This window comes from Mustela nivalis (genome assembly GCF_964662115.1).
Source record: "Mustela nivalis genome assembly, chromosome: 10".
Taxonomy (NCBI): domain Eukaryota; kingdom Metazoa; phylum Chordata; class Mammalia; order Carnivora; family Mustelidae; genus Mustela; species Mustela nivalis.
In genome coordinates, this window is record NC_139029.1 from 40,732,577 (window position 1) to 41,015,529 (window position 282,953).

The 282,953-nt window shown below is 50.1% G+C and overlaps 6 protein-coding genes and 3 long non-coding RNA genes across 42 annotated transcripts; 4 read left to right on the top strand and 5 right to left on the bottom strand.

The window, feature by feature from the left end:
* Nucleotides 1–268: 268 nt before the first annotated feature.
* Nucleotides 269–23,610, top strand: PODN (podocan). Of its 4 annotated transcripts, XR_014299963.1 has the most exons (13): nucleotides 330–463; nucleotides 817–920; nucleotides 7,234–7,550; nucleotides 8,840–8,933; nucleotides 10,323–10,387; nucleotides 11,863–11,972; nucleotides 13,120–13,276; nucleotides 13,584–13,699; nucleotides 14,437–15,094; nucleotides 18,464–18,612; nucleotides 20,109–20,331; nucleotides 21,741–21,818; nucleotides 22,682–23,610. XR_014299963.1 is itself a non-coding variant. In XM_082688441.1 (12 exons), exons 3-11 carry the CDS (start codon nucleotides 7,239–7,241, stop codon nucleotides 20,302–20,304), a joined length of 1,857 nt encoding a protein of 618 aa, XP_082544567.1. In that variant the 5' UTR covers nucleotides 332–463; nucleotides 817–920; nucleotides 7,234–7,238; the 3' UTR covers nucleotides 20,305–20,331; nucleotides 22,682–23,610. The 4 variants fall into 4 exon arrangements, 3 of the variants coding, with proteins under 3 accessions (XP_082544569.1, XP_082544567.1, XP_082544568.1); XM_082688441.1 differs by lacking the exon at nucleotides 21,741–21,818 and having other exon boundaries at nucleotides 332–463; XM_082688443.1 differs by lacking the exons at nucleotides 817–920; nucleotides 21,741–21,818 and having other exon boundaries at nucleotides 269–463.
* Nucleotides 23,611–25,184: 1,574 nt separating this feature from the next.
* On the bottom strand, nucleotides 25,185–69,079 carry SLC1A7 (solute carrier family 1 member 7; the record flags this gene model as incomplete). The annotated part of the gene is made up of 11 exons (XM_082688452.1): nucleotides 25,185–26,313; nucleotides 26,916–27,018; nucleotides 27,459–27,593; nucleotides 28,387–28,581; nucleotides 30,687–30,920; nucleotides 31,684–31,783; nucleotides 35,215–35,437; nucleotides 37,979–38,021; nucleotides 45,566–45,781; nucleotides 63,351–63,430; nucleotides 68,945–69,079. 11 exons carry the CDS (start codon nucleotides 69,077–69,079, stop codon nucleotides 26,095–26,097), a joined length of 1,683 nt encoding a protein of 560 aa, XP_082544578.1. The 3' UTR covers nucleotides 25,185–26,094.
* Nucleotides 39,538–49,616, top strand: LOC309843158. Its single transcript, XR_014299977.1, has 3 exons — nucleotides 39,538–39,725; nucleotides 43,216–43,357; nucleotides 49,478–49,616. It is a non-coding gene; the product is annotated as an uncharacterized lncRNA (long non-coding RNA).
* A 43,987-nt stretch (nucleotides 69,080–113,066) lies between the features above and the next one.
* CPT2 (carnitine palmitoyltransferase 2) lies at nucleotides 113,067–138,657 on the top strand. Of its 9 annotated transcripts, none has more exons than XR_014299959.1 (9): nucleotides 113,074–113,389; nucleotides 118,272–118,352; nucleotides 120,079–120,185; nucleotides 124,131–125,435; nucleotides 126,607–126,799; nucleotides 127,249–127,310; nucleotides 127,930–128,301; nucleotides 134,884–135,012; nucleotides 135,777–136,682. XR_014299959.1 is itself a non-coding variant. In XM_082688437.1 (9 exons), the coding sequence occupies exons 1-8, from the start codon at nucleotides 113,235–113,237 to the stop codon at nucleotides 135,009–135,011; spliced, it is 2,109 nt and encodes a 702-aa protein (XP_082544563.1). In that variant the 5' UTR covers nucleotides 113,074–113,234; the 3' UTR covers nucleotide 135,012; nucleotides 135,777–138,657. The 9 variants fall into 9 exon arrangements, 4 of the variants coding, with proteins under 4 accessions (XP_082544566.1, XP_082544563.1, XP_082544564.1 ...); XM_082688437.1 differs by having other exon boundaries at nucleotides 128,224–128,301; nucleotides 135,777–138,657; XR_014299957.1 differs by lacking the exon at nucleotides 134,884–135,012 and having other exon boundaries at nucleotides 127,955–128,301; nucleotides 135,777–138,657.
* CZIB (CXXC motif containing zinc binding protein) lies at nucleotides 136,422–142,344 on the bottom strand. Of its 4 annotated transcripts, none has more exons than XM_082688471.1 (8): nucleotides 142,215–142,344; nucleotides 141,924–142,007; nucleotides 140,395–140,451; nucleotides 139,957–140,038; nucleotides 139,722–139,753; nucleotides 138,220–138,297; nucleotides 137,540–137,605; nucleotides 136,422–136,683 (listed from the first exon to the last, which is right to left on the bottom strand). In XM_082688471.1, the coding sequence occupies exons 1-8, from the start codon at nucleotides 142,218–142,220 to the stop codon at nucleotides 136,606–136,608; spliced, it is 483 nt and encodes a 160-aa protein (XP_082544597.1). In that variant the 5' UTR covers nucleotides 142,221–142,344; the 3' UTR covers nucleotides 136,422–136,605. The 4 variants fall into 4 exon arrangements, with proteins under 4 accessions (XP_082544597.1, XP_082544599.1, XP_082544598.1 ...); XM_082688473.1 differs by having other exon boundaries at nucleotides 141,950–142,007; nucleotides 142,215–142,338; XM_082688472.1 differs by lacking the exon at nucleotides 142,215–142,344 and having other exon boundaries at nucleotides 141,950–142,208.
* A 1,768-nt stretch (nucleotides 142,345–144,112) lies between these two features.
* Nucleotides 144,113–154,078, bottom strand: MAGOH (mago homolog, exon junction complex subunit). Its single transcript, XM_082688478.1, has 5 exons — nucleotides 153,833–154,078; nucleotides 152,069–152,127; nucleotides 150,764–150,874; nucleotides 146,051–146,133; nucleotides 144,113–144,356 (listed from the first exon to the last, which is right to left on the bottom strand). Exons 1-5 carry the CDS (start codon nucleotides 153,918–153,920, stop codon nucleotides 144,257–144,259), a joined length of 441 nt encoding a protein of 146 aa, XP_082544604.1. The 5' UTR covers nucleotides 153,921–154,078; the 3' UTR covers nucleotides 144,113–144,256.
* Nucleotides 154,079–157,618: 3,540 nt separating this feature from the next.
* On the bottom strand, nucleotides 157,619–236,383 carry LRP8 (LDL receptor related protein 8). 20 transcript variants are annotated; one of them, XM_082688485.1, is made up of 22 exons: nucleotides 236,138–236,383; nucleotides 235,236–235,355; nucleotides 200,069–200,191; nucleotides 192,718–192,846; nucleotides 189,258–189,641; nucleotides 188,153–188,275; nucleotides 187,177–187,299; nucleotides 185,164–185,241; nucleotides 183,866–183,985; nucleotides 183,660–183,785; nucleotides 180,619–180,793; nucleotides 178,408–178,635; nucleotides 175,570–175,688; nucleotides 175,187–175,326; nucleotides 173,652–173,793; nucleotides 172,527–172,679; nucleotides 171,426–171,650; nucleotides 169,742–169,810; nucleotides 166,193–166,297; nucleotides 165,635–165,807; nucleotides 164,481–164,657; nucleotides 157,619–162,233 (listed from the first exon to the last, which is right to left on the bottom strand). In XM_082688485.1, the coding sequence occupies exons 1-22, from the start codon at nucleotides 236,265–236,267 to the stop codon at nucleotides 162,195–162,197; spliced, it is 3,201 nt and encodes a 1,066-aa protein (XP_082544611.1). In that variant the 5' UTR covers nucleotides 236,268–236,383; the 3' UTR covers nucleotides 157,619–162,194. The 20 variants fall into 20 exon arrangements, with proteins under 20 accessions (XP_082544611.1, XP_082544622.1, XP_082544615.1 ...); XM_082688496.1 differs by having other exon boundaries at nucleotides 185,203–185,241; nucleotides 236,138–236,382; XM_082688489.1 differs by lacking the exon at nucleotides 189,258–189,641 and having other exon boundaries at nucleotides 236,138–236,382.
* LOC309843163 lies at nucleotides 203,579–206,117 on the top strand. The gene is made up of 4 exons (XR_014299981.1): nucleotides 203,579–203,656; nucleotides 204,941–204,968; nucleotides 205,056–205,145; nucleotides 205,710–206,117. It is a non-coding gene; the product is annotated as an uncharacterized lncRNA (long non-coding RNA).
* Nucleotides 236,384–250,959: 14,576 nt separating the features above from the next.
* On the bottom strand, nucleotides 250,960–252,986 carry LOC309842241. Its single transcript, XR_014299578.1, has 2 exons — nucleotides 252,882–252,986; nucleotides 250,960–251,239 (listed from the first exon to the last, which is right to left on the bottom strand). It is a non-coding gene; the product is annotated as an uncharacterized lncRNA (long non-coding RNA).
* Between the last annotated feature and the right edge of the window lie 29,967 nt (nucleotides 252,987–282,953).

Sequence of the window (282,953 nt, forward strand, 5' to 3'; positions counted from 1 at the left end):
CCGCACTGCGGTCTACCGCCAAAGCCCCTGGCACAAAACTGTGTTGCTTCAGCTGCTAGTAGTTAATGCTCCTTTACTTGGAAATGTTTTCAGCTCCTGGGAGCAATATGGTGCCGCGAGGGCTCACTGCCCAACCCCCTTGTCTCCCGGCGATTGAGATCCCTATGCACCCAACTCCCAGCCCAATTTACCGTCCTTCAAGGCTCACCAGGCTCTGGCCCAGGGTCAACGTGGGCGTGGGGGGAGGGGGGAGGTTGTCAGGGAGGGCGGGGAACTTTTCCCGGAAGGGGCCCAGCCGGGTCTTGGCTGGCGGCCCCGTTAGCCACGGCCCGGGACCCCAGGGTGGGAGAGTGAACGGAAAGGTACTCGTTCCTGGAGCGGTTGCAAAATCCTCAGTTATGAGGAAGAAACTGGGCTTAGAGGCGCTTTGATGAAGGGGCCCTCTCCCCTGCCCTCCTTTCAGGTGCTGGGGCCTAAAGGGGGTGCAGTTACCCTGCGGAAGGCGGGAACTAGGAAGCCTTGCGGGTTAGACACCCCGCCTTCCCAGCCTCTTGGTGGGGGTGGGAGGGCGTGGTACGGTGGCCCCGCCGGGGCGGAGAGGGGGAGAGGGGTCGGTGCGGGGGCTCTGCCTCCCCGGGAAGGGGGGCCCGGCCAAGTCCACGCGGGTAGGGAGCAGGCCCTCTCCCCTCCTCGCGCCTGCGGGGACCCTACGCCTGTGTCCGGAGGAGGCCGGCGTCCAGCAGATGCACGCGGTGTAGGGGGGGGCGGGGGAGAGGCGGGGAGGAGAAAACCCACAACAAAACTTGCGTCGCCGAGCTCACGGCTCGACTTGAATGGAAGGAGCCCGCGCCCGCGGAGCGCAGAGACTCGGGACAGTGCGGACCGCCGGCCCGGCGCGGCGCGGCGCGGGGTCGCAGCAGGTACCGGACGAGGGCGGCCGGGTGGGCCAAGGGGTCGGGGCCGAGTAGGGGCGGCGGACTCAGAAGTCCCCGCCCGGTTCGGATAGCTTCCGCAGCTACCCTCGGCGGGGCCGCCGCGCTGGCCCCCTAGGTGGGAGCGGTGCACCGAGTGCGCGGCCGAGAGCTCCAACTCGGGCGTGTGACCCCTCCGCGATCGCGACCCGGGCGGGGGCCTTTTCTCCTCGCCGGCTAGAGACTGGTCCCGGCCCCCGGGCCCCCCCGCTGCGCACATCTGGAAAGAATCTGAGGGCGGATGGGAGTGGGGAGTGGAAGGACGCGGGCGGGTGACAGGGAATGTGGGGGCAGGTGGAACTGGGGAGGGGCGTGGACCCCCGGACTTAGACGCGCGTCTTTCTACGTCAGCTTACCGCAGCTACTTCACCCTTCAACCTGGTTACAGACGGAGAAACTGAGGCCTAGGGAGGGGCCGAGGTATGCTTCTGGGAAGCGTGTACAGGTGTGGCGGAGCCCCCGAGACCACCTTGGACGCGCTCGAGGCTCGGCTCCCCAGCCCCGCGGCGCGCACTCGCCCAGCCAGAGCTCACAGCTGGCACCTGGTGTCCGTCTGTCTGTCTACGCCGCTGCCTCCCCGCGGGGACAGCTGGACTGAGGGTGGGGTGGGGAGGACACGCGGAGCGAGAGAAGCGAGGTCGGCGCCCTCCCTCTAAATCGGTGTAAGTCCCAGGTTGTTGGTCCTTGAATCGCCAGACTTGGGGGCGGGGGGTTGGGATGGTTAGAATACCTGATGAGCCGTCAGGTGGAAGAGGAGGTGGCGGTGGCGGCGGCGGCAAGCTCCCGGCCGCCGCGGGGTCTCCGGGTGAGAGGTAGTTGCACCGGGAACTTAAGGAGAGGAGCAGGCGTGGCTCCGACCATCCCTGGTCCCCAAGGCACAGAGGGATGTGCTTCTGGCACTTGGAATGCATCACGGATCTGTTGAGCCCCCCCCCCCCCCCGCAACCTCAGTGGCTGCTCTTGGACCTCGGGCGGGCGTGGGGGTGGGGTGGGGAGCGAAGTTGTGGTCTAGCGGCTCTGAGAGGCACCACTGCTGTGAACCGCGAGAGCCTCTGGGTGGTCATGTCCCCTTTTAGGTCCCGTGGCCCAGTCTGCTCGAGCCTCACACTCAGGGGCAAGTTAAGAAATGTTAAGATTCATGTGGCTGTTTCCACGAAATCTTGTGGGAACATACTTTGCTCTATCTGAATCTCAGGGAATGGGTGACTAATGGTGGCACCTTTAGGCCTGTAGAGTCATACATAAGACCTCTGACCATGATCTGCTTGGTCCGCTTGATGGCTCCTTATCACCAGCACCTTAGCATAGTGGCTGACACCCCCGGAGGCTTGGACCTCCAGCCCTAACCTCATCCGCTGTCTCATCCTGTTTACCCTTCTTTAAAGGCATCTCCCTCTTCCCCCATCCTGTGGAGTACTTTTCCTCCCCCTTGTCTCCCTGGAGAGCTCAGACTTGGCCTTCAAGAGCAATTCAAGGCTCTGGGCAGGAGTCAGAAGACACAAATTCTAATTCTGGCCTTAACTTCAACATACTAATCTGTGAATTGAGGGGGCAAATCTTTTCCAACTCTGCCTTTCACAAATTCACTTCTTCATTCAGCAAGCATTTCCTGAGCACCTGTTTCATGCCTGGGAAGTCAGAAAGGCTTTGTGGAATCGTGCAGGGAGCCAGGGTACTGTGGGCGCACTGAAGAACTAAAGACAGTGAGAGGCAGCTATCTGGGGCCCAGCACAAAGTGGGTGATTAGTGAACTTTTACAGTATTTGAGTGGAGAAGGAAGGTGCTGCTTGGGGTGGAGGATCTGTGTCCTGATTTGGGTCTCCCTTCCCTTTCCTTATTCTAGCCTTTTTTTTTTTTTTTTTTAAGATTTTATTTATTTATTTATTTATTTGACAGAGAGAGAGATCACAAGTAGGCAGAGAGGCAGGCAGAGAGAGGGGGTAGGAAGCAGGCTCCCTGCTGAGCAGAGAGCCCAACTCGGGGCTCCATCCCAGGACCCTGAGCTCATGACCTGAGCCGAAGGCAGAGGCTTAACCCACTCAGCCACCCAGGTGCCCCCCTTATTCTAGTCTTGCCTTAATCCTCCACTTAAGCTCTTCTGGGCCCTGAGCTTTGGTTCCCCAGGGGTGGTAGGTGGGGTGAGAGGCAGTAGGTCCCAGGGACTTCCTCAGTAACAGCAACCCTGTGTGTGTGTCACACTTGCTGGAGGCTAACATCAGATGGGCATGTCATTTCATTTCATCCTCATGAGGATTGCCCAGGCTAGTAAACGGAGGCTCAGGCGATGAAGTGACTTATCCAGACTCACACAGCAGTCAGGAGTGGAACCCATGTCCTTCTGTTGCTTGAGTGCTCCCCCTGAGAAAGAGCTTACTGCAGGCCGAGCTGCTCTTCTCACTGGCCATTTGCTGTCCCAGTGTGTGTGTTCCTCACCAGGGGGCTCCTCACTCGGGATGTACAGAGATCAGGGCCTGGCCGCCTTCGCTCTTCTGCACACAGCCCCCAACGTGGCTGAGCACACAGAAGGGGCTTTGGGGGCTAATCTCGCTCAACATTCTTAGAACAACAGCAACAACAAATTGAGACTCAGATGGGCCATGACGTGGCCAAGACCACACAGAAATCCAGGTGGTAGAGCTAAGAATGCCAGCATCCCAAGGTCCAGAGGAGGAAGTGGGACCCTCCAAGCCTGGTGTGTTCTTCCTTCCTCTCCTGTGAATCCAGCTCCTCCTTCCCATCCTAGCACCTCTCTCTGCCCAGACCAGGCTTACTATCCCTCACCTGTACCATTGCACGGCCTCAAAGAGCTCCCCACTGGTCCATCCATAAACCTACCTATGCCACACTCCTGGGGCAGTGGCTCCTCATCTTTCCTAAGATCTTAAGATAAGGATCACTCTCCTCAACCTGGCTTCCAAGTCCCTTCTTGGCCTGGACTGCCCACCTGCATCACTCCCCATCCCAACACTCAGCAGACATTCCATGGAGCTTTGTGGAGGTCACAAATGGGCTCCCTTGCACCTGGCTCTTTGTACCTGCTGACCTTCTTACTTATGTCACTCTTCCCCTTTTGCTGGATATTCGTCCTTCAGGGCTAGATAAGGCATCACTTCTTCAGAGAAGCCTTCTTGACCCCAGACATGGTTAGCTCTGCTCTGGCCCCCTGTGGACTCTAGCTTCCCTCCATCACACCTCTGATGACACTGGGCTTGTAATACGTGTACACCGAGCGTCCATGCTAGGACCGTTCAATAGAAATAGAATGTGAGCCATAAATGCAAGGCACATATGTAATGTGAAGCCACATTAAAAAAATAATAAAATAGGTAAAATTAATTTTAGTAATTTATTTTATTTAACTCAATTATTCAAAATACATAATCAATATAAAAGTATTTTATGAGATATCACTAATATTAATAATGAGCTATTTTATATCCCTTTTTGTACTAGTCTTTGGAATCCATGTACACTACATTTTACACATAGAGCACCTCTCAGTTTAGACTAGCCACATTTTAAGTGCTCAGTAGCCACATGTGGCCACCACATTGGAACGGCAGGTATGAGCTTCTTAAGGGCAGGAACCAAACTGAGTGGTCTGTCTGGGCCCTTTGTTGCCAGCTTTGGTTGGCCCAGGGAAGGGCCCCAGGGTGAACTCTGCTTCACCACTTGACAGCTGAGTCACACTGACCAATCCAATTGGGCCTCATCTCCCTCATGTATGAAGTGATGGTGATAGCATTTTCAGTATGGCTCATAATGTTAATATAAATTACTTTGACAGAGACAGTGTATAGATCTTTATAGATACAAATTAAAGGGGAGGGTGGAAAAACTAGCTGGTCCAGTGAGTGCACAGAATATGTGGAAAGGATCCTCCTCCCTGGCCCCCTGCCCTGGTGGACTTGCGGTTTGGGCCTGTACCCATACTCCCCCTCCCAGAGCCCTGGTCTGGAGTCACACAGATAGGCAGGGAGATGGACTCTGGTCTAATGCTGATGGCTCTCAGGGGCTGCAGGCTGTTGAGCTGGTTGGGGATAGCAGGGGAAGGGTTATAATGTGCCTGGGGGTGATGGGCTGTAAATGGGTTGAGGATTAGTGGCCTGTTGGGTCAGGGATGGGGCAGTAGGGTGTGGTAGGGTGGGCACAGGGCCAGGCTGCAGCAAGTTATGTCCTGCTGCCACCTGATCCCTGGGGCCCAGGAGCTGTATGTGTGCGCTAGACTCCCTGGTTTCCTGCCAGGTCAGGGGCTGAGATCAGAGTCTGCTTAGGCCTCCTCGACCTACATGGATTCTAACTAGCCTAGATGCTGCCCATCTTCTCTGTCCTCACACCTTTCTCTCCGGGGCCTCAGAGAGCTCACTCAGTCTGGGGTGGAGGATAGCCCAGGAGTTATTGTACTGGGCTCTGCTGCCCCCTCCAGACTGAGGGCAGGGAAATTTTCCGCCTCACTTGTGTTCCCTGTGCCAGCACAGGGGTGAGGGCAGACGAGACCTCACCTTGGAGAGCTGGCCAGGCCAGCGAGTGACACAAAGCAGTGTCTGAAACATCGTAATGGCCACAGGGCAGCCGGAATTCATGGAAGGCTGGAATCTGCAAATCTGTGGGGGAGCTTGGCCTGGGGCTGGACTGCAAGCACAAGCAGGTTTTGGACAAGAGAAAGGGAAGAAGCAGGGAAGAGCTAATGTTTATTGAGCACTTACGTTGTACAGTATGTGCCTCTCTCTGTCTTGACTCTCACAGTCTCGCCATGAGGGCAGCTCTGGTAACCTCCATGGACAAGTGAAGAAGCTGAGGTTTAGTGGGTGACAAAACAGAGCCAGAGCTGACTACAGCCCCAGCGGTCTTGCTCCCATACCAGCCTTCCTAACCAGACATTGGCAGCGGTGGCAAGTGCCCCGTTTCCCTAGGCCCAGCATCTCAGGCCTTTCTAACTGCTGTGTGGGCTGTGGTCCCCAGTCTAGTGCCAGGGCAAGGACCTCAAACTGACACACACACCCCTATCCCCCTCCGCTGCCAGCCGGGCGCAGGGCTTAGTGAGCACCTGCGTTTGTAATTGCCATGGCAGAGTGACAGCCACACCTCAGCCTCTAGGAGGCACCAGGAGCTTCCCATATGTGACCATGCCAACCCCACACAGATGCTGTGGTTTGGGATGTATGGTCTGCAGGGTAAGATGGAGAAATTGGCTCCGGGGGGGGGTCATAGCTTCTAAGTGCTGGAGGGGAGCTCAAACTGGGGTCTGTGGGACTCTAGAGAGTCAGTGTACCCGAGCTGTGGCCTGTCACAACTTAGTATTCCCCAGAGATGTTTGCTAAGTGAGTTTCTGTAAAGAGAACTCCAGGGACCAGCCCAGAGCCCAGCTAGGCCCCTGCACTGCCTAGAAGATGGGACCCCTGCATCTTCCTCATGGCCTGAGGCCAGCCCCAGTCCCCCGCCTGTGCTGCCTTAGGGAACCATGCTGGGGAGTGGTCTCTCGCAGGTAGCAACAGTCCCCTGCACACAGCAGGCCAGCTGAGGGTGTAAACAATGGGAAGAAGGGACTGGGAAAGTCCTGGGAATGGTAGCAGCTCCATTCAACTGAGGCCAGCTCTGTGCCGGCTCTGAGCTGCACCTCTGCCCAGACCCTGAGAGTGGCTCACCACCCTCTATGGGAGAAAGACACCTTCACATATCATAGTCCAACCCAACTCATGCCCCTCCCTAGGGAACACAGTAAGGGAGAGTCCTTCAACAGCTCAGGGTCTTACCAGGAGCTACAACACTGATTTTGGTTCTTAAAGTTGCTGACTGCACAGAGGGGCAAGGCATTCCAGGCAGAAGGAACAGCATGTGCAAAGGCCTGGAGAGAGGATCTACTAGGTAGACTTGTATACCTGGGGTGGGGGTATTGGAAGAGAGACAGGCTCAAGTCCGGAACATCCTAGAATCCCAGGCCCACCATGGCCTTCCCTGTGGCTCTGGAGGATGGACAGATCCTCCTGCCCTGCCTGTGCCAGGGCAGCAAGTGCTCTGCAAAGTCCCAGCCAAGCCCTGCAAGTCACAGTTCGTCCTGGGCCTCAGCTTCCCTGTCTGTGAAGTGGGGGTACAGATTCCTTGGGGGCCAGGCCCGGTAAGGGTTGCTGACTTGCCTCCTGATGACGGGTAGGAAAGTGGGGAAGGGAGGGTGGCAGTCAGCAGATCAGATTGTGCCCAGGACCCCAGGAGGGCACCGTTATGACCTCTGTGGCCCCTTGCCCTGTGTCTGCTGTACCCGCAGGTACCATGGCCCAGAGCAGGACATTGCTGCTTCTCTTGCTGCTGCCACCGCAGCTGCAGCTGGGACTGGTGGGCACAGCGAGGTCTCCAGGGTTTGGCCGAAGTGGTACCCACAGCCTGAGCCCTGATGAGAATGAATTTGTGGAGGAGGGGCCAGTGCTGGTGCTGAGCCCGGAGGAGCCAGGGCGTGGCCCTGTTACCATCAACTGCCCCCGAGACTGTGCCTGCTCCCAGGAAGGTGTTGTGGACTGCGGTGGCATCGACCTGCGCGAGTTCCCGGGGGACCTGCCTGAGCACACCAACCACCTGTCCCTGCAGGTGATGCGGGCCTCACAATAGTGGCTACGGGGCTGCCCCCTACACTTGCAGCTCCTGTCCCTGACACCCTGCCCACAGTCCCCAGCTCATCCAGAACCGCCAGTACTTGTGGCCCCCCCCAACACAGTGTGCTAGGGCGCTCCCCACTCTGATGCCCCGTCACAGAGTACTGTGCTATTACACCTGCCTTATTCCACCTGAAGGAGTCAGGGCTGAGACCCCTCAGCAGAGTCAGACCCTGGGAAAAATGAACACAGAGCCATCTGGCAGCTGACCCTCTGAATGGACAGGATGCCCCAGATACCAGTGCAGGCCAGGAATATAAGAGAAAGGAAATCCCGATAGGGTGCTCTGGAGGCTCAGAGGATAGACTAGTCTCTGGCTGGGGTATAGGCTAGATTTTGAGAAGTGGGACACAGCACTCTGGGAGTGCTGGTGCAGCCACGACCAGTTCTGTGTGGCCCAGGAGCCCTGGGGGAGTGTGAGGGGCTGGTGTACTCATTCCAAGAGGTCAAGCCCAGTGAAGGGAAAGGGACCTGTCCTTTGTCACCCAACCTGAGGGGTCCAGGTTGATGGTGAGGGGGCCCAAGGCCAGGGTAGCCTATGAGGGAAAGGGACACAACACTCATTGTTGGTCCATCCACTCATTTATTCATAAAATGTCTCCTGGATACCTGCGCTCCACCTCTGGGGCTGGGTCAGGTGCTGCGCATGGAGGAAACACTCAGACAGTCTGTGGGGGAGGCAGAGATCTAAACAGGTCAAGATAACAGCTGGAGACAGAAGGCTAGTGCAGCAGGGCCGGGAGCGGCTCCTAATCCAGCCCCCAATCCAATTCAGGAAGGCTTCTGGAGGAGGTGGCACCCCACCCAGGTTTTGAAGCCTTCCAAAAGGAGAGAGGACCACAGGTTTTTCCCCCTTAAGAAAGGGAAACCAAAGTAGTTTCTGGCTTGGGGTGAGGAAGATGGACTGGGGATGCCTGTCACCAAGTAGGAACATGAAGGGAGCAGGTCTAGAGCAGAGATGCACTCCAAGTTTGCACTGTCTATCAATGCCCATGATGGGCTTCTAGAAGGTGGGACCTGCTCTCTGTTGTGGTTCCTGCCAGGCCTCCCATGCTTAGACCCAGCCCTGGCCAGCCATAGGTCTATCTGCATGGTGGAGAACCCCTAGGGAGGTGCCCAACAGAGGGACTGGCTCCTGGGACTGGGTGGGGGTGAGCCTCTACTGAGGCAAGAGCCCTGGACCTCTAGTGAGGCCCCCTCACCACCCCTGTCCCCTGCTCCCAGAACAACCAGCTGGAGAAAATCTACCCCCGGGAGCTCTCCAGGTTGCATCGGCTGGAAACTCTGAACCTCCAGAACAATCGCCTGACTTCCCGAGGTGAGGAATCCCCCAGAACCCCGGGCCCGGGACACCAGGTGGGGGACCGGGCACCCATGGGAAGAGCTCTGCCCTGAGGACCCAGGGATATGGGAAACAGCAGGGCCAGGCTGACAGGAGGACCCCATGGGCAACAAGGCTCCCTCTGGTTACCTGAGAGCCCCCCCCCCAGGTGTGCCTGAGTGCTCGGTGTCGGGTCAGGGGACAGGCTTCAGAGAAGCTTCAATTCCCAGGACCTTGTCAGAGACTCGTAGGTAGATTCACAGAAGGCCGTTAAAATCAAAGAGCCATAGAATCCTCCAATTGTAAAACGCTGTTTTTTCCCCCAATACAAACACAATTTATGATTATAACAAAAAATTTGGAAATGTAGAAAATGAAATGGAAAAGAAAAACCTTAAACTCATAATTCTGCGACGCGGAGCTCATCAGTATTGATATTTTGGTATATTTCTTTCCATTTTTTAAAAAACAGCTTTACTGAGGTCCAACTTACATACGGTAAGGTTTACCCAACATAAAATTACAATTTGATGAGTTTTGGGAGGTCTATACAGTTGAACAACCATCACCACATTCCAATCTAGTCTTTTTTCTTTGCATTTTTAAATTCCTAGTGAGCTTATAGGATAGCCACGATAACACTGTAACAGCTTTGTTCCCCATAGCAGTTAGCTCAGCAGCGTCCTTCCTCGGGCCGGACACTCTGGGTGGCCATCACTTTTCCCAGCGGCAGCAGGGTGTTCCCCGAGGGTGGAGGGTGCTGCACAGTTTATATAACTGTTCCCTCTCCTTAGATACTTGGGTGAGTCCCAGCATCTGAGGGGCTGGGAGACCGGAACTGAGTGTCAGAGGCCGGCCTACGGACTGGAGAAGGGCCAGGTTGGCTGGGCTCCCAGCGACAGTCGAGTCCTGACACCACATCTGCCTGCTGGGACAGGGGTGGGCCAGGTGGTGGGGAGGTGCAGGGGCCCCTGCCCTGCCCTCCGGCTGGGTATCAGGAGGGTCTGTGACCCCCTTGGGCCGCACCTGAGGGGAGCACTCCTTCCTGGTGAGGAAGGGCGGTGCTGGGTCCTCTGCCCTGTGGCCTGACCTGATGAACACCCATTCCTATTGGGGTAGCCCCAAGCAGGTGAAGGATGGGTCATTTCTGAGCCCTTTCTATCTGCTCCTCAGAGCCGGGGCCCCTGTGAGCAAGGGGAAAGAAAAGGGGGCTGGGTAGGCCTGCTGGGACTGGTCAGAAAAGGATCAGAACCCAACCTGCCTCAAGGGGGAGCCCTCCCCAGTCCTGGAAAGTGGGGTGGGCCTTGCGGGGGTTGTTGGTGGTGTGCTGTATGCCCTGTAGCATCTCCTTCATCCAGGGCTCTGACCGATGCCTGTCCTTTGAAGGGCTCCCGGAGGAGGCATTTGAGCATCTGACCAATCTCAACTACCTGTACTTGGCCAATAACAAGGTAAGGGGCCCCCTGGTGTCTGGGGCTGAGCTCAGGGAACTTTTACCAAGGCCTTTTCTAGGGTGGCAGCTGGGTCCCCATTGCTGCTCAGATGTTGGCCCTGGGATCAGAGTGGCCAGATAATGAAAACAGAGGCCCAGGCTTACAGAAGTGTAGGGGGTGGCAGCTCGTCCCCACTAGCGAGGGGCTACTTAGAACACTTCCTAGAGGAGGCGGCATTTGAGCAGGACCATGAAGGGTAACAGGACTTCAGCCAGGGGCCCTAAGGGGGAGGCACTGCTGAAGAGACAGCATGAGAAGAGGCAAAAAGGCACCCAACTTCAAAATAGTTGGTGTGTCCCAGGGCTCTGTCTTGGTTCCTTCCCTCTGAGCTCTCTTGAGGTGACCCATGACCTCCCTGGGCTTTAGTACCCATCTGCATCATGGCCGCGTCCAGTGGCCGTCGCAGCCCTTTCTACTCCTCCCACTCGAGACTCGAATCCAAGTCTGAGCCACAAATCCTGGGTGCTTTGCTCAGCCACACCCCGTCCCCCTGCAAGCCCTTGGCTCGCCTCTGGCTCTGGTCCACAGCCCCCATCTGGACAACCCTGTTTCCTCATTTGCTGCTCCTTCTCCTCAGAGAAGCCAGAGAGACCTTTAAAAATCACCCTTGTTTCTACCCCTCCATCCCCTGTCCCCAGCCCAAACACTCCCGAGGCTTCCCTTCCCACCCAAAATGAAAGGCACGCTTCTCCCCCATGGCCTCCTGGTTGGAGGGCCTATGTGTGGGCCTCGCAACTCCCATTCCCACTCACTCCCTCTACTCCAGCCCCCAAACCAGGCAGCCCCCAGCGGGGCCTATGCTCACGGCCCCTGCTGCCATGGGCTCTCCCCTCAGATGGCATTAGTGGTGCCTTCCTGCCTTAAGTGTCCGGACACTTGTTCCCTGAGCATCCAACCCAGTTGTTCCGTCTTTGGTCTGTTTTAACTTGTCAGCCCTATCCCATACTTTTGTTCCTTGCTCGTTGACTTCTCCACCAAGATGTAAGCTTTGAGGGGGTGGGGATGGGGACACTTCCCTGTTTTGTTCCCCAGGACATGTCCAGCACCGGGAACCAGGATTGCAGTGTTGTAGACTCAGGGCCTACGATTGAATGAATGAAGGCTAGACACTGGGCTGGGGGCGGGGGTGTCTGGGGAAGTGTGGGTCCTCACAGTGACTGCACGGAGGGTCTGTGCTGGGGAACTCTGAGTGGGGAGACCAGGAGGACAGCAGGACAGGGCAGGGGCCAGGCCTAGAGGGCTTTGAATGTTCAGGGTTGGGGGAAGCCATGCAAGTTCTGTTTTTATGTTATCAGGGGAGTGGGATAGATTTCCAGTTGAGAAAGATGGCTCTGGTTGCAAGTAGGTGACAAATTGGAGGGGCCCACGTGGCAGCAGGACCGAGTCTGCCTCTGCCCTCCATTGGTCTTTCTGCCCCAACTCTTCCTTTCCAGCTGACCTTGGCACCCCGATTCCTGCCAAACACCCTGATCAGTGTGGACTTTGCTGCCAACTATCTCACCAAGATCTACGGGCTCACCTTCGGTCAGAAGCCAAACTTGAGGTGAGAAGTCAGACAGGGGCCCTGGGCTCTGGCTGGGGAAGAGGGAGGAGCTGAGACAGGACACTCCCAGCCCTGAGCAAGGCATAGAAAGCCCAGACAGGCCCTGGAAGAGGGGAAGGCCAGGCACGGCAAGCAGGATGCCCCTGGCTCAGGGCTGTGGGCATGGGTATTGCCTGGGGGCTGCAGGATCTGAAGCCCGAGAGGAATCCTTCCAGGAAACAAGATCAGAGAGTGATGTCTATGGACTTGTGGGGAGCTGGGCAAGGGTTTTCCCTCCTTCCCCAGCCTGTGGGGGAAGGAAGCATTTTCCAAGAAGCAGAGCGGGCCCTCACTGAGAGCTGCTTTGGGAGGAGTGAGGCCTCCTAGCAGAGGTGTGTGAGCAGGGCAGAGTGGTGCTGGAGGGTACTGTCAACCGCCAGTGCTGCTTCCGTCCCTGGATCTGTCACCTCACTCAATTGTCTCTGTGCCCCAGAGGAGCCAGGGTCACTGTACGTGGTCCCATCCCACCGATGAGGCTGAGGCCCAAGAGAGGTCACACAGCAAGAATGAGTTATATCTTCTATATTTACTATGTTTAAATACCTGCTATTTCTCTGATTTCTGGTCTTTGCTCCTCATATGTTAGCGCATGATGGCAGGGTCCTGTTGGTTGCGTCCACTGCTCACATCTTCGGAGTCTAGAACAGTCTTGGCCCCTAGGGACACTCACTATATATTTGCTGAATGAGGGAGAGGTTACTTCCTCTGTGCCAGGCCCTGTACTGGACACTTGAGACAAAGAGGTGGCAGGGATGGTCCCAGTCTGCGGGAAGTCCCACAGAACTCAGAGTCAGCCACGTGGAGATGCCAGGCAGGGATCCGGGGCTGCCACAGTCAGGGAGTGACTGAGAACTGTTGCAGGGAGCACAGATGAGGGGGAGCACAGATGGTCAGCTGCCACTGACGTGTGCGACAACCTCCACTGGTCCCTTGGTCTCCTTGCTGTGTATGGGGCACTGGATTAGGTAGGGTCTGAGGTTTTTCAAATGGAAAGAATGTACCCTTTCTAGGCCCTGGCTCAACCTGAGCAAGGTCTGAAGGCTCACCGGGTAAGCTGGTAGGCAGGGGGGGCCCGGGCGAGGGTGAGGACCTTTGCCTCGTCCCTCAGGTCCGTGTACCTGCACAACAACAAGCTGGCGGATGCCGGGCTGCCAGACAACATGTTCAACGGCTCCAGCAACGTGGAGATCCTCATTCTGTCCAGCAACTTCCTGCGCCACGTGCCCAAGCACCTGCCACCCGCCCTCTATAAGCTACACCTCAAGGTGGGAGGGAGAGTGTGGGGAGGGCAGCAAAGTGCAGGGCCCTGCAGTGGGGGAAGAGCCCCGGCCCACTTAGGCCCAGGGTGTGGGGCCTTGGGCACAAGCCAGAGGGCACAGCGTTCGCTGTGGAGAACGAGGCAGACGCCCAGGTCCATGGCTGTCGATCCCACAGGCACAGTGCTCCACGCCCGGGCCTCTTCCCCTGGCTCCCCAGGCCCCTCTCCATGTCTCATTCCCAGGCCCTGCCCTCGCCCCTTGGTTGTCCCTCATGCTCCCCTCATGCTCCCCTCCCAACCATCCCACCCCTCAGAACAACAAGCTGGAGAAGATCCCACCAGGGGCCTTCAGTGAGCTGAGCAACCTGCGTGAGCTCTACCTACAGAACAACTACCTGACCGACGAGGGCCTGGACAACGAGACCTTCTGGTAAGCCCGCCTGGGCCCTTCCTGGGAGCGCATCACCTGGGAAGCTGCTCCCCCATTGGCAGCCATCCCTGTCCCACATGCCCTTCACCCTCCTGTTCCTGGCCAGCTTCCTGGAGAAGGAACTTTGGGGCTCCTACCTCGGCTGACATGTCTGTCTTTCTTTCTTTTTTAAGATTATTTATTTGACAGAAAGAGAGAGAGAGACAGTGAGGGAGGGAACACAAGCAGGGGGAGTGGGAGAAGCAGGGTTCCCGCTGAGAAGAGCCCCCGGACCATCAATCCCAGGACCCTGGGATCATGACCTGACCCAAAGGCCGATGCGTAACCGGCTGAGCCACCCAGGCACCCCTCTACTGACATGTCTGTCCCCGAGAACGAGTGATATGTAGAGAGAAGACCCGCCAGAATGCCAGTGAGACACCTACAGGGACTGGCTTCTTGGTACAACGTTGAGACTGGAGCATACTTGTTGAAGGCAATGAGGTGCCACTTTTTAGGCCCAGGGTAGCCACAAAAGGCCTTAAACGATTGGTCTTCAGAGGCTCTCCTTTGTGTTAGAAACCATGCTAGATTCTTCCCACACCCAGAAAGCATCGAATCACCCCCAAGGAGAGGCTGGAGGGGACTAAGCTCCCCCGGTGGGTCAGCTGGGGGCAGAGAGGTTCCCGGGCGTCTCCCTCGGGAGGAGTGGCGGCAACAAGCACCCCACGCCCCACCGTCCTCGTTCTCCGCCGCAGGAAGCTCTCCAGCCTGGAGTACTTGGATCTGTCCAGCAACAACTTATCACGGGTGCCCGCCGGTCTGCCGCGCAGCCTGGTGCTCCTGCACCTGGAGAAGAATGCCATCCGGAGCGTGGACGCCGACGTGCTGACGCCCATCCGCAGCCTGGAGTACCTGCTGCTGCACAGCAACCAGCTGCACGCGCACGGCATCCACCCGCGTGCCTTCCAGGGCCTCAAGCGGCTGCACACGGTGCACCTGTACAACAACGCGCTGGAGCGCGTGCCTGGCGGCCTGCCCCGGCGCGTGCGCACACTCATGATCCTGCACAACCAGATCACTGGCATCGGCCGCGACGACTTCGCCACCACCTACTTCCTGGAGGAGCTCAACCTCAGCTATAACCGCATCACCAGCCCGCAGGTGCACCGCGATGCCTTCCGCAAGCTGCGCCTGCTGAGATCGCTGGACCTTTCGGGTAACCGGCTGCACACCTTACCCCCGGGGCTGCCCCGCAATGTGCACGTGCTGAAGGTCAAGCGCAATGAGCTGGCCGCCCTGGCGCGCGGGGCGCTGGCCGGCATGGCCCAGCTGCGTGAGCTCTACCTCACTGGCAACCGGCTGCGCAGCCGGGCCCTGGGCCCCCGGGCCTGGGCCGACCTGTCCCATCTGCAGGTAAGGGGGTGGGGAAAGAGGCTGGGTCGTGCCCGTGTGGGGTGCTACTGCTCTGGCTGCCCTGAGCCCACCCATCTTGTAGGCTCAGTTGAGGGGTGGGCAGGAGGACCTGGCTTGGGGGTGGGGGCTGGGGAGCAGCTAGACCAAGGAAACAGTAGCGTGCGCAGGCGCCGGGGCAGGTATGGCTAGCACACTGCGTGCAGCAGTGAATGGCTGGTATGGCCAGGCTGAGCTCAGCCCCTGCAGGGCAGGCTTTAAGAGGACTGTGGGGGATCTGGGGAGGTCATGGCTGCAGGGAGGGTCCCACAGTCCAGGAGGACCGGGGCGCAGGGCCAGTTTGGGGACACTGGAGAGACAAGCTCACCCACCTGAAGGCTCAGGAGCAGGTGACTAGGAAAGGCTGGGCTTGGGGAGGGGAGGGCGGGAAAGCCTGGGAGGCAGGCTGACCTCACAGGGCGAGGAGGGCTGGAGGAGGTGACCTGAGTGTTGTTGGGGGGCTGCTGAGTGAGTGTGGCTGCTGTGGCCACAGTCTGAGTCAGTCGGGGTATCTGGCTATAAGCGGAAGGTCCCACTTAGTGAGGGCCGAGAGGGAACTGGAGTAGAGAAATCTGGGAGTCAGGGCCTAGATGCTGCAAGATTAGGAAGTGCCCCCATTATGCTGCCCTATGGGGGGAAGGGGGCCCCTTCCCCAGATGTTCCCCCTCACCCCCCCACCTTGCTCCACACTCTCTCTCAGGCCTGTGCTCAAATGCACCTACTTGGGAGATCTTCCTTCACCAGCTGTCACCCTCCTCTGCTTTGTTTTCCTGCATAGTCCTCATCCCTTCTGGGCATCAAGTCATCTGTCTGTTCGCTTGTTGCCTGTTTTTCTGCTAGAACAAGGGGCAGGCATTTTATTCTGCTGGGTTCACTGCCGGCCCCAGGGATCTGTGTGTGGTAGGCTCACAGTCCCTGTACTTTGGGAGAGCTGTCAGGAAGAGGATATCCGAGGGGAGGGGAGGAGAGAGCCCTCCGATTGGGCAGTGGGCAGGCAGGGCTTAGCCCTGAGGGTGGATCAGGGTGGGAGCTGGGTTAGACAGCTGGCCCCGCAGGAGCAGCTAGCTGGGGTCTCTCCTCACCCAGATGGCCCTGCTGAGGGCCAGACACCGGGATCCAGCTGCCTGGCCCAGGCCCCCTTGGTTTGTCCTCAGGAGCCTGGATCCCATTGTCCTCTCCTCCACACCTGCTCCTCCTGCTACATTTTCTAATTCACTGAAGGGGCTGCCCACGGGAGACTTGGACGCTGCCCCTGATACCCCCTTTACACACCACCTGCCCCCCAACACCCATTGTTACTGAACTCTCCCAATTCTACTGTCACAAGTCTCAACTCACTTTTCTCCATCCCTGCTGCCCATACTTCAAGCCAAGGCATCCCCATTTCTCAGCTGGACCCCAGCTCTATAGGAGCTCTCCACTCCCATACCCGATATGCAGTTGGTGGGTTCTTGCAAAATTCATGCTCACCTTCCGCTCCTGCTCAGAACTCTTCTATGGCTCCTGATGGCTCTTAGAATTCAGAACAGAATCCTTGCCACAGTTGTCAGAGCTGGCCTGCCTCTGCTCTGGGCTAGGCTCCTTAGTCTCCGAGGCACAGCAGGCATCGCTCACCCTGGCCCCACTGCAGAAGCACAGCACCCTGAAAACACCTGCTCACTCATTCATTCCATAACCTGTCCCAGGCCTCCACCACGTGCAGACATAGCTGCCCTAGAAACTCCTGGCAGGGAGTAAGACAGATGGAGGGTCTCTATCCTCCTGGAGCTTGTAATACACCTAGGACTTAGTCCAGGTGTCATCTCCTTCAGGAAGCCCTCAGTGTTGGGCAGATGTGGCCTGGGTGATTTCAGTCAGGGATGAAGTATCTGGTGTGTGTGGGGGGGGGTTCTTTCTCACACTGTTGGATGTTTCTACAAGCAGCTGTCCCCCTCCCCCACTTCAGAGCCCCCACTTGTACTGGCTGCTGTACTCCCCTGATGCAAGCCTGGGTCAGGCCACTTCCCTGGGTTCCCTCCACACTGCCCAGTTCTACCAGCTGTCATCAGATTTTGTGTCCATCTCCCCCATCACCCTGACTTCCAATGAGGTCAACATCTCAGTGGATTCCATATCGCTGGCCCCCGTGGGCACCGAGGATGTTTGGGATGAATGAGGAAGTGTAAGAGCTGTGTGGAGGGAACACAGTGGGGAGCAGGGAGCCCTGCTGGGTAAGGAGGGTGACAGGGAGGCTCCCCAAAGTGTGTAAAGCTTGTTTTCCTCTTGATTCTTGAATCCTTTTTTTTTTTTAATATTTTATTTATTTGACATAGAGAGAGAAATCACAAGTAGGCAGAAAGGCAGGCAGAGAGAGGGGAGAAAGCAAGTTCTCCGCAGAGCAGAAGAGCCCGACGTGGGGCTTGATCCCAGGACCCTGGGATCATGACCCGAGCTGAAGGCAGAGGCTTTAACCCACTGAGCCACCTAGGTGCCCCTGATTCTTGAATCTTGAGTCATAGTTCCCAGTTTCCTGACCCTGAGCCCCAGCCTGTTGGGGTGAGGAAGGGAGATTAGAGATGAGGGAATGCACCTGTGTTGCACAGGTGTGTGTCAGAGCGACTGTGTGCTGATGGCCTGAGGGAAAGTCAGGGAACTGGGCCTACACATGCCTGGGTCTCTTGTGTCTCTTGCCTGTGGTGTTTGCTCGTCCCTGGGGAAACCACCCCATTTCCCTGGCCTTCTGCTGCTTGCTCTCTAGGCATGTGGTGACTCTGAGACTGGCCAGCCTAGGACTGCCTGCCATGCTAGGGTCACTGTGGGCCTCAAATCCTTGCTCCCAGCACCTGCCCATGTGGCCTCTGAAGTCCCATGAATGAGCAGCCCCACCCATATGAACCCCCACCCCCACCGTCCTCAGACCTGAGAATGGATCAGGGTGGGAGCTGGGGGTAGACAGCCGGCCCCGCAGGAGCAGTAGACCAGTGTGGAGATATTCAAAGCCTGGAGGATCCCTGGTCTCTGTCCTTCTGGGGTCTTCAGTCTGATGGGGTGACAGGCAGGCTAAGGAGGAGGGACTGTGCCACCCAGGTATCTTGGCTGTCAATGTCTGTGGAAAGGCAGCAGGAGCTGGGGAGGACATAGTTAGATCAAGGGTTTGGGTTTCAGCCTTACACAGGCTGTCAGGCCTCGGACAGATCTCTTAAAACCTCTCTGAGCCTCTGTTTCCCCACCTGGAAAATGGGGCTAATTCTAGATCCCACCTCACACGCTTATCATCAGGTTTAGTTAGACCAGGGGGTGGGTGGGATCCTTGCAAGATGTTAAGTGCTATGCCTCCCCTGGTCACCCATCCAGCTGCTGGATATCGCTGGGAATCAACTCACAGAGATCCCGGAGGGGCTCCCTGAGTCACTCGAGTACCTGTACCTGCAGAACAACAAGATCAGTTCTGTGCCTGCCAGTGCCTTCGACTCCACACCGAACCTCAAAGGGGTCTTTCTCAGGTAGGAGGGCTCCTGGGGTCAGCCTGGCTCTGGCAGGAGAGCTGAGGCTTCTGGAACAACTCCAAGGTAGAGGTCGGTGTTCAAAGCAGGCTCCACGGCTGACTGGCTGTGTGACCCTGGGTACATCCCAGAACCCCTGTCAGCCTCTGTTTCCTCAGCTCTCAAGGGTGGGGACGGTCCTGACTAGGCCTGGTGGGGTTTATAAGTTTGTAAATGGGCTTCAGAAACCTGGACAAGCCGTGTGTGGGGGCATTATTGATGTTACTGTGGCAGGAAGGGGTACCCGAGAGCATGGTGACTGCTGTGCCCATAGCTGGCCGGGGGTTGAATCTGGGCCCCAGACCCAGGCCAGCAGATGGAAGATGTTCAGATCCTCGTGAGCTGTGGGGGTTTAGAATTATTATTTTTTAAGACAGAGAGAGGGAAAGGGGAGGACAGAGGGAGAGGGAGAGAGAATCTTAAGCATGCTCCATGCCCAGCGTGGAGCCCAAGGTAGGGCTCGATCTCATGACCCTGAGATCCTGACTGGAGCCGAAAGCAAGAGTTGGACACTTAACCGACTGAGCCACCCAAGTGCCCCTTGAATGACTCTAATGGGGGAGCCAATTCCTCGGGACAGCAGTCAGGGTGGTTCTTCCCAACATCCTACCTAACTACTCCCTGGACTCAGAGAGAAAGGGCAGATTCGAGAAGGCAGAATGTGTACCTCCAGGGAGTTGGTGGCCCAGCAGGCCCCAGGCTGGGTGGGGGTACAGTGTGACCCATGCGTTGGGTCCTGTGGGAACTAAGGCACAAAGCGTTGAGGCGGCCTGATATCAGAGCCCAGCCTCTACCTCCCCTCAGCCTGAGTGCGGCCCTGGCTCAGTTTGACCCTGGCCATGCCTGTGTGCTGCTCCACACCAGGCTCCAAGGTAAGCCTAGGCTGGCAAGCCTGGAGCCCCAGGCCTTGGGGTTAATCCCAGAGGGAGGTGATCCCAGGCAGAGAGGAGTCTGTCACTCCCCAGTCTTGGAGCATTTGCAGATGGGAGCCTGCCCTCGCTGTAGGAGATGAGTGGCCCAGGGTCCACCCTTCCTTCCCCTGTAAGCTGTAGGCACACTGAACAGCTGGGACTTGCACGACGAACCTTGCTTCTCAGCACTGTCCCCCCTCCCCGCACCCTTTTTTTTTTTTTTAAAGATTTTATTTATTCATTTGATAGAGAGAGAGATCACACATAGGCAGGCAGGCAGGCAGAGAGAGAGGAAGAGGCAGGCCCTCCGCGGAGCAGAGAACCCGATGCGGGGCTCGATCCCAGGACCCTGGGATCATGACCTGAGCCGAAGGCAGAGGCTTTAACCCACTGAGCCACCCAGGCGCCCCTCCCCGCACCCTTTTTGTGCTGACTGCACCGTCTTCCTGGAGAACTGTCCCCTCCTCTTTCCCTGTTATGGTGGGTGGGGGTGGGGACTCTGAGGGCCAGGCCTCCCGCGCTGACCACACATGGCTGCCCGCACAGGTTTAACAAACTGGCTGTGGGCTCCGTAGTGGAAAGTGCCTTCCGGAGGCTGAAGCACCTGCAGGTCTTGGACATAGAAGGCAACTTTGAGTTTGGCGACGTTTCCAAAGACCGGGGCCAGCTGAAGGAGGAAGAGGATGAGGAAGACGAGGAGGATGAGGATGAGGAGGATGAGGAGGATGAGGAGAGGCGATAGTGACAGGGTGAACCGGATGTGACACAGGTAGGTGGTCTGTGTGGGGGTGCACTGACCTCTCCCCATCAGTGTCCTGTCCCTGACCCCAGTGTGGGCCCTGGGTGAGGGGCTAGCCAGCCTGTGGGAGGCTGGCACAGGCAGGGGCCTCTCCAGAGCGAAGAGCGACCCGATGGGACATGCTCATGGTCTGGGATGGTGGAAGCAGGGAATGGATGTGGGGGTGCCGGAGGAGAATACCGCTGTGACCCAAGCCACAGGTGATGGGGGGCAGTGAGGATGCACTCAAGCAGATGGCCTGAAGGGGCTGGGGTGTGGGGGGGAATGCACAGACTCCAGAGGCCAGAGTCAGCCTGCCCGGCATGAGGTGAGACAGAAGACAAGCCCCCGGACCTCACTCAGAATCCCGGGTGGATGATAGTGGGGGGGGGCAGATTTGTTGAGGTGGTAGAAACATTGAGTTAGAAGGCCTAGGGGGTCCTAAGGCGGCAGCCCAGGTGTAGGCTGGATATGTGGGTCCAACCATCATCCGCCTGGAAATAGTACGAGGCCACAGGAGGCTGGGGGAGCTCACCTGAGGAGAGTGCAAGGCCATGGCCCGCTGCAAGGATGCCTGCAGAAGGGGCTGGAGGGAAGCAGCAAGGGAAGGAGATAGGGAAACCCTAGCTGCCATGGAGGGGGCTTATGTGCATGTGCAACACAGGCACCCTGTGTGTGCATACGGTGCACCAACACCCATGTACCCATGTTCACATGTGTGTCTAAACACACATACGATCACCCAGAGCACACACTTGTGGAATGTGTGGTGCGCACACACAGGCACGTGTGGGCCGTTCGCAGGTGCTGCTGGGCAGGCACAAGCATGCACAGACGAGGACGCGTGCGTCCCCACGCACAAGGCCCTTAGAGAGAGAGCAGCCACATCAGTGCTGCTGAGGGGCAGCGGGAGCGAGCCCCATCAAGGACCCACCAGATTTGTCCACTAGGGGCTCAGACAGGACCTTGTGAGGGAGGGGCCTCAAGGGCAGTGGGGGTGGAGGAAGTTGCTGTGGAGGGGAAAACCCACAGAAGGTCCGCACCTCTGTCAAGAAATTTGGCTGTGAAGAGATGAGAGGGTGGCCGAGGGAAGGGGGTGCGAAGTTCAGGGTGGGGCGCTCCATTTCCCTTTGCCCTTTGCAGAAACAGAGCCTGTTGAAGTGCTGATGGGGGAGGGGCTGGCCTGGATGAGGGGGTAAAAAATGTGAGAGAGGAGGGCAGGGCGAAGCTAGCCCCACGGAGACAGCCTCCAGTGGCTTTGGCAGGAGGGTCAGTGCTTCCTCGGGGACAGGAAGGACGGAGGACCAAGTGGCTGCAGTCACACACAGGTTAGTGGCTTGGTGGCTGGACATGAAGTCACATCAGCCCGATGCCTTCCGCCTTCTGTTTTCTCTGTGCAGCAGGAGGTGCTCAGCTGACCGGGGTGGGTGTGGAGAAGATGGACCATAGGATCCATCCGTGGCGGGGTTTTTGGCCAGGTGTGTGGGACAGAAGGGTAAGGAACAAGGATGTTGAGGGTGTTGGCAAGAGAACGACTGCAGTCATGGACCCCGGGGGTCAGTCTGGGAAGGGAAGGAGGTGTAGACAGGAGGGTGGGTGGGCAGGGCCTCTGGAGAGGGACTTTGGAGAGTGGGCATGGTGCAGTGAGTAGCCAGGAGGGGAGCTGTGGTCAGAATGAGCTGAGCTGGGGACGGGGTCACAGGGTCAGGCTGTAGCTCTGGGAAGGGGCCTCCGGGGCCACTGTTAGGGCACTGACTTAAAGGAGGGGCTTGGGTCAGAGAGGAGACTGCAGGGTGGTGGTGAGGACCCCATGGGTGGATGACAGAGGGAGGTGGGGCTGACAGAAGGGTGTGCATGGGGTTGTTATCCTAGCTCAGAGAACAGACCCAGACGCCATGCTTGGGAATCCCCTTTCTCTGCTGTGGGGCCCACCAGGAGAAGGTGGAGACCTCCTCTGCAGGCATTGTCCTCAAGCAGAGCCCAGGTCAGGGATAGGGGTGAACCCTGAGGGGGCTGTGGAGCCCTAGGGTGGGAGAGAATCTGCCCCATCTGGAGGCCCTTGGCCTCAGGCAGGTCTATTGAGTGGGGGTGCAGGAGTGTGGGCATAGGGGTGCCTGGAAGGGGCCCTGAGGAGTGGCCAGAGGGGCCCCAAGGTCCTCTAGTTCATACAAGGCCTGGCCACATCAGCAAGAACACTGCCCAGTGGGTAGCCTGCTGGCTCTGGGCCCCCAGGGGCAACTCCCCCCTCCTGCCTGCGGAGTCCCCTCAGGGAGGCCCCCTAGCTCGAGCCACCTCCCTAAAGCCGACAGTTCTGCCCCTGATTCTTCCACCTGTTCTGCAGGATAATGGACCCCCGGACCCCTTTCTGCAGCACCTACCTGTGCCCTGTGAGCCCTGGTGTGCCATGTTCACAGACGTTCCCAGTGCCACCCCCACCAGCCCTGCCGCCCACCGCCACCACCACGCAGGCTGAGCACACAGTCTCCAACCCCACCTGCTCCTGCAGCGCCCTCAGCCACCCATGTGCAGGTACCATGATGCGTCTACACACTGCCAGCTTCATGGAGCCCACTGAACAGTTCCATGCCCTGCCCAGCCCCTCCAGTGCCATCATGTCCCTGGACTCACACAGACTTAGGGAAGGGTCTGACCCTGCCCTGGCACCCACGGATGTCTGCTCCCTTCACCATGGACCCACATGTACACCCAGCCACTGCCCCCTGCCCACAAGTCACATGTGAACAGTCCTCTGTGGCTTTGCCACCAACATATCTTGCCCCAGCCAGAACCAGCCAGAACAGCTTGCCGTTTGTCCATCCAGAGGCAGAGTTTTCTTGGTGCTCTCTGTGGCCAGGGGCCTCCCACTCTCTGGAACTCACAGAAGCTGACTTTTGTTCCTCTTCCTGCCTTTGGGACTGCTGCCCGGGCCTGCTTGCCCTGGTCCCCAACTGCTGGGGCGGTCACTCCCTGCCATGCCCTGGCCGGCCACAGGTGCGTCTTTGGTGGAGATCCCACTGAGGCCAGAGGCAGTCTCCTGGGGCAGCTGGGGCCCTGGGCAAGAGTGAGGTGGAGGGGCAGGGCCAAGCAAGGAGGAAGGGCCCAGCTGCCCTTATGACATACCGTTTTTTTATTCTTTGGGCCTGTGGGGAGTTCTGGGTGCCTTTGGACTTGGAATTCTTTTTAAGAAAAAAAAAAAAGATAAAAAAACCCTCAAAGCTGACTTTTCTTGTTACAGAAAAACTAATATAAAAGCATTACCCCTTTCTGGCAGCCCATGGCCGTGTCTGTGTATGCTTCCTGCCAGGCACTGGACTGGTGCCGGCTGGGGGTGGGCAGGACACAGGAACCTCAGGGCCTGTCCAGACAGGCACAGGTTGGTGCAGAGTTCAGTTGTTGGGCCCACAAGTCATCACACAGGCAGAGGTCCAGGGGTGTGGGGTTTAGTCACAGGGAAGGAGGCCTGAGGCCTGTGTGGCCCATCTTCTTGGTGGGGGTCGGTGGGTCTGGCCAAGATCACCACACAGGGCTTGTGGGCTCACTCTGCACTTCCAGGGGCTGAGCATCTGAGCAAAAGACCTCCTGGCTTTGGACCCCTCAGGCTCTCCCGGAGGACCACCTGCGTGCTGACGGGGGTGTCCCCAGAATGGCTGAGGTGGGAAGGAGCCTGGAGGCAGGCCCAGGAGATAGAGCAGAGTCTCCTTGGGGGCCCAGGTCTTTGCAAGCCTGACTGGGGAAGCAGTAATGAACATGCCTGGTGCTCCCACCGCCCCCAGTGGGGCCAGAGCTGGAACCCGGAGGGGGAGCACCTTGCTCAGAACAAAGAAGGAACTCTGACGAGCAGAGCCGCCCCACAGTGGAGGGGTGCCCAGGAAGTAGTGCCCTCCTGCTCCTGGACACAGGTAAGCATGCTCCTGTTGAACCCAAGGAAGAGCAGATTCCTGCCTTGGGGTGGGCCAGGCTCCATTGCTCAAAGGGCCTTAGAGAGGTGACACGGGGAAGGAGTCTTTAAGCCAGTCCACATGATTGTGGGACTGACTGATAGCTTGACCTCTGACCTCTCTTCAGTGTTTAGGCCTTAATGGGGGGAAAGATGTTCCCATGGTTGACCCTTTAGCTCCTGGCCCTGCAGTGGAACAGGGATCCTAGGATCAGGGCCCTTCATGGACTCCTCAGACTACAGGCCTGGGAGGAGGATAGGAAGTAGTTTAGGACCAGGAGGTGGGAGGGCAAGTGCCCTGCTGAGTCTCTGAGGGACTTTGGGATGCCCATCCCCACCCCCCATTTCAGGGTCTCCTGGGGGTTCCTCTGTGCAAGACCCCAAAGCTGCATCTTCTCCCCAGAGCACATTCAGAACAGGCTGTGTGGCTGGGGCTCTTCCATGTCCCCTGTGAGCCTCCTGGAGGCCTCCTAGGGCTGAGGAGAATGAGGGATAGAGTCTGGAAATGTCTTTGGGCACGTCTCCTCCTTGAAAGCAAAGCATTCACCAAAGGGAGCCAGACTATTCGAGGAAATTTGTCTCTCTTGTGGGGACTATTCTCTGTGGTCTGTGCGCACTATGGCTGTGGAGCCAGCCCCCCCCCAGGGAAACCATACTCTGCCTCTTGCATATGACAGCTCAGACAGGTCTGGCTTCATTCCAGCCCCCAGGACAAGCTCGTTTGCTCTCTGGCTTCCCTGGGCAGGCCTGTCTGCTGCCAGGCCAGCTAGACCTGTCTATCCTTTGGCTGCAGGGACAGGTCTGACCATACACTGGCTGCCCAGTCGGGCCAGTCTGCACAGTGACAAGCTGATATTACCCCAATAAAGAAATGCTGGCCATGGTATGGTCGCTACGCCCACAAGACTTGAAAAACAAAATACCTTTATTTAGTTATCATGAATTTGCAAACACAGAAAGGAGTAGAAAATCTAACACTGCTTCATCAGAGGGCTGACCCCAGGGTCCCAGGGGCAGCTTGACCAAAGCATCCCAGGCCAACCTGCCTCCCTAGTCCTGGCTGGCCCACCTAACCCATGGGAGGCTGGCCCAGATGATTCTAAGGGTCTCTGCGGCTCTTCTGAAGACATCCCCTCTCCACATCAGCTGAGTTTTGTGAGAGACAGCTGGTGGGATGGGCTGTGGCACGTGGCAGGCAGTGGGACTTGGCCTTGGGTTGGGCCATCCTCGGGGAGAGCTGTGTGTCGAAGACATGTGTTGTGGGGCAGGGAGGGGGATGGGCCTGGGCAGGGACACAGCTGGGGCAGAACCAGACTACTCTTGTGTCTTCATAAACTGAAGGCAGTGGCAGAGTTTCTGGAGGTGGGGCAGAGACCCTTCGCCTCTGGCCCTGCAGGCCCCCATCCTCTGGGAAGGAGTGGCCAAGGCTTGAAAGACTTGAGTTAGAGTCCTGGCCCTGGCACTATTTGCTCAGAGACCTGGGGCAAGTGTTTTCAGCTCACAGAGCCTTAACCGTGTGATCTGGAAAGTGGGCCCAGGTAGCCCCTGCCTGCCGCCCTCCTAGGTCATCACAGTAGACATATCACAGCCGGGACTTGGGCCATGCTACCTCTTCATTCTCCAGGGGAGGCTCCCACTTACAGTGTTGCTCTTCTGAGCCTCCATTGTCTGAAGAGTGGAGCTAATTCTGACCTCTCGAGGGTGGGAAGAGTGTGTGAGCCTGGCTCCCATCAGGTGCTCAGAAAAGTAGGTGTGTTGAGATCCTGCCCTTGGCCCCAAGCCTGGAGGCCTCCCTGGGACCCCACAGCCCTGCAGGCTCAGACGTTGGTCTCAAGCTCACTAATCTCAATGGTGCAGTGGTCTGGACAGGTGGTAGCTGACTCCTCGTCCTGTTCCACCTGGACGGGGACATGGTGGGGACAGGTGGGGCCCAGAGTCAGCTCTGAGGCCTCAGCCACGCTCTTCACACAGCCATTCTGCTGGGTTGCCACAATCTCCTGGAGGCTCACAGGCTTGGTCTCACAGGGCAGCAGTTTCTGGGGAGGGGAAACAGGCCTCAGTAGCAGCAGGAAGAAGTGAGGTTAGACGCTAGGGTGGATGGAATGAGCAAACCATGTGACTGGTTTTCCTACAGATGTGCTGTGGGACCTTGAGAGGTCACCCAGGCCCTCTCTGGGCCCCAGTTCCACTCTGTCCTGCTTCTGAGCCTTCCTTCTGAGGGACCACACATTCCAGCAAGGGAGTCGGTGGCTCCCCTGCCTGACCCCCCATGGAGTGGGCTAGCCTGCTCCACAGAGTTACGGAAGGAGCCCTGAGAACCACAAAGCCCTGTGCCGCCCAAATGAAGCTGGTTGGTGAACAAATACCACCTCCCCACAAGGGTCCAGGCTCCCTGAGGGCAGGGCTCTCTCTTCCTTTGCTCCCCTCGGCTCCTCCTATGATCTACCACCACAGTGAGGGCTCAGCAAGCAGCTGCTAGAGGACTCAGTCACCCCCATACAGAGACCAAGGCCAGAGGGCTGGGCAGAAGGCTGCCCTGAGGCCCTGCCTCCCACCCAGCTCTGCCCTCTCAGTGGGGGTGGGGAGGGTAGGAGGGTGGGGTAGTAGGAGGGTGGGTTGGGGGAGGCTCTACTCTCACCTCAGTGCCTGTGTCCTGAGTGAAGTCCTTCCGGCAGATGTGGGCCATGATCCCTGCGGCCAGTGCATCCCCCAGCACGTTAATCATGGTGCGGAAGCGGTCCCTAGCGAGCCAAAGTGGCCAGTGAGCAGAGACTACTTTCTTTTTTTCCCTAGGGGTTGCTGGTGGAGGGCAGTGCTCACCCCAGCAGCACTGGCGGCCAGCAACCAGGCCAGAGCCCACAGCAAGGTGACTTTCTAGTCCTCTTGAACCTACCAGCCCCCTGGGGGGCTGTGCCTGAGCAGGTTGACCCACGGCTGTCTTCAATGGGCACATCACCGTGCCCATGCTTAGAAGGGCCTGGGCTGGGTCTAATGCTCAGCTCCCACCCTATGGAAGTTCCTTATCCTTTTTGAACAGGGATAGGCACATTTTCAGTTTTGAACACTGGGCCCCACAAGTTATGTAGCTGGGCTGGTGTCCATGAGCAAGGCACCCCCACTAGGCCACACCACGGCCGTTCCCTGGGCTGCCTAAGGGGTGGGGCAGGTGAACCCCACTCACAGAGCCCAGTCGACAGCGATGATGAGGGTGATGTCGTCAGTGGGCAGTCCCACAGAGGTAAGCACGATGACCATGGTGACGAGCCCAGCCTGGGGGATGCCAGCTGCCCCGATGCTGGCTGCGGTGGCCGTGATGCTGCAGAAGGGGCAGGTAGAGGAAGAGGAGGAGCAAGGGAGGCAGGCCTCGCTGCTGGGGCCCTGGCCCCAAGAAGAAAGCCAGAATGCCAGGGTCTCTGGGGACAGCCATATGGGGCAGGGGTTGTTAGGGAAGCCACAGTGGGAAGTTCTCGCGGTGGAGGGGTGGGGTGTGGCCCTGCTCAAGGTCCTCTGGCCCAATGGCCTCCATCCAGGGCCTCAGTAGAACCTCCTGAGGAGTTTGTGGAGAAGCCTGTGCCTGGAGCCACTGCCTCTGTAGGGGTCCAGGAAGCTGACCAGAGAGTCAGGTCAACCAGCACATAGCTCTCTGCCCAGCCTCCCTCTGGGGCCTGGTTCCCAGGGCCAGACTTCTGTCCTCGGGCTGACACGCAAGGCCTTCCCCACGGCCCCTGCCCCTCACCCCAGCACCCCTCCCTCAGTTCTGGCCACACTAGCAGTCCCTCATCCCATCCCTAGCCTCTGCTTGCCCTGTGCCTGCCTGCAGCCCCCTCTCTGCCCTGCATGTCCAGACTGCAGGACCTCTTCTGGGCCTCAGCTTCCCAGCCTGCTCAGAGCTCCCCCTCTGCAGGGCGCTGCTGGAGAAGGAGCCCTGAGTCACTGGCACCAGGTCACGTGTCAGCCACAGCACTGACTTGCTATGTGGCCTGGAACAAATGTCTTCCCTACTCTGCACCTTAGAGACCCCCCTCCAGATCTGGGAGCTCAAGGATCCTGAAGGCCCTTCCAATTCCCTCCTCTCCCCCCACCAGTCCGCACTGGGTATGGGTGTGTACCTGATGGTGATGATCTGGCCGAAATCCAGCTCATAGTTGTTGACCTGGGCAATGAAGATGGCAGCCACGGCCTCGTAGAGTGCGGTGCCGTCCATGTTGATGGTGGCGCCCACAGGCAGCACAAAGCGGGCAATGCGCCGGTCAATGTGGTTGTTCTCCAGCAGGCACTTGAAGGTGATGGGCAGTGTGGCTGAGCTGTGGGCAGAGGGCCCAGTGTCTGCCCACCACCCTCCTCTGGGGGCCTCTGGGCTGCCTTCCTGCCGGGGCAGGAATCTTGCCCCCAACCCAGGCAGCCTGCCCATCACTGGGGAGAAGAGGCTGAAGGAGTTTGCAGTGATCTCAAGTGGCATCCTTGGGGAGTGTGTGATCAGTGGCCCAGCCGGGCCTGCCTAGGCCTAACGCCCAAGAGAAACGGGTTGGGAAAGGAGTTACCACCAGCCGAGCACCTACTACGTGCCAGGCTTGTGCTTTACACATTCCTCCGGTCCTCTCGACTTCCTGTCAGAGATGGGCTTTGAGACTGTCTCACAAATGAAGAAACAGAAGTCCAAAGGACACAAGGGGCTGACCTGGAATCACAGCGCTGTGCCACGTTTAAATGAAGTGGCCACTTGCTGGATTTCGATTCCAGCCGCCCACTAGCCAAGTGGCTCTGGTAGCTTCCTCAACCTGTGAGTGCCTTAGTCTCCCTGTCCCACACGATACCTAGATCACAGCACTATTAGGGTGGTTCAAGGAGAAAGCGCTTCGAACAGTGTCCGGGACTTTGCAAGCATGCAGGCAGCGGAGGCCCCTGTGACTGCTGTTCTCGTGTTTGCGACTAGAGCTCCTGGTGGCTGTGCTGAGATGGAACACTCAGGTTGGTGTGGCCCCAGGCCCTTCCTCTGCCACAGGCCACTGCCTGGGGGCCCATGTCTACTTCTCAGTGTGCTGGGCCCGAGGCTATGGCTCCTGCCAAGCAGGAGATGGTCCAGGGCTCCTGACTGCAGCAGGGCTTGGCCTGTGGCCTATGGCCTGGGGGCTGGCAGCCACTTGGGACTTGGTCTTTCCTTTCTGCCTCCTGGCCCTGCCCTGCATGGAGGTTCCTGGATGAGGCTTCTGGGGCTCCTCCCTGGGGCTGTGCTCCTCCTCAGTGCTTCCTGAGGTGCTTCAGCTGCCAAGGGAGGGGTCATGTGGCTGTTGAGGAAGGAGCTCTGTGGTAGCCTTCGTTCCCATTTGACAGACTGGGAAGGTGAGACCCAGAGAAGAGAAGGCAATAAGAGCTAGAAGGAAGAGCTAGACTTTGGCTCCAGAGAGACACAGGCCCCAGCTCAGGTGACTTAGCTAGGACATTTGCTGTGGGGAAAACCACCCCTTCTTCATGGAGTATAGAGCACTTTCTCCCCCAATGTAGACAGCGGTTTTGCATGACTCCCACCCCCTGGGCTCCACTGTGGACTGGGACCCTGGAGAGTAGGTGCTATCTCATCTAGCCCAGACCAGCCTTCTTGCCCTGTGGCGGGTTATCTCCACTCATTCCCACAGCAACCCTACAAGGCAGGGGTTACCATAAGCCCCAATCTCTGAGTGAGGGAATGGATGCCGAGGGAGCTCAAGTGACTTGCCCACAGCCATACAGCCAGTGGGTGATGGAACCGTGATTCCAATCCCCACTGGCTAGTGACACTGTCCAGGTTGTGACAGGGCATCCCGCCAGGGTGTCCTCCTGGCTGTGGATGGGCCAAGTCCCTAAACAATGCAGGGCCCGACTCCAAAAGGAGCAACAGGAGACAGCAACTATAGATTCATCCCTCTTCAGCTGTCCCAACCCCAGGTGTGCGGAAGCCACACCCACCTGGACTGAATAGGTCTTAGAAACGCAGGTAGTAGCTGAGGGAAAGGCGTTAAGAGGCAATAAGGGGTTTCTGCCTCTCAGTGGGCAGGTGGGACCTCAAGCAATCCACTTAAAGAATCGGTCTCGGGGCACCTGGGTGGCTCAGTGGCTTGGGCCTCTGCCTTCTACTGAGGTCATGATCTCATAGGATTGAGCCCCGCATCAGGCTCTCTGCTCAGCGGGGAGCCTGCTTCCCCCTCTCTCTGCCTGCTTCTCTGCCTGCTTGTGATCTCTGTCTGTCAAATAAATAAATAAGATCTTAAAAAAAAAAAAGGAATCGGTCTCATTAGCATAGGTACCTCCAGGTTTGTGGAGTGGGCCGTACGGACACTTGCCATGGTTCCATGGCTATGGACATGTGATGCCTGGACAGATGAACAGAGTTCAGCCACTGCCATCCCCTACCCTGCCCATCCCTTGGGGCTACCTGGAGGAGGTGGCCAGTGCGATAAGCAGGGCCTGCAGGACGCCGCGGATGAACACAATGGGGTTCTTTCTGGTAATGAAGAAGTAAAGCAGGGGCAGGATGAAGAGGCCGTGGACCACCAGCCCACACACCACGGTGATGGCATAGAAGCCCAGCTTCTTTCTGACGGCCGTCGGGTCGTCCATCTCCAGGATCTTGCCAGCGATGAGGAACACGATGCCGAAGGGGAAGTACCTGGGGGCAGGGTGTGGACCGGCAGCCAGCTCAGAGCCAGGCAGGCAGGGGTCCCAGGCAGCCTCAGCACCGCATCGCTTCCTGGCCCAGGGCCCCCTGAGCCTCCTGGGGCTCCCGTGAGGACTGAATGAGACCGTGTACCAACATGCCCAGCAAATAGCGTCATTTGTACCCTGACCCTCAACCAGCCCAGCCCTGCACAACTTCTGGCCTCTGTGCCTTCCTGTCTAGGCCTTTGAGGAGTGCCCTGCCCTCAGCAGGCCTTCCTTCCAACCCAGCAGTGCCACAGACTTCATGCGTGACCTCCGGCAGGCCTCTGCATTTCCCCATCTGAACGGTTGGACTAGAAGATTCCTAAGTCCTGAGCTCTGAACCAAGAGCGGCAGCTGGTTCTTGCTTCCAGTGTTCCTCTTCTCTAAAAGCTGAGCTGATGAGACTCCATGTGATGGGGAAACTGGGCCAGGAGAGCAGGGCCACGATTTGCTTGGAACTTTCTTCCAATGGGCCTGACTAGGCCAGAAAGGACAGGGCCAGAGCTGGAACGAGGCCTGGTCAGGGCTGCTGGGGGTGGGGGGGGGTGGGGGGTGGAATCTGACGGAAAATGTGTTAGCTCTGGAGGCCACAGGCCAGGCCTGAGCCTCCTGGGTAGCTTACGTTAGGAAAGCAGAGGAAGGGACTGTGTGCCCCTCTGTGGGCACAAGGTAGGGCTGGAAGGGGGCGGGGTGAAGGCAGAAGAGGGCGCTCCTGCCCCCATGAGGCTTACCACACAGCCACCGCTACAATCTTCATGACAGACTCATTGAGGCACTGGCAAAAGCTGACTAGAGGGGTTCCGTTTTCACCCATACGGCCCAGCATGATGCCTGCAGGGGTAGGAACACACAAACTTATCATGGATTCCACAGATGCAGAGGTGCACCCGCACACACTGGTGGCAGAGTGGGGACAGAGCCACATGTGCATGGAGCCCACAGGCCTCGGCCAACTTCCCAGAAGCCTTTGACATACCAGTGCTTCCCTCCACCTCTCCCTTCCTTCTCCTCAGTCTCCACCACTGGACCAGGAATCTCTTGTCCTCCTCTCTTCCATAAAAAGGCTCCCTGCCAAACACCTCCCACTGGCTCCCTGAGCCCTCAGACCATCACCAAGTTCCCTGCTGCTCCAGGCCCCAATGCATCTGACCCCTGCCCACACCTCCCACCTCCACCTGGCACTATTTTTCACCTCCTCACTATGCTCTGGCATCATCGGCCTTCCTTGTGTTTCTAGAATACATCAAGCTTCTCATTGACGCAGGGCTTTTGCCGACGTAGGACCTGGTGCCTGAAACACTGGCCGCCCAGCTCTGCACACGGCCTGAAGACCCGCCAGGCCCCTCAGCACATTCCCTGTTCTGCTCTGTCTCATCTCTTTCTGATCTATTTATATCACTTATTATAACTTATAACTATTATTTTCCAGTTGTCTGTTGTTCCTTCCTGTCTCCTCCAGCAGAAAGTTAGCTCTGTGAGGGCAACAACAGAATTGCCTTTGCTGGCATATTGTAGGTGCTCAATGATAAGCACCCAATGACTGAAGGAGCAAAGGAAGGAATAATAAAGCCTTTCCTGGAGCCCCTATTATTCCCTTACCTCCAGGAGCACCATCAGGCCGCTCCTGAAACAGTGAGAAGGGACAGCTGTCCCTTCTGGTGACACAAAAAAAGCACTCTGTGGTTACCCTTGGAAAGCTTACTGGCAGTGTGCTTGGAGGGACTCACTCCTAGCTCAGCTGGGGAGAAGCAGGGCTGGGATTTGAACCCTGGCCTATATGACTCCAGAGAGCGGCTGTTTCCCTGCCCGAGAAGCCTTGAGCCCACACTGTCCACAGAAGAGCTATCAGATGGTGATGGGATGACATGCAGGCCCTGCTGCTATGGGTAGGAGAGGCTCAAGTTGGAGGTAACACAGCCTAGCCCTACCTGTCTGGCCTGTCAAAGGCTGGCTGGGCTCAGACCCAGGTCACCTGCCAGCTCTATCCCTCCCTGGCTAAATCAACCTCCACTTAAATTTCCCTGGAGGCACCTAAGGGCTCTGGCTGTCTGGGTGCTAGTGTGCACAGGACCCAGGGTGTGGCAAGAGGCCTCCTGCAATAGTTAAGGTCAATGAGGTCTTAACATCAGCCACATCCCAACACCATAAAGGAGCTGGGAGAGGAGATTGTGTGGAGGGGACCAAAGCCCCATCCGGAGCAGCTGTGCAAGTGTGCGTGCTCACACTCAGATGTGGGCACACACAGACAGATGTGCATACACACCTGGGCACACATGCACAAACACAGACTGACAGGTGGGCAGTTACACACATCCAGTTAACACTTAGTGAACTGAGTTTAAGGGTCCTGGGGTTTCTCTTGCTCTGCCAGCAGACGTCCTGTTTATATGTTCCCACCTCTAAGAGAGGTGGCTGGGGAGGAGGACTGTCCACTGGGGACTGATGACCAGATGTGCTGTGAGCACTTTCAAGCACCACCCTGTCAGACACTCAGGTCCCTGAGGCCCTGGCCTCTCTGTGTGCCTGAACTTTGAGCCAAGACGATAAGAGTTTCCTTATCCCCCATGGCCCATCCATTCATCCAGCCATCCACCCATCTCTCCAACAGATTTTCCCGCGTGCCTGCTCCCACCAGTCCGTGTGGTGGGCTGTGGGATCAATGCAGAACAAGCCAGGCCCATCTGTGCCTGCATGGAGCTCACACCAGCTTCTGGGTGACTTCAACAGAAACAGATAGATAACTGCAGTAGGGCAAACATTTAAGGAGGAACATGGGGCACCTGACCAGTCTAGGGGGTTAGGGACACGATGCTAATGTAGACCTTCATCCGCTGCAAAGATGGGAAAGTTGCAGGAGAGAGTTAGGGACAGGAACAGCCAGGTGGCAGGAAGTGGGAAAGTCTTTCGGGAGGCGGCTTCCGGAAACCGGAAACTGGAAACCGGAAACTGAAAGGCAGCATGGCGGGCGGGGGAAAGAAAGCGGGAGCGGAGGAGCTGGGGGTGGGGGAGTGGGCCAGGTCGTTCAGAGCTCTGCGGGGCTCGGGCCCCCCTTTCCGAGTGCGCTGGAGAGCCACTGGAGGCTTTTTGCAGGACTTTGCGAGCCAGTGAGGAGGACACACCGGGGCAGGAGGCTCTTGCAGAAACGAGGTGAGAAATGACGGTATCGCAGAACCACAGTGCTCGCAGAGGGCAGAGGGAAATGCGGGCTCTGAGAGAGGTTTCAGAGGTAGACCTGACAGATCTGGATGTGGGCTAAGGCAGAGGCTGAGGCAGAAAATGGTGCCCGGCTATCCAGTGTGAGCAACCGGGGGACCGTGAGAAAACCTTGTGGAGAAGTCAGGGAGGTAGGCGAGGCTCTCCCAGGCCCTTATCCCAGAATGAAGAGGGAGGTTGATGCCAATTTTAGAGTAAGACTCACAATGACCTCTGACATGGTTTAGAAGGACAAGATGAGGATTGACGAGCTAGATTGTTCTGGATGGCTTGTCCCCAAGAAGGGGAAGGGTTTTGTGTATGTGTGTTTTGGTATTGGTGGCGAGGGCACTGCTGGCAGAGGCAGGCCCATAGGTTTTGTGGGATCTGAAGCTTATACAGTTTGGGGCCCTCTCTAAGAAAAAGAATACCTTTTTTTTTTTTTTTTTTTTTTGGCCTTTGCAAGTTAAGCTTCACTTCGCTTCATGGTAATAGCCTATGGTTGGGGGTCCTGGCAGCTCCCAGAGAAGAGTAGCAAAGGGCAGGGTGTGGTCAGGGAGGCCAACTGTGGGCCCTGAGAAAGGACACATACATGTCTGAGGAGGCAGTTGGTCAGTGAGAAGCCCCTGTGGGAGATGGAAGGAAGAAATAAGGGGGCTTTAGAGAGATGGTGATGACAGAGCATTTTAGATTTTTCCTGTTCTTTATTGTAACCTCCCTTCACCCTACCCCAGGATCCCCAGACCTCAGTAAAATGGAACAGGCTGCTGGGAGGGAGTCCAAGGGATGGTCATCTTTAAGCGCAAGCTGACACCCCCGGAAGCTGACTAGCACCCAGGGACGGAGAATTCCAGGTGAGGAACCCTGACTCCAGCAGGGGGGGAGGGTTGGAGACACCTCTCAGTAATGGAATGGGGACTTGAGCCACTCCACTGGATAGGAGAGAAAAGAACCACTTGGAAGATGGGAGATTCCAGGTTATTCAATCAGTGGGTATAGGTGACAAAGGATGGATGCAGAAGGGGACTGGCTCCAGGCCACTGCCGGGGGTGGGGGAGGGCAGCACATACCCATGGTGGCAGAGAAGATGACGATGCCCAGCACATTCATGCCATCGATGGTGTCAGGCTCTGACTTGTAAACAACCTCAGGTGGTGGGGTCAGGTCCAGGGCGAAGTTTTGAACATGAGAGCCATTCTCTTCCTGGATCCCGTAGATGAGGATCTGCCGAGAAGGGGCTTCCTCGGATGCCATCTTGGGGGATTTGACAACGGGGGTGGTCTTGGTGCGGTACTAGTGGACAACACCCCAACCAGGAAGGAGTCAGGGCCAAATACTGTTCTTAATATCATCATCAACAACAATAATAACGTCTTGGAGGCACCTTTGTATGCGGTCAAGAACTATTTGATTGACAATAACCCTGTGAGGTAGCCAAGAGTATTACCAAGATTTTACCAAAAAGAAAATTGAGATTCCTTCAGCCATGGACATACTCCCCAGCCATGTGTCTCCCCAAGCCTTCTTCCATCTTCTTTCTTCTCTGCAACATTGCACCCATCTGGGCTCCCCTCTACCCATGTCCTCTTCTACCCAGATAATTTTCCATTCACTCATCTATCCCTCCCAAGCATCCATTTTCCCTCCATCTAACTGCCAGCCAGCCCTCCCTGCCACTGATGGAAACTTGGACCTTCTCTTTGAAAAGCTCAGGTTGCCCCAAGCCTTCTTAAAGAGAAGAAGATCCATCTGGGAGGAACTGAACCTCCAAGCGTCTTCCTTTCCTCCTCTGCCCAGGCATTCCTGGCTCTTTCCCCCTCACTCCTTGGGCACTAGGAGCCCAAACAGGGAGTCTTCTATCCTCCTAACACCATGGTGTCAATGAGGTAGGCCTTCTGGGGGGTGGGATGGGGGAACCACTCAGGAAATACATGGGCCCTCAACTTTCTGTGCTTCAGTGTCTTCATCTCTAAAATGGGGGTCACAGTCGTACCTAGCTTGTTAGATTAAATGAGACAACATACGTGAAGTGTTTAGAACAGCGCCTGGCGTGTGGGATCCCTTATGTGGCCATTGCCACTGTTACGCCACCACCACTATCGTCATCATCATTCCAACATTGAACATGCTGTGGTGGATGCCAGGGAAGCAAAGATGAACTGGACATGAATTCTGCACTGAGAGCTTTGGAAAGGGAGTGAGCTACTTTGCCTTTTCACAGCTTCACAAAGAAGGGGATATCTTGAAGGATGGGTAGGACTTTGCCAAAAGAGAAAGGGCATTCCAGGTAGGCATGAGGTCGTGCAACATTCAGTGTTTTTTTCTGACACTTTCAATAATTCACCATCACCACTGGGATAAAATCAGAACTACCTCGTCTAGCATTCAGGGCCGGTTACTCTCTGGCTCATTTCATAGATAAGGCCCAGGAGATTGGGAAAGATACAGTGATTAGCTCAAGATTTCACAGCTTCTTATTTTGGAGCCTTTTCTCCAACCCTCAGCCTCTTCCTTTGTGTCCTTGCTCCCAATGCAGGGCCCAGCACAGGCAAGGATTGTCAACCAACAAGCCGACATTTTATGAGGGGTAAAGAATTAGAAAGTATGAGAAGGGCAGACAAATATTGGCACACAAGGGTATTTACCATCATTTTTTCCAAAAAGGAAACACTTGGAATACAGCCTTAAAGCCCACCGAAAGGAGGAATGGCCCCACCATGGGCTTTTACATCCCCACAAATACAGTATTTTAAGAAACACTTAATAACCAGGGCAAATGCTCATGCTATAATGAGCGTGGGGAAAAAGCAAGATACACACCATCTGTGCACCATTATCCTGATTTTGTTTTTTCAAAACATATTTAAGCAGAGAGAAAAGACTAGAAGTGTCCCACCTAGTACCGACTGTTGCTTGGTCCTAGAACAAAAAATGATTTTTATTTTCTACTTTGTACTTGGATTATTTTCCTAATATTTTACACTGAGCATGATTAGTATTCTTGCTCCTGGGAAAAAGGGTTATTTTGTTTTATTTTATTTTATTTTATTTTTTAAAGATTTTTATTTATTTATTTCAGAGAGAGAACATTAGCAAGGGGAGAGGAAGAGGGTTAGGACCCTGGGATCAGGACCTGAGCCAAAGGCAGCGGCTTAACAGACTCAGCTAGTCAGTTGCCCCCAAAAAGTGTTATTTTAAAAAGAAAGAGAAAGCAGGCTTAGATGCCAGATTGGCCTGGTTTTCCTGATCAGCACCGTTATTTACTAGCAGTAAAACCTTGAGCAGTTCTGGGGCACCTGGGTGGCTCAGTGGTTTAAGGCCTCTGCCTTCGGCTCAGGTCATGGTCCCAGGGTCCTGGGATTGAGCCCTGAGTCAGGCTCTCTGCTAGGTGGGGAGCCTGCTCCCCCCGCCCCCCGCCGCCTGCCTCTCTGCCTACTTGTGATCTCTGTCAAATAAATAAATAAAATCCTTAAAAAAAATAAAATAAAACCTTGAGCTTAATCCTTCTGATCCTCCAGCCTCAGTTTCCTCATTGGGGACAGGGGACTGGCGCACGGAGTGCAGGCTTACTGTGAGGACCCAGTGATTCAGGGTGTGTGAGCAGGGGGTGAACCTAGAGCATGGGGGGCTCCCCCAACCCTGTCAGTTCTCTTCCCGAGAAGCTGGAACCATGGGTAGGGGTTGGCCAGGGGAGACTGTAAGGATTTCGGTCTCCGCACCTCCCCTGCTCTCCAGCCCAGGAGTCAGGGAGACTTGCTGGGTAAACCTGACACCCCCCAGCCTGGCCCAGGCTGGCCATGGCTGCCCCGCTCCCTTGCCCTGGGACCCACTCACCTGTTTGAATGTGGCTTCCACCAGGTTGGCTGGGAACATGTTCCTGGGAAGAGAGTCAGTTACTGAAGAATTCCAGAGGCCAGGACAGGAAGGTCCATGGGGTCATCTGAACACCTCCCTTGGCAGGCAAGGCCTTCCATGACCTAGCCCACCTCCCTCTGACCTTTCCTCTTCCTACCACCAATCACGCATAACCCCCATCCTTCCCAATCCCCAGTACTCAAAACTCCAACACCAATTGCATATGGTTCCCTAGAAACACTGCATACTTCTCCAGCAGCCAGGCCTTGGTCTGCACTGTTCCTTCTGCCTACAGTGTCCTTCCTGCTTCTCTGGCTAGCTCCTACTCCAGCCAGTCAGAGGCCCTGCCTTCTCTGATTGCTGGCCGACTCTGTAGGCCTTTCCTTGGGGGTCACCCACACTCCAGAGTGCTGCAGTGTGGCCCTGGCTTACCAGTCTGCACCCTCCCCCAGCCTGGCCTCCCAGAAAAGTCAGTGGTTCCTATCTTATCTGTGGTGCCCAACACAGGACCTGCCACATAAATGAGATCAGAATTCCTATTAACATTATTTTCATAAAGCTAAAGGAAGAGAGGTCTTGTCCTACCAGATATCAATGTACAGTATAAAGATAGAATTTATGGTGTAATATTGACACAGCTGTCAACAGAAAAATTAGGAGAATAGAACCTAGTACATCTAAGTGCCTCATTTAAAAAAAAAAAAAGTGTATTTATTTGTTTTAGAAATTGCTACACCCAACATGGAGGTATATAGCCATGACCCTGAGATCAAGAGTCCCACGCAATCCCGACTAGCCAGCCAGGTGCCCCTGAGAACTTTGTTTTTTGATAAAAGTAATTTCACAGATCAGTGAGGAAAGGAAGGATTTGTCATAGAGTACTGTGTAGGTGAACCAACTATTTAAATTTTTAAAAAAGTTAGATCCCTATTTATGCTTTGCATCAAAATAAATTCCAGATAGGTTAAAAAAAATAAATAATTTAAAAAATGAAGCCATAAAAAGCTAGAAGAAAATATAGGTTAGTATTTTTTCAGATCTCAGAATATGAAAGGACCATCTAAGATTAAAAAAAAAACAATTAAAAAATATCAAATAGAAATTAAGAATGTTCTGAGTGCAGCAAGGTATCCTGGGTTGAATTGGGGGGGGGAGGGGCAGAAAAAAAGACAGTGGAAAGACCAGTGAGATCCAAACAGGGTCTGTAATTCAGTTAATAGTGTTATACTAATTTAGTTTCTTAGTTTCCACATCTGTGCCATCGTTATGTATGCTGCTAACATCAGGGAAAGCTGGGTGAAAGGTATGTGGGAACTCTCTCTTCTGTGTTTGCAACTTTTCGGTATACTTAACAATTATGCCAGAATAAAAAGCTAAATTGAGAAGTTCTCTAAAACACATTCAAATACAAATAAAATTATAAAGCAAATGACAAACTAGGGAAACTGTGTGACAAAGTATTATCATCCTAAATCTAGAAAGAGTTTTTATAAATATTGTCTTTGTCTCCTTGTTCACTGTCTCTTCTCTCCAGAACACCAGCTTCCTGGAAGGCTGAGAGCTCGGTTTTGTTCCCTGCTGGGTCCCAGCGACTGGAAGACTGGCTGGCACGTAACAGGCCCTCGGCATATATTTGCTGCATAAATAATGGGACCACAGGAACACTAGGACCACAAGAGAAAAATGATGGGAAGTCATGGCCAGGCAATTCACCTCACAAAAGACCGTAAGTAGCCCAAAAATGCTTTTCTAAAATGTTCACCTTCATCGATAAATTAGACATTTTCACCTCTCAAACTGGTAAAGGATTTTTTGATGACAGTACTCAATACTGAGCAGGTTTGGTGACATGTCCAGCCCCCCAGCCCCGGCTTCTGTAAGGAAATTTGCAAGTCCCCTTGCATCTTTGTCTTTATAATCCACTTCCAGGAATCTTTCCTAAATCAGAGGTGTTCACAAAGATTTTTGTTTGTGTGCTTGCATTTTCTCAAACAGGCCATGTGGGCCTGCTCGTGGCAAATCTCTTGGCTTTCAAGACTCTGCTCATCCATGCCTGGAATTATATACGAGAGTATGGGTGTGCATGTCTTCTTAACCTTACACCCCAGCAGTCGCTGATGGAAAGCAGAAACTATATTTTTTTTCTTCACTGTTGCTAAAATATAGGTTCAATGTGAGCATATGGCAGGAGGAAGGGAGCTTAGAAAGAGCTAGCAAGACAGAAAGAGTGGGTCCTGGCTTTTCCCACTAATTTTAGCTTTGTCACGAGAGAGAAGCAGCAGGCTTCCGAGGAGACTGGGGATTCCAGGGACTGGGATCTCAGAAGCTCAAATAACACACCCCCCCCCCCCCACCAGTGCCTGCAGTTTTAAGCAGATTCCTGCCACCAGGATAATATCTGCCTACAAGGGCTTTTGACATTAATCAGACCCAAAGCCCCAAAGCCAGGGTTAGCGTTGGGGGCTCACCAGACACACAGCTGCCAGAATGTACTGATCCACTGGGCTTGGGCCCTCGTGACCAGAGGAAAGGATACTCAGGCAGTTCCCATGGCTCAGAGTTTGAAAATCTCTCTTGGGCACAACCTCTGAGATACAAAGGACTTACAAGGTGGTTTACTAATGAAACTTCGCAGGAAGGCTGCTTTAGCCTGAGCAAAGACTTGGAGCGTTCAAGTTGTCAGAGACCAAATGGAGCTTATACCTAAAATGTACATTTCTTTACAATCCCCTTGAAAGTTAGATTTATTTATTTATTTAAAAAGATTTTATTTATTTGTTTGTCAAGAGAGCGTGCACTGGCAGGCAGAGGCAGAGGGAGAAGCAGGCTCCCTGCCAAGCAGAGCCTGATGTAAGACTCCCATCCCAGGATCCTGGGATCATGACCTGAACGGAAGGCAGCCGTTTAACTCGCTGAGCCACCTAGGTGTCCCGAAAATTAGAATAATTTAAAACGTGTGTTGTAGCCAGTACAACTGGTTGCCTACACAGTCTCCATTCTCTCCTTCCTTACCAATAGGAGACCCAGCATGTTATGGGACCAGTGGGGCTCTGCCGTCAAACCCTATTTCCCAGCCTCTCTTGCCAAAGGGGTGGCACAGGAGATGAAGTGGGAGTCATGGGTGGTGCTTTCAGAAAACTCTTGAAAAGGTGCCTGCTCAGCCAGGACCCTTTGATCCTTTTCTTCAACTGTCTTCTTTCTGCTTGGAACATGGGTGTAATAGCTAGAGCTTCTGCAACCTTCTTGGAACATGAGACACACTGATGATAAAAGCCAAGTAGTAAACATGGTGGGGGAGCATGGGATCCTCCTGCCCACAAACTGCCCATCTCTGGACTGCTGATTTGGGAGACAATGAAAGCCTTTACCACAGTTCAGCCTCTGCTGTTCTGGCTTTCTCTTAACTAGCTGCCAATAGCAATCCCTAACTAATACACATGGCTCATACTCACAATTGATGAACTCATATCCTTTAGGCTTTAATGAAGAATTATACTTTTGATTATTAAACAGGAAAATGTACAACATTTTCTTTTGATGATGAGTGCCCATGGGAAGTCTTCTTATTTGCCCCATGAGGCCTGTGTTCCCCATGGCATCAATGTGGACGGAACGTGCTTGGGAGACATTAGCAGCCATGCCCATCAAGTACACACACCCTCTGGCCTGGGCCTTCCCACATGCACTTGGGGCAGAGCCACAGCCTGCCAGCCCCTCTCCTTACCTACTCAAAGTCCCAAGACTGTGATGTTCCAAACTTGCCCCTAATCCATATGTCCCCAACCCCCAAGCATGGCCCCTGAGGGCTGTATGCCATCCCTTAACAGGGTAACTGGGAGCTGTAAATAGAGCCAAGTGATTACTTTATCTCTCTGGTGTTTTAATAGGATTGGAAAGAAAGAAGGGGGCCCGCTCTGATTAGCAGCCTCTCATGTGGGTGGTTTTCTGTGAGGCTGCACTGTGAGCAGACGTCAGTTTCCTGGAGCCTTGGGAAATGAATTCATGTCTCAGGGAGTAGTCTGGGGACATGGCCTGTTGTGTTCCTTTGGAATCTTCTTTGAGAGAGGGCTGCATATCTTCCTGGCCCTGAGGTACGCCGCTGGCCTTACTCCACTGCTCATTGAGCCCCTGCATCTCTCTGACTTATCACGGGTTACAGCTGCCTGCACTTTCCCGTTCCCTGCTTTGGCCGTCCCTGTTCTCCCTCAGTTACTGACACTCACTGTCCGCCTGCTCTGGGCCACAGTGAGTGTGAGGGGGGCCCTGGGACCTTGGGTCCTGGTGTTCTCGTTTTCCGCACAGCTTCTTGGAAGGTCAGAGCATCTAGGCAGAGTTCCCGTGAGTGTCTGTCCTAAGACAGAGGACAGCCTGGTTTAGAACTTGAGTTTGCCCCCTCTCTGGACAGTGTCTTTGTCCAGAGCAGATGCCTTATAAGGGGGAGAAAGTGAATGGACCAGAGGTGACTGCACCCCAAATAGGGCATCCTCCTGCCTCCAGTCATATCCTGACCACTTTGCTCTACCCCAGTCCATCCTTCCCTATTCACCAGCTTCCAGTTTCTAACAGAACAGCCAACCCCTTAGCCTGGGTTCAAGATCCTCGAGGTTGGGTTCTGCACTGTCCTCCCAACCTCATCTCCCAGAACCCACCTCCAGAAGTTTCTGCTCACTGGTGTGTAGGCCTTTGTGTTTCAGAACCACAGAGGTAGAAGGGATCTTGAAAACCACTGGGGAAACCAAGGCCTGGAAGGGCCACATTGAGCCTTACTGACAGAGTTGTGACAAGACTTCCTATCCCCAAGGTTCTGGTTCCCCGTCCCAGGAACCATGTGACCTCTCTCTGCAGCCCCACTCTCTGAGAAACAGCGACCGTGATGTCTAACCACTCAGCTCTGCAAAACAACTTGCCTTGGGGTTGAGAGCAACTGGGGAAAAGTCTAAAACCAGAAGGATCAATTTTCACCACGTGAAAAGCAACCAGGAGCAGGAGCCACTCCTGGAACATTTGACTCTGACACGTGTGTCTGATCCGGAGCCCTCAGCCCCCTGCAGGGAGGCCATGGTGACGAGGGCGGGGACTCCCGAGCACCAGCTCCTTCCACCATGAAGAAAGGCTGTTTCAAATCATTGAATCCAAGAAAGAATGAATCATAGCCACCAACTCTTAGAAATAATGGATCTCAGAAAGGAAGCTTCTCAAAATTCCTCTTCCCTCAGCCTCTAGGATACCTGCTGTCCCGGTGCCCCTCCTGGCCCTCTGCTGCTCCTGTCAGCTCTACACAAACCTCCACCATGGCCCTGGGGCTGAGGCTCAGCGTGGGCCTCGGAGCCACACAGTCTGGATCTTCTCCCTGAGCAGGTGAGTCTCCTGTCCCGGCTCTGACCCAGCCCCATCGGTGACCCTATGTCGCACACCTGCCTTCAGCAAACACTGAGCACCTCCTCTGAACTGTTCTCAGCTCCAGGATGCAGCAGGGAACAGATTTGCAAAGATCTAGCCCTCATGGAACGTATGTTACTCCAGTGGGGGAGACACAAGAAGAAATAAAAAACACACACAGACAAGATAATGACAGGTAGTAAAGAGGAGTGTGAGGAGAGAGGGTGACGGAGGTTAGGTGGTCCCTCTGAAGAGGTGACACAGAGCAGGGGTGGAGTGAGGGGAGGAGCCATGCACCCCGGCAAGAAGGTCAACCCAGGCAGAGGCTGTGATGAGGATGGGATCACATGGGCATTTGGGGAAGGGCAGGAGGCCAGCGGGGCTGGAGGGAGGGGAGAGACAGTTGGAGCAGAGGTCACAGGTGGTGGGGGTATGGTAGAGGCATCACGAAGGAAGGGCCTGTAGGCCATAGTGAGCACTGCGCGGTGTGCTGACGTGAGGCGTCCTGAGCATGATCCCTTTGGCCGCTGTGCTGAGACCAGACCCGAATGAAGCAGAAAGCAGGGTGCTGCGGTTGGACCCTCTAGTGAGAGGTGAGAGTGGTTGGGGAGAGGGTGAGCCTGGCACAGGGGGACAGAAGGGACAAGGTCTGGGGTAGTATTTAGAAGGTAGAGCTGACAGAATTTGCCAACAAACTGGATGCAGGATGTGAGAGAATGAGAGAAGGTAGCCCAAGCTGGGCAGCCTCCTCCTCTGTCTCCAGCTCAGACTCTCCCAAAGACTCAGATGCACCAGCCAGCCAGCCAGCCACCAGTGGACACCTTCCCCAGCATGTCCCCACCTGCCCCAGCGTTGTCATGTGACTTAGTGATCTCACAGCTGGGTGTTCACGCCATCGGGATCAGCACTGCTGCCTCCTCCAACTCTCCTCCAACCTTCTGTCCTGCCTGGCTCCGGCTGGTTTTAGCTTCTGACAGCCTTCAGTCTACCCTTTCCCTGTGCCCAGGGCTGGCACCGTGTCCCTCTCCCTGCCTGTCCTCCTCCCCTCCCCCTGCCCCCCTTTCACCCCCACTCTGCTGTGGAGTGAGCCTTTTGAATGGGATCATGCCGCTTCTGTTTCAAGCCAATTTCCTATGGCCTCAGTTTTCAGCCAATGAGTCACATTGTCCTTCATGATAGGACCCCTTCGCTTCCCCAGCAGTGACTGTCTACTCCCCTTTGCCCCAGTGCTCCAGTCACTCTGAGTGGGTGAGGATTTCTCCCCATGCTTTCCTCAGGACCTTTGCATACCTTTGCCTCCACGAAGAATGGGCTCCTGCCTCCCTGGCCCGTGCCACTCATCCCTCCCTCTGCCTCCCCTGAGCCTGCTCTTTGCACTTTCCCACAGACCATGCCTCCCTCATTGAGACTCCCAACCTAGACAGTTGTTGCTCTCTATTCATGAACCTTTCTCTCCTCTGGGACTACGGCCAGGCTTAGTGCCTGGCACAGGGCAGGCATTGGCAAGAGTGAATGAGTGATGTAGAGGAGAGGCATGGCCAGCATGGAGTCTTGGAAAAAGGGGTTCAGACTTGGAGGCATTGCTGGGTCTACAGAACTTTCCTGGAAGGAGGGCTCAGGTCCTGGACGCTGGTTAGCCATGTCCATGGGGCTGAGGCAGGGGCACCACCAGGCAAAAATCACTCCCTTGAAATCAGACCCAGGATGAATCCTGGCTCCATGACTTGCCCGCTGGATGACCCTGGAAGAGTCACATCATCTCTTTGAGCATCACTCCCTCATCTGCAAGAGGGGGACCAGCAAGGAAAAGATGGTGGGGTAGCGATGTATGGCCTTCCCCAGTGGAGGCTGGGTGCACACGGGCAAGCAGTCAGTCAGGGAACACCTGCTGATGCCGGCCCAGGGCCAGGCTGCATGCTGGGGTGTGGCTCCCAGGGGGCCGACCCCTGTCCTGCCCTCGAGGTGCTCCCAGTCTGATGGAGGCAGGCAGTGCAGTGTGAATCCAGTGGACAGCATGGGGGCTGAGGGGACAGAGACACTGTGGCCACAAGAAATCAAGAGCAGACCCCAAGCACCCCCTCCCTGTGACCTATGGGGCCTCCGGCAGACACGCAGGGCCAGGCCTCTGGAGTTGTGGCCCCAGCCCAGGCCTGGCGTTCCCTAGTAGGGCGTCTGTGTGAGCCTTACCGGATGAGGTCCAGCAGTGCGTCAGCAGAGCTCATGATGGCCTTCCCACTCTGCTCTGTCATCTCCTTCTGGGCTGCGCCACCCGGGTGAATGATGGAGACCATGATGATGCCCACAATGACAGCCACGAAGGTGGTCCACAGGTAGTACGCCACAGTGAGGACGCCCAGGCGGCTGGAGGTCTTGGGATCCAGGGATGCAAGGCCAGACATCAAGCTGGGAGAGCGACATGGGTTAGGGTCTGGGGGTGGGGGGCATGGGCACTCAGGTGGACCCACTCCCACCCCCCTGGCTCTGCCCAGCACCCTCACAGAGCTGGAGTGACCGTGTGGGCCTCCTTCCCCCCCCGCAGCAATTCAGTCCTATGGCCCCTCCAGCCTGGTTTCCTGCTCTGTCCTCTGGGCCATGTCCAGGGACAACAGCCATACTCATGCACACCTCCAGGCCTTTGCCACTGCTGTTTCCTTCGGCGTCATTCCCAGGTGCCTCCACTCTGCCTGAGTGCTACTCACTAGGTAAGACCAAGCGCAGTGTCACCTCTCTGGTGACATTGTGGACTGCCTGCCTGTCCCTGGGGTTAGGACCCCATTCTGGGGCTTCTGCAGCCCCTGGCCTCTGTCAGGACCCTGTCTATCACTGTCTACCTGTCTCTCTCATGAGACTGAGGACAGGAGAGGGGCAGGTGTGACTTTTCTTGTGTGTCCCCAATGCGTGTGCAGCATGAGCTTTCAGGGCCACCACTGCACAGGGGGTTACTGCAGGCTTACTGAATGAACTAGTGATGGCAGCGAGTTAGAGCCCTGGGCTCGGTCCCGTCCTGATTCTGCCTGGGGGATATCTTTGGGCATCAGGATCCCATCTCTGAAACAGGGCCGCGGGTTTCTTGGCGAGGCGCCACCCTGTGGCCATCTTGGGCTACCGCCTGGGTCCAGATTGGGTCCCCTTGCCACTGTCTTGGGAGCTTGTGTTGAGAGGGCTTATGGGTCTCCCCCACTCCCAGCTCCTCCCCACCCCTGCCTGCCTTGCCCTGAGCTCTGGGCCTTCAGCGAGGGTCAGCCCCGGAGCTGCTGTCCTCCCGGCTGTTGGCAGGGTGGGGTTGAGAGATTAGTTAAGGAGTTGCCTGTGCTTTGCTTTGCTGCCAAAAGGATTTTCCCCCAAAGCCCTTTCATTCTTCCAGATAAAGGAAGTATTTGTCTGCTTTTAATCATGTAAACAAGAGTGGATAATCCCTCCCCATCCTGCTCCTCTTGTCATTAGACTACAGGCGGGGCAGCACCCCCCATCCAGCCCAGAGCATAGCAAACTTCTACCCCACCTTGGGCTGTAGCTGCTGCCTGAGTGCCATGCTCTTCCTCGCTCTGTCAAGACACAGTTCAAGGATCCCCTCCAGGAAGCCTTCCCTGACCACTGGCTGGGGACAAGACTCCTTCTTTGAGCTTCCACAGGCCCAGGGCAGTCCTCTGCCCACCGCACTGAGTTGCCTGCTGTTTGAGACCTGGCTGGAGTCTGTTCATTCCTGGGTCTGCAGAGGTGGGCATGGGTCCCAGTCACGTGCAGCTTGGTAGCCATTTGCTGAACGAAGGAGTGAGTGAGTGAATGAATGAATGAATGGATGTATGTTTACAATCTCCTTTCATCCCTTGTCTGCCAGTAGGCCATATGTTAGTGATGGGCTTAGGGTGGGTCTCAGGCATAAATCCTGAAGGGCTCATAATGGGATTGTGTAGGCAAGGGAAATGGGGGGCTGCCCTGTGATTATGATCCACCAGAGAGATTATCCCCAGCTTGGGGCCAGCACACAAGCCCCAGGCCAAACAACCCCCTGACTACAACAAATCCCCCACAGCCAAGTCCAACTGCTCACAGGGAAGTGGGGTTCCTGAGAGGATGACCTGCCTGAGGTCGCGTGGAACACTAGTGGCCAGCTGAATCAGAACGCAGGCCCCTAACTCCAGTCCTCTTTCCTTGATGTATTTATTCATGTCTTTAATGCATACTCACTCCATGCCATGCCCTGAGTCCACAGAAGGAAATCAGAAAACCTGGACCCAAGAAAACAGGAGCCAGGGTGGCTGCATTGGTACCATAGGCAAGAGGACAAGGATGTGCTATCTGTATTAGAGGAGGAAGGGATCACTTCTAGCTAGGAGAGTCAGGAAGGATGTCCTAGAGGAGGGGGCATTTTAGTGGTTCTTGGGAGGATGAGGAGGATTTGGAGATGGGGCAGATATCCCAGGCAGTGAGACAGCAGCAGCCAACAGGGAGGCTGGCAAGTGTGGGCACAGTGTGGTCAGAGCTCAGGTCAAATCAGAAACAGGGTTATGGGGGATATAGACTGTGCTCAGGAGGGGGGTGTGGCCTTGAGTGCCAGGCCAAGGGGGACAGAGGGAAAGGTGGGGTCCAGTATGATTCATCCAGGAGAATTTGCTGGCTGTCTGAAAAGGGAGAACTTAAATCTGAGAACATCTACGTGTACTGGGAGAGACCCTAAAGTGATATTTATGAGAGCAAACACCTGGGGCCGGCCTAAGAAGGCCAATGCAGAATTAGATCGGGACTCGGGCCCTAGGTGGCTCAATGGGTTGGACTTCTGCCTTCGGCTCGGATCATGGTCTTGGGGTCCTGGAATTGAGCCCCGCATCGGGTTCTCTGTTCAGCAGGGAGCCTGCTTCCCCCTCTCTCTCTGCCTGCCTCTGCCTACTTGTGATCTCTGTCTGTCAAATAAAAATTAAAAGAAAAGAATTAGATCGGGACTCAGGCCCCTAATTTATCAATGCAGAATTAGATTAAAAGTTACAGCATAGGGGTGCCTGGGTGGCTCAGTGGGTTAAAGCTTCTGCCTTCAGCTCAGGTCATGATCTCAAGGTCCTGGGATGGAGCCCCAAATCAGGCTCTCTGCTCAGCAGGGAGCCTGCTTCCTCCTCTCTCTCTGCCTGCCTCTCAGCCTACTTGTGATCTCTGCCTGTCAAATAAATAAATAAAATATTAAAAAAAAATAAGTAACAGCATACCCACGCAGTGGCGTTCTAAGCAGCCGTTAGGAGCGACGGTGTCATTGGAAAGATGTTCTTATTGAAGGTTAGATGGAAAAAAGTAAGGTGTGAGCTAGTCTGTAGCCCTGTGGGGAGGCCCAGAGCCTCCTCTGACAGAGGCCCCTCTCCAGGATTGGGATCCAGATGCCCTGCACAGACATGCTTGGGGGATTGTGCACGAGAGGCGTGTCCATGACCATCAGATCACAGAAAGGGGCAAAGGGCTCCTCAGAAGGCCACTCTGAAGAAGACGAGGTCTGACACAAAGGTGGTTCCAACTCAGGGACCCACCAGGATGCGGGAAGGGAGGGAGTATAGATTCTACATACAGCAAGAGAGGCCCCAACCCAGGGGCTCTGGAAAGGAGAGGGCTGATGGATAACATGGGAAGAATTCCATCCTCTGGCCTCCAAGGAGTTCCCCTCTGAAACCTCCAAACTGGAAGGGTTTTCCTGCTGACTGGAGAGGGGAGGCAGGAGCTCGCGGGGAGGGAGCTGCTGGTGAAAGCTGACAGAGCCTCCAGGTTGGTGACCATGGGAGTTGGCAGAGGCGAAGGAGACCGGGATCTCAGGAGGAGGAAAGCCTGGACCCCGCATGCACGTGGGCTACTCCAGGGACTCATGTTAACAAGAAAGCAAGTTCAGGGTCCTGCCTCTGACCAGAGTGGGCTCCTCTGAGGTCTCAGGCTTTCCAGCCAAGCTGTTGAAGTGACCTTTCTGAGAACCTATAATCTGTGGTAGGGTTGTGAGGACTCGCATGGATATGCACAGAAAAAAGCCTACTAGCAAGAGAGATTTTACAGTAGCTTTCTTTGGGAGGTGGAATTTTGGTTGATTTTCATTCTGTTGTATTGTTTGTCTATGTTCTCTATTATTTCTAGAATAAGCTTGTGTTACTGGTGTGATGGAAAACACAATCCCTGGAGTACCAGGCAGCCACAGAAACCATAATTTATCTGGACCTTAAATGTCCCCAAACACCTGAACATACACCTCATTCAATCCTTAAAAAACATTCTAAGTTGGTGCTGCCCTATGGAATTACAAGGTAGGTTACAATTGTAAAATTTTAAATTTTCTAGTAGTCACATTTTAAGTAAAAAAAAAAAGTAAAGTTCATTTTTTTTTGTGAAATTCATTTTAATAATACTTTATTTAACCCAGTCTATCCAAAATACTATCATTTCAGTACATAATCAATGTAAAAATGTTTACACTGCTTCAGGTGTTAAAGTTTTAAATTAATTTCTTAAAAAAGTTAAACTCTTCAGTTGCACATTTCAAGGGTTCAGTAGCCCATTTATGACTAGTGACTATCATATTGGACTATGCAGTTGGAGTTACAGAGAAGGAAAATAGAGCTCAGGGAGGGGGAGATAATTGGCCAAGCCACCCTGCTGGGAAGCTGTGGAGTCAAGACTGGAACATGGGTTTCTGATTCAGAACCCTGCGGGGCTTCCCTTGCTCCTAGTGCCTCTTCACTGTACCAAGCTGGTTTAACTCCTGTGGAAGGAAAGTGTCTTCCAGTTTTGGCTGACCATGATTGGAATGTAAGGGAGCTCATGTCATGCCTCTACAGTTCAACTCTCAGAGTTGATGACTTGTCCTGTGATGGATTTGTGGTGGTGAGCGCTCCTGTCTTTGGAGGTATCCAGGTGGAGCCTGGATGACCAGTCACCTGCTCAGATTCTCGATCAAGGCTTCTAGACTGAGGGGGAGATTCTTTGAGGATCACCCTTCTAGCACATAATTTACAGTGAGGGGAGGAAAGGTAACCTTGCCTCACCTACTCCCAGTCTGGTTAGGCGCTCCTTGGAACCTCCATGGTCCTTCAGGGCCCTGGGGAAGAGCCTTAGGGAGCTGAGAGGTCTGGGACTCCCCCCGGAGCCATATGGCTGCCACCCAGAGCCAAGGGATTGTGGATGAAGAGATTGCAGTGACTGGGGAGCCCAGCCCGTTTCAATCTGGGAACTGCTCCACTTGCAGGGGTTGGGGGAAGGGAGGCAGCAGCTTGCTGGGCTTCTCATAGAGGGCAAAAGAGGCTGTTTACTGGCCATCACCTGGTTCTAGCACCAGCTGCTGAGGTGGGGATCATGCCCACCTGACCCCGGGAGCCACCACTGCTGCTGTGCTCTGCGCTGGGGACACTGGACAGAACACCTGGACTGTTGGCCACTCCCCACCCCATTTGAAGTCCTTGGTGGCTCTCCACTGCCCTCAGAACTTTGCACCCTCCTTCATGGCCTTGGTTCCAGTGTGGCCTGACTCAGTCTTAGCTCCTCGCTCGTATTCCAGCCACCCTGGTCTCCCTGCTGCTCCCTGAACCACCTTTCCACAGTTATTCCTTCAGCCTGGAACTCTCTATCTTTCCACCCACACACATTTCCCAAACCCCACCCATTTCCACCTGCTTTCTACAGCCAGCCTAGATGTCCTTTCTTCTGGGAAGACTTCCTTGAGGTGCCGCCTCCTGCTCCACCCGAGGGAACCCTGTGCTTCCCAGTTAGGGGCCACTCTACTGGTATGCCCACCTCTGAATCTCCAGAGCCCAGCCAGTAAGCTGGCAGGGCATGAGTGTTGGGGAAGCAGGGAATTCCAGAGGAACCCAGTCCCCTTGCCCCTGTCCCTCCTGCTTCCCTTTCCTGTCCCCTCCTACTGCTGCTCACCTGTCCAGTCTCCACTCTGGCACCACCTTCCGCCTGGCTGGGTGAGGAAGATCCTGCCTGCTCCCACTCATATCCCTCAACAGCTGGGGGCCCTCATCAAGTTCCCAACCTCTGTGTGCCTCAGTTTCCACAGGAGGATCAAACGGAGGTAATGACGGCTCATGGTGAGGGGTAATCTACGTTTAGCGTGGTGGCTGGTACATCATAAATATTCAGTACATTCCAGTTATTAGCGTTCGCTCTAGCATGTCATCCCTTCTGAGACTGCCTGCCCCGGTGGACCATGAGCTCCTCCAGGGAAGGGCTGGATCGGGCTCAGTGCAGGTCCTCAGAGCCCAGGGCCTGGCCTGGTCTGGTCTGGGTGCAGGTTTGTTGAGTGTGTGATGTTAAACCAGGATGCCATTCTAGATGAGATTGCTAAAAGGTCAACTTGGCTCTTATGACCATAGGCACCCAGTGTGGGTTCCCTGAGAGCAAGTCCCCTAGACCAGCTTTGGCCCTTTGCCAGGTTTAGGGGACTCCCCCGACACTGTGTGTCTTTGTGACGTTGGCACTGGAACTTTTGGGATAGCTGGGAACTTCTGGGAGGGACTGTCTCAGGTAGTGTCCTCTCCCAGGGGAAGAGAATCTGAGAGAGTCCCTGGAGGTGTGATCCAGCGCTCTTCTTTCAGCCTCCCCTTCCTGGTCATTTTTATCAATGGCTTGGCCAAGGCCACTGAGAGCGTGTGGATCAGATTTGGGGAGGACAGGAAGCTGGGGGAAAGGGCTAACGTATGGGACAAGGAAGTTGGGATGATGCAGGCTGGCCCCTCGGGCCAGTTCTGACCTGATAAAACTGAGCACGGACATATGTTGGGCCAGACCTGGCTTCCACAACTGGGGAGATCACAGACTTTGGGGTGAGGGTGGGGGGCTGAGCCACAGCAGCAGCACATGGGAAGGGACTTCAGGGTTGGTTTGCTGCCAGCCGACTGAGTCATGTAGGGAATGGGGCTGCTGAAGGACCAGTGGATCCTCTGCCTGTGGGGCCAGAAACCTGGGAGCTTATGGACGAGGCCATGGACGTGCACTGACATTGAGACCCACCGGGAAAAGGACAGGGGACAGAGGTGTGTGCCTTGCTGCTGAGGTAGGTGGTGGTGACAGAGTTGTGGGCCCGGGGAACCAGTTGTGGGGGGTGGGATCTGTGGAGCAGGGAGCAGAGCAAACCTGTAGAATGCTGGGATTTGGGGCGGGGGGGAGGTGGTTGTGGCAAGTGACAATGAAGTTCTCAGCTCAGCACCAAGAATAACTTTCTGCCCTGGAAGGGACCACCTTGAGAAGTAGTGAATGCCCAGTGACTGTAGGTGTGCAGGCAACTTGCGATGGCCACCCAATAAGTAGATTCAAAGCCTGGTTTACTAGCATGACAACACCCAGAGTCACAACATCCCAGCACTAGGATGTCTGGGACAGGAAGGAGCCCAGAGCCCCATGGCCAAGGCCCCGGGTTCTGGCCTCAGCTGACCCAGTCAGGGAGGCTCCCTCAAGCCGGCCCTGGGATGCAGCTGCAGAGAGTCCACCAGAAAGGCGGCTGGAAGGAGGCATCTGGGGGTCCACGAGAATCCCTTTAGCCCTTCCAAGCATCATGGTTTGCATCTCCCTGGAGCAGATGACAGGCCCAGCAGCTGACAGCAAGTGCCACGTTAGCGCCGCATTACTCTTCCCAGATGGCTCTGCCACACCCCCTCCTTCACGCCAGCTCTTTCTAAGACCTGAGGCAGGATGCCCAGACTCCCACTTGGCTAAAGTCAGGGTCATCTGGTCCCAGTACCCCCTACCCAGGGTACATGTTTCTCTACCTCCTTTGCTCGCACACTTCAGAGGACAGAGAACTCAATACTTTCTGTCAGCCCCTCCATATGAGCTAGCTATGCTTATTAGAAAGTCCTTCCCAGTGCCAGAATGCAATCCACATTCAGGAAGAGAATTCCCCATTCTGGGCTCAGCCCTGCCCTCTGCAGCTACATAGACCAAAGCTCTTTGGTTCCACTGTAGATGTTGTGGGGCTCAGAATGCAGAGGTGGGGTGGGAAAGGAGGAGGGCTGGATTGGGGGGTGGGCCAGGCATGGGTCTAGCAGGACACCGCAGCCTTGCCATCCCCAACTGCCCTCTGAAGGTCCCTCCTTTCCAGCAGACCACTGGGCACCAGAACAATGCTTCATTGGGTCTTGCAGATAACAAGCTCACAACTTATGTGCACATAACCAGCTTGAACAGAATCGAAAGTTGAAGCTGGAGGAGCCACAGCAGCAGCCCTCAGAGCTCACGGTCTGACCATCGACCTTTCTAGTCACCTAGTCACCTTCTACCAGGAGGGCAATAAGGGTCTCGTCCAGTTCCTAACTCCGCAAGACCTGAACTCCTACTGCTTTCTTTCCCCCAAGGCAAAGAACGTCAGGTGTGAGGGAGCCAGAGGATTCCCACGGAGGGCCACTCTGCTCTACAGTGGCAGATGGTCATGATCTCTGCCATGAGGAACAGCATCCTTAGGATGTCTGGTTATGACCACTGTCCCCATGTCATGGTTAGATGTCCCCCACCCCCAGAGTTGAAAGGAACATGGGTCTCCTGCCTCTTCTCCCTCCGCCAGACAGTTCCTGCTGTCTCTCCACTGAGGGCTCAGGGTAGGCTGCCCAAGTGAGGCTCTCTCCAGCTCAAATGAGACCTTCCAGGGCAGTGGCTCCTGACAGACAAGGGCAGTGGAGCTTTTCACAACCTCCCCTGCCTCCCCAAACTGCTATGTCCCCAGCCTGCCCCTTGTTGAACACTGGCTCTGGGTGCTGAGGGTCTCAGGAATGAATGGGGTGGGTTCGTGGTCCTCAAGGAGCTCCTGCCAGTTGGTGGAGAGACCTGTACTGGGCAACACACGACCTTGGGTTCCGGCTGTGATGGGGAAAGGCCAGAAGCAGGGCCTAGCCCAGCCTGGGAATCTAGGCTTCCCGGAGGAGGTGGCTGCTGAATGGAGCCTTGCAGGATGAGGAGTTCTCTACCTGGATGGGGGAAAGAAGGAGCATGGGAGTCCATGAGGGATGATAAAACTGGGGAGGTTTGCAGAGTCACCAGCTGCTGGTCTGACCCCACCCGTAGCCCACAGCTGGGCCATGTTCCCCATTCTGATGAGTAAGGCCATCAGCTGACTGGGCAAGAGGGCCAAGGACAGATCCCAGGGCTCCCATCAGAGAGGTCAGAGGAGCTTTGCTAAAAGAGGCTGCCCCATGACTTGCGAGGCAGAGCCGACATGCCTACGGCCTATTCCTCCTGCCTCCCTTCCGCTCACGGCGACCTGGGGAGCCCGGTGCCATTGCCCCCCGCACACTGGCTCCCCAACCAGACTTGCATTGGCCGCGCCGCCCAGGACCTTCTCCAATAAGTCAGGACGTGGGTGTTTGAGTGTTTTCTGCCAAGCTAGAGTTCCTCAGGAAGGGGGAGAAGGGAGTGTTAGGTTTCTCTAGCCAAACATGATTTCCTGATTCTAAGAAAAATCAGTTTAAAATTCTTACAAGAAAGAAAGGAAAACAGCACACACCCAGGAAGGCACAAGCACACACAGAAGTACACACTACACACGTGTGAAGAGACACACCACGTGGTCCTGCGCGGACCCACATACACACTTGGATTTCTTTGCTTTGATGTGAAGCTTACAAAACATTGTGCCATGCTCAGCATCAGTGAATCACAAACACATGGATTCAGTTTCCCCTGAATGATGCCTGGTTTAAGAAATTGAAGAATGAGGAGAGTGGAAGGTTTGGCAGAGAACAAGTGGAGAATTGGAGGCCCTCACTGGCTCCAGATGCTGGTCTGACCCACCCCTTCTTCCCGGTGTCGCTTGTCTGGGGATGTGTAAAAACAAGACGCAGTTGACTTCCCGAGCTCAGAAGCAAACGCCAGCCCATTGGGGGCCTTGACGGGCCACCAAAAAAGATAAATAAAGAAAGCACCTGCCGGGAACGGCTTTGTCACTTGGCTGACGGCATCATGTCTCTTTTATGGCTGAGGCCAGGCATGTGGTAAATAACAGAGCTCATAACTCCAGAGTTGTGGGACACCGTGATGCCCCAAAAGGACATCCAGCAGCATCCTAAGTGTCAAGTGAAAGGAGAGGGGTTTTGCAAACTCTGCATCGTCCGAGTGGAAGATGAAAACAAGTTTATGGAGACGGGGTTGCCACGTGGACAATTCTTACGACATCATGTTGAATGAAAAAGAAAGAAAAACACACAGACTTATTTTTGTGGAAGTAACAGTAACGTCTCTTCTGAGAACTCAAAGGAAGAGGAAGTTGCCAGTACTGTTTGGGATAGACTATAAATTAAAAGCAAAAGTGATCAGAGTAGTGACAGGTGCTATAACTGAGTGAAAATGGGAAAGGAAGGCCCCCAAGGCTCCAAAGACTTGACTTTTCTAGTGGAAGAGGATTAGCGTGGGCTTAGTCAGCACTGGGGCACAAAGAAGATAGCTGAGAGCGGCAGAGCACTCAGGACACACCCAAGCACCACCCATGGGAGGTGGACCATTGTTCAAGGACATGACCATTCTGCAGCAGGTCCTAACCATCTGACTATTCCTGCGCCAGTATACTGGGAGGCAGGATTTTCTAAATTCTGTCTGAGGCTTCCGTGTGCATAGGTAGAGACAGCTAGTTTCCTTGCAACCATTTTCATTATTAGAAAACATTTTCAGGGGTGCCTGGGTGGCTCAGTGGGTTAAAGCGTCTGCCTTTGGCTCGGGTCATGATCCCAGGGTCCTGGGATCGAGCCCTGCATCGGGCTCTCTGCTCCGCGGGAAGCCTGCTTCCTCCTCTCTCTCTCTCTCTCTCTCTCTCTCTCTGCATGCCTCTCTGCCTACTTGTGATCTCTTTCTGTCAAATAAATAAAATCTTTAAAAAAAAAAAAACATTTTCAGTCAGTTAAGTGTCTGCCTTCAGCTCAGGTCATCTTTATGGGGTTCTGGGGTCAAGCCCCATATCAGGCTCCTTGCTCTTCCTCTCCCTCCGCTGCTCCCCCTGCTTGTGCCCTCACTCTCTTTCTCAAATAAATAAAATCTTTAAAAAAAAACAGAAAACATTTTCAAATGGCAAATACAAGGTAAGAAGGCACATTTAGTCCAGGGGAAAGGAGAGACTTTTGTGGTTTGTTGGACACACCTTAAGACTTTGGGACCTTAAGATCCGCATGCAGAGTTATGAAAAGTGCCTCAGTTTGCATGAGAGGCTCAGGGGCCTTCTGAGAGAAAAGAGACTAAGATCCCACTTCCTGGTCCCTGCAATTTGAAGTTAGGGTCAGGGTATACTGGGGTACCTATGACCAAGATCTGCTGGCGCTAAAAGCCCCCAGGGCTAACCCAACAGGAGGGAAACGGGATCAGAGCTCAATTCCAAGGAGCCAAGCTCAGGGCATGACTGAGGCTGCTTTAAGAACAATGACAGGGTACTTCCAGCATCTGGGAGCCAGAGCAGGGGGTCCTGTGCTGACTTGAACCAGACCATGCAGAGCCTGTGGGATCCCCAACTGGTAAGCCTGCAGGGAAAAATGTCCCGGCCTGAGAGACTGTGTGCACCTGTGCAATTGTGTTTATCTTTGTGAATGAATAAACTGTCATTTTGTCTGTTTCATTGTCCCTTGCCAGCATCCAAGGACTGGCCTCACAGCTCAGGGGCTCAGATGAGGGTGAACTTCTGAGTCAGTCAGCCAAGGATTACACCCTGAGCCTGGTGATTCACTACTAAGAAGGATAAGAGCAAAGATAACAGTGGCAGAATTCAGATTGTGGGATGACAGAAGGATCATTTTTCTCGATTCTCTAAAATGTTTATAATTATAGAATTTTTTAAAGTACAAAAACATCTTTAAAAGGCAACTCCAGAGCATCCTCCAAGGGTCAGTTCAAATGTTGGTCACGAAACTCCCCTGAATTCTGCCCCAGCTGCTCCTCCACTGCTCTACTCATTTAATACGCATTTATTAGATACCTACGACAGAGCAGGCCCTGTGATGTCTTGTAAGAGACAGAGGAATTCATTTTCTTCAGAATTCTTTTTATGATAAGAGCATTGTCTCTGTTTAGAAGAAATTCCTTGATGAGCCATGTGGATCAGACGTGAGCAGCATCTCCACCCCACCCTACTCCAGGAACAGGGCAGGAGTCGAGGCGGCTTTTGAAAGCCAAGGAGGACAGGATTTCTGGCTGGTCGTAGAATAGGGGGAGAGAGAAGGAAGGTGGGGAAAGAGATGGATACACCCTATGTTGACCGCTCCGCCTCGCGGTGATCTGCACCCTTGTATCATCTCTCTCCTTAAGGGTTGGTGGGATCTGTGACTTGCTTCTAACTAAGAGGACATGGCAAAGGTGATGGGACATCACCCCCATGATTATGTTATGTGAGACTGTCTCAGCAGATTGGAGAGTGAGGGATCCTCCTCTTGGCCTTGATGAAGCCAAAAGCCATGTTGGAAATCACCTTTAAAGAGAGCCAGAAGGCCGGGAACCGCTGGTAGCCTCTAGGACCTGAGGATGGCCTACAGCTGACAGCTATTAAGAAGCTGGGTCCTCAGACAAATAGCCACAAGGAAGTGACTTCTGCCAGTGACCCAGATGAACTTGGAAATAGATGCTTCCCTGGCTCTGCCTTCAGATGAGAACACAGCTCTGCAAATGCTTCAACTGAGACCTCATTCAAGCCTCATGAGAGCCTGAGAAGAGGATCCAGCTGAGCTATGCCTGGGCTTCCGACCCCTGGAAAGTGGTAGATAATTAATGGCTAAGTTTGTGGTAATTGTTCCCAAGTAATAGATAACTAATATACACAGAGAGAGAACCAAGAGATGGCCGAAGGGCTTACACTTCTCAATATGATCCTTCCCTGTGATCTTGCCCCCAACTGTCAGTGAAATTACTAAATTTGTGCACGGTTCGAAGCAAGGGATCTGTGTGTGAACAGGAGACTGGCAAAGGCTGTCCCCTGACTAGTTGCAGGAATGTGAAGGCAGAAGAAAGCAAGAGGCACTAGGAATTCCTGGAGAATGAGGCGACCGTGACAGCCATCTCACCTGGAATGACTCTGGGCAAGGGCGACACGTGAATGTCACGTGGACACACATGGTGCCTTGTCTGTGTGCCTGCTGAGGCTGCCACGATCACAGGTGTGTGGGTGTATCCATGTTCCCAAGTGCGCCCGAGCCCAGAGAGGCTTCCCAGAGGAAGTGATGAGGACAGGTGCTGAGTAAAAGCATGAAGAAGGAAGAGGTCACTCGAGGGGGTTGCCTGCTGAGAGCTCAAACCCAGGTGGAGGGTTTCGTGAAACATCTCTGGGCCTCGGAGAAGCCTGGTGAAGCTTTCATGAGTCAGAAAAAACAGCTGATACTCATCCTGTAACAGGGGCTCTGCTGGGCGCTCCAAGGACATTATCTTATTTCATTCTCAGAAGGGAGGTGGGTGTCTCCCCATTATACAGGGCAGGTTACTAAGGCTCAGATGCTGAGAGACTTGGTCAGGTTCAGACCTCCAGTGAGGGACTTCAAAGCCCCAGCTGCTCCCCGGCAGTCTTCTGCAGGTTTTCAACCATGCCGGCCTGTACCGAGGGCCCACCGCCCTCTCTGTGAAGTACGAAGCCACAACTGGCCAACGGCAGCTTGCACTCAGCTGGGCCGTGGCGTGCCCGTCTGAGGAGGGGGCTCAGGCCAGGTGCTGGCTTGGAGTGGATTCATCAGTAGGAGTGGCTAGTCCAGACAGGAATGCTGATTTATTTCTATGTCACTACTATGAAAAAAAAAAAGGGGGGGGTGTCTGTACACCGTCATGTGCTATGCCAGCGGTGACTGTGAATTCATTTCACAGACAGTACTGAGTACTTCTGGGGTATGAGCAGTATCCACGGGGGAGACAGGTCATCGTAGATAGTTATCAATAAATGAAGATCTGGGAGAACTTCAACCACTCTTGAGCTAGATCTTGAACACAGCGAGGGCACTTTAATTAGGAAGAGGAGAGGGCATTCGTGGAAGGAGGAACGACCTGAGCAAAGGCATGAAGGAAGAAAAGCACATGGCATGCTTAGGGACTAAGGAGGAAACCACCTGGTTGCAGAGACTTGGCGAAGGGACAGGGTGGCATTGCTGCTGGGAAAGAGGTGGGAACATCTGGCATTATGGGTGCTAGGCTTCGGGGCCCAGAATTGCGGGTTATTGGAACCGGAAGCAAATGTGCCTTAATCCTTATCCTTTCACTGCCCTGGAGCAATTATTTATTTGCGAGAGAGATGTGGGGAGAGCACAGAGGGAGAGAGAGAAGCAGACTTCCCGCTGGGCAGAGAGCTGGATGCGGGGAGCTCTATCCCAGGCTCCTGCCCTGGAGCAGTTACCAGGCAGAACAAGCCCTGTCTCCTGGGGGTACAGCGCAGAGCCCCTGGGTCCTGCAGAGCAGCAGCCTTCTGCCAAGCTCTTTAGCTCTCCGGCCAGAAGGCTTGATCCCCAGACAGGAGGGTTTTTTGTGTTGTTTTGTTTAACCACTCGAACACAGTGGAATTTTAAAGCAAACCCCTACTTGTTCCCCTTTGGCAGTTCCGGTTTAGTCAGCCCAGTGTGAAGTCTGACATCTGAATGGTCAGAGCAGCTCTGCTGATTTTGCTCTGTCCTAAGCAATGACCCCCTGAGGGCTGCCCCGTGAGGACTCGGATCACCAGCCCTGAACTGGCCAGGAGCAAGAGCTCAGGGGGCTGTGGGCGCCCAATGAATGGATGGATGGATCGCAGACCAGCTGAAGCCAGAAGACATGTTCAGGGATGGAGGGGCTGGGGCTTAGAAATGTGTCAATTTTTCCCCCAAGAAGGTTTAATTCTCCCTGTGTAGGAAACTGTGAAAGCACTTCCGTTTTTCAGTGACACAACCACTCTGCACCAGCCCAAACTGTATAATAAACAAAGGAAATGTGTGAACACACACTGGCTTCTCTCAAGTTAATACCACATTCCGTTCCCGGTGCAGAGAATGCACTTTTGTCTAGTGGAGAAAGACTGGGCCTCTGACAGCCAGAATTTGGAGAGCTGGACAGTCCCTTAGTCACTAGGTAAGCTGGGTAAACCAAGGCCCACAGTGAGGGTACCTTAGTTAAGATCACGTGATAATCTCTGGAGGAAGCAAGTCACTGACCCAGGCCTCTGATTCTGATTCCAGGGCTTTTATTTATTTATTTATTTTTTTATTAAGTAGTTTCCACACTCAGTGTGGTGACTATCATGAGTCTTGAACCCACAACCCTGAGATGAAGACCTGAGCTGAGTCAAGAGTCGGTCACTCAACCAATTAGCCATCAAGCCACCCCTGACTCCAGGACTTTTTGACAAGTTAAATGACTTGCCAAGGTCACAGAGCCAGGCAATGGCAGGGCCAGGGCAGGAACCCAGGTCTGTGTGAGTCCACGCCCATGCCAGGGCTTCTGCCTCTGAGGTGTTTGGGTTCTGAGTAAGACTTGACGCCCAGGCAGTAAGGAATGTCAGTGGTCAAGGTCAGTAAAGCCGCCTAGCAGAAGTACCGTGCTTTATATTATAATAAAAGTGGGAAAAGGGGAGGAAAAAAGAGAATCCTGTGCTTCCACCACCAACACACTTGTTCAGCTGTCCTGTAACCTTGTGTTTTCTCATCTGTCTCCCTCCCAGGCTGTGAGCTCCTCGGTGACTGACCCTCAGGCGTCTCTGTATCCACAGTGCCCACATCAGGGCCAAGTGCCCGGAGCCCACGGGGCATGATTGTTGAATCCCTTCGAGAATTCACCTGACAGGTGTTAAGGAGTACCCACTCTGTGCCGGGCACTCGGCTAGGTGGAGAGTACCTCCGCCTCTACAGCATTTGCAGTCCTTTCGGGAATTAAAGAAACACGGGGCCATGTGAGTCCAAACAGGATGACAACATGCGGTAAGTGCTGTGCATGGAAAGGAGTGGGGCTTGGTGAGACCCAGCGAAGGTGCTGCTGGGGGGATGGGTGGAGCAGGCCCTTCTGAGGCAGGGACGTGGAGGTGGCCATCTAAGGGAAGAGAAGGAGGAAGAGATGTAGGGTGCGGGGAAGCGAGTTGCAGGCAGAAGGAACAGCCTTGTGGAGACCCCAAGATGGGGGAGGGGTTGGTCTGGTCTACAAGGCCCGTGGGACTGGAGTGAGTGAGGCCTGGATGAAGTGGGGTGCTGGCAGGGGTGGATCGGGCAGGGCCTTGGCGATCAGGGGAAGAGTGAAAGGGTTTGTTGGAAATGCCGTGGCAGCCATGGATGGTTTTGGGGTTAATGGATAGCACAGCCCAGGTGACTTTTCAGGAGGTGGTTCTGACCACGGGGTGTGGAGCAGGTGGGAGGGGAACAGGAACGGAAGCAGGGAGCCTGGTCAGGTGACCGTGGAGTCTGGACCTGTGCAATGGGGAGGAAGCTGGGTTGGATTTGGGGGGAAGAACCAGCCGCAGCCACTGATGGACAGGCTGGTGGTGGGAGTGGGAAGGGAATAATTAGCAGGGAGGCGTGAAGAACTGGGTGGATGGAGCTGCTGTTTATGGACCAGCAGAAAGCAGAAGGAAATGGTTTGTGGGGTAAAATCACGGGCTGGCTGCACAGATTGGAGACTCGTGTTAAGCATCCAGAGGCTATGTCAAATAGGTAATTTGAGTGTGGGGGTCAGACGAGAGACCTGGGAGTACTTGGGAGTGTCGGGCTTGCAGGGGGTACTTCAAAGCCTCGAGGACGGACGAGAGGAGCTCTGAAAAGCAGAGGAAGAGAGCCTGGGATGGAGGGGCAGAGAACAGGCAACAGCTGGGAGGAGGAATTCCAGAGGGAAACGGGGATCAGCTGCTCTGTTGAGTGCATCAGCCTCGTGGAGAGAGGTCATGCAGAGCAGGAACTGAGTGTCCTTGGATTTAGCAACATGGAAGCTACTGGTGACCTTCACTGACTCCGTGAATGACTCAAAAGATGCATAAAGAGGAGACAAGAGCTAGAGTGGATTGAGGAGTTCAGGAAAGCTTTTAGAGGGAGGGAGGCAGCCTTTCCGCAAGATCCTTGGGAGGCTGAGTCCTGAGAGACATAAATGCTGCCTGTAGGAGACTGAACTGAACTTGACAAAGCCCCCCCGCCACCCTGATGGGGGAGCAGAGGGTACAGCTGGAGGGAAAGGTGGGGAGGAGCTGGCTCACTGCTCAGTAGTGGGGAATCCGATGACCTCGCCCCAGGAGACAGAACCCCCTACCCCCAACCAGCACACAGAGGGGACTCAGAGAGGTGTGTTCATGTCCCTCCATGCACAGAAGTCCTGGGAGGTGAGGATTCCAAACCCACAGCCTCAGAGCAAAGAAGGGCTCTCAGACACCATCTGGAGCCGCCAGCTCATTACACAGAGAGGGGCAAGGTCTGGCTCCAGGTCACCCAGCATGGCAGTGATAGGGGATAGGTGATCTTCACTGATTTCCAGTGGCCCTCCCCCAGGGAGTCAAGTGTGATTTCTTTCGCCTGGCACACAAGGTCTTTCCTGCTTGAGCAAGAACCCAGCCCCTCCCCAACATCTAGCACATACAAGTATGTGTAGCCAGGGGCAGTCCTCGCAATCACCCTTTAAAGTAGTTGTTAAGGTTCTCATTTTGCAGACCAGGAAACTGAAGCTCAGAGGAGTCTGGGCACCTGTCCTAGTTTGCCCAGCTGAGCCCGGATATCATCTCCGGAGTGTCTCCAAAGTTGTCTTTCCCCCATGCTCTGCGCATTCACCATAAACAGCCTCTCTGGGATGCCGTCCCCGTCCCAGGCCCTGAGTCACCTGGGAGTCGGGTCACGTCCCCCGACACCAAATCACTTGTTTAAGTCACAAAAAAGTCCATTGAATGGGCCTGAAATCAGTGGTGCCCCTGATGCCCCAGCAGCCCGGGCCTCCACCTAATGACCACAGGGACCCCATAGGCACGCTATTCCCAGGGCCCATTGCCCCAGGCCAGCCACCCACAGCAGGAGTGTGTGCCCCCCCATTGGCACAGGACCTTCTCCCCTCCCAGCCCCAACCGCCCAAACCCCTGCCCCTTCCTCACCTGGAGACCACCAGTGGTAGGATCAGCATCTTCAGCATCCGCATCAGGAGCTCCCCAGGAAACTGGAAGTAACTAATTTCCTGAAAATACAGCAAGAGCAGGGGTATAGGAGGCTGCTTATAGTCTCCGAGCACTGTTTCACCCGTGCACTCCTCGGGAACACAAGGACACGGAGGAAGCGATGGCTGGGGAGCCAAACAGACTTGGATTCTAATCTTGACCTCCTGTAACTAGCTGTGTAGCCTTAAGCAAGTTACTCAGCCTCTCTGAGTTTTTCTCATCTTTACATAAGGGTTGCAACCTCTTGGTAGGAGCCTTTGGAGGCTTCAGTGTGAGGAGGCACAGAAAGCACCTGGCAGATGGGATGGGAGTAAAGGCTCTGTAATGGTGGTAAGTGGCGGCTCTCCCTGACATCTGCTCGGTCTGCCCGCCTGTTCGTGGTGCACGTGTGTCTGGTCAGTGGCAGGAGGGCAGGGCTAGAGACCGTTTACACATTTTCTCAGCCCAGGCGGGGCAGGCCTCATGCTGGGCACCCCAGAATGAATGCAGCCCCGCTCCTGCACCCAAGACTGCTCAGCCCGGTGTGTGAGGAGACTGACTCAGAGACAGAGCATGGCCTTTTTGAGTTTGTGCCTCCTTCTGCAAGGGGTACACCCATGGGTGCGGTTACCCCCAACACCATGCCGGGTCCCTGCCAGCCCCTTGCTGTGTGCCCATGGAAAATGCTGAAGGAGAGCACATCGGCTGGAGTGGGTGGGACGCCACTCAATAAAGAGCCCTTACCCGCCAAGTTCTTGGCATTCAACTTCTGCACGGGCCGCTAGGTTCATCCTACCCATGGGGCCTTGGATTGGGGGGGCCAAGTCTGTGTCCCCTTCCCCCATCGGCTGTCTCCAGAGTCCCAGGACCAGAACCTGACTGAAGTAGAAGGGCTCCTAAGCCCAGTTGACTTTGAATTTCAGATGAACAACAACTGAAATGCAAATTTAACGGAGTGTGTGGTTTTTAAATTTTTAAATTTAATTTAACTCAGTCTTGCTATTTCTGGCAAACCTAGCTTGAGGCTACTTTTCTGAGGGTAATGTTGTGGGTGAGGCTGGTACAGGGACTTTCAAGCACCATCCAAGTTAAATTTTTGTACTAGCAACGCTCTTTTCTCCCTCCCTTCTCCTTCCTCCCTCCCTTCCTTCCTTCCACCTGAGCTAAACACTTGGTTAATGGTTTGATGCTTTGGAAAGCCCCAACTCCTATAGTTTTGGTGCTGAGAAGGGGTTTTAAAGATCTTCTAGTTCAGCTGAGCCAAAAGACAGGACTTAGCGGTGACAGTGGAGGCCCAGAAATCAGGCCTCCTTTCCCATTCTACTATCATTTCCAGTGCTCCAGAAATCTTTATGAAATAAGGATGAATGGGAGAGGAACTTTTGAGTCCTTACATGAGCAAAAATGCCTTTATCCATCCTCCCCTCACCTCGGATAGTAGTCTGGCCGTGTATAAGATTCTTAGTTTGAAAGAATTTTCCCTCCAAATTTCAAAGGCATTTCCCTTTGTCTTCTGGATTCCAGTGCTGTGTATGTTTGGAGCCATTCTTTCTATCCCTTAGTGGAGACTTGTTTCATTCCCTCAGAACCACTGAAGGATTTTCTGTTAATTTCCAGTTTTCTATAATTTTCATGGTGATGTACCACCGCCTGAGATTTTCTTCTTTCTTTTAAAAACAAAATTCATAGTGCTGTGCATACATTTCAATTCTGAGAACTTTCTTATAGGCTCTGTGAAATTTTCTCTCCATTTTTTCTGTCAGCTCTCTCAAAAACCCATACATACTAGAGAGCATGTTGGACATCTCCGATTTTCTTCTATTTTCATCTCGTTTTGTTTTACTTTCTGGGAGATTTCTGCAAACCCTAGCTTTTATCCTAGCTACTGACATGTTTATCTTGCCTCATCGATTTTTCATTTCTAAAAATTCTTTCTTGTTCTCAGATTGTTCCTTCTTTTTGCATCCTGTTCTGTTTTATGGTCACTGTATCTTCTCTTACATCTCTGAAGAACTTAAGGCAAGATTTTAAAATTTTTCTTCTATTTCCTGCATTGTCTCTGCTTCATTAGAGACCCTCTTTTCTGTTTCTTTAGTCCCTGTCTTTCTGTTAGAAGCTTTGCCTTTGGCTTTCTCCTCGTATGTAAGTGTGAGGCACTGAACTTACGTGTGCATGAATGGAAATCGTCAGGTGATGGCTCCTTGAGGACAGGTGATGGGGGACAGTCTGATTTGTTTACTCTGGATAGGGTGGGATGGGGGAGGAGATCTTTTTTCCGAGGCTCAGTGAGAAGTCTCTTCTCACCTCCATTAGGGGCTGAGGGTGTGCCTAAGCCCAGCTGATGGTAGTCTTACAGGGATCCCACACTGCAGTGCAGATGCCCAGTCATTTGCGGGACCCATGTGCTTCATCACTTCCCCTCCCCCAACGCACACAGGTGGACCGATTTCCCTGTCAGGCTTCTCTGTGAGACACAAGCAGGTAGGGTGAGTGAGAGGGTGGGTGAGGAGCGCCCTGATTACATGGACTGGAACAGACTGACAGGCTTTACTGCTCCAGTTACAAAATTCCAACCAATGCCCCTGATTTCACCTCCTGGCTTCACCTGGTCTCCTGCAGCTCTTTGCACTTTCAAGTACAGAAACTTTCTGGAGTTTTCCAAGCCAAACTGACATGGCATCTACTTCTATAGACACAGGCTTCAGCTTTCTGTGCTCTACTAAGTGAGATCAACTCTATCCACTTGCCATCTTGCCTAATTTATCGTACTCCCTCAACTTCTTTTCTCCGTTGTCTCCTTTTATGTTCTCTTGCGAGCTTATATCTTTTAAAAAATCCCATAAGTATAATTTTAGTGGAATTCCAGGAAATAAAGGAAAATGGATGCAACTGTAAATTTACCATGGTTTAACTGGAATTCTCAAAATGATCTCTGTTTTTATTCATTTATTTATTTTTGGAGAGGCAGAGAGCATGCATGCACGAGCATGGGAGGGGGAGGGGCAGAGGGAGAGGGAGAGAGAGAATTCCAAGCAGGCTCACATGGGGCTTGATCTTACAACCCCGAGATCATGACCTGAGCTGAAATCAAGAGTTAGACACTTAACTGACTAAGCCTCCCGACTTAGGGGGCCCCTCAAAATGATCTATATTTTTTCATGAGCTACTAGTTCCAAAAATCTGTGCTCTTGTAAGTTCTTTTCACAAGTAGGACGTGCTTCCATTTTGCAAATTGTTTATGACTTTTGCCTGTTGCATAAGCTTGCAAAATAAGAAGGGTTTAGTTTCTGAGTCACAGGCGGAGATCACAGAAACAACTCCTGGATTTCCAAGTAGGATGCTGAGAAAGCCAGTTCTTGCCAAGTAACTTCTCTAAGACTCCACAGCCTTTCTTCAGTTTATCTGGCAGGTTAATCCAGACCGGAACACATTTGCATTTCCAAGCAGATGGGGCAGGCAGCTTTGGCAAAGGAGGCCCCAGATGAGCTTGGCTTTTAGTAAAAAGCATTCCAATTTGTTTTCACAAAATAATCTTCCTGCAGGAAATGTATTTGTCGTTGCTCAGGGAAATTAAAGAAAGTAGATTGCAGATTGTTTGTGTTGTTGCATTTAATTCAGCAAAGAGGCGAGGGCTCGCTCTGCGACAAGCCTGAGCTAGACTCACATTTTGGCTCATGAAAGCCCATGTGATGTTCAGCAAGTCAAAATCTGCCAGGAGCTCCAGACACCTGCACAAAAGGCTCCAGAGCGGCACAGCTGGCAGCTGGTTACAGGGGAAGGCTGAGTGTGATGTGAGCGAGGGAAAAGAGCATTATTTCAGATGGAGGCAGGAATGGGAGAATTTTTGTAAGGTATGGAATATGAGATGACTCTCGACACAGGTAGGCCTTGGACAGTCAGATGAGGGAGGAGTCAAGTACCAGCTACTCAGCGCTGCTGGAGGCCAGGAACTGCTGAGCCCTTGTTTATGCTCCTGACAGTTCCAGCAGACATATGGTGCCCCCACCCCAGACAAGGAGAACGAGGCTCAGAAAGGAGAGAGGATTTTGCCAAAGGCCACACAGCCGCTTATGAGTAGAGACCAAGTTCAAGGCTCTGCAGCCTCCAGAGTCTAAGTCCCTCTCTTAATAGCTGAGAGTGGCTTAACAGTGTTAGCCTGGAAATAGGGGCTCAGTTTTCAGGGAGGGGGTGTTTCCCTTTTCCCAGAAGATGAAGTCTGACGCTTTAGCCCCAGGTAGGTCATCTTTGGTATTGGGGAGCTTCAGGAAGAGGAGGCTTGTGAAATAGAGGATATCCCTGAAGCCCATTGACAAAGACTCTCTCCTCAAAGAGACATGACACTGGCCGCCTGGGGCCCTCATTTTGGCCAGGCCTCATCCTTAGGTCTTGTCTTTGGCCTTCCTGGCTCAGTTAGAGCAAACATCCTGCTATGTTCGTTTAGTGAGAATGACCCCTCTCTACCTTCGGCAAGAATCCCTCTACCCTCCCCATTTCCTCTTAGCAATGCTCTCTCAGTTGGCCCCTCACTATGTTCCCTGTCTCTAAACCCCAGCTGTCTTTGTTGTGTTCAGACTTGAGCCTGATCTCTCTCCCCTAGTCCATGGTCTTGACACCTATCCCAGTAGTCCTGAATGAAGTCTCCCTTACTGTTTTGCAAGGGTCAGAATCATGTTTTCTCCAGTGCCATACGAGTGTCCCTCCCTGTCCTGTGGGAGATGGGTGCTGAGAGGGAAAGGGACCCTTGCTCAGACAAGGCATCGCCACCCTTGTGGTTACACAGGCCGGAACCCTGGGGGCCTGCGCTGCTTCCCAGCCCCATAGCCAATGCACCCCCACATCCTGAGGGTTCCTTTTCTGGAAACAGGTCCCACATGGGCCCTGTTCATCCTGCTGTCAGGTCTCGCCCCTGTAAATACCTCTTCGCCTGACCCCTGCCTGGCCCACGACTTCCTCATCCTGCACTCTGCACCAGAGTGATCTCTCCAAACTGAGATCTGATCATTTCACTCCCCTGCCCAGAGCCTTGCGCTGTGGGGCCAGGCCCCTGAGGGCCCCTGGGCTCTATCCCTTGCCTCTGGGGGTATGTCCCCCTGCTGCCGTGAACGGTCTGCTCCACACATGCCCAGGTCTTTTATGGCCCTGCGTCTCGCTCCAGCTCTTCCTTCTGCTCAGGATACACTTCCTGGTCTCTCTCCATCTGAGCTACTGTGGGAGGTGTTCTCTGATGCCTGCTTTGCGGTCTTCCGAGACCCCGTTCTCCCCGCTCCCATGCGTCTTCACCCTGTGCTTATTCAAATGAGATGCCCTGTCCTCTTGCTCACCCGGTGATGCTGTCTGTAACTACTTCCCCTGCCATTTTACCAGCTCTCACTCTAGCCCCACAGTGTTTCATCACACCCTTGCTACAGATAAGAAGACTGAGACTCAGAAAGGCAAAGTGACTCCTCCACTCTCATGTCACTAGGGAGCCACAGAGTGGGACTATGATTCCCAGATCCCTCAGGCCCACATACTCCTCCTTGGCGGGGACCCTGAGAAGCTCTGGGGTGGCTGACCTGTGGTGAGAGGCGACGGGTCCTCAAGAAGAAGCCGAGAAGGCAGCCCACGGTGACAGACAGCACAGACAGGATGAGTAGTCCATTTCTCTTGCACACGTCCTTCCCTCGTGCCAGGATGGCACCTGGCACCATGGTGAGCCCAGCCTGCTGGCCCGGGGCACGGTACCATTCCATGCATGTGAAGCCAGCCGGGGTCACAGGGTCCCAGCCAGGGGCTCTGGCTGCTTGACAGGCTGGGGGAGCAGTTGCTAAGCACCGGTCAACAGCCCCACGGCCATGGCCTGCATGGCTGCCCCAGAGGGAAGCCACAATCCTATTACCGGCTGCATCATTAGGAGCCAGAAACAGATTAGGGCCTGGGAAATTAGAGCAAGCCACGTGGTCTGGGTTTTGGACCTCAAAGCCAAGTGCACCTCTTAAATAGGGGATAGGCTCAGAGATTTGCTTGGTTGATTTGATTTTTACCCGTACTTTATTCCAGAAAGAGCTGAAGGCAAAGCAATAATTAAGCATTACTGTGTACCAGGTGCTATTCTAGAAGCATATTACTTACACTAGCACATTTAATCCTAATAATCAGTTCCAAGAAGCAATTACTAGGAGTATCATTTTACAGATGAGGAAACTGAGACAAAGGGCATGCGCTGTATGCCAGGCCCATTCACTTGCTTGACCTGTGTGAGTTGTAGGGGTCATTGCGACAACCCTAAGATTTCAACGATTGCTTTCCTGAAAAGGAGATCGAGACCCCAGGAATTAGAGTCTTCTGGTCGTGGTCACAGAGCTCACAGTAGCAGAATGGAATTCAGGCCTGTGATGGTTTGATTGGCGCCCCAGGGACAGATAGATGGCTTCAGAAGTGCTTAGCAGTATCGTGGGGCCTGTAGGCTCTGAGTCCAGTGCACCTGGGTTCAGACTTGGGGCCTGCCATTCACTGTGACGTGAATTCCTCACTGTTGCTTGAAGCCTGAAGCTGGGACTCTGCAGGCTCTCAGGGCCTGTTATTTTAAAAAATGACACAGCCCAAGGGACCTATTCAAGTCCCAGCTCTGCCATTGACCAGCTGGGTGGTATGACCCTGGGTACGGTGCCTCAGTTTCCCCATTCATAAGACAAACATAATAATGGTGTCTGCTTGGTTGGGGCTGGTGCGGCGTCCCATCCCAAGATTCTTTGTGAAAGCAGGGCTGAACTGTGCTGGGCGGAAGAGGGGAGAGAGCTGTGAGGATCACTGTCCACATTTAGCAATTTTTTGAGAAAAGCTTGCTCTTTCTCTTGGCCTGGACTGCCCTTTAAAGCTAGAGGGAATTAACTCTAGTCTGTTTCCTGGGGAGTCTGTAATCTCATTAGGGGCAGTCAGGCGGCAGCAGGGAGTGCAGTCTGCTGTAGGGGGGTTGTGCAGGGGGGAAAGGGCTGCCTCTCTGACACAGGGAACAAGGAGGATGGTGGAGGTGATGGGGCCAAGGAGCCGCTGGGTCTAGGCAGAGGGGGCTGGGTGTAGGCCCTAAGCTAGGCACAGGGCTCCCAACTGGGAGGGGACCCTTGGATATTGGTCCCAATCTAACCAGCTCTGTGACCTCACCCTCTCTGGGCCTCAGTCTTGCTGGCCTTCGAATGAGAAGCAGGGGGTGTGGGGACCTGACTGACTCAGTCAGTAAAGCATGTGACTCTTGATATCAGGGTTGTGAATTCAAGCCCCAAATTGGGAATGGAGCCTACTGAGAAAATAAGTAAAAAGTCTAAAAAAAAAAAAAAAAAGAACGAGAGAACCAGGCTGAGTGCTTTCTAAGGACCCCTCTGTTCAATAAGCCAAACTTCCGAAGGCCCTGCCCTTTGCTGGTAATTTTGGGGAGTAAGGGTAGAGTGACTACAGGTCTGTGAGGTATGTTTTCTCCAACTCTGATTCTTAAAACCAAGAATTTTCTGACACACCTTCTACTCCAAGAAATGCCTCATTTTCCAGTTAATCAGTTGGTTTAGTTACTGTCTAAAAGAGAAAATATTCTCTTTTATTTGGATATTTGGATTTGTGTGTGTGTGTGCGTGTGTATTTAAAGATTTTATTTATTTATTTGACAGAGAGAGATCACAAATAGGCAGAGAGGCAGACAGAGAGGGGGAAGCAGGCTCCCGGCTGAGCAGAGAGCCCGATGTGGGGCTTGATCCCAGGACCTGGGTTCATGACCTGAGCCAAAGGCAGAGGCTTTAACCCACTGAGCCACCCAGGTGCCCCTGGATTTGTGTTTTAATCCATGTCCAGGCCTGGCCCTAATCACGCCACTGATGCAGGTGTGCCTTGCTCTCCATGTCAGCCTCAAGACTCTGACTCCCAAGGTGATCCCACAATGGCTTCTGTCTCCCATCCTTTTCCCTCTGACAGTACCACCCCCTACCTCCCAGACTCCAGGCCTTTTTTTCCGCTGTTCCCATTGTCTTCAACAGGCAAAATTACAACTCATTCAAGCAAATGTTTTTACAGCACCGTGTCATGCCACCCGTGCTGGGTACTAGGGACACAGCAACGTGTTGACACAGTACTTGCCTTCAGGAAGCTTGTAAGAAAATTGAGGGGGCTCTAAAAGAAGACCAGTTCACACTCACATGTAAGTGACTGAGAATGAGCTTACTAAGGATATTTGCGAATCAAATCGAAAAGGTCCTAGATAAGAACCCATTAATAGTTCCCTGTTGCCCACAGACTCAGTTGCCTTACAATGTTACAAGATATGCGAAAATTTTTTCAGTAATTAGAAACAAGTTGGGAAATGCTGGTTGAAACAAAGTTAAGTGGGTTTTTTACTCCAGAACAATTCAAAGTCAGACTGCTCAAGTTCAAATTTTCGGTCTACATGACATTGGGCAAATCGCTTATCTTCTCTATAAAATAGGAATAATACCACAGTACCTAGCTGATGGGATTGTGATGTGGGTCAAATATGGTGACGCGAGCTAAGTGCTCAGAGCATCGCCTGGTGCCTTGCAGACACTCACAGGGAGTTACTGTCCGTTTCACTGTTTGGTTTTGCGATACTGACATACGTTGGAGGAAGTCTCTAAGTGCGGATGCAGAACCTCAGCCCTCTTCTGGAGCAGAGACGTCCATGGGTCTAGTATTTGGGAAACACAACTTTGGAACACTCCAGACTCTGGGATGAAGTCCTTGCTCCTTAGAGAAGTATTTGAGGGCCTTGGGCTTGCATGTGCTCACCTCCCCAGGACATCACCTCTTTGCATCCGACAGATGTGGAGCTTTTCGGACACCACCCACGTGAGTCTCTCAGCCCCACACCTCTTTCCGGCCTTCCCCCCTGTGCCCACGCTGTTTCCTCTGCCTGGAATGTCCTTTCCTCTGACTCCAAAAGCACAGGTCCAGTGCCCCGTTGACTTTGAAGTCTTCCCCGACTCTCCTAGATACAGCATTCCTTCTCTTCCTCCTGCTTAGGCCCTTCTGCAGTCGCCACCTGCACGATAACCCTGGCTCCCTTCTAAGTGGCTCTAACAAGGAACTATTTATGACAACGGGTGAAGTTTCTGTTTGTTACCACGTCGCTTGATGGATCACCTTCAAGGACATACTGCGGGGTCGGGGGGGCACCCCAAGGAGCAAGGAGTTGCCCTCCAGAGCAGCTGAAACTGATGGGCAGCAGGAAGTCTGCGAGATGCTTCCTGGGCAACTTGAGCTGCACAGATTAAGATGCTATGTATGGGCAGAGAAGATAAAACAGTCTTGTCAAAAATTAGCCCCAAGTCACAAGTCCCCAGTGCAGCCACCCCGCTCTGTGGAAGTGAGTTTGTAGGCAAGCTCTTTCCACCAGGGCAGCTCTGTGTTGGGTGTAATGGGGCAGGGGCCACAAGATAGATTTTGCTAATGATTGATGGCACTCCAGCACCAGCAGAGGGATCTACTCAGCCCGGGGAGGCAGGGGTGGGAAGGCTTCCTGGAGGAGGGGTCACTTAGAGACCTGAATGTGCCAGGAGTTAACCCAGGGAAGGGGGTGCTAGTCAGGGGGGAGGCAAGAGGAGAGCCTGTTCTGAAAGAGGCGCCCAGGTTGGAAGTGCAAGGGCTGGTTCTGGAACCTGCCATGAAACAGTGTCCTGGAGTGGCCGGCAGGCCTGAGACCTCACCTCACCCACCACGTATCAAAATAAGTTTGGGTCGAGCTGTCTGAGCTCCTAGCTGGGTTTTGGTGATGACAGCTCTGGTTTGTTGGCTGCTTTCCAGAGACATACCAGAGGCGCCTTAACCTCCTCCCTGACATGCCTTCCCAGCCTACTACAGGCTGGGTCCTTCCGGGAAGGTTTTCTGTGGACAGCTTAGCCGTCTTGGTGTGGATTCCTGCGAGCGTTAGTCACTAGGGGGCTGTCCTCACCTCTGCTGAGGCTGGTCCTTTCCCTTGTTTGCCTCAGACAGAGGGTAAAGTGATGGTCATGGCGCCTTCCGGGCCCTCATATCTAGACTGTTCATCTCTAGAAACTGGATCTAAACATCCATGAAACCACTTAGCTGCTGTTTGTTGAACATCTCCTATGTGCCAGGTTCTGTCAAAAAGCCATGTACCGGAGGGAACCAATGAGCACTCTGGCCCTTCTACAAACACTCACAGTATCAATCAGGTGCTGGGTTACAGGGTGAGGGCATAGATTCTGGATATGAGCCATCTGATAAAATGGTACTGGTCACACTATTTATATTCAGATTAATGACAAAGTTTAAAATTCAGTTCTTTGGTTGCAGGAACCACATTACAAGGGCTGAAGGGCCACGCATGGCTTGCAGTCACCATATGGAGCAGCACAGCTACAGAACATTTCCCTTATCGCCACAATGAGCCAGATTCAAGTCTCAGATCTTCCTTTTGGAAGCTCTGTGACTTTGCCCCAAAAGTAAACCTCTCGGAGCCTCTTTCCTGCATCTATGAAAGCCCGTGTTCTTTACACTGCATCACACCTCCATTTGTTTGAATACAACAACTGGGGCAAGATAGAAAGTTACAACCCCAGCAAGTTCATATTAAGATTCCAAGTTAGTTAGGACTCTTGATAGCAAATAACAGGAAACTGAATCAAACTGCTTTAGGTAAAAAAGGAATTTATAAGCAGGCTGATAACATAGTTTGTGGAACCCATGCAGATGGAACATGTGGAGATTTTTGTTCAAAAAGCAGGAAAAAGGTGCATTAAAGGTCCTAAAATATGAAGCTTTTTTTCTTTCTTCTGCAGTCTCTTAACTTACTATGGTGGTTTTTGTTTGCTATTTAGTATCATTCTTAAATAATACAAACTAAAAATTTAGATTACTAACATGAATTTTCCCATTCATCTTTATATTTGCAGGGCTAGTTTTTCTTTCTTTCTTTCTTGTTTTAAGATTTATGTATGTATTTGAGAGAGAGAACATGAACAGGGGGAGGGACAGAAGGAAAGGGAAACTCCTGCTGAGCAGAGAGCCCAACGTGGGGCTCGATCCCAGGACTCTGGAACCATGACCCTAGCTGAAGGCAGACGCTTAACCCACTGAGTCTCCCAGCGCCCTGCAGTGCCAGTTTTAAATGCAAACATAAGAGAATCTATCTTGTATGCAGAATGACCAAAATTACACAATTTGTATTTAGCAGTACCTGTGCGTGTGTGTGTGTGTTTTGTACTTAACCAGAACAGTGCAAACACCATATGAAACTAATTCAATGATCTTGAATTACAATGATCTTGATACATATACATAGAAAGTTACAGTGCAAACACCATATGAAACAATGATCTTGATACATATACATTCTTCCAATGCATTCTCTACCTTTGGCTTGTTGTGGAAAATCTGAAGCAACCGAGGAAACTCAAGCGGCACACGGAAATCAGGGAGAACACAACTTTATTATCGCTGGCGGGCTCAGCAGGATCATTTCCCAAAGGCTGAGGACCTGACAGGGTTAGGGGTGGGTTTTTATGGTTACGGGTGGTGGGGGATGGTAACAGGATGTTTCCCCGGTCTCTCAGGGCCGATTGGCCCCCTTCGTGTGGAAGTATAATTTATATGGAGGCATCTCAGAAGAGTGCTAAGTCTTCCCGGGGGACTTGTTTTTTCTTAACCAAACAGGATGGCTATTTGGTCTTTTCCTCCCCCTCAGCAGGAGCAATGGTGAGCAGCAGACAGGAAGGGGCTGGGGCTGGGGCCCAGGGGTCTCTATCCACCTGAGGCTTACTGGTGAGTAAGGAAGAACTGAGAAGCAGAGGAAGTATATGGGTAGCCCTGTCTTTCCTTTCTCTTCTGCATCATTTTCAGTAACGGCAGTTGGCTAGCGCAGGGAAGTTACACCGGTGAGAAAGGATGTGATAAGGTTCCTTGGCTGTTTGCCGTCTTTGAATGCCATCGCTTCCTTTCTGTGTTCAAAGCAAGTTCTGGTTTGAGGAAAGCACGGTTTCTCATGGCTCACAGCGCCCCTGCTCACTCAGTTACAGACATAACATGCTTTCCTTGGACTTGGCTTTGAGTCTTGCTGAACGCCCATGTGTTGCCAGTTAACAGAATTCTGAGCTCACAGAGCGCCGCAGACGCTAATACAAGCAGAGTGGCAAGAAACTGGAGGGGCATCTATACTGTACCTGCCTTCTCTGCTCACGTGATGCTCCACTGGCGGGCCAGACTCTGCTTGTGAACCATAAGTTCAAAGATAAAATTATTAAGAATTCAGAGATGGTGATGAAAGAGCATTAAACCAAGCACAGGACCCTTCAGCTGCCTGTGGAACCAATCCTGTTTGTAAGACACGAGGGTGAGGCTTGCACAGAACCTATGGGCAGAAGCAGAGCTGGGCTGCAAAGACCATCTGGACGAGGTGCTCAGTTGTCAGCAGAATTCTCTCTCTCCTTTCTGCATGCCTGATCACTCTCTGCTTCTGCTCCCAGCATGTTTACTAACATATAACATGTAAAGTAGTGATTAAGAGCACAGATTCCAGAATTAGATGACTTGTGTTTGCATCCTGACTCCCAGACCAACTGTTTGTGTGACTTTGGACAACACATCCTGCGTCTCAGTTTTCTCATATGGCATACTGATTTCTACCCTTTCCCTTTATGGCAGCAGGCACCTGCACCCCAACGCAGCCCTGCCCTGCCCCACAGCAGGCACAGAAGACACTGCAGGCCACATCTGGTCCATGGGATCTCTCTCTCCTTTTCAGACCACACAGACACTAAAGTCAGGGATCCAGGGTTCAGGGAGACCCAGACATATTCTGCTCCACTCTCTGAGGCTCAGAGAAGGAAAGAAGCCAAGGCAGGGCCACTTGGAAATCAGGTGCCAAGTCAGAACAGACCTGGGGTCTCTCCCTTCCTATTCAGTCCTCCCTAAACCCGGAAACGTTTCTCAAAGAGTCCTGTCATTGGCTGTTAGTCTTCAGCTTCTGTCTCCTTTATGGTGCAGAATTGCCCCCACCCCTTAAGCCCGCCCAGAACTGAGTAGACCCTCTCCCCTCTCCCGGAGCCATACCCTCCACTGCTACCACCTCCCCTAAGACCTGAGTTCAGGTTGCTCTCTGCTACCTCTGGTGGCTAGGCACTCATGTCCTTTGGGAAGGTGGGAAGGTGCTAAGGTTAGCGACTGCTGAATGGGGGAGACAAGATAGGGGTGGGAGGGGTGGGAGTTGGAGGGAGAGGGACACAGGATAGCTGTCTACAGAGCCACAGTGGCTGGAGAATGGATGATCTTGGGCCCTTGGAGGCCACAGATTTTAGGAAATCAGATTAAGTAATTGAACAAGAAATGGACTGAGCCTTGTTTTCTGGAAAAAGTCAAGAGGAGAACTGGCGATGCATGGAGGCTCGGGGCAGAGGGTGACGGAGTCAGGAGAAAGGCAAAGATTCAGGTTCGTGTTCTGACACTGAAACATGCATACAGGAAGTCATTTAACCTCCCCAAGCCTTGGCTTTTTCAACTCAGAAATGACTCCTTGCTTCATGAGGCCATAAAGAGGCCGTGGGGTGGGCAAACAGCATGGGGGAGGCAAGGGTCTGGGTGCCAGAGAAATGGGGATTTAAACCTCAGCCCCACCATTAACTAGCCATGCAACTTTTAGCCATGTTGCTTCACTGCTCTGGATCTATTTCCTTGTCCATGAAATAAGAATATTAATTATACCTAACTCTATGTGGTTGGGAAAGTTTAGAATCTTATGTGAAAAATCATTAATGGGCTTGGCATGTAGTAACTGCTCAGTAAATGGTTGCAAGATATAGAGACCTCAATTAAGAAAGCTCAAGCCGAAAGAACAATTTATTCAAAAGCTCTTCCACCTCCCCTCCTTCCCCCTGCATCACGATTTCTAAGACCTGTCTGACTCTTCAGCGTTTTGGAATATGACAACCGTCAATGTTTAACAATACAATGGGCTCCCTCTGGAAGTAGTAAACTCCTGTTCCCCAAGAAACACAAACAAAAGCTAGATGATGTCGTGAGGGCACAGAGCAGGAGGGCTTCAAGCCACTGACGGAATGGGGCTGAGGGAAGGAAGGCACAGGGCCCTCAATCATCTTTTCCAGACCCTCTCTCCCAGGGTGCCTGCCCACCCCCAGATCTAGTAGTGGGCGGTGACCCCTGAAAACACTCATCTGGGCAAGACTAAGGAAAACCCGGGCTGAGAACCGGCCATGAGGGAAGCCGAGATACACACAGGCCCTCCCCATCATCCCACAGGCCCGTGTGTGGATCACTTCCCTTTCTTGGAGCAGAGGGAAGGGGAAGGGGCTGATTCTCCAGGAAAATATGGTGCAGATGGCTGGCCAGTGGAACCACCCCATCAGAGTTTGGCTAAAAAGGGATTTGCAACGATCAGATTGGAGAATCTTCAGACCAGAGATGGGCCTTCTCGAAGGCAGGAATGAGGAGCTCAGGAGAGCGGCTCATTAGCCCTCCTTCTTGGATTTTCTCAGGCCCCTAGACCACACCAGAGCTGGCACAACCACAGACTGGTCATCTGATTAAGTGATTCTCTGCTCTGGGAGGGAGGGGTACAGCCCCACTTCTTGGGGGGCCATGGCAGAACGTCTGAGAGAGGTTTTGCTTTAAAAAGCATAATTTTATTTTTGGAAAATAAACACAAATCCTCTCTTTTTTTAACTCCAGGAACAACAGAGTAAAGCTCAATAAAACCTTCTTGGCTAATGGAGCTCTTTCTACCTAACCCCATCGGCCAAGAAAATTCCCAAGGTCAGGAGAGAGGAGACTGTTGCCCTGTAAAGTCCACATCTTTATCTCTGGGAAGTGTGAAATTTTTCTGTTTCTCTGAAGAAGGTATGTGTTCAAAGGGGTCAAGTACTCGGATCTAGACTAAGCCAAGTTTTACAGAGGGAAGAGAGGCCAGCAAAGGATAAGGGCTTACCTAAGGTTAACAATAAACTGGCTCTGACTCGTAATTAAATCTCATTTTATCTCACTGTTAAGTCCAGAGCTTATTAATGGCTGATTGGTTGATGGTGAATGTGGCACTTGAGGCTGACAATATGGGCAACAGTGCTAAGAATGATTATTTATTAGCTCAAGAATCAAGAGGTCAAGATTCGAAATTAACTCCTTTTGGGTTCAGTAAGGCTGCCTTGACTCCCTGACCACTGACAGCATCCAAACTCTGAGGAGGGTTATAGGTCAGGGTGATTTTGTGTTAGCAAAGGAGTGTTGTGTTTCCCTTGGCCCCAAGCTATGAACAATAAAATCTAAGGACGCCACAATTAAGAAGGGAGGTCTTGACCATCTCATGTGCTTATTCTTTAAAACAAGAGCTATGGGGCCCTTGGATGGCTCATTCAGTTAATCATCTGCTTTTGGCTCAGGTCCTGATTCTGGGGCCCCAGGATCAAGCCCTACATGAGAGAGTCTGGCTCGCTCTCTCCCTCTGCCCCTCCCCTCAGGCTCATGCTGTCTCTCTCTCTTTCTCCCTCTCAAATAAATAAAATCTTTAACAAAAATAAGAGTTGTTATTTTATTTATTTTCTCTTTTGTTTTGTGTCTTACCATTCCATTCCAAAGCAATCATTCCATTGCTTTTCTGTATAGTTTTTACTAAATTATTTGTTTTTGCCTGTTTTTGAACTTACGTAAACTGAATCACATTGAATTTTTTTCACTCAACATCATGCTCTTGAGATTCAATGTCATTAATTGTAGCTGTAATTTATTTTTTAAAAAGATTTATTTATTTATTTTAAGACAGAAGAGAGAGAGCGCGCGTGCCCACATTGGGGAGGAGGGGCAGAGGGAAAGAGAGAGAGAATCCCAAGCAAGATTCCCCGATGAATGCGGAGCCTGCTGTGGAGTTCAGTCCCACGACCCTGAGATCATGCCCCAAGCTGAAATCAAGAGCCAGAGGCTTAACCAACTGAGCCACCCGGAGGCCCACTGTAATTTATTTTTTACTTTGCTATATAGCATTCCATGGTATGAATGGAGTATTATTTATTTGCCATATCTTGGTGATGGACACTTGTGTTTTTTTCTAATTTTTGACTATTATGTACAATGTCACTATAAACATTGTTGGATGTTTACATTGTGTGTGCAAGACTCTCTAGGTTATATACGTAGCAGCAGGATTACTAGGTCATTAGGCTATGCAGATGTTCGACTTTACTAGGTAATACTACCTGTTTTCCTAATTACTTTTACCAGTTGTTGCATTCATCCACAATGTGTGAAAGTTCCCACACTGCTCCACATGCTCTCCAACATTTGGTATTAATTACTTTTTAACTCTTGTCAATCTGGCAGGTATGAAATAGTATTACATTATAGAGTATATCTGCATTCCCCTAATTACGGAAATTAAATACATTTTAATATGTTTGTGACCCATCTGTGTTTCCCCTTCAGTGAAATATCTTCTCATTCCTTTTGTCCATTTTTATTTGGGTTGTTTGTCTTTTCATATTGATCTTCATATAATCTGTATGTTAACACATTATTTATAAAAGTTTCCCTGTTGATGGCTTATCTATATCTTTAGATATAATTTTAATATAATCAAATGTATCAATCTTTTTCTTTATGATTTGTTTTTGTCCTTTTTAAAAAATCTTCCCTACCCTAAGAAAGTTACCTTTCTATAAAGTTGTGTTTTACTTTTCTCATATGGGTCTGACCAGCCTGGTCAAAGACTAATGTAAGAGTCAAAAATTGTGTTTTCCTTAAGGTCAGCGAATTGTCCCAGTACTACATGTTGTAAAATCTATCCCTTCACCTTGAACTAAATGCCTTCCCTGTAATAAAACCAAGTTCAGTGTATTTTTGGTTTCTGTATATATTTGTCAATACCACTCTGTCTTAATGACTGTAAGTTTATCATTTTTTTTTTAAGGATTTCATTTATGTATTTATTTGTCAAAGAGAAAGAGAGCACAGCAGGGGGAGCCAGGAAGAGGGAGAAGCAGGTTCTCCACCGAACAGAAAGACCAATATGCAGGACTCAATCCCAGGACCCTGGGATCATGACCTGACACGAAGGCAGACGCTTAACCGAGCCACCCAGGCATCCTGTAACTTTATAATTCTTGACACTTTGCCAGGTAAGTCTCTTTTCCTTCCTCTTCAGGAATGTTTAAGTTTTCAATAAAGGCACTTAAAAACTTAAGGAAAAAAGTTGTCACGTTCCAGAAAATAATTCTTATTTTTATTGTAATTGCATGGAAATTATTGATCAGTTTGATAGATTTGACATCTTTATGATATTGACTTTTCTAATTCATGAGCATGGTGTATCTTTACATTTATTTAGGTTTTTTTTTTTAAGATTTTATTTATTTGACAGATAAAAAGCACAAGCAGGGGGCAAAGGAGAAGCAGACTCCCTGCTGAGTAGGGAGCCTGATGCCAGACTCAGTCCCAAGACTCCATGACCGTGACCTGAGCTGAAGGCAAATGCCCAGCCATCTGAGCCACCCAGGTGCCCAGACTTTTGGGGGTTTTTTTATACGTATGTTCCTTAACTTCTCAGCATAAGGTTTTCCTATTTATCCTTTGTTACTTTTTTAAAAAAGCTTTGTCTAGGCATAATTTACATATTGTATGATTCATCCCATTTAAACATACAGTTCAGTGGTTTTTAGTAAATGTACTGAATTGTACAATCATCAGCACAATCCAATCATAGACCATTTCCATTGTCCCCAAAAGACTCATCACGCCCATCTTTAGTCCATCCCTGTTCCCACCTCCATGCCCAGGCGAAGACCCACGTGCAGCCTGTCCATACATTTGCCTTTTCTGGATACTTTTTGTGTTTGTGGACTTTTTTTTCCATTTGCCTTCTTCTTTCAGTTAGGGTAATATTTTTGAAGTTCGTCCATGTTTGTAGTATGTTCTCATTACTTCATTCCTCTTACCGGTGAACAGTATTGCAGGGTATGGATAGCATACATTTTGTTTTTCAGATTACTGTTGCTATGAACTTTCCCGTACAAGTCTTTCTGCGGACACATGTTTTCATTTATCTTTAGTAGATACCTACAAGCCAAATTACTAGGTTGTTAAACATAAATTTATGTCTAACTTTTAAGAAACTGCCAAACTATTTTCTAAAGTGGATACACCATTTTAAATGCTGCCAGCAATGTATAAGGGTTCCAATTTCTTCACATCAGCTCCCACAGCTATTACTGTCTGTCTTTCTGATTATGGCCATCCTAGTGGGTACCAAGTGGCCTCTCCTTATGGTTTTAATTTGCATTTTCCTCATGGCTAATGATGCTGAACACCTCTTAATGTGTTAATGAGCTCTTTATATATATTCTTTGGCGAACTGTCTATTCAAATCTTTTGCCTATTTAAAAAGTTGGGTTGTCTTCTTCTTGAGTTGTGAAACTTCTATATATTCTGGATATAAGACCTTTATTAGAATTAGGATTTGCAAATATTTTCTTCCAGTTTGTGGCTTACCTTTTTATCTTCTTACTAGTGTCTTTTAAAGTACAAAAATTTATTAAGTTTGATTTATCAATTTTTTTTTCTTTTATGAATCATGCTTTAAGTGTCATATCTAATAACTCTTTGCCTAAACCAAGGTCAAGAAGATTTTCTCCTATGTTTTCTTCTAAAAAGCTTTATCATTTTAGCCTTAAATTTTGGTCTGATCCCTTTTGAATTAATTATTGTGTGTGGTGTGAGTTAAGGGTCTAAATTCATCTTTTTGCTTGTAGATCTCCAATTGTCCTGGCAATATTTGTTGAAAAAACTTATTACTGATTTTTAGCAACCTGTTTGTGAATGGAGAATAAAGACTTAATAAGAGTAATCCTTTGAGGTTTGTAGAGATGTGCTTTATGACCCAGTAAATGTTGCATGTTCATAAACATTCTGCATGTGCTTGGACAGAATGTACAAGTCTACTGATGTTGGCACACTGTTATATGTATTCAACCAAACTTGAGAATGCATTAGTTCTGGGGCTCATGGGGGACTCAGTCAGTGAAATGGCTGCCTTTGGCTCAGGTCATAGTCTTGGTGTCCTGCTGGGATCAAGCCCCAGGTATGGCTTCCTGCTCAGTGGGGATTCTGCTTTTCCCTCTCCCATTCCCTTCATGTGTTCTCTCTCTTTCTCTTTCAAATAAATAAATAAAATCGTAAAAAAGAGAGAAAACATTAGTTCAAATCTTCTATATCTGTACTTATTTTTTGCATATGTTTGAGCTAGGAATTACCAGCGGAGTCATGTTAAAATCTACTGACATGATAGGAGATTTGTCTTTTTCTTCTTGTCCTTTCAATTTGTGATTTATGGATCTAAAAGTTGTATTACTAACTTTCATTAACGTGTGATCTGATCATTTTATCATAAGGTAATGACCCTCTTTATCTCTGTCAATATTTTTTGCCTTAAAGTCTATTTTGTCTGATACTGGTATCTTTTTGGGAGTATGTCCAGGGACCATATACTTGGAAGATTTGACCTGTTGAGATAATAAATTCTGCCTCAAAATTAGCTTCTTTGCACAGCACCTTTCCTCCCTGCCTCCCAATCAGGCTCACATTCTCGTCCTAATCTAAGGGCATCTAAATTGGCTAGGCAGCATCTTTCCATTGGGATGCCAGAGAATATTAACAATTTTAACAATTATTCAATTCATTTGTTTTGTATAAGAAAGCCAAACATGACAGAAAAAGAAGGTTCTGTCTTTCAAAGCCGGACAGAACTAGGACATTTCAATATGCCAGTAGAAGTAGGCATATGTCCTAGTAGAAGGTGAACTGTTTTGGGCTCTTGAATTCCTGTTGAACAAAAAACGTCTCCACATATGTAGAATGTAAAGCACGGACACTGATGGTCCTGCCAGCTTCTCCTGCAATCCAGCCTGTGCTCAACAAGAAAGGAATAGTCCCACCATATTTACCACCGTATTTAATGGATTCTGAAGCAGTTGGACAGGTTAGGCAAACAGGAGTGAGACTTTCTCCCCACCCAGACGTCATTCCTCACACACTTAATGAAAGAACACCTCCTTCTTCTCACTGGTGGAGGCTGAATAACTTTCTTGGACCAGAGAGAATATATCTGTGCCCTGAAAGAAAGAACCTCCCCCGGTGTGGTTAAAGGCCTTGGTCTCAAGCAATACCCCAAGAGAACCCCACTCTCTCAGCACTTACTCTGTGCTGGGTCTTTGGCAGACATGTTTTCCTCTAGTCTATGCAGCAACCCCATGAGAAAGATATTATCATCATTTTACAAGCAAGAACACTTAGGCCTATATATGTTGACCTTTTAATGGACAGTCTGCTAGCAAGTGGCAGAGCCAGAATTTGTACCCCAGCACTTCTTACTTTCTTTCTTGAAGGAGAACCAAAGCACCTGGCTTCTGCAGAGAAGAGTTTCCAGTCCACGTGGAGCAGACAGAAAGGCAGCCAGGGGAAGGGATGGAGGTGTGGTTGCCTTTCCTCCCACTCCCTCCTGAGCCCTGGCACTCAGTACAGGCAGACATCAGGGAGGCACCATGGGCCGGGCGTGGTAAAATGAGCAATTTGATAGCATTGCCCATGAAAAGCACTATGTTGTGTATTTTCTTAGAAGCTGTATTTGTCCACTTGGCCTCCATTCATCACAGGGCTAACTACATTAACTACAGTTGCTTATATTCATGATGCTCTGGCTTCTAGGGGCTTCACAGACCCAGGAAGAGGCTGCCCGTCCCAGAGCTAGCTGATTCCTAAAGACAGTATCACCCCACCCATGAGCCTGCTTTGGATACGCAAACCAGTGAATCCTGAGTCTACACCCCCTTACCCACCTCCTTACCTAACCCTTACACACCAGGCCCTAAGTCATCCCAGGGTGGCCTACAGAGCAAAAGAGGCTACCCCAAGAGCCCAGAGCCTTCCAGAATGACTCAAGCAGTTTATCCTCCCCTACCTTTTCTTTCCTGAAGAAACCCCAACAAAAGCTCTGGCCTAGGCTGCCCCTCATTCTTTTCTGTCCCCTGACCAGCACAGGTGGTTTTCCCTGTGGCCCTGCCCCATGGCATGCAGACCCCCACACCCCCGCTGGGATCTGTGAGCCTAATACACGTTTTTTTTTTTTAAATTAAATTTTATTTATTTTCAGCATAACAGTATTCATTAATTTTTTTCACCGCACCCAGTGCTCCATGCAATCCGTGCCCTCTCTAATACCCACCACCTGGTACCCCAACCTCCCCCCCCACCACTTCAAACCCCTCAGATTGTTTTTCAGAGTCCATAGTCTCTCATAAGTCACCTCCCCTTCCAATTTCCCTCAACTCCCTTCTCCTCTCTAACTCCCCATGTCCTCCATGCTATTTGTTATGCTCCACAAATAAGTGAAACCATATGATAATTGACTCTCTCTGCTTGACTTATTTCACTCAGCATAATCTCTTCCTGTCCCGTCCATGTTGCTACAAAAATTGGGTATTCATCCTTTCTGATGGAGGCATAGTACTCCATTCATCCTTTCTGATGGAGGCATAGTACTCCATAGTACTCCATATGGACCACATCTTCCTTATCCATTCGTCCGTTGAAGGGCATCTTGGTTCTTTCCATAGTTTGCTGCTATAAACATTGGGGTACAGATGGCCCTTCTTTTCACGTTTTTCTTTCAAGTCCCGTTCCTGCTTCCTGCTGTGGCCCCACCAGCTTTATTAGATCACATCCGTTCTAAACTGCTGCTTAGAACAGCTCAGCAGTTTCGGGGCCATGGCAAACTCTCTGTAACTGTTAGCTGTTACTGACATTGTTATTATTCTAGACCAGGTCTCTGTTAATTCTGTGACCCTAAACAGGCTCTTTTTTTTTTTCTGAGCCTGTTTCCTCAGGCTACCAATGGGGATTCATGGTACCCTGACCTCACCATGATGGTTTTGAAGACCAAAGATGTAAAATGAAAATATTAGTTTATTTTCTCTTTTATGCCTCTGCCTCTTCCCAGAAGCTTCAGAGAGAGAAGGGTTATCTTGAGCTCACAGGGGTTTTTTTAGGGTCATAGGGGGCTTCCTAGCCACGGACGCTGGGTCGGCTCAGATGGCTATGAACTCTGCACTCCAGGACCGTTCTCAGGCTCTGGCCAATCGTCTACTTTTCATCTGCAGGAAATGGTCCCTCCCAGGCCCAGAAGTGACAAGGACTCAGCTTCCCAAGGCCCAGGCTTTGAAGAATGGGAACAGGGAAGCCCAGACCACGAGAACAGCTTGTGCATACGTGTGGCACTTACACACCTGAAGCACCCAGGCTGCCTTCTCCATAATCAGTCAATGTGCAAGTTCTCCAAGGTATTCAGTGAGGGCTGAGCATTGAGCTGCAGACATAACATGGACAAAACCACTTGTTTGGAGCCTGCAAATGGGCTGCATTCCAGAATTCCAGTTGTAAATAAGGACTTGCTTCCTACAATAATTTGCTCTTTGGGGGAATAAAGAAAATTACACCCTGCACTGTATATTGTATTCCTGGCTTCATCCATGGAAAAATATTTCATCCATTGGTTATAATTACATACAGTGGCAAGTATTTGTAATGAAATATTATAGGAAAAATATACAACTCAAAAAAAAAATAAACTATTTTATTTGTTTCTGACACATAGTATATACTACATAAATGTTTGTACACATATATTGTAGACAAAAGACTAACCTTTTTTGGGTCTCAAAACATTGACAATTAGGTCAAGTTGTTAAACACTTCGAGAGCCAATCCAAACAAGGGTGCAGGCTGCCAATCTGTGACTTGTTATAAACTTTGTCAAGACTTGGTCACTTGCTTCGAAAAGGCCCTAGTGAGTCTTGTAATTAATTGATTTTGTATGAGTTCCAAAATTCAGATTTTCAAACACTAAACATTTAGGTTTAATTTTAAAAATTGGAAATGAAAGTAAATCAAACAAGCAAAAAAGCTCCATGAGGTCAAAAGGCAAGTGACAAGCTGGGAAAAATCATTTGCAGTTCATGTCAGAAAGGACAAATCCCCCTATTATATACAAAGCTTCTAGAAATAGAGGAGGAAAAGACCATCAATCTAATAGAAAAAGATGGGCAAGAGACAAGAATGAGTGGTCCACAGAGGACCCTTAAACATATGCAAAAATGGTCAACTGTTTTCAAAATAGGAGAAATACAGATTAAAACAACACTAGGCTACAGTGATTTGCCCGACAGACTGGCAAAAATCCAACACACCTTTTGGTAAATTCATGGTGAAACAAGACGTTCTCATCCGTTGTGGCTGAAACAGCTAATCCTCTGGGAGCAGCAAGCACCGGCTATGAAATTTCCAAATTCAGCTCCCTTTGCTCCCACATCTGGCCTCTAGGAATCCGTCCTCTGTTGCATCAGTGTGAAATGGCACGTCCGCAAGCTTATGGGTCTCCAAATAGCACATCATAATAGCAAAAAATGACAAGAACAGACCATCGTCAGGTGGGAGGGAGCTGGTTAAATATTCTATGGTGCGTCCGCACAATGGAGCGATAAGGATATATTGAAAGTAATGAACTTGGTGTCGAAACAGGAGGATTTCTAAAATATGTTAAGTAATAAAACTAAGGTGCAGAAGGATAATTGGATAAGAAGGAGGAAAACAAACATGGATATTTGTGTTATGAGTAGTTACGACAGAGGCGCTAGCAGGGTATGTGAGAAATAAAGGGAAATTTATTAATTAGGTGAGAGCAGTGACTCTTAAACTTCAGCCTAGACTGGGATCACCTGGAGGGCTTAAGTACAGATTACTGGCTCCCACTCCCCGGGCTTCTGATTCAGTAGGCCTGGGATGGATTCCAAAATGACTTCTAACAAGCTCCTAGATGGCCAACCAGAGATTTGGATTTTGAGATCCACTGGATCAGAAAATGGGATACACAGAAGCTGGAGCTAGGCTTCTCCAGGTATGTGTTTTGGTTCTTTTTTTTTTTTAAAGGATATTATTAATTAATTAATTAATTTACTTAGAGACTGTGCACATGTGAACAGGAAGGAGGGGCAGAGGCAGAGGGAGAATCTCCAGCAGAATCCACCCTGAATTCAGAGCCGGGCTCTGGGCTCCATATCAAGACCTGAAACGAAATCAAGAGTTGGACACCCAGGCACCCCTCCAGGTATATCTTTTTTTTTTTTATCATTTTTATTTTTTTAAACAAGTAAATGTATTACTTCCTCAAAAAAAAAATCTTAAAGAAATGTGTTCCATGAAATAACTTGCTCCTCATTCACACTCTAGCCTCTTAACCTGTTTTATTTTTCTTTCCAACAATTATTATACCTGAAATGATGTTATTGTGTTTACTTTTCTTTCTTCCCCCCACTAGACTAGGGTAAGGGTGTTAATTTCCATTGCTCACTGTATTTCCAACACTAATATTATGTCTGGCACAAAGTAGGTGTTCAGGAAATAGTTGTTGGATGAACGAAGTGCATGCTTAGTTCTCTTAGTCTGTACTAGATCCAGATCCAGATGCCTCACTGAAAGGGTCTCCCTAACGCCCAAGACCCTCTTGGCCCTCTAGGTGAGGGCCAATTCAGATGCCAAATGTTGAAACACGGTTAACTTTAATGGTCTTCAGGTAGCTTTCCTTTTGGCATTTTAAGTTCTACAATGAAGTCAGGGGGCGTGTGGGCTCAGAAGAGACCATGCTGTTCATCTTGCCATACTGTCAGAGTGAAGAGGTTGGGTTTGGGAGTCACAGAGGCATGGCATCCAACCCTCCAGACCACCCACCAGGTCTGTGACCTTCGGCATCTCTGGTCCTCAGTTTCCCGACTGTAGAATGGGGATGCTCCTGCCCAGCTCTTGGAATCACTGAGAGACTCAACTGCTGTAATGTGCACGACACGTGGCACCCAATTCATATGAGTTATTTCTTGGCTTTTCAGCTGGCGTCTTACATCAGCTGTTTGCACAGTTCTCCCCCTTACCTTGGTTTATTAAGTGGTAATTGTAAAAGTTTATAACAAGTCATAGGTTGGCAGCCTGCACCCTTGTTTGGATTGGCTCTTGAAGTGTTTAACAAAAATCTGACTTAATTGCCAACATTTAGAAACTGGAGATTGTACATAAAAATCTGGATTTGTGGCTTCATTGGAAACATCTGCATGACCACAATCACTGGAGCTCGGTGTTGGCATTGCGCTCTGCTTACAGTCCCCATGAGTCTCTACCACCTTCCTCTACAACACCCCTTGCTGCCCTAAACAGCTAGCCCCTAGAAGCTTTGAGTCCCTAGTTTATAAAGTGCTACCACTTTCTTCTCTTATTTGAACTTGACCCTTGAGGGAGATGTTACTATTATTCCCCATCTTACAGGGAAAGCTGAAGCAGGTCTGTGAGGTGACTCACTCAGGGTTGTTAAACCAGCAGCAGCAATAAATAGCTAGCCTTTACTGGATATTCAGCATGTGCCAGGAATTATTCTAAGCACATTACATGTCTTAATTTAATCCTCACAACAATTTTATTAAATATTTCCATTATCCCCATTTTACAGACGAGGAAATGGAGACAGAAAGGTCAAGTGACTTTTCCAAGGTCACACAGCTAGAAAGCTCAAAATGAACCTGTCTTTTGCATCCTAATGTGCACTATAAAGCAGTGTTGTCCTTCCTTACTTCCTCCCTTTCTTATTTTTTTTTTTTCCAAATAGGCAAATCAGTGGTGTATTTGGTTGGGGGGTAGGTGGGGTTACATTTTATAATATTTGTGCCCTGCTGTACCCCCATCACCTAGAACAATGCCTGGCATGTAGTAGAAGTATATGAAATATTGGAACAATATAGCAATAGAGGCATTCATGATCCATTATCAGCTGTTGGTGTCCCTGGTGTCTGCTACTGTTTAATTAATTAGCACAGAGATGAGGACCTACTTACTACATGAGCATATGATGGGTTCCCTGCCCTTGAGTAGCTCAAGTCCTGGTGAAAAACACTGACAAAGTTCAAATACAGGACATATGCAGATATGTCACTTGCCAAGAAAGTTACGTTTTGCCTTTCAAAATGATCCATTTTCGGGCACCTGAGTGGCTCAGTGGGTTAAAGCCTCTGCCTTCAGCTCAGGTCGTGATCCCAGGGTCCTGGGATTGAGCCCTACATTGGGATTTTTGCTCATCAGGGAGCCTGCTTCTCCCCTTTCTCTCTCTGCCTGCCTCTCTGCTTACTTGTGATCTCTGTCTGTCAAATAAATAAAATAAAATCTTCAAAATGATACATTTTCAATAAAGGCTAAAAATGGAATCAGTCTGGGGTGCCTGGTTGGCTCACTAGGTTAAATGTCTGCCTTTGTCTCAGGTCGTGATCTCAGGGTCCTGGGACTGAGTCTTGTGTCAGGCTCCCTGCTCCCTGGAGAGTCTCTTTCTTCCTCTACCTTTCCTGGCCCCCAGCTCGTGATCTCTTTCTCTTTCAAATAAATAAGTGAAATCTTTAAAAATAATGGAATTAAGGGGCACCCCGGTGGCTCAGTCATTAAACGTCTGCCTTCGGCTCTGGTCATGATCCCGGAGTCCTGGGATCCAGCCCCGCATCGGGCTCCTTGCTCAGCGGGAAGCCTGCTTCTCCCTCTCCCACTCCCACTGCTTGTGTTCCCTCTCTCACTCTGTCTCTCTCTGTCAAATAAATAAATAAAATCTTTAAAAAATAATGGAATCAAGTCAGTTTAGAATGCTAATTATCTTACTGAGTTAATATTTTCAGTGGTGAAACTGGGCGCATGAGATAGTCTTTCCAGAGGCTGGAAGAGTTTTATGATGAAAATCCAGGACAAAATGCAATTTGAAAGAATTTCCTGCTATGATATCCCCCTGTTGCTAGGATAAATTCACTGGGATCCAGTGACACAGACCATGAAGTTAAACATGCTTGATCCAACTTTTTTTTGAAATATTTATTTATTTGTCAGAGAAAGAGCACAAGCAGAGTGTGTGGCAGGCAGAGTTGGATAAGCAGACTTCCTGCTGAGCAAGGAGCCCAACTCGGAGCTCAAGCCCAGGATCCGAGGATCATGACCTGAGCCAAAAACGGACCCTGAACTGACTGAACCACCCAGGAAACCCTATCCAACTAATTCCTACCCTGGTTTCTTCTACAAGGGCTTCTGGAAAGTCTAGGCAAGGACTGTGCACGTCTGGCCTTTTTTTTTTTTTTTCTGATATTGCTGTACCCTGGAGTTGGTTCTCTAAAAATCTGGTTGCCTCACCCTGTCTGTATCCCCTTCTCTTGTCCATCATCCCTATTCACTTCCCTCTCTTCCCCCTCATCTCTTTCCATCTATCCATCCTTTTCCCTCCCTCCCTTTCTTCCATCTTTTCATTATCCATCATTTCATTTTCTCCCACAGTAATCCTGCAGAGTAGTCCGGCCAGAGATTATTACTGCAATTTAATGAGGAACTTAAGTTACAGAGAAGTGGAGTCATTCTTTTAGGATTATCCCTCCCACCCCCGCCACCCCGAAGTCCCATCCACAGATCTGACTCCCAGGCTGTGTGTCCTCTACCACACCACAATTGTATTTCCCTGCAGGAGCACAGCCTCTGTCAGAGCCTTTCTGCTTTCACCATGAAATCATGAAAGAAAGAAGCAAGATGAAAAAAACCCTAGATTTATGGTCTATCTCCCTTTTTTAGGAAAATGGAAATCTGGTGTCATTTTCCAAATGGGGTAGAAATTAAGCAGCACATCTAACTGCAAGCGCTGGGTGTTCTCCATTAAGAACTCAGCTTCAGCTCCAGTAGGAGATGGGTTCTTCCAGCTCTGCTAACCCGAGTGCCCCCCGGAGCTGGGCCTGGTGGGACCTGCCGTTGCCTCAAATACTCATGGTCTATGTGCCACGTGCCACACAGAGGGGACTTGGAGGTAAGGAGGAGCTCCAAACACAGTCTGGGGGGGGTCAAGGAAGGCTTTCTGGAGGAGGCCTCAGCTGGGCTTAGTCTTGTTGATGAACAGATGTTGTCTCCTGGTGAAGGTGAAGAGTGGAGAGACTAAGATCGCACATGAGCAAAGAGTAGAAGAAGGCTGTTCTGTCTCCCATTGTGTGTATATCCCACATTTTCATCCATCCATCCATCCATCCATGCACACTTGGGTGGCTTCTACCTTTTGGCTCTTTGTGAATAATGCTGCTATGAATACGGTTGTGCAAGTATCTGAGTCTCTGCTTTCAATTCTTTTCTTTCTTTTTTTTTTTTTTAGAGAGAGGGAGAGCCAGAGCTCATGCAAGCGTGGTAGGGTTGCAGAGGGAGAGAGAGAATCCTAAGCTAAGCATGGAGCTCAGTGCGGGGCTTGATCTCATGACCTTATAACGACCCGAGCCAAAATCAAGGGTCAGATGCTCACTGACTGAGCCACCCAGGCGCTCCTGCTTTTGGTTCTTTTGAGTATATATCCAGAAGTGAAATTGCTGGATCACATATATGTTGCTTTTTGTTTCCAAAATTTTTTATTGTGGGGAAATACAACATAAAAATTCCCATGGGCATCATTTTTAAGTGTAATTCAGGGATATTTAGTATATTCGTTTGTTGAGCCATCACTACCATTCGTCTCCGGAACTCTTTTCATCTTGCAAAGCCGAAACTCTCTACCCATTAGACAGGGACTCCCCATCCCCCTCTGGCAGCCCCCAGTGGCCACCCTGCCACTTTCCATCTCTGTGAATCAGACTACCCGGGGGATCACAAGTGAGTGGAGTCTTACAGTACTTTTTATTTTTTATTTTTTTGTGAACAGTTCATTTCACTTAGTATCATGTCCTCAAGTTTCATCCATCTGGAAGCATATTACAGGATCTCCTTTTTTTAAATAGTAGTCCATGGTACATATATACCACGTTTTGCTTATCCGTTTGCCTGTCGATGGACTGTTGGATTGCTTCTGTGTTTTAACTACTATAGATATTATTTCTTAATATATTATGAACATCTTGTCCTATGAATAACCCAGTTTCCCCAAGGCTTTTTTTTAGTGGCTGCTTTATTATATGTCAAATGTCTGCCCCACCATTTAGTTGACTAATCCCTGATAGTTGGAAATGTGGTTTATTTCTAAATTTATAGTATTATATACAGTACTGGAAGAGTACCTTTGTGAATAACACCTTTGCATGCCTGATTATGATCTTCAGATAAGAGTATACATGGTGTTTAGGCCTTTGGACACACTGCTAGGCAGCGTGTTACAACAGCCTCCCTGCCCTCCACCTGTGCCTGGGCAGGCTGCTGCACATGCCCCGCCCCTCCAGACTGGGGAGCGCCATGATGTCCCTTCGTCCCTGTACCTCCTAGGTGTGAGACCATAGGGGTCCTGTAATAGAGGCTGATAAAGCCTCCAACCTGCTCACCTGTTATGGGGTCCATAGGTGGGGCTCTCCCCAGAAAGTCAAGTTGAACCTCTGGGTCATGTGGCAAATGGGTCTTTGCCAGGGGAAATGTGGTTCAACAGAGATATGCTCACGCTAGCTCAAACCAAAGGGGGGTGATTTATGAGAAGAGAAATGGAGATCAGAGGGCCTGAATACAAGGCCACTTGGGCTTCATAAGAGTCTAGAACTAAGAACTGAAAAGTTGAGAGTTCAGATTCCTTCTCTAGCCCTTCTAGAGTGATCTCTTCTCTCATACCTGCTTCTCTCGCTGTATCCCCTCAGTCTTCTGTCTTTCTGTACAGAGCAGGTTATAACATGCCATGTGGACCACTGGTCCCAGACTCAGCAGTACCTGCTTAACCTTTCTGCTTTAGCACCATCATGAGGAATAGAAGCCTCTGGGTCCCAATCCCAAATTCCTGGAAGGTGGCTCTGTCTAGAAGAGGTGTCTACCTGGGAAAAAGGACAGGGTAGCTGAGCCCACACTCCTCATGCAGAAGTCATGGCTGGGGGATGGGACAGAAAGATTCATCCAAAGGGATGCCACACCTGTCTGGCAACTTTTTCTTGCACTTCCAGACCTCAGACTTCAATGGGATCATTCATGGTCAAGGAACCTGTGAATAGTACAACCATTCTGCAGGAAAAATGGGGTCCTCAGAAAATTAACTCACTGGAGAGACCAAGAGGGCTTAGGGAAGAGTGGGCAGAGTTAGGAAGCCAACTTGAGATGGTGAAGCACTCTGGGACCAGCACCAGGAGAACCAGTCCCACCCATATGTGGGCAAAGGCGGAGAGGCAGGAAGCTGTCACTGCTGAAGCCAGAGAGGACTGAAGCCAGGAGTGGTGGGTTAGAGGGCGAGGGTCCAAACTGCAGCTAGAGCAGATGAGGCAAAGCAAGAAATAGCCAACCGCTCTCCCCTCCCTGCTCCACCCCTCCCACCAACCTAAAGCCAGAGGACAAGGCACTTGGGTTCAGCCTCCTGGATTGCAGAGCAGAGCAGATAAGGATGCCGAGTGGATGCAGCTGGGGAGGCAGGATGGAAATTACCCAGCCCAGGTGGTTATGACATATGTTTTCAGAACATGACAAGTGTTTAACTTCTGACTTTGTCATCTTACTCCTGGAAATGTGGCTTGAAGCTATGAGACAAATTAAAATTTGTATTTGTACTACCTTTTGGGAGGCAGTGAGGCTTAATGACAAAATCTGGGCTTTGGAGTCAGAAAGATCAAATCGCAGTCCAGACTCCCTTGCTTCTTAGTGTCATGGGATATGGGGGCATGTGGACTTGCCTCTCAGAGCCCCACTTTCTTCATCTACAATACCTGTCTTCCCCTTAAGTAAGCCTTCTTTTTTCTTCAAATAACTTTATTGAGAGGCTTAAATAAAACCTTATGAAGTGTCTGAGCATGAGGCATCATGGGTACACCACAAATGGTGGTTGTTATTCCTATGATTTTTTCACTGTAACACTATCTGTAACAAAAAGTATGAAAATAGCCTGGATACCTAACGAAAGAGGGGATTAAAGAATCAAAACTTGCTATCAGGCTCTAGAACCGTAACCATGACTATCATGGTGGAGACAATGAAGCCACATGGGACAAGGTCTCCACTGTAAAGCAGAATGAGTGGGAGGCATGGCCAACACTGGTTTTACAATCCTTGAGTGTTGCAAATACAAGAGAACATGCAGAAAATGAAATAATCGATATGCCTGGTGAGGACCGTGGGTATTTTGTTTGTTTCTTCTGAAAAAATTTTAGGTGATGTTAACAGTGTTTGTTTGAACATAGTATTCAAAATCATACAATTATATGACCTGAACAAAAGTTAACTCCTTCCTGTGGGGGACTGTTTTTGTTTCCTATGGCTGTTGTAATCAATCACCACAGAATTCAGTGGCTTAAAACAACAGAAGTCTAGCCACTCACAGTTCTCGAGGCCAGAAGTCCTAAATCCGGGTGTCAGCAGGGCCATGCTCCCTCCAGAAGCTCTGCTGGAGAATGCAGTCCATGCCTCTCTCCCAGCTGCCAGTGACTACCGGAATCAATCCTTGGCGCTTCCTAGTCTGTGTCCACATCCCTCCAGTCTCTGCCTCCATCTTCACTCTGCTTTCTCCTCTGTGTCTGTGTGGTCTCCCTCTGACTCACTCTTTTTTTTTTTTTTTTAAGATTTTATTTGTTTATTGGACAGAGAGAGAGATCACAAGTAGGCAGAGAGGCAGGCAGAGAGAGGGGGAAGCAGGCTCCCTCCTGAGCAGAGAGCCTGATGCAGGGCTCAATCCCAGGACCCTGAGATCAAGAGCTGAGCAGAAGGCAGAGACTTAACCCACTTAGCCACCCAGGCGCCCCCTTCTGACTCACTCTTATAAGGACACTCATCATTGGATTTAGGGCCTGCCCAGATAATTGAAAATGATCCTATTCTATATACCTAATTACATTAGCAAAGACCCTTTTACCAAATAAGGTCACAGTCACAGATTTCAGGGATCAGAATGTAGAAATATTTTTTTCCCTTGGGTGTGTGTGGCGGGGGAGGACACCATTCAACCCATTTAAGAGAATTCAGAAACTGGAGGAAGGGAGATTCAGAAACTGGGAGGTGGGGGCGCCTGGGTGGCTCAGTGGGTTAAAGCCTCTGCCTTTGGCTCAGGTCATGATCCCAGGGTCCTGGGATCAAGCCCCACATGGGGCTCTCCACTCCTTGGGGAGCCTGCTTTCTCCAATCTCTCTGCCTGCCTCTCTGCCTACTTGTGATCTCTGTCTGTCAAAAATAAATAAAATCTTAAAACAAAACAAAACAAAACAAAAAAACCCCAGCAACTTGGGAGAGAGGGGCCAGCTGACACATCAGAACAGGTGGTGGTTACTAGGGGAAGCGTCATGGAGGAAACAGAAGACAACTTTTCACACAGAATTAACAAAGACAAATGTTTGTTGAGTGAATAGAATGAATAGAAAGGAATTGAGGATGAGCCATAATGGAAGCCTGATGTTCCAGACTTATCTCCCAGCCTCACTGGGCAGAACATGGACTCCAGTGTCTGCTGTCTGTTCGTCACTGTGCTCAACTCCACTCCTTGCTTCTTAGCCCAGTTTTTCTTCTGGCTTGTGTCCTGTTTGATGAACATCTCAAATAGTCTGAGAATGAAAATCAGGGAAGCTCTGACCCACGACCTCTGCAGCAACCAGCTTGGGAAGAAAAACCACAAAGCACCACAGTAATCAGCCCAGAACAGTCAGGACATGGTCAATGACCGTCAACTTTCCTATTCTTTGCCCCAACGTCCAACTCAGGACAGTCAGAGAAAGCCAAAGACGTCCCCAAGCCAGTCACATACAGAGGTCCTGCTTCTAGTCAGCTGTTTCCAGCTTCCTTTTGCTAACAGCACCCCCGCAGGGCACCCCTGGCCCTCGTTTTTTTTTTTTTTTAATATAAAGCTCTCAGGCTCCAGTGCTTGCCTTTGAGTCTCTTGTCAAATGCAAGTGATGGGAACTGACTCCTTTGTTACAGCAAGCTCTAAATTGATAGCCCCTGTTTGTTCACATTGGGATCTTTATTTCCATTGGGCAGTCTCTATTCTGCTGAGCTGAGTGAACTTGGCTTCTACACCTTAGTTCTGAGCATTGCCTGTGACGTTGAACCACTACAACCAGTACAGTGCCTGGCACATAGCAGACACTAAATAAATGATTGTCAAGTGATTGAATAGCCCTCTAGGTTAAGGTGAGATGTATTGCTGCAACTCCAAGTTCTTAGATGAAGTTTAGGGAAGTAAATCCAGAACACTTATTTAAAGGAGATTCCAGCAAACTCTTGGTTATTCTGAATTCTTTGAAAAATGGAATTTTCTAGTTAATAGAACATTCTGGTTAACTCAGTCAGAGGGCATAAATGCCCTTAAAAATGGTCCTCATTGAACAGAACTTAATACTTCTTAAAGATCAGATGGCATGCTATTCTTTTACAACTAGTGCTGTGAAAAGTCTCAGGAGCCACACAGAATGGGCAGAAGTTGCATGGTGTTGGCTGTGGGGCTCCACTCACCTTGGGGGCTATTGTTGAGCTAAAGACACACTGGAGCTTGTGTTTTTATTATTTATTGCCCGTAAAATGGAATGCAAACTACTGTCATTACCCATCACCCCTACCTCCCCCATGGGGTTCCTTGGTTGTTTAGATGGTGGGTAAATAGGCTGTTGGGCTATTGGGTTGTTCCTGAGGAGAAAGGTTGAAGGTAACAGAGGTGAGGAAGGAGAGGACCTGCAGGAAGGAGCTTCAGAAGAGGCTCCTGAGAAGCTACTGTGCCCATGAGAGGCTTGGACCACAGGACCTCCCACTTCTGTTCTCTATGCTAGGTGGTAGGCACCATTTCCAAAGCACAGAGAAGATCATTTCCATGAAAACAGCAAAAAAGTTTTTTGACTCTGCCTTTTTTTTTTTAAGGTTTTATTTATTTATTTGAGAGGGAGAGAGAGAATGAGAGGGGAGAAGGTCAGAGGGAGAAGGAGACTCCCCGTGGAACTGGGAGCCTGGTGTGGGACTCGATCCCGGAACTCCAGGACCATGGCCTGAGCCAAAGGCAGTTGCTTAACCAACTGAGTTACCCAGGTGGCCCATCGACTCTGCCTTTTTTTAAAAAAAATTTCAAAGCATTCTTTCCAAGTTCTGTTTAGCTCTGTTTATAGCTGTGTTTAGAAAAGCTGAACAAATGACATTTACTTAACACTTCAAACACTGGGCTTTTGGTGGATCACTGTATATTCTATGTTTTGAAAACAATTTTGAATTTCATATCAGCAGGAATTCTGCCCTGAGAATTTATTTACCACAAAAGCCAAAGACTGTTCTTGTCTCCATCTTTCTTTACTTTCCTGCCCCTTCCCCCTCTTCCCATCGTCCCATGCACGTACTGAAATTCCCTTCATTTCCCAGCAGACTCATACCCGACCTTGTTGCAGTCTTTGCACATGCTATTCCCACCACCCGAAACGCCCTCTTCTTTCAGTCCATCTGATGAGCCAAACAATCCTCTAAGACTAAACACAAGTGGGGATTCTGGGAAGATGGAGCAGTAGGAAGCACCAAGAATCTGTCTCCCCACCTAGACGACAGTCGCACTGGAAGAATCTGTCTGATGGAACTGTCTTGGAACTCTGGAGACTGTTTAAGGCTTGCAAATTTCAGGGAAAGACTTGGACAGTAAATTGTAGTGAATTTTGATCAATTTTAGCTCTTAGCACAGTAGCAGCTGCCCTCCCCCCACCCCCCAGCCCCAGCCACATGGCAGGCAGCTGTGCGTGTGTTCCTGGAGCAGACTGCACACAACTTGCAAGAATCCTGTTCTCCAAAGATCTGTGCTCTGACACCGACTGCTGCTGCTGATCACAGAAGGTACAAAGGGGCGGCTGTCATGGCTGTCACACCTCCCACCATTGTTGCGAGCCTCTCCCCCTCCAGCTGTAATGACTTGCTGGGAATTTTGCTGGCCGGTAACCACTGTCCTTCATTTTTCTCTTTTTTCCATTTTGGGAGGCAGACATTAAAGACTTAGGACGTTGAAACAACACAAAATAAAAGAAATAACAATTTGGAATTAGAATATGAAAGTACCTGCCCAGAAAAGACCTGAAAAGATGTTGTTTATACCTCATGCTGAGCCTCAGCACAGAAAGCCTACAACAATCAAAACAACAAAACCAGTAAATAAAAATAACAGCAAAACCCAGCAAACCCCGGGGAATGAGGAAGATCTGATTTCTAGAGTTACCAGATTCTTAGATTCAAATGTCCAATTTCCAATTAAAAAAAAATCACAAGACATACGGAGAAATGGGAAAGTATGGCCCATTCAAAGGGGGGAAAAATGAACAGAAAGTGTCCCTGAAACAGACCTCACGGCAGCTATACTGGATGAAGACATTAAAATGCCCATCTTAAAGGTGCTCCGTGAATCAAAGGAAGATGTGGAGAAAATGAAGAAAATGATGTCTACAATAAAAATGCCAGTACAATGAGAGAAAATGTAAAAATCAAGCAAAAAGAAAGTCTGGAGATGAAAAAACCAATAACTGAAATGAAAAAAATATACTAGAGGGATGCAAAGGCAGATTTAAGCAGCAGAAGGAAGGATAAGTGAACTTAAAGATAGGACAACAGAAATTGCTTCCTTACATATACATGTCCTGGCGCCTGGGGTGAGGAAAGATCATTGGATGGCCTGGCCTATGTGAGCAATACAGGGCTGGAGACAGGGTCCCCACAGTGACCCCGTTGGAGTGTGAAAATATCCGAAAGAGAGAGAGAGAGTGGCACTGCTGTAGACGGCCTGCCCATGTCAGGAATGCGGCTGATTTCTAGAGTACTGTGAGGGTTAGTTGAATGCATCAACTTCTCCAGGCCATGACACCCAGATATTTGATTAATTATCCTGGATGTTTCTGTGAGGGTGTTTTGGGATGAGAATATGTTTAAATTGGTAGACTTTGAGTAAAGCAGATTACCCTCCGTAATGTGAGTGAGCTTCATCTAGTAAGTTGAAGGCCTGACTAGAACAAAGGCTGATCTCCCCTGAGCAAGAAGGAATTCTACCAGCAGATGATTTTTGAACTTCAGCTCTTGCTTGGGTCTCCAACCCGCTGTCCTACCCTGCAGATTTCAGATTTGCATCTCCATAATTATATGAGCCTTAAAAATAAATGAGTTCCTTAAAAAAAATGAATTTCTTAAAAATAAATCTCTGTCTTTCTCTCCCTCTCTGTACACACACACACACACAAGTATACCTGTGGTACTTGGTTCTGTTTCTCTGGAGAACCCTGACCAATACAAGTACCATCCATACCAAGAAGTCAAGATGGGAACCAGTCAACCACAGCAGAATGTCAGAGGCCCCATTTGAATAAATATTTTTGACTCTTGGCAAACATGGTAAATTATCCCGAAGCTGTGAGCCAGATGCAGCAGCATGCCGTCCCCAACTGCTTCCACTAACCCCTCACCCCCACAAATCCATTTAGGGACGGGTCCTTTCTTTTCCCCACATTTCATCTCTCTCACTGCTGCCACCCTAGTCTGAGCCATCCAGAGAAATGCCCCGCCCACACACAGGGCCTTTGATGGCCTAACCACGGCTAACTTCCAGGTCTGACCCCTGCCATTCCCCATGTTTGCTAGGTGTGCCAGCCGACAGAACTCCTCCCCACTGCTTGTATGCCTCAGGCTTTTTATGCTTCTTTGTTTTTCAGTCACCTAACAAATCTCTAGTGAGGACTGCCCTTGTGGATGTCCCTGTGTTAGGGGCAGGCCCCGCAGGTCCAGGCCTCAGGCACTCTAGTCTTGGGGGAAGGTAGGCTTGGAAGCACACAGGTGTACCCCCAGGTCAGCAGTGCCTTAGAGAGACCTGCACGGGGTGGCACGTCACACAGGGCAGGATCATCATTGTGTTCCCCCAGACTTCTCTCTGCTGCCTATGCCTCTTTCCCAGGGAAACTGTTCTATCACTCAGTATCAGCTACGTACCATCTCTGCTCAGAAGAGCCTATGGGGCCTCCCGGCTCTCTCCAGACCGCATCTGCTCCCCCTAACAGTTCATATTTACCACCTTCCTCACTTGCCACCAAAACCTGCCCATCAAGTGTTCGCTCTGGGCTAAGCTCACCCTGTAACCCCCTCACACATTAGGGACCAGCATGGCGCCCACCCCTTGCAGGGGTGACTTGCCTCAGTGTCTTGTGGCGCATGAGCGTAATCACTGAGAACCTCCATGCTGAGCACCCCTACCTGGTGCAGGGTAGATAGAAAATGTTTGTCCAATGGAACCACAGTACACTTTTTTAAAGTGTTTGGCTTTGCAAGCCGAATGGAATGGAATGAAGTAAACTCGAAGGAAAGCCTTCAAAAGCAGAGGCCATTGGTTTTTCTTCTGTCATCACTGACATTTGTCACTGTCTGGGCGAGGGCTGGGAGAGAAAAGCCAGATTGTTCCCTCCTTGGTTCAGGTCACAGCACCTTGCTGCCACCAGCCAGGACAACGTGGATCTCGGCAGCTCCAGAATCGCCCAGGCGAGAAGCTCTCCCAGGCGCCATGTCCATCTCCCTTCTGGGTGCCAGCTGGGGTCTCTCCTGACTGGGGCTGGCACTGCTGAAGCCAGACGTCTGCAGACAGGATTTGCAAACAACTGGTTCAAGGTTCTGAGCTTTAGTGATCTCATCCAAATGCCTGACTGTTGCTGGGGGGCGGGGGTAGCCTTATTTTCCTAGGCTACCAGCTCCGAGGGTGAGGGGGTGGGGGGTGGCGGTGGAAATTGCACCAGACTTGGGTCCAGAGCCCTGGAGTTGGTTCTTAGCCCTGCCACTTCGGAGCTAAATGATGCTGAACCTCAGTTTCCTTTGCTATAAAATGGAAATGATGACGGTTCCTACCTCCTGGGGTTGTTATGAGAAGTAAGATGATACATGTGGGACATGCGTTTGACTGCTTTTGCTGTAATGTGCAAGAGATTGTTAGTAATTCAGAGAAGGCCAAGTTCCTCAAGCCACAGTCTCGGGATAATGTACCCACCACGGCAAGTACACCCTCAATAGCAAATGCCAAGATGTCTAGACAACCCAGTCGGTTTATCTGAGTTCATTACTGAGATCCACATAACAGAGAAACTGCTTGTTGAGCTGATTTGGACCAGTTATTTATAGAGGCACTTTGGAACTAGACCAGGATCTGGAGACAGAAATTCTGGAAATGAATCTTGATCCCCAATTTCTGTTTGTGTAATGTAAGCATTGCTTTTCAGCTCTAAAATGGGCACTCAGTTGGTTAAGCATCTGACTCTTGATTTCTGCTGAAGTCTTGATCTCAGGGTCATAAAATTGAGCCTTGAATCCAGCTCTGTGCTGGGCATGGAGCCTGCTTAAGATTCTCTCTCCCTCTCCCCCTGTCCCTCCCATTCCCCCACTCCCAGGAGCACATGCACACACATGCTCTCTCTCTCAAAAAAAAAAAAAAAAAAAGGATGATAACTCTGTTTTGCTTGTGCCCTATAACACAGCAAGGCTGCTCTTAAATGATATCCCAGGGAAATTCTCTTACAGGGAACCTGGAAGGGGATGTGTAGGAGGATATTCATGGTGGTGGTGTCTTGTTAGCAGAGGGCAAAGGTACTGAATGTTTTCCCTACCGGAGGAATAGATAGGTCAGCTGTGGGGGCTGCAGCTGTGGGATTCTGACAGCCGGCAGAGGCCGTGGCTGGACACGCATATACCAACGGGGGTGACTGTGCAAACCAGTGTTGGCTAAAAACACGAGAAGCAGAACATGGGTATCACAGTACCATGAACATAAACACAAAACACAAGCACACACAAAACAAGAGAACACACTTTACAAGAATACATGCCTACGTACAGATGGATCAAAGGAGTTAGAAGAGATGCCTGTGAGAGGAGGGGAAAAGGAGTGGAGATTAGTGGTGGGCGCCGGGGATCAAAGCAGAAAAGAGCATCACGGGGACCAATGACAGCAATGAGCTGTTAACCAAGAGGTGTGATTGATTCAACTTCCTGCATCAGAGGTTAAAGAGAAATGCCACCTTGATGTGTTGCCAGAATTGTACAAATGTCCATAAAGGTCCCTGGCACGGTGCAGGGCAGATGGGGCATGGCCAGCAATGACAATGTTTTTATTATTCACTCATCAAACACCGAACCTATCAAGTGTCTGTGTGGGAAGCTGTGCAAGGAGCTAGGGAAGAGACAAAGACTGAGTGTCTCAGGTGTGGGGGTGGAACAGCATCATGAGGGGGGCCCTCATCTGGGATCCCAGAAATTGTGTCAGACCCCCTCACTTTCCAAACGAAGGCTGGAAATAGTCACTTCCTTGGGGTCACATGGCAAATTGGTGACTGAGTTAAGGGCAACTGTCCAGGTCTCCAAGGCTCTTTCCAGAGCTTTATCCAAGTGAGGACCTCTGAATCCTAGACCACTGGAAGGCTTGTATCTCTTTTACCCCAACATTCCTCTCGTTTATATCTCCAGGGGTGTGTGTGTGTGTGTGTGTGTGTGTGTGTGTGTGTGTATAATGGAAAAGTGAATAAACACTTTTTAAAAAATGCACTTTGGTAGCTAAAACCTTTGAGGTCTATGGGGAAAATAGAGAAATGTTCTGAACCCTGGCAGAGCTGGACTCCAAGCATCTCTCTTGCTCTCCATCTCCTGGACCTTTGCAGTTGGTTTAGTGGGTCCCCCATTCAGTCTCGCAATCAGAAGCAATCTCCACTCCCCACCCTCAAAATTGGCTCTGTTAAATTTTTTTTAAAGATTTTATTTATTTATTTGACACACATAGATAGTGAGAGACAGAACACAAGCAGGGGGAGTGGCAGACAGGCAGGCAGAGGGAAAGGGAGAAGCAGGCTTCCTGCTGAGCAAGGAGCCCGATGTCGGGCTCCATCCCAGGACCCTGGGACCATGACCTGAGCTGAAGGCAGATGCTTAACTGACTGAGCCACCCAGGTGCCCCGTGGCCCTGTTAAATCTTCCTACCTAAATGCTATTCTGACGAGGGGGAGACATGTTCCTGTAATCCCCTTCTTTCCTTTCTCACCCTTTACTCATCTCTAAAATAGCCTGTTCCCTAAAAATGGCAAGAAGGCCTCCAGCCAAGGAGTAAGGACGTTTCTAAGGGAGTGCAGCTCTCTGAGACTCAGTGGAGGGGTGGGAAGAATGTATCCAGGGATGTGAGAAGGTGGTCAGAGAAGGCCAGAGAAGGAGGGGTGGACATGGCAAAGGGGAAGAACAGGTCCCTGAAGACTCTGCCAACATCTTGCCAGCCTTGATTCATGGGGCTATCACAGCCTTTCCTACAATTTCAGGAAAACTCAAAAGTTTTCCCACAGATTCCAAAATGAGATTGGCAAAGAACTAAATAACACGCTGATTTTCCAAGAAGAGTGTGGTTAGTTTTGTGTCAGATATGAAGAGAGATGAAGAGGAAAGAATTCTCTCTGATGGGAACTCTCCATCTCTGGGGGATTTGGCGTGTCCCTGAGCTGGGACAATGGCTCACTGAGGAGGAGTGTGGCTAATACTTAAGGAACACTTACTCTGTCCCAGACACTGTGATAGGCCCCTACTAGATTGTGTCATTTAGCTCTCGCATAGCAACTCTGTGAGCCAGGCCCTGTTTAGGGCCCAGTTTTCTGGTAAGATGTGGGGAATTAATGAGTTGCCCCAAATCGTGCTGCTGGGAAGTGGTGGGAGCAGGACTTGAACCCAGATTGTCTCTCCCTGGTCCATGGGCCTAACTGCTAAACGAACCAGCAGCTAAGCCGCAGTCTGGTCACTAGGGATCTCTCAGAATAAGGCTGGGGATGTGCCCTAAACAAATGCTTTCCTCTCGGGGCATGAATCTAAGTGCCTGTCACTCACTGCTCATTTTCGCTGAAGTGTATTTCTTAGGGCAATGCATTGTAGGAAATGATCAATCATCAGCCTCTCTAGCACACTTTTGCTTTGTATATTCTCAGTATTATCTCTAATATTTTATGGTGTGGTCTCTGCTAATGAGCAAACAGCAGAGGGTATCATGGGGTTATACACAGCTCCCTTTATTATTATCGATATTCAGCTCTCTCAGTAGCACTGCCCCTGATGGAAGGTTTGGATGACATCGTTATAAGATATTTAAAGAGATTTTAAAGCACAAAAACTACATAAAAGCCACCACCATTATTAGAAGACACTGTAAATCCCAGCCTGGTTTAGACAATGCAGACAGGACCCGGCAAGGGTTTCTGTTTACTGGCTTAAGTGGCGCCACCGTGTGGCAGGAATGTAAACACCATTTGCAATTTACCCCAGCTTTGAAATTATATCCTGATATATATATTTTAATTCCAGTGAGTTGCTTTAAAGTTGTATATATAAAATCAGGCTTTATTGTTATCTCCTATTACACTATTTCAAATTATTAGGGACCCTGTAACATACAAGGTCACGGTTCGAAATTGCTCAAGCCATGTGAGGTAGATGGAAATTCTGATAACCTGACATTAGGTGTATCACAGAGAGGCCTCGGCTGCACCCCACCTAACAGATCCTCAAAAATATGGTAACGAACTGACTTAAAGTAGCACTCTGAAATTGAACCAAAGGACCTTGGGATCTCTGGGCCAAAAAGAAAGTGTCAGACAATATGGTGACCCTTCCAGAAGGCACATGTTAATCGTGTGAATTTAGTCACAGTCACAAGCTTGTTCTGGCTCAGTGGGGTGTCTTCAGATCAGTCGGATTTGATACTTTTATCTGCCTACCCAGTGCCTCCACCATTTACCTTCTATGTGGCATTGCTATCTGTCTATGTCCTCTCCCTCTCCACCTGTCAGTCATCCACCTATATAATAACCTAATAGCTGTCTCTATCCAGGGGTCTGTCCCTTTAACCTTTCTCAGATAACCCTGTTAACTGTGAATAATTAGAATGTGGATATTGACCAGCCATTTCTTTTATTTCAAACCAAGATTGTTCTAAAGGCCATCATTTTATTGGCCTGTCTGCAGATACTCACCATCTTTGATGGGCACCTTTGCTTCTGGGCACCCTTAGGAAGCACTCATCTCCCCATAGACCTGGAAGTTGTATGTGATTTTTTAAAAATGCCAGATTCTTGACATCAGCTCCTTTTGTCATTAATTGTTCTTTTCTCATATAATCTTAAAAAAAAAAAAAAAAAAAAGCTGACCAAGGTGTCTGTGTGGTTGAATTCTATGAGGTTTTTGCCAGAACACGCACATGCGTGCGCGCACACACACACACCACATTCCCATAAAGGTTCTTGCCCACTGAAATTGTCAAAGGGGCACAAAAGAACTGGGGCCTAAGGACCCAGTAAAGACAAAGGTTTTCCTCAGAAAACGGTCTTTTATAATAATAATTGCATCACACCTAGGAGGTGGGACAAGGCAATTATTTTTGTGTCTTGAGAGTACCTTCTCTCTTTCACTCCAGTGCTGACCTGTGTCTATGGGCAGAGAGGCCTGCTCCTACCAGAGAAGTCTACAGGGGAAAATGGACACATTGGGAAGCGGCTGGAGGTAAGCCTCGCCTTCCGCACTTTGGAAGAAGAATGCACGCAGGAGTGCCCCAGAAGTCAGGACTCTATTGCCGTGGGGTCCAGAGAGGGGAAGTCTCCCTTAGGAGGCGTGCTCAGCTGTGGGTGCAGTTTCCACCTCACCCTGGCCCCGCTCAGGCCCCTTCACAGCCCCTTCTCCAGTGCGTCCTTGTAACCAGGGACCTAGAGGCCTGCCAGCTCGGATGACCAGAACCCGTGTCTGAGATGCTTGAACTCAGTCCTCTGGATCCCTCAAAAGGTGCACCTTCCAAATTACCTGGACCTTGTGAGACCTTTATGCTCTGGCCCTCTGTTCTTTTCCTCTGGTAGTTCTGATGTGGAGAAGAAAGGCAAAAGAAAAAGAATTAAACTTTTTTATACCTTACTGCCCATTCACAAATCCCAGAGACAGGCAGAGTGACCGTCTCAGAGAGCTCAGCTGCCTCCATGTTAACACATTACTGAGGCAAAAGGCAACTTTAGCTTGACATTAGCCCAACCTCCAGGATCCTGTAAAAATCCCTCTGGAAACTTCCTTTATCTCCGCCCCCCCCCCCAAGATGTATGTTAGCAATCATATGCCCCATTGGTACGCATCTGAAGGGTCTCAGGACTAAGGTTTTACTAGATAGTAAATGACCTTTTTCTAACAATGGCTAGCCCCTCAAGGTCATGGAAACCTTGCTTCCAGGTTCCTTAGAAACTTACACTATCCCTAACCCCCTCCCAACTTAGAAGTATGTAATCAGTCACTCCTCACAATGCCAGTGCCCCTCTTTCTGCCTATAGGTCCTGTCCCCGTGCTTTAATAAAACCACCTTTTTGCACTGAAGATGCCCCAAGAATTCTTTCTTGACCATTTGCTCCCAAACCCCAATATTTCACAGCGGGTCTGGGCAATGCTTCAAAAAGTGAATGTTAGCTTAATTATAAGTTGAAAGGGCAGATTTTTTTTTCACATACCATGAATTCCTCATTCATTGGTTTTATCAAATATCTAGTGTATCCACACATGAGTTTAAAAGGTCTTTTAATGAGTGTATTGGTCAGGGTTCTCTAGAGAAACAGAAGCAATAGAATATATATAGATAAACAGAAAGAGATCTATTATGAGGGATTGGCTCATGAGATGATGGAGGCTGAGAGGTCTGTCTGCAAGCTAGAAGTCCAGGAAAGCTGGTGAGGTAGCTCCAGTCCCGAGAACCAGGGATATTGATGTTCTTAGGCAGAAGATGGATGTCCAGTTCAAGCAGAGACCAGTTCCTCCACCTGTTTGTTCTATCCAGACCCTCAGTGGATTGAAGGATGCCCCCTGCACTGGTGAGGGCAATCTTCTTTACTCAGTCTGTTGATTCAAATGCTAATCTCTTCCAGAAACACCCTTTTAGACACACCCGAAGTAATGTTTTGCCACCTACCTGAGCACCCCATAACCCATTTAAGTTGATGCATATAACCAACCATCACAATGGGGCAGGGAACACATTTTTTATACTTCAGTTTTTATATTTAAATACTTTTTCACATATTGTTTCTCTTTAAAGGTTTGGGGTTTGTTACAACAAACTGCACTAAGTCAATTTTGAAGCCTGGCTTGTGAGTTTCCCTATTTTAAGCAATATTTGGTCCAGGTAAGAGCCAGTAGAGCCGAAGAACATGGGGCTGACAGGCCAAGTCTAGGTACTAGTTCCTGTCATTTCTTTCTTTCTTTCCTTCTTCCTTCCTTCCTTTCTTTCAGATTTTGTTTATTTGTCAGAGAGAAAGACAGAGAGTGAGCACAAGCAGGGGGAGTGGCAGGCAGAGGGAGAAGTATGTTCCCCACTGAGCACAGTGCCCAGTGCGGGACTCAATCCCAGGACCCTGGGATCATGACCTGAGCTGAAAGCAGACACCTAACTGACTGAGCCCCCCAGGCACCCCTCCTGCCATGTCTTTAAATACCTAGATCTCTTTTCACCCAGATGTGAAATCTTCTGATGTTTCTTTAAAGTTCATTGTCCTTAAGAACTTTGATTTTGAATGAGAATATTACTTTAAAGGCCGTCAGTGTGGCTCAGTTCGTTAAGCATCTGACTCTTGATTTTGGCTCAGATCATGATCTCAGGATTCTTGGATCAGTCCCCATGCTGGGCTCTGTGGTCAGTGCAGAGTCTGCTTAAGATTCTCTCTCTCGGGGCACCTGGGTGGCTCAGTGGGTTAAAACCTCTGCTCAGGTCATGATCCCAGGGTCCTGGGATCGAGCCCCGCATCGGGCTCTCTGCTCAACAGGGAGCTTGCTTCCTCCTCTCTCTCTCTCTGCCTGCCTCTCTGCCTGCTTGTGATCTCTGCCTGTCAAATAAATAAAAAAATCTTAAAAGAAAAAAAATTCTCTCTCTCCCTCTCCCCACATGCACACATACTCACTCTCTCTCTCTCTCTCACACCACCATATTCTGCTGTTTCATATTAATTTGAAGCAGAGAAGAACTCTGGGATTACTTCAATACAAACAGTGTACTCTTTAGGATTTTTCTCTAAGCAGAGAAAAGCAGAGAAGCTTTCTTGACCTTTACATAGCCAAAGCTGATGTTTCTAGTCTTCCAGCTCATAGTTACCCTTAATGTGAACCGGGCACCAAGGCCATCCCAAAGAAAAAGAAGGAAAGCAACCATCCATGACAGGCCTTGTGTTAGGCACCTGGGTGCATTAGTAAAAGCAAGAGCCTTATCTTAGAGGACCTCAAAGTTTTGGGGGGAGATGCACTATAATGAGATTAGTCATAACCTAGTTAGGGTTTACATACACGACAATAAAGGAGGGTGAATGTGCAGTGAAGGGAGGGGTGTGTTCTTGTGAGAAAGAGGAGAGATGAGGACTGAGGAAGACTTGCTAGAGGTTGTGGGTTTGGAAGTGGGATTTGGAGGATGTTGGGGTATATGAGGCCGAGATGCATGGAAAGAACATCCTTGATGGAGGCATAGCTAAACAAAAGGCATCGAGTAAGGACAAGGCTGGGAATGCAGAGTAGTTCGATGTTACTAGGGCATAAGATCCCTGGGGTGACATGATGGGCTTGAGGAGAAAGAATCCCTCTCCCTTTCAAGGGTCTTTCTAGTTGGACTAAGAATCAAATTGACATGAGACAGAGTAACAGGGGAAAATCAGATCTAATAGGAATCCACACAGACATGGATACCCCAAGGACAGTCAGGCAAAATGAGGTATATACCTGAACTGCCTCATGTCACATAATGTGAAACAACTATCAGGTACATATCAGAAGCATCCTGAACTAAGGAGAAGTAGGATAAGAGTCTTGGACTTCAGAGGAAAGGAACACAATTCACAGGCCAATAAGAAGAAGAGTAGATGTTTGGTAAATTAGATGTATGTTCTGTAATGCTGGTGGATGACTCAGATAAAATCTTTCTGCTAATAACCCTTATCCTGGGAAAAACTGCTGATTTAGATTCTTCTGCATAGTTATAGGAGGGGCGAAAGTTTCTCTTGAGCCTGCAGGGTCTTTTAAAAAATTTTTTATTGGGGCGCCTGAGTGGCTCAGTGGATTAAAGCATCTGCTTTCGGCTCGGGTCATGATCCCGGGGTCCTGGGATCGAGCCCCGCATCGGGCTCTCTGCTCAGCAGTGAGCCTGCTTTCCTTCCTCTCTCTCTGCCTGCCTCTCTGCCTACCTGTGATCTCTGTTTGTCAGATAAATTTTTAAAAATTTTATTTATTTATTTTTGACACACAGAGAGAGAGAGAGAGAGCACAAGCAGATGAAGCAGCAGGCAGCAGAAGAGGGAGAAGCTGACTCCCTGCTGAGTGGGGAGCTTGATGTGAGACTCAGTCCCAGGACCCTGGGAACATGACCTAAGCAGAAGGCAGCCGCTTAACCCACTGAGCCACCCAGGCATCCCTGAGCCTGCAAGGTCTTTTTGCTTTCAGCTCAAAATAATTTTCATGTCAGAGTGGCCCGTTTTGGGGTGGCCTGCCTTCCACCCTACAGTGGGAACTGGAAAAGCAGGTGAGGGCCAGAATTAGAAGGCCTTGGCCACTGGTGTGAGCGGTTAGATTTATTCCTGTCAGCTACGCACCTACGGAAGGCTTTTGAGCTGTTATATTGGATGCGCACCCTTCCTTGACCCTCTGTCTCTAGAAGGAAGCCTCTGCTCTTCTGCTGGGCCCACTGATCCCCTTAGCTCTACATAGCTCCTAATGATTGCTTCAGGTTTCAAGGCTTTGAAAACTGTCTGGATTTGGTGGAATGCTTTTTATTATTATTATTATTATTTTTTAAGTAGACTCGATGCCCAGTGTGGAGCCCAGTACAGGGCTTGAACTCACAACCCTGAGATCAAGACCTGAGCTGAGATCAAGAGTCGAAAGTTTAACTGACAGAGCCACCCAGGCATGCCTGGTGGAATGATTTTTTTTTAAAGATTTTATTTATTTATTTGACAGAGAGAGAGAGATCACAAATAGGCAGAGAGGCAGACAGAGAGAGAGGGGGAAGCAGACTCCCTGCTGAGCAGAGAGCCCGATGCGGGACTCGGTCCCAGGACCCTGAGATCATGACCTGAGCTGAAGGCAGAGGCTTTAACCCACTGTGCCACCCAGGCACCCTGGAATGATCTTTCTAAGAAAAAATTTGATATTCTCTCTCTGGCTCTATACACTGTAGGCAAATAGTACCAGTGTTTTAGGTTTGGGTCAGCTTTGTCTGTTCTCCCCTCAGGGAAGGTGGCTTGGATATTCAGTATTTTTAAGTTTTATGTTCAGTTCTGTAGGATTTGTAGTCACCACCAAGTGAGTGTCAGAGGTGGTTGGTGATCTTTCTGTTCAACCAGGGGCACCTACCTAACTAAGTTAAAGACAGAGCTGAGACAAAAGCTCAGGTCTTTTGACTTCCAGTCCAGTGCTCTTTCTGATGTGCTCCAGCTTCTGCCACTGCTGAGCCGGCTGTGGGACAGACCAAACGTGCTCAGCTACCTCAGACACACAGGGCCATGACTGTGAGAGCTAAAAGTAAGAAAATCCAAGTTTCCACAATGGAATTCTGTACCTCAAGTCAGCCAATGTGGTTTTATGTCTTTTTTTTTTTTTTTTTTTAAGATTTTATTTATTTATTTGACAGAGAAAGTACAGCAGGGGGAGCAGCAGTCAGAGGGAGGAGAAGCAGACTCCCCACTGAGTCCGGAGCCCAATGCAGGACTTGATCCCAGGACCCTGAGATCATGACCTGAGCCAAAGGCAGCCATCCAACTGACTGAGCCACCCCGGCACCCTGGTTTTATGTCTTTTGATACTCCTCCTTCTTCTGTGGAATGGGAGCAGAGCTTACCTAATAGTTCAGCTGCCACTGAGAGCAGGGATTGGAGTATAATAGGGTTATTTATTTTGTGATGGGTGAGGAAAAACAGATCTCTGTTCCAGTCCTATAATCTTTTTTTTTTTTTAAGATATTTATTTATTTATTTATTTGAGAGAGAGAGAGCGCGACAGAGAGCACGAGAGAGAGCAAGCCCAAGCAGGGGGCAAGGGTGGAGTGAGAGGGAGAAGCAGGCTCCCCACTGAGGAGGGAACCCCATGCATGGCTTGATTCCAGTACCCAGGGATCACGACCTGAGCCCCAAGCAGACGCTTAGCCGACTGAGCCACCCAGGCGTCCCCAGTCCTATAATCTTAGAGTCAGAGTTGGAAGGAAACTCGGAGGTGATTGGTGGTGACAGGTAGCTTCATGTAGTCCACAGAGCCTAGATGTCTCCCTAGAACCAGCAGCAGAGCTTCCTGCCTTTGGAAGTATTCAAGCTGAGAAAGCATGTTCGAGCAGAAGAGAGCCTGCTCAAAAGGAGCGTTCTGCACAGAACAGATGACTGGGCAGGCGACTCCATGGTTTCTGGCTCCTGCACACATTTCCTCTAATAGCTGTTATCCCTAAGTTTTCGCGTCTGAGAGACCACCAAGGAGCCAAGCACCGATGCAATCACACGAGGGTTTATTTAACAAGCTTAAGCTTCGGCCGAAGTATACCTGACACAGCGGAGTAGGGACTTGGACCCCGAGCCGGATTACAGTCAGAGTTTTTAAAGGCAGAGTAGGAGTTATGGATGATGTAAGTCTCTAAGCAATTTTGGATGAGAGGTCTCCAGGACCCTGAGGGGCTAGCTGTTGTCTGGGGAAAAGGTTATTCATTACCAATAACAAAAATCTTCCTGTGAGACCCTTTAGATGTATAATATCAGTGGGTCATATGCTTGGGAATGATCACTGACACTATCTTGGAGGTTTAGAGATAAAGTTTCACATTTCTCCTATCAAGTGTTCTAGTGAGATTTAGGTTTAGAAGAAATTTAACTTTATCTAGGGCTTGAGGAACTCAGTTATTTGCCTCTGGAAATTGTACTATTGTTAAGATAGCTTTTTTGTTGTAAATCTCTGGGACATTGGTAAACAGAGGGAGACTCCTGTCTTGCAGAATTGTGATCTCTGCATTTGCTTTTCCCCCAGGGCAGCCAGGGATGGCCTAGGAATGTCACACATACTACCCAGGGGAGGGGAACAGGTGGAGAGGGGGTGCAAGGTGCCAGCCTCCGCTTTGCCAAGATGGCTGTACTTATGTCACGGCTAGGCTCGAGGTGGGTACCGCCTTCTTTTTTCTTGGCCTCCACAATAGCAGTCGCAGGGCAGCTGGGCTGTGACCCGTGGTAGGTCAGGGATCTTCCACAGGGCGAACGTCAGGGGTCACTAGTAACAACAGCCCTCATCATCATCTACCGTTCACATGCCAGGCACTGCACATACCAAATTACCTCATTTCATATCTAGGATGGTGAAAAGTACGTTGAATGATCAATCACAAACCTCTATTTCTTAGACGAGGAAACAGGGGTTTAAAAAACGTGCCTACAATCTCCTTGGGACAGACCCTAGATTAAATTTAGGTTTGTCAGATTCTTTTTTCCTCCTTTTCTTTCTCCTTCCTTTCTTTTCCTTCAGCTCCAATTTCTGTCTTGCGCGGAAACAGAAGGGAGTGGCTTGGAAGCTACGCTTCCCGCCGTCCTGGGAGCTGAAGGATAACCCGCAGGAAGACCTGCGGAGGAAGAGGCGGGGACGCTCCCTGCCCGGAGCGGGGCTGAACCCGGCGAGCCGCGGGGGCGCCCGGGGCGGGGCCGGCGGCGGGCGCGCCCACCCGTGGGCGGGACCAGGGGCCGGAAGTGGCTCGGGGGACCGACGCGAGCGGGAGTGGAGTTCCTGACGCAGCGACCTGGGGACAAAGTGGGTGGCGGCCTCGTCTCTGTCCCCGCCAAGTCCCATCCCCCCGCCTTCTCGCCGCCTCAGCCTCCCGGGACGATGGTGGCCCGCCTGCTGCTGCTGCGCGCCTGGCCTCGGGGCCCTGCAGTTGGCCCGGGATCCCTATGTCGGCCCCTTAGCTCAGGCTCGGGGTCCCGCGAGTACCTGCAGCGCAGCATCGTGCCCACTATGCACTTCCAGGACAGCCTGCCCAGGTGAGCCCGGCCTCCCGGTCCCCGCCGCCCGCTGGGATCGGCCCCAGCCTTCACACCAGATACTCACGACTCGTGCTGAACCCGCTCCCACCCCGCCAAACACTTAACCTAGGACGCTGTTACAACTCGGAATCTGGAAACCCTGTCACTTTGAGAATCTCCTGACACAGGAACCTCAGAACGTTTGCATTCCCTTCCAGAACGCCCCATTTCTCGCTCAGATTCTCCGTCTGGAGCCCTTTTCAGATTCTCTCCAGTGACCCAACTCCCATCCAGATACCGAGGAGTCCCTCACAGTTCTTCCTGAAAAGTGCTCACCCTGCGTATCTCCAGCACCACCCTTACCTCTCCAGCTAGGGTGTGCCCTGAAGTACTTTAATGACTGCCCCTCCTCTTTGCCCAGAATATAGACAGGCCAGTTCCTGATACACAGTATCTCCCCTCCCTCAACTTTTCCCAGCACTCCCACCTTCTTCAGGCCTGTTGCCCAGCCCTACTCACCATGCCTCCAATACTCTGCTCTTTTAGCAGCCCACGCGTCACCCAGCACACTCCTCAAGGACTCATCTTACCCTCCTCTGGCCTCAGCACTCCAAGTCCTGTCTTCACCTGAGGGCCTTTCACCCCTTCCAAACCTTCCTCAACTACTGACAAGGTTTCTCTCCCTAATATATCCTCCCCAACCCACAATTAACTTCTGCAGCTTCAACCCCCTCACAGAATTCTAGACACCACCCTCAGTGCCCCTCCCAAACTCTAATTCAGCTTAGATCCAGAAACCCCCCTCCCCCAATTTTTCTGTGTTCATCTTCACCTGAGCTACCCGCTCCTTCTAACACTTCCCCGGGGGTTTCCTCTGTTGGGAAAATAGTCCAAATAAATCATCCTTTCTTTTTCCCTCATGCGGTATTTTCTTTTCCCACCTGGTATTTTCTTTAAGTCGACTTTAAGTTTTCCTAGTCTTTGAACTGCCAGCCTTAATCTGAGCCTACCTGGGCTCCTTTTCCAAAGTTAGAAATTTCCTGAAATTCATTTACCCTCTAAAACCAGACTTTAACTTCTCTGCTCACTCACCGGTTAGTTCCTGGTGCCAAGTCCCAAAATTGCCTCAAAGACCCTTCTCACTTCCTTTCTCACCAAACTGCCACCAGGGATTTCCCAGTCCAGGGACTGGAGGCTGGGGCTTTTGTATCATAGGGGTCACCCCAACTACTAGATTGCTGTTTTCTCCACATCCAGCAACAGTGTAACCCACAGTCATCTTTGCCCACCCCCACCCTCTCAGAAATAGCATCTGAGGTGACACTTGGGAAATAACGGCGTGCAGACATCTAACGTGGACAAAAATGAGATTATCTAGCTCCAACCCTACTGCTTCAATTTAGCAGGAGGAGGGGAGGAAAAAAAGTTGCCTTTATGCCTGTGGGCGAAGTCTCCTTAACAGCCTACGGGTGAGCTGAGCGAGCCTGTATGTGGGGGAAAGGTGAGGAATGACAGAACCTGTCTTCACTTGCCAAGCCCAGGAGCATTTGACCTTCTGGCAGCCCTGTGCTCCACTCGGGTTTAAGATCAGAGGGATTTTCTCCATTTTAGAATCAGTAAGCTGAGAGTAATACGCAAGATCATTTCCTCCAATCTGCGACAACAAAAGGCTGTAGGAATTGCACTACTACGAACAGTAGTACTGACTCATCACCTGTGTTTAACTTGGAACAAGGATCACCAGGCCTCCATTACCTTAGCTGTAAACTGGTGGTTAGATAAGATGAGATTCCTTTTATCTCGGTTCTGGACAGATGAAATGTATTATCTTTGACATTCATTTTGATGTTCTGCTTGGTGAAAAAACCCTGGCTTTAACGTCTGGTAGAACTTGTTTTCAGAGTCTAGATGTGATACTTAGCAATTTCAGGCAAGTAACTTCTTTCAGCTACAGTTCTTACCAGCATGGAAATGAAACACACATTTCATAGGGCTATTGTGAGCACAGAGTGAGGAAAGATGCCAAAAATAGGGAACTCTTCTAATTAGTTTTCCTGGGAAGGGCTAGTCTCTTTGTGGTAGTTCAACTGGATCTCCTTCCCTCCCTCTTCCTGTTCCGGTCCTATCACTGCTGCCTTTTTTTTTTTTTTTAAGATTTTATTTGAGAGTGAGGAAAAGAGCAAGAGCTGGGGGAAGTGGCAGAGGGAGAAACAGGCTCTCCGGTGAGCAGGGGGCCTGATGCAGAACTCGATCCAGGACCCGGGGATCATGACCTGAGCCTAAGGCAGATGCTTAACCAAGTCAGCCACCCAGGCGTCCCATCCCTGTTTCCCTTTGGCCACTTTCATCTATGTACCCTTGCATGGTCATTTATTTACTTTTTAAGTGTTAACGATTTTTTCTTTGCTCCTTTTTAGTGTGCTCAAATATGCATCATATAAAATTTAGCATTTCAACTGTTTTTAGGTGTATAGTTCAGTTAGGTGTTATTTTAAAGGGCCATATTTATATAAACTGAAGAGTTAACCTCAGAATATAAAACTGAAAGTCCTGGGGGGACACAGGGTGGGCCAGCCTGACCCACTCATTCACATTATTAATTTGAGAAACATTTATTGGTGTGGATTTATTTTTATTTATTGATTTTTTAAAGTTTTATTTATTTATTTGACAGACAGAGAGCACAAGTAGGCAGAGAGGCAGGCAGAGAGAGAAGGAGAAGCAGGCTCCCTGCTGAGCAGAGAGCCTGATGCGGGGCTCGATCCCAGGACCCTGAGACCATGAGCCCATGATCTGAGCCGAAGGCAGAGGCTTAACCCACTGAGCCACTCAGGTGCCCCTATTGGTGTGGATTTAGAGACCAAATTGGTCATGGTGAGGAGCACACCACACTGTGGGGAAGATTTGACAGAAAAACAGGTAAAGATAAAATGTGATAAATGGGAAGCAGCATTTCCTGATGGTTAAGCTTGTCATCCTGAAAAGAAAGAGCTACAACGGGAAGCAAATGAACATTTATTTGGGATCAAAGAATCGCCAATTGGGGAGCACAAATTCAAGTAAATACCCAAATAGGGTTCCCACCTGTAGGGTGAAAGCAACAAGTTCTTATGAGGAAGAGAAAGGGGCAATTACATGAGTTGAATAAAAGGGGGGAAATTTTTTTCTATGCATGTTTATAAGTCAAACTACTCCCGGTTATACATTAACTGCTGACTTTTTTTTTTCTAGACAGTCCGTATCCACCAGTCTTATGATCAGGGTGTCTGTTTTTCCGCTGACTTCTCAAACAATTGCTCAAAGACAGTTGCCATTTTGTCCAGAAGGTTTCTGGCCAGTTCCAACAAGAGCAAGTAAGGCAGTTTCTCTACAGTGGCTGCTCCAACTTTTTTTAAAATGGCTCCAGTCCTTTCAGTTTTCCACAAGATCATGAGTCAGGAGTCAGATCTGATTTTTAATCCAACTCCCCTTCAGACTAGCTGCATGGCTATGAGCAGGTCCTCTAACTTAAACACTGAGCAGGGAGCAGGGAGCCCAATGCGGGGCTCCATCCCAGGACCCTGGGATCATAACCTGAGCTGAAGGCAGACTCTTAACTGACTGAGCCACCTGGGTGCCCCAATAAATAAAATCTTTTAAAAAATTTTTATATAGAAAACATGTGACTTACAAAAAACTGGCATCCATGAAAAAAGTTTATACTTCCTTTATCCATACTTCCTTAATTTAGTTCCACTGAGAAAATTCAGTTTCTGTTGTATTAATAACCCCAAAATAAATAATCATCCTGAAAACGTGCTTTTCCCACTTTCATGACTGTCTCTATTGTATAAAAGTGTTGAGAAAGGTAAGTAGGTAACTTCATAATTACAAGGTAGCTGAGGTAGTATTTGGGATTTGCTGTGTAAGTCCATGAATATAAGAGCAGTATTCGACCATGTTAAAATGTTGTGAGTGGTTACTCGGTGCAGCCCAAGTCCATATTGGCTGTAAATAATGCAGATTATTTTTGACATCCTGTTTTTGATAAACATGCATTGAAAAATAAACTGAAGAATCACAGTATATCTTATAGTGAGGTTTTAAAGTGTATTTTTTGGATAACTTTCCAGTTTCCCAAAATGGCTGCCATATTTAGATATTTTGACTATATCAGTCTTAATTTTAAGTTGGGAGTGTAGCTTGGCAACTATGAGTATGTTTTGGTACAACAGGATTTATTGTTCAGTAAAATCACTGACATGAAAAAGCAAGTACACCTCACTAGGCTGTCCATGTGTTTTCATCTTGCTGTGGACCAGTGACTCGTCACCATCGCTGTGGTTGGGAATGCGGTGGTAGAGAATGATGAGTAAGGAAGCAAACGGGAAAATCGAGTAGGACTCTTGGTGAGTGGGTTTTGCTTGATGGTCGGTCCCATATTTGGCTGGTCCTTGGACAGACCTGTGTTTCATTTCTGTATGATTCTCTGTCATAAAATGCCTAAGAAAATTTAAAAAGAGAACTTTCTTTTTTCACCTTGGGGGAGAAGAACGCAGTTATTCATACTTCAAGTAGAATTAAAATCAGTGCCAGGACAGGCTTAGCAGAGGTATCATACTTGTGAGCAGGAAACAAGAATGCTTCGGGCAGCTTCTACTTCCCCATTTTGAATCTATTTGAATATTTTGCTTGTAAAATCCATCATGAAGACATTAAAAAGTTCTTATTTTACTTAAAAAAAAGTTACCATTGATATTTGCATTAGTAAATCCTATTTTGATTGGCCTATGGCTTCCCATTTTTGGTTTTTGGGGGAAGGAAATTAATTATCCAGTAATTATTTATTAGTTTGGTTCATGAAGCTAACTGACTTCTTCCACATATTGTCACCCTTACACTTAACTTATTTTCTTCCCAGGCTGCCTATTCCCAAGCTTGAAGACACCATGAAGAGATACCTCTGTGCGCAGAAGCCTCTCTTAGATGATGACCAGTTCAGGTAATGCTGAGACCCCCAGATGACTGTGGTTGGGTGGTTCAAGAGAGACTGGCAAGTACTAGTGGGCCAAGCTTCAGGGAGTGTCTGTGATTTAGTCGGGTCTCCAGGCCCTGGGACCTAGTCCTGACCTTTTCAAGTTCAAGAAATGGGTTTTTGCTCTGGAATGACTGAGCAGACCCTGGAGTGAGATTCTCTTTGACCAGACACAACAGGCAATGGTTTCTAAGCCAGAATGCCAACTTTGTACTGTATCTTGTCAGGTGGACCTGGAGGCAGGCTGGCCCTGGTCATCAGCAGAGGACATGTGCTCTTGGTAGGGAGTTCATTGAGGAGAGCATATGGCAGGCCAGAAGTTTGCTTGGTGAGCATGTACACTGCATCGGATAGTATGCCCTGCAGATTCATTCCCTTCTTGGAACCGTGTATATGACTTTATTTGGAAATAGGATCACTGCACATGTAATTATTTAAGGTAAGGTCATACTGGAATAGGATGGGTCTTAATCTGGTATAACTAGTGTCCTTATGAGAAGAGAAGAGACACAGACATGGCAATTGATGGCGGAGGCAGATTGGACTGTATCAGTAAACTAAGGAATGCCAAGGACAGCTGGTAACACCAGAAACAAAGAGAACAGGGTCTCCTCTAGGGTCTTGAGGGAGAATATAGTCCTGTCAACACCTTGGCTTTGTACTTCCAAGAACTATGAAAGAATAAATTTCTGTTGTCTTAAGCCGTGCAGTTTGTTGGTGTTATGGAAGTCCTAGGAAACTAATTCAGCTTAGAATTGGACAGTAGTATTGGATATTGTCAAAAGTGGGTTGTGTTAAGCTTTTATATCCCGGTATAGTTCACGTGTTCCATATTGGAAGGTTTTATACAAATAAGTGGCATAGTTATTGGGATCACATCCTTCCCTGGGCAATGTTGGAAAATATAGATGGATTGTTCATGATCTAGTCCTCTAGTCCTTTGCTTTTAAATATTCTATTTTAGTCACTTGAAGCTTCTCTTGACATGGTAATGATTTAATAGCTACCAGTTACTAAGTATTATGTTTCAAACTATCCTGAGTCCTTAGCTTTAAAAGTATTTTTTAGGGGCACCTGGGTGGCTCAGCGGGTTAAATCCTCTGCCTTCAGCCCAGGTCATGATCCCAGGACCCTGGGATCGAGCCCCGCATCGGGCTCTCTGCTCAGTGCAGAGCCTGCTTCTCTCTCTCTCTCTCTCTGCCTGCCTCTCTGCCTATTTGTGTTCTCTGTCAAATAAATAAATAAAATCTTTAAAAAAAAAAAGTATTTTTTATCCTTATAAGGTGGTATATTAGCCCTGTTTTACACATAAAGAAACCACGACTCAGAGATGGAGTAACATGTTCAGGGTCACATAGTTTGATGGTGACAATGCTAAAATTAAGACTCAGCTCTTCTGGATTCTAAGGCCCATCTCCTTTTCCTCATGCCAAGCTGCCTTCTAGATTACACATTGTTTTATGAGATGTTGATTGATCGTCCCAATCAGTCATTTTAAGAAGGTATCTTAAATTTATCTGTTTGGATTGATTGCTGTTCTTCTGATCAGAGGGCCTTTCTGATTTCACTCCTAGGTTCTAGGCGTATGCTGCCCGGGACCCAAGTCTTAGTGTAAGAGTTCTTGGTCATGAGTCTAGAAATCATGTATTTATTCCCTGCCATGGATTTATTCTGTCTTTCGTGAACATTTCAGGAAAACAGAACAGCATTGCAAGAGTTTTGAGAACGGGATTGGGAAGGAGCTGCACAAGCAGCTGGTTGCTCAGGACAAGCGGAATAGACACACGAGCTACATTTCTGGTAGGTGCACCGGGCTGCGGGCATGCTAGTCCCTGAGCCCTCCACGGTGGACAGGAAGGCATCTTTTCTCCTGGTTTGGTCTCAGAATATTTTTGGTGAGACCAGCCCACCAGCAGAAGGCCTCATCTGCTCTTTCTGAGGTAAATTTCAAGGCCGAGGAAGCTCCTCCTCCACTAAGATCTCACCTGGAGTTTGCCCTCAGGAGCAGTGTTTCGCCTTCTCTGCAGGTAGGACCCAGGCAGAGCCTAATCACTGGTTCCATGAAAAGGATGCAGGATTAAGTCCTGTGCCCCCTATGTGTTGCCCTGGATCCTTCTCAGTCTGGCATAACTGCCCTTTCCAGCCTCATCTCTTGTATTACCCTGATACTCTCATGCCTGACAAAACTCTTTGACAGCTCACCATTCCCTCAACCCTTTAGTCTTTCATTCTTCTGTGTCTTTGTCCATGTTGTTCCCTCTACCATTTTTTAGCCTAACAAATTCTTTAAGACCCAAGTATGTGGTTGCCATAGATGCTGGCAAGGGTTGGGGGGCATGGGGAACAAATGGGGTGAAAGAGGTCAAAAGGTACAAACTTCCAGTTAGAAAAGAAGGAAGTCATGGGGTAGAATATACAGCATTGTGGCTGTAGTTGATGATACTGTGTTGTATATTTGAAAGTTGCTAAGAGTATAGGTCTTAAAAACTGTCATCACAGGAAAAGACAATTTTGTGACTCTATGATGACGGATGTTAACTAGATCTATCTTGCTGATCATTGTACAATATATGAATATGCCAAATCATTGGGTTGTATACCTGAAAGTTGTAACATGTTTTATGTTAGCTGCATCTCAGTTTTAAAAAGAAAAGAATAAAAACCCCACCCAGGTGGGATGATTTTTCCAGGAAAACTTTCAGTCCTCCTCCCTCTCCATTCAGAGCTGGTTGGTCCCACCTCTGTTCCCATAGCACTTCTTTTAATTTACTGTGTATTTTGTTTATTTTTTTAAAGATATTTTATTTATTTATTTGATGGAGAGAGCACACAAGCAGGGGGAGCAGCAGACAAACGGAGAGGGAGAAGAAGGCTCACCATGGAGCAGTGACCCCAATGAAGGGCCCAATCCCAGGACCCTGATATCATGACCTGAACTGAAGGCAGACACCCATCTGACTGAGCCACCTAGGCGCCCCTATTTTAATAAGGTTATACATGCCCATAGTTTAAAGAATCAAAGAGTTCTACCAGGCTGGTCTGGAAAAATAGCAAGTTCCTGACCCTCCCCTGGTTTCCCACTCCTCACTTTCAGCTGCTCCCTCTTCTGACCTGCCCCCAAATCCCATGCCTGAACCACCGTGTCTTCGCTTGTTCAGTTGGAGGCGTTATCTCTGATGTCTCACTGTGGAAGACTAGAATCGGGCAGTCTGTCCTCTCCCTACCACGTGCACACGCATACATGCACAGGTCTCGTTCTGTGATGATCACGGGGCTCACTTGTCATTTTGGTTTGCTCCATACTTAGTGTTTACACTATTAGCACCATATAAACACTATCGTCAGCTGAGCCGTGGAGCCTATTGAAATTGTTTTTCCTGTTCCTGTATGAACTTGTTTCCCCTGAAGTTAATAATTATTTTATGCTTTCTTTTGTTTAGTTTTCTATGTGCTTAATAAGTTATAGGGGAAGATTTAAAAAAAAATTTTTTTTAAGATTTTATTTATTTATTTGACAGACAGATAATAAGTAGGCAGAGAAGCAGGCAGAGAGAGGGGAGGAAACAGGCTCCCTGCTGAGCAGAGAGCCTGATGCTGGGCTTGATCCTCGGACCCTGGGATCATGACCTGAGCCGAAGGCAGAGGCCTTAACCCACTGAGCCACCCAGGCACCCCAGGGGAAGTTCCCCCCCCCCCCCCTTTTTAAAGATTTTATTTATTTGACAGAGAGAGAGAGATCACAAGTAGGCAGAGAGGCAGGCGGGTGGGGGAGGGATCAGGCTCCCTGCTGAGCAAAGAGCCTGATGCTGGGCTTGATCCTCAGACCCCGGGATCATGATCTGAGCTCGAAGGCAGAGGCGTTAACCCACTGAGCCACCCAGGCGCCCAGGGGAAGTTTTTTTACGCTCTTATATTTCTTCATAGTCTGTCTCCAAGGTGCATTTTTCTTTCCTGTTTGTTTTGTCCTCTTTTCTTTCTTCAGATCCTTCGCATTCCTTCTCTGATGCCTTGGATTTGAGTGAGATATTAAAAAGCGTTTGGAAGCTCTATGGATGAGGGTGGAGCCAGGCTGCCCCAGCTTCACTGTAATGGGACCTGGCTACACCATTTCTTTGGAGGGCCCCTAATGTTAATGTTTCTGGATCAGACTCCCAGGAAAGGCTTTTCCATTTAACTGCCGGTTGCTACTGTTGAAGGACTAGGGTAAGGGAAGAGGGCTTGCGATCTCAGCTGTGACTTCTGTCCCCCAGTTGTACTTTCTCCAGAGATGAAAACTTAAGTCTTCTACTCGTGCAGGAAGGGAATCTGGGGAGTGGGAGTGGGGGTCTAATTAAATAGCCTTTCAACCAATTCCTGAGCCCCCTGGGGTTCTTCTGTGTACATCATGTTATCTCCTGACATTCTCGGCCACTGGCTCAGGCTTGGCATTCTCGAGTCTGCCTTAGTCATTACCAGTTGTCTCAATGCTTTCCGACGGCCAGTATTCTCCTCTTTCATTCTCTTTGCCTTATAGCTCTTTAAAATTCTTTTACTGGAGGGATCAGAGACATAAATTCATGTCTTCTTTCATCAAATGGATCTTACCCCAATACCTTTTCTCTTACCATTTCATTGTGTTACATCATGTTTTAATTCTGTTGATGTCCTTCACCAGAGTTCATCCAAATCAGAGTCCTGGTCCACTTCTCTCTATCCCCTAGGCTGGGCAGGGCCTGGCACAGCATGTTCTCAAGCAATGAAATGGAATGAGTAGACCAACAAATGAATAACAGATAGATGTGTGTCCATTAATCCTGTCCCCAGTGTTTTACATGTGAAAATTATTTACTCCAGTGGGAGATGGTTTGTATTTGTAGACTTTATCCATGCTTGCTAATCTCAAAGGAACTTTCCCCGAAGACACATTTTCTGATAAAACGTTGCTTCTGGAGTTTTTACAGGTAAAGAGTCCACAGGAATGCAGAAGGCTAGTTTAGATGATCCACATGAACTGACTGTTATTTCTAATTGCTTTTCGGACATTTCTTAAGAGTGAGGGCACAAATGTACAGAGTATACAGAATGATGGTGAATACTCTCCCCCACATATGTGAATGTTGGCCCCAAGAGGAGATGAAACAAGAGCCAAACCCACGGGAATGGCTCCAATCAAAAGGACAGACAGTAGCACTAATAAATGTTGCCGAGGACGTGGCGAAATTGGAACCCTTGTGCACTGCTGGTGCTAAATGGTACAGCCACTTTGGAAAACAACCAGGCAGTTTCTCAAAAGGTTAAACTTAGACTTACCCTGTGTTTGAGCAATTCCACTTGTTTCCCCAAGAGAATTGAGAACATCCATCCACACAAAAACTCATACAAACCAGCATTATTCATAATAACCAAGAAGTGGAAACAACCCAAAGTCTACCAGCAGATGAATGGATAAAAAGAATATGGTGTATCCATGTAATGGGGTGTTACTCAGCAATGCAAAAAAGCGAAGAACTGATATGTGCTCCCACGTGTCTGAACATCAAAGACATAGTAAGTGGTAGAAGCCACATGCAAAAGACCACATGCTGCATGGACCCGTTTATATGTCATGAATTACTGCAGATCAAAAAAATAATTAGGAAGTTTCACCCTCTGAGACTGAGGTTTTTCTGCGTCTGCTTGATTATTTTTCTTTTCTCAAATTTTATTTTTAGGGACTGTGTTAACTTCTTATGATGTTCTCTTTTTACATTTTTTTTAATCTTTTAGACCCCTGGTTTGATATGTACCTAACTGCTCGAGACTCTATCGTCTTGAACTTCAATCCATTCATGGCATTCAACCCTGACCCAAAGTCTGAGTATAATGACCAGCTCACCAGGGCCACAAACATGACTATTTCTGCTGTCCGGTTTCTGAAGACTCTGCGGGCTGGTCTTTTGGAGCCAGAGGTTTTCCATTTGAACCCTGCCAAAAGTGACACTGATACCTTCAAGAGACTCATACGCTTTGTGCCTTCCTCCCTGTCCTGGTATGGGGCCTACCTGGTTAATGCATATCCCCTGGATATGTCCCAGTATTTTCGGCTTTTCAATTCAACTCGTTTACCCAGACGCACTCGGGATGAACTTGTCACTGATGAGAAGGCCAGGCACCTCCTGGTCCTAAGAAAAGGACATTTCTATGTTTTTGATGTCCTGGATCACGATGGAAACATCGTGAGTGCCTCGGAAATCCAGGCTCACCTGAAGTACATTCTCTCAGACAACAGCCCGGCCCCCGAGTTTCCGCTGGCATATCTGACCACTGAGAACCGAGACGTGTGGGCAGAGCTCAGGCAGAAGCTGGTGAGTGAGGGCAATGAGGAGACGCTGAGGAAAGTGGACTCCGCTGTGTTCTGTCTCTGCCTGGATGACTTCCCCATCGAGGGCCTTGTCCACTTGTCTCACAGCATGCTACACGGCGACGGCACCAACCGCTGGTATGATAAGTCCTTTAACCTCATTATAGCCAAGGATGGCACTGCCGCCTTGCACTTCGAGCATGCTTGGGGCGACGGGGTGGCAGTGCTGAGGTTTTTGAACGAAGTGTTTAAAGACAGCACTCAGGCCCCTGCCATCAGCCCACAGAATCAGCCGGCCCGCACTGACTCCTCTGCGGCTGTGCAGAAACTTACCTTCAAGCTGAGTGATGCCCTCAAGACTGGCATCAGCACTGCGAAGGAGAGGTTTGATGCCATTGTGAAGACCCTCACCATTGACTTCATCCAGTTTCAGAGAGGGGGCAAGGAGTTCTTAAAGAAGCAGAGGCTGAGTCCTGACTCGGTAGCCCAGCTGGCCTTCCAGATGGCCTTCCTGCGGCAGTATGGGCAGACTGTGGCCACCTATGAGTCCTGCAGCACCGCAGCCTTCAAGCACGGCCGCACCGAGACCATTAGGCCAGCCTCCATCTTCACGAAGAGGTGTTCCGAGGCCTTTGTCAGGGAGCCCTCCCAACACAGCATTGGCGAGCTTCAGCAGATGATGGCTGAGTGCTCCAAGTATCATGGCCAGCTGACCAGAGAAGCCGCGATGGGTGAGCTGGGGGTGGGGAGACTGCCCTGGGGTCACGTTGCCCTCTGCTCTGGGGTAGGCCTCAGTAAGATCCTCCTCTGTGTCTGATTTCCACCACTTCACCAGTTCAGTCCGTCTGCCAACCCCCAGATGGTGATTATTCTCTGCCCTAGCAGTCTGAATGGCCAGATTAGCCATTGGGATTAGAATGTTCTTTACTTCTACACAGGGATAGAGAAATGGATCTTTTTTTTTTTTTTTTTTAAGATTTTATTTATTTATTTGACAGACAGAGATCACAAGTAGGCAGAGAGGCAAGCAGAGAGAGAGGAGGAAGCAGGCTCCCTGCTGAGCAGAGAGCCCGATGCGGGGCTTGATCCCAGGACTCTGGGATCATGACCTGAGCCGAAGGCAGAGGCTTTAACCCACTGAGCCACCCAGGCACCCTGAGAAATGGATCTTAATTTATCCTCATTTAAAGTCACCTTTCAGCTGTGACACACAATTCTCTTTCTGTTGTTTGTTGGTCATCTGACTTGCTTTTGACAGGTCAGGGTTTCAAGGCCTGCAGCCCCTCTTACTTTGCCTCACTTGGCGTGTGTTGGCTTCCTAGAAAGAAGCCATTTCAAAAGCTCTTCCCAAATCCAAGTGTCATCCTTCCTTTGCCTCTCCGTGGTAAAATTTGAGACCTGGAAAGGACCTGGAAGGTCACATAATTCTGTCTTCCTGCAGCCAAAAGTCCTGGAAGGAAAAGAGATCTCTGTGACATTGTGGTCGGTAGGAAGCTCGGGCCATGGGCTCCACATTATCCAACACGTGAGCAGTAAAGCTGAGATGAGAAGAGATTAGAAACCTCAAAACCCTTTCCATTTTGTTCCAGCAACTCAATCTTGTGTTTTACACTAGACTTTGGATTTTATTTTAGTTTTTGAATCCATAGCTCTCTTGTATTTTTTTTTTTTTTTGACTGACTAAACTGATTCAGTTTCAGAATTTTTAAAAATCATACTTTCATTTTAGGCTCAGCTGCAGAGGTTAGTGAGTTGGATGTGTGCATATATAAGCAGACAGAGCCTTCTTCTACTCTCAAAGATGCTATGAAGGGGACTCCGACAACAGGCGGGGGGTTTTACTAGGATCCCTTTCCATCCTGGGATTCTGAGACTCTGGTTTTCTATATTTGTCTCTGACAGGCCAGGGCTTTGACCGACACTTATTTGCTCTGCGGTACCTGGCAGCAGCCAAGAGGACTGCTCTGCCTGAGCTCTACCTGGACCCGGCATATGGGCAGATAAACCACAACATCTTGTCCACGAGCACCCTGAGCAGCCCAGCAGTGAACGTCGGTGGCTTTGCCCCTGTGGTCCCTGATGGCTTTGGCATTGGGTATGCTGTTCATGACAACTGGATAGGCTGCAACGTGTCCTCCTACCCAGGCCGCAATGCCCGGGAGTTTCTCCAATGTGTAGAGAAGGCCTTAGAAGACATATTTGATGTCATAGACGGCAAATGCATCAAAACTTAGCATCTGGATGGGTGAAAAGCCTTCATCGCTTCATTGACATAAAAATTGGGGCCTAAAGGTGCTATTCTGTATATGAAGGAAACTAACCATGAGGTGCCTAGGCAGCCAGTGCTGTAAGGCTTGAGCTTTAAAATGCAGTTTTAAAGCTAAACATGTAATTGCCAAGTGGTAGATCATAACTAAAGAGAATGGGAGATTTCAATTTTAAGGGCATTTGATCAGGAGGTGGGATTTGGAAGGATAACTTAGGTGTATCTATTGTTGAAACAGAAATAAAAATTAATTGCTGCTTGGCAATGGTTCCTTTTAGTTGCTGTTGCTGTTCAGCCTACTTTCCTAATCCCCACAAAGAACTTTCTGACATTAAGTTCGGTAAGTTCAGGTAACACTAAGTTCCCACTGGCTCCTGGCTTTTTGGGTGAGGTGGGAAGTGCTGTTTCATCCTCCCTATTAACTTCTCTCTCTCCTGGGACATCCTTTGTAAAAATCCTCTTCATTTTTCTGGAAAGTGCTGGTGCTTGATTCTGATAGTCCTGCAGTAGTAAAAGGTATTCCTATGGATTTGGGGAGTACTATTTGACTATCCAGCCAAATGAAGATTTATAATTGGTGTGCATTTAATCAACTGAATCTTTCCTGCCATCTATGGCCTAATGTACACATGACTACTTTACATTTCGGACTTGAAATCTCTGATTTTGAGAGAACACAGAATTTTTGTTAACAGTCTGTTGTTGAACACTGCTATATCATGAAAGGAAGGGTGTTTGGTTCTGTTCTATCTTGGGTTTTGAAAAGGAATGGTTTTTGCTTGTGTTTAATTTTAGCTGTGTTTATGGTGGATCGCCCAGGGGCTTACTGGACATCAGGATTTGAATTCTCATATGAGCCAGTCACAAAGCACTTGCAGTGCATTATCTCAGTTCCCCTTACAGTTCACATAAACCCACCTGCACGTCTTCTAAGTTGCCTCCACCTGTCCTTCACTCAGTTGTCATTTAGTGACTACCCAACAGGTACCAGGTTCCCTGTAGTCCATGGTTTAATCCGAGCGGAACATCTGATAGCTGCCAGTGCACGTGAACATCACGTTGTTCTCATCTGTGAAGCACGATCAAGAAAACCTGATCAAGAAACCTGAACCAGATGTTGGTTTCGCATGCGCGCGTTCGTCACCCGGAAGCACTAGCCGGGGCCCCGCCCCGCCGCCTGTATAGCTGCCAGGGTGCTGCGCTTCTTGCACTCCCACTCTTAGCTCCTACTAGTGCCTACCTTATGCTCTCAGCTGCAGAACGACGCTGTGGGGTTTGTCCACCTGTGCAGACTCAGGAAATGGTTGACAAGGCGACAGGCAAGTCCAAAGGTAAGTTTAAAACCTATGCTATTTGTGGGGCCATTTGCAGGGTGGGTGAGTCAGATGCCTCCTATTCTCTGGCTGAGGCTGACGGCGTCGTCTAAAAGAGTTTCTGACAGAAGAGGATCTTAAGTGTGTAATATTTGTCATAAATAGTGACCCTTCCCTCCAAAAACTGGTATCCTGGTTCTACCATGTCCTCCCTATACGACCAAAGGCAAGTTATTCCGCCTCTCTGGTGTGTGTTGCTCTTTGTGATTGAGGACAGTTCCTATAGCATGGGAATGTAATGAGGGCTAGCTCTAGTGATGCAGGGAAAGCACCTGGCAAGTAGTTGAGGCTCAGTTTGTGTTCCCTTGCTGCTCTGTGGTGTCTGTGCTGCTGTTGCTCTATTGCTTATCGAAGTAGTATGAGCTTTTATTATTTTTTTAAAGATTGTATTTATTTGAGAGAGAGAGAGAGAGAGCATGAGAGGAGAGAGGTCAGAGGGAGAAGCAGACTCCCTGCTGATCAGGGAGTCTGATGCGGGACTTGATCCTGTAACTCCAGGATCATGACCTGAGCCAAAGGCAGTTGCTTAACCAGCTGAGACACCCAGGAAACTAGTATGAGTTTTTAAAACCAAAACCTTGATTGGAACTTGCAGGGCTGAAATGTCATATTTCATGCATCTGTTCAGGGTGAATGGACCCTTCAGCAGTACACCTTGAGTACATGCAGTTCTTTAAAGGAATCTCTTCTATGGTCTGTCTCCTTGTTCAGCATTCCTACTTAAAACTTACCCCACCCTTCCTCCTGGTCTTGGATTCGTGCTGTGAAGGCTTCTATAGTGGTACCTGGGATGGCAGAAACCCTTAATAGTTTATTAAGTCTCAACCCAGTTGGCGCTCATACACGTCTTGCACATTTGTAAAGTATTCAGCTGATTTGATCCCCTCATCTCTGGAATGGACAGAAGTTACTGTCTCCAGTTTATGTACAGAAGATGGATAGTTGGGGAATGTAAGGTCATTTGATAAGTGGTAGGCTCAGGACAGGCTCTTTTGATTCATTGTCCAGGGCTCTTTCTATTATGTTTCTGTTCATCTAAGCTTCCAGTAATTATCTTAAACTAGTTGGCCTCCCAACTCAGGAGAATGAACTTTATTAAACACATCTGTGCTCCTCCTGACCCTAAAGCCGTTCCCATGTGGAGTTTCCCATGTGAGGAGTGGGCTTTGGGAAATCAGCAAGTTTTGTCCAGGTGGCTTTCTCTCTTCATGACTCCAGAACAAGTGTGGCACAAATTCAGATTCACAGCCATACCAGCCTCTCTAGAGATTATCTTCTTCTCATTGAGATTCGCTGAGAAGCCCCAAAGCGAGTTTTGCAGATACCATGTAGCTCTTTTTTTTAAACAGCTTTATTGAGATATACTTCACATATTATATATTCCACTTATTTAAATGTATCATTCAGTCATCTTAGCATATCCACAGTTGTGCAACGATCACTACACTACAATGAATTTTAGAACATTTTCATCCCCAAAAGAAACTCTGTACCCATTAGCAGTCATTCCCCTTTTCCCTCAAATTCCTGTCCCGCAACCAAACACTAAAAATACGAATCTACTTTTTGTCCCTATAGTAATTTTCTTATCTTGGACATTCCGCATAAGTGGAATTATACTATATATGTAAGGCCTTTTGTGACTGACTTCTTTCACTTAGCATAATGTTTACAAGGTTTATCCATGCTCTATTATTTATCAGTACTTATTTTCTTTTTATTGCTGAATACTATTTCAGCATGTGGGTATATCACATTTATTCATTCACCAGTTGATGGTCATTTGGGTTGTCTACCTTTGGCTATTATGAATAATTCTGTGAATACTAGTGTATAAGTTTTTGTGTGAACATGTTTTCATTTCTTTTGGGTATAGACTTAGGAGTGGAATTGCTAAGTCATGTAGTAGCTCTCTTTCGTCATTAAAGGAACTGCTAGGGTGTTTTCCACAGTAGCTGAACCATTTTACATTTCCACCAGCAGAATATGAAGGTTTTGGCTTTTCCCATGTTCACCAGCACTTACATCCATCTATCTTTTTTTTTTTTTTTTAAGATTTTATTTATTTATTTGACAGAGATCACAAGTAGGCAGAGAGGCAGGCAGAGAAAAAGAGAGAGCAGGAAGCAGGCTCCCCACTGAGCAGAGAGCCTGATGTGGGGCCTGATCCCAGGACCTAGGATCACGATCCAAACTGAAGGCAGAGGCTTTAACCCGCTGAGCCACCCAGGCACCCCTCCATCTATCTTTTTTGCCATATAGCTACTCTGGTGGGTGTGAAGTGGTACCTCAGTGTGGTTTCTAATAGCTTATGTTTTAAGTTAGACCACATCAAGCATGCTTTCCAGATTACCTTTCCAGTTATCTTCATGTGACACAATGACAGAATGGGAGCCAGGATTTGAGGAGGTAGACACGAGATAGGTGGTAGATGGAGAAAGGAAGGTTATGGTGTTGCAGGGTCATTCTGCCCTCCATCCTCCTCCTCCTAGCTTGGACTTCTGTTTTAGCCATTAAGGAGCCTGACACAGGGTGGGTTATTGCTGGAGATCTGTCTTGTTCCCTCCTGGCACCCATACCTCTGAAGGTAATTTTGTAGCTCCTCCTATCAAGAGATGGAGTCTATTTATTCACTCCTCACTGGCCTTCCTGCCTCCAGATCCCACTCATTCCCTCCAGTCCATTCTCCCTCCTCACTGTAGCCAGTGATTTTTCTCATGTTCAAGCCTGATCATCCCTGCATAAAATTCTAAGATGGTTTTTCATTACGTTGGAAAGAAGTTCACGCCCCTTAATGGAACAGTTGAGTCTTGGATGGAGCTGACCAAGCTCATGTTTTCAGCCTCAGCTCTCTTAAAGGCTTACACTCCCTCAGGGATGCCATGGCATGCTGTTGCCTCTGCTTGGAACACAACTTCCTCCCCGCCCTTCGGATCATCTGCTCAACTTTCAGGTTTCAGCTAGATTTCACTTCCTCTAGGAAACCTTCCTTCACCCCATCCTTGGAGACTGAGTATGCCTAAAGCTTTTTGGCTGTCTCACCTTTCCCACAGTACTTTGCAGTTTCTGCAGCTTTCTCCACTGTTAGACTGTGGGAGACCAGAGGGGCCCCAGGACTTGTTAAATATTTGGGAACTGACTATCCCTCTAAAGCCCGGTACTGTGACTGTTTGTCGCAACAAGCATCTCAAGGGCTGAAGGCCATATCCTGTATCCCCACGTTCAACACAGTGCATGGCATGGCACATGAACTGTGTAGTACATGGAACAGCAGGATGGTGACTGTTGCTGTAGTTAGAGGTTTTGGAGCTGGGCAGAGAGAGTGAGCAACAGTGCTTCCAGTTAAATATGTAGAATGTACGGAAGCAGCCTCTCCATACCACTGCTGGCTGAGCAGGAAGAGCAGCAGCAGCCTGGTGAGTGCCCAGGTCGTCCAGAGGAGCTAGCACATTGAATTGATTGCAAATTAATTTCCCTCTCTAGTCATTGTTAAAACATATTTCAAAAGGGAGAAAGAAGTTTCCAGTTACCCTCTGACAGTTCCACTGTGCTTGTAGCAGTGGGGATTTTTTTTTTTTTTTTTTTACAAATTAACATGTAATGTATTATTTGCTCCAGGCGTACAGGTCTGTGAATCATCAGTCTTACACAACTCACAGCATTCACCATAGCACATACCCTCCCCAGTGTCCATAACCAAGCCAACCTATCCCTCCCTGTCCCCTGCCCCCCAGCAACCCTCAGTTTGTTTCCTGAGATTAAAAGTCTCTTATGCTTTGTCTCCCTCCCCTGTCCCATCCCATTTCAAGCAGTAGCGATTCTTAACTGAAGGTTGTGGAATTCCTTGGATTGTCTAGCACAGTAATTCCTGCCTGGATGTATCAAAATCAGAATTCTGATGTGATAAATCTGGTCTTGTGTAAGTTACCTGTGAGGCCTGAATCCTCACAATCTTTTTCTTCTTGAATATCTCCAGGGATTAGGAGCTCCCCATCTATAATGTATCACATTCCGATTTTGGACAAACATTAGGAGAGTCTCTCTTGTATTGTGCTGAAATCTATCTTCCTGAAACTCTACACTTGGTGCTTGTTTGCCCCTATGGAGTGTCGCTGTCTTTGCTCTTGCCCAGATGGGACTCCTTCAGCTCTGTAAAAACTGACCATGTCTGCTGCACACACACCCTCCCCGCCCCCGCCGCCTCTTGCTTTCTTTTGGATAAACCTCTCCTGTTCTCTTGCTGTACCCCACAGGAACCATCTCCAGGCCTAGTGAGTTTTGTTTATAATTGCACTGAAATGGAGAGCACCAAATGAAACAGCCCCACAGCATGGACTGACCAATGGTTGGGGGCACTGCTCTCACCCCCCGTCTTGCCATTATTTCTTTTGATCTAGCCTGTGACCACTTTTAATTCAGTCAGTTTGCATTTGGCATAGGTTGAGCTTATGGATTAACCCAAAGCCCCCACGTCTTTCTCACTTAATCCATGTCTGCTGTAAATCTAAGTAATTGGCTTTTATAATCAAGCCTGGCATTTGTCCTGGCTCATGAGATTGTATCTTTTGGTTCCAAACCAATTCTAAGTAGGAAGCAGTAGGCTCAGAAGAGGGAGCTGTAACAGCCATACTTGGGGAATTAGGACATGGTTAGCTATTCACTGCTGTTTCCCAATTCAGGGAGCAACAACATGTTTAGAGAACAGCACAGACGGTCTGCATTTCTAACCAAGTCGTCACTGCTTCCATTCCCTCTGTATAATGCCCCTGACATTGTCCTGAACATGTTGCCTTCATTATCTCCTTTAGTCCCCACAGCAGACCAAAGCACACCCTGCTGTGAAATCAGGGTGTGCTCTGGTCATCTGGATACATCATTCATTCGAGAATGCTTTTAAATTAAAGGAAATCTCAGATCTTAGCCCAGAGATTCTAATTCAGTAGGAATGAAGTAGAGACAGGAAATGTCTTTTTCAAAAGTTTTCCCAGTGATCCAGTGCACCTGTTTGGGATAACTGTTTTAGTTAGTGGGTTATAGTTGCTTGGCTCTTGAACAGGACAGCTTGGGTCTCATTCATCTTCTCCCTGTAGAGCCTATTGCAGGGAGGCCCTGCAGGGGAAGATGGCGGAATCAAAGTTCAGATGCATAGTTAAGTGTCAGGAGTGTGGGAATGGTCCTTGTTGTGAGTCCTGAGCTTTCTGAAGGCCAGGCATGCAGCCTTCTCTGGGGCTCTGATGGCTGACCAGGGATAGGGCTTAGCCCAGGGTGACTTCACTTACAAAGGAGTGGGGACAGCATTGTGAGATGATCAGGCTGCCTGGTCAGGCAGAGATCCTGGGTGCCTCTGCCCTTCCTGGGAAATAACGGAAATGACTGCTGTACACGAGGGTGCAGCTTAATGTTACCCAATCTTCAACATGTCATTCACCAAAAGCCAAGTTAAAAAAATTCTTTTGGATAAAGATGGCACCTTTTAAACAGCTGTGCAAGGATAGTGTTAGAAGGGCATACTGAGGACTCAGATGGTCTCATCTTCCACTTGTCCCTGCATCCAGCAGCTTTACCATCCACAATGTGGACAGGAGACCAGTCCTGGAGTGTGGGGCAGGGAACTAACTTTCGTGGTGATGTGGGGCAGGCCTCAGACATGCCACCACCATTTTGACTAATTCTTATTTAGTAACATAATGTCAGAGCTGAAATTGCCCTTATTTTAGATGGAGAAATTGGGGTCCTGAGAGGGACAGGACTTGCCCAGCGTTTACAGTGAGTCAGACACTGAGCCCAGCGTTCTTCTACCCCACCGTGCTGCTGCACCAAAGCACCCAAGATAACTAATGGCGGAATAGACTTTCATATGCAGAAACAGAGTCCCAGTATCTTTTACTGCTCATATTCAAACATTTGCCCCAGCGCTGTTTATTGGGGAGTTAAAAATTTAACTGATCTGCAACAGCACCTTTCCTAAACCAGTTTTCACACATGCTGGGGTCTGTCTACTATCCCACTGGTCTGTCCCACTTGTCCATCACAAGGCCAGTATGGTGCTGGCTTCATTGCCACTGCTGTGTCACTACATCGTGGCATCCAGTAGAGGGCATCAGATTCAGAATCAACCTATGTTCTGTTAAAAAAAAAAGTTGAGATCTGAATAAGAACTTTATAAATACATTTGTTGAGAAGGATATACTACCAAGTCTTCCTATCCTCCAGTAATAGTATATAGGTCTCCATTTATTTAGGCTTTAACACCTTTCAGCAAAGTTTAATAATTTTCTCATATACTAGAGTCATGAACATTTTTGATAGATTTAACTCCCAGTTACTTTTGGAGGTATTTTTTCTTATTATTATAAATAGTACTTTTTTTTCGATTTTTATTTTGCAGAATGTCATCGGTTTGATTTGATTTCTGTATATTGATCTTAAATCCAACACCTATTAATGCTTTTTTGTATTTTGTGAGTGGAAAATCACAATCCATGAAAATGAGTTTTCTTCCTTTTTGATACCTTCCCTTTACTTTTTTTGTTGTCTTAGGGCACTGGGTGGGACCTCAAGCGCAAGGAAGAGTAGTGGTGATCAGGGGGTATCAGCTCACCCTGACCCTGACTGGACTACTTCACACATTTCATTTGCTCTACATTTTCTATAAATCTACTTTGTGAGGTGAGGGTAGTTCCTTTCTATTCCCAGTCTGCTCAGAGTTTCTATAGTTCTGTTGTTTTTGTTGTTGAATGAGTATTAAATTTTAGTGAACACTTTTTCTGAACACTTGCATCTGCTGACATCATCTAATTTTCCTTCAATCCCTTAATGATTATTTGGGTTCTTCCACCTCCTGAAAAATGAGAAAATAATCTAAAATATAAAGGAAACCTTGAGATCCTTTTATTGTCTGTCATTGTGAGCTTCACACACACACTGGCTATTGCGTAAGAGACTAAAACCCAGAAAGGCTGCTTTCTCAGGCAGCTTCCACTTATTTGCTTTCAGGCTGGGCAGTGGACTGGACCCTGGGGGTGACAGACTGGACAGACCTGCTGGCGGACGGCGGGCCAAAGAAGTTCTACTCTGTCACACACTGGAAAGAGCAGATCCAGGGGCCAGGAACATAGGGAACCTAGAGGAAACATGATGTAGATGCCAGACTGGAGAACGGACAAGGTTGGGATCACTTTACCACCAAATCTGAGGTAGTAGTGCTACTTTCTAGTGCCCCCCACAACCAGTCTGGAAGTGGGCATACTTTTTCCTAATGGGCCTCTCAAAAAATGAAGGTAATCATTTTTACTTCCAAAAGATTCACTCCAGCAACACTGGTGAAATAAGGTGTCTCACAACAGATTTTCCGAATGGTGGATTCACCAGTGTGAATGCTTGAGCATACCCTCACCATCTAACTGCACCGAACAACTCTCTCTACTCTGCAGGGGATCCTCAGACCCAGGGAACCAGGCCTACGAGACTTACAGGGCCCTGACTCCTATCTTCAGACTTCCACAGGGCTGTCCAGGGGCAGAACATGGAAGCGTGACCACAAAGGTGACAAACCAGGACAAGCAGCTTTAGGGAGCAAAGATGCTGACTTGGCAGAAGGAAGAACTTTCCTATTGATTCCCCTGGTGGGAGATGATTGCCGCATCACAGCAAATGGACAAAGACTTGATGACTGTCCAGCAGGAACTTCACAGAGAGATTCATGCCAGTACTGGGCTGCTGCCTCTAAAGTCCCTGCTAGCCATGGACTATGAAGTGACACCAGCTAGAAATGCCTGGGTTTGCTTGGGAGCCAAGGTGATCAATGTAGTGTTTTGGCTCAGGACCATGGGGCTCATGGCATCGTTCCACAGGCCCAGCTGCTCTTTGCACTGTTGGCTTTGACACCATTGGTCCGTTGGGTTAACCTACCTGCTCCCCAAGAGCTGGAGAGCCCTCAGAAGCTATGTGCTCCTGCATATTTTAGAAATTGGATCCTCTACTGTGGGAATGTGCCAGGAAGCAACCAGAGACTTCCAACATGAAGTTCTTATTTGTGGCTGGCATTGCTGTTACTTGACTCTGCCTTCATGCACCAGTGCAGTATGAACAGGGGCTTTATTGGTGGGACTTGGGAAGCTGTGACAGAGCCCAGCATGCAGCGGTGAGGGCTTGGATAACTTCCAGGAAACAAGAGATGAGAGGACTCGCCTCAGTGGGCTCTGCTGCCTGGGGCACGTTGTCCCTTCTCAGTTCTTAGAGGCAAGTGTGCAGGAAGAAGGTTCAGCACTTCACAAACTGGTGGGTGACCTCGTAGATTCCCACAGATTCCTGAGCCTTTTCATCATAGTCAGTCCAATCCTGTGGGGAAAAAATGGCCCTGTCAGCCTCATGAGATGGTTTAGGACAGTGGGGACTATGGCACTCTGGGACTTCAAAGGCCCAGTTCAGGCTCTTACTGAGACATTCATGAATATGTATGACCTAGAACAGAGCTAGAGGCATTCTGGGCAAGTTCACTTAACTTCTCAGAGCTGCAGTTCTGTCCTCTATTAAAAAAAGGGACAAAAACAGGTTGAATATTGAAAGAAGCAAATGGAGAAACAGGTATAAATACTTAGCATCATGTCAGGCACATATAAGAGCTCAGTAAATTCCAGTTGTTGTTGTTATCAGGTGCTATGCAAACTGAAGGAGGTTTCCGTCCTCCTTTTGAAGCCTGACCACAGGCTTATTTAAGGTAGTAACATGTTCAGTAATACAACTGATTTTCATTATTCATGGTGGTTATATTCTACAAAATCACCACAAACACTGAATTAGTAAATAGTGAACCATTACTCCCAGGGGAAATACGGTGTTATGTTTTTGGAAGCCTCTGATCACATTTTCTTCAACCAATCAATATACAACTCTGTTTTGGGTAGGTTTTTGTTTAAAAACACCTTATATATAGTTGACTTATAGGCAACAGCACTAGAACTCATGCCTACACAAAGCTTATCTAACATGCATTTTCTCCATTAGGCGTATCCAAGCCTTCTCACTTATGGACCACTAGATAACATTTTAGCACTATACTTGGGGCCATTTAAACACCAAAATCACCAACAAAAATAAGAAGGCAGAGTCAGCTTTCTGTTGATCTTTGTTCACCCAAAGGGTAGTTCCCACCAGGTTCCATACAGTGCCCCCACAAGGCCCCAAAGTCCTGTACCTTCTCCTGCAGATTAATATCACTGAAGACTGTCCCCGATTCCACACCCTCAGCAGCAAACCCAGCCTGGGGGTGACAGGAAGGCAGTGGTTAGTCTGGGGGAAAGAGGGCAGAGGCCTGGCCAGGGAACTGGCTCTTTTCAAACCACCTTTGGGATGGGAGGACAGAGATGCAGCGTGAGCACCTGTTCTGGAATCATGTACTTCCCAGGCCTGGCAGCCTTCCCAGTACTACAGCAGTTCCTCTCAACTAGAGCCCTGGACCAGAGGCAGGAGGTGAAGGGTAAACCTTTCCACTAGCCCTGAGCTCCCAAAAGACTTGGGGCACGTCATTCCCCTCTCTGGACCTTAGTTTTGTTTAGGAGATGGGGATGAGAACGGGCTCTGGAGTCCGACCGGGGTTCAAATAACTGTTCCCATGCTTACTGTCACCCTGCACAAGCTGCAAAATCTTTAAAAAAAGTTTTCACTTGTCCAAACAATAGGATGAGTAACTTCACAGGGTTACTGTGAGGATTTAAGGAAGTACTATGTAAACGTGACCAGCACAGTGCCCAATATACAGTAGGCACTTAATAAATAACAGTTACTACCCTTAGGAGAAGTCCTAGTCCACAGTCTCTGGATAAAGCAAAGTTCTATTATTCCTGTATGAGCTCCACACAGATAGCGGTTACGCACCTGGGGCTGGAAATCAACTGGTTCAAGGCCTCGGCATTCAAACTCTACAATTGTCTTGAACTTCTCATTGTCTTCAGCCTAGAAAAGAAGTGTGTTGATGGCGCTTGGAAAGATCTCAGTGCTGCTGCCCTTCCTGCCAAAGGGGCCCTACAACCCGTTAGTCCAGAAGGGACTCAAGAGCAACTCCTCCTCTTCTGGAAGAGGCCTGCATTGGACAGAGCTGCTGCAGAAGAAAGACTGAGTACTAGAGTCGGCCTGCCTGGATATGATCTCAGACAGCTCTACCTCTCTTCCCAGCTAGGGCCCAAGATTGTCAGACTGGGCTGAGGTTCGCTGTGAAAATCTAAACTATGTGTAAAGTTCCTAGCTATAGTACCTGACACTGTGCTCAATAGATGGCAGATAAAGTTATCAAAATAAAAAAAATGTGAACAAGAATGTTACACTATAAAGTTTCCAGATCTTCCCAATGGCCCGGACACTTAACTACAACCTTTGACTAAAACTCTGCCATATTGTGAGGCAGGAGGATGACTTAAATAAAAGCCTTTGAAAAGGGGTTTTCACGTGGAACAGGCACCTCTGAGGGGGCTGGTAGAACGAGGAAATTCAAGTCTCCCTGACCCATGGGCTCAGAGATACCAAGCACCACACCCACACATTCAATCTCTTTCTGTCCTTCATTGTAAAATCATTTCCTACACACCAGTCATGTGCCCGGCACAAAGGAGGCACTCTCTGTCGGCCCTGGTTTGCTTTTTGTTTGCTGGTGTGTCTCATCTGCCATATATTATTTACTTGAAAGCAAGTCCTTGTGACTTCTCTAACTTCAGAACAAAGCTGAGAATTTGGCATAAATCAGACATGTTTCAAAAATACTAAGTAAGGGGGGCCCCCTGGGTGGCTCAGTTGGTTAAGTGTCTGACTTCAACTCAGGTCATGATCTTGGGGTCCTGGGACTGAGCGCCCGGTGGGGAGTCTGCTTCTCCTTCTCCCCTACCTTCCCCCTGCTTATGCTCTCTCATATAAATAAAATCTTAAAAAAAATACTAAGTAATGGGTGAATATAAGTAACTACCCTTTAAACAAAGAGACTTAAAGCACACACTCCCTCTTTCCCCTTGTTACACAGTAATGTAAAACTAACTAGCTAATGTCAATATCAAGGGTGCCAGAGAAGGCTCACAAGTCCCCCAGTATAGAAAGGGCAAGTGCTCCCAGAGATGGAACCTGAGTGGAAGGGTTGGGCCAGAGGTACCCTGAGCTCCCACAGCCCAGTGCTTATTAGAGAAGACACTGTAATAGCCTGATTATGAATCTTCTGCCTACCAGGCACTCAGCCAGTGTATGGTGACAGAGTGAGTGAATGAGTGAACAAGTGAGTATATGAATGAATATCCCACAGAAAGTCACTCTGGTACAGACAGAACTCTAGAACCCCAACCTCCTAGCTCCCAGCTTAGATTTAATCCCACCACCTGCCACCACAGCAGGAAACTTACATTGTAAGATCTGATGGTGCTGCTCAAAATCTCTGAAATGTAAAAGAGAAGACAAAGTTGACTTGAGTCCATACGCTGCCCCCATCCTGGTGCCCATATGTGGCTCTGGGGAAAAGAGTCGGCTGCCACAGCCTGGGCATCTCAGGCCTGGGTCTACCCACAGTAACATGAGCCTGCTTTGTATCAGGAAGATGTACCCCAGTTGGTACAACTCAGGATTTGTGACCTGACCTACCGATGGAGTTTTCCCTCGCACAAAGCTTGCACTTCTGGACCATGGAGGCGCTGCCACGACCTCCCTTCAGTGCCACACTGTCCTGGCAAGGGTAAACAGAATCTGTAGTCACACATTAATTAGACATGGATCCCGTCTACCACTTACTAGATAGGTGAAGAGATCAAAACCCAAACAGGGAATGCCATCAGCTACGACAAGAATCCTGAGGAGCTTCCTGAGATTGAGAGAGGGACTCCCCTTGATTTGGAACTCTGCCTCACATTCCGAAGAAGCCTGTTAGTCCCAGTGTTGACCATACTAATGGCTGCCCTTTCAAACCACAAAAAGCAGGGTCCAAAGACCTGAGAGATCAGGGCCACTGGTTCCTTCCCCAAATCCCTGAGGAGAGGCCTATATGTGTTTGTATGTGGGTATGGTGGTAGGGGGAGTAGTTACCATTAGCCGAATATACTGCCACTTCTCTGAAACCTCACCACAGTTGCCACATTTCATCTTGGGGGAGGAAAAAGAAAATTAGTAAAGTAGTTTAGCTCAGTCGGGCAGACAGGGGAAAGGCAAGAAAGTGTGATGTAGGCAGGCTCAACCTATCTTCCCATCAACTACCGCACCTCATCCTTAGAACAGCCCCACCAAGGACATAACCAAAATTTCTCTCTGGGCAAAGAACAGGTCAGGGTTTCTCCTGCTGCTGCGCCCACCCTCCTCTAAGAAGTACCGTCTGGCTGGAAATTCAAAGCTCCTGTAGTACCGAGATGGTCTCAACAGCGCCAACCCCCACCCCTTCTTGAGTCTGGAACTTCCCTTGTGTTCTCACAGGCCTTGTAGGTTCCTAGTAAAAGTACTTATCACTGTTGTTACTCTATTTCTCTGTCTTCTCCGCTAGACTCTGTGCTTTTTGAAGTGGAAGAACATCAACTTCTCAAATAAACCCTGGTACTTGAGCTTCAAAATATTTGGTAGTAAAGGTGGCGAGAAAGCTTCCTAAAAGGAATAGAGCTATTGCCAGGATCTGAATGATGCTGGAGTTTGGATGAGAAGGGAAACAGATGATGATCTGGAAGAGTTAAGGCTGTCTGTAGACGGAGCCACCAGAGTACCAAATTCACCAGTATGGGGTGGGGAGGGATGGAGGAAGCCACGATCAAAACTAAAGGGATTTCACAATAAATAAAGCCTGATCAACTAAAACAGAAGGTGAAATTCCCCTCCTTACTAAACAATCCCAAGGCCCCTTCAAGTAGTCTCTCTTTTTCTGTTTTCAAAACAAAATATTTCACGGAGGAAAAATTACAAAAGGATCTCCGAGATGTTAGTAATTAAGAACTAACCAATAGGGGCACCTGGGTGGCTCAGTGGGTTAAAGCCTCGGGTCATGGTCCCAGGGTCCTGGGATGGAGCCCCCCATGGGCTCTCTGCTCAGCAGGGAGCCTGCTTCCCCCTCTCTCTGCCTGCTGCTGTGCCTACTTGTGATCTCTGTCAAATAAAATCTTTTTTTAAACATTTTTTAAAAGATTTATTTATTTATTTATTTGATAGAGAGCACAAGTAGGCAGAGAGGCAGGCAGAGAGAGAGGGGGAAGCAGGCCCCCCGCTGAGCAGAGAGCCCGATGCGGGGCTTGATCCCAGGACCCTGAGATCATGACCTGAGCCGAAGGCAGAGGCTTAAACCGCTGAGCCACCCAGGCGCCCCAAATAAATAAAATCTTAAAAAAAAAAAAAAAGAACTAACCAATACATTTAGAAAAGCGAACAAATTCTATTCAGGAAAATACCACTTGGCGGTTACACATGTCCGTTCTTAATGGTTTGAGACAAAGCTGCTCTCGGAGCCGCACTTCGACACCGAAAAACTCTCTCTAGGCCCGGCCCCCTGGCGCCCCGCCCCTTCCGGAACCTCGCAGTGCCTACCTCCCCACCGTTGCCCCTCCCTTCTCCCGCCTAGGGTCCCGCCCCTCCAGTCGCACCTTCAGGTACCACCGGAAGTCCTCACCCAAGGGGCGGAGGTTGGTGACATTCTCCAGCGTGGCTTTGAGCTGTAGCGCAATTTTCTGTGGAGGGAGTGCCAGAGCAAGTGCATGAACCGCGCCTGCGCAGTCCTGCCGAGCCCCGGCCCTGCCCCTCCTAGATTCGAGTTCTGCCTCCCCACTCCTCAGCGCGAGCCCACTTCTTTCAGTCCCTCCTGGCCTGAACTCCCGCCTCCCAGGTCCTCACCACCTCCCCGTCCCTGCCCTGGCGGCACTTTGCCTGCGCCTCACCCCCATAGTGGCTCGGCTCGGCCCAGCCCCAACCGGGCTAGCGAAAGCTGCCGCCGCTACTTTCCGGCCGGTCGTAAACGTGGGCGACGCCGGCGCACGGGGTGCGGTCCTCCGGCGTGCTTCCGGCGGGGAAGAGGGCGGGGCGTTCACGCGCGGTGGTTAGCATCTCGGGATTTTTTTTTTCTTTCGATAAGTGCCTGTGGAGGTCGCAATTAGTAGGAGGTCGCCGAAGCCTGCTTCCAGATCCTTGCTGAATGCCGATCTCGTGCCGGCACTATGCTAGTCTGAGCGATACCGTAGCAAGCACAGTCCTTGCAGGAAAGCTTTGCTACGGCTTCCTCCTGCCCGTCAGTTCTTTCCTGACTCTCCACTACTCGTTCTTCTCTCACCCAACTGCTTGGTCCCTGCTTGCCTTCTGAGGCTTCTTAGATCGCGTCGGTTCCGCCTGCATGCGACCAGCTTCGCAGATTTAGGGGATGGGGTCCAGGGCACATCTGAGACCATAAGGAAGCTGTGTTTCAAGGAACAGCTTATTTGCGACAATTACCGCCTTTGAGGTTCTCACGGCCTTTTAAAAATTGGAGTTACTATTCTTGTCTACTTTACCACCAGCTTAACTTTATTGCCCCAGGTACCTTTCTATAGAGGGGAATACACTGGATTTAGGAACCCTGACATCTCTGGTCACAGATCCCGACCTAAGCTGCTGCTCTCTTTGAAGGAGGCAGCGTGTGTATAGGGGCGGGGATTGCAGGGAACACTGGCCTAGGTGTCAAAAGACAGGACACGTCCCAGTCTGGCCTGTCTTTTGGGATGTGAGCTTATCCTAATCATCTCCCCACAGATGAGATTTACCAAGCCCAGTTCCTTTCAGCACCCACAATCTGGTCAACCGGCAATTTGCCGAAGGAAGCAGTGCAATTTAGTTTAGAAGCAAGGAAAATTCCTACAGATCTACTCACAAATTCCCACACTGTCCAAACCAGCTAGGTCTCAGTTCCTAATGACTGTTGGTATTGATTTTAAGATGGATTATTAGAAAACTTCCTGAGGAATATATTGTACTAAAGCAAAATGTTATCCTTCATACTGAAATACCTACAGATGTATCTATAAAAGAGGACTTTAAAAAACCCCAACCTCAAGTCTCTCTCTATATATAGAGATATAATATATATATACATATTATATCTCTACCCAATTCTCTCTCAATAAAGGTGGAGGGAAAAACACTTCACACCTAAAAATTTAGCAATACTTCACTAATATAAAATACCCAGTGCTCAAATTTCTGTAATGATGTCAATTTTTTTTGAATCATGATCCAAATAGGGTTCAAACAGTAGACTGATTATGTGTTTCTTAAGTCTCCCTAAAAATTTTTTTTTAATATTTTATTTATTTATTTGACAGAAAAAGATCACAAGTGGGCAGAGAGGCAGGCAGAAACAGAGAGATGGGTAAGCAGGCTCCCCGCTGAGCAGAAAGCTCGATGCAGGGCTGGATCCCAGGACCCTGGGATCACGATCTGAGCCGAAGGCAGAAGGCAGAGGCTTTAACCCACTGAGCCACCCAGGCGCCTCTTAAATCTCCTTTAATCTACCTGTTCCCACACCACCTCTATTTATTTTATGTTTGCAATTTGTTTGTTGAAGAAGTCAGATCCTCTGCCCTGGATTTTCCTTTGGATATTGATAAGATTTCTATTGCATTTTCTTTCTCTTTTTTTAATCTATTGTATTTTCTAACTTTTCTCTCTATTCTCTTATTCCTGTAAATTGGTGGTTATAGGTACAGTGATTAATAGATTTTTGGCGATACTTCAGATTGGATGTTAGTGTTTTAAAAAATATTGAGGAGAGTTCACATGTTTAGGTCTTTATAAAATAACAAAAAAATGCATTTTGCTATATATTTATTAAAGACAGTCATTTATGGTTTATAAAAAAAAAATATTGCCCTGATATACACAAAGACTTCCTGATAATGGTAATTAAAAACAGGTACTCCCAACCCCCCTTGTGTCCACACCAGTTTTCAATCTAGATTGGCTTAATCTTGAAGTGTAATCCAATAAGACTGAAGACCAAACACTTCAGGTCCTGGACAAGATAATAAAATACTCGTAAGCCTTCTGGATCCCTATAATGCAAAAGGAAAAACATGTTTAAAGAGCTGGAAAAAAGTGGCAAAAATACAAAAACATTAACTCAGATTAATTTACATAAAGGTATTTATAGAACTAAAACTTTAAAAACCACCAAGTGCCCATAAAGAAGGAAAAGGCTATGTGTTATATATTAAACAGGGAAGACAGTTACACCCAGCATGTACTAAAAGTGAGCCACAGAGAAGGCTGGATGGCTCAGTCAGTTAAGGTTTAACTCAAGACCTCAGCTGAGACCAAGAGTCAGTCCACAGCCATCCCACTGAGCCATCCAAGCGCCCCCAGAGGTTACCAAATTCTAAGGACTCTTTGTAGCATAAAGACTCATGTCTCAACTTTATAATTTTCCCTACTCACAACATGAATTTTTAAGTTTGTATTCCACTTTTTTAAAAGATTTTATTTATTTGGGGTGCCTGGGTGGCTCAGGGGGTTGGGGCCTCTGCCTTCGGCTCAGGTTGTGATCCCAGCATCCTGGGATTGAGCCCTGCATTAAGCTCTCTGCTTGGCCGGGAGTCTGCTTCCCTTCCTCTCTCTCTGCTAGGGTCTCTGCCTACTTACCATCTCTGTCAAATAAATAAATAAAATCTTAAAAAAAAAAAGATTTTATTTATTTGACTGACAGAGATCACAAGCACAAGATCACAAGATCTTAGGCAGAGAGGCAGGCAGACAGAGTGGGGGAAGCAGGCCCCCCGCCGGGCAGAGAGCCAGCTTTGGGGCTCAATCCCAGGACCCTGTGATCATGACCTGAGCCGAAGACAGAGGCCCAACCCACTGAGCCACCCAGGTGGCCCTTAGGTTTGTATTCTAAATAATTTCAAGTTTCACCACTGTCAGAGTATAAGATGTGCTAGTGTGAATGGCCAACTCTGAAAAGCTGTTCAGATAGACCCAATGATTCTACAGTTTATCTCAGGCACCTGTTCTGGCATATTTCATTTTCTGTTCTGGCCAGGTTCTTATTTTGGCTACTCCTATGACACTACTCTGCATGTGTGTCATTGAGAAACTGTGTGGAACAGTGCCTAAATAAAACATGAAAAGCAACAAGACAAAGCCCTGGAGAATAATCTAACAAAGTCCTGGAGAATAATCTAAAGTTTCTCTCTATTGATGATGACAACAAAGTTGGCCCCTTCTTTTTTTTTTTTTTTTTTTTTTAAGATTTATGCCTTTTAGAGAGAACAAGTAAGAGAAACCATTTATTTTTTAAATATCTTTTCAGTGTTCCAGAATTCATTGTTTATGCACGACATCCAGTGTTCCATGCAATCTGTGCCTTCCTTAATACCCACCACCAGGCTCACCCAACCTCCCACCGCCCTCCCCTCCAAAACCCTCAGATTGTTTTTCAGAGTCCACAGTCTCTCATGGTTCATCTCCCCCTCCAATTCCCCCCAACTCCCTTCTCCTGGGAGAGAGATTCTTAAGCAGACTCTGCACTGAGTACAGAATCTGACATAGGACTTGATCTCATGACCCTGAGATGAGCTGAGCTAAAACCAAGAGCTGGACGCTTAACCCACTGAATTACCCAGGCACCCCTGACCCCTTCTGTCTTGTATTTATACCAGATCTTACCACTATGGTCCCAATTTGGTTAAGGTTTTCCTATTGGTCTGTTTCAAAACAGACACATCTGGCTATAAGGGTCATACATACTTACTTGGATTGATTGACATCAATAAGAGAACCAATTTTTGATGTTGTGAAAGATATGTGTTCATCTCCGATGACAATTTCAAGCTCCTAGAAACATTTAAAAAAAACTAAGTCAAGCCAAGTTGATTTTCCATCAACCACAAAGAAGATATACCACCTATCAAATCACACCAACTCTACAATATAAACAAGACCAGTTCACTCTACCCACTAACTTATACTGGCTCTAGAAACAAAAAGAGAAATTAAATATTGATTTAGTCCTTGAGTAGCTCATGCTTTTATTAGAGGAAGATGTGTTTGTGAGACTCTACCATTTCTGGGATTTGGAAGGATTTACAAGTTTTATATAGGAGTTTTCATTGTTAAGAAAGTGGAGTAAAAAAAAAAAGAAAACAACAACAAAAAAGAAAGTGGAGTAACATGTATACATTTTGTGTTTGTGTTTTATAAATACCAAGAATCTAACCTTTCTGGGCAACATGGGACAAGGAGCAGTCTAGACCTTGGGTTTGATCCCAGCTTTGTCACTATCAGCTACTCACTGTTGTGCCTCCATTTCTAAAGAGTGATGCAAGTAGCATAAATCTTTAAAAAATTTCTATGGGGGTGCTCACTGTGTACCAGCTATTGCTCTTGGTGCTTGGGACAGATCAGCAAAATCAAAGGTCTGTGTCCTTGTAGAATTTACAATTTAGTGAGTCCTACTTCTTTTTTCTTCATTTTTTCCTATTTCTTTTTGATTTATAGTTTTTAATGATGAAAAGAATTCTAACAGAAAATATAGAAAACTATGAAACCAATGTTCTTAACACCCGGGTGTGAAAATGTTAATAGTTTGTCAGATTTTTTAAATAAATAAAATATTACACATACAGAGTTAGGTCCACCTCCAATTCCATTCTCCCTCCCGCATCCTGGAAGTTCAGGTGTATTCTTTACCACTCATGTTTTTAGATTTGGTAGTATGTTTTAAGATTTTTACATAAATGATCATACTCTATGCATCCTTTTGCTTTTTTCATTCAACACTGTTTTTGTAAGTGATCTAGTTCATTAGTTTTAAATTCTTTAGAATATTCCATTTATATCCTTATTGAAGCAGACTTAAGTTCCCAATTTATTGTACTATAAACAACGTGGTGAAAATATTCTTCTATGCATCTCCTTGTATGCATGTGAAAATGTCTCTAGGGGTGTTCCTAGAAGGAAGGTATAAGGTTTTTTCAATTTTGCCAGTTACTACCAAATTATTTCCTAAAGTAGTTGTACTGATGTTATTCCACTAGTAAGATCCCCTTTTTCTTTCTCATATCCTTTTTGAAACTTGATGCCCCCTACCCCTATTTTTTGCTATTCTAATGGGTCTGAAATGGTATATCATTATTTTCCTAACGTTCACTTTTCAAAATGTAGATATTTATTGGCTATTTGTTTTCCTAGTTCTGTAAATTGCCTATGCAGAACCCTTACACATCCTGCCACCGGGTTGTCTTTTATTTTTTTCCAGGTTATCTTTTTATTAAGTTGTAGTTCTTGATATATTCTAGATATAAACCCTTTGCCAGATAGGTTTTGCAAATACCTTTCTTCAGTCTGTGGCTTATCTTTCAACTTTATCATAATGTCTTTAGCTAAACAAAAGTTTTAACTTTAAAAGTCAAATTTATCAATCTTTTCCCTTGAGGAATTTAAAATATTCTTTCTCTACCCAAAATAATAAAAGATAGTCTGTATTTTCTTTTATGTTTTAAAATCTTGTTTTATTTCTACAAATGGTCTAACTTAAAAATATTCTATAAACATACTGCCAACTGATATAATTTTTTAAACAATCCATCCTTTTTCTATTAATTTGAAAGTTCACCTCTGTCATACCCTACTCTGAGTTGCCATATATTCATGGGTTTGTTTCTGGGCTCTCTACTCTGCTCCACTGTTCACTGGTCAATTCTGAAGCAACACCACAGTACAGATGACTGTACCTTTTCAAGAAATCTTCTGAATTATCTTGGTTACTCTTGTCCCTCTGATCTTCCATGAATTTAATGCTCTCTTAGGCTTCAGGAAAAATCCTGTTGTGATTTTGATTTGAATTGCAATGAATTTATCAATTATTTTAATAAAATGGATATAATAATTGAGTCATTCCATCCATAAAAATGATACAGATTTTTAGTTCTTTTATAAAGCCTTTTTAAGTTTCAGACATCTTATTAAATTTACTCCCAAGTTCTTTATAAGCTTTTGTTGCTATGATGAATGGGATTCTGTTGTGGTAACCTCATCCAGTAGGCTGTTGCTAGTGTAGAGAAGTACGCCCTGTTCTCTTCACTGGGCTACTAGGTTTGTCATATGAGCTAATAGAGCTGAAAATTAACGGTAAGGCAAAATACATAAATATGATTTTACTGAGATCCTGTGGACATAAAGAAAAAGTTAACTTTAGAAAGTACGGAGGATGGGATTTTCTTTTCACTCTTCCTCAAGAGTTAGACTAGGTATTTATCCAAAGGATAGAAAAATAGTGATTCAAAGGGGCACATGCACCCCAATGTTTACAGCAGCAATGTCCACAATAGCCAAACTATCAGAAGAGTCCAGAGGTCCATCAACAGATGAATGGATAAAGAGAATGTGGTGTGTGTGTGTGTATGTATATGTGTATATATATGTATATATGTACACCCCACATATATATACACACATATTATATATATACATATAGTCACACACACACACACATATATATATAAAGGAATAATACTCAGCCATAAAAAGGATGAAATCTTGCCATTTGCAGTGATATAGATGGAGCTAAGAATTATGCTAAGCAAAGTAAGTCAGAGAAAGACAAATACCGTATGATTTCACTCATATGTGCAGTTCAAGAAACAAAACAGATGAACATTTGGGGAGGGAAGGAAAAATAAAAGAAGATAAAAACAGAGAGGGAGATAAACCATAAGAGACTCTTAACTATAAGGAACTATAAGGAACCCCTCCAGGGTAACTGGGTGATGGCATTAAGGAGGGCACTTGATCTACTGAGCAGTGGGTGTTACATGCAACTGATGAATTACTTAATATTACTCCTGAAACTAATAAAACACTATATGTTAACTAAGTTGGATTTAGAGTTAAAAAAAAAAAAATTGACCCACCCTTTTGAGATGAATTAGGAATTAACTTATATGGGTTTTTATATCAATTTAATAAATGTAATTATTGAGCTTTTACTATACATGGGTACTATTTTAGTCACTAGAGATATAGCACTGAAAAAAACAGGTAAAATCCTTGTATTGAAGGAGCTTGCAGGGTATATGCAAATCTGTTGTAGTGGTGGAGGAAAAGGGATATATAAAGAAAAGCAAACAAGACAATTTCAGACAATAATAGATGACACAAAGAAAATAAAACATTAAAAAAAAGGGGAGGGGCAATTTAGATTAAATGGATTGGCAAGACATCACCGAGGAAGTGATGTTTAAAACCTGCAATAATAGGGGCGCCTGGGTGGCTCAGTTGGTTGGGCGACTGCCTTCGGCTCAGGTCATGAGCCCAGAGTCCCGGGATCGAGTCCCATGTCGGGCTCCCAGCTCCATGGGGAGTCTGCTTCTCCCTCTGACCTTCTCCCCTCTCATGCTCTCTCTCTCTCTCACTCTCTCTCTCAAATAAATAAATAAAAAATCTTAAAAAAAAATAAAAAATAAAACCTGCAATAATAAAGACAATGTTAGATAGAACATTCCAGGCAGGATGCAGCAAATGTAAATGTCCTAAACTAAGAACAACAACCTACGTATGTCTGAAGAAGAGAAATAAGGTCAGTGAGGTCTGAACACAGTAAAAGATTATGAAAATGGTAGAAAATAAAGTGGGAGTTCGGATTTTATTTTATTTTTTAAGATTTTTAAAAATTTGACAGAGAGAGAGAGAGAGTGCACAAGCACGGGGAACAGCAGGCAGAGTGAGAATAGGCTCCCCGCTGAGCAAGAAGCCTGATGCAGGACCCTGGGATCATGACCAGAGCCAAAGGCAGATGCTAACCGACTAAGCCACCCAATCATCCTGGATTTTATTTTAAATGTAGTGGGAAGGCAATGGAGAACTTAAAATCAGTGGACTACATCGACATTTTAAAAAGATTAGTCTGATTTCAGGATGGAAAAACAGGCTTTATAGGACAGAAGAAAAAAGGATATCAATTACAAGTCTAGATTAGGAAGGCAGCAGCTGAGGTAGAAAGAAACAGCTTCCCCGTTAACACAGTCAAATATGACAGTGGTTTTTATTTTAATTACAATAATGGTGTTCAGAATAAATATATAAGCCATGAATTTAAACACATATGCCTAGCCACTTGCATGACTTTCCTTCTCTTAGATTGCTGAAATAACCACGTTCTATTTCTCTTTGTATATTCACAATACTTTGTCCACAGCAGTTATTCAGTAAGTGAGGTGGGCAGCAAAACCTCTGAGCAGGGCTGAGGGGAGAGGCACATGAGGAAATCCAGGGCTGGATCTAGGTGGTCAGAAGTACCACTGGCTCTCTGTTCCTCTCTGTGGGATTACTGCTTCCTTAGATAAAAGTGCTGTAATCTGCTTTGTGTAGGTCCCCCTCAGCCCACGAATTCAGTTGTATGCAGGGCAGTAAAACTCATCTTAGTTGTAAGATTTCTGCACTATAGGACAGTTGCTAAAACACTCACCTGCCGGCCCACTCGGTCAGGGGGAGGCCACAAGGCATCATCCTCTTTGGTAATTTCACTATCATCAATTATTCTCTTCAGTTCCTCCATTACACTTTTATGTACATAAGCCTGAAAGCAAATTTAAAAATGGAATTAAGCTGTACCCCTAAGCAAGTGTTCTCAGATAGTGATACAAGATTAAAAAAAAAAAAAGCCCTTTCCTAAAAACTAGTTTCTAGCACCTCTGTAAGGAGCGATGGCATTCAGCCGTGAAGACGGCAAGGCCAGAAGTGCCAAGTGACTACACCTCAGACCTCATCTGTTTCTACTTCTTGGGACATGCTGTTCACTTGGACCTTTTCCTTGCTTACAGACCCAACTCACACTTGAACCCAGAACAAAAGATCTGTGAGAAACTCTGGTTATTCCTAACTAGATGACATGCTTATGAAGAGCAGAGACATGTCTTTTAAAATACCTTTTGCGTATTAGTTCCCATTAAAGAAAATATAAGGAGGCTGACATGTGTGGGTAAACATAAAACCGAATGCTAGTTAAACATAATAGTCTGAAAATATATTGACAAGACATTTTCAAATGCGACAAAGTGGTTGAAAGGAAAGAGAAGCCTTGATGAAGCCTCAACAGTGTGGCAGAAGTTATACAAAATGGAGCACATGGACTTGACGGAGGCAGGCACGGCTTTGAGCTCCCACTCTATCTCTTGCTAGCCAGGGAGAGGTGACCTTGAATAAGCCTCATAATTAATATCTGGGGGCTCACTGTAAAGGGTATATAATACTACCCATCAAACAGGCTTACACAAAATTGTATGTGTATAAAATACCAAGTGCCATGCCTGGCATCTAACATGCATTCAATGATGTGAACTGCTTTCCCACGCTCCCTTACCCTTACCCTGTTCAAACGCAAATTAAAGAGCTCTAGTGAAAGCTATGCACCAGGGAATATACCAAACACTTTGAGTATAATGTATTTAATTCTATGACAGGACTGGACAGTGGGAGATAGGTTTTATTATTTGTTTCTGCAGACAAAGAACAGGGAATTTGCCCAAGGGCACATAGTAAGTAGCAGATTCAGGGTTTAAACCAAGTTTGCAAGACTTTAAATGATTACCAGTAAGTGATTCAGCACTGTTAAAAAGAAAATATAAACTGAAAGATATGAGAAAAATTTTAGAAGGTTTCTACAGATACGTCAATACTTCTCTATTCTTTTTCAATACTACTCCCGGAAAGAACAAAAACAAGACAAAAGGCTAAACTGTAGTAAAAGAAACGCTCTCAAAAGGCTCATTACCTCTTTTCTGATCATGACATCATTTTTGTAATTGCTGTTGTTGGCATATCTCAATTTCCCTATAAGAAACAAAAAACCAAATTCAGTGTATATTAAAAACATATGAAGAAAGTGTCATTAGCTCACAAGACTATCAGCTGTTGCTTAAAATGTATCCCAGCTTTCCCTTCAGTGTCTACCAGATTTACTATCTGTGCTCTGGTGTTCCAACAAGAGCAGTCTTTTCAGTTCTTCACTATTAAATAGCCTCATAGCCGAAAATACTGCTGACACTGAATTAGAATCTTGCAAAAGGCAGCTCGGGTATGATTAAAGAACACAAGTAGACTCTTTTGTGACTCTGGCAAATCATATCTCTGCAGGTTAATGTCCTCAGTTGAAAACAGGGAGAGTGATGGTAACTTACTAGCATACACAGCCTCCTGAGGTTCAAATGAGCTGTGAAAGGAGTTTGAAAACTGTAAAATGCTGTTTACATACTATTCATGTGACCATGCAACAGTCTGAACTATTCCTGTGATGGAAAAGTTGTGATTTTATTATTAAGCATATTTGGTATACAAGGCCCTTTGTGTGTAGGTGCATCCACAAGGCTAATCTAGGTATATGCTGGGTATGAAGGAAAAGATAAAAGGAAATAGATGAGTTTTTAACCTCAGAATAGAAGGCACACATGTAAACACACTATCTTGTCACCATTTGTTTATAACCTGGGTCTGTCAGATTCATCTTTGTGCTCCCATTTAATGAGAGTTTTCTGTCATCTTTGATTCCTTTTCCTTCACCACAGTGGCCCTTCCCCCAGATCTTATCAAACAGCAAAGTCATATTGGTTCTACCTCCAATAGTATCCTAAATCCTTCTATCTGCTTTGACTGCCCCCCTAGTTCGAACCAACTTCCTTTTTGTCTTGACAACTATAACTGTCTCTTAATAAGCAGCCCTCTCTCCACCCTTGCCCATTCTGCACCCAATGGTTAGAATACTTTTTCAGGAAGAGGTCACATCTTTCTCTCTTTAAAACTTTCCATTTGCTTCCTGCTGCATTTAGAATAAAATCCAAACTCTTTGTCATGGCCTATAAAGACCTACATGGTGTCCCCCTGCTTACTGATCTGACATTGTCTCCTACAATTCTCCTCAGAGCTCACTACTTCCTCAGCCATACTGGCCACCGGAAACATGCCTACTAGCTCATTCATGCCCTACAGCCCTAACCCTTCTTACTCTCTCTGTCCAGAATGCTCTTCTTCCTGAGCTTCACAAGCCTGGTTCCTTCTTGTCAGTCAGGGTTCAGTTCAAACACTACGTTTTCAGAGAGCGCGCCAGTGGTCATTCTGCTTAAAAAAGCAGCCCACCAACAATTATTCCATCATTTTGTTTTATGTTCTGACCACTGGTAACTATCGGGCATTTTTTTGTTTATATCTCTCCCAGCACCAGAATATACGTTCCATGAGAGGAAGCTTGTCTGTCGTTCACTCCTGGATCCCAGATTGTGGAAAAGAGCCTAGTACGAGGTAGGTAGGCAATGTTTCCTGCGTGAAGCATTCTAATAAATAAAAAAAAAAAAGTCATCAAACAGAAGTCCCTGCACATGGAAAGAACCAGTGGAGCGGTCACAGGAGTGATTCTTTCTGATCCGCGCTGCAGTCATCAGTCCCTTCCTCTTCCAGCTCCTCGCACATTCCGGAATCCCGGCCTCCCCATTCGCCCGACCTCAGGCCCAGTCCTTGCTCCCCGGGTGCCAGGGGCCGCTCTTACCGTCGGGTCGGAACTCAAACTCCAGGAACTCGTGGCCGAATTTGCCCTTGTGACCCACGTAGTAACGCAGATAAAAGTCACTCTCCATGGTTCATAAGGAGGGAACCGAGACGAAACTTTACCAGCAAGCCACACCGTCGCTGTTTGCGCTCAACACTGACGTCTCCCTGGGCGCGCGGAAGTGACGTTAAGGCAAGGCCGTCGGCGGCGGCGAAGCTGCCCAGGTCTCCCCCGCTCCCGGAAGTGGGGGCAACTTTGGCCCATTACCCGGCGGAAACAAGGCTCCTTTCACCCGAAGGCGGGATCAGTGCAGCCCCGCCTCCTCAGCCCCAGGCGGGAATAGGGCTGAAGCTCGGCCTCGGAGTTTGCACCAAGCTTGGAGCGGCGGGTTTTCTGGCTCGACATCCATTTAAATATACCTGACTTGGAGTCGGACAAAGCTGATAACCGCCTCCGGAACTAGGTCTCAATAATAAAATGGGGTTAAATGAGCCGACCTCCCAGAAAAAAAAAGAAAAAAAAAAAAAGTTAAGTGACCTGATTCCAAGGAACTCAGCACACGCTGTGTCAAAAATTGGCTGCAACTGAACTTTGCTGTTTATGGACTAGTTCAGGGAAACCTTTGGAGATTGTCATTTCCCTGGAACTAACTTATCTCCCATTTTATCTCTTTTACTTTTTATTTCTACCTTTCCCTTTCTACTTCACTGGTCTCTAGAGTAGGTGCTGTGAGTAGAAGTTAAACGGAATATTTAATTTCCCATTCTCATTTTCTATGCACTGTTTACCAAGCAGTGATTCAGAGTCCTGGCTGCACAATGGAATTGTTTGGGAACATCTTAAAAATACTGATGCTTGAGGGACCCTGGGTAGCTCAGTTGGTTAAGTGTCTGCCTTCTGCTGCGTAGTGATCCCAGGGTCCTGGGATTGAGCCCCTCATCTGGCTCCCTGCTCAGGGGGGAGTCTGCTTCTTCTCCCTCTGCCTCCCACTCCCCCCACTTGTGCTCTCTCTCTCTTTCAAATAAATTTATAAAAACAAAAACCAAAACAAAAACAAACAACAACAACAACAAAAACCTGATGCTTGGGCCATACCCCAAACCAATTAAGCAAGTTCTCTTGCAGTGAACCCAGGCGTTGGTATGTTTTTGCAAAGCACCCAGATGAGCTGCAGTTGAGGACTGATGCCCAAGAGACCCTTGTCTTTTCAGGCCAAAGTGGTTGACCTCTATGAAGTCTTTCTGGCTGTGGAAAATGTTTCCTCCTTGAGTAGGCAAAGGACAATCAAAATTCTAATTATTAGAAGACTGCTTTAGCTCATTGAAGTTCCAGCCAGAGTGGGGAATGAAATCAGTTCTAGAGACAGGGCTGAGATGGCATCATTCTTGGGGCCTGGCTACTCAAACTATATACTGTTCTGTATAGAGATCAGTGGTCTCTTGATTCTCACTCCCATTCTTACCAGTACTCCTCTTCTCCCCCTCCCCCAAATAATTGGTAGCACAGTGTAGAGTAGGTGTGACGGGGAGGGGGGTGGGTGGGAAATCATGGGAAGCTTGTGTTAAAATAATCCTTGTGCAACTTGATTCACTGTGACTAAAGATGAACTGATTAATTTTTTGGACCTCAAGTTTATCTTTAAAATGAGAAAAATAATGTCATACATCTGGAAGGGCTGTTGTAAGGATAGGAAGCAATATCTTGGAAATTGTGAAAATACTTTGCAAACTGTAAATTGCTATTAAGCCATAAGGTATTTTATTAAAAAAAAAAAATACTCGGGGATGCCTAAGTGGCTCAGTCAGTTGAGCATCAAACTCTTAATTTGGGCTCTGGTCATGATCTTGAGGTCCTGGGATCAAGCCCTGAATCGGGCTCTCTGCTCAGAGGGGAGTCAGCTTGGGATTCTCTCTCTCTCCCTCCCTCCCTCTCTAATAAATGAATAAATCTTTTTAAAAAATGCACTGGTATGGGTGGTAATAAGGGAACTGTATAAAAAAGAGAAGGGAACCACTAGGTATTAAGCACCTAATAAATGTGAATCCATTTACAAATGCTGTTCTTTGAATCCTCACAACAATCAAGATGGTAATTGCAATTAAGTATATAGATTCATCAGGCAAATGCTGTGAGGTTATTTTCCAAGAATGAAATTATAAAAATTATATGGTAACTGCTGAATCTGAGCATCTGCAGATGTGGCAAATAACAAAAGTTTTGAGTAAATGTAAAGGACACTGGATTCGTCAGGCTGTAAAGTGATCCAGGCTTGGGGGCGTGAGATTACATGGTATAGTTGAAAGAACATGGTCTGTGTATTTGATTTGTCTGAATTCAGCATGATTTACTGTGCATTTACTGTGCAATATGCTGGGAACATGTTGCTAAGCAATACAGACCTTTACAGAACTTGCAGAGGACGCCATTAGGGAGCATACAAGCAATTATAATGTAAAGATAAAGGTTGCAAATAGGGGAAACACAGAATACTATAGAAGCACAGGGGATGGTTCATAATCCAGTCTAGGGGCCTAAGGGAAGTCTTCCTGATGGAAATGGTCCAAACAGAGGGCCCAGAACCACGGGGTTAGAATACAGAATGAGGTTTTGCATATAGTAATGAGGTTGGAGAAGGGGCCATATTAAGGAGTGTGGGCTAAATCAGAATGGTATTGGATTTTAATGCAAGAGAAACAGATGAAGAGCTTTAAGCAGGAAAGTAGAAAGGATAGTAGTGACATGACCTGTTGCATTCTAGACAAAATCACTCTGGCTGCAATACTGTAGAACAGATTGGAAAATGGAAAGATTGAAAAGTATGAAGTTCAGATATGTAGTTGCTAATCTACGATGACGATTGTCCAAAATAATGGTAACCTGTACTTGGGTAGTGGCGATGGAGATGATAAATGTGGATGGATTTGAGACAAGACAGCATAATGTAAGGGATAGGTGAAGGAGATTATGATATGGCCAGAGAAGTAGGGAAAAACCAGGAATATGGCGTCATGAGCCAAAACTCCTTCCAAGGAGTGCCAACAGTGCCAACTGCTTCCAGGTCAAGGGAGATAAAAGACTGAAAATATTTATAAGATTTATAATCAAGGAGGTCCTTGGTAAAAACAACCTCAGCAGCCCGGAAGCAGGGATGGGGGGAGGGGCAGAAGTATTGGTATGCAAATAGGCAAAATTTGCTGTGTAAGTAGAAACTACCTAACGCTGGGAGTTAGGTCTAAGAGAACAGAGATTTGTGGAAGAAGAGTCCTAGTGGAGTATCCAGGACAAGCAGGAGTCAGCCAGATGAAGAGCCAGAGAAGGACAATCTAGGCAGAGAATGCCACATGTAGCATGTGCTACAGGCACTTTGGGGATACTAAACGTAATTGTGGGACTCTGGGTAGTCCCTTCACCCATTTCCTCATCTACGTAATGGGGACAATAATATTGATATAAATTTTTTAAGATTTTATTTACTTATTTGACAGGCAGAGATTACGTACAAGTAGGCAGAGAGGCAGACAGAGAGAGAGGAGGCAGCTGGCTCCCTGCAGAGCAGAGAGCCCGATATGGGGCTCGATTCCAGGACCCTGGGATCATGACCTGAGCTGAAGGCAGAGGCTTTAACCCACTGAGCCACCCAGGTGCCCCAATAATATTGATATTGATAGTATTTATCCCATAGGACAGTAGAAGGCTAAAATAATTACTGGATACACATTAGGGACTCAATCAATGATAGCTCACCACACCCCCACCCCTCATTAAAGCATCACAATGGAACAACACTTTCAGATTTTAAAAAATGAATTTAATCTCTCTCTAGAAACAGTGCACTGATTTTACAAATGTTCACATTTGGTTTTTTGTTCACCAAGATGATGTCAGTACAGCTAGTGAGATGCAGCACACCACCCTCTCCTTCTGGAACAGAAACCAGACTGCAAAGGGCACTGAGTACACAAGCTAATGAAACTCGGAATGACAAGACAAAGAGGGCAGAAACTGTTAGTGTGACCCAACATTCTAACATGCCTGTTACATCAAATATGGTCATTTGAGGGTGTGGGGAGAAGACAAACGAGGAAAATTCATTTGGGTACAAGGTGATGGAGTCTGCAAACCAGTACTTCACCCCCAAATGAACAAGAGCTGTTTAGAACAAAATGCTATTTTAAAACACATGGTTTGTACAGGTATGTTTTCTCTTGTAGTTTTTGTAAAAAAGTATCAAAACCTCCATGTTTTTAAATATATATATACATATACAGGTGGCTTTTTTAAAATTACTTTTTATAGCACAAAGTGTTTGCAAATGCAGAGGGTTTCTGCTGATTCTTGACTATGCACATGGTGCATAGCCTGAATGAACAGAGCTTCCTGATTTCTTATATTAACTGAAAATTTGAAGCTATAATTCTTCCACCTCTAAGTTCTCTGTACCCTGAAAATCCCCAATACCCTAAAAATACAGTGTGAGAAGACTCCGATACTCTATCTTCATGCATTGATGGGAAAGGAAGTTATTTACTCTGAATGTTTAATTGCTAACTCATTTATATTCTGTGAAGCAGTCCAGCTGGAGTTAGGAAGAGGAGGGAGGCTCACATTCCTGTGCTCTCTCCCGACTCCTACCAGCATCTGACTAGACAGTGCTTGGGGTTCCCTCTGCAGACTACCCATCTCCAATATTTCATTTTCTCAATGTTGAGAAAAATCTCAGAGGCTCTTGACAACACAGAGTGCTTCTGTGAAATTCCATTACCCTTATATTCAAAAAAAGATAAACTCAAACATATGAAACGCAGTCACTACTTCCCTTTGGCCACTGGAAAGCTGGAGGCTAAAGACTGTCGTGTCTGCAAAGTGCTGGCGATGCATCCTGATGAACCCTCCACGATGCACTCCGTGCCTCGTATGCAATAAAAGACTAAGAAATGTTTGCATAATGGAATCAGAAATTAAACAAAAGTATTCTATAAAGTGCTTACATTGAACCTGTCTTTCCATTCAGCCTCATTTCTTGCTAAGTCCCCTTGAGCCTTTCGCTCATTACAATGAATTACATGCAGTTCCCTACAGTCCCCATGCTGTTTCATGCCTCTGTGTCCTCCACGGCCTGGAGCAGCCCGGACACCCCGACTGAAGTTTTTAAGACTTAGCATAAGGTCACTTCCACAATGCCTTTCTTGACCCCATTCCTCATCTCCATACATAGAAATGACCTCTCTCTCCTTTGTGCCTTAATAGTACTCTGAAAAGAATCTGTTCCTTTTTTGTTTCCGCGGGTCTTCCTCTACTGATACTGTGAACTCTGTAAGGACAGTAAACACTTGAGTGCAGTGCCCGGCACTTAGCTGGTACCTGGCAAATGGTTTCAATGAATGGATATACCGCAACCGCAGAGAAAATTAGAAGGATCATAGTACTTATTGCCATAAATTTAATTCCGGTCTCATCTTGAGGTTAGACATTTCCTCAACCTATTTTATAAATAATCATGCCATCAAGAGTATATAAATAAAATTTTAGTTTTCTGTTTCTGGCAGGCTATTTCTACCAGCGTCTTCATAATTCCACTAGAAAGATAGGCCATTAGATAGGTAGCAGGTTTGGTACAATGCTCAGGCAGCCCAAAGTAGTCTCTTGGAGAAGGAAAGGGAGGAAAAGGTCTGGGACCAGTTTCTCTGAAACAGAGGGGAAAATAAATTTCTGATAAATCTTCTACCCTCCAGGCCTTATGTCTAGATTTCCTTCCAGCTCTACAGTCCAATGACTCTATGATCTGATATTGGCTGTAGATACATGAGAGCACAGAGGCAAAAGGCAACAGAAATGCAATTACACCTCAAAATGAGGTTCAGGAGCCTCCAAGACTAGAGAGGGAGGATGGACCTGACCTCCTCAGATTTCATCCTATGGACTACCATCGGACACGTGAGGACTCTGCAATTTGTCTTCTGTAGCCGCTCCCAGAGCTGCCTCTTCCAAACTGCACTTGTAGCATATTCTGGAAACATGGACGTCTCTGAGAAAGCTGTGTTTCATCATCATTTTGAGATCTCAGGCTGAACCATCCTGACTCCATTTCTGTTTGTGTTTGTTTTGCTTTGTTGTTTGTTTGTTTGTTTTTTCTGGGAAGGCCAAGATCTGATTCAAAGTTTAGAAACTACACATTAGTCACTGTTCTCATTTCCCCAGGAAATTCTATTTCTTTGGAGGCAGGTCATTGAAAAAGTTGCCTGTTTTCTGTAAATCTCAATGACTTTTTTTTTTTTTCATTTTTCTTCAGTCAAAAATAATTTTACTTTCCATTCTTGAAAGAATAGTAGTAAGTGAATAAGCTCCATAGGAGTTGGCCACCTGTTCTTAAAATTCTATTTGGTATTGGTCTCTAGGTCAGTTGCCTCTCAATGAGTGTTTCAGGACCACAACACATGCATATTGTGAGGAAATTGCTTGTTTACGCAGAGCATAGGGCCGAGGCTCCAGAACACAGTTGATTTTCTCAGAAGTGAGGAGCTCACGAGTGACGTGGAGAAAGGTTCTAGGAGCAGGGTATTAGAACTCCTGAATACCTGCCTGGGAATGTGAAGGGTATCAAGCTGGTGAGATATCCAAGCTTCACTGAGTTGGGGGCTGCTGCGGGGAGGGGTGTCAGAATTTGTTCAGTTTGTTCACATGTCTTGTCCCTGGCTGTCTGGTGGGAGGGAAGTGGCAGAAAAGCAGAGTTAAGAAAAGCTCAGATCTTGGATGAGAGAGCTGGCGGGGCCAGAGTTCCTTCTGGGACCATGTTTTCAATGGTAGATCCCACAAAGAGAAAAAAGCACTTTTCCCACCTCTCCCAACACCCAGGAAAAACAACGAAAAGTGTCCATAATGAAAAAAAATCTATACATATACTCAGAGTTTTTTTATTTACAAAGTAGTAAACCAAATCCCTGTGTGAACATATATATCCAATAGGCTATAACGTTGTGTATGCCCTTTCCCTCTTGTAGGACTTCAAGTTTGGCCACTTTTTCTGACTTCTGCCTAAAGCTACTTTCCTCTATATGAACACATGATGGTAGCAAGCCTGTGTTGTTTCCCCCACTTACAGGAAATGGCAGAGAATAAGGGAAAGGGAAAAACAGAGATGTAACAGAACCCACTCCACTGTCCTTATCCTCACCCACTGCGTGTCTCAGAGGTTCAGTGCCTGAGCCAGTCTCTACAGGAAACTTGGGCTGTTCTAGAAATGCCTCCACTTAGCTCTCTATGAGTAAGGATGGCACTCTACCTGCGTCAGAGGAAACATAATGAATTCAACCCAAGCATCCTGAAGGAAAAGGAAGTTACTTGAAATGTCAAACTTTAAAATAAGCAGTAGCCAAGGTTCGGGCATGTTCTCGCCTGAGCTCACGAGAAATGGCACCGTGTGACGTCTGTGCACTGGCCTCAGCCGCAGAAGAGAAAGCCCAAGTGGGAGTCATGGCAGGCATGGGTGAACTGAAAGGCTTTGCCTGACTGACTGGGGTCCCAGGAGTTGCCAGAGGTGGGGAAGACCTGCCTCTTCCACCACGTGTTTACCAAACCATGGCATCCATTTTTTTGAGCCAAATTTCCAGAGGCTTCTCTGAAAACTACAGATGCCCCTCCGTGGACTGTTTTCCCATGTATTTCTCTGTATGGATTCGAACAGCCCCAGGCACGCCTTTTTCTACAGATCTGTCTCTCTCACACACATACACATAGGAATATCAATGCACGCGGAGTCTGCATGGTGGGCCAGTCATACCAAAAATAAATACTCTCATGTCTCTAAATTATTTATAGAACTAATCTTATTTCTGAAATATGTTAATAAATAATCTAAGTGGGGGAGGGAGTTGAAGTGTTTTCTTCTTTTTTTTACTTATGTTGATGGAAGCCACAAAGCATCATCATTCTATATACTTGAAAAAAAAAATCAACCCCAAACTCCAAAACCTAAAAAAGTCCCCCCAAACCAAACACCCTCTGTAAATATAGTTTTAAAATGATGAGTAAGCTACTGTACCATCAGCCCCATTTGGTTATGTACATCGTGTCAGTCACTCGGCAGTAGCCATTCCATGAAGTCCCCATGGGCAGTGCAACCGGTTAAAAAGTGTATAAAACATTATACATATAAAAACTCTCACATCCTTTGGATGTTTGCAGTTCATCATAACTTTGTGGTTACCTTTCCGCAACATAAATTAAAAAGAAATCACACGCACACACTCACTCACTCACTCACACAGACCCATATACAGAAACCCCTTCATGCAGGCATACACCATCCAGAAAGTGTAGTGGATGGGACTGAATTCCATGAGGCACGAAGGGAGTGGTCCCATCCTCAGGGCAGTCCATCATCTTCAAGGCTTAATGCCACTCGCTGGGGAGACAGAGCAAAGACATCACCATTAGACCCACAGGAGCTGTTTACTGAGTCCCCACAAGACAGCAGACAGGCATCAGCCCACATAATCTTCACACTACCCCGGGAGACAGGTTTGTCGTATTTATTTTACAGATGAGGAAACGGAGACTCAATGAGCTTTAACAACATTTGTCCTGGATCACATAGCAAGTGGCTGAACTAACATTTGAACCCAGACCTGGGTGAATCTACAGCTGTCGCTTTCTCCAACATTCTTTACTGCCTCATGGTAAAGGAGTGCTGCAGAGGTCACAACTTTCTCAGTCCTTCCTTATAGGATTTTAAGTTTGTTCAACATCAGTGGGTTAGCTCTGGCCAATGTTTAATCCCAGGCCATTAGCTACTTGTCTCTAGCTTTTGAGTCACCAGTAGGCAGGCGATCTGCTGCACCCCTCGTAACTGATCATACAGAGTCGGAAGGCGGTACAGGTCAATTAAATTCAATCCCTCTTTTTCTCAAGCCTCCTTTCTAGTCATTAGATGCTAGAATTCCCGTCACAAATGGCTGACTGTTAGTGGGCTGAGCCCATTAAGCCCTGGGCTGGTTTATTCCACTGGAAAAGCAGACAGTGGACTTAACCTCTTTCCTCTACTGACAAGAAATCTCTTTCTCTAACTATTCCAATGTTCCCCGATTCTCTTAGACTCTGAGAGTTCTATAAAGACCACCCTTGAATCTGCAGACAGTGTCGCAGTTCCCTTCCTTTCCTTCTGAGTGTTTTCTCCTCCAGGCTGCCTCTCTAGCTTTCCCCAACTGGGTCTGTCGTAATCCTGTCTTCCCACTCTTCCATTTCCTGAGTACACTCATTTGGGCAGACCCATGTTTCAATATCTTTCTCCTAGCTAAGTGAACTGGGGTAACCACTTTACTTCTCTGAGCCTTGGTTTTACCATCTGTCACATGGGAGTAAGAATAGGACCTACCACAGAGAGTTGCTGAGAAACCAAATGAGATCATCTCCGTAGGGGGGGGGGGCACTGTATTCTAGATCAGCCTGACCAGCATAATACAATAGAATCAGACTATCACTTCCCATCTATGGACAGCCTAGACATTATCAAGTGACTCCACTGCCTTTCAAATCATCTTTGGGTTATTTGTGGTTTGGGTGAAGGCCATGGCCTTGCTCTACTAGCAAAGACACTTGAGACCCTCTTCTTTTGTCCAGGTGCCCTCCCACTCTCTCCAAGACCAATCTCTACACCAAAGGCAGGGACGGTGGAGTGATCTGAGAAAAGGACAAGGGGGGACAACAGGCTGTCGAGGAATCTGATTCTCAGAACTCCCAGGCTATTTACCCCATGATGTAAGTGGAAAGAGCACAGACTTTTTGTGTGCATACAGACTGGAGTTTTTGTCCTGGTTCTGCTACTTCTTTGTTGTGACCCTAGGCAAGTTATTCAAATTCTCTAGTCTCAGTTTCCTCATCTGCAAAATGGGGTTAATCATCTCAACTCTATCAAGTTACTGTAGAGACTATATGAGGAAATGTACATAAAACACTGAGTCGTGTCTGACACACAGTAGGTTCTCACTAAATGTCGATTTCCTCCCTTTCCTGCTCTATTTCCCTGCAGCTGACAGGAGCTTACTCCTTGGGCCTAGATGCCTCAGGAATAGCTCCTCCAGAGGGGTTACTGGCCCCTTGGGATACAACGCCGCCTGACACGTGTAGAGTGCTTTCTAACTCACAAAAGCTCTCTCACCTACGCTGTCCCACCTGAACGCTATGAATTCAGGAGGCGGATAGAATGGGGGTTATCATTCTTATTTTACACATAGAAGTGAGCAGAGAGAAGTGACTAAGACCACAAGGCTATGGAGCAGTGAAACTGGGAGCCACCTCTGTAAGCTGAACTCCACCCTTCTTCCACTGGGCACCCCCCTTCTTCCATGATTGGCCAAGGTTAAGTCTCAAGGCCCTCTGCCAGCCCTCCTCACCTGCTCCACTTCATGTCCTCTGCTTCCCCTTCGTGAATAGTGCTTCAGTGGCAAGGCAGTCTGCTCTGCCCTATACTCGATCATTTCTTCCACGCGCCATTTCCTCGGTCTACACCAAGCTCATCTTTCCTCTTTGCCCCAACACCCAGCTTACAATCGGCAGCCTTCCAGGACCAGAATGCCGTCTAGAATTGGCTGCACCTGCCTAGGCTCATGCCCTCACTCACCAGCCCCTCAGACTCAAAGTGGCACTGCCCTACCTTGCACTTGACGACAGGCAGCTCGGAAAGAGAGTTCTTCGGGAGTTGGTGCAGCTGTGACCTTGGTTCCCCCGGCAAGACAAAAAGCTCCTTGAGGGCAGGGGCTTGGTCTTCCAGTTCTCTGGTCTCCCCAAGACAGGGCTCTGCCCACAGTGGGTGATCAAAGCTGCTGATTGCCTGACAGGGGGATGGACTGGATGACCTATGAGGTCACACTCAGCCCCCTGACTCTGCTATAGAACCATGACATCTGCTCCCCCAACAGGCCAGGCCCTATTGTGCCCCTCAGCCTTGGCACGTGCTTCTTTCTGGAATGCCATTTCCCTCCTCTTGCCGAAAAACTGCTATGAACCTTTCAAGGATACAGTTCATCTATCACAGCCTCTGTGAGACATTCCCTGCCTGGCTTCCCAAATAGAATTCACAGCTCCATGGATGGTCCCACAGCATCTGTTCAGCTAATATCACCGGGAGCCAGCTAGGCAGACCTAGGCCCCAGGGAAACCAATGAATCGAACGAGCCCACCCTCAAGGAGTTCACAGTCTAGTGGGGAGACCAATGAGCAAAAAGACAAGTTGACTACAGTGTGACAGGTGCTGGGACGGAGAGAGGCTGTGGAAGAACAGAGAAACTGGGGAAAGCTTCCTGGAAGAGACTCCTGAGCTCCACCAAGGCACTCCGCGCACAGCTGTACAACAGTAAATGACTCTCCCCCCCACCAGCTCCTCAGAAGTGGGAACCTTCCTTCCCACCTTGTGAACACAGCGTATCTGGGACTGTGCTTGGCTCGTGTGCGATGAATGCATGTGAACTGCATGGCCACAGTTACCCTTCCAGGCCAAAGGTTCTGAAAACTTACTCAGTAGAAACAAAGACATTGGCTTCTTTACTCTAGGAATAGCCTCTAGCTGCAGCGGGGGGGGGGGGGGGGGTCCCTGATCCATTTCCACCCCAACCACCTGCCCTAGAGTGTCTGTGTCCCCAGGGCCTAGGATAGTGCCTGGCACACTTGAATAATTTGGGAAGGAGGGAAGGAGGAAGGAAGAGAGGAAGGAAGAAAGGGAGGGATAAAAAAGGAAGGGAGGGAGGGAGGGAGGAGGAAGGAAGGAAAGGTGGAAGGAAAGAAGGAATTCTCCAAACAAGGGATACTTACTGCAGGATAGACATGGCCAATCTGAGCAGTTCTCCCTATGTGGAGCTCATCTTCGTCTTCCTCTTCCGTTGTTTTCCTGTACACTGGGTTGTCAAAGTTCATGCTTTTGGTGTTCTTCCGCTTCCAGTTTCTCCAGATCAGGTAGCCACTCATGCACAGCAGGGCTATTACCGCTGGAGAAAGGGACACAGCATGCTGAACTTCCAGGAGGCTCGAGTCCATTGTTCCGATGTCAGTGCATTTCACGCCCCCTCTCCAACTTTCCTGCCCCTGGTTCCTCAGGTGGTTCTGTGTGTCCTTTTTCTGCTGCTTGGAAGCCCTTCTCCTATCTCTTCCTTGGACCAGTCCGTTGCTCCCTCCTGTGTGTTCCCAGCCTGCGGTCCTGTCCTTTATATGTGTGTAGCCCCAACTAGACTGAGCTCTTTGTGGGCACAGACTGTGTCTTCACCTCTCTGTCCAGCTCAGTAACATGTACGGAGTGAATGACTGAATTTCCTCACCACACCTTTGTCCTAACGCTGCTGCCACCTTTTAATTCTCTGAGAAAACCATTCTTACCCCAAATGGAGGGTGGATGGTGGGGTGGGGTGTTTCTTTCCAAAGCAGGGGCTCTGCAAGGAGAGGCGCATCTCTGGAAGGGGACACAGGAGGGAGACCCTGGCTCTAAGGGGCAACCAATGAACGTATTAATGAATAAAGAAGTAAGTTCTCTAACACTGTTGGGCAAAAATGGGGCCTGAGGCTTCATGAGATAGTAGGTGGTCACTGTGAGCTTTCAAGTGAAGGCTACTGACAGATATCCAGGCTGCTTGAGAGGGAGTGTTTTACTTTGGTAAGACTGTGATCATCAATACTCATTAAAGATGGGAACAAGGCCAGGACAACTGTCACCACCATTTTATGGTTCCAGAGACCTAGCTCTGCTGTGAGACCAGAGCAGGAATGGAAGAAGACACACAGGGGAGTGCGAGAAACCCAAGTGTTAATATCATCAGTTCTGTATGTTCAGAAAAATCTGAAAAAAGCAGATGAAAAACTATTCGAAATAACTTCAGTTCATCAAGAATTAATGTAAAAAAATCAATAGCTTTCTTATCAATGAGCAATAACCAATTAGAAAATGGAACATTCATACCAGCCCAATGGAAAACTACAAAATACCTCGATAACCTAACAAGAAATGCTCAAGTCCTATTTGATCTATACAATTTTACAGAAGAATATAAAAGAAGACTCAAAAAAAACTGGGAGATATGTCATGTTCCTGGATGGGAAGCTTTAGTATTATAAAAATGTGACTTCTCCCCACATCAACTTATGTATCCGAAGCATAAGATTCCATCATGAAAAAAAAAAAAAAAAAGATTCCATCATGATTTGGGGCACCTGGGTGGCTCAGTGGGTTAAACCCTCTGCCTTTGGCTCAGGTCATGATCCCAGCGTCCTGGGATCAAGCCCCGCACTGGGCTCTCTGCTCAGCAGTGAGCCTGCTTCCCTTCCTCTCTCTCTGCCTACTTGTGATCCCTGTCTACCAAAATAAATAAATAAATAAAATAAAACAAAATAAAAGAAAGAGAAATCCTCTTTTTAAAAGATTCCATCATGATTTTTAAAGAATTACGATGATTTTAAAGTTTATCTAGAAGAGAAGTTGAACAAAATCTAATATTGCAAGCACAATAATGCCCTACTAGGTATTAAAATCTAGTGTGAAGTTGTTCTTGCCATATAAAGGAATGGACAGGTAACCGGTGAAGGACAATGAACAGCCCAGAAGAAGATCAAAGTATGGATAGGCATGTAGTTTATTTTTTTAAATTTTTTTATTATTTTTTTTTTAAGATTTTTTTTGTTTGTTTGTTTTTGTTTTTGTTTGACAGACAGAGGTCACAAGCAGGCAGAGAGGCAGGCAGAGAGAGAGGAAGGGAAGCAGGCTTTGCTGCGGAGCAGAGAGCCCGATGCGGGACTCGATCCCAGGACCCTGGGATCATGACCTGAGCTGAAGGCAGAGGCTTTAACCCACTGAGCCACCCAGGCGCCCCAGGCATGTAGTTTATAATACAGACGACAATTCAAGTCAGAGAGATGGATTATTCAATAATGGTCTTGGGAAAATGAAAAAGGCCTGTAGAAAAAAAAAAATAATTAAATCTCTCACAGCATACTCTAAATAAATTCCAAATGGATTTCTGTCTAAATATAAAATAATGTTTAGTAGAAAAATATATGTGAAGATATTTTAACAATTTACATTGAGACAGACCTTCCTAAGGAAAACACGAAACCCAGAAATCCTAACACGAAAGAGGAAAAGATCGGACACTTCAAATTTTCAAATTTGTGTGTAGCAAAAAACCACAAACATTTAAAAATCAAGTGGGAGTAAGGAAGAGAATATCTGTAATGTATATTACAAAGGTTTAATATTCCTTATGTATAAATATTTCTACAAATAAGAATAAGATCAAGAACCAAGAGAAAATCAAGACAAGACTGGGAGTGAGCAATGCATTAGGAGGCAATGTAATTGGCCATCAAGCATATGAAATGATACTCTATCTCATAGGGAAATGCCAGGGAAAGAATACTCATCTTTCACCCCTCAGAAGAGCAGAAATTTAAAAAATATTAATTACATTGGAGTGGATTCTATCAGGGAAACAGACTACACACGCCCTTCCTTCTATCGAGTAGAGGATGGCAGGAAAGGGCTTGGTTTCTCTTTCACTAAACAATGATCAGAGTATTTTCCATTCACTCTACTCAAACTCAGCCTGCCATAGTCTCCCCATCATCTTTATGGTTAAAGCCTTACAAGGCCAATTCAGAGGGCCCCTTCTCCGGAAGGACCATTCCCTCTCCTCTGCAGGGCCCCACGTAGCTGTATGTATGTAATATGTGGTAACACCTCTCTTGCATCACATTTTAGGACCAAGTCTGAGTAAAGACTGAAAGCTCTTAAAAAGTCTTTTTTATCTTTTATCCAGTTCCCTGGACCCTTGGCATCCAGCACAGTCCCTTGCACGGTGTAGGAGTTTTAAAAACATTCACTCATTAGCTCACCACTACACTGGGGATTTCCAGGATAAATGGGCAAAGTGCTGGTCCCTGAGGTGCCCGTGGGCAAGCAAGGGGGATCAGTCTATGAATGGGCAGTCACCCCACCAAGAGATGAGACTAGAACAAGACAGCATATTCAGGATACCATGCGAACCGCGGGGTAGGAGAGACTAAATCAGCCTCCGTGGTTCTCTGAGAGGTTGAACTCAGTGTTATATTTTGGCCATATTGGACTTGTGGTCCCAAGCCCACCCCCACCTTGCCCTCCCATGCTTGTTCCCCTTCCTGGCTTTGCTTCATGCTGTTTCCACTGCTTGGACAGCTCTGGATTCTTCTTCATTGGGCTGACTGACTCGGCGTGAGTCATTTCCTATCATTTCCACTCGGAAACCTTCCCTGCTCACTTCCCTTCTCTTCCGATTCCAAGTTAAGTACTTCCTTGGCACTTCCCCAGACCGCCTATGGCTTAGACTTCCCATGTCATCGTCAAATTATCTGCTATGTGGGTCTCTCCGACAATACTAAACTTTCTGAGGACAGGAACCACGTCTTCTTCATTTTTAATCACCTTCTCTCCGCTTATCACAGAGTCTGGTACATCGCAGCCAAACCGAAAGGAAGCAAGATAGCATGATTTCCTAAAGGAACGGCAAGCAGCGCTCCCCATTAATTCAACAAATATTTTATATCCTACCATGTGGCAGCCACTGCTAGGAGCTGGGGAGAGTGGCAAACAAGAGAGGCCCCAGCCCTGTGTCCATGGAGCCAAAAGTTTGCCTTCAGGCAGGCAAAGGGTGAACACTGGGGTACAGTGAGGCATTAGGACAGCTGCCGGGGGCCAGGTCCTGAAGGGTCTTACGTGCCAAGCTAAGATACCAAATGATCACACTGGGAAGTGGGCTGGAAATCTCCTGGGGCAGAAAAGTTCGTTGAGCCACAGTCTCCTCAATGCGACAGGTCAGTGTGCTCAGGGCTAAGGCTAGTGCTTTTCCCCAGAGCCTGAGCACGGTTGCTCTGGTCTCCCTGGAGACTTGGGGCCACACTCACCCATGGGCACGAGGATCCCAATGACTGCAGCGGTGACGGTTGAGTCCATCTTGCTGCCTTCATTCCCATCTGCAAAACACAAACATGCCTAACGATGCTCCATCACCGTGAGCCCAAGTCCTTGCTTGCCTCAAGCTGTAAGAACTGCCAGCTGCTTCTTGCTCTCATTCCATAGTAAGGTGCCTGACTAATGCCTAACAATTCAGTCTCTCCAGTTCCTATCAAAACTCCCTCGACGTGAGCACAACAACGGTTATCTTCACTTCACACATGGGGAAACACAATCTTACTGGTGTTCTGTGGGCTCAGAGAGAAGCTGCAGAGCTGGGATCCAAACCCAGGATGTGTGCCCCATGTCCCTTGGCCATCCCACAGGACCACAGTGCTAGGAAGCTGGGTGGTGGTGGTGGGGTGCTTGGCAGAGTGAACACTTAGGTCTCTACGTTGTTGACTAAGGCAACTGCCTTTTCCAGCCCGTACCTATTGCTTTGTCTCTGTTGCTTGGGTGGTCTCTCTGTCCGTCTGCATTATCAGCTTATTTTCAATAAGTAATTAAAATGGGAGGCACTATAAGTAGTGGAACCAACAGCACAGGCTCCTGGGGTCAGACATCCTGGGTTCAAATCCCAGCTCTCCTATTTCCTACCTGTGTGGGCCAGTTACCTACCTCCAAGGGTCACTGTAATGGTTAAGTGAGGTAATTTAGCCAGAGTGCTCACTACGCCCGGTGCCTGGCACAGCCTTGCGGGCTTCAGAGTGAGGCACTGCTGGGGAAGTCTGTGGCTGCAGTGCCCTCACTGCGCATGAGCACACCCTGAGCAGCAGGAGGCGGGCGCAGAGACCTGGATCAGAGACTCTGCCCCCCTGGAGAGGGCCTGGAACTCACTGAGCTAAACCTCCAAAAGTCGGGGTGAGCGCTCAGTTCTGCAAAGCCAGCTTCTGCCGGCAAGATGGGCCCGATGAGAAAGGTGCTACCGGGCTGCTTGGTTTCTGGGCCACATATGGGAGATGTTTTAAAGATGGTTTATCTTCTTAAGTGAACTTGCCCTGGCAGGTGACTTAATTAAAAAGGTATTTGCTGGCTCATGAGACAGAACATTTCTAGCCATGACAAGTATTGCTTCTGATGATTTCATAAGTGCTGAACTTAATTATTTTCATGCCAGGGTTTGGAAAGAGGCACAAGCAGACCATAGTGATGGGTGTTACTGGCTGGGGAACCGGCTAAGAGAGCTAAGAAAAGAGACCAGAGCTTCTGAGGTTTCCAGATCAGAGGGACACTCCCTCATCCCTGCGTCAGTAGTGAACCCAGGCCCATGCCCAGCAGCAGCAGAGGCTGTGCGCACGAGCCATTTCTGTTTACACCACCTCCTTTGTCTCTCTAGGCAAGCTTGTGAAGCCGGTGAAGGAAGGGCAGTTATCAGTCCCACTTTGTAGGTGAAGAAACTGAGGCTCAGAGATAGGAAGTGGCTTCCCACAAGACCCTCTACAAGTCAGGGGCACCTCAGACTCCTAAATCATAGGTGGGCACTTCTACTAGCTCCCTCAGAGAGATCCGAGATTCTGCTCTGGTGTGATCTCTTCTTCCACAAACCCTCTCAGCCCTCCCCAGCACCTCCCCACCCGCCCAGGCTTCCGAAGGCCCCTCCCCTGTCACCAAAGAATGCAGAGCTCAGTTCCTTACAGTGCTGGGAGTGGTTGCTGGTCGCAGGGCTTGGGGCAGATGGCTTGATGCTGGGAGCCCTGGGGACGCCAACTGAGCTTGGGACCACAGCTGCCAGGCTTGGTGTCTCTGTGCTGTGGTTCTGGTACGTGAGGCTGTGGACAGTGGTCCCAGGGGCTCTCGTGTTTTCCGCTGGTGTCCTCGCTGTGGTAGGAGCTAACGTCGTAGTTGAGGTAGATTGAGGTGCTGGAGGGGAAATGCCAAGGAGTCACTTGCACAGAGAATTCTCTTGCTAAAGGCCTAACTCACTGCCTCTATAAATTATACTTATGAAGTCATTCTCAAGGCTCAGCTCAAATGCCACTTCCAGGAAGCCTTCCCTAAACCTCCTGAATGGGCTCTGACCTTTCCTCTAGCTGAATCCCAAGTACTTTGTGTTTAAACCGCACATTGATTTGATTAAGACAAGTCATTAAAACAAGGCTATAGAATTAGGTGTGGGCAAGACCACTGTAAAAGACTGGGGGGGGGGATACATAAATCTAGAAGAATTTTGCATGCATATTGTTACACTACTAAATTTAAATTCTCACTCCACTTTAAAGAACTGGACCTGGAAATCATAATTCATAAATCTGATGTAGCAGATCTGTGCTTACGCCAAAGGCCTTGGCCCTGTATCAACACTGGACAATGAATAGAGGCTTACACGACCCAAGTATTAACTATTAGTCCTAATCATATCACAGAAGGGCTTCTGTGTCATGTGTCCAGTTCTAGGTAAGGAATGGGCAAGCTCACAGTCACCTGCATAGAAATAGGAACTGAAGCCATAGGGAAAAGGATTCTTAATTTCAGGTCTTCAAGGGCCTCCAGAAAGCCCCTGAAACTGAGTTTAAAATGTTGTCTGTAAATGTGCATTTTTTCTTGGAAGTGAGAAGAGAAAGCCTTGGAAGGACCCTGTGGGACACCAGCATTCAAGGACGGTAAAGAAGGCAACACGCAGCCAGAAAAGACAGACAGAAACCGGGAGCATATGGCGTCCCGGAAGCCAAGGGAGGAGTTTAGCAGGAAGGGATCTCGCTTTGCTGGGGGCCTGCCCCCCACCATAGGTCTGCTTACCTCGGTAGCACCTCTTCATGTCTGGGCCCAGCCACATTGTGTCAGGACAGGCACACGTGTACTTGGGAGAGGGGCTGGAGATCTGAGGAGCAGGAAGGCACAGGTACTCACAGCCGCCATTGGGCTGGGCACTCACCTCGCAGGCATCTGCAGCTAATGGCACAGAGAGAGAGAGGGAGAGAGAGAGAGTTGGAGCAAAGACAAGACATGCCAAGTCCTCCCTTCTCCCAAGGATGAGGCCCTTCCCAGTAGGCTTGCTCCAAAAGCTTTCTCTCCTACTCTTTTTGGGCATATCCCAGCCTTGGACCTGGTGTTCCTCCCCTCACCCCCCACTTCCCTTCAACCCTGACGACAATGCGAGAGGTGGGTGCATGGCCCGGAATGACAGGTACCAGACATCTGGGCTCACTGACAAACTGGTCCAAGTTACAGTTCTAGTAATTTTACAGTTGGAATTTAAACTGAATTTAATCTGTTGGATTCCAAAGTCCATGTTTCTCCCTCTATGCCATGTGCCATGTCTCTTTCTTATTTAAACTTTCAGGTCTAGAATCAGGCACCATGCTCATCCCCTCTTTCCCCTGTACCTTCCACTGTCACCCTGGTGGCCACAGCTGAGTTACAGGTAGCCTGATCACTATATCCTAGCAAGAGAGCCCGGGAGCCCAACGAGCAGGATTCTTGGCTTCTGGTCCCAATGAGCTGGATTGCTCCATGGCCCGGGGATATATTAGCTTATATAGCGGCAAAATGGGTACACATCATAAATGAGAGGCGATGTGCTCCCTCCCGGCAGAAGCAGTTCTTGGAATCAGACAGACCTGAGTTTGGGTTTTAGTTCTGTTGTTTTACCTTTCTGAGCCCCAGCTTTCTAAATGAGAAAAGTAACACCCACTTCTTGTAGGCACACATGGAACTTTATATTATAGCTTTTATACCCAGCCTTATTTCACCAAGAGCTGAAGGAAATGAGGTAAAATGTGTGACAGCAAAGCATACTCCCAACGAGAGTGGCTGTCTCCACGTGTCCTGGGAATGCTGGGACATGGCGTTAGGGGAACCACACAGCCCAACTAGTGCAGGGAGAGGGTGTGGGCAGGGGCTGTGGGGCCAGGCAAGGCTCACCTCTTGGCTGCTTCAGCTCATGGAAGATGACAATATCATGTGGGTTATTGAGGTTCTCAGCGAGGACAGAGATTTCCAGACCATTGAGCCGATTTGCACTGAAAATTGCCTCATTCTCCAGGTCTGTCCAGAACACCTTGTCCTGTGGGGGTACAGATGCACAGGATGGGAGGCCTGGGGCCTAAACCCGTGACCTTAGTCTCAGGGCTTGGCCCAAACCATCATCACAAAAACTGCCCTGACCTCTCCCCTGAGCTCTCCTGCCCACAGATTCACAGGGGGCCCAGGGGATAGGCTCTCAGCCACTAATCTGTGGCACATACTCTTGTTCCCCTCTATCATGGAGGATTATTTGTTGGATCTGTGCTTTGGCCTGAAGACTGTTCATTAATGCTGTGCTAGGCCTGCTTCCTGGAGCCAAGGAGAAGCCCAAGGTCTGGTCTCAATGGCTTCTACCCCTACCGGGGCCTGGGACCAAGATTGGAGGGGACTATTCCCTGGTATGTCCTCCTACAGCTTCCTGGTACACACGGATCTGTATGCATCCAACATTCTGTCCACATAAGCCTACAGGTGCACCTGCAGGCAAGTCCACAACAACAGGTGCAACCATGCATCTCCATGCACAGATCTGGACACCTACCCACAAAAGCACACTTGGACCAGAATAGACACTTGGCCAAGTCTTGGTGTAAGTACTTACATATTCACAAGCACTAGTACATACCAGAAATGCACGCTTGTAAATGGCTGGATTTCTGGAGACACACGCATACACTTTACACTATGTGTGTGTGTGCAATGCTACACACACGCACAAGCACCTACATGTGTCTGCACACACCTGTCTTTCCAAGCAGGCGCTGGACTTGGAGGTGGGATTCTGCCCAGAATTTCAGAGCAGTGCTGAGTGATGTCACTCCAAGCAAATATGGCCCAATAGCCACCACAGACCACGGTCCCCTTGCTTTCCCTCCCCTTGGGGGCAAATATCGATATGGTAAGACCTGGGTTGGTTCTGGATTACTCGTTCCCCAAGAAGAAAGGTTGTTAGGGCCGAATACAGGCACAGGATGGGTGGGACGCTCCACCCTCCGGGGAGCTTCGTGAGGACTGAGTTAATGTCTGATTCACTTCAATAACCCCAGAGTCCAGCAAAGGTCAGCCAAAGTGTGCTGAGCTGAATAGCATCTCTCAGGCTATTTCCAACAGCAGAGTCTAAAGAAATGTATATTTCTTCTTCCCTCCCTCCCTTTATTGTGTACCTTCTGTATAGGGGTACAGTGCCAGGCGCTGAGGGCACAGAAAGGGAACACATGTGGTCTAGTAACCTCCCTGTGACAAGTGCTCTGAGAGGGGTCTTGGGAAGGAAGCACAGGACAGTAGGCTGCGAGACCTTTGTGTGCGCACAAGTCAGCTGGCTTCCCTCTTCCTTTGTTTCTGTTTGGACACGTCTCAGAGAGCCATCCTATTTGAAAAGCCTTTTCTAGGCTTTAGAGTCCTGCTAGGGACATGTCTCCCCTCCCGGAGCTCACCTCAAACACAGCTATCCCAAAAGGGTGGCTGAGGAAGTCGGGGGAGGAAATCAGCATCTTCCTGTTGCCTCCATTGAGGTCAATGCTGGAGAGCTGGTGAAGCTTGGAGTCTACCCAGTACAAGCGCTGGTTCAGCAAATCTGGGGAAAGGGGATCAGGTCTTGAATTTGGGATCCCAACCAGGATCTCGGCTCCTCTGTGCCCACTTCCCCTACCCACATTTCCAGGCCAGGCCTCCCATGGAGGCGAGCCTGGGGCAACCATCCAGAAATACAGGCACGGGTACTCTCTGGGGGATATAAACACAAGACCCGTGGGGCTCCAGATGGTATTCAGCACTGGGTAGTGGAACAGGGCCCCAATCCAGGGAAGGCAGGCCTCACCCAGGGTGATTCCATTGGGCCATTCAATGTTGTCTGATACCAGTGTTTGCCGGTCCACACCATTGAGCCCAGACTTCTCGATCTTGGCCTGGTATCCCCAGTCAGACCAATACATGAACCTAAAAGAGAGAACTCAATTGGAATTTTAGTCAGGGGACGGGGTTGGGGTGGTGTGGGTCAGAGGGCTCAATGAGCCACTGCATATTATGTTTGGTGGGGGCTGGGAAGGCCTCTGAAATCCATTGGAACCATCGAATCTTAAGAGTTAGCAGTTGCATTAGTTTCCCCTCATCTGAGAGCCCTGGGAAGCTTGCATTCCCCAAGAGTCCCCCCAGCTTCAGCCAATCAGCCTCAGAGCCCCTCTCTGCCACTCTGGCAGCTCTAACCGGAGCCCCGGAGGCCAGAGCAGGAAAGGCCCTCATCAACCCTCTCTTACTTTCCTGGTCTGCAAAGGGAAAAGTAGACGGCTTCCCCAGGGTCACACAGCCAGAACTCAGCCCGGGGTTTCCCTCGCTTCATTCTTGAACATTAATGAGTACCTACTGTGTGCCGGGCAATGAACTGAGAGGTTTTGCCTCACATACTTATAAACACAGCCATCACTGCCCCTCTAACCCCATCCCTCTAGAGCAGGCAAAGGAACTCTCAGAAGCAGAAATAAATCATCACTCTCTGGTTTTTAAACTTTACGGTGGCTTCTCCTATTGCCCTAAAACAAAATCCCAAATCCTTCCCACGGCTGACAGAGCTCTGCCTGCTCAGGCCTCTCTCCCACCACCACCCCAACCCTTCCCAACCCCACGGGGCTGCAGGCACCAAGCTTTGTTAGTTGAGAGCCTCAGGCCTCCACCCGTCCCCCGGCTCCTTCTCAGCGTGAATGTCTTTGCTGTACAGAATCATTCTCTGTAATAGGGCCACCCTGTTATTACCTCCGAAAGCACTAGTTCTTGCCTTCCTGGCACTTAAAAAATGGTTATTTCTGTGGGCATCTGGGTGGTGAGGTGTATTTTCCTATCTATTTCCCCCACTAGTCTGTAAGGTCCCCTGAGGGCAGGCTTGTCCGTCTTGCCCCTCGTTGTGTACCTGTAGGTTGCTCATGTGGGACCCGGAACAGGCTCTTCTTTAGTATTTGTTGGACAAAGAAATGTGTCCGTCCCAGCCCCACCAGAGCCCCTGGAGAGTGTAATTATTAGTCCCGGTTTATAAATGAGCACACTGTGGTTCACAGTGGTTGACTTCCCTCAATTCATGCTTTTAATAAGCGGCGGAGCCAGGATTGTACTTTATATAAAACGCAAGCCCAACTCTAAAGCCTGAAGGTTTCCTTCTCCCCAAAACCGCCTCTGCTGGAATCTGGTGTCAGGCCAAGGCTGCCTTGGCCTGGGGGCCCCCTTCAGCTAGGGGGCTGAGTGATTCTGTTAGTGGCTTTGGAGTCACTCTCTACCCATCCCCATTCTGCTCTGTACCCAAAAATCTGACCCGTGTGCGAACCACATCAGTGGGCTTAGCTCTCTCGTCTTCTGGCTTCCTGCTGCATTCAGTGACATGTCTGAGCAGGAGGACGAGAGACTGAGCTCAGGGTATTTGTTCCAGATTCCTCTCTACAAAGTTGCCCCTGGCTGGCTACTGCTCTGAAGGTGGCCCTCTTTCCTTCCCAGCCCGAGTACCCGACCCTGCTCTTGCCCCTCGGGCCTAGTGCTGCTAAGGGCACAGTGTTAGGAACAGTGCATCAGACCTCACCCACTCCTCTGTAAAGAGACCCCCCCCGTTAAGCCCTCCCCAAGTCATCTGGATTCAGGTGTGCGGCGGGTTTCCTGCCGGGACTCGGACCCATCCACACTGGACTGGAGCTGGGCTGGGTGTCACTACACACAGGGAGCAGGACTGAAGTGGGGATTAAGTGAGATGACTCATCATTGGTCGGGTGCCTGGTTGTTCCCAAGTGTGCCCAGTAAAGCACAGTGGTCAGTCCCTGCCCAAGGCCTCACACGTTCTGTCAGGGGCCAGTGTGGCCCCCAGCCACCCTCACTGGAAGAAGAGGGTTTTCTTATCCTTGTTTACAATTAAAAAAACAGTAACAGGAAGAAGCTAGCGATCCTGGGAAACTTAATATGGCTACCGCTGCTGAGAAACCATGCCTTCCTGGGACATCCCTATTGGGGAAGGGAGGGAAGAGTCTTGCTCTGTTCAGAATCACTACCCCCAAAATGGAAGTGTGGCCACAGCCAGGGCAGCCTGGGTGGTGAGGGGCCCAGAGGCTGTGCACCCAGGGGTGCACCAGACCTAGTCAGTGGTCTCAGTCCTCGTTATCTTGCTGGCTGTCCTGTAGGGCAGGGAGTAGATGCGTCTGATGTAACTCCAGAGGCCCATGGAGAAAGTCAAAGTTGGGCAGATTTGGGGATATGAGAAAAAAAATAAAATCCTAAACACTCTCTAATGGGCAGAGCTGCCTTGAAATGAAATGGCCCCTGTGGGAAATAATGAGCTTTCTGTCTCTGGGAGTGTGGGAGCTGCCACCAGCAGCGTGCAGCAACCTGAGGAAAGACTTCCTGCCCCAGAAGCTTCCACGAGGGCCATCCTTAGAGCCCAACTATGCTCTGCGATGCACTGATTCTGGGATATGAGTTAGTGGCAGAGTAAGGAGAACCCTGATGACCACTGCCCACAGAACCCTTGGTCAGCGGTTAATAGTCTGAGGGCCCCACACAGACTTTCTTCCCTTGGGCTGTCTGAGTGGCCCATGGCCTTCCAAAGTCCCCAAGATAACTCTTAATGATAGACACAGGAGGACTGAGTGCCTCCTCAGGGAAAATGGGAAGTTTGGGTGGGGATACTCACCCTCTCAGGGGGTCGACCGCGATGGCCCGGGGTTCGCTGAGGTCCTGGCTGAAGAGAGTGCAGCGGCGGCCACCATCAATTGTGGCCACAGAGATGGTCTTGTTGCCTGAGTCAGTCCAGTAGATGTGCTTGTGGACCCAGTCCACTGCCAGGCCCTCTGGAGAGTGCAGCTGCTCGTCAATGAGGACCTCCTGCTCTGCCGGGTCACTGGCCTTGTCCATGTAGGCGCTAGGGACAACCAGAGCTGGTCATGGGGCAGGGGTTCCACCCAGGGGTCCATCTGGTGCTGCCCGGGCACCCCTCCCCTCTCTCTTTCCCCTCTAGACCATGGCAGTGGATTTTAGAGGAACTTGGCTAGTTTCTATTCTTCCCATTTCCTAGGCTACCAGGAGCAAGTATACAGGCTTGAGTCAGCCATAGTCCCTGGCCTGGAGGAGCTCAGTTTAGTGGGGGACAGGAATTTCTAGCCAGGTAATCACAGTACAACGTGATTATGGAAAGCATCAGGGACTCTAGCAGTCAAGAAACGGAGACTCCATTATCTTGGAGAACTGGAGAAGGCTCTGTAGTTGAGTCCTGAAAGATTAGCTCACCAGAAGCACAAGGAACAGAAAGCACAAGGAATGGTATGTGCGGGCACCCAGAGCTGTGTGTTCTGGAACAGCGAGGCATTCGATGGGGGTAGAGCTGAGCATGCGGGACACAGACTGGAAGTGAGTGTAGGCAGGGCCCTGCAGGCCAGGCCAGGCAGTCGGGATTTTATTCAGGAGGGAGTAACTGAGCAGGTGAGAGGTAGGTCAGAGTCAGATAGGCATGTTGGGTCACTGTGGCGTTGATGCATGGAAGGGGAGGGGAGGAAGGCAGGGAGGCCAGCTAGGGCTTTCTGTCTCTGGGAGTGTGGGAGCTGCCACACAGCAGACACGCAGGCGGCAACGCTACCAGGACTCTGTCTCCCAAATGCTGTTTTTCCCCAATGCTCTCTCCTCCCCCATGTCTTCCCTCGGGCTGATTAGATCCACAGTGCCCACTGCCACCCATAACTCTGATTCTCCCATCCTGACCACTCTCTGAAGCTCCAGACTGTAAAGCCGACTAGCACCCCTGGGATGTTCCATGGACCTTGAACTCAACACATCTCAAACTGCCCCCCATTCCTTTCCCCTCAGCCAGCCAGAATGGCCAACACCCCACCCCACCCACTGCTCCCATATCAGAAAATGGCAGGCTTCTGAGCCAGAAATCCAAACCTCCCAGAATGCACCTCCTTCGGCCCCATACCCAGTCTGTCATCAAATCCTGCTTCTTCCAGGCATACCTGTGGGGCAGACATGGCCCTAGCTGCTTCTGTGTGTGAGTCTAAACTGAGTATGTGTCTGTGCGTTCGGGGTGTGGTACGTATCTAGCTGTCTGTGAACAGCACTTGGTATATCTTCATCCATCCACCCATCCATCCATCCACCCATCCACCCCATTGTTCTTTCAACAGTCTACCCTGGGCCTGGTCATTGGCAGTCCTGCCACACAGATCTCAGGACAAAGAAAGGTTATGACGTCCAAAAAGGGGCCCGGACACACAGGGAGACAGGCTTGTGGGATTTGAGAAAGACCTACCAGAGGACCTCCTGGTGTGTGTGAGGGGCCTTCTGGAGAGTGGAAGTCCACTGACTATGGCGTTGGACAAAGGAAAGGGCTGGGCTGGGGGTAGTGCCATCCAGGAAGAGTTCCCTGACACCCCAGATTGGGTAAGGGGCCCCCTCTGTACTTTCCTCTTGGGAGCAGCGTAATAGACATCACTGTCCTCCAGGCAGGACCAGGTCTCAGTCATGTTGGAGTGAGTTATCCACAAGATCTGACCCACAGACAGGTAAGCTGCCTTACAGTCTTCACAGAGGCTGGAGTGTCATACCTCCTGGCCTGGTGGACTGGTTCTCAGGTCTGGTGCTGCCCCCCAGACCACCAGAGGTCAGTCAAAGCCCAGGGGTGTGGGCTCAGAGGGGCTCTCCCCAAAGACCTCTCTGCCTGGCCAGCCCCGGGGGAAGGAGATGGTCTGGGAGTTCCATATCCGTTGTGACCCTGTGTTTCTGCCCAAGTCCCTGTCTGTCCCCAGCGGATTCTGGAGGCGGAGTGGGTACAGAGGTCCCCCTTCCTCTCCGCCTGTCAGGCCGCCCACCCCTGCCCCAGCCTGGCTGTGGAACACCTGCCTCCACTCACCTGTAGATCTTGCGGTAGGAGAGGTCACACCAGAAGATACGATTGGTGGCCACTTCGACATCCAGCGCCACGACATTCTTGAGCATGGGGATGAGGCGGGAGTAGTCCCGCTTCACCAGGTCTATCCTCCGCACTTCGTGCCGGTTCGTGAAGATCAGCGATGGGCTTCTGCCAGCTGTGGTGCAGGAAGGGTGAGAGAAATGGTCAGTGCAAGGGGTGGGGTGGGGGGGCGGTGTATGGGGAGGCTTAAGGTGCAAGGTGCCCTGTGTAACGGAAGATCTATATTCTTTGTATTAGACATAAACTCGCCCCAAATCTTTTACGACTCCCCATTTCCTCCTTAGGCTTACACCTTCTGGGATGTGACCCTAAGCCCCATCTAGCCTCATCACTCATCACCAACACACCTTGACTCCAGCCACCAGACCAGTATGATGACCAGGCAGAGCCTGGCTGCCTCGGGCCTTTGCTCAAGTGGTCCCCTCTGCCTAGAACGCATGGCTCCCCAGCTCCCCTGCTTAGGGCCCCACTGCAATAGCTCACAACAGGGCAATGTGAGCATCAAGTGTTTTAGGAAGGGGACTGAGGTTGGAGTGTGAGGATGAACATCAGAACTAGGGTGAGGTTTACAAGAGGAGATGCAGTGTGAGACTCCTCTCCCTGAAGACTCAGACTTTAGTTTACGCAGAACGTGTTTGGGGACATGACTAGAGATGATGTTTCAGGGACATGACCAGAGATGGCGTTTTAGGGGCTGGCAGGGATCAGGGGGGTTCCTGTGAGCTGGGTGTCATTTGCACTGGACTCTGAAACAGTAGCAGGGGTGGGGTGTGTGTAATATACAGCACGGGTCATATACGTGCAATGGAGACAACACACGGCAACCCATGCACACGAAAAGCCATTTTTAAACGTAGGAGGCTATTTTAGGAAGTTCACTAGTGACCGAGACATTCCTGGCTACTCAGCACGAAGGTCACTACCCCAGAGGCCTGTGAGGGGCCAGCACTGAATTCCAGGTTTCCCTCCTGTGACCTGGTTCTACTCTCACGTCCCAGCCTCTGCACTTGGAGCTACCTGGGCCTTCTCCCCCTGTTTTCCAGCAGACATTTCTGCAGGCCTCCTGGTCCCTGTCACTGTGCATCTGTGTCAGGCTAACGAGTTCCCTGGGGACCAGGGAGGACCAACACAGAGTCCTGTGTGGCCTCGGCCTGTGACCTGCGTGTGGTGATGGGGCAGGGTCAGGGGAAGAGAGGATCTGGTTCCCAAAGAGGGTCCAGAGAAAGAAGAACTCTGGGTGTAGGAAGGAGAAAGAAGGAGAGCCGAGGTCAAAGCCCTTCCCCTGACGGTTCCCTTTTCTTTGTCCCAAAACGAGAGCAGCAACATGATCCTCTGAAGGCAGGAGCTGGGTTACAGGGTATCTCGAGGTGCTAGGAACCCAGTGTGCAGGTGGCTGGGATTTAGTGTGACTGCGCTTCAGATGTTCCTCTGCGGGACCCTGTGATGATGCGGCAGTCATGTGCTGTCTCTGCTGCACGTTCACAGTCCGTGCATGGAGGACACGCGTCCCTTGGGTGGATGGGAGGGCAGCGAGAACAGGCAGCATGGGATGCATGACGCGCTAACGTACATGTGGCATGGGGCACAGTAGGGGCGGTAGGCTTTGGGTTTGCAGGCTTTGTGTCCCTTACTGTGGCCGCACACCATGCATCGTGTGTGTGCGTCTGAGCTCCGCTTGTGCGTCCGAGAGCCTCCTCACAACCCCTGCTTGGATGTCAACACAGCTTTCTTGAAAACTCGACATGCTCAAATCAAGCTACTGTTCCCCCGACCCTGCTTCTTGCACCATCTTTCCCAGCTCCGTGGATAGCAATCCTGTTTTCCCAGGTGTTTGGCCAAAACCCTTGCCGACATCTTCAACTCTCTTTTTTTAACTCTCACATCTTACATTCAATGGGTATGTGAATCTTGTTGCTTCAAAATAAGTCTTAACCTGCAAAGTACGTCCAGTCTGCCTGCTTTGTATCATTCACACTGCAGCACGATGGTCCTAGCCACCATCACCTCTTCTGCATGATACAAAAACCTCTTAAATGGTTTCCCTGCTTCTTGCCTGTCCCCTACAGTCTCCTCCCAGCACAGCAGCCAGAGGAAGCCTTTGGAAATGAAAGGCACAGCACACCCCTCCTCTACTCAAAGCTCTCCAAGGCTTCCCCCTGACGTGGGGTGACAGCCCTTATGATGGTCTAGAAGACTCTGATCTGCCCAGAGTCCCCTCGATGACTTCATCTCCTGTGCTCTTTGCTCCAGCTACGCCGGCTTCCACGCTGTCATCGGAACACACCCCACACGCTCCTGCTTTAGGGCCTTTGCACTTTCTGTTCCTTTGGCCTGAAATGTGGTTCCTACTGATAGCTGCATGTCTCCTTCCTTCACCACCTCCAGGTCTTGACTCAAATGTTACTTTCTCACAGAGGTCATTCCCTGACCACTCTGTCTGAAACTGTACTCCTCTCTGCCCTTCTGGACTTCCCTCTCCCCTTCCCCGGGTTGTATTCCTCCTTAACCATGACCACCATCTGCCATGCTAGTTCACTTATTTATCAGATTTTTTTTTTTTTTTTAAATCAGATTTCTTGTCTGTCCCATGCACCAGGATGTAAGTCCCAAAGAGCACGCAGGGATCTGTGTCTGCTTTGCTTACTGCCGAATCCCCAGTGCCTAGAACGATGTGTGGGTCCGTGCATGTCATGCCCTCTCCTGGGAATGCCTGTGCTGTATGCGTGGCCTGCACGGTCAAGCATGTGTCCATACATGGTGTGACTGTGAGTGCCGTGTCTGTGATATACTGGGTGGCTCTGGGCAGGGTCTGTGCAGGTGTTTGTGTGCAAGGTACACTTATAATCCAAGCAACGCATGTGCCCCCTGCTCCGTGTGTGTGTGTATCTGCGTACCCATCTGCTCCTCACAGAGGTGGCGGCAGCCGGCTCTCTGCAACCCCATGGAGCTGTCCCCGTACCCCCACCTTGGGGTGCCCATACCGACAGCCTTGCAGTTCTTGGTCAGTGTGTCCATCTCGTAGCCGGGGTGGCACTCGCACTTGAAGTAGCCCTTGTAATTGACACAGATCTGGCTGCAGGCATCAGGGTCCTCACACTCGTCGATGTCTGCCGGGATGAGCACAGGTCAGAACCTATAGGGTGCTCTGCCTCTGTCTGGGGGAGGGGGAGGGTGGGGAGGGTCTCACCGCCACAGGTCTTCTGGTCCAGGAGTTGGTAGCCTGCTGGGCACGTGCACTCAAAACCAATCTTGAGGTCCGTGCAGATGTGGGAGCAGCCACCATTGTTGTGCAGACACTCATTCAGCCCTGGGGAAGGACACAGGCTCCTGGGGGTTCAGGAGTCCTGGCTGGGGAGGTGGGGGCAGGACAGGGGTAGGGCCTAGAGCTGAAGCAGAGACTCCGGGCGGCAGGACCCCCGTGGGGCCAGGATGCTCTCCAGCTGCACTGAGCCGCAGCCTTGTTAACCAGGTGACTGCGCAGAGGAGGCTCAGAGAGAGGTGCAGGTCCTTGCTCCAGGCTGGACCCAAAGACAGGGACAGAGTGGAACTCAGGTCCTTTGCCTCCCAGGCCAGGGCTCTGTGTACCCGGAGGCCAGAGGCAGTTAGGCCGCCTGAGGTCTCTCCTTTCACAAACACAGGTCTCACAGCTCCTCCTTCCTCGTGACCTCATTGTGCAGGGACCACCTCTCACCCTCAGGATACCTCAAGAACCCCTTCTGAAATGCCCTTGCTTAAACATTTCCAGCCTCAAGGAGCCCCTTCCCTCCCAGGGAAGCCTTCCTCACTGGACTGGCCTTCCTGAAGCTTTTGCTCCCACTCCAGCTCTACTGGCTGGGGCTGGCCAGTGTCTGAGGGTTCCCTCTGAGTCTCCTTGAAGCGCTGATTTCTGACGCCCTGCTATCCAAGTGCCTTCCTCCAGACACATCCCATCTGTCCATGTCCCGACCAGGACAGGGCCCAGGGCTAGTTCACTGCCGCCCAGAGGGAGTCTGAACAACAGAGACTGACCCCACCGAGCTTGTGGTTATCTAAGACCTCAGGTGCTTTCTACACAGAGCTGCCGCTCTGGCATTTCTCTCCTACCGTGAAATATGATGGATTACTTCCACCTTCTCCCCTCTCAGCCCCTATCCCTCCTTTTATACTCAATCACAGGTCTGGTCCCATTGCTGCAGGGGCTGAAGGAAGCCAGAAGCTCATCGGGTCTCCCCACCCTACGCTTCCTCGCCCCCTCTGGCAGAGTCCTAGGGGAGGTTAGGGAGGCCGGCACCAAAGCTCACCATGTCCTCACAGCATCTTCTGAGCTTTGGGATCACAGGTTAATTCTGCAGGCCAAGAGAAGGTGCCCTGCCACCCTTCTACCCCCCAGGTTCATGCACCGCCACTGCAGCCAAGCCAAGCACAGCCGAGCCAAGCCAGTTGTGGCCATGCACAGAGCTGGTCTGAGTGGTCCGCCCCAGGCCATGCACAGCGGCGGGTGCCCACCTCCAGCCCAAGCCATGCGTACGGATGACTCCCCTTTACCCCTGGGCCGCCTCCTGTTTCCCCGGGATGTTGGTAGCACTGAAAGAACAAGATCACAGCAACCCCATGACTGGAAGTTCTGGGGGGTTGGGGGTACTCAGCTGGGTCCAGCCCTGGGAAAAGGCCCAGTCCCCTGGGGTGGGCTGAGCCACGGCAGCTTTGAGGGGCACTCTGTGGGGCACCACCTCCGGGAATCTTCGGTCACTCCACTCCTCCCCTGACCTCTCCCACACTGTATTATTCCCTCAGTGCCGTCCATCCGTCTGCTCTGCTCACCGCTCGCTCACTGCCTCATTCACGCACCCACTCGCTGCCCCCTCCCTCTGTTCGCCGCCCCCCTCCCTCTGTAGGTAGCAGCAACTCCACAGCTGTATTTACCAAACCCTTGACAGACTAGCATGTGTAGGATGGCTCTGAAAAGGGAAGAGGGAGAGCTCGAAGTGGCTCAGGTTTCTCTGATAGAGGAAAGCACAGAGTCCCTTCGGGGTGAGAGAATGAGTAGTGGGTCCTCGTTGACCGTGCATTGGAAGGCCAGTGCCAAAGCAGCGCCTGGAGGTGCTTCCCTGGGCCTTCCCAGTGCTATCTATGCTGGAGGCGATTCTGCTGGGTGCCTGCAGGGGAGGTGGGGGTGGTCCAGAGACTGCCAAGGAAGGGAGGGGCAGAGTCACTGTCCCCAGCACATGCGTGTCCCTGCGTACATGCTCCCACACACTGGCGGGCGCACAGACCCCACAGACAAATTCCCACGGATGCAGGGACGCACAGAGACACAAGATGCAGTCCCCTTGCCTTACTCCAAGGAGGAGCCGTGGACACAGACACTGGGCTCTCCAGCACACAGACACAAATACATGCGTACATACTTCTCTTAGATGTGTCGTGCAAAAGACCAGAAAGAAGAGATTTAGTAGGTTAGCAGCCCCTGGCTAACTCCAGATCTGTGAGGGGTGAGGGGGTTGTTGGTGGTGGAGGCTGGGCTCCGTTGTTCCCATTTCCCTATTATCTTTTGCTCACGTTCCTTCCTCTGGGACTTTTCCTGGCAGGGCGTCTGAGGGAGCAGGAAGGCCTAAGATGAGCGCGTTCCCGCCAGCTTCGGTGCAGGCTAAGTGACCTGCAACCGACCACGCTGCCTTCCAAAACCAATTTTTTAAATCTCCAACAGGGGTGGAAACATGCTGTTCCTGGAGAGTTCTAGAGAATGAAACTCCCCGGAATCTTCAGACTGGCAGCCTGGTCTGCCAGAAAGGTAGGGTTGGATATAGGCTCCGTCCTCCCAGGAATTCTGGGCCCAAAGCTTGGAGCTCAGACATGAACCTTCCTGGAGCCCACAGTGGGTTTCTAGCATATTCTGTGGGCTGCTCACCTCACCTACAGCCCAGACTCTCCTGTTCTTTTCAGCCTGGAACCCTCCCTCACAGCTCTAGCTCTAGAACAGCTGCCTCATCCCGCCCTTTACTCATGTCCAGCCTGTAAGTCTTCTCTCTCAGAAAGCCCAAGCTCCTTGGGGCTCAGGATGGTGTCGCCTTCTTGTCACCTTCTGCTGCTGGGTCTGCCTTACCCTCATTCGGCCTGGCCCGAGCCAGGTGGCTTTGGAATGTACCTCAGTTGGCTACTGTCTGCTGTCCCCTACCTCTCCCTCTCTTCCTGGATTCCTGCAGAGACTAGAAGGCCTCAGAGGCCAGGACCCTGGCTAGGTTAGCAAAGGTCTCAATGGGGAAGGAGAGAGGAGGAGAGGCCGAGTTTGTGAGAGGAAGCATAACTGAGCATCTGGGTTGGAAAGGAAAGGCAGCTTGATTTGTAGAGATGCAGAATGAGGCCACAAGGCAGAGTCCCGCCAGAGGACAATGCACAATTCCAGAGAGAGAGGGTCAGAGCAGAACGTGTGCAGAGGGGCAGGTGTGGGCCTTGGCCTGGATGCCAGGAGGGGGCATGGTGGGGCTGAGTCCAGCAGGCAGAAGGAGACAGGTACTGTACCACACTCTTTCAGAGGTTCATCCGACCAGTCCCGGCAGTCTCTCTGAGCGTCACACACTTTCCCGCCGTCCACGCACTCGCCACTCTTACACTGAAATCTGCGGGGGCCCTCACATGTTGATTCTGTCGGGCCGGACAAGAGAGTGGACAGGGCCTGTGAGACCTTGGGCATGGAGGGCTAGGCTGGTCTAGGTCCGTGGGAGGTGAGCGAAGCTCCAGCCTCAGTCCCCATAGGTCTCTAAAGGATCCAGGATAGACAGTGGGACACGGGGCTGGTGGGAGTTCTGCTCTCAGAAGGGCAGAACCCCAGGAATAAAGTCAGGATGCCCACGTATCATTTAGCTGGGCAAGGCTGGTGGAGGGGAGGGGGCGATATGCCTGATCTGGCAGTTCTGGGCCCTGAGAGGAAAGTAGAAACCCTAGAGAGACCCTGGGGACTGGACTGACCATCTGAGGGGGACCTGTGTCCTAGAGGCCCTGTATAGGGGAGGCTGCCTCACTGCCCAACCCTTTATCCATTTTCCCAGATGACTTGTGGTCAGGGTCCTGGTTCCTACAGGTGGGGAGTGATGACCAGAGGCAGAGTCCCGCCAGAGGACGGTGCACAAGTCCTCTGAAGTGCACAGAGAATGAAGGGAGCTCCCTGGGGACGGAGGTTACGCTTACGCTAGAAGAAAGCCACGTGGAGGCTTGGGCGTGGACAAATGGTGCGGGTGGACTTCCTGCAGTGCCTTCACATGCCCCACCCCCCCAGGCCTCTTTGAGCTTTTGCAAAGTCCTTTAAAATCCTGTTCTGGGGCCAGCAGGACCTGTAGGGAGTAAATCTGGGTAATTTAGTGGCAAATGATGCTTTGGGGGTACACACATCTCAGGCACCAAGGGGAGACCTCTCTGAATTCTGCTCTCTCTGGAGTTGGAAGAGTTCAGGGCTCTTCTTTGGGGAGGGTGTCACCCCTTTGCCTCCAACCTCACGCACCCTGCAGGCAGCCGGCTTCATCACTCCCATCTGGACAGTCCTGTTCCTGGTTGCAGCGCTTGATTGTAGGGACACAAGTCCCTTCCCCACACTGGAACTCGTCCCCACGGCAGGTCCCCAGGGCTGCCAGGAGAAGGCAAAGCAGGAGGGTCAGGGCCAATGTGGTATTGGAACAGCCCTCCTCCCACAGACCCCAGCCCCAGCCCATATCCGCGCTCGGCAAGAAGAGAACCAGGGGCTGAACTTGGGAGTCCTCAGAGGACACCTGGCCAAGGCACTTGCAGTGTACAGATGGGGAGACTGAAGCTCAGAGAGGGGGGAAGGCCTCACCCAGGATCACACAGCACTCTGGCTGACAGAGCCAGGACTGAAACTCAGGTCTGCTGTTTTCTCATCCACCGCCTCTCCCCAGGGCCACCCAACCACAGCACACTGCCGCCTTCTTTTCAGAATCGGTGCTCATGTCTTAATGACTTCATCCCTTCCCCAAACCCTTCCTGAGCACCCTCTGCATGACGGGGACTAGGTGGGACATGGGGAACCCAGAGACACTGGGAAGCTCCCCATCCTCTAGGAGCTCAAGGGGCAGGAGGGAGACTGAAGAATGAACAGGTGACATTACAGTGTAGTCTGTGCTGTAGAAAAGGGCTGCTCCGGGTAGGGCGGGGGGGTGGGGGTGGGGGGGGTGGGAGGGGTGGGGGAGTGGGGGGGGGCGGGTAGCCAGCTCAGCTGGGAGGGTTGAGGCCTTGAAGGACAAGCGGGCTGGCAGGGGCGGGGCGCAGGGGCAGCTCCTGAGAGTACCAAGGTTTGGGGCACTGGAACCAGTGGGTGAATGCCTGAAATGGGGAAGGGCAGGGGGCGGGAGGCAGGACTGGGAAAGCAGGACCAGGGAAGACCCTGGGCCTCTGGGGTCAGACATGAGCTGGGCAATTTAGGAGCCTGGGGACCTCCAACCTAGAGACTCCACCTTCCTCAAGTCAGCGCCCCACCTTAACCCAGGTAACCCGGGCGGGCAGGACAGGTGGGTCCTGGCAGCCGGCGCCTCAGGCCGGCCGGGGGAGAGCAGCACGGCCACGCGGTACGGGGGTGGGGGGCGGAGGCTTACGGCAGTCGGCCTCGTCCGACTTGTCCTTGCAGTCGCGGTCGCCGTCGCAGCGCCAACCCAGGTGCACGCACTCGCCGCTGCGGCAGGCGAACTGGGAGGCCGCGGCGCAGGCGGCGGGCGCGGCGGTGGCCCCGGGGCCCGCGCGGCCGCACAGCTCGGCCGCCTCGTCCGAGCGGTCCTCGCAGTCGAACTGGCGGTCGCAGACCCAGCGCTCGGGGATGCAGGCGCCGCCGCCGCCGCTGCAGCGGAACTCGCGGGGACCGCAGGCCGGGTCGGCGCAGCCGCGCTCGTCGCTGCCGTCGCCGCAGTCGTCGTCGCCGTCGCACACGAACACGGTGGCCAAGCAGGTGCGGTTGCTGCACTGGAACTCGTGCGGGGCGCACACTGCGCGGGACAGAGAGCCGGTCGGCTCTGCTGCTGCTGTGGGGGGGAGGGGGCTGACCCTTGCCCACCCACCGCGGGCGTCCTGCGGGGGGAGGAGCGCCCGACAGCACAAGGAGGCTTCCGATCCGGGGCCATGCAGGGGGACTCAGGGCACCGCGCCTGCCCACCCTGAGCCTCGCAGCCTCACTGGGAGCGAGAATTCCCGTCCCCCCGCCGCCAGCAATGCAGTGGGCCTGGGAGTGCTCCTGCCCTGGGGTGCTGCCCGTCTCCAAGGGCCTTGTGATGTTCCCAGGAAATAATACCGAACGTGACCCCGACCCATCCCAAGGAACAAGATCTGGAGCTGTTTCCTGATGTCATGACTCAGCTGCCTCCCCATCCCCATGGGCCCGCACCAGCCAGGCTCAGTCCCCTGGCCTGGCATCCAAGCCACTGGCACAGAGCCACTGCTCCACCCGAGCTTCTGGTGCCCTGGTGTCTGCCATACTAGACCACTGGCCCCCCTCTTCACTTCCAGGCCTTCGCTCAAGCTCTCCCCTCTGCTGGGTGCTCTCCTCCTGCCCAGCACTATCTCTGTATATCACAGTGACCAGTTCTCATCCTCCAGGGGCCCAAAGCCCACCTCTTTCATAATACACTTATGCTTTCCTACTTGGCAAGCCTCCCTCTACCTCTGTTCTGCGTGCCCTTCACAGCACGTTCAAACATCTGGGTTCACATCCTTCTGTCTCCCTCACGACTACTGCACGGGGACCGGCTCCGAGACTGATCCCACTTGGTCTGGAGGGCCTGGCACAGAGCTCCCTGTGGGGGGCGGGTGTGAAGTAGATGGATGCCAGACACGCGGGATGTTGAGGAATAAGTAGGGATGGGCAGTAGGTAAGGACACAGGTTGCTGGCCCTGCCTGGGGCCCTGGGCTTCCTCTCTAGTGAGCTGCCCAGCTCAGAGGCTGAGGGCTTTGGAGACCACCAGCCCAACTGCTAGTTTATAGATGGGAAAACTGAGGCCCAGAGAGGAGCAATTTGTCCAGGGTCACACATAACCAGAACCCTGGTTTGGAACTCATGTAACCAGAACCCTGGTTTGGAGCTCTTCCCTCCTACTCTGACTACTCTCAGCTTTCTGGTTTGCTCCTCCTTTCCTGGAGGGTAGGCAATTTTCAGAGCAGCGACCTCCTCATCTCTCTGCTTGGTTCCTCACACAGAGGCTGTGGCTGGGGGATGGGGGGTGTGGTTGGGAAGGGGGCTGCAGCCTTGGGTAGGGCCCCCGTGGCGGCAGCACCGGATCTTTCCACGTGGGGGCGCCAAGAGTCTGTTTTTATTTGCTGATAGAACTATGTCATTTTTCATTGTTATTGGACATAAAATAGAATGATGTCTTCAGCTTCGCAATGTACGCAGCTCGTCATGTGTTGCTGACAGCTCTATCAAGTTTCTGACAGCTGCATTTTTTTCCCCTTCTGGGCTTTTGGGATGTTGGGGCACTGGTGGGGAAAGCACACACTGCCTTGTGGTGTCTGCCCCCAAGATTACGCAGATGCATGCCCAGATTAGCTCCCCTCTTCCCTGCCAGACTCGGCTTGCACGTGTCTGGGGGAAGGGCTCACTAAGTTGTTTCCTTATACTGAGCTCTCCCTGAGGTCTGAAAGTTAATGGCTTCAAGAGTCCTATTCTCAGACCTGCGTCTAGAGAGTCCACTCCCAGCTCTCAGAAATGGAAGCAGCTCTGGGTCAAGGAAAGAAGGAAGAATTCTTTCTCCTCTGCCTGGGTGGTTGGGATCTGTAGCAGAGGTGTCCAGTAGGACCTTCGAACCACCCTCCCGTCACCCGTAATTAATGAGGACCATGCCTGCCACCACATGGCCTAGTTAGAGATACTCCTGCCCGTGCAATAGCGGCTGATGGCCCTTAGAAATGAGGAAACATCTGATTATGGGGAGGGGGGTAAGTAGGGAAGAGGATTCTTATTGGCCAGCGAAGCCCCGCAAAATTATCACAGCTGAGGAGACAAGCCAGTGCCATCGCTAGGGCTTTGGAGCTGCTGGCCGAAGCCAGGATCTCCCCCATACCCAGATGCTTCCTGCTTCAGACACGTCAGAACTCCAGACTTGGAATCTAGAGTGCTGTGTGACTCAGAAGGCTCCAGAGAGATGGCATTTCCCCTGGGCCAGGGAGGATGGGTAGGATGTAAATATAGAGGCTGGGAGAGGGAGGGGGGTGCGAGGCAGCAGTGGTTGAGTTCCTGGCAAAAGCCCCTATCATACCCCAAACCACCCACATCTCAGCCCAGCCTTGCAGCTTAGTTATCGGCAGCCAGTCTGTCTCCCCTATTAATCACGGGCTCCCGGAGGAAGAAGCGTGTAAGATTCACCTCATCATCCCTTCCAGAGCCTGGCTCCAGGCCTGGCACACAGTAGGTGTCCATCCAATTGACACAAGCATAGCCCCACTGGCCCAGGACCCGCTGGCCTGCTCCCTGGGAAGGAGATAATCCTGTGTTTGAAGCTCAGTGATGTGGAACTGCCCCGGTGACCACTTCCATCTGTTCCTGCTGAGGCTGCTGGGGATGTCTTCCCACCCTGTGACATTCGTGCTGGAGTCTGAGATTTCAGCATCAGACGTCCTTCACACTTCAGGAGTCTGCCCCTCCCTCGCCCCCAGCCCCACCAGTACCCCCCACGCCTGAGCCCTCACCCCCTGCCTTGGCTCAGAGGTCGGTGGAGACGGATGGAATGGATGAGCAGATGTCAGATATGATAAAAATACTCCTGGGCTTGGCTGTCCATAGCCGGATTTGAATCTCGGTTCCACAACTCAGCTTTGGGTGCTTTTCCTCGCTTGTCTGAGCCTCAGTTTCCTCACCCATAAAATGGGGATGACAATGGCTGCTTGTGCGGTGATTGTGAGGATGAAAGCAGGAAACATCTTTCTAGAGCGCCTGGCCATTACTAGTGTCCTCATCATTACTCTTTGCTGTCCACCCACCAAGCCCCGAGAGAAGGCCCCTCCCCAAAGTGGCTGCTGCTCCCCGAGGCTGCCCAGCCACCTTGCAGGCCCTGGGACCTAACCCGACTCACAGGTGGCACAGCCGGCCTCGTCTGCTCCGCTTTCACAGTCCTTCTCCCCATCGCAGCGCCACGAGGCAGGCACACACTTGTGGCTGGCGGGTCCACAGCTCAGCTTCTCTGCAGGACACACCTGCTTGGCTGTGGAGACAGACACACGCACATGGCTTAGCCAAGGGGGGACACAGGGCATTGCGCCAACCAGTCCTCCTGCCTGCCTCAAGCCACCTGGCCCGAGGCCCTGGGAATCCGTCAGGCCTCCCTGTTCAGGGTCCCAGTTTCTTCATCTGAGAAGCAGTTACTATCTAGCCCTAAGGCCCTTGGAATCCTACATCGGATCCCACCACTCTCTGTCTAACACCCTTGTACGGGCCCCTGGCCCCTGGCAGGCCAAGTCCCTCTTCCATCCACCTCCCATCCTCCAAACATCCCTTTTGAGCTCCAGTAACATGAAACTGCCATGCCCTGCATGCCTCTTTGCCATTTTCCCGCCATGTGCCTCGGGGTGGAACATGCCCCAGTTGGGCCTCGGCTCGGCTTCCACATCAGTGCCTCAGTGATCTGAACCTGAGGATTTGGAGGCCTTGCCAAGGCCCCAAGAGCAGCCTCGGTATGCCCCGTCCCCCTTCCCCTCCCCCAGCAACAGTGCCGGCTGTGGAGAGCAGGGCTGTACGTGCGGCAGGGCCCAGCGGGACCACACAGCTATAATTACTCCAGCAGCAATCAGAGGCTGACTCAATCAGGGGCCTGGAGCCCCAGGGCTGATTCTCAATTTGGAAGAAAGAATGAGAACCCTGATCAGGGCTGGGGATGGCTCTCATCCTGAGAGTCCCAGGATGACCCACGTGACAGACCCAGCTGTGGAAGGCGCGGCTGGCTCCCTGCTACTTGCCAGGGTGTGAACTCTGTCGTCGCCCGGAGCTGCCAGGCCCGGAGCGAGAGGCTCACTTACTTAATCCGCACAACAGCCCCTGGCAGGATGAGGATAATGTCGAGGCCTCCATCCTGGAGGTCGAGAGGGCAGGGGCTCTGGAACCTGGCTTCCTGGGCATCAATCAGGTCACTCACTATGGGCTATGTGACCTCAGTCAACAGCCCTCACCTCGGTGCCAACAGAGTGGCAATGATACTATTCCCTAGCACGTGGGATTGTTAGGAGTCCCAAGTGAATGTCTGTAAGGCACTTAGAACGCCCAGCCCAGGGCTCACTAAGGGTTAGCCACTATAATTCCCCAAATGAACAGACGAAGACTTGTTTGTCCACTCAGTGAGTTTCTACCGAGTGCGGCCGTGTACAAGCCCTTGTGGTAAGCACTGGGGTGTAGTCACACAGCTGCTAAGACTGAGTGAGGGTTCTAAGTCAGCTGTGTCTGACGCCTCACACTTGGCATAGTCTGTTGCACCTGCTGGTGGGGGGGGTCACTCGTGTCTCCCCCTCAACTTGGACCAGTTTCCCCTTTTCTTTCACAGCTGGGATGACAGGGCACCAGAGACAGAGAAAAGGCTAAGTCGGGGGAGGGGGCAGGCATTGGAGGCAGGGCCCTCAGACACTACTATGCGAAGGTGTACCTGGGACCCCAGACTTCTCCCTAGGAATACATTTTGTGAAATATGAGGCAACTCGCCAAGAATACAGGATTCATGGGATTCATTTTCTAGAAATTCCCCTTCACAAATAACTGGTGTCTAGGGCCCTAGAGAGCACAGACACACAAAGATCTTTTACAAAGGCTGCCTTGGGGCCATAGTACAGGGTGGTAAAGGAGGTCTGGCAGCTGGGAGGTGGGGCCCTTCCAGAGCCCCTCCATCACCCGCACACCACAGGACCCCTGGAAGCACAGGAGGGAGCTGAAGTCGGCCAGTGTTGCCCAGACTCCTGACTGCAGGGTGGACCGTGGGGGCTGCCGGAAGTGCAGGTTCCTGGGCCCGGTTAATAGCAGACAGAATCCAGACTTTGAGGGCAGAGCCCAGGAATCTGCATTTCAGTAACTCCCCTCTGCCCCTGGGAGATTCCCATGCACCCCCTCTGAGAATCACTGGGTTAACATTCTGCAAGTCTAAAAGATACAGAATATTTTGTCTCCTTTAAATTCATTCCCATATAAGCAACAGAGGCTTCCTGCATGCCTGCAAACTCCTGAGAGAGGAACGAGACAGAAGGACAAGGTGACCATCTCCCCCTGAGCCAGACCGCAGGAAACAGAACTTCGCAGCGGAGTTGGAAGGAAGCCATGTTTGCTGAACACCCATGCTGTGTCAGGCGACTCCATTTCCCATGCGGCCCACCACCTCCCAGGTGAGCAGACCCTTCAGGCTATGTGTGCCAACTCCAGGAGTGCCCTTCAGGTAAGCACTCCATTTGACAGAGGAGGAAACAGGCTCAGAGAGACCAAGGAACTGGTCCAAAGATGCACAGCAGGTGAAAGGCAGAGTCCAGGTTCCTCTGACGGTGGTGCTCTTTCATCAAAACCGACATGCTCCTGTGGGTAGAGGAGTAGCCTGAACCAGCCCCAAACTCTACACCCAAATGCCCAGGTGACTGAAAAGGCCCTTGACCATCCTCCCCACCTCTTGGGGCCTACTTCTGCGGACCCCAGTGCAGCAGGCAGCCGCTTGAACTTTTAATGAATATTTATATAGTTAATTGCATAACCTTTCAGCAAGGACAATGATTAAACAATCCGTCTGCTTCCTTTCTTTATAATTAATAAGACATTTGCTGTGTCCTTAAATAGACAGCTCTAATTACAGGCTCTGGAGGATTCCGCAATGCCTGACAGCAGCCTCTCCTACCCTCACAGAGCCAAGGCACCGTCCTGGAAGGCCAGGACACAGAGGTCACATCGAGGAGTCCCCACTAAAGTGATAGGAGACAGAGGCCCAAAGAGGGGAAGGGACCGCCCAAGCTACTGGATGCCCAGTGTTCCAACCTCCTCTCTCTCCTAGAACCTGACCGTCTCTGCTGTCACACAGCTCTTCCCTGAAGCTAGGATGGCAACCTCACTCTGCAGGCTGTGGGGTGAGGCCTTCTCACTGCCTGCCTCTGGAAAGCTGACCCGGGTAAGTGCTGATATGCTATGTCTCCTCATGAGGGAGGAGAGAGCCATGACTACCTCCATTTTACAGATGAGGCCAGCAAAGCCCAGAGAGGGTAAGGTGTTTGCTGAAAGTCCTGTGGAGAGAGGCCAAGCTGGACTTCCAGCCTAGATCTCTGATGTCTAAACGCACTGCTTAACTTACCCCCATGTAACCACTGCCCATGAGAAAAGCAGGCCCTGTTGGTGCTCCCAGGACCTCTGGGCTGGAGAGGGGTCACCAGAGGAAGGAGGCTCACTGGGCCTCTACTCAAGTAGGGTCTGCAACATGGCTGCCTAATGTCCACGTTCAGGACAACTGAAGCCGAAGTCCCCTCAGGCAGCGTGATGCAGGAGAAAGAGCATTAGTGAGTTCTGGAGTTGGGCACACTAGCCATCCACTAGCACGCACGTTCCTCGGCCAGTCACTTAATCTCTCTGCACCAAGGCTCCCTCTGACAATGGGGCTACAGAACCTCCAGAACCTCCTCTAGGAGGTTTAAATGAGGAAACATGGAAATCTCAACACACGGGGCCTGGAACAAACTCAGAAACCAGTTGCCCCTGTTTCATCTCATGAAATGAAAACGCAAGGGGCTGGAAGGGGCTCGGCCTTGGCCTCGGGAATGCATGTGACCACAGTTCACAGGGCACCCCCCCCACGGAGCCTTTCTCCGAGACAGACGCCCCGAGGAATGCCCTGGCCTGCTGTCAAGTGTCCCCGAGGTTCTGAGAGGCAGGCGTGAAGAACCCTGCGGCCTCTCAGACTCCAGGAATCCTCCAGGGTCGGTTGGCGAGGTCCTGGAACGGCATGCCGGAGTGGCTGGAGGCATTATCCGTTCCTGGAGAATCCTGCCCCAGAAATCCAGTCCACCGGCGTTCTCTAATTTATGAGTTCACAAATTAATAAAAAGAGAAATGTCTGTCGAGTAAAAGAATTGAAGTGTCTGCCGGCTGCTTAGGGAGCGGGCTCGTCTGCAGGGATGGGACATGCGAGGCTGAAGGGCAGACGACCTCCAGATGGGGACGGCCAGCTCCAGGAGGACCAGGGAGCCAGGCGGTGGGGCTCCCAGTGTCCGGCTGCTGTCCAGGAAGCATGGCATGGGGCCGCCTCATGATGCGGGTAGTGAGGGAGTGTGCAGTCACACACAGCTCCTTCCTGCGGGCTCGGGCAAAGTACTCCTAGCCGGTAAGCCTCTAACTTGCCTCTGAGCCTCAGAAAACCTCTGGACCTCCACTTGGTTCATCAGTAAGGTCCCCTTTCCAGTGGAAAGGCTCAGAGATGATGAATAAATTCCCATTGCCAATGAACAGTGCCCAAAGTTGCCACTCACTCACCTTGAACCAACCTCCCCTCCCCTACACCGTACCCCTCCCATCGGTTGCGTGAAGGTGGGTCAGAAGCCGTCCCCAATCAAGGGAGCTATAATTAGACCTGAAATGCCACTTTCATTAGGCAAATGTCCCAGGCTTTCCTACTGTGACTCCTGGCTGTATTTGACAGACACAAATCCCAGAACCAGAAGGAAACTGAGCCTGGAGAAACCCCAGCTAGCTAGGGGCAGACTTCACAGTGGGGAAGCACAAAAATGGAACATCCTCCCAGACCCCTTGCCCTCTCCATGCAGACCCCCTCCCTTATTCTAAAATTTTAAATTGCTGTATGTGGAAGAGAGGGCCTGGAATCCAAATACAGCAATGAGAGTAACACTGCCAGTTACTTGTGCCCTGACAGTTTGCCATATTTTTTCCATTTCATCCCCGTAACCCCTGCAAGGCAGGTGCCATCACTCCGTTTTACAGATGAGCAAATGGAGGCTCAGGGAGACTGGGCAAACTGCCTGAGGTCTCATGGGACCTGGACCCAAACAGATCACATACCCACCAAACCCTGTAATCTTTGAGCTGGCAGATGTCCTAGGAACCTGGTAGGCTATACAGGTGAACCTGGTAGACTATGGGGGTTGCTATGGCAACGCTAGTTAAATGGGCAGTGGGTTGGCTACCAGCTTCCTGGCCTGTTGCCAGGTCCTGCTGCCCCAAATTTTGCCAGACCCTTGAGGTCCCATTCTGACCCACCTCCTCCAGGCAGTCCCCTGCCCCCCACAGGCCTTGCCCACCTCTGAGCAGTGTAACTTTGCACAAAAAGTGGGATCCTGGGCCTTATGCCCTAGCTGGAAGAAAGAAGGTCCTAAGTGTACAGGAACTCTGAAATGTTAGAAACTGGGGTCCAGAGACAGACAGGAAAGTGTGCAGGATCTCACAGCAAACTCACTGGGAGAGCCCAGGGCAGGGCTGGGTTTTCTAACTCCCCAGGGTGCCATCTTGACTCCTGTTCCCAAGGGCATTCTGTCAAGCCTCAGGGAGAGCCTGATGAGCCTGCCTTTTATCACAGAATGCCGATCAGTCACAAACAACCTGTGTGTCTTGTAAGCAAGGCCCTTGACTTCTCCAGTTACTCAAATGTCAAATAACAGTGCCTTACAGTGGGTACAAAGCAGTCCTGGGAGGTAGGAGGGGTGAGGCTGGAGGGCCCTGCCCCACTAGGGGATGGGAAGGCAGCAACTGCTAGGAAAAACGAGAGGGAGAAAGACAGAGGGAAATATGGGGCATGGCATGGAGAAGAGGGCTGGTAAGAGGGAGGCTGGGCAGGGGCACAGGCAGGGGCTGGCCGTCCAAGAGAGCAGGGTGGGCAGGGCCCTGGAGTTGGAGCCAGGAAGATGAAAAGGGACATCAACACAGAGAGACAGAGATACAGGGAGAAGGGGGAGCCCAGCTCTCAGGCAGTAGGACATACCCCAGTAATAACTGTGCTGAGGCTCCCCTTGTTCCCCTGCTGCCCCCAGTGTCCAGGGGAACGGCTAGAGTGGGGTTGGGGCAGCCCAGCTGGCTGACTGCATGTCTCCCTGCTCGGCTCCCTATGGCTACAGCCCCCTCCCCAAACACCCACCCCTGGCTGTCCACAGCTCTGCCCCTCCTTAGCTGGGTAGCCTTGGGCAAGTGGCCAAACCCATCCTGGCCTCAGTTTCCTTCTGGCTAAACAGAGATCCAAACTGGCCCTGAGGATGAGAATCCCAGTGGGCGTGGCTGGGCTTCGTGCCTTCTGCAGCACAGGACAAAGCTCTGGACCGCCCCGGGGACAGGTTGGCTGCCTGTGGCTAAGAAAAGGACAGGGCCTGTGGCCTGGCCAGGGGGGGCAGAGGCAGCTGTGCAACGAGACAAGGGGGCCTCCTATCTGGGGCCGGGGTCGCTCCTGCTCCCCCTTTCTCTCCCCCTTTCTCTCTTTCACGGGGAGACTGGTGGCTCTGTTGCTAGGAGACGAAGAAACCCAGTTATCACCAGCCACAGCCCTAGATGGGCTATGGGCCTCCATTGTCCCCGCCTCTGCCTGTGGGCTGAGTGTGACCCCTAACGAGGAGGACAAGGAGGATGGTGATGGTGACTTGTGGGTCCTCAGCAGCCCTCTCGGTCTCACTCAGCTGAGGCTCTGCCTCGGGACCTGCTGGGGCCTTCCCCGCCCCTTTCTCATCTCCTTTTTAATTTAACAAATGTCACGGAATGACCCGCTGGGTGTAAGTTTGCTTTGAGGATTAGGGCCTGGAAAAGAAATCAAGGAGAGACAAAGCCCAGAGTGTAGGAGGCGGGCCTGGGGCTCTGGCTCGGGCCCTGGGCCTCACCCCTGGCTGCCTCTGCTGTCATCCAGCCTGCCATGGATGCCGGGGCTCCTGGGCTCAGCTGGCTCAGGACAGGGGAAAGAGCTGGGGCCTCAGAGTCCTGGCTGGGTGGTCTTGGGCAAGTCACTCCGTCTCTCTGAGCCTCAGTGTCCTGCTTTGCAAAATTTAGAAAGTGACAGGACCTGCCTCATGAGGCTGCTGTAGGAAGATGAATTAGTGCGTGCAAAGAGCCTAGCCCTCTGTCTGGCCCAGAGTAAACACTTAATAGGCACCCACTGTTAGCAGTACTGCTAGAATTATGATCAGAATCCTCCAGAAAAATAGTTGGGGAAGCCGCAGGGAGACCCAGAGGATACGCTCTGGCTGCTTCTGGGCAGAAGGGCTGTTTCTAGCTCCTGGTGCTCCAGGAGCAGGGCCCGAGCTGCAAGAGGCCTGTGAGGAAGTCAGCAGAAACCAGGACTGGATATGCCTGGGAGCTCCTGACAGCGTGGCCTAAGGTGGGTCTGGAGCTGTGTCTGACAGATTGCAACCCCTTGGGCTTCCCAACCTCCAAAGAAGGATCTGATGAAGAAGCTGAACCCCCGCATCCCGGCCTGGCCCTAGCTTCAGACTCACTGCATGTGGTCTCGGACTCATCAGAGCCGTCAGGACACTCCTCCTCGCCGTCACACTTCCACCGCTCTGGGATGCAGTGGCCGTTGCCACAGGTGAAGTCGCTGTCCGCACAAGTCTTCTTGGCTGTGGGGCAAGGAGAAGAGCATGAGGGGGCCTGGCAGGCCAAGGCAGCTTTTCTAGGCTACAGTCAGGTGGCACTGGGGTGACCAGGATGAGCACTGTCGGAAAGCAGGACTGTGGGACCACCCACTACCCCCACCGGGCCACAGGGGGAGAGGACAGGAGAGATGTGCTTATTCCTTCCTCTGCTGAGCACTGTTGGAGACAGGTGACTCCTGACCCTGCCTCCAAGTTCAGGAGCTCAGGTCCAACAAGGGTACCAGGATCCATGCTCCAAGGGAATGCCTATTCTTCTGTCTTACTCCTCTTCCCCCAAAGCCCAGTTCCACAGCCACCGCCCCCGGGAAGCCTTCCCTGATCACCTACGGCAGTTACTTTAGCCCCTTTGGCCAGTTCTCAGTTCCTTTACTGGCCTGTCCTGCTCCCCAACACCAAGCCTTTCTGGAAGCACCAGGGAGCTGTTGCTAACGAATCCTAAAAGCCAACGATTACTCTGAGACAAGATTAATGAGGTAAATTCTGTTTGGAGTGATGAAAAGAGCGTCTGCTGGGTGAGATACCCAATCAGTCTCTGGAGAGAAAGTGCTCCCGAGACACTTATAGCCTGGAAGGGAGGCTTCTCGGGGGGGGGCTCTGAATCCCAGCTCTGCCTCTCTCAGTCTGAGAGACCCTTGCGGGTGCTACTTAACCACCAAGCCTCTGTTTTCTTATCTATATAATGGGAAGAAGAAAACAAGGGCTCTGAGGGGGAGTAACAAGTTACAATGTATGAAGAACATGAACAGAGGTCCTGGCACCTAAGACGAAGATGAAGATGCAGTCAGCAATAGCTACTGCTGTTTGAATGGTCTGAGCCTTAGCCAGAAGCAAACACCTCAGCACAGGTTTCTGTGCCCTCACAGGGGACCTATGTAGCAGATTGAGATCTCACAGCTGGTAACAAAACTGGGGGTGATAAGGCACAGGTGACATGGTTTGCTTTTCTCCCAGTCCCACCACTGGCCTGAGGCTTTTCTGGGGTAGGAACACTGTCAGATTCAGCACAGGCTCAACTCAGGGTGGATCTCCGTGGGGACACTGGACCAAAAGGGGGCGTGGCTGGCCAGCCTCTGCTCCCACACCTCTAGGGCTAAGCTCAGCTTCTCCCAGGGAAGCCTTGGATTATGTAACTCCTCCCACGGGCCCTCAGGCTTGAGGGCCATGTGACTACTCTCTCTGGCTTGAACAGCCTGGTTGGGATATGGGGACAGACGCTGGGTCTCCTGAATCCAATCAATCTATTTTTGCCTTTCAGTGGAATCCTTGCAGGACATCTGCATTCTAAGGTGAGTTCTCTTCATGTTTTCTTTAGAATACCTCTGTCTATGCAGGGCTAGAAGAAATGAGAGGAATCCATCTAGCTACACAGTTGGTTGGGGGGGAGGTTCTGAGGCCCAGAGAGGGAAAGGGGTTAGCCCAGGGAAACACAGCAAGGTGGAGATCAGAACCACTTCTGCTGCCTCCCAACCCAGGCCCCCCAGCAGCCCTCCCTGAGCTCAGCATGAGCAGCTGGTGTGGGTAACAGGCACCAATAGCACTTTTTGGTAAATCACCACCTATAATCCTCTGAAATTAAGCACAGTTACAAACCACAGCACCTGGGGCACCTTCTGACACAAGGACCAGAGCATTCCTTCCACGAGAAGCTCTGTGTCCATAGAAAAGAGGAAGTGTATATCCCAATGTCTTCTTTACCATGTTCTAACTTCCTCCAAGCACACTGTGTGTGCCAGTTTCCACGCTAGGCATTTTACCAGAAAACCCCACGACAAAGGGCCATGCATGTCCCAACTTGACAAACGAGGAAATTCCAGCCCAGAAGTGTTAAGTACATGCCCAAGGTCACACGTGGGTGGGAGCAGGTGAACGAATTGACTTCACAGTCAGATCCCCTGCCACCTTACCAAGGCTCCCCAAATAGTACACTCAGCAGCCTCAGACACAGAAGAAGAGAAAAATTCAATGAGCCTGCATCTGTGCCGGGCTCTGCACAGAGCACACGGAAGAGATCCACCAAACCTGCCCCTCAGGGACTTGCGGCGAGTGAAGAACAGAAAGAACCACAAAGAGCCAGGTCAGCTTGATGAAGAAGGTGATCAGGGGGCTCTGTCACTAGTCTTGGCCAGCCAGACACTATTGAAAGAGTCCTTCCTCCCTGGCATTCTGGGAGCCTGGGAGTGAGCTTGGCCTCCTGCAGCGTGTCAAGCCCTGCTCGCACCAGGCAAGGAGGCCAGGGCAGCCAAAAGCACCACTGCGGTCTTGAAGGGCAGCCTCGAGGTCACCCAGGCTCAGGAAGTGGCAGCCTCAGGGATGGATGTCCCATGGCAGTATTCTGGAGGAGACGTCTGTTCATGGTCATGACCAGGTTTGGACATGTTCCACCCTGGCTCTGGCCAGGTGAAAACCCGATATTCCAGTGACTCCTCACATCCATCCTGGCAGTGCTGTGAAGCCCATCTTATTACAGAAGAGGAATCTGGGGGTGGTAGGCAGCAGAAGTAGGATTTTAATTCCATGTGGCAGCTGCTAAAGTTTGGGTTCTTTCCACGGAGGCCCTCAGCCACTTCCGTATTGTCAGGCTAAGAGGACCCCAGAAAAGTAAATGCAGTGTGTGACCACCGAAACACCTCGCGGGTCCCCAGGGCCACGGGACCAGGAAATGGGGCAGATCAGTCACATTGTTCAGAAGGATCACATCAAGTATTCCCCTGGAATGTGCCTGGACTGCGTGCTAGAATAAACACAGGCCTGTCACTTGTGTCTGCTAATGGACCACTCTGGGGAAACTGAGGCAGCATGCTCACTTTCAGGTTGGGCACCAGATTCAATCACCTTAATGGGCTATGTCTGAGAGTGTAACCCCAAGGAAAGATCTGGAGGAGGTGAGACTGAATCCTGGCACAGTCGCCTCCTGAGTGACTTCAGGCAAGTTCCTTCCCTCTCTGGGCAAGTGGTGATGCTGGCTTTCTCATGCAGTGCCGATACAAGGACAAAAGGCAAAAGGGCTCTCCCAAGGGATCCCAGTGGGCACCCCCCGTGTTGGGTTGGTCACCGTGTTGGGTGAGCCCACCAAGGCAGAAAGCCAAGCAGTCTTTCAACCCCATCAGAGCTAGCCATGCCAGACCCCATTCCTGGCCTTGGCTCTTACTCCCAGGGCAATTCCCTAGCTGGGCTTGAGGCCGTGGCCCCCGTTTCCAGGGATTTCTCTCCTCCCATGCCCATCTGCCCCTTGGACAATGCCCACCTCTGTGAGCCCCTGGACCCCATAGCCCAAGAGCTGGGCATAGTCATCCAGGATCTGTGACATCATAATCTGCTACCACGGCAACAGATGGGCCATCACGGAGGATTTGGGATTCCAGAGGGTGGTGGGGAGGAGCCCACCCCCAGGGCAGAGTTGGGGAGAATGGGAAGTCTGGAACAGAGGAGGTAGGTGTTGCTGCTTATAACAAGAACACAGGCAGAGGAAAGCCTCCGACACTCGTGGGCAAACTCTGCTCTGCTATATAGGGGTTGTATGACCTTTTGCAAGTTACACAACTTCTCTGAGCCTCACTTTCTTTACCTATCTTCAGAGGTCATATCGCTGCTTCCCCAAACACACAAGGTTGTGGGCAGCACATGGGCTAAGGTTGGTGTCAGGGCTTTATAAACTGGAAAGCATAAAGGTGCAAGTTTGTGGCAAGGGAAGTCAGCAGCTCTAGCCGCTGTGCGTGTGACCTTGGGCCCACTGGTCACATAGGGCCTAGCTCCTCCTTGGGAGATGGAGGTGTGGTGCCCATTGAATCTTAAGTCCCGCTCAACACTCAGAGTCTATGATCTTGAGAAATTATTATGATTCCTCAGCACCTCCCAGCTTCTCCACCCCCAGAGGCCCCCTTCCTGAGACAATATGCATCCTTCAGCTGCTGTTTCCCCATCCTACCCATGCTCAGCCAGCAGCCCTGGGGCAGATGGAAGGGTTCGAAACAAAGATCAGTTGGGCTGCCAGGTGGAGCTGCCTGGTGTGGAGTCCTTCTGGCAACCACATCTCTGTCACGTCACAGCCCAGGGGCTTGACGGTCCCTGGGCAGGTCTCTCACTCTGTCAGCCAAAGGACCAGGGGCCAGAGAGAACAGCACATGTCTGCAGGAGGGCTGCCACTGCCATTCTCTCTGGGTGACTGAGGAGGGCTGCCATTCTGAGGCTCAGTCCCACTGTGCGGCCAGGAAGCCGGGGAGGGTCACCTGACCCAGCCCAGGAATCAAGGAAGGCTTCCTGAAGGAGGGGACCGTGTTCAGGGAAAAGGAGTCAGCCAGACCATGGGAGTGATGAGGGCACAAGCAACAAAGGCATTCCAGGAAGTGGGATAACAGGGCCTGGGGTTGTGGAGGCAGGATGGCAATTTGGGGCTGGTAAGGAGGCAAGTGGCAAGGGACCTAGGAGCTCCTCTAGGCTGGCGGCCACCTGACCTCGCCTGGCACCAAGCTGCCCCTCAGAGGTCCCCTTTCCCTGAGCTCAGCCAGCTTCTGCTAAGTACAAGGGCTGCTGCTTAGCAGCCAACAAAACCCATGTCCGTAAGCTCCCTGGGCTTCCTTTAGGATTTGGCGAGACTGTGTGAGACGGATGACTGACCCCTAGCAGAGAAGAGAGAGGCAAACGGTGGGACAGAAAGCAGGGGCAGCCATCCACCCAGAGGTCTCAGAGAAGACTTGCTATTTTCCTCCTTTGTAGATTCACGATGCCTGCCGGCTTACAAAAGGTCCGAGAAGGTCTGCAGAAATCAGATTCACTTTGTTTCTTCCCGCATTTCCCTAACCTTTTTAGGGAAAAGAAACTTCCTTTTTAGATGCCATGTCTATTAATTTCCCAAGAAACAAGTGGGCCAATGAACCACACCTGAGAAAATACAATGTCATGCAAGTCCCTCATCCTGTAGGTAAGGAGATGAGGCCCAGGGAGGGGAAGGATAGGTCTATGGTCCCACAGCCGAAGCTACTACCCAGTCTTCCGTCTCTGGGCCAGCTCTACCAAGCCATGAAAAATGGAGGTATTCACAGGGCACTTGGCCCAGGGTGAAGCTAAAAGGAGACCCCAGTCCTCAGAGTAGCGACTAGTGCAGAGCAGAGCAGGGGAGACTGGTATCAGGCCACATGGGACAGGGAGACAGGAGAGATATCAGGAATGCAGGCCCTTAGGTTTCTGCAGACAGGTTGGGAGCCCCAACCTTGAGGGCCTGACCTTCTTTGAGAGCAGAGCAGAGACCCATAGGCAAGGTGGATTCTGGCTCAATGCAGTTGCTGAGGCTCCTGGGTAGGTCCCTTCCCCTCCCAGGGCACGGAGGGACTAGTGTGCTCCCAATTCCTCTCCCAAGCCTGGACCAGCACTGGCTGGCTTGGCTCTGGCCCTGCAGCCCAGCCCTAAGGCAGCTGGGCCACTTGTACCAGGGTCGGGGAGATGAAAGGCCTCCTTCCCCCCTCCCCGCCCTATTACCCCACTGCAGAACTCGCCAGGCCCTGGCATTGCCAAGACAACCAACGGCTGCCAGCAGAACGAAGATCCGGGGTGGGGGCAGGGGGCGTGCCGGCCCGCCCCTCGCCTACTAACCTGGCAGGCAGATTTAAATGACAGTCCAGGAAGCTACTATTAAACTGTCACCCCAGCCGATGGGACGACAGACCCGACAGACCCCGAGTGTTCTTGGGCTGCAGCAACAACACAGCAGGAGTGAGAGGGGGAGGAGACTGTGGCCTAGAGCAACCCGCAGCCCCCTCCTGGGAGGCCCCCCGTCTGCCTGCCTGGTCACCCGCTGGCCAGAGCCACCCTCTCAGGCTGTGGCGGGCCCTGGCATGGGAGCAGCTGGCAGTGCAGGGCCTGGAACACTTTATTCTTTATTTTTAAGCAGAGGAACCCTTTTTCCAAGTAAAAACCCAACATATAAAACAGGCAAACATGAAGCTGCACTGCTTATCAGAAACGGTAAGGGCAGAGCCCTCTGACCTTTCCCCATTATCCCCTGAACAGTTCTGCAACAGGCCCTGGGGTGGGGGAGGGGGGCCCTGGGCTCAAAGCCCATCCCCAGCAGCTTTGGGGCCCAGCAGCACTGGGTTTAAGCCCCAACCCCTCTCCGGATTTGTGAAGTTCCTCAGAATCCTCTGTGTAAAGATTCCGGTGGGTCTAGGCACCTGGTGAGTTAGTCGGTCTTTATCTCGGGGTTTTAAGTCCGAGGCCTATGTTGTATGTAGAGATTACTTAAGAATAAAGTCTTAAAAAAATAAAAATAAAGACCCCATGGGTCCGATCAAACATACAGAACAGCTTCGGAGGATTTAAGATTCTAACTCTCTAAGACGCCAAGGTTCTAAGCACACTCTGATCTGCTCACCCTCAGCCCCAGGGACAGGACTCTAGGACAGTCACTGCAGGAGTCACACATGCCCATAAGCCTGGGGATGGCCTCCGATTCCATCCCTGCAAAGCGCTGTGTCTCTGAAGCCAAGTGTCCCCACATGCTGACAAGCAGACTCAAAGCTCTTGGAGATGCAGGAAAGGGGAACGGTTCCCATAGGGTCCCCACACCCACAAAGAGTGGTGGGTGGGGGGGGGGGGAGGGGGCTTGGCTACCCGCTTTGTGCGGCCCAGCAGGCTCCTGGGGCCTCAGGCCACCACCATCCATCAGCAGGTGACATCTGAGTGTGCTTTCTCCCCCACCCTCTCATCCCACCTGGGGAGAAAGAGGAAATGAAGCAGCAGCAGGTGCCTGGGGTGGGGGCTGGGAGCGGAGGGGCGGACTCCCGAAGGGTCTGAGGGAGAAGACTGAAGAATGAAGCAGTGAGCCCCAGACAACCACTCTCTGGCGACGGCATCTTTGCTTTTTTAAACTGGGCAGTTTCCCTCAAAATTTTCCAGGTTCTCTCCTCCTCTTCCAATCCACTCCACTAAAGAGCTACACATTTTTTAACCTGTCCAGATGGTAAAACCAAACCAAAACAAAAACAAACACACAGTGTGGCAATGAGGTCTGGAGGGGGACTGGATGGGAGGCCGCCACAGAGAGGTCTTCCTGGAGGAGGTGGCATTTGGGCTGGGCCAGATTCCCTGGCTGGAGGCGGGGCGGGTGAGGGAAGTGTCAGGGTCAGCACAGTATCCCACAGTCGGCCGTGGCAGAGGACACAGATGGTGCTCTGAGTCACTCATGAGCTGCCCCTTGTTCTTTTTTTTTTTAATTAAAGATTTATTTGACAGAGATCTCAAACAGGCAGAAAGGCAGGCAGAGAGAGGGAAGCAGGCTCCCTGCTGAGCAGAGAGCCTGATGTGGGGCTCCATCCCAGGACCCTGGGATCATGACCTGAGCCAAAGCCAGAGGCTTTAACCCACTGAGCCACCCAGGCGCCCTTGTTCTAAATGAAGAGACGGGGTCTCCGTTTTACCCTCTGCTGGGGGTCCTTGGAGGGACATGCCATCCACTTGGTGAGGATGAAGAAGGAGCCCCAGACAGGGGGAGGGGCTTGAGCAAGACTTCCTGGCCAGACTTGAACCTAGCCCTGTCTCCCCTGGCTCAGGGCTCATTCCTCAATGTCCTCAGCCTGGGCGTTCACCTGGCTGCACACCAGTGTTTCCCCATCATTCCCATCTTTTCCTTCATTCCAGTGTCCCGCTCACATCAGGTCTGATGCCAACTAGGTGCTCAGAGCGAATCTACGGCCCCGCTCCTCTGATGGGCCCTGTGACCTCCTCCCACCCTGTGCCTCAGTTTCCTCATGGGAACCAATCTTTAATGACACCCTCCAGCTGAAACTGTGGGTCTGTGGCTCTATGACAGAGGTGTTGCTATCCCTCCAGCAGGGTCACCTGCAGCCTTCCACAGCCCGGTCCCTCCTCTGGGCCCCAGCACACCATAGCTGCTTTCAGACACTGCCGGTCTCCAGCTCCACTGTCACCAAGGGAGGTCCAAGCCCTTGCTGGGGTATGTGGGACTCCCTGTCGCCACGGGGAAGATGAGCGTCTCCAAGGGACAGACGACAAAGGGGTCTAACTGTCACAGTGATTTGTGGACACAGAAGGTATTGAGCTGGTGACAGCTGTAGGGGGTGGGGGAAGATGGGTGTGGGGGAGAGGTGAATGGGATCCACAGGGGTCCCGGGCTGGTGCCTGCAAAAGGACTAAACATCACAAGAAGGGGCTGCTTAGGTGATAAGCTCAGGCCGCTCCCACCCTGGATTTGGGCCACCCATTTGGCACTGAGATTTTAGGGCCAAGGAAAGAGCTAGAGGGAAACTCATGGCACCCCCAGAGTAGAAGCCTCCAGAGGGTAGGTGGCATGCTGGGAAACTCTCTCTGACCTCCGGGCGAGTCCAGCCTGGCTCCCAGCTGCGCACTGCCCCTCCGTGCAGGTGCAGAGCCGAGAGTGGGGGCTCCACCTCCTCACAGCAGGGGGCTTTCGGGTCTAGCCCCAGGCAGGCCGCCTGAGCTGGAGGTCCATTGGTCTCCCTCCCTCGAGGAGACCTTGGAGCCCACCAAGGACTCCCACCTTTCGGGCCCTGTTCTCCTACCACCAGCCCCCTTGATAGAAGGGGCAGTTCTTCTGGGTCTTCCTCTGCTGCTGAAGAAAAGACTCCAGATCTGTCTCCAGCCAGGCTCTGCTGGAGTGACACCCAACAGACCGCTCTGGGCTCCACTACCTTCACCCACACAGATTTCAAGTTGGGAACCCAGGACTCCCTGGGCAGAACTCTGCAGCCAGAGTCAAGAAAGCCAAGCCAGAGGGGTCTAAGAACGCAGAAGGGGCTGCCGCTGCCCAGGGAAGCAGCCTGGGCTTGCTGGTAGTCAGGCAGTACATGACGGAATTTGGACGCTGGCCTGTCTGTGGTGGGGGGCAGTCAGGGCAAACCCCCCCACCACCAGTCACGTTGATGTAGAGTCCTCTACCTACCAGGGGGTGGCCCTGGCTAAGGAGCAAATGCCAACACTTTCACCGATTAGGCTGCTAGGGGAAACCCTTCCTGAGAGGTGCCCCACTGGGCCATCCCGGTGACCACCAGGCAGCGTGTATCCTCACCTCCGGCCTGGGAGTCCTGGCGGAACTCCTGTATCCTCAGTGCCTTCTCCCTTCCTCCACGGCATGGCTGGGTTGGATAGAGGATCCCTGCATGCCTTTCCTTCAGAGGCACGGGATTACCTGCCACAAAGTCCCAAGCAAGGTCACTAGACAGAGGGACTCGCAGCTCTGTCCCCAGGGGCTCCCCACCCACAGCGAGGCTCAGGTGGGGAGCCATGAACCAGAGCCGACAGCCACGGCTCCACTGGCGGCCTCCCCCTGCCAGGCTCCCATCTCCCCTAGAAGACGACCCACTGTCTCAGCAGAATCCTCATGAAGAACTTAAGCTCCACCGCTCCCTGCTCGGGCCGTCCCTGGCTCCCGTGGGCTTGCACATGTACTCAGAGGTCACGGGTAGACCGGGGGCTTTCCCACCAGCAACACCAGGCAGGACATGCTGCTTCTGTCTCCACTGGGCAAACTCTCCCCACCCCTCAGGACGAGCTCTAGCACCTACTATTATTTTTTTTTAAAGATGTGTTTATTTATTTGAGAGAGCGACAGAGCGAAAGCAGGGGGAGGGGCAGAGGGAGAGGGAGAATCCCAAGCCAACTCCAAGCTGAGGGCAGAGCCTGACACGGGGCTCCATCCCATGACCCTGAGATCACAACCCTAGCCGAAATCAAGAGTCGGATGCTCAACGGACTGAGCCACATGGGTTACCCCATGCATCTACTACTGATCTATGATGTCTGACGATGCCCTCCACCTCCAACAAGGCAGAAAGGAGTGGAGGCCCAGCCTGGGGCTTACTGGGCCCAGAGCACTAAGGGAGAGCATTCACAAACTCCCTCCCCACAGGCCGCTTATTTTGCTGCTGTGTTTTTGGCAGGCCACATGTGGGCAGTGCCGTAGCAAGGCCCTCCAGGCTACACCCACCCTGGCTGTCAGCAACACCGGGAAGATCTGTAGCCTTATGGACAGCAGGCATCTCCCTTGGCCCGGAGAGGCCTTCCCTCCACTGGACCGGAGCACAGCGAAATCAGGAAGTCATCCCAATGACTCCGTCCGCCCACGAGATGTGGCTCAGCAACCACCATGCAGCCAGCCTCAGGGAGAAGCTAAACCCGCCCCGCAGGCCTCATTATAGCGAGGCCCTTGGCTGTAGGAAAGCCTGTCACAGGGCCTCCCTGGGGGAGAAGTTCCACAAACCCAGGCCTGGACTGGGGGTGTGGGGGAGCAGCCTCTGAGTGGCCTGGGTTGGAGCCCTGGACACACTACAGCAGGCTTCCCCTATAGTGACCTTGGACAAACCCCGGACCCTCCCGCCATCTCAGGCTCCTCATCTAGACACGGGAAGAGAAGGGAGGCAGGTTTTCCACGTGTGTCATTCATGCGCCTGCCTTAGGCACCTCCACAGGTCCAGAGTGGGAGGCACAGATGAAGGTCTCTCCAGACCTGGGGGAGGGCTGAGCACAGTTAGCACCTGCTTCCAGGAGGGGCGGCAGGGCTGTTGCTGGGTGACAAGGACAGCAGAACACGTGCATGGCTCTGGGCAGGTACTCCACGGAGAGAGGGGAAGGGCCCTGAAAGTAGGGGCCACAAAGGAGCAGCAGCCCTGGGAGGGTGGACCGGGGCACTGTTCCAGGAACAAGGAGACTGTCTGGTTGGAAACTCAGCAGAGTCCAAAGGGAATCTGCAGCACTAAGATCCTGAAGGGCATGTTCATGTCCCCCACCCCCTACCCGCAGCTCTCTCCTGGGGCACATTCCCCCTCCCACCCTCAGCTCTCTCCTAGGGCACTTTCATGCCCCCCTCGCCCCCTTCCCCCCTAGGCTCTCTTGGGGCACTTTCATGACCCCCCACCCAGCTCTCTCCTGGGGTATGTTCATGTCCTCCCCCTGCCTCCAGCTCTCTCCTGGGGCACTATCATGCCCCCCCAACCCCTGCCCCCAGCTCTCTCCTTGGGCACATTCACCCCCTTCCCATCCCCTGCCCCCAGCTCTCTCCTGGACCTGGCTCTCCACAGCAGCGCTAGGAGGTGGGTAGAGGGTGGCCAAGGCATCACTCCCTTCGAGAGATGAGGCAGCAAAATGCTTGAAGGGCAATGGATTGTGCCAAGGTCACAGGGCTTGAGCAGGACTGGAACCCAGCGGTTTTATCCCTGATAATGTACAAGGAAATCAAGGGTGGTAAGGTTGCTGTGTGGCCTCAGACAGCCATCCCCCTTTGCTGAGTCTCAGTGCTGCTGCCTAACACAAGGACACTGAACTTGGGGGTCTCAGCCCTCACCAGCGCCTCCCTCTGCGCATGGGGGCTGTTGGCAGAGCAGAGGGCAGAGCTGGGAGCCCAGAGCTGGAGTTCTAAGAAGGGGTGATTTCGGCTGGCAGCAGCTGGGGAAGCCCATTCTGGGAAATCCAGAATTTCCAGAATTTGATCCAGAAGTAAAAGACAGATTCTAAAAGCAGATGGAGAAGGAGGTTTCTGTTTTGGCTTCTTGGTGCAGTTGGAAGGAAATGGGGTTCACTCTCAGAAGGCCTTCAGCATCCCAGGGGCTGGGTCTAGCGGGAAGGGGGAAGGAGGAAGCCACAAACAACCCTGTCCAGCAGCTTCCTGGGGGAGATGGCCCCTGGGTCCCCAAGCTCCATCATCACACTGCCCACCGCGGGCTGCTGACATCCCATTCGGCTTCAGCTGGCGGGGAGCCTGCGCTGCACCAACAGCAGGCCACCCAGCGCCCCGGAACCCCCAGTATGACTATGGGTGAGTTATTTAACCTCTGAGCCTCCATTTCCTCACCTATGAAATGGGGGTAAGGGGAGTTACACCCCTTGGGGGGGCACACATCATGGGACACTGTAGATGTGGATATTATATGGTGACGCCTACAGCCCACAAAGGCCACGGAGCTCTGGTCAATGATGGTCTTGTGTCTCATCATCTCCTCTGTGGATTTTCCTGCTGGGATTCTGAAGGAGAGCTTGGGTTGCCTTCCTGCTGGAAGGGGAGAGGGCTAGGGGCAAGTAGACAAGAAGCTTGGTTCAGAAGGGAGAACATTCTGGGTCACCTGAAGTGCTGGGAGCAATGGGGGGTTGGGGAGGTGGTGGTGGTTAGGCTCACCAGAAACCAACTAGGACTACAGGCAGAACATACCTGGAAGTCATACCCTCGAGGCCATGTGGTCTAACACTTACATTTGTAACGGGGGAAAATGAGGCGAGAGCAGGCCTAGGCTACCTGGCGATCACACTCCCAAGGCAACCTCAGGAAAGCAATTACACTCCTTCCCAAGACGCAGTCATGGAGCAAAACTGCAGCTTCAGAGGCTCATAAGAGTCATGAAATAGACTTAGAATCACTGAACAGAATCTTTAATTCCAGAAGAGGACCTTAGAATCTCAACACACACAATCTAAAGGTACTTAAACCCAAACGGCCCCATTTCAGGACCATGGATGCACAGAATCTGTCCCACTTTGAAATCACAGAGAGAATCTTAAACTCCCAGACAGAGAACAGAACCCTAGAAGGTTCTAATCCAGGTGCCAGGAGTGGCAAAGGCCTGCCCCTTCCCCCAGTCCGTACAGGAATCCTCTGTTCCCAGCGCTGACATATGGCTATTCTGCCCTCTTGAATGCTCTCAGTGACAGGGGACTCAGTCAGCTGTGCCGGCTGGAGGCTGGACGCGTTCCTTCCTCTTGAACAGAGAGGGAAATAAGTTCTCAACAGGGGATCCCCACTTTGTACAAATGGGTTTTTCACCCCTCCTTGTTTTTTGGCTCTGGTCGGAAAGATTCCTAGGGCAGTGGAAAGGAGCCAAGAGCTGCCACAAAATGACTTTAACCACCAGACAGGCTGGTAATAGGTTTCGGTGGGAAAAAAGGAAGGAGAGGGGCGATTAATTCTAACTTGCTATGCGATAAAGGAAATTAAGGCATAATACTGAGAAGGCAGCAAATCTATTAACCTGTACGGAATACCAATTACTTCAGTCTTCTCAAAATTGCTAGAAATAAAGAGAAAACCCCAAAAGAGAATGTGATTGTGACTCAGAGCTCATCTGGATTAGGCTGTTTGTTTGCCCTGGCACCCTAATGATGGGAATGAAGGAAAATTCCCCGTTTCCCGGGAGACGGCTGGGCCAGAGTCGGGGAGGAAAGGCAGGCCCACGCGTTGCCACTGGACCGCCTGGCAAAGAGCTCAGGGCAGAGGGGATCCCCAGGCACCCTTTGGGGAGGGTTTGGTGCAAGGGCCCCCAGGGCCTCCCCATGTCCAGCACATACCCTTAGACATACTCTGTTCTGGAAGGGACCAAGGCAGAGTCTGATGATCCCCCTTTCTAACTGGAAACTCTTAGATCTCTGTTGCTGGAAGCCAAAAGAATCAAGCAGGGGGCCTATGGCATACAGGTGTCCTGCTAGCTACTGGCAAGCCCTGCAGTTTGGTTAAGACCTTCGGAGTTGGCCATGTCTCAGGGTGCCAGTCCTGCAGAGCAGGGGCTCAGAGCTCTGGCCGAGACCACCCACCTATTCTGAGGCCGGCCATGGGGGATGCAGCGTGGGCAGAGTTAATGGCCATGGGCCACAGCTCAGTGTCTCTGGCCAGGGGCCCCACAGGAGAGCCGTAAGTTCTCTAGGCCAGATCTGGGCAGAAGAAGACAGGGCCATGGGAGGCAAGTAGAGAGAGGGAGTGGGGCAGGTGCCCAGTAGATCCTCAGATCCCAGTGGCACACTGGCCCAGACCTTGGCCGCCTCTGCCTCTTCTCAAAACCCCTTACCCTGAAGTTCTGAGCCAGGATGGGAACCCCCAATAAGATAGGTCCCAACACAGCCTGTGTGTAGGGGAAGACACTTCTGGAAGACCCTGCTCCCTGAGCATGCCCACGGCCTCAGGATTTCCACCCACTTCTGTCTTTTCTTCAAGTAGACGGTTTTTCCAAGTACAGGGCTTTGGCAGACACTAGTCTGCTGCCCACTACGCACCTCCTCCCACCAGGAACAGGTTAAGGAATGGCGGCTCAAATCCTAGCTTTCTCCCCCTGAGTAGCTGTGTGACCACTGGCAGCTTACTTGACCTCTCAGAGCCTGCGTTTTCCTCATCTAAAATTGCAATGGTGAATCCTGACTTGCAGGGTAGTTGGTGAGCTATGTCTATTAATTGACATAGGGCCTGGCACTTAAAAGATACTCAGAATATTCTAGTATTTCAGAAAATAGGAATATTAGAAAACGTTAGATGGAACTTCCAGCTTTTCTCAGCTGCTCCCCCACTCCCAGGATTTGTACACAGTAGTCCCTCAAGGAGTTCTTGTTACAGTTCTTAAGGGGGCCTCAGGAGGCCTGGCCTCTTGTCAACCTAGGTCTCCTGGTTCCTCCTTACTTGGGTTTTTCCATGTATAAGTAGAAAGGCTAGGCCTTGGAGAGCTGCATAGCGGAGGGCAGCTGGAAAGTGCTCTGTTGCCCATTTCTGGGTGAATGATGAGCTTGTCCAAGGTCAAGCCCAAGGGAAGCTGGGAGGCCAGGGGGTCATGCAGGCATATCTTCCTCATTCTTTGCAAGTTCCCCCACTCTCCTGTGAAGTCTTCCACATCCCCACATAGGATCCAAGGCTTCTTTTGGTCACAGATTCACTATGATGTATTGTCATTTGACTATCTTTCCCCATCAGACTCGCAGCTCACTGGGGATGGGACAGGCCTACTTGGCGGGCACCAAGGGGACACGTGGGAAATGTGTGTGGGATGAACGAGCAAATGAGCACAAGCAGTCTCGAGGCTGGGTCTTTTCTATTTATATAGAATTTACAGGCCGAGGAACAACCATATGCACCATAGGGCATTCTGTATACACTGTCAAAACAATAATTGGTAAACCATTGTTTTGAAAGTCCTTCATTCATGCATAATGACCCGGGGCTTCAGGGGATAACAAGTTCTATCCTGTGAGTTGGTGCTCTCAGATCCTTCCCCCGCCACAAAAAACTCCTCCAGGTCCCCTTTTGCCCTTTCTAAAGACAAAGAGCTGTGGGTCGGGAGGTCTGGGTTCTGGTCCCAGCTGAAGGGTCATGCAGCCTTGAACAAGGCACTCACCATCTCTGGGCCATCATGCCACCATCTGTTGTTCTTCGAGCCCTGTTCTCGCTCTACTTCATTGTATGAGCCACAGTGGGAGGCCAGAGCTGGAGGACAGTGCTAGAACCCAGGCGGATGGTTCTGGAAAGGCTCACAATCTGTAAAGCTAGGGAGGGCACCGGCCTCCATCTAGGATGCTGCCTCCCAGCCTTCTCCTCAGGGGGCCCTGGGGACATGTGACCCTGATTGCAGTGTGATAGCCACTTCTGGTCCAGACCCTTATCTCTCCAGAGCACCTTGGAGTTTACAAAGCTCTTCACCCACGCCTCCTCATTCAGTTCTTACAACCGTCCTACGAGGCTCAGAGAGGGACAGGCTGGGCCTGGGTCAAACAGCTTTCTATCTGCCCAGTGTTCTGCCAGTCCAGCAGCCTGGCCACCTCCTCCACAAAATGGGAAGGATGCAGGGGCTACGGTGCAAGTCCTGACCTTGCCCCTGGCCCCACCCTGCTCCCACCCAAGCAGCCCTGAGAAATGGGGCCAGTTCTCTCTCAAGAACATCTCCAAACCACTATGAAAATCTGACAGCATTACAGATGCCACAGGCAAGAAAACGCTGACCAGTGGAGTGGAAAGAGTACAGCACAGGGAGTCCCAGAGCCTCAGCTTCAGTCCAGGCCCCTCCACACTTTGGCTCTGTGCTTGCACAGGCCTGGGTTTCCCCATCTATCAAAAGGTGGGGTGGGTGGGGGGGTGGATATGAATCCCACACTGCCTGCCCCCTGCAGGCCGTGTATATACTTGCCAGAGCTCCCCTTAGCCCACCCGTGAATGCATCTCCCCCACCCCCCATCTGTGATCAGCATCCCAGCCAGGAGGGGTCAAGAGGTTGCCCCTCTCGGCACACAGCCCAGCTTGACTCGCTGCCCCTAGCAGTGAGGCCCAGAAGTGTGAGACAGGCGTGCAGACCCTCGGGGTCATGCACCCAGAATGTGTCCTTGCACAGAAGCACACGTGCACACAGAAGGACACACACTGTCCACCTACACACTCAGATGTGCGCCAGATGCCAAATACACTCACACGCATGCCACACTGTGCCCATGCCACAGCACCCGGACGACACAGCCACACACACACAGGTGGCTTCGTAGAACATTTGCACACTACAGACAAATATGCATAGATTTTTCTGCTTCTCTTGTGACAGCCAGATGGTGGGATTCTCCCAGAGGGCTACCATTTAATGCTCTAATTAATTAAAAAAAAGTCTAGGTACCCAGAGCCTGGGTTTGTTCCAAATGTCTCTGGCATGGCAAAGCTCAAAGCCAAGGAGGGAAGCAGGTCCTAGGGGGAGGGACTGTGAGACCAGAGAGTGGGAAGGGCTCGCACTGAACTCAAGAGATGCTCTACCCTTATCTGGAGGGCTGATGCCTAGCCTGGCAAGGGGGGCTGGGCTCAAGGGCCATCTGCCCAGATGCAGGCCTGGTCCTGGTTCCAAGAGCGCCCCATGATCCAGGACAGAGACAGATCCCTTCATGGCATCCCCGGCAGGGCTGTCCAGCCTCAGTAGACCGGGAGCACAGTCCCTGCGGCGGCTGTCAAACCACCCTGCAGTTCTGGGGCTCATGTCCAGATCCACACTCAGTCTTTAGGGGCCCTACTGTGTGACTTCAGGACATCACGGGATGACACAAAGCACAGAGCCACTGCAGTCTGTGGTGTAAGATGGATGAGGTGGAAAGATGATGGGCAGGTCCGAAGGGATTGGCAGTGCTCCGGGCCCTCCTGCTTACATGCCTCCAGGGAGGGGGAGCTCACCACATCTCTCAGCAGCCTGCTCAGATGGACTCAGTGTCTGTCCTCTCCAGGGTCTCCCCTTGAGCCCTGGCTGTTCTCTGGGCCACAGGGCCCAGGTGGGTCAGGTTGGCGGGAATCGTAGAGGACTCATCCCCGGGCCTCTCTGACTTTCCCAGGGGCACGTGCTTTGCTGCTGGGTGTTTGGGAAAACGAAGCAATAAATTTACTGCCTCACTTATGAGTAATTTGCTGTCAGGAGCTCTGCGTAAGCAGAGGACTGAATTAACGAAGCTTAATTAACATTAATGTTGTGACAGATCTCAACCCTACACGGAAATCCCTCATCCCCGCAGCCCAGGCCCTTGCCTGCCGCTTCCGAGCTCCTGTGGGAGGTGACAGGCCCAGGGAGGGCTCTGGGAGCTGCTGATGGACGTGGTGGGGGTGGGAGACTACCTCTTTCCTAGGATTAGGACGGATTTGGGATCTGGGAGCTGGAGGCTTGCAGGAGATCAGCATGGGAAGCCAGAAGCCTTTGCAATTCCAATTCCAAAGGAGATTTTGGGCTAAGTCCTTCGTCCCTGCCTGGTGCAGTGGCAAACACACAGACCTCAGAGCCTGAGCAGCCAGGGCTCGAGCCTGCCACTCACAAGCTGAGTCACCCCACCCCTTAGCACCTTGCCATCCCTGTTAGTAGAGGGACAAGGGTGTCAGGGGATTCATGGGGTCACACGTAGAGAACAGAGGTATTCTGGGATCTTCATTTCTGCCCTTCCCTCCTGAGCAACTGACTACTGGGCCCTGTGGCCGTCACCTCTTCTAATGCTCCCATAGTCCTTTGAGGACAAGACTGCTATTGCCCCATTGTACAGATGAAGGACTCGAAGTATTAAGAGAGGCAGTGATTTGCCCCAGGTCATGCCGAGAGTCTGGGGTGGGGGGTAAAGGGAACCACAGCTCCCACTATACTCACTGGGGAGCCCGTGGGGATCAGAGTGCTGAGGTGAGGGAAAGTTCGGGAAGTAGGGACATGCTGGGGTGGGCACAGGGCCTGGCAGTAATGTTTGTGGAATCAGTCTGTGAATGACAGAGAAAGGGGAGAAGTGTGTCCCACCAGAGGGGCCCAGGAACGTGTTTCTCAACCACTAAGACTTATTAAGTTGCCCCCCTCCCTCCGCCAAGTGCCCAGCCTGTGACATGCTCTGGGGAAGAGAGAAGGTGCATGTCCTGCTCTCAGGATAGACACCACCATCTCCTCTTGGCTTTCCCCCAGAGCACCCAACTGAGGTCTGGCGCAGGAGACACACACCATAATTTATCATTAATGACTGCCATTTTTAATATTAACAGGGAGGATAATTCTGACCAGGAACAACTTTAGGGAGCAGCAGGAGGCCCAGCTCCCACCCACCTACCTGCCAGCTCGGGCCCTAGCCATCACCACTGACCAGGACGGCCCATGGTAAGATACATCCTTGGGCTCATGGTGAGCCTGGTCTCTAGCTGAGGATGGGCTCTGGGCCTCAGGTCCCTGGGTCTCTCCTGAAGGACTGCCCAGTTGAAGTAGTGTGTCAAGGATCTGCCTGAGAATAGTGTGGGGAGGAAAGGAGGGGCAGAAGCTGGGACAGGGGTCTGCCACAGCCCCCTGCTCCAGGAGGCCTTCCTGGCCCACTGGGCCAAACCCTCACCTCCTGACTTGGACATCAGCTCTGATTACTGATGACCCAGAGATGAGTCCAGTGGAGACCCAGACCTGTCAGATGCCATGGAGGAGAGGGGTGGGCTTGGGGTGTTTCTGGTCTAAGACTGCTCTAAGGCAACAGGATCAGCAAGGGGCTCTGTGGCCCCAGTAATAGGCCTAGGACCCATGAGGCCTCTCAGAATAGAGTCTGAAAGAACTTTGTTCAAGTGGAAAAGCTGCCGTATAAGGAAGTGAGGTCTCCTTCACCCCCATACATTCATTCAACAGGCACTCCCTGGACCCCTTCCTCTGTGCTGGGCCCTGCGTGGGACCGGGGTGGGGGAGCGGGTGGTGTGCTAGAACAGACAGCGTGGGACCTAACCCCGCCTGGGGAAACCCACACCCTAGAAAGGGATGCCAGAGGTCCCAAACCCACTCTAGAGGCAACCTCCCTTCCCCAGTCAAAGCCTAGAGAAAAATCAAGAAACCTTGCAAAATCTCTGGGCTGTCCAAAGAGGGGGTGAGTTCTGGCCCTGCAGATATGAGGCTGGGCCCCACCTGCTCTGAGCCCCCCATGGCCATGATCCCAAGGAATTCCGGGTCCTGATTCACCATGATCACAGCTCAGCCCTAGCCACCCTCCCTCCTGGCCCACAGCACCTGCCCAGTCCAACGGCCAGTGAGGGCCAAGTAAGAGGCATCCTTTGAGGGAGGGCCCTGCTGACACAGGGTATGGAAAAGGAAGGACTTTTACTCTATACTTGGGCCATCTATACTTGGGCAGGGGCAAGGGCACAGCCATTCCCAGGCAGGTGATGGCTTCACCCCTTGTCCATTTTCCTGCCTAGCAGCATTCACACCCCTCTAGCACCGCAGTTCCTGGGGAGCTGGCTCCGAGGAAGCCCAGCAGCCAGACCACCAGCTGCTGCCCCCTCCCCATGCAAACCCTGGCCACAAAGCACCCTCCCCCCAGCTCTGCCCGCCTGCGGTGACAGCCTCTTGGCACCAGCTCTCCCCTTCCCTCCATCTGTCAGGAATTGGTGCAGACAGACTGTGAGAACCACAAGAGGAAGTAGCAGCTCTATTTGGACCCCTCCCCCTTCCCTGCCTCCCCAGCGCTCTCCCCCTACCCCCCTACCCCACAGCGGTCCTTTCGTTTCCCCCCTCCTCCCTGTGTCTTCCTTTCCCTTCCATCTGTCTCCATCTTTTCCTACTGATGAAGACACTGACGAAGTGGGAATGGAGAGGGAAGAGGGCCATCCAGCTGGTGACCCCCACTTATTTGTCCCCCCCACACACCATGGCCCCGTCTCGGCCAACCACTTGCTTTTATCCCTCCATCCTGTGGGTGGGCCTCTGGGCTCCGTGTCTCCCTCTGTGTAGTAAATCCTGCCGGGTCCACCTTCTGGGGGATGCCAGGAGTCCTGAGGCAATCCCCACACGGGATGGGCCCTGTAAACTGTAGGGCCTTGTGGTCTCACCTCGTTTCTATTTAACGTGGGGCCACTCCTCTTGGGAGTAGCAAGGCCAAATGGGATGTAGACAAACAGAAAAATGCCTGGAAGGATATGAACGGCAACAGAAAGGCAAGACGGGGTCATCAAGGCAAGGATCCTCACCTGCTGGGAGGGGAACTGGGAAGAGCTATGGAGACTGAGGCCCAGAGAGGGCAGTAGTCGCAAAGCTGAGTTAGAGGGAGGATCAGAGCGATGGCCAGGAGCCCAGGCCTAGTCCATCTCGGCGCCCCGAACGGGCTGTTCCTAGCTCCTCCACACCTTCCAAGGGGTCTCTGTGTCTCCTGAATTCTCCCAAAATGTGGAGAAGGATCAGCTTTTTCCTTATTCTCAAGTGAGCTGTGCCCAAGTGGGGCAGCAGAACCCACAGGTCTGGGCGTGGTCCCACTGCAGGCGTGGAGGGAGTCTGCAGGATGCAGGGAGGCTGGGACTTTCAGCTGGAAAACCAGGACAGTAGTGAGCACTCCAGGACCAGTTAGTCACGGTGGGTAGGAGTCAGCCCTTGGCAACACCAAACTGCTGGGCAAATGCAGGCGTGGGCATTCTCCCGAAAAGACAGTAAACCCTATGCTCACTCTTGCCCTCTGTGGCCTGGCCCACAGCCCCAGAGACCAGATGGAAAGGAAGTTCTGGTCTCGCTGCAGTTTCGGGGCCCTGCAGGGCCCGTCTGACCCCAGACAGAGCACAGCTAGGCCCAAGGGTAGGAGGAAGTGCCTCGGGCCCACCACCCCTTTCACAGCCAAGGTTCCGAGGCGGGGAGCCGATTACTCAAGGTCACACATTGAGTTAGGTGGCCAACATTCAGAAGACAGGGCCTGCTTTCCATCTGTAGATTCCCCCAGATCCCGGCAGGGCACGGGCACAGAAGAGGCCTTCAGGGAACGCTGGAGCTCATTCTCAAAGGCCGCACACCAGGCACTTCCCCGGGACTCAAAGAAACACCCCGGCCTGGCACGTGCCGCGTGAGGAGTGGAAACAGGGTGGGAGGGGCTCTCGGCACGTGCAGGCCAGACAGAGCCCCACGCCTGCTGCCTCCCCGTCTCCCCTCCTCAGGCCCGGGCCCCAAGTCCTGAGGCCTGTTGTCTGGTATGAACCAGACGCTTCAGTGGACCAGCCCAGGGCAGAGAGAAACACAGGGATGGACGCTCTGGAAATGGTGACTCCTGACATAAAGAGTCATTGGACAAGCAGAGGAAGAACCTTCCAGGGAGAGGAACCACATGTGAGAGTACGATGCCCCTGGGAAACTCCTCCTTGTTTTGGTTCCTGCTAGAGAATACAGTCATGGCGTTCGGGAGGCGAGTAGAGATGAGGTCTGGGGCCAGAGAGGTGTAGGTGCAGGTTAGGTCTCGAAGGCCCTGAATGTCAGTCAAACAGATTCCATCCTCCGCGTGGTGGATGTCCCTGTGGGATGCTGAGCGGGGACAGGACAAAGGTCTGCATGCTTGACAGCCTTTGGCTGCAGAGAACGGTCTGGAGGGGAAGGGCAGAGATGAGGCTGGCACCCCTCTAGTGGCCACAGTGGGATGGGGAAAGGCCTGGACTGGCCGGTGGCAGCGGAGGAAAGTAAGGAGCTAGCACCCTCTACAAGTGAGGGAGGCAGGGGCAGCGACAATTCTCAGGTTCCTAACTGAGGCCGGAGAGGTGCCTGTGCTACGCTGAGAACTTGGTCTCAAGGGCAGAAGAGGCCCATCCACAGCCCCCGAGGGCCTGTGTGCTGGGCTGCAGGTCATTGTGGGGTCTGGGAACTGCTGCCCTGCTAACTAGAAGACCGAGGGGTCTGTGGAGTTGTCACTTGACCTCTAGGCATGGCACATCTGTCTTCGCTCTTTACTTCCCTGGGAAGCAGGTCACACTGACAGGAGGTGGCATACAGAGACTGAGAGCATGCAGCCTGCCAGGCCCGGAGAAGCAGCAGCCCGAGAGGGGACCGGGCCTCCTCCGAGGCCTCCTAGGATGTCAGTGTCATGGCTGGGAAAGGATGCTGAGCAGGCTTGGGGGGTGAAAGGGGAAGGCAATCTCTCTGAGCAGAGGCACCAGAAACAGAGCGGGTCACAAGACGCAGGCCTGGTCTTCCTGTAAAGGAAGACACATTTCCTAACAGAAAGAGCTATCCAGAAACAGAAAAAGCTCTCTGGTCAGTTGTGAGATCCCTGTCCCTGGAGGTGTTTAAGCAGAAGTTGGACATCACCCACTCCAACCTGCAAGGCTGCTGAGGAAATTCCTGTACTGGGATGGGGTGGGAAGGCTCCTTTGGCCAAATGAGGCTGTAGCTCCAGCCCCAGGAGCCAGAGCTCACTCATTCATTCACGGAACACATACTAACAAGGCCTGCTCTGTGCGAGGCTGGGGACAACGGGCACCAGAAGTGGCCAGAGCAGAACCAGAGAAACTTCCTCTTTCAACCTTTTCCACCCCCATCTGGAGTTGGCGGGGAGGGTGAGGCTGGAGCTGGGCAGGGGACAGAGGATGGAGGCCCTGGCGGCCTGCCCTCCACATCATGGATCTGTGCCCACCCCCCACCCCGCCCACCCCAACAGATCCAGCACCCGTATCTCCCTGGGCACATCTGGAGCATAGGGCCAAGGGCTGGGCAGGGTCAGACACAATGCAGCCTCCTCCTGCGCCCCACCCCTCCCCAGAGGTCCCCGAGGCTCTGGACTCATTTCCTAATGAAGTCCCTGGAAGAGCTCTTCCTAATTAAACTAGGACAGTAAGTTCTGGCCTGGGGCCACAGGGAAGAAGCAGGGACAAAGGAGCCTTTTTGGGGGCTCCCTGACTCCTCCCATTCCACAAGGCAGTGCAGCAGCCCAGCCCAGGAGGGGATCCTAAAGGACCAATGGGAGATGGAGGCTCAGAGAAGGAGGTCAACACCAACCAAGCAAATTGAGCACTGACCATGGCCTCGCACTGCTCTTCCTAAATTAACTCACATGGTCCTCCAACCACCTTGTCCGTTTGGTATTGATGCCTTCATTTGACGGATGAGACAAGGGATCAGAGAGGTAAAGTAACTTGCCTGAGGTCCCCCAGCTAGGAAGACATGAAGTATGAACTTGCCCTCAAGCTGCCTGGCTTAAGGCTCTACTGTCATCCGTGTCACAGTGAAGCCTCGCACGGATGACACAACACACGCAGGAGCGGTCAGAGGTAGGACGGCCTGAGGGGTCTTCACATCTGGTGCTCTCCCCTATCTGCACAGCCAGCAAAGCTTTGGACCGAGACAGGGAATCTGAATTTTAAAAGCTGCCCGAAGGGATTCAAACTCCAGATCCAACCCTAACTCCCTCCCAGTATAGACGGGGAGACTGAGGCACAGGGGAGGGCAGAGACGTCCCCCCATCACTCAGCGAGTCGGTGACAAGGAAAGGCTACCTGGTTCCTGGTGTGGTTGCATGAGAGCCTGGAGGGACTGGCTCTCAATGGGGTTCAGTTAACCAGCAGAGCCCTCTGCTCTCAACAGAGAACCTGCAAGTGTGGGTGAGGCCAAAGGCCAGGGAGGGGGAGTGCAAGGGGCTGGGAGAGAAAGTGGCAAAACACGGGAGCAGAAACCACACCAGCTGGCAGACCTCTGTCCCCTGGTGCGGCCCAGCTCCTGGCGCTGTGGGACCCACAAGGTTTCAGGCACGACACAAAGGCCAGGAATTACTTAGCACTCACTGTACGGAAGTGTGAGGTTCAGTTTGGAGGGACAGGTCTAAGGGCCCCCAACTAGGATGTGGAAGAACTACAAACGAAAGCCAGGTCTGGGGGGACTCTGGAGAGTGGGGCACACACTCTGCACCCTTGAGAAGCAGGCAGGGATGGGGACAGGAGACCATCAGCCATGCCACAGAAACAGTCGGTTCCGGCTAGCTCACGGGTATTAAAGAATCAGTGCAGTCAGACTCAGCAAGAAAATAAACAGGCAGAAACCCCCAAGGGGATGTAGGGTTTGCTGATAGCCAGTCAGCTCAGGCTTTGTGTACATGGTTTAGGCTACATGCCCTGTGGGAGAGGCTGGATTTCACAGGCCCTGCTCTTGAACTCTTGGCCTCAGGGAACAGGGGCAGTTCCTTGTACCCGTCCCCTTGTCCCCCAACACCTTGGGCCTGGCCATAGCAGACTCCAGCTCCTGTGAACACACTGGTTCTTAAGGGAGAGAAGTGGGTCCAAGAGGAGTGCCCTACTCCCAATGAGCAGAGACCCCAAGAAGGGCAGGGACCTGTCTTGAGTCTTGTGTCTCCACTGTCACTTGGGGAGATGGGAGCTGGGGTGAGGCAGAGGTGGGCCCATCGTCTGGGTCACGGGTTTATATCCACCGCAACTCTCTGGATGGGGGCAGGTGGGGACCAGACAGAGGGCTGCAGGCTGGGGCTTAGTGGGGAGAGGCTGCTGTGGCATGGCAGGGGCAGGCTGGGAACAGAGGCTGCTGGCGCCTCTCCAGCTACAAAGAATTCCCTGCCACAAACACCCAGCGGGGGGCTTTGGCTTTGACTCTGCTGGGCTGCCCTGGCAGGCGGGGAGGAAGAACGTCACCTTGACCCTGCAGCTTTTAGTGCGTCCGGAATAGTCACCTGCCTCCTGAGACACACCCAGTCCTGGAGCACACACACCCTACCTACACACACACACACACACACACACACATGCTGGTGCACAAGGCTAAGGGAGGCCTCTGAGGGTGATGGGGGCCACAGAGGGCAGCCTGCGGTCCAGGAAGTAGAAGAGGGAGGACCAGCGCTGGCCTGAATGTACCTGGCATCAGGCCGCCAGGAAAGCCCACCCTTGGTCTCCAGCTATTCACTTGAGCAGCTTAACCTGGCCCTGACCGGGCCTTTCTGCCTCTCATCTATCGCCAACTCTCTGATGTTAACCTAGACTTGCTGGCGGAGTAAGACCCTGTCTGGATAACGAACATGCCAGGCCCGCAGTAAACCAGTCTCCGTGGCCTCGTCTGCATGGCCAGCACCCCCAGGCCACCCAGAAAGCTGTCACCCTGGGGCCCCTGAGGCAGACAGGAGCAGAGTGAGAGGGTTCATACATACTCTCCCGATCCACAGAGCTGCTTGTCGTCCCAGGCAGTTCAGTTCTCCCCACCGGCCAGTTGACCTACATCTCCTTGCTGCCATTTGAGCAGCTGCTCCTCTTGTGTCCTTGGTGGAGAAGGAGGGAAGCTGCTGACAGTGCCTTCGGTGGGGCTGCTCCCTGTGCAGGGATCCCAGGGAAGGGGAACAGGGATGCTCATTGTCAGGGCCAGGTTCTGGGCTGAACATCAGCCTGCACAGCTCTGAAAGGTGGGCTTAATATCCCTGTTTCAAAGACCAAGGACCTGAAGCTCAGAAGACCCAAACCAGGAACCCCAGCTAGTCACGGGGCTGGTGAGCCTGTTACTCTCCATTACTCCAGTGCATCCGACCCGATCATGGGTGCAGGAAGAAGCAGAAAGGAAAGTGGCCCAAGGAACCTGGGCCTCAGGGCTGAGTTCTGGAAGTAGACCCTAAAAGTCCAGCTAGCTTCCATCTGCCTGCTCAGAATCCACCCATGGAGCCAGTTGTGCTCCCGCTAACCCTTACCAGGAAGTGAGGAGCTTGAGGGCTGTAGGTTCCCCACCCCCAGGCCAGGACGGGGCCCTGAGCCAACTCCAGGGAGAAGGAGTCTGCTCAGAGGGCTGGCTGCAGTGCAGGTGGAGCAAGGACTGATGGGAAAAGGGGAACTAAAGTTCAGAGAGAGAGAGACACTTGTGCAGGGTCACTCAGCATGTGACAGGCAGAAACGGAACAACTGTTACAATGCTAGGGGAATGGATTCTACAATATCTGGAGAAGAATAAAGACCAGTTTTGTTCCCTTTTGTTTTCCTTGTTGGGGGTGGGGAGTCCTTGGGGCCAGAACACAGTTGTCCTTTCTCCTTGCTATGCTTTCTGTGGCCTAGATCTTTCTACTTTGTCTGCCCCATGAGGCCAAGATGAGGGGACCCTATGCTCAAGGAAGAGGGAGGTCCTGCGGGCTGCCAGCCTGGCTGGGAAGGACCTTGGGGAATTAGGGGTGTGGTGGTGAGATGGGAAAGCGTCACCCAGAGAGAGCAATATGGCAAGGGTGAAAATGGACACATTCAGCAGTATCTTTCCTAGGAATTCATCCTAAGAATGAATGCACAAAGGTATATAGTGGAGGTTCTATACACCAACACTGCAGATTAGGAGAAAAAACAGAAGCAACTAAACACATGGCAATCCATAGGAGACTGTGTCATTAAGTTATAGAAGATTCTGGCAATGGGTGACTCTCTAGCCCTTGAAAACGATGACGGGATTCTACTGTAATTGACAAGAAAAGCCATGTTTGGTGTGGGGTGAAAACAACGGGCATTACCACAGCCTCATTTTTGTTAAAAGGAAAAAATACATGTGTCCATGCATGCCAGCTCCCATGCTGGGAAACACCTCTAGCAGGAGATGCCGCTTCCACAAAGGCAGAGCTGAGAGGGGCTCTTACCGTCCTCTTTTTGCTTTTCTGTATTGCTGGTGATTTTCTTAAAATTCTAAGTATGAAATTACCTTTACATAATTGAAGTTCTTTCTTTCTTTGTTTTTTTAAAAGATTTTATTCATTTATTTGAGAGAGAGAGTACATACAGGCAGTGGGGGAGGGGCAGAGGCTGAAAAAGAAGCAGACTCCCTGTTGAACAGGGAGCCCAACACTGGGGGGGCTCCATCTCAGGACCCCGAGGTCATGACCTGAGCTGAAGGTAGGCACTTAACTGACTGAGGCACCCAAGGGCCCCCATAATCAAAGCTATTTCCATTGGAAAAATAAAATCAGTTGAAGTGGGTTTTAGCTTCGGCACTGCCAGCAGCTAGCTGTGTGGCCCGGTGGGGGGGAGCCCCAGGTCTTCCCTAAGCCTCAGTTTCCTCATCAGGATAATGGGGATTGTAATTAACTCCTGTACCATCTTCTTCCGAGGGTAGCCATGAGGCACAAAATGAAAAAGGCCATACTGTGTGGTTCTCACAGGGCGAGAGGGCAGATGCTGAAATCATCTCCACAGAGGCTGGGATAAAGTTTCTTGTGGTACCACAAGGCCAGTGACCAGGGGATCTTGGCCACATGACCGCTCCCATGGACACAGACTGGTAGTCTTCCAGAGAGGCTTTGGGCCATCTGTCCTGCCATATTCCAAGGGGCTGGTGTGTGGAGGGCATGAGGGATCCTGGGAACCGGGAGCCTCATGGCCCTTCCTCTCTCCGTGAGTCTTCCAGTCACCAGAGGGCATTCTGTGGGGCCTGATGGTAGGATGAGTTCTGCAGCCTAAAAGCAGCCAGTTTGTGGGCATCTGGGTTGGGCCCTGCCAGGGACACAGAGGACAGACCAGGCACAGCAGATGGGGAGCTCACAGGGGGGCCCCCTTCCTGAACCACTCAAGCTACACGGTGATTCCTGGGGTCTTGTGGGAGGTCCCAGGCAACATGGCTGGGGGTTAAAACTATGGCTCAGGGCCCCAGCTCATGCTTGAGGGCACCCAGGGGCTGGCAAGAGGGATGCCTGGGGTGCCTGGAAAGGAAGCAAGGTCCTCAGGCCAGTCTCGTTGTTGTGACTGGATGTGTGAGCACCTATCACTTCCTTTCACTTGTGATAGACTGTGGCCAGACAGGCGTGGCCCAGTCCTGCCACTGACCTGCCAGGTCACCTGGAGCAAGCGACCCCACCAAGAGGTCTTTGTGAAGGGCAGCGATGAGGAGGTCCTGCCTCACAAAGTCCTCAGTGGCAAGCATACTCATTACACCTGTTACAGTTAACATCCGGATTTTAGAGGAGTTCCCGCAATCCAGGGGAAGCCAGACAGAGTCCAGCATGGGAGCCCCAAGCCTCTTCCTGTGCAGGAGCCTGTGCCTAGACTTCATCCTGAGAACACCTTGTTCCCTGATCCAGCAAGGGAAGAGAGAGGACAGGGGTGGCCGGCGGGAGTGGGGAGCATGCTGTCCCGACTCAGTCCAGCGCAGGAACTAAGGACACTCTGATTCTGAGAACATGTCCCTGATGACATCTAGGGCCGATTTCTGGATACCAGCGCCTCAGTTGCAGCTTCTGAAGGCTGATCTGGAAATCTCCCAGGCTTGCAGGGTGAGCACTGAGGAGCCCCTGTGCTGGTGCCATAAGGCAGCCTGGGCCCTGCATAACTGCCAAGAAACCACCTGTGCTCTCCGGTCTCCAAGGGACCCAACTCACAAGACAGAGTCTGACTAAGGTCCCTACAAGATACACAGATCCCTTCTTGGGCCTTAAGGACCCCCAATCTGACCAGTATCAGCTTCTCACCCTCTTAAAGTGGATGACATTTCCTCAGTCATGTTTATTCATTCATGTGCCATCCCCCAAATGCCTCCTCTGTGCCAGGCCTTGTGGTTCACTGCAAATCGCTCAGGTGCTCCAAACAACCTGGAGCTCCTATGACACGGATGCACAAAGCCATGGGCATCCAGACCCAGCAGAGGTTGAGAAAGCTGGGGAAGGCTCCATGGAGGTGGCAATGAGCTAGGTTTTGAAGGCTGGGTAGTAGTAATCAGTAAGTGCAGAGATGGGAGGTTCAGAGAAATGAAAACCACACCCTGGTGGCCTCAGGGGATGGTTCTGATGGCTTGGGCTCTTGAACTTTCCTAGAGGAAGCATCCTTCCTCTCCTAGAGTGACTAACCTCTATCAGCGACAATTTGCCAGTCCTCAGTTTCCCTATCTGTATGCGTAGAACAGTAATCCCCCACCTCATAGGCAGTGGCCAAGAGAGGCCTTGGAAACTGTGGAGGGTCATACCCATGGGAGGCTGCACATGGGGCACCTTATTCTGGTGGTTCCATGGGGTCTCCAGAGAGGAGAGTCCCTCCCAAGCCAGACACTTGCAGCCCGGGGAGGCACTGCTGGACATTGTCACCACATCCCCACTTTCTCTACATCATCTAAACCCCGGGTCCTCTGACCCCAACAGAGTAGACGAGTACTCAGAGAGGAAGAGTGTGAGGAAGAGTCCAGGCTTCAGAGCAAAAAGAGTTCAGTCAAATCCTGGCTCCACCATGTAAGCCTCAGACATTGCCAAGTCACTTCTTTCTGAGCCTCAGTTTCATCATCTGTAAAATGGGAATAATAAAAAACCAGCTCTCCCAGGGCTGTGAGTAGCAAAGCTAATGAGAGCAAATTTGCAATGTGGCGCCAGGCATGGGTTAAGTAGCCAATATCTGTTACGAGTAATTCCTTCCTTCCAGGGAACTACTTCTTTTAGAACCTCCCGGCACAGGGCTGGAGGAGCGGACAATGCGGAGGAGAATCCAAGACTGAGGGAAGCCCAAGGACATGTTGTGGGAGCTCAGGAACAAGGGGTCAGGGAAGGCAATCAGAGGGAGGTGGCATCTCCACCAGGCCTTCAAACATGGGGTGATTGGATAAGCAAGATCTGTAGGGCCCCAGGTCTGCCTTCCTGGGGGCGGAGCGGGCCAAGGGTTCTGACTGTTAGCCCTGGAGCCAGGAGAGCAGTCTGCTTGGTTACATCCCTTGAGGGGGACACAACCAACTCCATACACCCTCCTGTTCCTTATCTTCCCCCCAGGGCGCTTCTCTCAGCTTCACCTGATGCTGCTATTTCCCCAAGGAGGGAAAAACTGTCAAGCCAGCTAGCTACCTGCTGACTCCTAGGGAGGACAGGGCCAACCCTCCTAAGGCCTACTGCACTTGCATCTCCACAGGCCTGAGAAAGCCAAGGAGCTCTTGGGGCAGAACTCTGTCCCAGGAGTGCCTGTGGGAAGACCCACAGGAGAGTCTATGGCAAACATTCCCAAGGCCTACAGGCGCCAGCCCCGGGGGGCCAGCCCTGGATCTAGAAGAGAGGGAAGCTTGGGGCCTGCTGGGCAGAGCCCTGGAGGCTAAATGGCTTCCTTCCCTTCCCAGGCACAGCCACAAGAGCCAGAGAAGACAGAAGCCAGCCTCAGGATGAACACAGGGCCGAAGGGAAGCCATCCTCTGCCCCTCTCAGGGCCCCAGGCCACTCATCCACTGAGACCAGTCAGGCCTATTTGATTCATTTCTTCCCTCAGCCGCTCCCTGGGCACCCCTCTGTCACTTTCAGGTCCCTCTAAGTGGCCTTGGGGCCATATCTACCATGGGTGGGCAACCAACTGGAGGGCCCTTCAGACATCTGGCTAAGCAAATGGGGTCAGGAGCAGCAGGGGGCTCTTGGGTGGCCTGCAGAGGCCCCCCGACAGTCAGGTACCTCGAGACCTCAGTGAAGCTCCTCCCTCTGAGAACGATCACACCCATTACCATTCATTGAACACCTACTGCTCATCAGGCACATTCTCTCCTTTAATCCTCACAGTATCTTTGGAAGGGAGAGATTATTATCCCCCCAAGGACCTATCAGCCAAAGGATACAGCTGGGATAGAATGTCTTCTGTGTCTGACTGAGAGCCTCAATGAGTTATGATTTCAACATGGCTCCCTATGTCCTTTTTCTCTCTCAACTCCTGTATCTTGGCCTTGGGCTAGAGGGTAGCAGGGAGGGCTTCCTGGAGGCGGCGATACCTGCACTGAATCTTCTAAGAAGGGGATAAGATCGTAGTCAGCAGAGGGAACAAAAAGAGTGTCCCAGGTCGATGGGGTGACGTGTGCAAAGGCCCGGAAGTGAGAAGCAGTAGGAAGGCCAGAGTGAGATAGAAGCTACAGTTCAGTGTTGCAGGTTCATAGGAAGAGGCTGGAGGGGAGTGGCCACAGGAGCTGGTCACAGAGTTGCTTTTACCCCATGGGTATGTGGGAGGCTCAGGAAGACTCTGAGTGGTGGAGTTGCCTGGACAGATAGGAAATCACAGTTCAGAGAGGAGTAATACTGTCTGTCCAATGCCTCAATCCAAAAAGAAGATGAAGCTGGGCCTGGGGTCAGGAATGTGAGAATGGGGCCTAAGGCCAGGCAGCGCTCTGAAGGCCAGATGCCAGCTATAAGCCCCAGCTGGGAGCTGTGGCCAAGCTTTAATTATTTACAAGCCTGCTTCCCAGAAAGCCCCGGCCCTCCTGCAGCCTGGCCTTGCCCAGATAATGAACTCTCAGCCATGGGAGACTTCGCTGTGCCCACTCTTTATTAGACCTGGGATGGAGGGCTGATGGGGGCTGGGAGAACAAGGGCGACCTAAAGAAGCCTGAACTAAGTGGAGGAATTTGAGCACAAAACCAGTCTATGGGTATCCCCAGCCCAGCCATAGAGAAGCACAGAGATCTTCCCGGAGCTGGGGGGCCCGAAGCGGGGAGGGGGGTTGACGTCATCTCAAGAGAGAGAAACTGAGGACTTCCTGGAGACAGCACAGGTGCTGTAGTTGGGCGCCTGCATTCACACCCCAGCAATCTCACTTAAAAATCATATACCCAGGGGGGCGCCTGGGTGGCTCAGTGGGTTAAGCCGCTGCCTTCAGCTCAGGTCATGATCTCAGGGTCCTGGGATCGAGTCCCGCATCGGGCTCCCTGCTCAGCAGGCAGCCTGCTTCTCCCACTCCTCCCTGCTTGTGCTCCCACTCACACTCTCTCTTTCTCAAATAAATAAATAAACAAAATCTTAAAAAAAAAAAATCAGATGCCCTTAGGCTAGTTACTTAACCGCTCTGTCCCTTTGTAAAATGGAGCTAATGCGGGCAGTTTGGAGACTTGCCCCATTTTATAGACGTGAGGAGCTCAAGGTGACACATCTCAGGAGGCCGGGGCCAATACAAGTGCTTTGTAAGTGGTCGCTGCTGTTGTTGTTACTCTGGGAGCAAAGGGCTGGCCAGAGACCAGAACCCCTGTCTCTGCCCCCAGACACTAAGAAGCAACAGGAAACCGGCCAAGGAGCCAACTGGCCTACGTGACCAGGTCCACACCCCAGGATCTCACCTCACTTAGCCTGGCTGGGCCGCCGTTGGGCTTCCTTGAGCCTGGGCCTCAGGCTCCCAGCCTTTTCCTCCACTTTGAAGGTCTTCTGAAACTGGAACTGAAGCCCCACAAGCATTTCACTTCCCCATCCTCCCAGCTCTATCGGTGTCTCTGGTAAGTGCCAAGTGCTAACCACTGTGGATGAATATCAGGACTTAGTGGCCCTTAGTTTGAGTTTTTGCTCCAACCCTGAGGAGCTATGTGACTTTGGGGGGAATCATTTCACTTCTGTGAACTCCTGTTTCCTTCTCCATACTATAGGGACCATACCACCTATTTTTAAATGGTAAGCCTTGTGGGAATGATATCAGTTATCATCTTTCAAGGCCTGGCTTAGCTATTTCCTCCTCCAGGAAGTCCTCCTTGGCTTCCTCAACATAAAAGCTTCCTCCCTCTAGCCTCCATCAGCTTTTGATATTCTTAGGCTGCATTATGGCCCGTTTGGGAGCTTGTACTCATTTTGCCTCACCCAGATTTCACTTAGAATTGGAATGCCCATTTTGCAGGCCTAGAGAGGTGGGGTGGTTCCGGCTCTCTCATAGGGTAGAGGGGTTGGAGTGCCAAAGGAGAGGATCTGATATAAGGCAGAGAGGCTGCTCAGGGAGGAAGCAACAGACTTGAGGGAAGGGTAGTTCAAGGAAATTCAGTTTGGGCAGGCAGCCCAGCATGGGGCAGAGGTGGGGAGCAGGAATCTCCCCACATGGGGAAGGAGGGGATGAGGAAAGACCACTCTCAAACACATAGCCCAACTTAGCTACCCAAAGCCCCCACCCACATTCTTCAAGATTTCTTTGTGGCTCCTAGGGTCCCCTTCTAAGGGGCTCATCCGTTCCCTTCTCTTCGCCCACCCTGTCTGAAGACTTTCCACACATTAACCTATGATGGAGGAACAGCAGCCCTATTTGGCAGATGAGGAAACAAGCTCAGAAAAATTAAGCCATGTAGGACTGGTACTGGCCAGAGCTCCCACCTTTTCCACTCCAAGCCATCTACCTCAGAAGGAAAGCAGGAGCCCAGATTGGCCAGGAGAGATCCCCTGGTCCATCTTCCCCAGAGCCTCCCATGGAGATGAGAAGCAACAGGCCCAACACACTGATCATGGCTTTCCAGCTCCTGGATCACATTCTTGGGTCCTTCTGTGCCACACTCCCCACTGCGACAGACAGTACCCAAGCTAGGAGGCACACGAACATCCTGACCAAGTTCTGTCACTCTCAGCTGTGTGACCTTGGGCAAATCGCCCCACGTCTCTGAGATAGCATCCCTATCTACAAACAGGCGTGACAAGAAAAACCCGCACAAGACTGTTGTTCTATAGAGCCAGGAAGATAAGGTGAAACCAACCCAGAACTGCAGTTTCAAGTTTCCTGCCTCATCCTTGGCACTCTCAAGGTCAGGCAACTCCCAGGGGGGAGACTCTATAATATTTTACCCCAGCACTGCCATTTTCACCGTTTCAGTAGCACTGGGGAACCAATGGTGAGGTTATGATTAGGCTTCTGAAATCGTTAAATTCAAGCTCCTACTTATCAACTCAGGAACTGTGGAGCAAGTAACTTAACCTCTCAGTGCCTCAGTTTCTTTAGCCTGTGAAACAGGCCTGCTGAGAAGAGTGGAGGAGTTCACCCGAGATAAGCACTCACTGCAGAGCTGGCACATGGCGAACAGTCAGCATGTGTCAGTTGCCTGACTTCCAACTACATTACTAGAACTGGTCCTCAGAAACAGGCCAAGGATCATGAGCCAAAGCGGTCAGGTGAGGAAATGAAGACAGGAGGAGACGATGAGCCCAAGAAACAGAGCCAACTCCGGACTGCAGCTGAGAATGCATCCGGAGGCTGACCAGCAAGCCCACAGAAAACCTCAAACACTCCACAATGCCTGTCCAGGTGTTCCTCCCTCTTCCCCTCCTGCCACTGTGTGGTGCTGTGGATCCGTCCACCTGTTGCCCTCCCGAAGACCCTGTGGGGCCTCCCTGCCCTATGGAGTGGGCCCCTGCTCCAAAGTGCCCTGGGGGTGGCACCGAGCAGGCATTCCAGGACCATGAATGTACGACCCCCTGCCTCTGTTTCTAAAGAGTCCTGTTTTTCTTTCTGCTCCTGGAGCCTCACTTCATGGCAATCAATGCCTGCTAGCTCACTTCTGCCACCACAAACATCAGAAACCACAAGCATTGCAAGAAAGAACCTGCAAAGCTATAGCGCCCAGGTGTACAAGCAGCCCATCACCAAAGGTGGCCCGCCACGTGCACACCCGTCAACAACTGAGCGCTCAAGTGCAGTCTCGGAATCCTCGGGCCCTCTCCAGGAAGCAAACTCTTTCTCCCGGCCCCCTCCTTCCTGGTTTGCCCCATTGACTCATGTCCGCGCCCAGCTAGCAGGAGAGCGTGGTCCGCTCGCCAGGGTGGCACAAAAACCTCTACACCATGACTAGGCAGAAAAGCAGCGGGTGCCAGCCAACTCCCGGGCCTCACAGGCACTTAACTTCCCAGGAGATGCGCGCGGGGGTGTGGCCGGGGCGGGGCCAGGGCAGGGCCCTTGCACCCCCGGCGCCTGAAAACGGCACACCCGCCCGCTCCACGATTGGCCGCTCTGGCCACGGGGGCCTATGGGGTGGTCCTCGCCTGGCCAATCAGGGGCCCCGGGGAGCCCATTCATTCACAAAAAAAAAACAGCAAGACGAGGCCCGGAATTGCCTAGAACTTTGAAACACCGGCGCGTTCCGAGGGGCCAACGCAGGAGTCCAGGAGGGCTAGACGCAGGAAGCTAGACGCTTGCAGGGACGGTTGTGTCCCTGCCCACAGTTCCGGCCCGGCAACCCGGGCGTGGCGCGCCCTCCTCTTGGGCCACACCAGCGCCGGCCCCGCCCTGGACCCCATTAGGACACGCCGGCCAAGCCACCCAACCCCCGAGGAAGGCGGCGCCAGGGCAGCTTCCCGGCAGTGAGGTCCAAGCAGGTGGCCGGCGGCCCCCCATCCCCGCCCCGTTCCCTTCCTCCCCAGCCGCCCAACTCACGGCAGTCATCTTCGTCGCTGTTGTCAGAGCAGTCGTCGTCCTCGTCGCATCTCCACACGGAGGGGATGCAGCGCTCATTCCGGCACCGGAATTGGTCCTCTTCACACTCTTTGACCGGCCCTGCTCGGGGGAGAGGGGGGCGTGAGCCGTATGCACGGACAGTGCAGTCCTGGCCGCAGGGAGGGGTCTACTGGGGCGAAAGAAAGGAGGCGATAATGGAGCCGACGACCTCGGGGGGCCTCGGGCGCCCTGGATCCGGAAGGAAGGCAGAATGGTAATGGGATGGCGGGCTGCTCCGTGGCATTACGAGGCCAGATACAGTCGGTGTCACACGACTTGGGTATACCCCCCATTGAGAACATTCACCCGCACTCACGGCCCACAGTCAGAGATCTACGCAGACACAGACTCACAGGGAGCCCCCGCACACGCCGCGACACACGCAATGGGCGCTGCGGGCTCAACCCCTTAGCATGCAGCCCCTCTTTCTCCGCCGCGCGCAAGGGTCGCCGGAAACGCATTGTCAGGCTGGGAAGTCGCCCGGCTCAGCTCATCGCCGCCGCGGAGCGCGCGTGTCAAATCAATCCCGCTAGCTGGAATCATGCAGCCCACCCGAAACCATCAATAACCACCCCCGCCCCCTCACAAAGTTCCCGGCCCGCCTGGCCCCCACTGGGCCCATCCCCCAGTAGCAGGTGCCAGAAGGCAGAGCCAACGACTCCGGGAGCCGTGGGGGGCGGAGGTCGAGAGCAAATTAAAGGATAGCTGGGTCCCGAGAAACCTATCCCCACCCCAGGCCCGGGCTCACGGAGCCCAGCGCAACCCGCAGCCCGGTCGCCGGGCCGCGCTTTGTTGGCGGCTCCGGCGGCGCAGAGCGGGGCGGGGGAACCAGCCTCACGCACCTTGGCCGCCGCGCTGTGGATCAGCCGCCGCCGCCGCCGCCGCGAGCTGTGGGAGCCGCAGCGGCAGCAGCAGCAGCAGAAGCAGCAGCGGCGCCAGCGGCCGGAGCGCGCCCCGCTCGGGGCGGCCCATGGCGGGCCCCGTGCTCCGGCCGCCGCGCCCCGCGCACCCCGTGCGGCTGCCGCTGCTGCGCCTCAGCCCGCCGAGTCCTCGCCGCGGCGCCGGGGCTGCCGCTGCCCCCGCCGCCGCCGCCACCGCTGCCGCCCGCCCCGGCTCCTCGGCTGCATTTCAAGCAGGTTCCGTGACGCTCGGCGGCGGGGCGGGCTCAGGCTGGGCGCGCGGCCCCGGCCCTGGGCGGCCGCCGCCGGCGCGCGCGCCCCCTCCCGCTGCCGCCTCCGCCCCCACGCTCCTCCCGCAGCTGCCGCCTCTCCCTCCTCCCTCTAGTCCTAGGTCCACTCCTCCCTCAGCTGGTGCGCGGGGACCTAGCTGAGGACCCGCTAGGCGCCGCAGATGCTGGGATGAGCCGGGCGAGGTCCCTGCCCCAGAGGAAGCAGACAGGCCAGGGGAAGCACCACTGGGTGCCTGGAGGCTAAGAGAAGGCTAAGGGGTGCGTAGGAGTAAATCTCGGTGGGAGGCGAGATGCTCCCTGGTGCGCAGGCTGTGCAATGTGCACATGGGGCAGAGGTGATGGTCGTGGATAAAGGTTAGCATACCGGGACGTGTGAGATCAGAGAGAAGCTCTGGGAGCTGCACTGGCCCTCTGCACCCCTCATCCGCTGCCCCCCAGATACGATGCATGCGTGTAGCAGGTTCGTGTGCCCATGTGCCTCTGTGCATGTTATGTGCTCATGTGACCACGGCTGAGGACGTGAGGCAGGTGGCTTGGTCCTGGCACACATACTTTATACATTCATCGTCTTTAGCATTCTCCGTCAGGCAAAGGGGTGATGAGGGTCACCTGCAGGGCAACACGCAGTGTTTGCTGTGATAGGGAAGGGAGGGGACTGGGGCACTCTACAAAAGGGATGTGTTATCCCTGCTTATAGGGAACTCAGATCCAGGGCCTTTGTTCACCATTTGTATAAAGGAGAATTCCCCTTCTCTAGAAGGTCACATCCCCAACCCCCCCCCCCCCCCCAGGCCACGGTGCAGAGAGCCGGCCTGGGACTAGATTTTCCCTGCCTGCTGGTCAGTGAGGCTGATCCCGCACAACCTTCTTTGGAGAATGAGGGTTGAGGGCATTGGCCACTAACAGAGACAGACTGGCAGGTGTCTGGGCCCAGTGTAGGTCCACCCTCCCATCTCCTCCTGCCACTTCACCTCCATGGCAGAGGTGCAGAAAAAGGAGCTTTGGGAGCTGTTCGTCCCAGTCCTGGAAGCCACTGTCTGCCAGCAGCCCTGTTCCTGAGCCCTATTCCTTCCCACAAAGGACAGCCCTTTGGCAATGGCTGCGACTACCTCATATGAGAGGGGCGCAGACCCCAGAGAGCCCAGCAGGCATTCTTGCCTTTAGCCCTTCTAGCTTTTGTTCATTCAGTCATTTAACAAGCATATTCAGCCCTGCTCTGTGCCAACACTTCATGGGTTGACACGGTACCAGGATGGTGAAGTCCCTGACTGGAAGGGAGACCAGCCATCCACACGCAGGCAACGAAGGACATCACACTTTCAACAAAAACTTAGGGAGCCCCTCTTCGTGTCCAGCATTATCTGCGGCCCAGGGGTAGAGTGTAGAAATACAGGAGGTCCCTCTTTGTTCTCTTGCAGCTTACAACTTACTTGGGAGACACAGACATGAAAGCAAGAAAACAAAAAAGCATAATTTCAGATAATCATAACTGCTATGAGAAAAAATAAAACAGGGTGATAGGATCATCTAAAGAAATCGGTTCCTACCTCTGGTTCAGTTTCTTCATCCAAAATGGGAATGATGACAGAATTCCTCTCACAGGGCTGTGAGGATTATAGTCAATGGAGAGATTATGCATGGACAGCATGAAGCATAAAGCTGGTACATTATAACTTAGGTATGTTACTATTATTCAAACAGAATTCCCTGTTCGAAACCCCTGATGACTTCCCAATACTCAAAGAATAAAGATTGAGCACAGGCGGTCATTGACCTCCCCTCCAAAGGAGGACCTTTGCTCATATGGTCTCCCCCAGATCCAGTTGTCTAGATGGACAACCCCTTGTTTCTCAACAGCCCCTCATCAGAGCTCCCTTTTCCCCACATTAAATGAAGGACCCAGAGCAAGGGACCATTAAAGAAGCAAGAACCATCTGGATGGACAGATAGAGGAGCACTGTTTATTGGAATAGCCATGAGGTTCTTTAATGTGTATTGGAAAAATATAATTAGTATCTCAAAGCTATGATTTCATGGAGGTTGTGGCTTAGTATGAAGCTAAGTTTATTAAGTGAGAGGATTTAAAGGAAAATCGAGGCTGGCAGGAGAGAGAAGTAAGTGAAAGGGAGGAAGTCATTTGGGGAGGGTGAGAAGGAGTGGTCATGGAAAATTCTGACTTGTCGGTATGTGAGGGACGGGGATGCCAAGCCCAGAGAGGGAAAGGTACCTGCTCAGTGTCCAACAGCAAGGCAGCAAAGGAGGGAGAAGTGACTTCAGCTCTCCTAAAAGCACATGGCCAGGAAGTAAGAAACCCAGGCTGGGCTGGTCCTGCTCGGCCTGTGGTCTGCTGTGAAACCCTGAAATGCCTTCATCCTCTCAGGTCCTGGGTGTCTTCGTCTGCATAATGAAGGGGTTCTGCGGCTAATAGCAACGAAGTTCCTGGTAAATAGATAATCATTATGCAGTGTGTACTCTGTACTCTTACTCACAGAAGCAACAACAACAATTACAACAGCAAACACTCACGTAGGACGTGCTATGTACTGAAAACTCTTCCAAGCACTTTATATATGGTAACTTAGTTCATCCTCACTAACTCTGTGAGGTAGTGTAGAACCTGTCTCCAGGAGCCCCATGGTGATTTTTGTCTTCTGGCCATCATACTCCTGTATATACCCTTCCCACAGGGACGAGAGCGCATCTGGTAACCAGTAGGGTATTCCAGAAATGATGTGGTGCACCTTCCATAGTTAGATCATAAACCTCCTTGTTTTCTCTGTCTCTCTCTTGTATCAGTAACTCTGGGGAAGCTGGCCGCCATGTTGTGAGAATACTCAAGCAGCCCCATGGAGAAATTTGTGTGGTGAAAAACTGAGTCATCCTGCCAACAGCCAACATGAACTTCCCAGCCATGTGAGTGAGACGACCCCAAGCCTCAGCCTCAGTTAAACCTTCAGAAGATCACAGTCCCGCTAACACTCTGACCCAACTGAGCTCCTCCCAAATTTCTGACCCACAGACACTGAGAGAGATAATAAATATCTGTTGTTGTTCTAAGTTGCTCATTTTGCGTATATTTTGTTATGTAGCAATAGATAATTAATAATATTAAGTAACATTGTGGCCCCCATTTCACAGATTAGGATGTTGAGGGTTCATACAACTTGACCCATGTCACACAGTTAGCAAGGGATTTAAACTCTAGCAGTTTGGATCTATATAAAGTTCATGTAATGAATTAGAATCTCTTTTTCACAGGAATGAAGATATTCTGTCTAGTCAAAAAGAGAGAGAATGAGAAAGAAATACAGAGAGACAGGGGCAAAGAGAAATGCTCAGTTGGCTCAGGCAAATATGAAGGACTGGGGCTAGACTTCTGTGAAGTGAAGGTGATGGACAGTGGGAGAGCCCTGGTGCCCTTACAGTTCAGCTGTGATTAACTCAGGTCGCCCGTGTGTTTACCCTAGCTGGGTGGGGGACCTAGCCTTGGGTACCTGGGTGTGGGAATCTGACATCCCTGAGTAGCCCTATCGGAGGTTCCCATTACCCTGCACACTCACCGTCTGGCCCCAAGATCAGAGATCCTCAAAGGTAAGGACGTAGTCTTGTTTATCCATGCCCCTCACCTAGCATAAGGCCAGTCAAGGGATTCTCTGGAGGTTTATAGAAAGCCCTGACTGGGACCTCTTTAGAAGAGGCTGGAAGGCTTCTCGGAGGAAGAAGCATTTGAACTCAGGCCCAAAGGATAAAATAGAAGTCAGTCAGTGCACAAGTGTTCTAGACAGAGGGTACAGACTGTCAAAAGCCTAAAACTCCGGTTTTGAGGGATGTAGGGTAAGGGAGTGGAGTGGGTGTGGGCTGGGCCCCTAGCAGTTCTGTAAGCAGGACATGGAGGCTCCTGGAGACAGGTTCTACACTACCTCACAGAGTTAGTGAGGATGAACTAAGTTACCATATATAAAGTGCTTGGAAGAGTTTTCAGTACATAGCACGTCCTACGTGAGTGTTTGCTGTTGTTATTGTTGTTGTTGCTTCTGTGATTAAGAGTACAGAGTACACACTGCATAATGATTATCTATTTACCAGGAACTTCGTTGCTATTAGCCACAGAACCCCTTCATTATGCAGACGAAGACACCCAGGACCCGAGAGGATGAAGGCATTTCAGGGTTTCACAGCAGACCACAGGCCGAGCAGGACCAGCCCAGCCTGGGTTTCTTACCTCCTGGCCATGTGCTTTTAGGAGAGCTGGAGTCACTTCTCCCTCCTTCGCTGCCTTGCTGTTGGACACTGAGCAGGTACCTTTCCCTCTCTGGGCTTGGCATCCCCGTCCCTCACATACCGACAAGTCAGAATTTTCCATGACCACTCCTTCTCACCCTCCCCAAATGACTTCCTCCCTTTCACTTACTTCTCTCTCCTGCAGCCTCGATTTTCCTTTAAATCCTCTCACTTAATAAACTTAGCTTCATACTAAACCACAACCTCCATGAAATCATAGCTTTGGGATACTAATTATATTTTTCCAATACACATTAAAGAACCTCATGGCTATTCCAATAAACAGTGCTCCTCTATCTGTCCATCCAGATGGTTCTTGCTTCTTTAATGGTCCCTTGCTCTGGGTCCTTCATTTAATGTGGGGAAAAGGGTGGAGGGCGGGAGCTCTGACCGCTCTGTCCATGACAATGAGTTTCTCAAGGTGACCTGGAGGCCACCCAGGACCTGGGTGCCCACTGCCTGAGTCACAGGGCTTTCTAGGGGAGGCTCAGCAATTTTCCATGTGCTTTTGGGTTTTGTTATTATTTTATTTTTTCCTATCAAAGTTTTACTTTCCATAGTTTCAAGTATCAAACAGTTTTGCAAGACTTATCATGAAAGGTCTTATGTCTTCTCTCTCGACCTCCTTTTTCTTCTCCCCGAGTCCCTGCCCTGACCCCCCGGGGCAAACGTTTCCAGCCCTTCCAGCTGACTCTTTTGCTATTTACCTCCTATCATTAAATAACACACGTATTTCTATGTCTTGGTCTCTCAGTTTCAGGCATTCTCTTTGACTTCCCACTGTGAAGATAGGGATTTGGCTCTCTCACACACACCAGCACCCCCAAACCAGCCATATAGACACCTGTGCACTCACTCTCTGAGTCAACCCCTGCCCATCCTTCCAATATCATTACGATTATGTGGTTTTAAAAGTTTTTTTAATTTGTAAATTACTTTTAATTGCGATAAAATACACTTGGCTGCAAAATGTACAACCTTAACCATTTTCAAGTGTACAGTTTGTTAAGTGGCATTAAGTACACTCACACTGTTTTTTACCATCACCGCTGTGCATCCAGACCCCTTTCCATCTTGCAAAACTAAAGTTCTGTACCCATAAAACAGCAGCTCCTCATTCTCCTTTCTTCCCGGCCCCTGACAGCCACATTCTACTTTCTGGCTCTATGAATTTGACAACTCCAGGTACCTCATGTAAGTGGAATTATAAAGTATTTGGTCCTTTTAAAAAAGTTTATTAGTATTGTTGTTATTATTTTTGTTGTTGTTATTATTATTTTTAATAATCTCTACACCCACCATGGGACTCAAACTCACGACCCTGAGATCAGAAGTCTCCCGCTCCACCCAAGGAACCAGCCAGGTGCCCGTAGTATTTGCTCCTTTAGGACTGGCTTATTTCATTTGGCATATTGTCCTCCGTGTTCATCTGTGTGTAACATACTGCAGCATCTCCTTCCTTTATAAGGCTGAATAATATTTCATTGTGTGCGTATTCCATATTTTGTCCATTTATCCATTGATGGACATTTGGGTGTCTTCCATCTCTTGGCTCTTGTGAATAATTCTGCTATGAACATGGGTGTACAAGTATCTCTTCCGGTCCCCATTTTTCAATTAATTTGGGTATATACCCAAAAGTGGAATTGCTGGATCACGTGATGATTCTACTTTTAATTTTTTTAGGCACTGCCGCACTGTTTTCTACAGTGACTGTACCATTTTATATTCTCACCGACAATGCACAGAGTTCTGAGTTCTCCACATCCTCTCCAACACACTATTGTTTGCTTTTGTTTTTACTTTTTTTGATAGTAGCCATTCTAATGGGTATACCGTGGTCTCTCATTGTGGTTCTGATTTGTATTTCCTTGATGATTAGTGATGTAGAACATCATTTCATGTGCTTATTAGCTATTGTATATTTTGTTAGGAAAAAATGTCTATTCAAGTCCTTTGCCCATTTTAAAATCAAGTTGTTTGGGGTTTTTTTGTTGTTGTTGTTGCACTGTAGGCATTTTTGTATATTCTGGGTATTAGCCCCTTATCGTATGTATAATTTGTGAATATTTTCTCCCATTCCATCTGTAGCTTATTCACTCTGTTGAGTTTTTATTTTTGATATAGCCCAATTTCTCTATGTTTTCTTTGTTCCATGTGCTTTTGGTGGCATATGCTGGAAGGATTTTGATGTGATCAGAACAACAAATGCTATTCCCAGTGTGCCATGATGAATTTTTGTCTTGCACAACTTTGTGTCTTTCCTGGAATTAATGATTGATTTTTTGGTTTTATTGTTTTATTCTTCACAATTAAGTATTTACTGACTTACTCATGCAGAATAAGTCCCTGCAGATCTGTGACTGCTCTGCCCAGACAGGTGGATGGCAAGGCCAGCTGCTCAGCTCTCATCCTGGACTGTCCCTTCACTGTAACCTGGAAGCTTCTCTGCACTTCTTCTATGTTCAATCTCTTGCTTCCCAGATCCCACATCTTCTTTTTTTTATACTCACTGTCGGATTTGGAGGAACATCATAGCTTTCTAGAAGGAAATATTTGAGGTATATTTTTGGAGACCTTGCATTTCTAACAGTGCCTCACATTTAATTGATAGTTTGACTAGGTACAGAATTCTAAGTTGGAAATAATTTTCCTTCTGAATTTTGAAGGCTTGCTCTATTGTCTTCTAGTCCCTGTTGAAAAGTTCAACGTCATTCTGTTTCTTACTCTTTTATAGGAACCCTGTTCTTTCTCTCTGGAAGCTTTTAGTCTCCAGTATCCTCGATATGTCTTGGAGTAAATCCATTTCCATCCATTGTGCCGAGCATAAAGTGGGCCTTCTCATTCCGGAAACTCATCTTCAATTTGGAGACAATTTTCTAGAACTACCTCTATGATGATTTCCTTAGCTCTATTTTCTCTGCTATTATTGTTGGTTTTTCTTCTTTTTCTGATTCTCCTAAATTATTTCAATATTGGTCCTCTTGGACTGGTCTTCTACATTCTTTTTTATTTTTTTATGTTTTTAAGTAATCTCTACAGTGAATGTGGGACTTGAACTCACAACCCTGAGATCAAGATTCGCAGGCTCTGCTAACTGACCCAGCCAGGACCCCTCAAATTCTTTATATATATATATATACACACATATATATATATATAATGTGTGTATATATATATATGTGTATATATATATATAATATATATGTGTATATATATATATGTGTGTGTATATATATATAATATATATGTGTGTATATATATATATATATATATGTTTTTTTCTACCTCTTTTTGTTCTCTATTCTGAAAAAATTTCTTCAACCCCCTATAGAGTTGCTCTTTCTTTTCTTATCATAATTCCAAGAGCTCCTTATTTGTTCTCTGACTGCTCCTTCTTTATAGTATCTTGTCGGGGTGCAGTATTTTTTCCTATTTCTTTGAGGATGTTAATATTAACAATGTTTGTTTTTGTTTTGGTTAAGGTGTTTATCAGCATGCACAGTCTCTGCTTCCTTCAACATAACTTTTTTCTGACTATTGAAAAGACTAGTTAGAAATCAGGAGAATATATGACATCCCACAACAACAAACAAACAGCACTACCCCGAATACATAAAGGATCCTTTGATTAATTAATTAATTAATTAATTTTAAGATTTTATTTATTTATTTGACAGAGAGAGAGAGAGAGATCACAAATAGGCAGAGAAACGGGCAGAGGGAGAGGGGGAAGCAGGCTTCCCAATGAGCAGAGAGCCCAATGTGGGGCTCAACCCAGCACCCTGAGACCATGACCTGAGCTGAAGGCAGAGGCTTAACCCACTGAGCCACCCAGGCGCCCCAAGAATTCTTAAATTTAATAAGAGAAGACAAACAACTCAATTAAAGAAAAGAAAGCTACAAGCAAGCATTTCACAGCAGGAAATATGAATGCGACATAAACCGGAAGGAAAGATGCTCAACACTGTAATCATTAGGAAAATGCAAATTAATACCACAATGAGATTTTCTACAGAAGAGTAAGTAGTGACAGTGACAAGTGTTGGTGAAGGCTTGACACAAACAGGGATTCATTTATGCTCCTAATGCAGTGAAAACTGCAACCGCTTTGGAACCTTCAATTTCGTTACTGAGTGTAAACCCTAGAGAAACTCACGCATCCAAGCACCAGGAGAACGGTACCAGGGCGTTTGCAGTAGTGCCGCTGAGAATGGCAAAAACTTAGAAACCAAGGTAATGCCCTTAGCAGGAAAGTGAACTCATAAATTAATAAATTACTTGCTATGTCCATATAATGAAATCCTATGCGGCCATGCAGATGAATCAAGCATGGCCGCAGCCAGCTTTGCAAAGGAATCTTAGAAACATAATACTGAGTGAAAAAAGCTTGTTGCAGAAGACTGCATACAACATGATCCGACATTTGTAAAGCCCCCAAACAAACAAAAATAAATTATATTTTTCAGGTTTTCATATACATGTGATCTGTAATACAAGTTTTTTTTTTTTTCCACTGAAGAAATAATTCACACAAAATTCTAGAGAGCAGTTACTTCTGTAGGGAAGGCAGGGGGATGGGATAAGGTTGAAGCCCATATTTTAGTCATGCTCTCATCATTTCGTTGGGTTCAAAGGTTTCCCTTATTATGCTTCATATCCAAGATGGTCGTATATCCTGTATTCCCAGGACAGTCCTGATTTGCACTTGTTGTCCCAACATAATTATTTATCACAACTTCTTTCTCATAGAGGTCCTGATATGGATAATAAATTATATGACTAGCCTATTTACTTCTTTTTAAAGATTATTTATTTATTGGAGAGAGAGAGAGTATGGGTAGGGGCAGAGGGAGAGGGATAAGTAGGCTCCGGTCCGCACTGAGCAGAGAACCCGATGCAGAGCCCGATCCCAGGACCCTGGGATCATGACCTAAACTGAAGTCAGATACTTAACTGACTGAGCGACCCAGATGCCCTTAGTCTATTTATTTCTTATAAGAATGCAACATACATCCGGTTTGTATGTATCCATTATTACATAATATATGCAGTTTTAATGCCAGGGTCATGGTCTGGCCATAGTCTAATAGGGTATTTGTGGTTTGGTCCTGGCATTCTTCTGAACCAGTCTGGATATCTGTCCTTGGGACCTCAGAGGAACCCCTCTGGCCACTCTGACTTCCCTATTCCTTGGTCCTCACACCCCACCCTACACCAGGTCCCACCTTGCCCCCTTGTCCACCTGTCATTCAATGTGGGGTCATCCTCTAGGGATCCCTGGAATTTCACTCACAATGCAAGCCTACCCAGGATGTCTGACATCCCCTCGGTGCCAGACCCTGTGTCGGGCAATGGTGGGGACCCAGCCTGGGTCTTGCCTTTGAGGAGCTGTGAAGGCTGTGACAAGCCAGCATATCATGGCAGTCACATAGCCTGTGGTGTGGTCCTGCAAGGGTGAGAACATAGTCCAACCCCAGGACTCAGGAAGGCTGCTGGAAGATGGGGGGGTCAAGTGGGGAAGAACAGTCTCAGTAGAGAAGATGACAGATAGAGAACACTGGGTGGGAAAGAGCCAGCCAGACTCAGAAAGGGCAGTTCGCACAGGTCACTAAGTGGAGCTCAGAGCACAGGGCAGCACTTGGGGCAGGAAGCAAGACTGCAAAGAGTACCTCCTGGGGGCCTTGAATGCCAAGTCCAGGCAGTGAAGGGCACGGAAAGAATCAGTGAGGCACAGAGAACTGTGAAGCCAGGGAATGTTGTACCAAATGAGGTTAAGAAGAAAACTGGGGAGAGTCAGAGAGACAGGAGGAGACAAAGCAACAGAGAAAGTTTACTATTGTGCTAAGCCTTGGATCCCGAGCCCATGCAAGCCTCCCCTCCCCCATCCTTGTGGCCAGTGCACATCAACGCAGATGCACGCTACAGAAGCAGTAGCTACAGAAATGCCCAGTGGTCCTGTGCCTGGGCCCTGCTGTAGGGCTTCCTGGGGTCACACACCAGCCTTACCATGCATCCTACTTCTGTAACCTTGAGCGAGGGACTCAGTCTCACTGTGACTCCAGGTTCCTACTCTAAAATTTGGATGGGGGATGCCTCTACCTCGTGGAGGCCTCATGGACTCACAAAGGGCCTGGAACATAGTGAACTCTCATTCTTGTTAACGGAGCAGAGACGGTTTGACTGCAGACACTAAACTTGCGGCCCAGGATGCAGCACAGAGCAGGACGTGTCCCCATGTGGGTGCAAGGACTTCCCATGGGTTGCTGCTGGGCCCTTGGCAGCTAGAGCAGTGGCTTATTCAGTGACTAGATGAAGGAAATTTAGGAGCTCAGATACCCCACTTAGAAATAAAGCCCTAGGGACGCCTGGTTGGCTCAGTGGGTTAAGCAGCTGCCTTTGGCTCAGGTCATGATCCCAGCATCCTGGGATCGAGTCCCACATCGGGCTCCTTGCTCAGCAGGGAGCCTGCTTCTCCCTCTGCCTCTGCCTGCCATTCTGTCTGCCTGTGCTCGCTCTCTCCCCCTCTCTCTCTGATAAATAACTAAAATCTTTAAAAAAAAAAAAAAAGAAAAAGAAAAAGAAATAAAGCCCTAAAATCTCTCCCTGCCCTTCCTTGCAATGGCGGGGGGAGGGGGTTGGGAGGGAATGTGCATAAAGAGGTAAAGTGCATTCCCTGAAGCACCATCTCCCCCCTCCACAGTTTACAGTTCCTTTTGGATCCTCCCCACACCCCTGAAGATGAAGCATCATGGCCTCTACTTTACAGGTGAGGACACTGCATCTCAGAGAAGTACGTCACCTGCCCAAGGCTACACAGCCAGGGTCCGTGAGCATGCTCGACACTCCTGGCTCCCACTGCCCCACAGCTGTCTGAATACAGACTCTCAAAACATCAGAGCGGGGGACCTGGAGACAGGACATCCTGGATGTGGGGTTTTAGTCACAGACTTCTTTCCTCAATAAAAATCTGGGGGCCGTCCGGATGACTCAGTCTGTAGAGCATAGAGCTCTTGATCTTGGGGTGGTGAGTTTGAGCCCCACATTGGGCATAGAGCCCACTTAAAAAAAATCAAATTAAAACTAAAAAATAAAAATCTGCAGGAAACCTCGAGATGTGAAGTCTCTCCAAGAGGAATATATTAGTCATGCTAGTCTGGGTTCTTCTAGGGTAACAGCCCCTGAAATCTCAGAGGGTAACACCATAAAAGTTTATTTCTTGCTCTCACAATGTGGGTCAGTGGCTCTCTTGAGCATCTCTTTTCCACGTGATGACTCAGGGACCCAAGTTCCTCCCATCTTAGAGTGCCACCGTCTGTAAGGTAAATCTGCCACACTGCCATGGTAGAAGGAGAAGGAGAGAGCAGAGTGCCACCCCGGGGGCCTTAAAGCTGGGCCTGGGAGCAGCATGTGCTCCTTCTGCCTACACCCTTTCCAAAAATCCCAGTTCCCGGTTTTTATCACAGTGGCAAGTTAGGTAAGAAATTCAATCTTCCTGAACACCCAGGAAGAAGAAATAAGGCTGGTGAGCCCGTGGTTGTTAGGCCGAAGAGGAATCCTAGGGCCCCGCGTAGCTGGCACGGCTCCACCCAATCCTGCTCCCTAAATGGGGAACATTTAGGACCACAGCCTTCCAGGACTGGGGCTGAAGTGGGGCTGTCTACAGCTTTCCCACCTGGAGGCCCTATCCTGGTGTGCAAGGAGGTGGTGTCCCAGAGCCAGGAAGGCCAGGCTGTTCCCCAGCAAAATCTATCCTGCTGCCTTCCCAGACCCAGAGAAAGACTCCACCCCACCCAACATCTCCCTGCACCTGCTGCTTCTCCGGGTGGCAGGGGAGGGCTGAGAGGACCCAGTGCCAACCTGGGAGCCTGGGGGCCTGGAGACCAGGAGCTACCTTGGGAAAGCGGGTCCATATTTGCCCCATTACTCCCTGGCTGTGTCACTTCGGACGAGTCCCTTCATCTCTCTGAGCCTCCATTTCCACCCCTTTAAAATGAGCAGAATAATCCTTCATGTCAGAGGTGACAGGAGGATCCCATGGGATGCCATCAGTGCTGACAGGGCCAGGACCAGGACCAGTGAGGCCTGGGGGCCCCTGGCATGGAATTCTCCCCATCTGGCCTTGTGTTCAGCAGATGCTGGTCAATGCATGTTCTTAGTATTTAAGGACAAGACTGCCAAGGGTGGCTGGAGCAACAGCTGGGGCCTGGCATGGGGGCCATGTGTGGTATGCGGGGTGGGGGTGGGGCTCGGTGGTCTGAAGGCACAGCAGCAAGAAGAAAATGGGAGCCGGGAATCAGCCCAAGAGGACCTCTCCCGCCCAGGACCCTCCACCCAGGACCCCAGTAGACACATCATTTCTCTTCCCCTCTAGTCCCGAGCTCTGGCGGGGGATGGTGGCCTGCCGGGGGCCTCCAGCCTGTCTTCGGGGAGATGTCCTCCCAGCCTCAGCCAGAGCCGGCCAGCCCACCCCGGGAATGACTGCGCTTCTGCACGACTGTGAGTGAGCCCACTGCTGGGGGGCGGGGCGCGTTTCTGCATGACTGTATACTGCTCTGTGTGCTTGGGTGTAGAGTGTAGGCTGTGGAGGCAACTTATGCAAAGACGTGATCCTGCAAGGGGAGCTTTACTTCTGTGCACTTGGACGCATGCTGTGGTGCGTCTGTGTGGGTGTGCATGAGTGTGCATCCATTCTCGGACCTTACCTTGTGGCTGGCTTGAGTGTACGTGTGAGCCTGGGGGTCCTGGTTAGCGGGTCAGACATGCCTGTGGTAACTGGGGTTTAGGTGCCTGTGTGTACCCATGAGAAGAGAGCTGTGGTGCATTTCTGTGTGGCTGTGTGTTTCTGAGACTGTTGCTACGTGTTAGGAGGGGATTGTGTGCTTGCATAGAACTCATAGGTAGGGGCGCCTGGGTGGCTCAGTGGGTTAAATCCTCTGCCTTCAGCTCAGGTCATGATCCCAGGGTCCTGGGATCGAGCCCCACATTGGACTCTCTGTTCAGCAGGGAGCCTGCTTCCTCCTTTCTCTCTGCCTACTTCTCTGCCTACTTGTGATCTCTGTGAAATAAATAAATAAAATCTTACAAAAAAAAAAAAAAAAAAGAACTTACAGGTAGGGGCACCTGGGTAGCTCAGTTGGTTAAGCATCTGACTCTTGGTTTTGGCTGGGGTCATGATCTCAGGACTGCAGGATCAAGCCCCACATTGGGCTCCACGTCTGGGGGTGGTGTCTGCTTGGGATTCTTTCTCCCTCTCCCCCTGCCCCTCCCTGCTGCTTGCTCACTCTAAAATAGATAAATCGATTTATTAAAACAAAAACGAAAACTGTTAGGTACTCAGACCAGAGTTTGAGATAGCCAGACACACAACTACAGTGGTGTGTGATGGGGGGCATGATGGAGGCCATGGGGGCCATGGATTTCAGAGGCAGTTGGGAGAAACTCTGCTCACAGCAAAAGAAAGTCTTTCCAGAGGGAGAGTCTTCAGGCAAAGGAGATAGTTTGAGCCAAGACTCAGATTTGGAGAGGACGTGTTGAAATAATGTATTAAAGGTGTCTTCACCTTTAAAGAGGACTTAGAGGGGTGGGTTATGGGACAGGAGAAGGCAAAGGATGTGGCTGTGGTTGCCGTGGGGCCTGCTGTAGGGTTACAGGTCTGGCCTTAGAGACCTGAGAGGGAGGGGGGTCCCTGGGTAAGGAAGCTGGGCCAGCCCTGACCCAGGTGGTTTCTAGGGAGATGGATGGCATGTCTCCTGTGCTGTTCTCAGCTTGTTAACTCTCTGTCCTGGTGGTTGTGGCCTGTGCACTGGCCAGGCCCTGGGATGGGGCTGCAGTGAGGGTGGCTGAAAACAGTCCCGAGCCCTGTGTCTACCTTGCTGGGAAGAGCCCACGTGGCTTTAGGATCCAGCATGTCCCATCCTGTGTGGTGCTGGATGTGTTTAGGGAAGGGGGTAAAGGCAAGGAGTCTGGAGCCAAAGGACTTGGATTCCAATCCTGACTCTACCACTTACTAGTTTGTGACTTTGAGTATGTCACTTAGACTCCGTGCCTCAGTTTCCTGACCTGTAACAGGGAAATGGTAATAGTAAAATTGGTGTCTCCTGAGAGCGTTGATGCATGGATTAATTGAATTATATAAGTGAAGTACTTAGAACAGTACCTGGCCCAGCCATTAAAGGCTAGGGAAGCCATAACTACTGTTTTACATTTTATTATCTCTATGTTCTCACAAGGACTGGATGAGGTCCAGATTATTTTCTTCATTTCAAGAATGCAGGCTTTGGAATCACCCAGACCTGAGTCTGAATCCTCACTCCAAATCCAACCCTCCAACACACACACTGTGTGACCTGGGGAAAGATTGAGCTTCCATCTCCGCATCCAGGAAATGGGATTGTTGTCAGGAACAGATGCATTGGTACATCCAAAGCCTTCAGCTCGGTGCCTCGTACAGGGTAAACACCTTTGACAGATCCTAGAAAATGAGGAAAGGGAGAATCAGGGTAGGTAACAGGCTTGGCCAGGATCTCAGAGCTAGGAAGGTGGGCAGGGCTGGGTTGAGAATATGGTGGGTCTGATCAGAACACAGGCACCTCCTGCCACCCTGTCGGGGCCTTGGTTTCCCCATCTGTAAGGCAAAGAGCTGGACTGGGAGGGGCCCGCTGGGTGGGTAAGCAGGGATGGAGGGCACTGGGTTCAGGCTGCAAAGCTGGAAAGGAGTGGGGGAAGCCCAAATTGCCAAAGCCCAAACCATGGCCTCAGCCCTCTGTCCTGCTGTCTCCCTGCCCCTCCCTGGAGACCCTCTCCTGAACCCAGCCCCTTCACCAGAACCTACATCATGGCGTTGTACCAGCTACCAGAAGTCACCTGTATCCCATCTCAAGAATCATCTCCAAGCCATTTGCCCTGTGACCTTGGGCGAGTCAATCTCTCTGAGAGCTTCAGTGGGCTCATTTTTCATTGGGGGAGCTCATTGCTGGTAGAAGTGCCTGACTTGTGTGTTGATGACTACCACTCGGCGAGCACCCGCTGGGCACCAGGCTCTTCCAGCACTTCACCTGCATTTAATTAATCCTCCACCAGCCCTGGAAGTGGCATCCAGTTTCCTGTTAGCCCTCCTCCCTGGGGAAGAAGAGGCCCCACCTCCTAAGGCCCTGTGAGGAGGGGCCTAGTATTTAATAAACTTTGAGTTCTAGGGGGCACCTGGGTGGCCCCATCGGTTGGGCAGCCGACTCCTGATTTCGGCTCATGTCATGGTCTCAGGTTCCTGGGATGGAGCCTCACACTGGCTCCTTGCTGGGCAGAGTCTGCTTGAGGGTTCACTCCCTCTGCCCCTCCCCCTACTCAAGCTTTCTCTCTCTCTCTAAAATAAATACATCTTAAAAAAAAAAGTAAAACAAACTTTGAGGTTCTGGGAATAATAATAACAACAAATACGTACGTAGCTCTTAACAGGGCTCAGCCCGCGCGAAGTAAGGCTCTTCTGTGACCTCATTTGCCCCTCACATGGCCCTTTGAGTCAGCTGAGCTTCCCCCACTGGTTTAATTTGCCTGTCCCACGCTTGACATAGCAGACACGAGGTGGGCAATGGTGGATCCAGTTTCTTGCCATTCACAGAAGGTTCTAGGCCTCCCTGGAGTCCAGGATGGGGCCTCCAGCTCCCTGGGCCCCGTAGGGGCAGCCTATGGGTGAGGCTTGCCAGGTGGACAGCAGTCCAACAGACTGTCCACTGGTCTGTCCTTAGCCTGGCCCTGGCCTCCTCTTCCCTCTCCCTATTCCACCACGACTCTCCCCCCATGTTGCCCACTGTGGGCTAGGTGCCCACCTTCCCTCACCTGGCAAATTCCATGGCCTCCTCACTGTTCTGTCTGCTTCTACTCTTCTCCCCCATAGTATTTCCTCTTACCCAGCCAGAAGGGTCTTTCCAAACCCAGAGCAGACCTGTTGCTCCCCCATCTAACACACTGCCAAGCCCCCCACACCAACCTTGGGTCTGGCATTCACAACCCTTTCAGTTCAGGTCTTACTACCATCCCCCCGCTCCCCCTGCCTCTCAAAGATCTCACTTTTGCCATTTTATACTCTAGCACCTTCTTACTTCCCTGCCCCTTCACACCTCCAAGTCTTGGTGTATGCTGTGTGCCTTCCTTCGATCCATTCTCTGTTTAACTAATATTTGAGGCTACTGCTCCTGGGCGCTGCTTCGGCACAGAGATACAAAAGCAAACCAGACAACGCTCCTCCCCTCGCAGAGCTTGCATTAGCGGGAGAGCCAGAAAATAAACAAATAAGCAAACTGAAAGTGCAGCAGATGGCGATAGGGACTGTGCTTCGAAACAGAAGGGGGTACTGGGGGCTGGGCGTGCTGAGGCCAGGGGGGTGCCAGAGTTTCACACGGGGTGGCCACTGAAGATCTTGGAGGAACCAGGGAGCTGAATCCCAGCAATTCCAGCAGGGCTTCCTGGAAGAAGTGTCCTGGCACTGACCTTGAAGGCTGAGTGGTTATTGTGCAGGTGTGAGAGTCCCAATAGGAGAGATTCTTGATGGAGCCTGGGAATTAATTCTCTCCTGAATTTTGGATGTCAAGGACAGTTTTCACCCCAAGTCTGGGCTTTGAGCCTAGAGTACTGGCTTGGGTACCTCACTTCCAAGAACGCCTCGACTCCCAGCCAGACCCCATTCTCCTGGATTAGAAACCGTAGGGCTAAGCCACTCAAGGAAAGCATGTCAGGCAGGAGCATGATGTCAGCAAAAGCCTGGTGCCCAGGCTCCGTGTGGCCTGTGGGAAGGTCAGGTGGACACGGCAGACACTGGACTGGGCCTTTCAAGGGGTTGCCCTGCTAGCCCCTGCTTCAGGTGGCCAAGGAGTGGTTTGCAGTCGAGTTGCCACAGCCCTCTCTGACTATATCAACTTGATTTGTTCTCTGCATCACATGGACAGCTCGGAATTGAGCTGCTGTGGGGCCCCTCGCCTAGTTCCTTGGCCGAAATTCTGTCTGTGCTCAGGCGAACCAGGCTGTGGTGTTTCTCTGCTGCTGATCTGCGCCAGAGGCCATTGGGGATGGGGTGGTTTGGCTGCTATTTGCAGAAAGCCCCTGGGCTTGGAAACCTGACCTAGAATGTTTTCTTATCCCTGGGCTCAGAACAAGTTCACTGTCCCCATTTTACAGGTGTGGAAGGCAAGGCCCAAGGTTACACAGTGACTCACAGAGGCGAAGAACCTGGGACAGCTGTTCTCAGCTGGAGCGCTTTCCACTGCCCCACCCAGCCCAGGATTTTGTTAATGAGGCCTCTAAGCCGAGAGGAGGACATTCCCATCTCCTCACCAATAGAGAAGTGTGGGGAGGAGGAGCAAGCTGTGGGGGACATGAGGAACCCACAGGCCTCAAGCCTGCTGGGAAACTGGACTTCTGCTCAGAAATATGCAGAATGGGGGTCAGGAGAAAGCAGAGGGTCCTTGCCCTCCCCGAGTCCCTGCCAGGCTGTCTGTACTAGGCAAAAACTCCCTCTTATGTTCCTCAGGGAATAAATCTAAGTCTCAGCTTTTGAAGTGGCATAAAAAAAATCATATCTACAGAGAAAAGTCTAGAAAGAAACCCTCAAATGCAATCACCTTTCAGGAGTGTAGGGACCGAGCTCCCCACCGCAGAAATTCTGCAGACAAGGGCTAAGTGGCCCCTGGTGTTGGCACCAGGCTTCGAGTCTGAATCTGAACTTCAGGCCAGAGGTTCCTTCACCTGTTCCTCCAGCAATCGTTTATTTAACACGTGCTGGTGTCGGGTCTGCACCAGGCTGGCCACACAGTGCTGAGTAAAGAGGCACATGTCCCCGCCTGTGTGGAGCCGACAGCCTCATGTAGGAAACAGCATAACCGTCTGAAGCACCTTGAAGAATGAAGCCAGTGAAGGGGTGGGGAGCACTGCGGCTGGCCTCTCTGAGAGTGACATCCAAGCAGCCACCCAACTAAAGGGAGGGAGGGGGCCTGCACATAATCAGGAAGAGTGTGCAGGCACAGGGAACAGCCAGTGCAAAGCCACCTCCGCACTGCTCACATCCCTCCCCTGGCCTTCTCCGCCCAGAACCCACACTATCCTCCCCATGCAGTCCCCAGCCCCATCCCTGGAGGGAGCTGGTGGGCTTGGGTGGCATCTGTGTTGAAAATAACCATGGAGATCCCTGGCCATCCCTCCTATTTCAAGGCCCAGTTTTCCCAGGATATGGCGGTCATACCTGTAGGAGCACATGGGATGCTTTTAGGAGACGCATGAGCAAATAGCTCCTTGTTTTCACAGTAAGTATTTATTTATTTATTTATAAATTTATTTATTTATTCTTAAGTATTTATTCTTGAATGCATTTAGAAAAAAAAATCATAAGCACGCCAAACCTGGTATTATCGCCAAGGCCACGTGACGGAGAAGCTTTGTTATCTCAATTCAAAATGGAAAAACACATACGGAGATACAGAGCATGTTAATAATCGTTGAATCTTGGAGAAGGATTTAGGTTGTTCATTTCTAGGCTTTCCCCTTTCCATATAATCAAGGAATTTCAGAGCACAAAGTTGATGGAAATAAAGCTAAGGAGATCCTCCTGGAATCCCCTTTTATTTTATTATTATTATTATTATTTTTAAAGATTTTATTTATTTACTTGACAGACAGAGATCACAAGTAGGCAGAGAGGCAGGCAGAGAGAGAGGAGGAAGCAGGCTCCCTGCTGAGCAGAGAGCCCAATGCAGGACTTGATCCCAGGACCCTGAGATTATGACCTGAGCTGAAAGCAGAGGCTTAATCCACTGAGCCACCCAGGTGCCCCAGGAATCCCCCTTTAAAGACAGTCCCTGCCTTCTCTGTTTTCAGGAATAGGGCACAGCTGTTGCAAGTGTGAGCTTGCCTCCACGTCCCCCCCTCCCCACGCTCCAGCGTGGCTTCTGCCTGTGGCCTTGAACCCGCTCTTCGACCTGCTTCCATCTCTCCATCTGAAAAGTGAGATAATGATATTACCTAACACCTCATCAGATTGTCCTGAGGCTCTGATGATCTAACGGATGCAAGTCCTCAGAGCATTATCCGCCCCCACCCCCACCCCACCCCACCCCCAGAGGCAGGTGTTCCATCAACGCTGGCTGTTCTATGGGCTGGCTCATTCCTCCCAGGAACTCTCAGCAGGGCCATTGAGTGGGTCAGGGTCGAAAACCACCTGATGCCTGGCCATGGCCTTGCACTGTGAAGGGCTTCATAGCCTGCCTTTACTTTTGTCTACACGTGCATAGAGATTCTGTCCAATTATGCACAACAATGCATTTTTATAAATCAATAAGATTTATTAGTATTCCTCTGGCACTGTTGATTTTTTATTCCAATTTTTAAAATTTAATAACGTTTTGTTTTCACTGTTCATTTTTAAGATTAAAGTCAATGTGAGGCAAGTTGTGCTGCTTTTCCATTTGCAGGAATCATGAAAAGGTCCCCTTTAAAATGAAGTTTAAGAAGTGAGTGGTGATTCACAGACCTGTACCCCTGGGGATAAAAATATATGTTTATAAAAAAAAAAAAAAAAAAGAAAGGACCAATACCCAACTTTTGTAGCAACATGGACAGGACTGGAAGAGATTATTATGCTGAGTGAAATAAGTCAAGCAGAGAGAGTCAATTATCATATGGTTTCACTTATTTGTGGAGCATAACAAATAGCATGGAGGACATGGGGAGTTAGAGAGGAGAAGGGAGTTGGGGGAAATTGGAAGGGGAGGTGAACCATGAGAGACTGTGGACTCTGGGAAACAATCTGAGGGTTTTGAAGGGGTGGGGGGTGGGAGGTTGGGGTACTAGGTGGTGGGTATTATAAAGGGCACGAATTGCATGGAGCACTGGGTGTGGTGAAAAATAATGAATACTGTTATGCTGAAAATAAAAAATAAATAAAAAAAAAAAATGGAAAAAACAAACAAAAAAAAAAAATTGCTACTGCTTCATTAAAAAAAAAAAGATAATTTAGAAAGATGAAAAAAAAAAAAAAAAAAAAAAAAAAAAAAAAGAAGTGAGTGGACCTCTGATGTACCTTCACACGATTTCTGTAAATCTAAAACTGCCCTAAAATAGAAATTTTATTTTAAAAAACCAGATTCAAGTTTTTTAAAAACAAGATTTTACAGAAAATTGAACTGATTAAGGGAAAATGCAAGAGAAAATGCAAGATACTGGCTCTAGAGATTTACAGAGACCGACGGGTGGGAAACGGCTTTTCGGGGAACCAGTCTGATCAGCCAGCTAGTCCAACAGGAAGGGAACCCAGCTACAAATCCCCAGCCTCTCTCTCCTCCTACCCTCCCAGCAACTGCTGCTGCTTCCCACCCTCAGAACCAACCAGAAGCCAGAGGGCATGGGTGCCCCCCGGGATGTAGCTGCTGGAGCAGAGAGCAGGGGCAAATCCAGAACGTGCAGTCCTGGGCGGTTGGCAGTGGAAGGCCTGCCACCAATATTCAGCAGGTTTGTGGAAAGATCCTGGAGACCCAGGCCTGAAGACCTGTGCCTCACACCTGCTGTGCCGTACAGAACAGTCACTCCCCTCCATCCACGGGGGTAGCAGACGTTCCCCCAGGAGTGCCAAGAAGCTAAAGTGAGTCCGTGCTGACTAAGGGCCACCGGCACACGTAGGATTGCTGGGCAACCAGAAGATCATCTGCTTTTCTAAGAGGATAGAGCCCCTCCCATGTCCTCCTTGCTCTGCGTGCCCTGCCTGCTTCTCACAGCCACCTCCCCACCTCTGAGGCTGCAGTGCACTTGGCAGAGCCATGGTGGGTCTGTCCATGGCCAGTGCCAGTTTGTCCACACAGTCTCCTTGCTGTCTCAGATCCCACCACACTGCTTCTTACTTTGTCTACCCTTCAGGGTGCAGACCAGGAGCTTAAGGCCCGGCAAGGTGAGCAGCTAGTCCAAAGCCACAAGGTTAGTGGCAGCTGAGTGGCTTTACAGGGACCCAGTTGGTTAGGACATCGGCAGGGATGTCCTTTCCTTTCCCTAAAACTGGCCTGATTTCCTGGCCTGAGGGCCTCCTCAGGAGGCGAAAGAGTCCTGGTCAAGGCTCCTGGCTGTCTATAATTTTCTAGCCTAATTAAACACCTGCAAATCCATTTGCTGCTAATGATATAGAGGGAGCCCCAGGGAGTTTTTGGAGGAAAGAAAATAATCGTTCAAATTGAAAGAATAAATAAGTATAGTCCTGTAGGACTGTAAGTGCCAAGGGGAGTTTTGGTGATCTTAGCACCCACCTGTGTCCAGCAGGCCACCCCCTCCCCGTTCTTATGGATGTGTGATGGCCTTCGGGTCTTAAGTATAGAGACCATGAAAGGACCTTTGAGCCCCTCTTCCTCCCCTGGCTTTTCTGGGCCCAGCAGGGAAAGCCCTGGTTCTAATCCCTGCCTGGGCAAACTGGCTGTGTGCCCTTGGGTGCATTCCTGCCTTCTCAGGGCCCCAGTCTTTCTCATCTGTATGAAGTCGTTCTCACCTGTATAATGGTCCCTCTCTTGTTGTCCCCATCCTTCCAGTCCAGGAGACGAGAAAGCATGTCGACCTAGCCATTCTTATGTCTCTCCCCATCTTTTGACAGCCTACCATGCTGCAGCCACATGGAACTCCCTGCCACTCCCCAAATAGGGCCCATGTGATGGAGAAGGTGTATTGGTCAGGTTTTGCTGTATAACAAACCATCTCCCAAACTGAGTAGTTGGTTTAACACAACAAGTAGACTGTGGCAGACTGATCACAAAATTGGCCCCCGTTCTCCACCCTTGCCCCCATTTCTGTGTCCTTTGCAATAGGACCTTACAATTCATCCCATCAAGTAAGAGAGGTGTTCCCTACCTCATTAATCCAGCCTGGTCTTATGACTTGTTTTGATGAACAGAATGTGGGCAGAAGTGATGATGGGCCACTTCTGAGCTTGAAAGGGCCTTAGGGAGCCTTGCATGCTTCTGTTCTCTCTGGGCCCCCATCACAGCTGCCATGAGCCTTGGCTAGCCTGCTGGAGATTGAAAGACACGATGGAGGGAGACATCTTGGCCCAAACCAGTCAAGACCTGACTGCCCTAAACCAGGGCGGCTGACTGTTTCAGTTTGCCCAGAGCTAACAGGTTTCCCGGCATGCAGGTCCAGAAGTGCTGTTCCTGGGACAGTTCTAGCAAATCAGCATGGTTGCTCAGTCCACAGCTATCTCGGCAGCTGACTGGGATAAGGAATAGAGGAATAAGTAGAAGAATAAGCCCACCTGGGGTTAGAAGAAGTCGCCAGCCAACCTGTAAATGTTTATTGTTTTAAACCACCTGCTAAATTTGAGAGGTGGTTTGTTATACAGCAAAATCTAATTGTAGCATCTTCTCCATTTCTGTGTGAAGAACCCAGAGCTGTGGCCCAGGCACAGCACAATGGCCGGGGAAGCCAGTCCCAAAGATTACCTTGTGAATGGCAGTGTTTGGGGTTGTGCAGGACAGAACCCTGGATAAGCTGTTCAAGGCCCCGGTTCAAACATCACCTCCTCCGTGATGCCTTCCCAGACTTCCCTGGATCTAACTTATTAGGAAAAAGGAGTCTTTTGTGCTGAAAAGAATGTAGATATTAGAGTCAGACAGGCCTGGTTCAAAGGCCCTGCCACTTACAACTTGGACAATTTCCTTAAACCTCATTTGGGAAGGGGATGACGTTGAGTGGGTGTGTGCCCAGTGCCCAGCAAACAGTGTGCCCTAAGTCAGGCTGTGTTTCGGGAAAGAATGAAGTACCCGCTTTTCTCCTGTACAGTTCTGAATTCTCTTCTATCTGTCTCCACTACTGTTGCTCCTTCCCTGGGCTCGAAGAGTTTCTTTTCTTCCAAAATGCGATCACCTCCTCACCAGCCTCCTGGCCTCCAGGCTCTCTCTGTATCATTTTTTGGAGCCAAAGGGACTTTTTAAAAACACAACTATTTGACAGTAAAATTTGCTTTTTTCTTTTAATGTACAGTTCCATGAATTTTAACACACATATAGATTTGTCTAACCACACCCCAAACAAGGACACAGTTCCATCACCCTAAGGGACTTTCTTTTCAATATATGTATTTTTTTAATTTTAAAATTTTGGAATAGATCATGTGTACACTCTATTAAAAATGTGTTTAAAAGTATAAAAGTTACTCAGTAAGAATTGCCTCCCATTCCTGATCACTCCTCTGAGACAACCTCCAGTTTCCGGTTCCTCCTTCTAGAGATTTCCTATGCATACACGAGTATGAATATTTAGAACTATTTTGCACACCCCAGTTTTATACAACTGGGACAGCATCTTGTTTTTTTTGCACTTTGTTTTTGAGATTGTTTCATATTTGTAATAATTATAGTCTATACCTACTTACCATGCGTCAGGCACTGGTCCAAATGTCTTAAAACTTGTTTTTTACTCATTTACCCTCAGCATAACCTTTTGAGGTAGGTGGCATTATTATTATTATTATTATTATTGTTATTATTAATGCTAATTACTAATTCCACTTTAGAGATATGGAAACAGAGGCACAGACAGGCTAGGTCGGATAACTGACTCCAGGTCACATAGCCAGTAAGTGGAAGAGCTGGGGCTGGGACCCAGGCATTCTGGCTGCAGAGTCCGCATTCGGAGGGACCACATTAATCCACTTGGGTGCACTTCAGGCAGTTTCATGGATTCCATTATATCCAGACACGGTCATTTATTTATTCAACCAGCCTCCTTTCGATGTCCATTATTTGCCACTGCGAACAAGGCTGCACTGTATATCTCTGTCATTCGTCTTTCTGGACATGTGGAAGTGTATCTGTTGAATTAATTCCTGGAAGTTGAATGGCTTGGTCACAGGGTATGTGCAGTTATATATTTGATAGATCTCTCCAGATTGTCTTTCCAAGAACTGTAACAATTTATACCATCATCAACAATGCATGAGAGAGCTTGCTGCCCTACACTCTTACTTGCGTGGGATGTTACCAAAAAAAAAAAAAAAAATGTGGCCTAGATCATCCAATAGGGGCAAATGGTAACTTGACTTTTTTTTTTTTTTTTTTTTTACATTTTATTTGTTTATTTGACAGAGAGAGACACAGGGGGAGAAGGAACACAAGCAAAGGGAGTGGTAGAGGGAGAAGCAGGCTTCCCGCTGAGCAGGGAGCCCAATGTGGGGCTCAACCCTGGATCGTGACCCGAACCAAAGGCAGATGCCTAATGACTGAGCCATCCAGGCACCCCTTGACGTGGTTTTTACTGGCATTTCTTGAGCCATCCTTGAACATGGACTTAGAAGCCATTGTATATACACCCTGTGAGCCATCTGTCCACGTCCTGTGCCCATTTTCCTTTTGGAAAACTTTTTAAAAAATTGACCTGTGGGCTCATATGTACATAAATGTGTGATTATTTTCTTCTAATTGTATTTGCAGAATTTGTTTCCAATCAGACCTGCTCGATTTTAGAGGCCATGTTCATATTTTCGTCCACAGCTTCTGCGTGTGAATCACTTAGAGAAAGTTCCAGAGTCAGAATCATGAATTACCCATGTTTGCTTCAGTACTTTCCCGGTTTCATTTATTTACCTTTAAGTCTTTGATCCATCCACAGCTGGTGTTGGTGTCAGCAGTGACAGCTGCTTCCAACCTGCTTTTCCCCCAGTTACCTCAATATTATTTATTTAATAATCCATTTTCACCCACTTACTTGCAGTGACATCTTTATCAAATTAAAGTTTCATATGTGTTTCTGTCTAATTCTGGATTCTTTTTTATCTTCTTCCCAGCTTTCCTTTTTGGGTTGGTTTTGTTTTTTTGTTTGTTTGTTTGTTTTTTGATTTGGGGTTTTTTTTTGTGGCATAATTTTTTTTAAATATTTTATTTATTTATTTGACAGAGAACACAAGTAGGCAGAGAGGCAGGCAGAGAGAGAGAGAGAGAAGCAGGCTCTGCACTGAGCAGAGAGCCCGATGCGGGGCTCTATCCCAGGGTCCTGGGATCATGACCTGGGCCGAAGGCAGAGGCTTTAACCCGCTGAGCCACCCAGGTGACCCTTGGTGGTATAATTTAAATATAATAAAATACACAGATTTATTTTCCTTTCTCTTTTTTATTTTTAAGATTTTATTTATTTATTTGACAGACAGAGATCACAAGTAGGCAGAGAGGCTGGCAGAGTGAGAGGAGGAAGCAGGCTCCCTGCTGAGCAGAGAGCCTGATGTGGGGCTCTATCCCAGGGTCCTGGGATCATGACCTGGGTCGAAGGCAGAGGCTTTAACCCACTGAGGCCACCCAGGCACCCCAATACACAGATTTCTAGTGTTCAGATTATACATTTTGGCAATTGCCTACATATGTGACTACCACCTAGAATAAGACAACATTTCCATCATCCCAGAAGATTCCCTCATGTTCCATCCCAGTCTCCACCCCCACCACTCCAGAGGCCACAACTTTTGAGTTTTTTTCATTGTGGATTTGTTTTGCTTGTTCTAAAGTGTCACATAAATGGGATTAAGTGGTATGCACATGTTTATGCACGCCTTCTTTCATTCAGTATAATGTTTCTGAAATTTATCCAAGTTGTTGGGGTTATCCATAGTTTGATCTTTTTATTGCTCTGCTGTTCTACTATATGGGTATTCCAGTTTGTTTAGTCAATCTCCTATCAGTAGACACCAGGGCTATTTCTAGCTTGGGACCTACTATGAGTAGAGCTGTTAAAATATTCTTTATATTTTTTAAAGATTTTATTTATTTGATTGAGAGAGAGGCAGAGCACAAGCAGGACGGGGCATGGAAGCAGAGGGAGAGGGAGAAGCAGACTCCCTGCTGAGTGGAGAGCTCCATGTGGGGCTCGATCCCAGGACCTCAAGATCATGACCTGAGCCGAAGGCAGCCTCTTAACCAACTAAACCACCCAGGCTCCCCGCTGTTATAAACATTCTTATGAAATCCTTTTTATGAAGACATTTTTTTCATCTCTCTTCAACAGAATTGCTGGGTCAGAGGGTTGATGTATGTTTAGTTTATAAGAAGCTATCAGACTTTTTTTCAAAAGTGGTTGTGCAATTTTACATTCCCACCAATAGTGTGTAAGAATGTCAGGGGAGCCTGGCTGGCTCAGTCAGTAGAGCATGTGACTCTAGATCTCAGGATCACAAATTCAAGCTCCACGTTGGGTGTAGAGCTTACCAAAGGAAAAAAAAAAATTTCAGGAGCTCCACAACCTTGCTAATTGTTGGTGTTGCCAATCTTTAAAAATGTTAATTATTCTGGTGGGTGTGTGGTTGTTATTTTATTGTGGTTTGATGGTGTCAATGACTAATAATGACTAATGACTGATGGTGTCAAGCTCTTTTTCATTTGCTTTTTGCCCATCTATGAATCTTTCTTTGTGAAGTATCTGTTCAAATTTTCTGCTTATTTTAAAAATTGGACTGTCTTTTTATTTATTGAATTGTAGGAGTTCTTTATATTTCCTGGATACCAACCTTTTTTTCAGATGTATATGTTTGCACATTTTTTTTTTTACCAATTTGTAGCTTGCCTATTAATTTTCTCAATGATGTCTTACAATGGCAGAAGCTTTTAATTCCCAAGTCTATATCAATTTTTTGCCTTATGATTATTTTATGTCCTGTCCAAGAAATCTTGGCTTACCTGTACAGTCCCCCCAAATATTCTATGTTTTTTTCTAGAAGCTTTATAATTTTGATATTTTCACTTAGGTCTATAATCCATATCAAACTAATGTTCGTGTGTGGCATAAAAGTAAGGCTGAGTTGAGCTTTTTCTCATGTAAATATCCAGTTGTTCCAACATCATTTGTTAAAAAACAACTTCCTGCTCCAATGAATTGTTTTGGTGCCTTGACTGGAACTCAGATAACCATATATGCAAAGTCAACTTGGATTTTCTATTCTGTTCCTTTGATCTATTTGTCTACACTTACATTGATACTGCATTGTCTTAATTACTACAGTTTTAAAGTAAGTCTTTAAGGTGTATTAATTCTTCAGACTTCTTCATTTTAATATTGTTTTAGCTATTCTAGACTCTTAAATTCTCATATGAATTTTAGAATCAGTTTGTCAACCTCTTCAAAAAAGCTTACTGTGATTATGATCAAGGTGGTGCTGAATCTGTCAACGGGGAGAATGGACATCTTAAATATATCAGATCTTCCAATCCACGGTCATGTCTCTATTCATTTTGTTACACTTTAATTTCTCTCAGTCATAGTTTGCTGTTTTTTAAAATTTTTTATTTGTAAATTTTTAAAATAAACATATAATGTGTTTTTATCCCCGGGTAGAGGTCTGTGACTTGCCAGGTTTACACATTTCACAATACTCATCATAGCACATACTCTCCCCAATGTCCATATCCCCACCACCCTATCCCATCCCCACTTCCCCCAGCAACCCTCAGTCTGTTTTTTGAGATTGAATCTTTTATGGTTTTTCACCCTCCTGATCCCATCTTCTTTCATTTTTTCTTTTCTTACCCCTCCTAACCCCCTATGTTGCATCTCCACTTCCTCATATGAGGGAGATCATATGATAGTTGTCTTTCTCTGACTGACTCACTTCGCTAAGCATGATACTCTCTAGTTCCATCCACATCGTCACAAATGGCAAGATTTCATTTCTTTTGATGGCTGCATAGTATTCCATTGTATATATATTATACATACATATCTATAATATATATATATACACACACACATATGTACACCACATCTTCTTTATCCATTCATCTGTTGATGGACATCTAGGTTTTTTCCATAGTTTGGCTATTGTGGACATTGCTGCCATAAACATTTGGGTGCACGTGCCCCTTCAGAGCACCACGTTTGTATCTTTAGGATATATACCCAGTAGTGCAGTCGCTGGGTCATAGGGTAGCTCTATTTTCAGTTTTTTGAGGAACCTCCACACTGTTTTCCAGAGTGGCTGCACCAGCTTGCATTCCCACCAGCAGTGTAGGAGTGTTCCCCTTTCTCCGCATCCTCGCCAGCATCTGTCATTTCCTGACTTGTTAATTTTAGCCATTCTGACTGGTGTGAGGTGGTATCTCATTGTGGTTTTGATTTGTAATATTTTGCTGTTTTCAGATACAGATTTACATAGACTTTGTTGGATATATTCCTAGTATTTGATGTTTTCTGATGACAATGCAAATGGTATTTTTAAAATTTCATTTTCCAATTTTTTGGCTAACATATAGATGTAACATTGATTTTTATCAACTTACCTCAAATCCCATAACCTTGAAAATTTACTTATTAGTTGCTTTAATTCTTTATAGATTCCATAGAATTTTCTATGTAAATACCATATCATCTGCCGATTCTAAGTTTAGATTATTCCTTTCTAGTCTTTATGACTTTTGTTTCTTTTTCTTCTTTTATTGCACCATCTTGAAATTCCAGTTCAATATCAAATAGAAGTGGTGAGAGTAGACATCCTTGATTCATTCCTGTACTTGGGAAAAACTTAGTGTTTCACCATTGCTGACAGTTTTTATCATGAGCAGTTTTTTTGAATTTTTTCAAATGATTTTTCTGCAACTATAGGAATGGTCATGTTTTCTCCTTTGTTAATATGATGAATGATATTAATTGATTTCTGAATGTTAAACTAGCCTTGCATTTGTGGAACAAATCTCACTTGGTTATAATATATTATTCTTTTACTATATTGTTAGATTCTACTCACTAATATTTTGTTAAAGATTTTCACATCTGTATTCATTGTCTGCATTTTCTTTTCTCATAATATCTTCATCAAGCTTTTGTATCAGCATTATGTTGGTCCCATATAACAAGCTGGGAAGGGCTCATACTATTTTCTCCATAGGTGATAAAATTCATAATTTATTGCTGATTTTAAAGTTCTATTTCCCAAAGGTGTTTGTGTAGAGTTGGTGTTATTTCTTCTTTAAATGTTTGAAAAAATTCACCAGTGAACCCCGTCTGGGCTTTGAGTTTTCTTTGTGGGAAGGATTTGTACTACAAATTTCATTTCTTTTCTTCAAAAAACATTTATTTATTTAAGTGATCTCTACACCCAATGTGGAGCTTGAGCTCATGACCCTGAGATCAAGAGTCTCATGCTCTTCCAACTGAGCCATCCAGGCACCTCTACAAATTCCATTTCTTTAACAGGTAATGGGTCTGTTTAGGTTTTCTGTTTCTTCTTTTGTCAGTTTTGCTAGAATTGCATTTTTAAAGACTTGTCCATTTCATCAAAGTTGTTGAGTTTTGCATAAACTTGTTTCTAATGTTCTGCTATTCTTGCATGTTTTTCATGTGAACTTTAGAATTTTTCTGTGACAAAAAGTACTTTGAACTCAATTCTTCTATTTCCTGGCACTCAGACAGACTATATAGGCTAGACTTGGTTGAAATTAAACGTGGTCATACAACGGAGGTCTAGCCAATGGCATGTGAGTGGAAGAGGTGAGTACCACTTCTAAGACTGGCCCATGAAAGTTTTCCATGCTTAAAAAAAATGTCCCATGCTTAAGCATTCATGTTTCTCTGCCAGCTTCAGGCACATGAGCACAGTCACCTTAGAAACTATGTGATGAAAATAGCAGAATGAAAAATTAAAGAATTCTGATTGAGAGAAAGACACACACACACACACACACACACATACATCCACCAACAGGAAGATCTATTTTGTTTCAAATAAACATCCATCATTTTCTAGCTATTATATACTTGGGTTTATTTGTTCAAGCAATTGGCTTACACTAATTAATATACAAAACTAAAAATCCTATCTTTATTTTTACTGGAATCTTTCAAATATATAAAAATATATTATATATTATAATATTATAATATATATGAATATATATGTGTGTATCAATATGGGAAAAACTGATTTCTTTTTACTGTCTTCCCATCCAAGAACTAAGTATCACTTTCCATTTACTTTTGTTTTGATTCAGGTGTCCAGTAACATTTGCATTTTTTTTCTTCTAGATCTTGTGTTTTTCTTATTAAATGTATGACTAGATATTTTATCTTTTTTATCTTGTCTTCTTTGCTATTTTTGTAATTGCTATTTTTCTTTAAATTTTATAATTCACTGTTCATATATAAGAAAGTTTTTTTTTTTTTAAGATTTTATTTATTTATTTGACAGAGAGAGATCAGTAGGCAGAAAGACAGGCAGAGAAAGAGTGGGGGGTAGGGTGGGGAAGCAGGCTCCCTGCCAAGCAGAGAGCCCAATGTGGGGCTCGATCCCAGGACCCTGGGATCATGACCTGAGCTGAAGGCAGAGGCTTTAACCTGCTGAGCCACCCAGGCACCCTGAGAGTTATTATTTTTTATGTCTTAATTTTGTACCAGGTTTTTCTTACTGATTCCTACACAGAATCAATCCTACACAGAAACAATATTTTTGTCCCTTTTTTCCTCTCTTTCTTTCTTTCTTTCTGATATTATGCCCCCCTATTTCCTAAGAAATTACAGTGGCTCATATCTTCAGAGTGATGGTAAACAAGGTGAGAAGGAACATCCTTGTCTAGCTCATGAATTTATTGGCCATGTTTCAAGCTGTTCAATTACACATAGTGATGCTTTTGCCCTTATATATGTATTATCCTATTAAGGAAGTAGTCTTCTATTTCTATTTTATCAAGAGGTTTTTAAAAATCAGGAATTAATGTTGCATTTTAACAAATGCTTTTTCAGCATTTAGATAGAGAATAATATACTTTTCTTCCTCTTTTGATCTATTAATGATGACATTTTATAATATTATATTCTTGATATTCATCTACATTAATAGGTTTTTCTAAAATTGAACCATGCAAAGATTTGTTATACACACCTGCCGTTTTCTTACTATGCTCCAGATTCTAAACTATATTCCCCTATTAGGATTCTCCAGAGAAGCAGAGCACAGAACAGGATGTGTGTGCGCTTGCGTGTGTGTAGATAGAGATTTATTATAAAGAATTAACTCATGCAGTTATGGAGGCAGAAATTCTGGAACCAGGAGAGCAGATGGTGTAGTTCTAGTCTGAGTCTGAAGGCCTGTGAATAGGAAAGCTGATGGTTTAAGTTTCAGTTCTAGTCTCAGCGTGAAGGCAGATCAGTGTCCCAGACACTGGAAGACAGACCGAAAGAATTCTCCCTTTCTCAGCCTTTGTTCTATATAGGCTATCAGTGGATTGGATGAGGCCTACCCACATTGGGGAGGGCAATCTGCTCTACTCAGGCCACTGATTCAAATGTCAATCTCATCCAGAAACACCCTCATAGACACCCCACAATCACGTTCCACTATATATCCGTGGCCCAGTCAATCGGACATGTAAAACAAACCACCACAATTCTTAAAACCCATTTTATTTAGGATAGTTGCACCCCCAATATTTATGTGAGACTGATTCTTATTTTCTATGTTGTGTTTTGCTGGGTTGTCAGTATTAAATTGCCTTCACGAAAATAACTGGAAGATCTCCTTCCTCTATGTTCCAGAACAGTCTACCTGGCATTAGCAATCTATTTCTTAAAGGTTGAGAAAAAACCCATCTTTAAATGTTTAGGGGAGCCTGTCTGGCTCATTTGAAGCCAAACATTTGGGAGCATGTGTGACTCTTGATCTTGTTGTGAGTTCAAGCCCCGTGTTGGTTATAGCACTTACTTTATTATTTTTTAAAGATTTTATTTATTTATATGACAGAGAGAGAGCACACGTGCACAAGGAGTGAGGGGTGGCAGGGAGATAGAGAAGCAGGTTCCTCACAAAGCAGAGAGCCTGACTTGGGGCTCCATCCCAGGACTCCAGGACCATGACCTGAACTGAAGGCAGATGTTTAACCAATTGAGCCATGCAGGCACCCCAACACTTACTTTAAAATAAACATATTTTAAATAAGTAATAAAAACATTTAGAGGATAGTGGTCTTGGAGAATAACTCTTTAACAATGTCTTTGGTTTATTCTGTGCTATTTGGTCTTTTAAAATTTTCTTTTAGGAAAGGCAGATTTCATCCTATCCCACACCTGTTTCAACTCTTAACACTTTCAGTGACTGTTCCTCAGGGTAACCTAATAGCTGATAACGGGAAGTTCCTCTTGGTAGAAATATTCTAGCAAAAAAAAAGAATAATGGAATCAGTATCTTTATTTTCCAAGCCCTAATGAAATAACAGTTTGGGTTAATGTTCATCAGTGACTGTTAATATCACAAAATGACAACCATACATTTTATTCTTCTTGATGGAAGCTCACAATACTACGTATGAATTATTCTTTCTAGAAAAATCAGCATGAAGTTGATCAAGGAGCTATAACTAATCATCAATTTACAGGAAATGCAGGGGACAGAGGAACATGTTAAATAATGTAACTGGAATGCAAATAAGAAAACTCCAGATGGTGAGGTGAGGGGATAAAAAGGGGAAACCCTCAGATCAAGAGATTTATGAGATCTAGTAATCTAATGCCATGTATGGGCTTTATTTGGATATTCAAACCAACTGCTAAAACTATGAGATAACTGGGATTGGATTCTTGACAATACTAAGGGATTCTGATTAATATTTAAGGTGTTGTAATAGTATAACCATGTAACACCTAAATGAATAAACAGAAATCTTCCATAGTTTGCCCGGCTGCCACAGAAAAATGCCACATGGACCAAGTGGTTTAAGCATCAAAAATTTATTTTCTCATAGTCCTGGAGGCTAGACATCCAAGATTAAGGTGCCAGCAGGATTGGTTTCTTCTGAGGACTCTTTCCTTGGCTTGTAGATGGTCATTTTCTCCCTGTGTCTTCCTATCTTTTTCCATCTGTGTGCATCTTCTCTTTGGAAGGACAGCAGTCATACTGGACTAAAGCTGCTGTAATCCTCAGTTTAACTTAATGACCCCTTTCAAGACCCTATTGCCAAATAGTCACAGTCTGAGGCACTGGGGTTAGAACTTCAACATATGAATTCAGCCTGTAACCACTGTGATTGGGTTTCTTTTTAAGGAATCCTTATTTTTAAAGCTTTACACACTAACATTATAATGTATTCGTTGATATGCTATCCAGGGTTTGCTTTTAAAGAATCCAGTGTGCAGGGGCGCCTGGGTGGCTCAGTGGGTTAAGCCTCTGCCTTCAGCTCAGGTCATGGTCTCAGGGTCCTGGGATGGAGACCTGCATCAGGCTCTCTGCTCGGCGGGGAGCCTGCTTCCCCCTCTCTCTCTGCCTGCCTCTCTGCCTACTTGTGATTTCTCTGTCCAAGAAATAAATGAAAATTTTTTTTCTAAAGATTTTATTTATTTGACAGACAGAGATCACAACTAGGCAGAGAGGCAGGCAGAGAAAGAGGGAGAAGCAGGCTCCCCGCCGAGCAGAGAGCCCGATGTGGGGCTCCATCCCAGGACCCTGGGATCATGAACTGAGCCACCCAGGTGCCCATAAATGAAAAATCTTTAAAAAAAAAAAAAAAAAAAAAAGAGTCCAGTCTGCAGAGGAGGGTGGCTGTAGAGGAAAAAACAAACTTGGCTATGAGCAGGTCACTGTTGGAAGGTGAAAGATGGGCACATAGGGGCTAATTATCCCATTCTCTTTACTTGTATATATATATTTGAAATTGTCTATAACGAAACTTTTGTTTTTTAAAACACACTACTCCTTAGAGGCTTCCTACTTGCTGACTAAACTCCAACTGTCTGACCCTTTTTCATTCCACCTCTTTGCCTCCTCCCTACCCCCTTTCAGCCTAGAGCTTCCACCAAACTCACCACTGTCTAGTCTAGTCCTCAAACCCCAACCTTTCTTCCCTTTCTTCCCTTTGCTATTGATGCTCTTCCCCTGCTTTTTTTCCTCCTCCTCCAGAGTCTCCTCCTCCAAGAAGACTTCCCTTATCTCCAAGCTGGGAAGTTTGCCTCCTCCCAGCTTCCTTACCTCGTTTCCTGGTGCTGACCGACTTTTGTAGTGACTATGGGTATCTTTGCTCTTCCTCTCTCCTCCACTCTCTGATCCCCGTCTCTCCCCACCTCCATCTACATGCACACATGTGTCCCCTTCACCAGGAGTAAGGGACAGGCCAGGCTAGGGCGGGAGAGACAGGTAGTGGGGGTTCTGACTAGGCTCACAGAAATCCCAGATGTGGAGAAATGTTATAGAGGAGATACTAACCAGAGAGAAGAGAACATCTTGTTTGTTCTCATGACTGTTACAAGTCTACCACTTTAGTTCTAAATAAAGACATGATATTTACAAATCTGCCATGATATTGACAAGAAAATTACCAAGTTCCCTGGTCAGTTTCCTATAAAAGACTGAGCATAAAACCCCTTGGTGGCAACCAGTTCTCTCACTCTAGAGAGGTTTCTTTTTTTCCTTTCTGTTCTCACCTCCACTTAATAAACTTTCACCTCACTTCATGTTTTTCTCCTGGAGAATCCTTCTTCCACTCCTGAAACCCTGCAACACCTCCCCCTCCCCCACCCCACACACAGTGAGTTCCTTAGGACTGGGACTCCTCCCATTGGTTTAAACATGGTATTGGTTTCGGAGCCTGCATGAGTGTTTCCCGGCCCCCATGAGTGTTTTACATCAGGGAACAGGGATGACTGGGAAGCATAGGCCTTCTAATAGAGGCTATCAACTACAGCCCCAAGGGCAGCCTCTGAGTGCTGGGGGTGACTTTAAAGGAGCAAGAGTCTATGTAGGAGGGAAGAGGCTGTTCCCTGCCTCTGTCCCAGGGACAGGGAGATTCTGGCTGGGTGCCAGGGCCTGGTACCACTGGAACTCTGCTTTCCAAGAGGCTGTTCTCATAGACAATGTGGAGAGGTTTCCAAAGCCCTCTTTGCTCCTTGGGACCGTCTTCCAGCCTGATCCCCCCACCTTGTACAGATGAGGAAACAGGCTCAACAACGAAGTCACCTGCCCACTTTCTACCTGTGTGCCTTTGGGCAGGGGCCTTAGCTTCTCTGAGCTTGGATGTCACTGTAAGTAGTCAGGATGGACAATAATGCCTGCTCCATGGGCCCATGACCTGTGCCTGCTCGCTGATAACTGTTCTTCTCCCCAACGGGAATGAAAATGCCCATCTTAGATCAAGGGTTTTGGCCCGCCACTCCTCTCATTTGTTGTACAGCCTGGGGTATGTCCTTGCCTACTGCCAGCCTCAGTGATCCCATCTGCCAAATGGGCATTCCTGAGGGCATGCTGGTCGCTATCTTCCTCTCTGAAACTCCATCCTGGGGCCTGGCAAGTTCGAGGCACCCAAGCTAGAGAGGACAGACCCAGGGGCTTCTGGGTCTGCTCCCACCTGAATCTGTTGAGGAATGAGATTTCTGCAGACTCCTGATCCAGGGCCAGGAATTAATTGGCAGGGTGAACTCTGCAGAAACAGGCCCTTGATGATCTCCTTTGGCCACTTGCAGATGACCTACGTCTGACCCCATAGCTTTTCTGCAGCTGAACTGGTCCTGATCCTTGCAGCTCAGAGTGGAGCTTTCTGCCTGGTCCTAGCCTCCCCCCAGGGGCTCCAGCCTGCCCCCATCTAGAGCTTTCCTGGCCAAGATGGCTGAGGCAAAACTCTTCAGCCTGGCTGCTGCCCACCTGGGGATCCCTGCTAGAACCTCAATACTACCAGGCCCTGTGGAGAGACCAACCCGCCACGACTGGTCCTCCTCCACCCTTTTGCTCAGACTGCTCTGTGCACAGGTGACACTGTCTCCTGGAGAGAGTGGTGTGAAGCTTTCAAAGACAGCTTACACGTCTCTCTTCCACTGCCTCCAGGAAGCCTCATCTTACTACGCTAGCCCCCAGTGACCTCTCCTTCCTCTGAGTTCCCTGTAGGTTTCAGCCATCAGACAGTGAGTGCCACAAGGCTGGTAATAGGCCCTGATTCACTCCGAGGCAGGGGCAGTCTCAGGGAGGCAGTTTGGGCCAGAACTAGTTTTAATCTGCATCTCAGCCAATTTTTTTTTTAATTTTTTATTTTTTATACACATATATTTTTATCCCCAGGGGTACAGGTCTGTGAATCACCAGGTTTACACACTTCACAGCACTCACCAAAGCACATACCCTCCCCAATGTCCATAATCCCACCCCCTTCTCCCAAACCCCCTCCCCCCAGCAACCCTCAGTTTGTTTTGTGAGATTAAGAGTCACTTATGGTTTGTCTCCCTCCCAATCCCATCTTGTTTCATTTATTCTTCTCCTACCCACTTAAGCCCCCATGTTGCATCACTACTTCCTCATATCAGGGAGATCAGAGTTTTGGCCTCTCTGAGCCTCGGGTTCTCATCTGTACAATGGGAATAATACCAATGATCTGTCCCAGATTGATTGTCTGGAGGGATTGTACTCTGTGAACTCCTTGAACTTCAGCCACACTTAGCAAAGATTTGGGTTTAGAGCCTGGAGCCAGGGGCCTGGCCCCAGATAGTAATCTAATAATCCTCACCCCTGTCATAGAGCTTTACAGCTGTTCTCTGTGAAATCTCCTTATCACTTTAATCTTCCTTAGTCTACCATTCCCTCTGCCCTTCCCATTCATTCCCATTCTCCACACACACACATACACATAGGCGCTCACCCAGAGAAGGAGGGAAGCCTGCCTTGTCTTGGTCCTGGGTGAGCCTGGCAGGAAGCGCTGTGTCTGAGATCTCTCCCTGCTGTGCCCCAGGGGAGCCAGAGTGGGAGAGGGCTTTCAGGCTCCCCAACGTGTCCTCGCGGGAAGACATGCACTTCATCACTTACAAATACCCACAGGCCTGTGCTGGGCATGGGGACTCTGGAATAGCCCCCTCAAGAAGCCTCCAGACAGCCAGTGAGGATGCCTCTTCCCCCAGCACTGCTGAGGGACCCCCCAGGGGTTGGGACCTACGGGACCACGCAGGATGGCATGCACCATGAGGAAGGGGAGAGGAGTAGCAGCGCTAAGCTGTTGAGCTGGGTGTGGGGTGAGGGCCTACTTCCTGCATTTTCTGCCCTCAAGTCAGAGGGGTTAGGACTCTGTAGTCAATCATGAAATTCTTTTTCTTTTTTTTAAAGATTTATTTATTTATCTGAGAGAGAAAGAGAGGGAGGCAATGAGGCGCAGAGGAAGAGAAAGTCTGTAGCAGATGCCATGCCCAGTGTCGAGCCTGACTCGCGGCTTGATTTCACGATGACCTGAACTGAAACCAAGAGCAGGAGGCTTAATGGACTGTGCTATTCAAGTGCCCCTTGAAATTTTTTTTTTTTAAGATTTTTATTTATTCATGGACAGAGAGAGATCACAAGTAGACAGAGAAGCAGGGAGAGAGGGAGAGAGAGAGAGAGAGGAGGAAGCAGGCTCCCTGCTGAGCAGAGAGCCCGATGCGGGACTTGATCCCAGCACACTGAGATCATGACCTGAGCTGAAGGCAGAAGCTTAACCCACTGAGCCACCCAGGCATCCCTGCCCCCTTGAAATTCTTAACGACGTTTGAATGAGGGGCCCTACATTTTCAATTTGCACCAGGCCCTGCAAATTAGGTACCAGGCCCGTATGGAATGGGGATGAGAATGTTCCCCAAGGGGCCAGGAAACAGCATCCCACAGAGAGAGGGCAGAATTGAGGGCGTGACTTATCCCTGACACTGTGAGACCCTGGACAAGTCCACCCCCCGCCACTGGGTCTCAGTTTCCCCACATGAATGTCGAGGAGGGCAATTTGGTGAGATGTGAATATTTAGAAGGGGAGGCAGAGTAGGAAAGTTCCGAGGGAAGGCCTTCTCCTGGCCCACTTTCTCTCCCCACCTGTCTTCTCAGCCCTCCCGGACCCGCCTGGGAGCTAGCTAATCTGATTATAGAATTCTGTGGAATGTGCTGCTGGTGCCAGTGGGTTTCGGTTCTCCGGACAAACACCCTGTTTGCACTGTTCTGGGATTGTCCTCCTCCCAGGACTTGGTGGCCACTCGATCCCTTAGAGGCTTAGGTGACTGTGCCCCTCCCCCACTCTCTGCAGCCAACCACTCCGCAGAAAACCAAACTGTCTTTAAAGATCTTTCCCATCTGGGAATAATGGGGTGACCCAAGACCTCCCAGCCCAAGCCAAGGCTGGTCTGAGCGAGCTTTGGGTAAGCCCCGCTCCCCAACTTAACTCAGCTTGGAGCCCTCAAGCCCTAGGCTGCCTTCGCAAGGCCTGGCCAGACCTACAGTACTAGGTACAGTACTTGACCCTATAGTACTAGGGGAGACCCAACGGCTCTGGTGTGAGCCCCCCAACAGAAGTCCTCTAGATTCCAACCCTGCGTGCCAGGCAGGGCTCCAGGCAGGTAGAGGTGAAAGATGGGTGATCTCCAAGGGGCCAGGGACCACCACAGGAAGCTAGACCGTTTGGCATCTAAGCTCTAGCCCAGCATCTCATTTGGCGGCTGTTAAGCAGGTAACTTACACTGCCTGAACTGGACGATAAATTGAATTCTTCATCCTTCTGAAACCCTGTTCCTCTTTCTGGGCCCCCCTTCTCCAAGGGGAAGCATCCATCTATCAGGCACCTAGGCCCCCTCCCACCCTCCTCTACCCTGTTCTGTACTTGCCCTCTGGCTTCCAGGTGTGTTTGGCCAATGGGAGGTACCATCTGAGGAAGGAGGTGAGGTTGGGGTGTTTGGTCCCCAGGCTTCCTCCCCACCAGGCTCCTTGGAGCTGCAGCTCTGGCCAGGCACCTTCTCCCACAGTTGCCCTGTCCTGTTCCAGCAAGCTTGCCCTCCCACTACCTCCAGGCCGAGGGGTGATGATGGCTCCCAGATGCGGCTCACCTGGGTGCTGTGTCACCCCTTGAGGGCTTCTGTAGACTTGTAAGCAGCCACTTTGTTATGCTCCCCTCCCCCTTGTTGAGCATGTCCTCTGCTTCTAGCCAAGCCAATGCTGGAAACACCCTCACCCCCCCCCCCACAGTCACCAGTCCTCCCCATTATACTCCATCACTCCCAAACCCACCCCCTTCTCTCGTCTCCCCCACTTGTCATCTGCAAACTGGATTCTCCACCCCATTCTGGTTCCCCTGACTCGTCCTTTCCCAGCAGCCACAGTGGAGTCTTAAAACGCAAATCTCAAAGAAGATATTTTGAATATTGAAAACATTTTCTCATGAAAGCAGGACTTGCTTACCATGCAAAATGTCAAAGAGAGTTATAAAGTGAAAAGTAAAAATCGCCCTCCTTCTCTGGTCCCCACGGCATCCCCTAACCTCAGAGCCACCATGCTTGAGGGTTCCTGTGGTTCCTGACACATGTTTTCTACTCATACGTGCATATATAAAAGCACGTCTTTTTTACTCATGCAAATGGAATCATATCATAAATAAGAGCCTGCCAGTATTTTTCATTTCTAATGCATCTTGGAAAACGTCGCACATCACATGCATAGATTACCTCTTTCTTTTTAGCTGGTTGCTTCGTCTTGTGTGACAAGAATCTACCATGACTTTTGCATCTATTTCCCTGTCCGTGGGTGTCTGATAATTTCACATTTTTGATGGCTACCGATATTGCTGGCATGGGCTTTCTTGTCCAGATACTGCTGTGTTCATGAGTGCGCATTTCTGGAGGGCTGACTTGCTAGGTCAGAGAGTATGTGTGCTTGGACAGATGTGTCCAATTGTCCTGCCAAACACGGTCCAATCTACACTCCCACCAGCAGAAGGTGATGGGGTCTGTTTCCCCACATCTTTGTCAAAACTGGGTTTATTTATTTATTATTTTTTAAAGATTTTATTTATTTATTTGACAGAGAGAGAGAGATCACAAGTAGGCAGAGAGGCAGGCAGAGAGGGGGAAGCAGGCTCCCCTCTGAGCAGAGAGTCCCATGTGGGGCTCAATCCCAGGACCCTGAGATCATGACCCAAGCCGAAGGCAGAGGCTTAACCCACTGAGCCACCCAGGTGCCCCAAAACTGGGTTTAAAGAAGAAAACCTAGCCGTGTGAATTTCCTGCTTGAAACCCCTCACTTCTGAAAAAGGCCACAGGTGTGGGCTGGGCATCCTAGCCGCCTTCTAAAAAGTACAGTCCGGGAAGGAGGGGAGCGTCTCTTCTCAGTGACTGTAGGAAAACCTGATGAGCACGGCCGCAGCCAGATGATGGTCAACATCAAGAGAATAGAAGTCGGACGGAGAGTAAGGACTCTTGTTACACAGTCATGAAAATGGCCTTTTATCTCTGTGCTCTTTCTCCCCAAAACCCATAACCCCTGACGAATCATGAGAAAAGCATCAGACAAGTCCTAATTGAGGGACATTCTACAAAATACCTGACGAGTTCTCCTCAAAACTGTCATCAAAAACAAGGAAGGACTAAGAAACCATCACAGCCAAGGCGTGCCTAGATGGACTGGGACAACCAGGATAGCCTGGATAGGATCTTGTGGCAGAAAGACGACATGAGGCAAAAACTAAGGACATCTGAATAAAGTATGGACTTAACTTAATAATATACTGATACCGGTTTGTTAGTTATAGCAAATGTACCATACTAAGAAAATAATAATTGGAGAAACTGGGCATGAAGGAACTCTCTGTATTACCTTCACAATTTTTCTGGAAATTTAAAACTGTTCTAAAACATAGTTTAGAAATACAAGCCTTGTGTGAGCGTCAAGTGACTTCTGAGATCAGGCCCTTGTCCTCTGTTGTGTCTCCCTCCTCTTTCCTCCTGGTACATTCTGCTCCCATCATATCTCCAAGTCGAATTTGCTAGAAAGCACCATGATCAATTCTTTCAGGCAAACGATACCCGTCTCCCTGGATATTCTTCTCCCTTCTCTTCCTGATGAGTACTTTCTACTCAAAGTCAAAATTCCAGGTCAAGAAGACTTCCTCTGAAGAGCCAGTGTCTCTCTCCTGCCCCCCAGCCTGGGGCTGGCATAGTGCCTGACCCCAGGGGCCTCTGGGATTCCCTGGAAAGCCTCCCAAGGGAGTGGGATGAGAAATGAATGTGGGGCCTGTATCCTTGCCTGTGGCTGCTGTAGCAAAGGACCACAAACCGCGTGGCCTGAAACAACAATATGTTCCCTCTCAGTTTGGGAGGCCAGAAGTTCAGAAATCCAAGTGATGGCAGGGCTGCCTCCCTCCGGGGCTTTGACATGGTTTCCCTTTGCCTCTTCTGGGGGTTGCCAGCTTCACTGGCTTGTGGCCCCATCGCTCCCATCTCCATAGCCCCTTCTTCTCAATGCATGTCTTTCTCCTTCCATCCCACTCTCATTGGATTTAAGGTCCACTTGAATAACCCAGGGTGATCTCTATCTCAAAATCTTTATATATCTACCAAGACCCTCTTTCCAAATAAGGTAAAATTGATAGCTCCTGGGATTAGGTTATGGACCAATCTTTTGGGGAGTTACCATTCAGCCCACAACAAGACCCAAAGTGGCTGGCTCCAAAGACCCCTTCCTGGCTCAGCTGGGTACGAATTTCCATAGATCGGTCCTTGCTCCTCCTTGTGGTGGGAGGGAGGACATCTTAGCACTGGCCTCTGAAGCCACACTGTTCACAAACGCAGTGCCTGCGCCCCACCCAGGGTTTAGGATTGTCATGCAGGCTGGAATATCAGTGAGCCCGGCGGCAGGTGTGGTTGTCCAGGAGCAGACCCCAAGAAGGGCTTTGATGCGGAGGCTCTTTATTGGGGCCAGCACCCAGGGAAGGGAGGAGACAGAAGCGAGATTAGATAGAAGAGAAGTTGAAGGGCAGTGCTGGCCCAGCAGAGGGCTTCAGCCACCCCTATCCAGCCCCTCTATGTCATCTCCTTGTGGGTCAAAATTCTGGACCTTTATGTCCTAGCCATGACCAGGCATGGGTTTGCCCCTCCATGACATGGGGGTGATGCGACCGCCTACCTCCTTGGTCGGGAGGGTTAAATGGAAAGCCGTGGGTTCACAGCGGCCATCTACAATGGCCCCAGGGAGGCTGTTCTTCACACAGAGGGAAGCCAAGGCTCAGAGAAGGCAAGTAACTTCCCTGAAGCCACCTAGCAGTAGGGGCAGAGCCAGGACTCAAACCCAGATGTACTGGGTGCCAGAGCCTAAGCCCCAGACAACTGGCCCAGCTGACCCCAGAGTCCCATGGGTGCCTGCCTCTGTGCCCAGCTCTCACTTCTCTGTGGTCTGTGCCCTGCTCCTCTTCCATGCAGCAATGTCCCATTGGCCTTCCCTGGCTTCAAACCTCAGAGAGGTTCTCCACTCTCTGTGGGACCCCCAACAATGGCGGGTGCTCCAGACTCCCCGGACACTGCACATTTCTCAGAGCCCTGCCTTGACCTGCTCTGCCTCTGTGCTTTGTTCCTGCTGTTGCCATACTTGAAACGGACCCCCCACCTTGCTTTTTAAGCTGGTGCATAGCGTTAAAAAAATAAAATAAAATAAAATAAAATATCACAAATTCTTTGTAAAAAAGGCAGGGGCGGGGTGCCTGGCCTGGCTGGCTCAGTCAGTACAGTGTGATTTCAGGGTTATGAGTTCAAGTCCCGCCTTAACGGTAGAGTTTACTTTAAAAAATTACAATAAAAATTACAAATTCTTTAAAGTAAACAAACAAACAAACACGGCAGCCCAGATGTCCCAGTCCTTCTCCTTCTTCATGAGTGCTTTTTTTTTTTTTTTTTTAAGATTTTATTTATTTATCAGAGAGAGAGGGAGGGAGAGAGCAAGCACAGGCAGACAGAAAGGCAGGCAGAGGCAGAGGGAGAAGCAGGCTCCCTGCCGAGTAAGGAGCCCGATGTGGGACTCGATCCCAGGACGCTGGGATCATGACCTGAGCCGAAAGCAGCTGCTTAACCAACTGAGCCACCCAGGCGTCCCCATGAAGTGCTTTTTTTTTTTTTTTTTAAAGATTTTATTTATTTATTTGACAGAGAGAGATCACAAGTAGGCAGAGAGGCAGGCAGAGAGAGAGAGAGGAGGAAGAAGACTCCCTGCTGAGCAGAGAGCCTGATACGGGACTCGATCCCGGGACCCTGAGATCATGACCTGAGCCGAAGGCAGTGGCTTAACCCACTGAGCCACCCAGGCACCCCCCATGAAGTACTTTTGACAGGCACCCCGACAGGCCCATTCTCCCAAAGGAATCAATTTATATCTCCATCACAGCTCAGTTGCCTTGGTTCTGGTATGAATGTCTCCCCCAGCTGATTCAAACTTCCAGGAGGGCAGAGGACAGCTTCAAGTTAGCTGTCAGCAGTCAGCAGTGCAACTAGGGGTGGGAAGGGGCAGCTATTTCCTCTTTCTGAACCTCAGTTTGCTCAACTGTAAAATGGAGCTAATGGCCCCCGGGCGTTGCCAGGCACACAGTAGGCGCTCGCTAACTGCGGGTGCTGAGCCGTTCACCACATTGCCACCTTGTACCACCTGCGGGGACTTCAAAACGTGCACGTTCAGCTGCCCCCTTTGCTGTCCATTGTGTCTTTTTTTTTTTTTTTCAAGATTTTATTTATTTATTTGACACAGAGAGAGAGAGAGACATTGAGAGAGGGAATACAAGGAGAGAGAGTGGGAGAGGGAGAAGCAGGCTTCCCACGGAGAAAGGAGCCCGATGTAGGGCTCGATCCCAAGACCCTGGGACCATGACCTGAGCCGAAGGCAGATGCCCAATGACTGAGCCACCCAGGCGCCCCTATTGTGTCTTTTCTTCCCACGCTCGCTAGCCTTCAGTTTCTGTTCTGCTAAATGGGCTGTCATCACAGTTGCAGGCTGCAGGTGGTTGTTGGGAGTAAATGAGCAAAATGAGCCATGCGTGCTGGGGCCTGGTCCAGCAGAGGTTCGGTGGGAGTGGTGCTTCCTTCTTTTTACCCTGCCAGCAGAAGCCAGGCGGGCCCTGACGCTCCGGCCTCCCACGTGGCACCAGCCGCAGGCCTGCCTCCTAAGGCAGCCGCCCCTCTTCACCAGGGAGCAATTGTTGGGTTCTGGCAGGAGGTGGGAGGCCCTGCCTTCGACACAGATCTGCGCCTTGACGGGGGGTGGAGATGAGGGGGCTGCCTGCTGACAGTCTGTCCTCCCCCCCACCAAAACCTCCCCTCCTTACTCCTCCCTCAGCCCCACCCACCACTCCAGCTGCCTCAGTCCCTGCGTTCAGCTCACCCAGGTCCACTTCGAGGGGGCCGAGCAGAACTCACCACCAGGTTTGGGGACCTTGGCAATTCCTGCCAGTCTCTGGGTCTCAGAGGGTGTCCAGGGCCCTCTCTGACAACCCAGGAACTTGGAAAGCAAATCCTTTCCTTTCTTCCCCTGCTCCCAGGGCACACTGTGATGGTTCAGGGTTGACTCTGAAGCCAGCCTGGGCCACCGTCAGCCACTGTTGGCTGCGCCTTTGGGCAAATTATTTCACCCTCTGTGTCTGAGCTCTCGGCTGTAAAGTGGGATGCTGGCGCCTACGTCAAAGGGCTGTCTGTGGACTAAATGCGTCCCACGTGTATGGTGCTCAGGGCCGAGGAGCCTCCAGCTTGAGGAGGAGTTGTTACTATTCTGTGTCCTGTGAGTGGGCAGGGCAAGGACTGCGATCCCCGCTAACAGAAGGAAAACTGAGGCCCAGACAGGGGCAACAGCTTCCTAAGATCACCACACCACACATTCCTGGCCTCCTCATTTTCTAGAAGCACATCGACCACCACACCAGCTCTCTACCTCACCGTCCTCTGGGACTCAACAGCACCTCCAGGGTGCTGAGCATTGGAAAGACTCACACAGCCCAACTGGGCAGGTCTAGGCCCACAGGAGGAGGAGTGTGACAGTGGCTTACATAAAAGTCACATACGAGGTGGTGGAGGCTCAGAGAGATCAGAACGCTGGTCCAAGGTCACACAGCTGGCTCATGACAGCTTAGGGTTTAAACCCATTTGGCTTGAGTCTTTTGCCTCAGACAATTTCCCAAACGGAAACTTTTCAAGGATATCTTGACTAGAGCCCATCAAATAGGCACCCACTTCCCCTGACCCTCAGATAGAAACCTAGGGCTTAGGTGCCCATTCCCTAGCCAAGAATCCTCTTCTTCCCACCAGTACTTCTGCCCAGGGCCAACCTTGCAGCCCCCAGGCTGCCCTGTCACCCACCTCAGTGCAGAGGAAGGATGCTGTTTGGGCCGTTCCCAGAGGATGCTGTTCTGGGTGCTTCTGGAGGGCAGGAATAGCACTTGAGGTACTGGTGTCTGTCTTTCCCCTGCTCTCTCCACCCTTCCGTCTTTTGAACAAAGGCTCTCTTCTGGCTCAGGGGAGGTTTGTGGCAGGGCCCAAAGCAGAATTGGCCTGCCAGACATTTCCTTTCCTGGCCTGGATTTCAAAAGCTTCTAGGGAAATTTTGCTTGGCAGGGGGTGGGCTGTGAGGGAACGGTAGGGAGAGGGAAAGAAGGAATTTCCACAGAGGGCAGAGAGAGCAGCCCTCACGGGGGGGACATGTGGGCCCTGAATCCACAGGACCTCAGGCAGGAGTAGGTACGTGGTTCTAGCACCTTTCAAGGCCTGAGGACCCACATGGCCCAGAGCCCTGAGGCCAGCTGGCACCAGGAGCTGGGGACAGAAGGACTGGGTAGTGACAGGTGTGGAGCAACTTATACTTCAGCCTAAGCCACAAGGCCCTTCTTACAACCTCATGCAGATTAAGTTGATTCTTAGGGAAAAAAACAGGAAGGTGCTACTCACACACCTGGGCGTGTGGGCTGGGCCCGAGCTCCACTCAGTGGCCCCCAGGCAGGGCTTTACATCACCTCCCTGCACTGGGAGACTGGAGGGGACTGTGCTGTTATCCTCCATGGACAGGGAGCAAGTCACCCGCAGACCTGTTTCCTGGTTAGGCGCCTCCGCGGGTCGCGCAGAAGGACTGCTAGCATCCCACAGGCACTCGTGGTTCCTAACTGTAACAAGGCCAGGCCCTGCAAGGCCCAGCTCTATTTCTGCCCCTGATTCAGAGGTTTCCTCTGGCAACAACCACATCCCTGTTGGAGGTCCTCCACTCTCCACCCCTCCCTGCACTCCACTCCCCCAGGGGCTCTCCACCCCAAGTCTTCTGGACCCAGGCCAGCTCTGCCTGTATCAGGAATCTTTTCCCAATTGGGGGGCTTCTGGGGGGCTCCCTCTGGTTCTCTCAGCCTGTGACCCCGGTTTGTTCTCCCTGGCGGGTGGCTGGCCCGAGGTTCTTGAGCCCAAGAGTGGGGACCATCATCATGCCACCTCCCCCACCCCGCCTGCCCTGGTTT

Excerpts from the sequence above, each read along its gene's own strand:
- PODN (XM_082688443.1), top strand. The coding sequence starts at position 7,239 with ATGGCCCAGAGCAGGACATTGCTGCTTCTCTTGCTGCTGCCACCGCAG. Across the intron at positions 13,700-14,436 it reads CTGGACAACGAGACCTTCTG|GAAGCTCTCCAGCCTGGAGT; the intron begins GTAAGCCCGCCT and ends TCTCCGCCGCAG. Across the intron at positions 18,613-20,108 it reads CTCAAAGGGGTCTTTCTCAG|GTTTAACAAACTGGCTGTGG; the intron begins GTAGGAGGGCTC and ends CTGCCCGCACAG.
- CPT2 (XM_082688440.1), top strand. The coding sequence starts at position 113,235 with ATGGTGGCCCGCCTGCTGCTGCTGCGCGCCTGGCCTCGGGGCCCTGCA. Across the intron at positions 118,353-120,078 it reads TTAGATGATGACCAGTTCAG|GAAAACAGAACAGCATTGCA; the intron begins GTAATGCTGAGA and ends TGAACATTTCAG. Across the intron at positions 125,436-126,606 it reads GACCAGAGAAGCCGCGATGG|GCCAGGGCTTTGACCGACAC; the intron begins GTGAGCTGGGGG and ends TGTCTCTGACAG.
- MAGOH (XM_082688478.1), bottom strand. The coding sequence starts at position 153,920 with ATGGAGAGTGACTTTTATCTGCGTTACTACGTGGGTCACAAGGGCAAA. Across the intron at positions 152,128-153,832 it reads GTTTGAGTTCCGACCCGACG|GGAAATTGAGATATGCCAAC; the intron begins GTAAGAGCGGCC and ends TGTTTCTTATAG. Across the intron at positions 144,357-146,050 it reads ATTGATGTCAATCAATCCAA|GGATCCAGAAGGCTTACGAG; the intron begins GTAAGTATGTAT and ends TTTGCATTATAG.
- LRP8 (XM_082688485.1), bottom strand. The coding sequence starts at position 236,267 with ATGGGCCGCCCCGAGCGGGGCGCGCTCCGGCCGCTGGCGCCGCTGCTG. Across the intron at positions 185,242-187,176 it reads TGAACCTCTGAAAGAGTGTG|TGCTACCAACATCCCGGGGA; the intron begins GTACAGTACCTG and ends TTGTTCTTTCAG. Across the intron at positions 171,651-172,526 it reads CATGAAGAGGTGCTACCGAG|CACCTCAATCTACCTCAACT; the intron begins GTAAGCAGACCT and ends TTTCCCCTCCAG.
- CZIB (XM_082688471.1), bottom strand. Across the intron at positions 140,452-141,923 it reads ACTTCCGGTGGTACCTGAAG|ATGAAATGTGGCAACTGTGG; the intron begins GTGCGACTGGAG and ends TCCTCCCCCAAG. Across the intron at positions 139,754-139,956 it reads TGCGAGGGAAAACTCCATCG|AGATTTTGAGCAGCACCATC; the intron begins GTAGGTCAGGTC and ends TTTACATTTCAG.